We start from the raw sequence: 288358 nt of genomic DNA, 5'->3' as shown, positions 1-288358 counted from the left end.
GGGGGGGGTTCATTGTAGGGATGCTGTGACCTGTTAACCTCCTTGACTATTGACTGAGGTCTTGCATAGGTGATCTCTGAAACTGTAAATTTGCTTTAGTTTGATTTACATGCCCTTATCAGAAAACTGAAGCAAGAAAAAGAAGAAGGAAACAATAGAATTTTAGACTTACAAAAGTCATTAGAGGCACATAAATGAGAAACCAGAGAGGAAAGTGAGAGGAACCAGGTACGATAACAGTTTCCAGAATTTTTAATACTTTAATACAAATGAATGAGGACAATGAACGTCAGCTGAAGAATGTGTATGAACAAATGAGTAAGGATAATGAACATCAATTCCAAAATGTGCATGACCAGCTGAAAAATATGCAAAAACAACATAACAGTTTATTCTTAAAATGATTCCAATAACTAATTAAGCTTATCTTTCACACAATGCTAAAGTTAATTCAGGTCACTTAATTAACTGTTGTATTATTAGGTAGGACCAATGTAGTAATTTCACATTTTGAACACCGAAATTTGGTTTTCAATAACATCATGTCAAAGTTCTCATCAACAATACATCCATCCATTTCTAGGAACATTTATAATAAATGACGACACCAGAAATACTGTTTTTGTAATGTTTGAAACCTGTAACAACTCTTATTAACATACTGTCGGCTTACCATGCAATTGCTTATCATAACAACCCCTAATTACTGAGCAATTACTGAAATTCATTAAATTAAATCTTATTGATGAGGTAAATTAAGTGATTATTTGGACTATTGTAATCGTTACTGAAATGCTGTTTGCATCCAAAAATAATGTATGGATATTTGAAACCAGAAACATATTAAAAAGAGTTGACCTTGTATTGCTTTTCATGTGTTTCAGTTGAGACCACAAGATGATAACACTTTCCTTAATTATGAAGAACTTCTGTGATTGTAATTAACAATGCTCCAAATGTCGGCAAGTGCATATAAGACCTACAAGAAATCACAGAGAGGGCCAGTACAATGTAAGATTTCAACAAGGACTCTGTGAAGCAATAAATACAACACCTGAAACAAAAACTGTCTTTACATTAGTATTGAGAACCATGCAGTTCCCTGGCCTGTTTTCACTTAACAAACTTCCAGGGAGCGGCATCTGCAGCAAAGCATCAAGAGCAAGCTAGGTTGATGACATTAATTGTGATTCTGAAGATACTGAGTTGCAACCACCAAATTACAGCTGCCATTAACATTAGAAAAAGACAATTAACATTCTATTTATTTTCTTTCTGGGGCAACATTCTTTGATACCCAGTGTTGCAGTTACACTGTGTCTGCCCCCGGTAATTGAGTGGTCAGTGCAACAGAATGTCAATCCTAAGGGCCCGGGCTCGATTCCCAGCTGGGTTGGAGATTTTCTCCGCTCAGGGACTGGGTGTTGTCCTAATCATCATCAGTTCATCCTCACTGACACGCAAGTCGCCAAAGTGGCGTCAAATCGAAAGACTTGCACCCGGCGAACGGTCTACCCTATGGGAGGCCCTAGTCACACGACATTTCCAGTTACACTGCAGGAGGAAAAACTAAAAGTGATAGTTGATCAGAGATATCATGAGCAAGATTTTATTTCCACTAACACATTTCATTTGGAAGAAGATGCTTTGAAGACAGAAGAAAAATTTTAATCAATATGTGGGGTTCAAAGGATGATGTAACTTACCAAACAAAAGCGTTGGTATGTTGATAGAGACACAAACAAACACAAACACACACACAAAATTCAAGCTTTCACAACCCACGGTTGCTTCATCAGGAAAGGGGGAAGGAGAGGGAAAGATAAAAGGATCTGGGTTTTAAGGGAGAGGGTAAGGAGTCATTTCAATCCCAGGAGCAGAAAGACTTACCTTAGGGGGAAAAAGGGCACGTATACACTTGCACACACACACACACACACACACACACACACACACACACACACACACACACACACACACACATATCATGAACAAGATTTTATTTCCACTAAAACTTGTGTGTGTGCGAGTGTATATCTGTCCTCCCCCCCCTCCCCCCCCCCCCTCCCCCCCTCCTCCCCCCCCTGTAAGGTAAGTCTTTCCACTCCCGGGATTGGAATGACTCCTTACCCTCTCCCTTAAAAGCCACATCCTTTCGTCTGTCCCTCTCCTTCCCTCTATCCTGATGAAGCAACCGTGGGTTGCGAAAGCTTGAATTTTGCATGTGTGTTTGTGTTTGTTTGTGTATCTATCAACATACCAATGCTTTCCTTTGGTAAGTTATCATCAAGCTTTAGCGTTCTTAATGGTAAGTAGACTACTACATAATCATCTGATTATTCTTATCACCGGATATTGCTTTTACACGAATATGAAATAGATATACACTACATAAAGGAATCTCTCAATATAGTACCAGACGCATTATCGTGACTGCCATTAGGGATGAGTATAGTAACAAAACATGAAGGACCTATGTCCATCTTCATAGTAGATTTCATAAAATGTAACTATATAAATGGTGAGGTAGGAAAATTGTGAGGAGTGTTAGACAAAATATATCAACTAATACATGCTTTAGGGAGTAATAGCCATTAGTACAACAGCATGCTTTGCCATGTAAACAAACTTATGTTAAATTTCTTTCAGCGAAATAATGGAAATCGCAGGCACGGGAAACTGTGTATTCCCTAAAAGACAGAAGCTGACTTAATGTGGTTCATATACAATGTATATGGACATTTTGGTATTAGCAAATGTATTAACCATATGATAAAGTTTTACTATTTTAAGAAATTAAACAGAAAGATCACAAATGTAATTAAATCTTGTAGAACTTGCCAAAAAGTAAAGGAAAATAGTTCTCAAACAAGATACATGTGGTACCCAACAATATCTAAGTTGGTTGATTTGGTGGAGGGGACCAAACAGCAAGGTCATCAATCCCATCAGATCAGGGAAGGATGGGGAAGGAAGTTGGCCAGGCCATTTCAAAGCAACCATCCATTTACTTGAAGTGATTTAGAGAAACAAAAATCAGGACTGCCAAATGCGGGTTTCAACCATCGAACTCCCGAACGCGAGTCCAGTGTGCTAACCATTGCACCACCTTGCTCAGTAATACTTAAGTCATTATACAACTTGACAGCAGTCAATTTGTTTGGGCCCCTCCCAAAAGAAAGAAGCTGTGTTACATTAATTCTTGTGTTATTAGAGTTCTGATAAAAATATGTAATACTGTATCCTATTAATGTAGCCAACACCAACATTGTAACTTGCAGGTTATGAAAATATTTCGTCAACACTAGAAAACCACATTGATTGCTAGTAGAAAAAGGATCTCAGTTTGCAAGTACTAAGTTTAAAGAGTTGTTAGTGGGAAGGCATTAAGTATATCATTTACACCCAAATATCATCCACAACTGAATCCTAGTGAATGGGTGTTGAAAGAAATTGACAAACTGTGTAAAATATTCTGCTCTTATTGGCATATTTCTTGGGCTCAGCTTGTTCAGAATTTCATACAATTTTAAACAAACTACCTCATCTTTCTACAAGGTTATCATCTGTTGAAGTTTTAGGTAAACCTTTCATAGGAGAACCTCTACAGAAACTGTTTTGTTGTCCTACTGGTACACTTATACAGCCAAATGCAATCTGACAGACAATTTATTTAAGTAAGCAAATATCAGAGTAAGAATTTTAATAAAAGCACTAGTACACTTAACTTCTGTGTTGATGAGTTATTATTAGTGAAGGACCAATTGCAAAATTTGGGATTGAAAAGGAAATGAGTAAATTTTTTCTAACTTATGGTGCCCTTGTAAAATAATTGGAATTCCACCCCCTAAGGCAATGTTCCTAGTGGACCTAGATATAGAAATGATTAAGTAATTCATTGAAACCTAGGGAGACCATGATCTTAAGTGGTCCATTTATTGTGATGCACGTAAGTCAGCTGAGTTAATCAACGCAGTACTTCTTTTCCTTTTTCCCTGCATTGATTCTTCACTCTCTTGCTATACTATCATCTATAAGTCACTATATTTATGCAGGTACAAACAAAAAGCACTTACTGTACTGAGGTTGCTTCGTCTCTGACTGGAGAGGGGAGGGGTGGGAGGATGGGGAACACTAAGAAAGTAACCCTGTACCCCTCTAGGAGGAAATGAATGATGCGCTAACATCTTTAATGTATGGATGACAGTAAATCGGGCAAGACAAAAGGAATATTTAATTACTAAAAAGCAACTCCTTTGATAAGAAGGTAACATGGAATGCCCAAAAGAAGACAAGCAATGTAAGGATGTTAGTGGGGGAGGGGCGATGGAGTATGAAACACTGAAGGAAGAAAAATAATTTAAGTATAGTGTTACGTGGGAGGATGTGAGCCAAATTAAAATAATATAGACTAGGAGTTCAGATGCTCCATGAGTTAATACTAACGGCAGTGAAATGTATATGTGGAGATTAGGTGGTAAATAGTCTAGGTGGTCTCATAACTCTGGAATGATATGATCTTTACCATTGTAGAGAGCAGAATAGGTTTTATATATGACACTGACATAACAGGTATTAGGAATAATAAAGGAGTATCTTCCTCTCTGAATGAAAGCAATGTATCATTTCTTATAAGAAATTAAGAGATGGTATCCTAAAAGCATCCTCCACCAAATGGGAAAGCAGCATTAATCACAATGATAATTTTTGCAGGAGAATAATGAAAGAGTTATAGATTATGAGGTAAAGGAATTAAATAAAGAAGGTCCTAAGATTCCAAAACTATATGGAATATGGTTCCTCATACAGGCAGTTGAAAAATAAATTTTAAAGGAAGACATTCTGAAGAATATGCAGAGGTACACAAAGATAGTAAAAATAAACTAAAATGGTATAATGACATTCATATTTTCTCTTGTTCTTGAAAAATTACCGGTATAATACATCAGTAGTATTAAAAGAAATGCATAAAATATCACATTAAGTATCAATAATAAATTATCAAAAAGGCATAAGTTATGCAAGAAGTTGACAAAATATGTTGGAAGATTTCTTAATGTGTTATGTTAGGCAAAAAGACTGGGCAACTCACTGTGTGGGAGATGTGGAAAATTTTGTGCAGAGATGGAGTAAACCATGGAAGCTGTAAAACTGGGGAGTGGTACATGTGTTAAAACATTGCCACAAGTTTTGATGCTGTGCCACTTATTCCATGCTTGTGACAAGCCAGAGATTAGCTCGGTCTATGGAATAATGCTGCAGACAACAGTGTATGACCAGCTGTTCTCTGAGGGGGGATATGAAATAAGAGTTGATTTGTACCTTGTGTGAATAGCTGTCACATAGGCAACACTGTCTGTCCATACAACTGTAATACTAATTTGGTGCTCTGAAAGTTGTTTAAATCGAAGAATATATAAGTTAAACAAACATCTGGGTGTTTGTTGGTTTGATGAGAGTAGAAGAACAGTGCTCTTACAGCATCACACATAACTGTGGTGGCAACTGAATTATTTATAGAAATCATGAGTATTCATAACACCTGATGAGATGGTGCATGCACTTGCATGAAGTACATTTGTAAATAGAAGCATCAATCAAACCACTATGAATCCACAGTACTGCTAGCCAAATCAATTAGTAGTCAGAAATGGGGAATGAAATCAGCACTGAGTACAGGTTCACTGACATCTACAATGTGGAAGTTAATTAGTTAGTTAGTTTAATAGTTAGTCACACGTTCCATGTCATTTGAACAACATGATCGCATCTTCAAGAGCCTGATCCAATATGTGAGGCTCAGAGCCATAGACAGTGACAGAGTCATTTGCCACATGCAGCTGTATCACAGAATTGCTGGATGCTTTAAGAGGAGGGACCCAGAGGTGCAGTACCCACATTGGAGCCTGAATCAATGTGATATATTGATGGTGTGAGTGGTCAAAGACATGAAGTCTGCTGCCATTCTGCGGTGGTGGCATGCAAGACAGTTCAATGCCCTGGTGTGAATCTGAATAGCCTTCACTATCAAGAGTATCTGTCACACACTGCTTGACTATTTTGTGCAGTCACAAGGCAGGCAACTGTTAAGTGTAGTGCCATCAGACTGCAAGTGAAACCAGCAAAGTCAGTCTCATGTGGGCATGGCGGCACGAGGAGCATGGTTTCCAGATGTGTGAGAGGTCGTTGGTTTTGGGTGGGTCATCAATGTAGTGTCATATGCTAGAATAGGATCAGGATGACAGATAATACATCCTGATATGAGATTGCACTCTCTTAAGTAATGAATAAGTGCAACAGAAGATAAAGTCCATATAAAGAGACAGCCATAGAACCAATTAAAGCACAGACACATTTCCAATAATCACTTGCATGAGACCACAGTCATCAAAATCCAACAAATCCAGCTACTCCACTTCAAGACACATCTAGATTCTCTGTACAGCATGAAAATGATGTCATATGATCAGCAGTCTACAAGACATCAGAGGACATCACCAAAGCATGGCATAATCAACAAATTTATTAGACACAACAGTCACCTCCACTCACCAATGACCACTTCATCATACCATCTCAACCTGATCTCAACATGGCAACAGCACTCTCTGAGCAAGGACCTTTGGCAACACAATCTTCACTCATTCACAAGGTTAGTAGCATGCTCCTGCTCATGTGCTTCCCACTGAAACTCCTTGTGTTCTTGCATCCCAGTCTCTCCACAATTGTTCTTAATGCAGTCTACTAGCCAAAACAGAATGACACACATGATTACCATGATTCCAGGTCCTCCAGTCCACCACAGACCATGCAGGTTAGCACAGTATGAGATCCATGCTGCTAAGGTAGTGGCTGGTACCCTCCCAAAGGCCGGAGATGTGAGATCCATGGAGCGCTTGTGGGCTTCACTCATTAAATTAGTGCCCAAGAAAAATGAAACTGTATGTTTATACGGCGACTACATCGTCCTTAATGCTTCTACAATAACTGACAGTTACCTGATACTGAACATTCAGGATTTCTCCCACTATCTTGCAGGTGCTTCGTTTTCAGTGTCCATGACTGGCAAGCAAGCATACCTGCAGATACTGAAGAGTGTAGAAGACGCTCAGAAGAAAGTGACTATCACCCCATTGATGTTATTCCTCTTTATGTCAAACAGCCTCAAAAACACAGCTCAGACCTGGCAGCAGTTTACTGATGGTGTTTCCATCAAGCTTCCTTTCTGGTATGCCTACCTCAATGGCACCTTCACCTTTTCCCCAAACAAGGACACACATGAATTGAACTGCCATCACAGTATTTCCAAGACACAAATTGATTCCTAGGGATGATTAATTTCGATCACCATCACCTTCCACAGGCAGCCACCAACCAGGCCCCATTCATGGAGATCGTTGCAGGCAAGAATGCCACCAGTAAATGTCAGGTGGCATGGACCCCCTGCACGGAGCATGGCTCTGACCAGCTTACAGACTGCCTTGCACATACCACAGCTCTGACATCCACTTCCCCATGCTCAACTCAATACTGCATCTGACACAACTAACTTTGGAACTGGACTGGTTCTCCAGCAGGAAGCAGCAGGTGTACAGCAACTACTTTGATTTTTCTTACATAAACTGACAGCTTCACAGTTGTCTGCCTATGACTATGAACTTAAGTGGTTTATGAAGGAATCTGTCAGTTCAAAGATGAAGTCATTTACACGGACTCTGACCATTAGCTAACTCAATCCGAAATCCACCAAAAGATAAGTGGCCCAGGTGACTCCACCATCTAGACTACGTCACACACTTTACAACTGACATCCACCTCCTGAAGGGCGTGAAAAATTTTGTTCTGCTCTACCTTTCACAGATCGCTGCCATCTCCATACAAATCGATAGATAAGTTTACAAAAGCACAGCTGCAGTACCAACAATGACATGACCTTATCCATGATCCCACTACTAAACTCAAGCTTGAATATGGCTCAATACTGGTCACAACTAGACAGATCCTGTGTGATGTGTTATGAAAGTGAACTTGCCCCCTCATCCTTTAGCAACTTTGGAAGATCAACTTCAACCAGTTGCACAGCTTGTCACATCTGGGATATGCCTGATGACATGCCTTGGGTCAGTTCATTTTGTGTGGCTGAGCATTAAGAAACATTGCAAAGAGTGGGAACACGCAAGCACGCTATGTCAATGGAGTAAAATAGGGGGTCACACGCAACTGCTTCTTGGCACGTCTGAAATGCCAAAATGATGTTTTGAACATGTCCAGCTTGATCTGGTATGATCTCTCCCTGAGTCCTGTAGCTATTGACATATTCTTCTGGTCATTGATGAGGATGTACTTTTATTGATATGTGGCTTTCTTGGTTTGGATGCCCAATGTCTATAACCACCAATTGAGGTCAGCAATTTGAATTGGCCTTGTTCAGCGAACTGTTTGTGCAATCTTTGCGGCACTCATCAACATCAGATGTCTGCCTAACACCCACAGAGTAACAGTCTTGTTGGAACGGTGGCACCGTACCGTGAAATAGCACTCATGTGCCTCAGAGGCCAATGGACTGAAGCCCTGTCCTGGGTGCTTTTAGATGTATGCTCATCACAATAACATGATTTAGGGGATTCTTTGGCAGACATTATGTTTGGTGAAACACTACTTACCAGCTAATTTTATGCTTCAGCAACCACCAATCATGGCCATGGACCTACCCACTCTTATTGCATGCACCCAAGTGCCATTTAGTGCATCTCTGCAACCCCTCAGCCACGCCCACAGCAAGCTCACACAAATTGGTTAAATGAGGGATACACAATTCTGAGATACTACTTAACATCAAGCCTACAACTGTTATGATAAACCATCTGAAGCCTGCAAGTAACCTGCACGACGACTCATTGACCAATGATGTACCACTTTCTTCATGCCAGCTAACTCCACCCCCAGCCACTCATCTGGGTGGCCTGAAAGCACACAGCAATCTTCCCAACAATTTTGAGGTGCATGATGACCTGAGCATCAGATTAGTTGACAATTTTGTGGCCTTTGAGGGACAATACCTGGAACAGCGGCCCAAGGATACCTTCGTCTACCATCACTTCACATGTAATTACAAACTGTTGAATGATGTGGACTGAATCGCTGTTATCTCACTGTTATCAACAGTCAGCCACCTCCTTATCACAGCAGGTAAAACTCGTATCTGCTCAAACACCTCTTCCCAGGATTCCAAAGTTTCCAGCCTAGGTGTCCTCCAGGCTCTGCCCCAACAATCAATACCTATGACCAGTCCCATTATAGCCAGTCTTGGTGAGCTCTAGTACATCTCCAAGACTATAAATTCTGTGTCATGACACAAGAACTGCTCCCACATACAAACATTCCAGCCAACATGAACACAACTTTGATCAAGATCTGCAGTGACTCAGACCTCACTTTGCCTCTCATGTCACATGGGTGTCATTCCATTTCAGCTTTGTCAGAACATGGCTGTTACTTTCCCCCAATATCAGGGGCAGTGGAGGGGGGGGGGGGGGGGGGGGGGGGTCAGTTCAGTGGGCAAGACTTGACACATTAACCTTGTAGGGTTACTGTGGTATAATAACCTTGTCATTTACTGTGGTCTCACGCGGGCAATCTTCAGAATTGTGTGTGTGGTGGAATTGGTTCTATGGCTGTCTCTTGTAAGGGCATTGTGGTTATTCATATAACAAAGAAAGTGGTATCTCATATCAGGACATGTTGTCTGTCACCCTGATCCTATCCTGGGGTAGGATTCTACATTGATGACCCCACTGAAGGGAACATGCAACCCAGCCAGCACGAACTCTGCTTCAACCTACATTTGCTATGACTTGGACATCACCATGCCTCTCCTGCCACATGAGTGTCACACTGCTTCAGCATTGTCGGATCACAGTGGTCACTTATCCCCATCCCCAGTGCTCCACACAACTGGGGGAAATGGGGGGGGGGGGGGGGGGGGAGCAGTTCTGAAGGGGCGTTACGACATATTAACCTTGCTGAGTATCGATGGTGGTCTTGAGTGGGTAATCTTTGGAACTGTGAGTGTGCTCGAGTTTATTCTGTTGGTGTCTCTTGTATGGACATGATCTTGTATTCTGGTTAATTATGTTTGACATAATCTTGTATTCTGGTTAGTTATGTTTAAAAAAAGAGTGCTATCTCACAGAAGGATGTGTTATCAGTCACTCTGGTCCTGCCTCAGGGTAGGACTACATATATTTTTTTTTTTTTTTTTTTAAGTCTTACACCTATTGACCTCTCTACTGCAATGTGTCTTGCATACCTCAGTAATACATACCGTTATACTGTAGGTTCAACTAGAACAGGCCAGACTAACTTATTGGGCCAGTAAAAAGGTACTAGCCTTTTCTATAGTTGTAGGAGCACCAGTCTGAATGATTGACAGATCTAGTCTTCTGTAACATAAACCATTATGGCCTTGCCATGTTGCTACTGTGAATGGCTGAAAGCTAGGGGAAACTAATGTTGTAATATTTCCCAATGACATGCATCTCCATTGTGTGGTTTATTGAAGATGGCATGCTCTTGGGTAATATATTTTGACCCCTTTCAGATGGGAGTTACTCAGGTAGATGCTGTCACATGGTAAAAACAAATCGGTTGCTCTAAGGGTTGGAACATGCATTGTTAGATCCCTTAATCAGATAGATAGGTTAGAGAATTTAGAAAGAGAAATTGATAGGCTGAAGTTAGGTGTAATGGGAATAGGAGAAGTATGGTGGCAGCAAGGACAGGATCATGGGTTACATCAGTACAGGATTATCAACACAAAATGAAATAGGGTAAAGCAGAAGTAGGTCCAGTAATAAACAAGAAAAATGAAATGTGGTAAGCTACTATGCTGTTCACAGAGCATACTGACTGCCTTACTGTAGGCAAGATACATACAAAGCCAACACCCATCACAGTAGTTTAACTTTATATACCTATTTAACTCCCCCAAGTTAAAAGATATTAAAAGAATGTATTAGGATAAAAAAAGAAATTAATATTTTCACTTTCAAATATACTCAACAAATATATCTAGAAATAAGTTATATTTTAAATTAGCATCAGGTTCCCAGTACATTTCAAACCAATTCAACTTACAATTGTTAAATTGTCAACTGAACATACTATTTCTGAGATCTGTTTTACTTTACTACATGGAGCTATGTCATATACTGTTACTACCTGTGCATCATTGTCAAAAAACGATTCTTAACAGGGTAAATGTTTATTTGCTTACATTTATCTTGGTCTATGAAAATATTATCTATTACTGTGCTGATTTTCTATACTACTGTACACAAGTAGGAAAATCAATTAACTGATGCAAATTGAAAGAAATAAGTAATTCGTCAAGGTCATTTTACTATCAGACTCTTTCAGAAAATCCACATTAAAATCTCCACACATGGTAATGTCATGATAAAACTATTCAGCTTAATACGTAAGATATATGAGCAAGGCACAAACCCTTAGACATAGAGAAGAATTACCAAGAGGGTAGGTTCTGACATTTTTACTTATTTATTTCATGTTCCAGTGGTCCATATTGTGAATATGTCATAAGCAATGGAATGAGCCAGTTTTACAAGTTTGTATGGTTATTACAATACATTCCTTTGTTAACACATACAAACATTTATTCCACATAATGCTCTGTACAGTTTAGGTTTTATTACAGAAAAATGAAGTTTTAAATACAATTGGTATATGCTACAAATAATAATTAAACATGCAACTAAATGAAAATCTTGCATGTACCTGATTAATAAAGGGACATAGATATTCTGTTATAGAGTACAAATATCCTTGCAATAGGAACTGCCTTAAGTACTTTCTGAACAAGAACTCGCCATCCACAATATTTAATTTGTGATGGTAGAGCATTAAAAATCTTACAGCCTCTGAAATGAATCCCCTTCTGTACCACACTCATGTTTATATGCTCTTAGTAGATGTCTTTTTTTCTTCTAGTATTATGACTGTGATACACAGTATTGGTTTTGAAAAATGGGCCTTTATTCCTTGTGAAACACCTCATGGAGGCTATATATTGTGCAGCCATGAGGATTTCAAGTTACTTAAAAGATTTCTTCACATGTTTTTCTCATGGACTCTGCTTGTGACTCTTATGACAGAAATGTTCCGTGTCTATAACATCATCTCTAAAGGATGATTCTATGTGTTATAATGGCAAGAAAATAACTATAATAAGTTGATCAATAGTTTCCATATTACCATAAGAGCAAACAATGTGTAAAGAATAAGCTGCAGAACACAGTTTTTTTCACAGACCCAGGATGTGGACTGACCAGTTTAGTTTGCTGTCAATATGTAAACCCATGTTGAAGCGGCCCTATCCATTTGCTGGTCATCCTGACACCTCAACTTTGCTTGATGAATTATCAATAAGGCCACATTGTCATCAGTAAAGATAGTAAACTTACAATATTGCATACAAAGAGGCAGACTTTTAAAAGTAATGAACCTAGAATTGAGCCCTGAGGCACTTCACATGCATCAATACACCATTCAAATGATGTTGTACCACTTATACCTGTATAATTTACTTTGTGTAAAAGGACAGGAACATTGGGTTGTGACACTAGAGAATAATGTTGAAAATTAGGTGGCCTGATAAGATAAAGAATAAGTAAGTTATATGCACAATTGATGAAGAAAGGAACGAATGGAAAACACTGACAAGAAGAAAGGGCAGAATGATAGGATATGTGTTAAGACTTCAAGGAATAATCTCCATAGTACTAGAGGGAGCTGTAGGTGGCAAAAACTATAGGGGAATACAGAGACTGGAATAAACACATCCAGCAAGCAATTCAATATATGAGTGCAAGAGGTACTCCGAGATGAAGAGGTTGGCACAGGAGAAGAATTCAGAGGAATTTGTGGCGGACCACATCAAACCAGTCAGAAGACTACTCAATAACACACTGACACAGTCAAACACTTCTGTTAGGTCACAAAACATGCCAACCATATTCATTCTTTGTTGATAGACATTAAAACATTGGCAGCAAATGCAAATATTGCGTCTTCCATTGACATCCCTTTCTGAAATCCAAACTGACTATCATTAATGATTATCTGTTTACTAAGGTCCATCCAAAACCATGCAATGTGGTATTTTCTTTAATACCGTGTGATTAGTGACACTGGTAAATAGTTAGCAGTATCTGCTTTATTTACACTACTGTCCATTAAAATTGCTACACTACGAAGATGACGTGCTACAGACAAGAAATTTAACCAACATGAAGAAGATGCTGTGGTATGCAAATGATTACCTTTTCAGAGCATTCGCAGAATTCAAAATTTCAGTTCCTAAAAAATCAGAGAGAGAAAACCTGTTCAAATCTGGAAACAAGCCTTGGGTTACTAAAGGCATCAAAATTTATTGTAAAACAAGAAGAGAACTATATGCTGCAGCCAGGAGTTCAAATGATAACAGTAGGATTACACACTATAAAATCTAAAATAAAGTTCTGGATAAGACCATTCAGGCAGCAAAGAACATGTGCTTGAAGGTAGAAATTGAAAACTCAAGCAATAAAGTAAAAACTATCATGAAATTTGTAAAGAAGGAAAGGGGTAAAAATGCAGTTTGTAGTGAAAATATCCAAATCAAAAGTAAGGGTAATCTTGGTTGGTTGGTTGTTTGGGGGAAGAGACCAAACTGCGAGGTCATCGGTCTCAGCGGATTACGGAAGGACGGGGAAGGAAGTTGGCCGTGCCCTTTCGAAGGAACCATCCCGGCATTTGCCTGGAGAGATTTAGGGAAATCACGGAAAACCTAAATCAGGATGGCCGGACGCGGGATTGAACCGTCGTCCTCCCGAACGCGAGTCCAGTGTGCTAACCACTGCTCCACCTCGCTCAGTAGGTAATCTTGTTAGCGATCCAAAAACAGTTGCAGACACATTCAACAACAATTTTTTAACAGTAACAGAAAAAATAGGTTTACAAGGGCCCATGAAGCAAGCCATCCATCTTTTGAAAGCTAGAGTACCTGGTTCAGTAGAACACATGAAGGTAAAAAGAGTCACTGTTCAAGAAACTGAAAGACTTATTAAATCCCTGAAAAGTAAGAACTCTGCTGGAATTGACAACATTTCTAACAAATTATTAAAATACTGCTCCAGCCATGCACTGCTAACTATAGGCCAATATCACTACAGACAAGCTTTTCAAAGGTTTTAGAGAAACTAATGCATACCAGGATAGTTAAGCATCTCAGTGAACACAATATCTTCAGTAATTCAGTTTGGATTTCAGAAAGGTTTGGCAACAGAAGATGTAATATTTGCATTTACTGGCAAACTCTTGGAATCTATCAACAAAAAACTGAAAGTGATTGGCATATTTTGTGACCTAACAAAAGCATTTGCCTGTGTAAATCACCAAATTCTTTTACAAAAAGCTGCATATCTCGGTATAAGTGGTGCAGCAGGGAAATGGCTTGACTTACATCTGTCAAACAGGACACAAAAAGTTGTAGTATATAGTCAAGATGGTGTCTCATTATCTTCAGAATGGGGTACCATCACATGTGGAGTGCCGCAGGGCTCAGTTCTGGGCCCCCTACTTTTTATTATATTTATAAATGATTTCCCTCTCTGTACGGAATATTGTAGATTCACCATTTTCGCTGATGACACTACACTATTTATTGATAATTCAGTAGATAAACTTGAGGTAACAGCAAATAAGGTTTTAAATGAAATGGTGATCTGGTTTAACATTAATGGTCTTTCTTTAAATTACTGTAAAACAAACTACACTCAGTTCCACACAACATCCAAAGATGAGGAAATAGTAGTAAAAATAGGTGAGCAGACAATAACCAGGGTAGATTCCTCATAATACCTAGGTTTGCATATTGATAGCAGACTGAATTGGTCAAACCACATTCTGGATCTATGCCAAAGACAACGTTCAGCAACATACGCATTGTGCATTGTTTCTTCTTATAGAAATATGGAAAGCATGAAGTCAGTGTATTATGGTTACTTTCATGCAATTATGGCCTTTGGAATTATATTTTGGGGAAATCAGCCACTGGCTAAAAAAGTACTGTGTGTACAAAGAAGAGCCATAAGGATCATGTGTGGAGCCCATCCTATAGCCACATGCAGGAATCTTTTTAAGAAGCTTGAAATACTTACATCCACTACACAGTATAATTCTCTTTGATGTGCTTAATAAGGAAAGAAAAATCCATTTTTAAGCTGAATAGTGCATATCACAGTCACAATACTAGAAGGAAACATGATATCCACTATGAACAGCAAAATCTAAGTATGGTGCACAAACGAGTCCATTTCAGTGCCTGTATGATGTTTAATGCCCTCCCTTCAAGAATTAAGTTTTTGGTAGATGATGATATCTTGTTTAAAAAAAACTTAAGGCAGTTCCTATTGCGAGGATCATTTTATAAAACAGAAGAGTTCCTGAACTACAGTGTTTAACAGTTCTTGTATTGTAAATCGCAAATGTATGCCCAAATTTGTATTTGTAATACTGAATATTTTTATTGTAAATATATATTTTGCAATACTTATTTCTCTGTGACACTTATTATTTTGTAATCTTTATCTATCTCTAAAATGTATTTTTTGTAGTGGGATCTAAGTTACTGTTTACTGTTTTTGTTTTGTAATCTCTATCCATCTCTAAAATGTACCCTCCTGGAAATGGAAAAAAGAACACATTGACACCGGTGTGTCAGATCCACCATACTTGCTCCGGACACTGCGAGAGGGCTGTACAAGCAATGATCACACGCACGGCATAGCGGACACACCAGGAACCGCGGTGTTGGCCGTCGAATGGCGCTGGCTGCGCAGCATTTGTGCACCACCGCCGTCAGTGTCAGCCAGTTTGCCGTGGCATTCGGAGCTCCATCGCAGTCTTTAACACTGGTAGCATGCCGCGACAGCGTGGACGTGAACCGTATGTGCAGTTGACGGACTTTGAGCGAGGATGTACCGCCGAACTGCTCAACACGTGGGGCGTGAGGTCTCCACAGTACATCGATGTTGTCGCCAGTGGTCGGCGGAAGGTGCACGTGCCCGTCGACCTGGGACCGGACCGCAGCGACGCACAGATGCACGCCAAGACCATAGGATCCTACGCAGTGCCGTAGGGGACCGCACCGCCACTTCCCAGCAAATTAGGGACACTGTTGCTCCTGGGGTATCGGCGAGGACCATTCGCAACCGTCTCCATGAAGCTGGGCTACGGTCCCGCACACCGTTAGGCCGTCTTCCGCTCACGCCCCAACATCGTGCAGCCCGCCTCCAGTGGAGTCGCGACAGGCGTGAATGGAGGGACGAATGGAGACGTGTCGTCTTCAGCGATGAGAGTCGCTTCTGCCTTGGTGCCAATGATGGTCATATGCGTGTTTGGCGCCGTGCAGGTGAGCGCCACAATCAGGACTGCATACGACCGAGGCACACAAGGCCAACACCCGGCATCATGATGTGGGAAGCCATCTCCTACACTGGCCGTACACCTCTGGTGATCATCGAGGGGACACTGAATAGTGCACGGTACATCCAAACCGTCATCGAACCCATCGTTCTACCATTCCTAGACCGGCAAGGGAACTTGCTGTTCCAACAGGACAATGCACGTCCGCATGTATCCTGTGCCACCCAACGTGCTCTAGAAGGTGTAAGTCAACTACCCTGGCCAGCAAGATCTCCGGATCTGTCCCCCATTGAGCATGTTTGGGACTGGATGAAGCGTCGTCTCACACGGTCTGCACGTCCTGCACGAACGCTGGTCCAACTGAGGCGCCAGGTGGGAATGGCATGGCAAGCCGTTCCACAGGACTACATCCAGCATCTCTACGATCGTCTCCATGGGAGAATAGCAGCCTGCACTGCTGCGAAAGGTGGATATACACTGTACTAGTGCCGACATTGTGCATGCTCTGTTGCCTGTGTCTATGTGCCTGTGGTTCTGTCAGTGTGATCATGTGATGTATCTGACCCTAAGAATGTGTCAATAAAGTTTCCTCTTCCTGGGACAATGAATTCACGGTGTTCTTATTTCAATTTCCAGGAGTGTATTTTTTGTAGTGGGACCTAAGTTACTGTTCACTGTTTTTGTTTTGCTTTATGTATTACCATAAATTCTGGCCAAAAGCTTGTAAAACTGACACGTTCCATATCCTGTGATAGTGTCACAACATGGATCACTGGAACAAGGGATAAATAAATTCACCTACAATGTGCTGACATGCACAAACAGCAGTTGACCGGCATTGCCTGGTGAAACACTGTGCCTCATGTAAGAAGGAGAAATGAGTACCATCATGTTTCCGACTTTGATAAAGGTCAGATTGTACCCTATCGCAACTGCAGTTTATCGTATCATGAAATTGCTGCTCGCGTTGGTCGAGATCCAATGAATATGGAATTGGTGGGTTCAGGAGGGTAATACAGAACGCTGTGCTGGATCCCAACGGCCTTGTATCACTAGCAGTCAAGATGACAGGCATCTTATCCACATGGCTGTAATAGATTGTACAGCCATGTCCCGATACCTGAGTCAACAGATGGGGATGTTTGCAAGACAACAACCAATTGCACAAACAGTACGATGATGTTTGCAGCAGCATGGACTATCAGCTCAGAGACCATGGCTGCGGTTACCCTTGACGCTGCATCACAGACAGGAGTGCCTGCGATGGTGTACAAATGGCAAAACATCATTTTTTTGGGTGAATCCAGGTTGTGTTTATAGCATCATGATGGTTGCATCTGTGTTTGGCGACATCGCGGTGAATGCACATTGGAAGCGTGTATTTGACATCACCATACTGGTGTATTACCCAGCGTGATGGTGTGGGGTGCCATTGGTTACATGTCTCGGTCACCTATTGTTTGCATTGACGGCACTTTGAACAGTGGACGTTACATTTCAGACGAGTTACGACCTGTGGCTCTACCCTTCATTTGATCCCTGCGAAACCCTACATTTCAGCAGGATAATGCATGACCACATGTTGCAGGTCCTGTATGGGCCTTTCTGGATACAGAAAATGTTTGACTGCTGCCCTGGCCAGCACATTCTCCAGATCTCTCAGCAATTGAAAATGTCTGATCAATGGTGGCCGAGCAACTGGCTCGTCACAATACGCCAGTCATTACTCTTGATGAACTGTGGTATTATGTTGAAGCTGAATGGGCAGCTGTAGCTGTACACGCCATCCAAGCTCTGTTTGACTAAATGCCAGGCGTATCAAGGCCATTCTTACGGTCAGAGATGGTTGTTCTGGGTACTGATTTCTCAGGATCTATGCATTCAAATTGCGTGAAAATGTAATTACATGTCAGTTCTAGTATAATATATTTGTCCAATGAATACCCGTTTATCATCTGCATTTCTTCTTGCTGTTGCAATTTTAATGGCCAGTAGTGCGTCTTCTTGTACAGTGGTTTTGCAAACTGCTCAGATGAGTCTTTCAGAAACTATTCCTTTTTCAATACAACTCCACATCCGAGTCTTTTACTTACATGACTGTAGAAGTATTTTAATAGCTTTATATTAAAAACAAAGATTCCAAGACTTACCAAGCGGGAAAGCGCTGGTAGACAGGCACAATAAAATAACACACAAACACACACACAAAATTTCGAGCTTTCGCAACCGGCGGTTGCTTTGTCAGGAAAGAGGGAAGGAGAAGAAAAGATGAAAGGATGTGGGTTTTAAGGGAGACGGTAAGGAGTCATTCCAATCCCGGGAGCGGAAAGACTTACCTTAGGGGGAAAAAAGTGTAGGTATATACTCGCACACACACACACACACACAAATCCATCCATAAATATACAGACACAAGCAGACATATTTAAAGGCAAAGAGTATGGGCAGAGATGTCAGTTGAGGCGGAAGTGCAGAGGCAAAGATGATGTTGAATGACAGGTGGGGTATGAGTGGCGGCAACTTGAAATTAGCGGAGATTGAGGCCTGGTGGATAACGAGAAGAGAGGATATATTGAAGGGCAAGTTCCCATCTCCGGAGTTCGGATAGGTTGGTGTTGGTGGGAAGTATCCAGATAACCCAGATGGTGTAACACTGTGCCAAGATGTGCTGCCCGTGCACCAAGGCATGTTGAGCCACAGGGTGATCCTCATTACCAACAAACACTGTCTGGCTGTGTCCATTCATGCGAATGGACAGTTTGTTGCTGGTCATTCCCACATAGAAAGCATCACAGTGTAGGCAGGTCAGTTGGTAAATCACGTGGGTATTTTCACACGTGGCTCTGCCTTTGATTGTGTACACCTTCCGGGTTACAGGACTGGAGTAGGTGGTGGTGGGAGGGTGCATAGGACAGGTTTTACACCGGGGGCGGTTACAAGGGTAGGAGCCAGAGGGTAGGGAAGGTGGTTTGGGGATTTCATAGGGATGAACCAAGAGGTTACGAAGGTTAGGTGGACGGCGGAAAGACACTCTTGGTGGAGTGGGGAGGATTTCATGAAGGATGGATGTCATTTTGGGGCAGGATTTTAGGAAGTCGTATCCCTGTTGGAGAGCCACATTCAGAGTCTGTTCCAGTCCCGGGAAGTATCCTGTCACAAGTGGGGCACTTTTGGGGTTCTTCTGTGAGAGGTTCTGGGTTTGAGGGGATGAGGAAGTGGCTCTGGTTATTTGCTTCTGTACCACATCGGGAGGGTAGTTGCGCGATGGGAAAGCTGTTTTCAGGTTGTTGGTGTAATGGTTCAGGGATTCAGGACTGGAGGAGATTCGTTTGCCATGAAGGCCTAGGCTGTAGGGAAGGGACCGTTTGATATGGAATGGGTGGCAGCTGTCATAATGGAGGTACTGTTGCTTGTTGGTGGGTTTGATGTGGACAGATGTGTGAAGCTGGCCATTGGACAGATGGAGGTCAACGTCAAGGAAAGTGGCATGGGATTTGGAGTAGGACCAGGTGAACCTGATGGAACCAAAGGAGTTGAGGTTGGAGAGGAAATTCTGGAGTTGTTCTTCACTGTGAGTCCAGATCATGAAGATGTCATCAATAAATCTGTACCAAACTTTGGATTGGCAGGCTTGGGTAACCAAGAAGGCTTCCTCTAAGCGACCCATAAATAGGTTGGCATACGAGGGGGCCATCCTGGTACCCATGGCTGTTCCCTTTAATTTTTGGTATGTCTGGCCTTCAAAAGTGAAGAAGTTGTGGGTCAGTATGAAGCTGGCTAAGGTGATGAGGAAAGAGGTTTTAGGTAGGGTGGCAGGTGATCGGCATGAAAGGAAGTGCTCCATTGCAGCGAGGCCCTGGACGTGAGGGATATTTGTGTATAGGGAAGTGGCATCAATGGTTACAAGGATGGTTTCCGGGGGTAACAGACTGGGTAAGGACTCCAGGCGTTCGAGAAAGTGGTTGGTGTCTTTAATGAAGGATGGGAGACTGCATGTAATGGGTTGAAAGTGTTGATCTATGTAGGCAGAGATACATTCTGTGGGGGCTTGGTAACCAGCTACAATGGGGCGGCCGGGATGTTCAGGTTTGTGAATTTTAGGAAGTAGGTAGAAGGTAGGAGTGCGAGGTGTCGGTGGGGTCAGGAGTTTGATGGAGTCAGGTGAAAGGTTTTGTAGGTGGCCTAAGGTTCTGAGGATTTCTTGAAGCCTTGATAGACATGTTGTCAATTCCAGAAGAAATTTTACTTTTCAGAGACTTGAAGACTGTTTCAGTCCGCTATATAGTGACTGCTGTTACTTCGATCTGTCCTAATGTGCTAGCTTGTAGCAAATTCATGGCTTGACTCATGACGCTTCTATTATTCTTAAAAATGTTTCTTGAATATATCAACAACTGTTTTTGGATTACTAACAAGACAATCCTAACACAAAATGTTCTCAGGAAACTTCCCACAACACATTCAGATAAAATCCCAAGTTTCTGCAGACTACCTTCATCATCATGAGGTTTTATGTGACTGTCATGAAACTAGCAAGATTCCCACTTTTATGCCCAAAGTATGGCATGTGACTGGCTGGATTACATCATGGAAATGGTGCATACTGAGCTGGTGCACTGTATATCCAAAGGTGGTGTTTGCATCCTCTGTCCAATGTAAAGCCCTGAATAAAAAAAGACCACCAAATCAGCAGATGCTGCCTTTTTGGACCCAAGCAGCCACAGCTGCCCTGCAGACAGAGCTGTTAATTTTTCATTTATGAGCAACTGAACTGTACTATATGTGTATATGATTTCCTAGTTTGTAAAGTAACAATGAACTACAATTTTAATTGTTTCATGGTGACTTTTATAAGTCTATCATTGAGATGACAGCATTTTATTTTCCTCATAATATGGTTAACACTTTTTGTACTTACTTCTGTGATAAATAAGACATGCTCTAGATGTAACAGCATTATATTTGATACCCATTGTTTGTTTGAGGGTGATATTCATGGGCTGCAGACCATACTGAAACACAGATGCATACTTCTGTTTACTCATTAATGTCTTTGATATTCCTTTTTGTTTTGCAGATTATAACTCTTTTTACATTTACATAACTATCAATTTAACTTAGCCAATTAGCCAAATAAAGTAGGAAGTATATATCTGCCTGGTGACTGCCTCTTAAAAATAAGTTTACACATCTCTCATGTCTATATATTTTTACTGCTAATTTTGTGATGCTGTTCATCTATGCCTGGTTGTTATATTTCCTCAAAGGAATATACATGCTTCTACCAAAAATATATGTACAATTTCCTCTGTGGTAGTGTGACAACATAGAATACCATGAGGGTGTTTCTTGGCTGCTTTATACTCATCTTCCTCCAGTACTTGAAGTGACAACTTTGATTCTAATATTTAGTTCTCACTGTCCTGGAAAGATTTTCCTGCCATTTTAATAATGTTGAACACTGCTTCCAATATACATCCTAAGCTGCCATCAGTTGTGTAATTCTGAGTTCAGTTAATCTAGAAACTTTTTCTCATTCAGATTGTTCACTTGCTGAAAGTGGTACACATTACACATCATACAATTTGTGTTCCTGCTTAGCTTCCTTTATAGTTTTCCCAATGAAGATGGTTGGCAGGTTTTGTGACATAACAAAAGTGTTTGACTGTGTCAATCACAAAGTGTTTTGTTGAGTAGTCTTCTGACTGGTTTGATGTGGTCCACCATGAATTCCTCTGAATTCCTCTCCTGTGCCAACCTCTTTATCTCGGAGTACTTCTAGCATCCATATATTGAATTGTTTGCTGGATGTATTTATTCCAGTCTCTGTATTCCCCTATAGTTTTTGCCACTAGAGCACCCTATAATACTATGGAGATTATTCCTTGATGTCTTAACACATGTCCTGTCATTCTGCCCCTTCTTCTTGTCAGTGTTTTCCATTCATTCCTTTCTTCATCAATTCTGCATTGACTTACTTATTCTTCATCTTATCAGTCCACCTAATTTTCAACATTCTTCTCTAGTGCCACATCCCAAACATTCCAGTTCTCTTCTGTTCCTGTCCTTTTACACAAAGCAAAGTTTACCGGTACAAGTGATGCAACATCATTGGAAAGGTGTACTGCTACATGTGAAGTGCCTCAGAACTCAGTTCTAGGTTCCCTACTTTTAACAGTCTGCCTCTTTGTATGTAATATTGTAAGTTTACTATCTTGACTGATGATAATGTGGCCTTATCAATAATTCATCAAGCAAACTTGCGGTGTCAGTTAACGAGATATGTAGGGATATTGTGAAATGTTCCCATTGGGGTAAGCAGAAACTTGGTGAGGACAGGACAGGGCTGTTAGGTGCACCATTGAAAGACTGTGATCCAGGGGTGGGCAGAAGGGGGCGGGCATAGTCAGCTAGTTAAGCTAGCTACATGTTCAATCTGAATTACTCTTTATGAAAATGATACGAAAGAAGTCAGTTTATAGGATACATTTAATAGTAATAAATACATTATTATTTAGTCCTACTCATGCATTTACACTTAAAAACAAGGTTCTCTTCAGGCTACTATTTTTCTGATAGAAAATCATCCATGGATCAGAAGGAGTTGTCCAGCAGAGATGGTTTTTGGCTACATTTAAAACTTGTTTTATGACCTGTTAGACATTTTTATGTTATTGGGGAAATCAAAAAAGATTTATGCTGTTACATGATGAACTCCTTTCTGAGCCACTTACAGCTTTAATAATGGGTAATAAAGGTCTATTTCCTCTAGTGTTGTAGGTATAGACTTAACTGCTATTCTCAAATTGTGATGGATTATTTATGATGAATTTCATTAGTGAATATATGTGTTGTGATGGTGCAGTTAAAATGGCTACCCCACTTATAGAAGTTCCTACATAATGACCACAGGTGAACATCACATATTCTTACTGCTCACTTTCGTACAATCAGTACTTTATTAAGTGCAGAGTTACTCCAGAAAATTGTTTCACAGAACTTTATTGACTGGAAATTTGCAAAATATGTCAGGAGGCTGATTCATAGCCCTTGTTTTGCTGACTGTCACTTCTTTCATCCCTTTCTTCATCTGAGCCATAGCCAAGATCTAAGACATTTCCATTTTCCTGCCTATAAACTGTACACATCTACATAATGTCAGTAATTTCATACATTTTTGCATTTTACTTGCTTGGTGTGGGAGCATTTTGGAGCACAAAAGTGGATGATGACTGAGGTTCCCTCTGAAGTCAAAATAGCTACTCTAAGTGCCTGACTAGCTATACTATCATATAACACAGATAACTTTTTCATTCATACTCGATACATCTGTTTCCACAGGACACTGTACAACACTGTTGGCCCTGAGATACAAGTGACGGACTAATCCTGTTAGTAGTAGATGCAAGCTACCAATAGGTTACTCTTTCCTTTATGACTATTACATCAGTCACTATAGTGTAAAGATAAAAAAGTTTTAACTGAAAGAGCTCTCAGAGGAAACAAAAACGATTTTGTCTTTTCTCACACATAAGCAAGTTGGGCACACCTGAGGCTGCAGTATGTTGTAGGTAGGAGCATCAAGAGCACCACAACATAATATCCAATCTTCACTTGTTGTTCTGAAACTATCACTGTCCTCATTAATGCTATTCTCTTTTATACACTTCACAGAGTTTCAATATTATGTTAGTGTAGACTCAATATAAAATCACTTACCAATAGCACACGCTGATAAGACGAAAAGTGTTGGCCTCACATAAGTATCACAGCAATAATTTTCAGTGTGTTCAGCACAAACTGCATTAGACATACTGAAACTGTCTCCAACAGCTAGCTGAAAGACAACAAAACATTTTCATATGTTAAGTCACAAATTTGCTGAACAAAGTTCTTTGTTGCCTTGTTCCATAAACTTTATTATTATTGTATTGCCTAGGTTTTGGATTATAAGCCAATTTTATAGTATGCAACTGACTCCAAAGGTGGCAAGAAAGCGAAGATAAACAAATCAACTTCTTAAGCTATTGATTCTTCACTTAAACTATAAAAGTTGGTGACCATTCACTCACAGCTCCAGATGATGTTGGCTTGGGTCATGCATCCTGAGGCTACTGCCAAAGGATATCACTGTGTGTGTGTGGGGGGGGGGGGGGGGGGTCTGGATAGGATGATCCAAGGAATGTCCATCATGTGTCCCCCGATCTGTCCACAACTGTGGCAGTCTTGGGTACTGAGGCTGATCCATCACCCATCGTTGAGTGGGAGGATTGGAGAGTCTCCCAATTCGTTTGACAAACAGGTTTCAGGCACTACCTGTGGCTTACAAGGTCCCTGAGTCAGATGAAGTCACGTGCCCCATCCAGAGGCATCCTCTTGACCTGCAAGACCTGGGCGTTCACAGAGTTGGGATTATTGGTAGTTAGAAGCTAGGTGCATAACGAGGCCTTTCAGGGGAAGGAATTCACTGTGTACTCTGTGCGCATACCAGGAGGAGCCATTTCAGATGTGGAATGAGTGCTTCCAGATGCCATGAAGAGCACGGGGTGCAGCCAACTGCAGTTGGTAGCTCATGCAGGTACTAACGATGTGTGTCACTTGGATCAGAAGAGGTTCTCTCTGGTTTTTGGTGGCTAGCTAAAGTAGTAAAGACTGCTGCTCTTGCTTGCAAGGTGAAGGCAGAGCTGACAATTTGTAGCATTGTCAACACAACCGACTGCAGTCCTTTGGTACAGATCTGATTGGAGGGTCTGAATCACGAACTCAGACTGTTCTGCGACCATGTAGGTTGCAGATTTCTCAAATTTCACCATATGGTGGTGGGTTTCCAGGTCCTGCTAAATAGGTCAGGAGTTCCCTAAACAGATAGCAGGGGGTGTGTGGAGAGGACTGAGTGGCTTTTTTATGCTATTGGGTCTCAAGAATGAATGGAAAGGGCTTCAGTTTCAAAGGGTGCCTAATGAACACAGGAAGAGGATAGATGTAGAAATAATCAATATTGTATTTGTAAACTGTCATAGCAGTGTTGGGAAAGAACCACATCTCCAAGGGCTAATAGAAAGCACTGAAATTCAAATTGTTATAGGTACGGAAAACTGGCAAAACCAAAATAAATTCAGCTGACATTTTTACAAAGGATCTAACTGTGTTCAGAAAGGATAGATTAAATTCAGTTGGTGGTGGAGTGTTTATTGCTACCAGGAGTAGTTTACCTTCTAGTGAAATTAAAGTAGATAATGCCTGTGGGATAGTATGGGTAGAGATTATACTTGACAACCAGAATAAATTAATAATTGGCTCTTTCATGGATCCTTACCCCCCCCCCCCCCCCAAACCCAACTTAGATGATACAGCTGCTAATCAATTCAAAGAAATACTGAGTGTCGTTTTAGATAGATACCCCACCCACACAATTTCAGTTGGTTGTGACTTCAATCTACCCTCAATGTGTTAGTGAAAATACATGTTTAACATCAGTGGTAAGCATAAAATGTCAGCCAAAATTGCACTGAATGTCTTCCCAGAAAATCATTTTGAGCTAGTTCAGCGGGCCACTTAAAGTGTAAACAGTTTTGAAAACATACTTGACCTCTTAGCAACAAATAACCTTGACCAAACAGGGAGCACCATGACATTACGGGGAAGGTTGCAGAGAGGCTGAATACTGTAACTTCCAAAACCACCAAAAATAAATGCAAAATACATCTACTTAAAAAAAGAAGATAAAAATTCACTTGGCATCTTCCTTAGAGACAGTCTCCACTCCTTCCAATCTGACTATATAAGCATATACCAGGTGTGGTTTAAATTCACAGAAATAGTATTGATGGCAAATGGGAGATTCATACCAAATAAATTAGAGATGGTACTGATACCCCATGGTACACAAAACACATCAAGTCACTATTGCAGAAGCAACAACATGAGAATGCCACATTTAAAAGAATGCAAAATCCTCAAGGTTTGTGAAGTTGTGCAGAAGCTAGAAATTTAGCACAAACTTCAAAGCAAGATGATTTTAAAAGTTACCACAATGAAACTCACTCACAAAATCTGGCCAAACACCCAAAGAGACTTTAGTCATATGTGAAGTACACCAGTGACAAGACAAAATCAATGCCTTCACTGTGTGATAGCAATGGTGATATCATTGATGAGAGTGCCACAAAAGCAGATTCATTAAACACGGTTTCCTGAAATTCCTTCACAAAAGAAGACTAAGTAAATATTGCAGAATTCGAATCAAGTACAGTTGCCAACATGAGTAACTCAGAAATAGATATCTTCCATGTAGCTTTATACAACTGCTCACTTGTAGAAAGATTCACACTCAAAGATTGGGAAGTTGCACAAGTCACACCAATACCCAAGAAATGAAATAGGAGTAATCTGCTAAATCACAGACCGATATCACTAACATCAATTTTGTATAGGTTTGTGGAACATATACTGTGCTGGAACATTATGAATCGCGTTAAAGAAAATAGTTTATCAACAAATAGTGAATGCAGATTCAGAAAATATCATTCATGTGAAACACAACTAGTTCTTTGTTCTCACAAAGAAATATAATGGTAAGACAGAGATTTATGAAGCAGGTTTTAAATCGTCAGACATTTCCAGGGGCAGATGTGGACTCTGACCACAATCTATTGGTTATGACCTGTAGATTTAAACTGAAGAAACTGCAAAAAGGTGGGAATTTAAGGAGATGGGACCTAGATAAACTGACTAAACCAGAGGTTGTACAGAGTTTCAGGGAGAGCATAAGGGAACAATTGACAGGAATGGGGGAAAGAAATACAGTAGAAGAAGAATGGGTAGCTTTGAGGGATGAAGTAGTGAAGGCAGCAGAGGATCAAGCAGGTAAAAAGACGAGGGCTAGTAGAAATCTTTGGGTAACAGAGGAAATATTGAATTTAATTGAAGAAAGGAGAAAATATAAAAATGCAGTAAATGAAGCAGGCAACAAGGAATACAAACGCCTCAAAAATAAGATCAACAGGAAATGCAAAATGGCTAAGCAGGGATGGCTAGAGGACAAATGTAAGGATGTAGAGGCTTATCTGACTAGAGGTAAGATAGATACTGCCTACAGGAAAGTTAAAGAGACCTTTGGAGATAAGAGAACCACTTGTATGAACATCAAGAGCTCAGATGGAATCCCAGTTTTAAGCAAAGATGGGAAAGTAGAAAGGTGGAAGGAGTATATAGAGGGTCTATACAAGGGCGATGTACTTGAGGACAATATAATGGAAATGGAAGAGGATGTAGATGAAGATGAAATGGGAGATATGATACTGCGTGAAGAGTTTGACAGAGCACTGAAAGACCTGAGTCGAAACAAGGCCCCCGGAGTAGACAACATTCCATTGGAACTACTGACGGCCTTGGGAGAGCCAGTCCTGACAAAACTCTACCATCTGGTGAGCAAGATGTATGAAACAGGCGAAATACCCTCAGACTTCAAGAAGAATATAATAATTCCAATCCCAAAGAAAGCAGGTGTTGACAATGTGAAAAATACCAAACAATCAGTTTAATAAGCCACAGCTGCAAAATACTAATTCTTTACAGACGAATGGAAAAACTAGTAGAAGCCGACCTCGGGGAAGATCAGTTTGGGTTCCGTAGAAATATTGGAACACGTGAGGCAATACTGACCTTATAAGAGTCGAGGGACATGAAAGGGAAGTAGTGGTTGGGAAGGGAGTGAGACAGGGTTATAGCCTCTCCCCGATGTTATTCAGTCTGTATATTGAGCAAGCAGTGAAGGAAACGTAAGAAATATTCGGAGTAGGTATTAAAATCCATGGAGAAGAAATAAAAACTTTGAGGTTCGCCGATGACATTGTAATTCTGTCAGAGACAGCAAGGGACTTGGAAGAGCAGTTGAACGGAATGGACATTGTCTTGAAAGGAGGATATAAGATGAACATTGAAAAAAGCAAAACAAGGATAATGGAATGTAGTCGGATTAAGTCGGGTGATGATGAGGGAATTAGATTAGGAAATGAGACACTTAAAGTAGTAAAGGAGTTTTGCTATTTGGGGAGCAAAATAACTGATGATGGTCGAAGTAGAGAGGATATAAAATGTAGACTGGCAATGGCAAGGTAAGCGTTTCTGAAGAAGAGAAATTTGTTAACATCGAGTATAGATTTAAGTGTCAGGAAGTCATTTCTGAAAGTATTTGTATGGAGTGTAGCCATGTATGGAAGTGAAACATGGACGATAAATAGTTTGGACAAGAAGAGAACAGAAGCTTTCGAATTGTGGTGCTACAGAAGAATGCTGAAGATTAGATGGGTAGATCACATAACTAATGAGGAGGTATTGAATAGAATTGGGGAGAAGAGGAGCTTGTGTCACAACTTCTCTAGAAGAAGGGATCTGTTGGTAGGACATGTTATGAGGCATCAAGGGATCACCAATTTAGTATTGGAGGGCACCGTGGAGGGGAAAAATCGTAGAGGGAGACCAAGAGATGGATAAACTAAGCAGATTCAGAAGGATGTGGGTTGCAGTAAGTACTGGGAGATGAAGAAGCTTGCACAGGATAGGGTAGCATGGAGAGCTGCATCAAACCAGTCTCAGGACTGAAGACCACAACAACAACAACAACGACACAATGAGTGCCATAAACAGGGGTAGTCAAATTTATTCCACATTTTTAGATTTCCAGAAGGCTTTTGACAAATTCCTCACAAGCAACTTTGAATTAAACTGTGGTTCTATGAAGTATCATCTCAGCTGGGTGACTGGTTTCCTTGATTTGCTGTAGAAAAGTCACAGTTGATAATAACTAACAGAAAGTGATAGAGCAGAACAGAATTAATATCTTGCATTCCTCAACAAAGTGTCATAGACCCTCTGTTGTCCCTGATCAGCTTAAACAGTTTAGGAGACAATCTTCGGATTGTTTGCAGATGATTGGGTCATTTATAATCACACAATGTTATCGGATGATCAAAACAAACTGCAAAATGATTTAGACAGGATATCTAACTCTAAATAATGAAAAGTATGAATTCATCCACATGAGCACTAAAAGTGATCCACTAAATTTTAGTTATGTGATAAATCACAGAAATCTACAGGCTGTAAACTAGATACTTTGGGATTTCTATTATGCATAACTTACATGGAACATATCACACAGATCATGTTGCAGAAAAAGCAAACCAAAGACTGCAATTTACTGGCAGAATACTTAAAAATTGGATCTGGAACTGATGGATGGCACCAAAAAAAGTTCAAAGGACAGCTTATTGCAAAATAAAGGACAGAGTGCCACAGACAGCATACACAAAATGGGGTGGCAGTCATTAAAACAAAGGAGTCTTTCACAGCAGCAGGGCCTTCTCATGAGCTTTTAGTCACCAACTTTTTCCTCAGACTGTGAAAATATTTCATTGGCACCCACCTACATAGGGAGAAACAATCATCATAATAAAATAAGAGAAATCAGAGCTCATATGAAAAAATTTCAATGTGTTTTTCCTTCACGCTGTTTGAGACTGTAAAAGTAGAGAAGTACCTTAGAGGTTTGATGAACCCTCTGTCAGGCACATAATTGTGAATTGCAGAGTAATTTTGTACATGTAAATGTTGACAATTTTAGCACATTAACGTTCACTGGGACGGCACTTACAGTAACTACAAACAAACATACATGGAGTAGAGTTATTTGCACATGAATGGTAATATGTGTGTGTGTGTGTGTGTGCGAGTGTACACCTGTCCTTTTTTTCCCCTAAGGGAAGTCTTTCCGCTCCCGGGATTGGAATGACTCCTTACCCTCTCCCTTAAAACCCACATCCTTTCATTTTTCCCTCTCCTTCCCTCTTTCCTGACGAAGCAACTGCCAGTTGCGAAAGCTCGTAATTCTGTGTGTGTGTTTGTGTGTTTTGTTCATGTGCCTGTCTGCCGGCGCTTTCCCGCTTGGTAAGTCTTGTAATCTTTGTTTTTAATATTTTTTCCCCATGTGGAAGTTTCTTTCTATTTTATTTACATCATCAGTAATATGTGATTATCTATTTATGAATTAAGCCACCAATATTTTTCTTCTAAGTGTAGGCTGTAACATTGTTTAAAAGGGGTGAAAAATTGAATGAATTTACTTATTCAACAGCAAATGTGGGGATATGCACATCTGTTTTGTAATTTCTAATATTTCTAATTGAGCTTTGCACACTCTCACTCTATGTCTAGGACTTCTACATCTATTATGTATTTATGGTTTTGGTTCAAGCAATGTTTGGGAAACGATGAATCTGGTTTATTTAATCTCCAGCTTTTATGACATTCTCTGAGCCTAATACAGATTAACCTCCCAATCTGTCCAATACAGCAGGCCTGATGCTTTTGTTAGATGATCTTAGAAACCCCAATTTCCATGCCTCCCTGACCATCATGAGTAGCTGGGTTCAAATTGTCAACAAAGAAGTTTACATGCATATCTTTTCTTGATTACCACCTTTGGATCAGTTGTGTACCAAAAACGGGCTTATAATAATAATAAACTTTGTGTGTGTGTGTGTGTGTGTGTGTGTGTTTGTGTAATAAGCAGATACTGTTGCAATGAATTACACAACTCTATTGACGTGAATCAATACAAAATAGGATCACGTGCTTCAGCAACACCATTACACAGCAAGATAATAATGAAGAGGAGGGAGGGAGAGAGAGAGAGGGGGGGGGGGAGACTGAAGACAACAGAAATATTCAAAGAGAAACTGAAACATTGTTCTTGGTATCCATTTTGTATGTCCACATCAAACTCGTTCGACTATGTCACCACAAATGTTTTACCAAAAGCCCACAGTTAAATCAATCAAAATGATTAAGTTATAAAGTTTAAAAATTATCATCACCTCAAACAGTAGTGGAAAAATAAAGTTTATTTTAGTAATGCTGATGTTGTTTCCTTCACTTCCAGATTCTAATTTTCATAAAAGCATATGACCCTTCCTCTCTAACTTAGTCACTCTCTTTAATATGACTTACTTGCTGATCTAGCTCATTCTTTAATCATTTACCAGGTTCTAAAATATTACTCAGCTGCATACATTTGTTAATTAGGATGAAGTGTATTAACAAAACTAATACGCAGATGGCCCATTGTATGTGCCAGTGAAGCATCTTGTGCTTACGTGGGCTGAATCTCAAATATATATGAATATGAACAAAATTATGCGGTATACGAATGTAGATAACTTTAACAGAAGAAAAGATAGAGTAGCTAAGGCAACTCTATGCTCAGACATATTAACATCACAAATATATTTATTTGTAGAGGTTGGTCAAAATAAAAATTTTAAAATAATAATTCAAAAAATTATTCATAAAGGCATGATCTCCCATATTCTCTTCACACTCATTATGCAGAGTATGAAATTTAATACTTTAAGGTCCATAATAGTTTAATTTTAATCCATTTATAGTGTTGGAAATCCAAGCAAGTCTACTTCTAACAAATAATACCTTTAATATAGAGGAGAAACTTTTACATCAGCCATTTAGTTTGACCTATGGTGTATAGTGTCCACTGCAGTGTATAGGTGTTAATGGCCAATTCTCTGACATTTTCAATCACTCCTGAGGCTGCAAATGCATGCAATCCACTGCACTCCCTATTGGTGTAGCACCCTACATGAACCTGCAGCCTCATGACTGAAAATGGCAAAGAAGTGACCATAAAAACTGTCCATTGCACTGAAAATGTTGCACCACAAGGTTAAGGACATATTATTGTAAAATAATAATAACTAACCCCCATGCCAACTGAGTGAGCATAAAGGTACTAATTTATTGTAATTAATGTTAGAAATATTGGTATGACTGAATTTATAACTTTGTAGTAATCATGGGCTAACTGACCTCAGATTCTGCAACAATAAGCAGGTTGCATAAAAGTTGTCTTTGAAGAAAAATGTTTGTTAATAAAGCTATTTGGATAAAATTGTGTTTAAGACACTTCCTTCCGTTGTTTCTAAATGAAAGTTATATGAAGTCAGAACATGAACAACTATTCAAGAAGCATATTGCTTATTGTATTACCTGAACGTGAGAGTGTTAGTTTATTTGGCATACTTTCACTTCCCCCTGTCCTGTGTACATAATAGAGTTTTTTTTTCAGTTAGCTTCAACTGACGTATAAATGTGTAATGTTTTAAGAAGGAAAATGTAATTGTAGATAGGCTATTCCCAAGTTGAGGGGAGCAGTAATTAACAGTCAATACAGAAAATTTGATTTTTTGTAGGTATTACTAACACTGTTCACTGTCAAATAAAACTCAGTGTATGATTCCTCCACAGACCCTGGTGTTTTCAGGTTTACTAAAAAACAATAACTTGTTAATGGTGGATTATCATAGTATATTCTTGGACTCAACTTTGTCACTAATATGATTCTCTCCATTTACATAATAAATGACACTGGTTAAAAACAATGACATTGAAATTGATCACAGCTTTTAACACAGTTGTTTTACACTGAGATGACAAAATTCATGGGATAACAATATAGACATACACAGCTGGTAGTAGTATCACATTCACAAGGTATAAAATGGCATTGTATTGGTGGAGCTGTCATTTGTACTCAGAAGATTCATGTGAAAAATTTTCCAATGTGGTTATGGCCGCATGACATGAATTAACAGACTAAAAAAGAAGTGGTGGTTGGAGCTAACCACAAGGGATATTACATTTCAGAAATCATTAGGGGAATCAATACTGTGGATCCACACTGTCAAGAGTGCGCTGAGAATATCAAATTCCAGGCAGTACCTCTCACCACGGACAATGCAGTGGCTAATGACCTTCACTAAATGACAAAGAGCAGTGGCCTTTGTTTACAGTTGTCAGTGCTGACACACAAGCAACATGAGTGAAATAACCACAGAAATCAATGCAGGATGTAGACAAACTTACCCATTAGGACAGTGTGGTAAAACCTAGTGTTAATGAGCTATGGCAGCAGACAACTGACACAAGTGCCTTTGCTAAGAGCACAACATCTCCTGCAGTGCCTCTCCTAGACTCGTGACCATACTGGTTGGAACCTAGAGAACTGTAAAACTGTGGCCTGGCCATGAGCCCTGATTTCAGGCAGTAAAGGTGATGGTAGTGTTCAGGTGTGACGCAGACCCCCCCCCCAAAGCCAAGGACCCAAGTTGTCAACAAGTCACTGTGCAGGCTGGTGGTTCCATAATAGTGTAGCCTGCGTTTATACGGATCAAACTGTTCACTGAGTGGAAATGGTTATGTTTGGCTACTTGGAGACCATTTGCAGCCATTCATGTACTTCATGTTCCAAAACAATGATGGAATTATTACAGATGACAATGCACACTGTCATCGGACCGTAATTGTTTGCAATTCATTTGAAGAACATTCTGAACATTTTGAGCAAATGATTTGGCTACCCAGATTGCTCAATATGAATCCCATCGAACATTTATGGGACATAATCAATATGCTAGTTCATGCACAAAATCTTGCACCAGCAACATTTCCACAATTATGGATGGCTTTAGAGGCAGCATGGCTCAACATTTCTGCAGGGAACTTCCAATAATTCATTGAGTCCATGCCACATCGAGTTGCTGCACTAAGCCAGGCAAAAGAAGATTGGACAGAATATTAGGAGGTACATTACGATTTTTATCATTCCAATATATATTTCTTCGAATATCGATGCATTACGGATATTAACATTCTTGATACAGATGTATTTGATGATAGTTGACAAGGAAAATTCTACATCATGTTGAACAATAGTTAGCAAACAGCTGCATACATGATCACCAAACCAGAAACAGTAATTGCTTCTACCTAGACAGAATGAATAAAACTAAAACCCAAACCACTATGTTTTACCAAGGTGTCAATATATGCAATAAATTGCCAAAAGAAATCAAAAACATAAATGAACTCTGTAAATGTAAAGCATTGCTTAAAGAATATTTATTACAAAATAGTTTTTACCTGATTATAGAATTCAAGCAGCATAAAACTGGCATAAATAAATAATCAGGTTAATCAATTATAAAGTGGACATTCTAGATTGTAATTTACACATACAAGTATTAGAGGAACCTTGTGACCTATTTCTTTTGATTGAATCAGGTTCTTCTGCATTATGTAACTCAGTGATAAATTGTGTGTGTAATATACATATATATATATTATGAATTTAATAAATATAGCTTGTACTTCATTATCTTACATGACAAAATGATGTGCATATGTATGTATGTATAATGATAACATCCATACAAAGAAATTTGTTTACAGATGAATAAATAAATAATACAATAGTAAATTGCAGACACTGCTTCCAAGGACCGATCTCCTCCAACACTTCACAGAGAGTGCCTATAAAAAAGAGAGTGCCTATACAAATTTACATCACAGTAAACAATAATAGAACATCTTATCAGTGCAAAGAGTTTGTGACACATCATTAGATCAACTAACGGTCTTTACATAGGTAGTCAGGCAGCAGTTAGAGTTGACGGTAAATTGAGTCCATGGTTGAGAGTAGTTTCAGGGGTAAGACAAGGATGTAACCTGTATCCACTGTTGTTCATATTATTTATGGACCATATGTTGAAAACAATAGACTGGCTGGGTGAGATTAAGATAGGTGAACACAAAATAAGCAGTCTCGCATATGCAGATGACTTAGTTGTGATGGCAGATTATATTGAAAGTTTGCAAAGTAATATTTCAGAGCTGATCAGAAATGTAAGGACTATGGTATGAAGATTAGCATCTCCAAAACAAAAGTAATGTCAGTTGGAAAGAGATATAAACGGATTGAGTGCCAAATAGGAGGAACAAAGTTGCAACAGGTGGACAGTTTCAAGTAGTTAGGATGCATATTCTCACAGGATGGCAACATAGTGAAAGAACTGGAAGCGAGGTGTAGCAAAGCTAATGCAGTGCGCGCTCAGCTACGATCTACTCTCTTCTGCAGGAAGGAAGTCAGTACCAAGACTAAGTTATCTGTGCACCGTTCAATCTTTCGACCAACTTTGTTGTATGGGAGCGAAAGCTGGGTGGATTCAGGTTACCTTATTCATAAGGTTGAGGTTACAGATATGAAAGTAGCTAGGATGATTGCAGGTACTTGTAGATGGGAACAATGGCAGGAGGGTGTGCACAATGAGGAAATCAAAGAAAAACTGGGAATGAACTATATAGATGTAGCAGTCAGGGCGAACAGGCTTAGATGGTGGGGTCATGTTACATGCATGGGACAAGCAAGGTTACCCAAGAGATTCATGGGTTCAGCAGTAGAGGGTAGGAGGAGTCGGGGTAGACCAAGGAGAAGGTACCTGGATTCGGTTAAGAATGATTTTGAAGTAATAGGCTTCACATCAGAAGAGGCACCAATTTAGCACTGCATAGGGGATCATGGAGGAATTTTATAAGAGGGACTATGCTCCAGACTGAACACTGAAAGGCATAATCAGTCTTAAATGATGATGATGATGATGATGATGATGATGATGACTGAGTTTACATTTAGAAGAAAGTAGTATTCAGAACACAAACATATTTTATAAAGAAAAAGCAATTATACATTCTTAGGCATAATTTTTGGTAACAAAGTTCATATGTGTGTTATGTTAAATATATAATTATTTGCCAGTTACTGATGAAAGAAACAAACCCAATTTCACAGGATAATTAACATTTTCACAAATAACATGAAAATGAAAAAAATGGACTTCCAAAATATAACAGGAAAAATATAAAATAATGAATAAAATTTCAAATAATAGTCTCCAAACAAAATAATACTCCCAAAAGCTCCCCTAATGGAAATAAGACACGAAATTTTCAAAGAAACATCATCAAAATACGAATGGTACATTAAAGAGATACGTATTGCCATCTACTGTTGAACAGGTGAAACTGTGATACACATTTGTTTTGACGTCAGTAATGTTAAATAAAGTATTTATCCAGAAAAAGCAAACAATAACAATATTCTGTTAACAGGCATGTATCTTATTCAGAGGTTTTGAAAGTATGGATACATTTATTAGCTTAATGTTATTTATAGCTACTAACAAAAATCAGTTTCAGTTAAACTGTGATTTAAGGCACAGCAATATAGTTCATAGTAGGGTTCTGCACTGTGGTGTGAAAATCTTTTACGATTTGCTTGCAAACGTAAAGCATACAACTGTGAATTCCTACAGATTAAAAATCTACAACAGGTATTGTCAGTGGTCAACATTACATTAAATTGGACTTAATAAAAGTCTCCACTGAAGCCAACACTTGTTTTGCTGGTCAACACTGGGCATCTTGTGTGTGATGTACCATAAGATAGGGTAATACAGGATTGAATTTTAATATTATTTGAGGTAGGTTAGAAAGAGTATGAAATTCACACGGCCAGCTTTGTGAGAATGCTATGATGTCTCTGAAGAATAATATGAAGGAACATGAACCAAAAATAATATTTAAGTAACCATAACCTAACAAATAAAACTGTCCGATCTTACACTGTACAATGGAACAATTTCAGATGGTAATTGAATTCCTGTTCAAAGTTCCAAATTTCCCTCTATGGGGGTAGTTTTGGACACAAACTATCTTTTTAAAAATATACATATGCTTTATAATATTTTATATACATATATTTTATACACATATGCTTTGTAATATTTTTTACATGTTTACAAAATATTTTACACTTGTTTACAAAATATTTTACACTTGTTTACAAAATATTTTACACATCTTCAGCAAACATTTGAGGCATTTAGAAAATATTTGATTAATGATGTCAGTCTATTCTCAGCATAAATCACAAATTTACAATATGTTCTCAGTGGAAAACAAGTTTCCCATATAGATCCTCAGGAAAAATAAACACAGATTTGCTACCTTGATATGCATGCAGAGATCAGACTTCCACTTCTGTTATGACTCCATCACACTGGCAATTTAGACCATTCCTTCCAGTCACATGGGGATAATCAACAAGAACAAAAACCTTCTAGAATTCCTTCCTCTGATCTGCCCCTTTCTTCACCAGTTGGTATTTCGTCATTACTCATAGGCAATTCAGGCACGGATTCAGCGTTATTTTTATTTTCTCATATTAATCCCCAAAATGAATTTTCCTGGAGCAATATCTAATTTTCATTTGCTCCATATCAAACATTCTGAAGCACTTCTCCAAAGCTTGAAGATAAGTCTTCCAGAGAATTGGTTTGAGAATTTTCTGCAGCAGGTAATTTTCTGAGAAATTGGGAAGAATGAATGCAACCACTCTATTCTTTTCATGTTATATTAGAAGTGTTTTTGTCTTCATGCCCATTTACTGAGACATCCTTTCATTACACATCATATACATTAATGGAGGTAAATGGAAAACCCCAATGCGCAGGCAGCTCTTAACACTCGAGTGGGTGTCCCTTTGTACAAAATGGGCCAATCACAAATAACATTGTCTTGTACAGTTCAATTGCTGTTTTACAGTTGTGAAGAAATATCTATTCTTTCTTTATTGCTCCGGCTAATAGAGTGATAAGTTGTGTTGTCATGTGTCCAAGTGAGTAGTATTAACATGAAGCAAACAGGAAGCTATGTGATAAAAAATTTACCATCCATGGAACAAAATTACCCAGATTCCAAGCTAGCAGCACAATCCCACAATGAGGCAGTTATTTATGAGATAATTAGTAATCAAATAAGTGGCTGGCATGGACCTGATGTAACTGTGTTGTTTAATGCTTCGAGTGGGTCATTACTGTGGGGTAAGACTTGTATAGAGCTGCAGAGTGATATTATGAAAATTTATTTTATTAGTGCTTAGCTAAAAAGTGATTCACCTCATATCATTTAAGTTTGTTTTATCACTGTTTGATTAAACTAAGATTAAACTGCTTCTTTACCTTGGTAACATAAATACAGCTATTCCTTACATTAAAATATGCCGCACCCCGCTCATGCTATGAAAAACAATGAGCCTGCTTGAGAATTAAGACAGCATAGAGAAATTTGTTCTCTTCAGTGGTGCTTAAGACAGAAAGCCTTCCAGTCATTTCACAGTTTGCATTATTAACTTTATTCTCTACTCTTTAACATGTAAGTTAAATTTGTGTCATGCCTTTCTGTACAACTGTTTTCCTGACCTAGTAGCAGAGACCCAAAGATTTTGAGAGTCATAACTGCATCTTGGAAGAGCACCAGGCCTCCTTTAGTAAGTCCATGGCAGTGTCCAATTTCCCCAAGATGTGTAGATAGCTGTAAATAGTTTAATAGACATTAGTGCAACTGGGGTGTGCAGGCAAACTACATTCAAATTTTCATTCTTAATATTAAAATAAGAAAATAATGCTGACCACTCTTTTCTCTTTTACCACTATGATGAAAATATTTTCAAAAGGTAACTAACAATAATTGTACGCCGGACTGAAGATTTCCAGTACTGCAGTTTCAATGTCCTATTGCAACAACTTGTGTTCAAATCTGCTTGACAATAAATTACGTGTAAACAGCAAAATGTTTAGTGAAATAATAGCTTTCATCCAATGATACCAGCATAATGAACGTATACCATCCACATCCAAATTTACTCCTGTGTCGCGTATTTTCTCATCTTATGTTACCAGTTCCTATGTATTTTTGGTTGTAGAATTAAAATGCACCATTATAAATGTGGCATAATGCAAGGTTTTTAAAATACTTCAAATTATATGTTACTTTTTTTTACATCTGCAATGTCGAGGAACGTATATTGTGGAGAAAGAAATTATTAAGATTAAACCATTAGTACTGTCAAGTAGTCACACTGCCTCTGCTTCATATTTGGTTGGATCAGATGAAGAAATACGAAAATCTCTTCATAAATAACATGAGGCTTTCAATGATTTGAAAGAAGCTTCTCCCAAAAATCATTGAGTCTAAGTTGAAAGAAGGTGTGTTCATCAGTCCATAAACCTTAAAATTTTTGTTTGATTAAACCTTTGATGCTACACTTGTGAATGTCAAGTTACATGTCTGGACTTCTTACAAAACAATTGTTTTTGTCTTAAGAAAGAAAACATGGCCCAAACAGCCTGTACTGTATTTATTGTCTGTGCTATTAGATAATTTAGCTGTTATTCCTTTTTAAGTAGTTATTACAAGCTTCAGGCTTCACATCACATTAGTGTGTGATTAGTGCTTGAAAATGACTAACAGTCAAAATAAGCTAATAGCATGGGCAATAAATATATAAGCCTGTTTCGACCATGTTTTCTTTCTTAAAATGTACTGAGGCAATGGATTCCCACAAGAACAAAATTCTAACAAATTATTTATGTGTTTTTGAGTAAGAGAAGAGAAGAGACTTAAGTTTCTATAGTGAATGAACTTTTTGGCACAACTATAAAAAATGAGCTTTCAATGTTCCCCCCCCCCCCCTCCCTTTAAATATTCATGTGTTTAGTTTAAAACTTGATTTTTTTTTTTTAAATTCTGAATGGTTGTCCCCATAATTTAAACTTTCTTCTTGGACTGCAGCAGTGCAGTTGTTGGACCTTGATATCACTGCAGTTATGTCTATATTGGAATATAATAAACTTCACCAATTTTTTAAATTTCTGAAAAGGAATTCAATGTACTTATTCTTTTAACAGAGGCTTACATTGTGTCCCAATCATAAGTACAGTTTGAGATTGCATATTTGACTAATGTGATTTTTGACAGTTGTCTGGACTCTTTTGTTTTGCCATGATGTCATTCAGCATTTGTCATGGTACATCCACTTTCTTGGTGGTGCACAGTGCTACACCAAACCAGGACACCAATTCACAGAGGTTACATAATCCTCAGCACATAATCCTCCTATATGATAAACAGTGTCACCGCAACTAGGTAACTTAAACAAATAAATATTTTGGAGGACCTATATTTAAACTCTAAGCCTTTCCATTGCTATATTGTCATGGTGTCTTTCCTCTTTTCTGCAATATATTGTTGATTATTCAGTCCAAACTGGAATCAGGAAAACGTTACTTCTTTTTATGATGTTAAGATTAGATTACTTCATCTGGAAACTATTCACATATTGTTACATCATGGGAACTTCTGTGAAATCAGATTTAAGTATACGGGCAAGAAAAGGGTTCATGCAATGAAACTATTAAATGTTGAAAGATGGAGGATAGAATGGTACCCCTGGTGGGGAAGTAAGAAAGGAAAGGTAAGATCTGCAATGTTAGAACCAAAGAAAGCTTGATATTAAAGTATTCATTTGAGTTAAAGTAAGAGATGAACTTGACTACTTATACTCAGTTAAACTAACCTCCCTTAAAAGATATGTATATACTCAACTGCATCCCTCAGTAGATTCAAAATAGAAGTGGTACAAAACTGTTTTCTACAAAACCCACACTAATTATTGTTACAACTCAGAAAAAAAATCATACAAACTCTTACCAGATATTATCATTTAAGAAATGAAATATTGTAAAATCGCACAAATACAATTTTAGAATATCTACCAACAAATTTTAATTCACTTTCACATCAAATGAAAATACAGACGCCAGAATGACATTGTAATAAGAACAAACACACAAAATCAGGTGTTACTTAATGCACAGGCTAACAGTGAAGTGTTCCTTAATCACATAAACATTAGAGCAGGGTATGGTGTGCTGGCTCATTTATGGCATATATATGCACATGGCGCATCACTTGCTACACTGTCTGTGCCAATGTGAGGCAGCCTCATTAGGCTAGCCATGGAGGTGCACACTGCTTAATAATGTGCACTTTGTGTGTAGGATTACAACACTCCTTCCCCTTCTACATCTAAATCTACATCTACATGCATACTCTGCAAATCACATTTAAGTGCCTTGCAAAGTGTTCATCGAACCACCTTCACAATTCTCTATTATTCCATCACATTGAAAAACGCCTTTCTTTGAATGATTTCCAGCCCAAATTCTGTATCATTTCTGTGACACTCTCTCCCACATTTCGCAATGATACAAAATGTGTTGCCTTTCTCTGAACTTTTTCAATGTACTCCGTCAGTACTACATGGTAAGGATCCCCCACCAGGCAGCAGTCTTCTAAAAGAGGATGGACAAGTGTAGTGTAGGCAGTCTTCTTAGTAGGTCTGTTACATTTCCTAAGTGTCCTGCCAATAAAACTCAGTCTTTGGTTAGCCTTCCCCACAACATTTTCTATGGGTTACTTCCAATTTAAGTTGTTCGTAAGTGTAATAACTAGGTATTTAGTTGAGTTTACGGCTTTTAGATTAGACTGATTTATCGTGTAACCAAAGTTTAACGAGTTCCTTTTAGCACTCATGTAGATGACCACACACTTTTCTTTATTTAGGGTCAACTGGCACTTTTCACACCATTCAGATATTTTTTTCTAAATCATTTTCCAGTTTGTTTTGATCGTATGATGACTTTATCCACTTAGGTTGCTGTCCAAACCCACAAGCCTAGACAGCGGAGTCCAGACAGAACCGCTGTGAAGCAGGTGCCAGGCAGTGGCTGGAGCAGATTAAACAGCCTATTGTGGAGTGGCTGGTACACAATTTCAAAACTCAGATGAAAAAAATATGTTTTCTCCTGAGAAAGCCTTTGATAGTCAATATATGACAGCATCCCCTTGGGGGAAAATGTTCACTGTGGAGATATCCATGTCTTCATTGGAAGAGGACGGCTCTTCCATTTTACCCTCAGTCGAAGCATGTCGCCAACTGTAAAACATGGACAACCCAGGAAGAAAGTGGTAGAGGGAGGTAAAACAATATAGCAGATGGTAGTGGCTGGCTGACCACAAGGAAAAAGGAAGGGGCCAGTCACTTTGCAATACACTAAAACCTCCAGCTTAAAAGTTTAGGCCAGAGTCCAGACAGATCACAAAACTTTAAAACCCTAGTCACATACGTCTCATCATTGGCTATAACACAGGGCAGATCCCCATCAACTTGTGCTTCTGCCCTTGGATCACGGTATAAAATGTAGTCTGTTAAAATATGCCGGACAAAGATGTGCACACCACAAGCATCACAATTCAGGGGATACTCCTGCCGTAATAGAAAACTATGTGTGAGAGGACAGTCCCCAATCCAAAGACAAGTGAAGGTCACCTCTTCCCGCCTGAGCACCTGGCAGGAGGTACACCACTGCTGAGTTGTTGACTTTACCAACCGCAGTTTATTGGCTGTCACCATCAGCCATTCTTTCTCCCACAACTCCATGCACTTCTTGTGGAGTGCAGAAATGATAGACTGCAAGGGAATAGGACACTGGGCCACATCCTGCTCTCTGCAGGCCTCCTTGGCAGCCCGACCAGCCTGTTCATTGCCCCATATTCCTACATGACCAGGAACCCAGCAGAAGGACATCTCCTTACAACCTCAAAGGTCCACTGCCCAAGCTCTGTATGACTGTTGTGGCTATTTCTGACAACAGAAGAGCCCAATGCAAGCAGCACAACATGAGTACATTTGCAAAGATAATTAGAGAGCAACTGACACATTTCATCACGAGAGAAACTGGCAGGCTCCTGCAGAGGAGCTAACTGACACAAAAGATGATAAACACAAGGAAAAATCCATTACAGAAAGACACTGGGGTTGGCAACACCAAAAGCTTGGAAATATTGCTGAAGGCATTTTTTGCATGCGTCCCAGTCCTTTACAGTATAGTGGGGGTTGTGTCAATGGCAGTGAACCCTGGCGCATCAACAAAGCTGCCAAATTGTTTAGTGCCATGGAAAGAGCTTGCTGCTAAATGGTGAGAACTTGCTGCTGGTCAAAAAGAGATTGAAGAACTTCTTCCACTGATGTACTGACCATAGAGAACCAAGAAACAAAACACATGGAGTAAATTCCCATCCTCATCACCAAAAATATTGTGATGATGCACAAACACAGTATTAGAATTCTCAACAACCAGCTTTTAATTAACTTACACATAAAGGAAAATACAAACCCATGAATGACACTGTAATAAGAACAAACAAATGAAAGCAGGGGTTACATTAGTGCACAGTCTAACAGTAACCTGTTCCATTGTCACAGAAACATGATCAGAGCAGTCAAGGTGCACTGACTTATATACGACTGTGCTGATGTGAGGCAGCCTTTTTAGGCCAGCCATGGAGGCATTTGCTGTGTAATTACGCACACTCCCTGAGTAGGGTTACATCACAAAACCCATTATGACATACACTGAATACACTCAAAGTACTTGTCCATGAAGTGTGACTGAATGGTGACAATCGTTATTATATCATAACATGTAACATAATATTACTTACCATAAGGCATAGATGCTGAGTCGCTTTTCAACCTTAATTTTCCAGGTTTGATCATGTTATATAATGATGATTTTTCATAGCATTTCTATCCACAGTACTCATAGTTCATTAATCAATACAATGTTTGTTCCATCACTGCTTCACCTCTAAATAAAAGCAACTAATATTATTCTAAATTAGCTTTGTGTCTTTGGGTGATTGCAATCAAGCAAGTTACAATTTAAACATCTAGCAACTTTTTAGTTATGTATACTACAAGCTTTCCGGTGTAGGCCCTCCTTCCTTCGTATGCCTAGCCTATTCATTCCATGTTACAGCACCATGTTTATCATGATGTCCCTCTCTTCTCTCCTTGTTATTCATATATTTTGAGGTAATCTTACTCCTAGTTCACTATGAACTCATACCTGATTGCATGTTTCCTTCCTTTCTGCCTCTTAAGTACTCCTCTATGCCCCACTAACAGCGATAAAAACTTCTTCATAATGCATTGTTGTGAGACTATATTGTCATTGCACTATTTATTACAATTTTTATTAAATCATTCAAAACTGGTGCCAACTCTCGCTTCTATATATGTTCATGATACTTTTTGGCTCTGAGCTGGATGTTAGCACATCATCTAACTTAATATAATTTATTACTTTCCCCCTTCCTTTCTTCCCTTCTTTAATGTGACATCACTAACATCTGCACTATATATCGCATGTTAATTCTTCCATTGCAGTCAACATGATATTCAAAAACAAAAACTATGAATCACTTTTGCTTGATTGTCTATGAATCACTTTTGCTTAATTGTCAGGAAAAATATAGTTCCTATAGTTTGATACGAATAATTTCTACTCAGAAATGTCTAAGAAAAGCTGCAAGAAAAAAGTATTCTCTCAATTCTAACTAAAGCATCTGCTAGTCCCATTGCTCCATCTGTAAATCTCATCACACACTGCTAATTTAATGTAAGCAGTGTCCTCATGAAGTTCAGATACGTTTGTGAGATTCCTATGAAAATGCAACACAACAGCTCCTAACAATATTTGTACTGAAAAACACTAAATAATGCCTGTGAAGTGAAGCAACATATCCTTTATAAATACAATGTCTACCAATATTCCATTACTCCAGCATAGTAGATAGAGGCAGCAGAAGCAATTATAATTTAAAGAAGACAGAATAATATGAAAGGAAGGATCATCATACAGAAAGTGAAATGCGAAGAAATATAATGATTGACTAGGGCCTCGTAGAGTTCACTCTACAAAATTCATAAAAATTGTGAATCCCCTGACTTGTTAGGGTTCTGTACCTCAAATGGTAAAAACGGTACCCTTATAGTATCACTTTGTTGCGCGTCTGTCTGGCTGTTATAGCCCTTTTTCTCAAGACCTGGTAGATGTATCAAGCTGAAATTTATGAGGTCTGTGGTCCCTTGGCGGTGTAAAACATTGAATATTCTAAGACAATGCAGTCTGTCTAAGAGTTCCTCGAAAAATCAGGCTGATTCCTCTGTTATTTTGTTGACTGTGTTTACTTTAACTTATAGCTTGATGTCTTTTTAGAATTCATAAACATATTATTTTATCTGCTATTACTTCTCTGTTGTAATTTCATGTACTGAAACATTCCATGGCCATGGAGCTTAGCTCCTCAATTTGGTCCTACAGGACTTGACATGTCAAATAAATAAATTCATAAATAAATGAATAAATATAGCCATTTATTTCTCATATTTTAATACTTCGAAACTCACTCATGAAAACCTGTAGGGTAGTTCCCATTTGACTAGAATCATGAAATTTGGCAAGAAGCAAGGTTGCACAGTACAACCAAAGGAAAAAATCCTAAAACTGTAAATTTTTAATTAGGAACATGAAAAAATATTTTTATCATTTGTTATCTGACTGTCTTTCTGTCTGTCCGTCCATGTGAACCCTTTTTCTCAGGAATATCAAGTTGAAATTTATGTCACATATTAACATCTATGGTCTCCTGGCAGTATTATAAACATTAGATTTTAAGTCAATGCAATCAAAAAAATGTGGCCACATATTTTAATACTCAAAAACTCATATGTCAAACCCTATAGGCTACTTTTGGTTGACCTAGACTCAAGAAATTTGACAAGAAGTAATAATTTGCAGTACAAGTAAGACAAAAAATTCAAAAATTGTTAAATTGAAATCATAACAGACGAAAAAAATATTTATATTGTTCTCTGTTATCCAAAGTAAAACTTGAAATTAAAATAATCAGTAATTCTGCAGTCAGGCTGACTGGATCACAATGTTAAAAGTCAAAAATCAGGCAAAAAAATGGTTTATTGCTCAAATGATGTGTTTCACAGTTTATCCATCATCAGATATCCAGAAGCAATGTATGAACACAGGTATGCCATTTCAAGTTGTATGTGAAACAAATATTCGGAGAATAGTCCGTGAATGACTTTATGTCACAATTAATCAAAGGATGAAAGATTCAGGATGGAATAATGATAATAATATGAAAAAGATAGACCGCTAATCACCATGCGGCAGAGACGTTCGTGTCACAGATAGGCACAACAAAAAGGCTTAACAAGTAAGCTTTCCGTCAAAGGGTCTTCTTCCAGATTAGATGACACACACACACACACACACACACACACACACACACACACACACACACACACACACACACACACATTCATGCAACAGCAACTCTCACACACAACCACACAACCATTGTCTCTGGTCTCGGCAGCAAGAGACAGTGGTCATGTGTGTGAGAGTTGACTGTGTGTGTGTGTGTGTGTGTGTGTGTGTGTGTGTGTGTGTGTGTGTGTGTGTGTGTGTGTGTGTTGCCTAACTTGGAAGAAGGTCTTTTGGCAAAAAGCTTAGTTGTTAATGGTCTTTTTGTTGTGCATATCTGCTACTCTTTATGTCATGTTCACATTACTGAAATTGTTTTCTTGGAAATCTTGGAATCTCTGGGACTATTATCTTACCAGTATCAAATCAGAAAATAATCTGAAATTCCCGAGATTCTTGATTCCCAAAATGGATGACCTGTCTAGATAAGTAATGAACTTTGTATGGAATGTAAGTAAGGGTTAATCTGGCCTCTCCACATGTACCCCTCCATTGTAGTTTCTTGGGGGGTTGTAGCACTTAAGCCTTGTACTAATTAAAATAATTAAACACCTCAGAACCAATTCGCCTTTTTGCAGAGTATTTGTTAAAGAGACTACTTTATAAAATTTAGTACAGTAAAACTTTGAACCTGACAAAAATGTTACCTGAAAACGTTCCTACTTCTCCCTGAACCTGACATCAAATGTGAAACTCTCCAACAGTACCTGCAGACAGCTGACTGCTCACGTGCCAAACTGTTCAAACTATTTGTACAATACTGTCATAGCAGGTCATACACCTGAACATCACATAACAAACTTGCATGCTATGTTTCATGTGTTATCTGAAGCAGGACTAAAGTGCAGACTGCACGAGTGTGATTTTATAAAACCTGAGTTGCAGTATCTTGATCATGTCATAAATAGTCAAGGTGTACATTCTCTTCCGTCACATTTGTTAGCCATACAAGATTCGTCAGTTCCTTGCAATGTCACAGAATTGCAGTCAGTTTTAGTGAAAATAAACTATTATATTTAGTTCATACCAACTGCTACACAAATTGCAGTTCCATTGTGACGTAAGACTGTCCCCTTTATTTGGACAGATGGGTGCCAAGCAGCTTTTCAAAAACTTAAAGATACATTGATCAGTGATTGATGTTTGGTTCACTTTGCTCCTGACAAACCAGTTGTATTGCAAGCTGACACTTCCTCGTACGGAATCGATGCAGTTATTTCACACAGAATTGATGATAAAGACAGACCTATTGCTTTCATGTCAAAAGTGCTGTCCAAAGCTCAGAGTAACTATTCACAAATTGAGAAAGAGGTGTTGGCTGTTGTTCATGGTGTCACCAAATTCCATCACTATTTGTATGTCAGAAAATTCTACTTAGTAATGATCACAAGCATTGTAGACCTTGTTTCACCTGACAAAGCCAGTTCCTGTAAGAACTGCCCAAAAATTGCAAAGATGGGCTTTGCTGTTATCTCGATACCAGTAGGAGATTGTATATTGTCAACGGATAAACATGGTAATGCGAATGCACTTTCACGTCTTCCAATTGGCACTGATACAGACTTTCACGCTTCTGCTGTATCTTGCTCAATGCTCAGGATTCTGAATTGCTTCAGTCTCTTCCGCTGAACTATAGGAAAATCGCACAGGCCATGGAAGCTGGTTCAGATTTGAACATTTTGCTAAAATACTTTAGCATAAAGAACTCTGTAGTGCACCGATACTTTGCATGTCAGCATAGCCTTGCCATACGGAAAGGTGTGATTCTTGTTCAAAATGACAGTAGACAGTCATCTGTGTTTATCTCTAAAGCTTTGCAAAAAGAAGTGGTGCAGTTGCTTTACCAAAGACACTGGGGGATTGTTTGTACGAAACAGTTAGCGTGTTCACGCTGTACTTGGCAGGGATGAAAACCGAAATAGAATAGATGACTTCACAGTGTCATGCATATTTGGAAAATCAGTCTGTCCTGCCACAAATATTATCTGCTTGGCCTAAGTCACAATCACCTTGGCAATGTGTGCACATAGACTTTGCAGGATCTTTTTTGAAAACTCGTTGGCTGTTTGTGGTTGACTCGTATAGCAAGTTTCCTTTTGCTGTGCCAATGAACTTGACAATATCATGTAGCACAATTCAGGTGTTGTCCTCTATTTTTTGCCTCGAATGTTTACTTGAAGTCATAGTGTTGGACAATGGCCCTCAGTTCATGTCAAATGAATATGAAACATGCCATGAATGCAATGGCATACAGCATCTCACTAGTGCACCGTTCCATTCACAGTCAAACAGCAAAGCGTAACGTTTTGTCAGAACCTTCAAGCAGCAGATGGCCAAACTTTGCACCACACACACCAGGGATCAAGCTTTGCAACTGTTTCTTACCTCCTATTTTACGCATCCATGAAATGGACCATCACCGGCAGAACTCCTCCACAGCCACCGCCATCGGACACTGCTCCACCCTCCTCAGCATCTGACGCTGAAGGAAGGCTGCAAGAATTGCTTTGCGCCACAAGATATTGGGTTTTATAGGGTTTTTAGTGGCAGCGGATGGTGGATGCAAGGCGAGATCATCCGTCGACTTGGCACTTGTATGTATCTCATTTCAGGTCCAGATGGATTGCAAAGCCAACATTACAATCAACTTCACCACTGTCATGTGCATAGCGATCCTTCTGTCTGTTCCACCAGATTCACAGCTGACAGCGTGGCCTCAGAAGCTGCCAGAGGGTGTCATCATGACACCACAGTGCGAGCCCCTTCACCTCCTCCGCCTCCTCTCATCCTACATATGGAGCTAGAAACTCCCATGCTGCAGCAGCCAATGCCTTTGACGTCTTGCTATTGGCCTCAGGAGGTGGATGTGTACCCTTCTAGTCATTTGCTGGGACCCATTTCCACCACATGGAAAGCCATGTGGCAGGGTATGACCAGAAGCCTGACATCCCCTGCAGCCACGGCTTCCGATCCAGGGCAGCGTTCACACTCCTTCCTCTCCCGTCATTGTCATGTTCCTATACAATGACAGTCCATAGCTTTGGGGAGGGAGGAATGTCCCAACAGAGCATCAAGCACTGGCACAACGATCAAGAACAGAAGAGCAGAGAGGGCCGTAAGTCGACGTCAGCCAATATTATGCCGACAGACCCCTCTCTAGGACAACACCAAGACAGGAACGCCATCCAGGCCAAGAGAATATAAGCTCCGTTCCGCATGACCGTGGCCTGAGTTGAAGACGAGCCATCCTCAGAGTGCTACAGCAGTGACTTACGAACAGTATTGTTTTGCTTATATTGGACTTGTATATACTGAAGAGCTTGCTTATGTTTGTCTGTCACCCCTTGCCTGTGACATGTCTGTACCTCACAAAGTTTTGTCATTTTTCTTACTGTAATAAATTCCATTAATACAATTTGCTTGAATTGTTGTCTAGCGATCCGAGAAAGCAGCTTTCCTAGGTACCCTATATTAGATGAGTGGGCAAAACATAACACCACCAACATTAAGCCTTACAGTACAGCTGCATGCTCTCGAGAAGAGTAACAGCTGTAGATTTTCCTTGCTTTTAGCCATTCCCAGCAGCAGCATGGCAAGGCAAAGTTGGCTGATGTTCAAAGGCCAGATCTGTCAATCATGCAGCTTGTTTCCATTGCAATTACTGAAAAGGCTGCTGAGCCTCTTAAGGAGCCATGGGTTAATCTGTCCTCTCCACATGTACGCCTCCATTGTAGTTTCTAGGGGGGGGGGGGGGGGGGGGGGGGGTCATAGCACTGAAGGCTGGTAGTAATTAAAATAATTAAACATCTCAGAACAAATTTGCCTTTTTGTAGAGTATTTGTTAAAGAGACTACTTTATAAAATTTAGTACAGTAAAACTTTGAAACTGACAAAAATGTTACCTGAAAACATTCCTACTTCTCCCTGACCCTCACATCAAATGTGAAATTATATGCATTAATTCTTTTCAACTGTAACTAACATAGCACTTTCATTCAAATAATACTAAAAGTTGTTTGCATTGTCATATTATTATTTAAGGGACTGCACCCACATCTGAACATATTCAGTCCACGTCAGATCAGTTTCAGTTTTCACTGAGTAGTCAAGACTGTTAATGAACATTGGAAAAATGTAATGGTTGTTGCAAAGTTTTAGAGTAGAATGTTTCAGGCATTATAGAAGGATGCTGAAAATTAAATGGACTGATAAGATAAGGAATGATGGGGTGTTCCACAGAACTGAGGAACAAAGTGACGTGGAAAAAAAATTGAGGAACAAAGTAACATGTGGAAAACACTGACACAGAGAAAGAAGAGAATGGTAGAATATTCGTTAAGACACTAGCAAATAACTTACATGGGCCTACAGGAAGCTGAAGAGTGTGAAAACTACAGGAGAGGACAAAGACTGGAATACATCCAACAGATTAAGCAGGATGTTGTAATGCTGTTCATCTGGCTATAAAGTAAAAGTTCAGCTAGTTGTAAAATAAAGTACCTTAGTGACTCATGCGGATCTGAAGTCTCGTATCCTGAAAATGAGTTACTTGGTTCAATAACAGACACAAAACCACTGATTAAAAGTTGATACATAGGCACAATTACTTTCCTCAAATCACACTTAAGCAAATCCGTCACCATAGTTTAGTGATCACTAGCACTAATTGCCATGCGTGAAACCTGGGTTTGATTCCCGTCTGGGATTTTTTTTTTTTTTTGGTGGGAGGACTGCAATGAGGTGAACTCACCCTTGTAATACCAATTGAGAAGCTACTTAACCAATAAGTAGCAAGCCAAGTCAAGAAACCCAACAACAACCACGAGAGCGGTATACTGGGAAACATGTCCCTCTGTACCACGTCAGATGATGCTACTGGCAGAGGGATCACACAATGGTTGGTCGGGCCAATTTAGCCCATCTAGGGCCACATTGCAGAACTTGCCATTTAAGCAATGGCCAAAATAGCTTATACTTTTGTTTATATTCTGCAAATACCAGGCTACCACACACAATCTATTATCACTATCATGAGCAATATCATTTAATTCTAAACAAGTGATACCTCATAAGCACAAAAATCCAACTTTCAGGAGAGAGGAAAAAACAACTAAATATCTTTCATTAATGACCTAGATTGAACATTTGTGTTAGTCTATTTGTTACAAACAACAACAGCAAATGGACTATGTCAACTCTGGTCTGTTTCAACATAGGTTGCAGGTGTTATAGTGAGATGACGATGTTGGCACAGGAGAGGAATCCATGGTGGTCTGTATCAAGGCAATTAGAAGACTGATGACCCAACAAAAAAGTTCTTACGTACGTGTCATGACGGAAAGATACTGGTTGCATCTCTGCATTCAGCACCCAAAAATTAAGTAAATCCACTAAGTTAGAAACTAAAAGTGGAAAAAAGGTTCCCTTTCTTGAGCAGAGTTATGGAAAGGAGAAAATTTTTAAGTCATACATAGACGTGGCAACAAAATTTTAATTTTGTTATGTTTGTGCATGTTGGCTGCCAACATGGTCTTCGTAACATATACTTTTATATGGGTTTTTAAAGTCATCATGTTTCTTCCACAACTTAGAAAACAGTATAGGATGAACAGAGATCATTTATGCATATTTTTCCTGCTTCTCACCTTCAAACTGCCCGCTACATATACCAGCAAACAAATTTTGGCTTCAAGTTGAATGATCTGTTTCCCCTAACTAACAGAGTACGGGGTGTTGAGGTATGAAACCGGAATTGGGTTACAATAATTACACATCTGTTGTCTGAAACTGGTAAACAATATTTTCTTCAAAGTAATCTCCATTGCTATGTATACATTTCTCCCACCTCTCTGGCAGGCTATGAATGAAGCGAACCAGTTGGTGAGCAATTTTCGTACAATTTCATATGAATTGTTCAGCAAGAGCATGTCTCAGTGATGCAAACAGATGATAAATGGATGGAGCCAAGTCTGGAGAATAAGCCGCATGCCCTAGAATTTCCCTACTGAACGCCTCAATCATTTCCGTGACCCATTTTGTTGTGTGTGATGAGGCATAAAAGATGGCGGCAAGTATACGCGTAATTTTAAATCGCTCTGCAGTTTTTAACGATGTAGTATCAACCAAGTGCGTTATATGTGGGGAAACTGTGCTAAATGGTATTAGGATATGCGAGTTCAATCATAAATGGAGCCATTCGTATTGCTTTATTCAAGAAGATGTACGAATTCAATGTGACTGTAACATGGAGTGTAACGGCCGCGAAAACGCAACTGAAATGTGCTACGCAGGTTTAGAATTAAATATACTCGACGAACTTCAGAAAGAGCTTGACGCCATCAAGGACTATACGGAAACACTAGAAAATGCGGCAAGATGCTTACTGTACGGGAATCGTCTGAAGTGTCTCATATACCGGTAAGGCAAGACGGTTTAGTAAGTGCTAGTTGTAAACATCGTAAAGATCAGACCTTGAAAAGTGTAAACAGTGCGACCATGATCAGATATATGAACAACCTACTCACACAAAAACATAAAAGTGAATTAATTGTAGAAAAAGACAATGTGAGTATTATAAGACAAAGAAACTTAGACCTAAATAGCCATGCTGAAAAAGGGAAAGTGAATATTCGTAGACGAAACCTAAAGAGCAATGCGATGTGTAAACAAGAATCCAAGCAACAGACGTATATATTTGCTGACAGTCATGGTAGAGGACTTACAGAAATTATGAGAAATAATCACCCTGACCTTAACGTAACAGGAATTATCAAGCCAGGCGCGCCACTACGCGAAGTTTTGAAGAGCTGTGACAACATTCTGACGCCCGGTAACAATTGCATCGTAATCGGGGGCGCGAATGATGTTTATTGCAATGAAACTTCGCGTGCAACGAGAATCCTGAAGGAAAAAATCAAGAGAATGCCTAAAGTACATTTCTACATTGTCAGTGTTCCACGAAGGCACGATCTGATGGAAAACTCGTGCGTAAACATTGAAATTGTGAGAGCAAACACAATATATGAGAAAATCTGTAGAGGTTACGTGAATGCGACGTTTATAAAGATAGAAAGTGTGAATAGAGAGCACTTTACAAGTCACGGTCTCCACATGAACACAAGAGGGAAAAAAATTATGAGTGCCGAAATAATTAAATTCATTAATGAGCCGTCGATAGAGCAAGGGACTCCAATCCCAATTCCACCAAAACAAGATTCGTGTGTAACAGTAGAACCAGGATTATCAGCGGTAACAGTTGGGTCTCCGACATTACCAGAAACAGCAGCAGCACAACAACGATCAACAGAAGCATCATCATCATCAGCTGCAGATCAACAACAACCAGTAGCAGCAGAGAATCTGTCAGCTTTAGCAGCTACAGCAGACACACCAGCACCGTCAACAACAGCATCCAGTCCAATAGACACAATTAGTAGACTGCCAATCAGAAGAAGAGTGACAAGACCCTCACACTTGAAGGATTTTTTTCTACCAGGCAGCCTGAAGGGGACACTACGGTGAGCTGTGCACCAAATCTAGGTAGCTGGACCCTGCTGTATCAGAATGTACAAGGACTATGCAACAAAATGAGTGAGCTGGAAGTAATTTTAAATTGTAATGTTAAGGAGGTTTCTGTGATGTGTATCAATGAGCACTGGCTTCGGGACACACAGATTTGTGCAGCAAGTATACCAGACTTTAACTTAATAAGTCGCTTTTGCAGGGAAAATTATAAATGTGGAGGTGTATGCATCTATGTTAGAAGCAATGTTAAATCTAAAGAGATAAAACCTAGCAAGGTGAAGTGTGCAGAAAAAGATTTTGAATGTTGTATTTGTGAACTTACAGACTGTCAAACTATCATTGCTTGCATCTATAGGTCTCCATCAGGTGACTTTAACCAATTCTTATATTATATAGATGATCTTTTAAATGAATTGAGAGGCAGGTCAAAATGCACAATAGTTCTTGGTGACTTTAACATTAATTTTAACAAAAGTAATAAGAACAAGGCACAATTACTACATCTGTTTAACTCATACAACATGCAACCTACTGTGTGGGAAATTACCAGATATGGGGAGGGGTCTGGAACAACACTTGATCAGATATTTACCAACAAACAAAGCTGTGAGTACAATATTGAAGTAATAGATACAGGCTTTTCTGACCATATGGCTTTAAAAATGATGATAAGGAATGAGAACACTAAGAAATGCACGATCACTGAAAAATATGTACAAAGAAGACTTATTAATGCAAACAACATAAGGGTTTTTAATAGTATGCTAAAAAGGGTGCAGTGGGGCGTAGAACAAACTGATGATGTAGACAAAAAGTATGACAGTTTTTTTACTGATTATAAATATTGCTACGATGTGGCATTCCAGTTAAAAAGAATTAAAGTTAGTGAGAAGACAAAAACATGGGTAACACAAGGGATTAAAAAGTCAGCAATCACCCTTAGAAACCTAAGCAAACATGCTAGAATAAATACAACAATTAAACCATACTATAGGAAATATAGAAGGGTCTATAGGAAAGTTTTACAGGCAGCAAAAAGGCTAAGCAATGATTCATACATTAACAAGGGAAGCAATAAATCAAAATCTATTTGGAAGGTTATAAACAATAGCATAGGAAAACGTAAAACCAAGACCCATAACTTCAAAATTAAAAGTGAGGGGAAAGTGATAGAAGATGCTCAACAGATAGCCAATATATTCAATGAACATTATGTGAACATAGCACCGAACCTAATTAAAGGTCTATGCAATTCAAACAACAAAAACATAAAAGTACCAACTTGTGAAAAGACGATGTTTCTGTACCCAGTAACAGAATGTGAAGTTAGAAATGCTATTAATAAACTAAAAAATAAAATGTCTTGTGGTATTGACGGAATTCCAGACAAGGTAATCAAACACAGTTCTACCAGTATAGATACTAACCTAGCTGACATTATTAACACTTCTTTCAGGACAGGGGTGTTCCCATCAAAACTAAAACTCTCCATAGTAAAGCCACTACACAAAAAGGATAGTACAGCTGACATAAATAATTATAGGCCAGTGTCATTATTGTCAGGTTTCTCTAAAGTAATAGAAAGAGTAATGTATGAAAGGCTAGCTGACTTTCTGAATAAAAATAAAATACTGACTAATGCTCAAAATGGGTTTAGAAAGAACAGGTCCACAGAAACGGCAGTCTTCCAATTCATGAAAATGGTCCTAAATGCCTTGGACAAGAATGAGTTAAGCTGCGGGATATTCTTAGATTTATCTAAAGCGTTTGATCTAATCAGCCATGATTTATTGCTTATGAAACTAGAATTTTATGGGGTCCGGGGACTTGCCTTCAAATGGTTCAAGTCTTATCTCTCGGATAGACAACAGAAAGTACAAATATACCATGAAGGCAAAGAGTATCTTTCTGACTTCAAAAAAACTAGCTATGGAGTGCCACAAGGTTCCGTGTTAGGCCCTCTGTTGTTCTTGGTGTTTATAAATGATTTGCCAAAGCATCTGACAGTGGCAGAAACGGTGATGTTCGCTGATGACACTAGCATTTTCATAAAAGGATCCACCGAGGATAATCTACAACAGAGTGTCTCAAGGACAATAAATGAGACAGGAAAATGGTTTAGTGATAATGCGTTGATCATAAATAAGGATAAAACAGCATTGATGAATTTCAGTAATATTAAAAGTAAAACTAGAAGAACAGTAAAAGCTGAGCTAGGGAGCTATGTTATTGCACAAGCTCCACATACAAAATTCCTAGGTATATGGGTGGATGAGCACTTGAGATGGGAAAAGCATCTAGAAGCTTTGAGTAAAAAACTAAGTAAATGCTGCTATGTGCTTAGAATGCTTCGGGACTGTTGCAACACTGAATCATTGCTGTGTGCCTATTATGCTTATATGAACAGTTTGCTTAGATATGGTGTGATCTTCTGGGGAAATACAGGTATGGCAAAACAAGCTTTCAAACTTCAAAAAAGGGCTATTAGAATAATGAAAGGGGTTCCCCGTAGAATGTCATGCAGGGAAATATTTAAAGAATTTAAAATAATGACTCTTCCTAGCTTATACATATATGAATGTGTCTGCTTTCTGAAAACTCACCAGGAATTTTCAACAGTAAATAATCAGATTCATAAACACGAAACAAGAAATAGAGATGATTTTCACAGAGAGGCCCACAAAGGAGCACTATACCAAAAAAGTGTCAACTACCAGCCCAAAATACTTTTTAATGCATTGCCTGCTGCAATAAAGAAAATTAAAGAATGTCATAAATTCAAAGTAGATCTTAAACAATTTTTAATAAGAAACAGTTTTTACAACATTGAAGAATATCTAAATATGGGAAAGTAACATTATTTATATAAAGTGAAGTAAAATACTTGTATTTATTATGCAAATTTTTGTAACACATTAAATAACAGAAATTATATTGTAATTATCTAATAGGGGAAAGTAAGATTATTTATATAAAGTGATGTAAAATATTTGGATTTATTATGCAAGTTTTTGCAACACATAAAATATCAGAAACTATATTGTAATTGACTACATCCATACAATGTATATTGTTAACGGATGAATAAAGAGATTGATTGATTGATTGATTGATGGAGAAATATGACTTTGTGTTGCCTTTCTCCGTATTCCAGTCATTTTCACATTATCGTCAATCTAAATGAATCATTTGCTGTTGGTAGCAATCAGTGTTAACGGTTTCACCTGGTTTTAGCAGTTCACAATAGATGCCACCCTTCTGATTCCACCAAACACAGAGCATTGGCTTCTTTCGAAAGCAATTTGATCTTTCAGTAGATGTCAATGGTTTGCCTGGATTCACCCATGATTTATGATGCTTAGGATTCTCAAAATATATCCATTTTTCATCACCTGTCACTATTTGATAGAAAAAACGACTTCCTTTTGTATCTGGAGAGCAGCATTTCACAAGTAGTCTTTCCATTTGCTTGCTGTCTTTCGTTCAGTCCCTGCAGAACCCATTTTCCCTCTTTCTGCACCTTTCCCAAAGCATTCAACCGAAAAGAAATGGCTTTCTGCGTCACATTCATTTGTTCCACAAGTTCCTGTTGAGTTGGGGTATCATCTTTATTCAATAATGCTTGCAATTCGTTGTCTTTGAACTTTTTTGGTGGTTTCCTGCACTCATTGTTTCTCACTTCAAAATCACCACTTTTGAATTTTTTGAACCACTCAAAACACTGTGTTTTCCAAACAGCTTGTTTGCCAAAAGCTTCGACGAGCATTCAATGTGATTCTGCAGCAGTTTTCTTCAAATGACAGCAGAAATCCAATGCTGTCCACAAATTATGTTCGTAGGCACAAAACTCGACATGTTTACGTGTTTGAAACAGGTACCAATGTATGAAGCTTGAGGTACTGTGTGTTGACATTCGTCTTCAGCCATTACTGGTGAAACAGACACCAATGTATGGAACTTAGGTTACTGTGTGTTGACATTCATCGTCAGCTGTTCGTTTACAGGACGCAGATGGCACCACAGACATGGTTCCACAGGCCATTCACTAACGGCTAGCACCATCTATAGGGAAATTCTGGTTTCATACTTCTACACCTGGTAAACGACTGTTATAGTAGAGGTGGTGGTGGTTAGTGTTTAACGTCCCGTCGACAACGAGGTCATTAGAGACGGAGCGCAAGCTTGGGTTAGGGAAGGATTGGGAAGGAAATCGGCCGTGCCCTTTCAAAGGAACCATCCCGGCATTTGCCTGAAACGATTAGGGGAAATCACGGAAAACCTAAATCAGGATGGCCGGAGACGGGATTGAACCGTCGTCCTCCCGAATGCGAGTCCAGTGTGCTAACCACTGCGCCACCTCGCTCGGTGTTATAGTAGAGTAGTTAAGCAACTATGAGCAGATGATTTAAAATGGCCCCCACTGTTATAACTGCTGCGTCATTGGCTGCTGGAATACATTCTTTATATAGTGTACATTAGAATACAAGTTCCCAAACATTGTTCACCTCTGTACAAAGCGTTCACCCGATCTAGCATCCCCAGATTTCTTTCTGTGAGGAAAGTTGAAGATATTTGCTATCATGATCCACCGACAACGCCTGACAACATGCGTCAGCACATTGTCAATGCATGTGCGAACATTACGGAAGGCGAACTGCTTGCTGTTGAGAGGAATGTCGTTACACGTATTGCCGAATGCATTGAGGTTGACGGTCATCATTTTGAGCATTTATTGCATTAATGTGGTATTTACAGGTAATCACGCTGTAACAGCATGCGTTCTCAGAAATCATAAGTTTACAAAGGTACATGTATCACACTGGAACAACCGAAATAACGTACCTACATTCTGTATTTAAATTTTAAAAAACCTACCTGTTACCAACTGTTCGTCTAAAATTGTGACCCATATGTTTGTGACTATTAGGCCTACAGCGCCATCTATCACCAAGCGAAAAAAGTGTTCCAACAAAAACATTCATGTTTCTTTACGTACTACACGAATATGTAATAAAAATGGGGGTTCCTATTTTTAAAAAAAAACGCAGTTGATATCCGTTTGACCTACGGCAGCGCCAATATATATACCAGTTGTGTAAACTATTCAAAAATATTTATGACATTGTACGAGATTTTTTTGCATGTACTAATTATTTTCAAATTTTCATGTGCAACATCACGACTGGGAGCAAAATAACCAGAACCAAATATTCTTGTGGAGAAAACCAATTCAAAAAGGAAGCAAAATAATCCGGATTTTGCGGAAAATTTTGGAAATACGTTGTTTGTTTCATCGCAGCAAAGGTAGGACCACTACGCAACCGCTTGCTTAGCTAGGCTTGGTAGCGTCTCCTGCGTTACAATGAGAAGTACCTTTCCTTAATTTCCTTTCCAATATACATTGTAGTGAATTTTTCAGAAATTTTACGTAATGAGTAGCAAGAGAAAAGTTTAAAGTCTCTGTGTCACAACATTTTGTGCGTCATAAAAGTAGCTAAATAGCACTTGACGACATGTAAATCGTAAGTTTAAATTCACAAAGTAGTATATTTCAGTTTTCTGTTTTTCAAAAATTTTAATTGTAATATTCAAACAAAATGGCACAAAGATCGTTTTGATTATTGTTGACAATGGCGAAAACGCAATGACCCAAGATGGCGTACAACTGCAGGATAGAACATCTGAAGTACCAGCACCATGTCGTCCACAATTAAGAGTATTAAATAGTTCAGACCGAAATGACAAGTGCTAGTAACTTTGATCATACGTTGATGACGATGGATGAAACGACATAACGTATCTTCGCGAGCAACATTCTGTTCGCACAGAAAAACATAGAAAGCGCAGATAACACGATTTTTGACGACACTTGACCGTCACCCATCACAAGAAATTCAAATGTTGAATTGCAGAGTACAGTTGTCAACAACCAAAGTACATTAAATAGCAGCCAAAATGACGCATGTGCCGCGATACTTCAAAGACTGGATAGTATGAACACGAATAACGTAAAAAATATAAACACCAGTTTGCGAATGGACATAAATACAAAATTTGACAATTTGTCGCAAAACCTTACCACAAGTCACACAAGACATAAACCACATAAAACAAGAGCAAAAGCAAGTTTTAAGAGATTTTCAGGATACAGTCACACAGCAGATCAGTGATTTGACAAAGAACTTTCGCGAGGAGATGAATGTGAAATTTAAAGACGTGGAAAACCAGCTTAAACAAAATGTACTTTCCGAAGTAAACAATGGCATTACGGGTATAAACAGAAATCAGACCCTTTTAAAGATCAGAATGATACAGTAGAGCAGCAAATAAAAGCGATGAAAGACACACACACACGAACCTGGAAGCTACACAAACACAATTAACTTCCATAGTAAAGAACATCTCTAAGGTAATAAACAAACTGCACAAGGATTACGAAAATATACCAGCAGCAATAGATGAACTCACTTTCAAAGTAGCATCACTTGAGATCGAACCAGTCTGTGCCAAAAAGGAAAGAGACAAAATTAATGTAAATGTATCTGACGTAATTTCACAAGCTGAAGCAGGTACTTTGGACAAAACCAGTACCGCAGCGGAAAAAATAGTGAAGGAATGTAAATTAATCAATGATGTAGTTGAAAAGGATATTCAGCAAAAGGAAAATGACATTATCGACAAAGTGAACGCCAATTTGCAAGCTACAGGTCACAGGATACGCAACTTACTTAGGTGAAACTGCTACAGACACCAGTTGCACACATAAACAAAGTGCCACCCACACCAAACCAAAGTACTGCATACACATAGATCATTGCAAACAATGCCAATAGTAATGACAGACCGCAGAGTGTAAGTTTACATGGCATAACACCAGAACCAGTACCTACGAGAAGTGTAAATAATTATTACGGCTATGTGAACACAACACAAAATGCAAACAGCTTGTCCACTATATTTGCTGAGGAAGGTCTGTTACGACACCTTCAATTTCCAACATTTACGAGTGAAGGTAAGAAGATGAATACTGTTGTGTTTATTAGTGCTTTTCTATATGTGTTTCGCAGACAATGAATGGAAGCATAAAAGATCAGGTTTGTTGTTGGGTACATAAAAGATGATGTACTTTTGTGGGCGACCGAGATAGCTGAGCGTTGTACCACATATTTACAATGTGAACGGGCATTTCTTGACAAATACTGGTCAGAAGCCCTGCCCCTTTTAATAGCAAATATGGTAGCTTGCAAAGATATTTTGAGAAGTATCTCAACAAAACATGTTATTGGACGAATCCTATTTCTCATGTGGATGTTGTAAAAAATTTAAAAAGTCGTTTGCCATCACATATTCGTTAATAATTAATTACTTCACCTGAGCACGACACAGAATATTTTCAATTCATTTTAGATTCAATCGACCTAATATATGAAGAGAAACTAGTAACAAATAGGGCGTCAGATAGCCTAACACCACAAAAACTTAACTTAAAGAATGGTCAATACAAAAAGCCAGACACGAACACACAGCAAAGCTGGTAGGCTCAACCACAAGGATACATTAACCGTGGTAATGGATACAGGAATGGAAATTGTAGGAACAAGAGATTTAAACAAAACTTTCTGTATAATAGGAACGATTACCATCCCTCCTCTCAAAATTATGCACCGCGTGTAAATGAAAACAGTCAGCCGCATCGGTGGCGGCACACCGCAACAACAATAACATACAACACGCCGTACCGCAGCCAACCTTTGCGCAACAAAATCGCAATACAGCAACATTTCACAACAGCCATATGAATACAGGAGGAAGCATGTCGCGAACTGGAAATGATACACACTGGAGAAACAATCACATAGCACAACTGACAGAGGTTGTCTAGTGTACCGAAGTAGATCAGACTACACCGCAGGAAAACCCGAATCGGTCGTAGTTGAGCCTCATACTATAGACCTTATAAGCGATGGTGGCAAACCAGATTTGCAGACTATTCGATGAACAAGGAGACATAAAAGACGATCTATACCAACATGAACTAAAATCGGCGAAAAATACACTGGAAGAACAAGTGCAAGCAGCAATCAGAGTGAAAATTTTTGGTATAAACACACAGTTAATATGTGATACAGTTACACGGTCCACAACTAATTTAATGTCTGAAGCATTTTTCACTGAATTAAAAAGATGGAATGAATGTCCTGTTCTGCCAGTACAAAACTGCAAAGTACAAATCGCTACAGGTGGCAAAACCAAATTAGTAAAATACCAAGCTCTTATCACTGTGAACATTGATCAGTTTTATGTGCAGTGTAATTTTTTAATAGCAGATAAACTTATAGCCAACTGCTTGATAGGTATGGACACATTTAGCACCCACAAAACTCAAATAGACATAGGTAATGGTAAGTGCCATTTCTTTGTGAAGGACCAAAGATTTTCCATCAGCCTGATCACCACACCGGAGAGGTATGACAAGGTAAACCCAGAACCCCATATCACTGTACAGTATTCATATCCCACCATGTATTTTGTGAACAAATGTGATAACGAACACGAGACCGACACTGAAGTTAACCAGGAAATAGTAGAACAAAAACTGAACAAATCAAATATTCTAGATGCTACACAACGACAAGAACTTTCTGACTTACTTTTTAAATATGCAAGTGTTATTAATAAGAATCCAAGAGTAATAAAAGATTATGAACATAAACTTCGTATCTGTCCTCACGACACATTTTGTGTTATGTCTTACCCTATACCGTGGGCAAAGTGTGAAGCAGTTAAGCAGGAAATCAACAGAATGTGCGAATGGGGACTTATACAGCCATCATTTTCTCCATATTGCAGCCTAATACTACCAGTTATCAAACCTGATGGATCAGTACGACTAGTTTTAGATGTTAGAGGCATAAACAAAATCCTAGTACCAGTAAGAACAAAACCAGATAATTTAGATGAATCACTAAAATTTCATAACACAAAATATTTCAGCACCCTTGACCCTAAGAAATCTTACTGGCAAATAAAGTTACATGAGAAGAGTAGAAAATACACAGCATTTGTCTGCAATGGCAGGAGTTATGAATTTCAAGTTCTACCCTTTGGCTTAAACATTAGCACTGGCCTTGGACAAGGTCTTAGGACCTGAATTGCTCAGTAAAGTTACCATTTATGATGACGATATGTTAATTGCTACATCAAATTCGGCAGAACACATCAGTATAATAGAAAAGGTATTTCAGAGATTTACAATGTATGGAGTAACAGCAAATAAAAAATCTAACTTTGGCAAAGAACAAGTAAAATTTTTAGGACATGTCGTATCAGAACAGGGTATATTACCAGACCCAAAGAAATTGGATGCCATACGTAATTGCCCACCCATAAGGAACAGAAAACAATTGAAAGCATATCTAGAATTAACTTCTTTTTTTCCTAAAATTTAAACCACAGCAGCTTACGAATAGCGATGCCCTACTTAACCTCTTGAGAAAGAATAAGCTTTGGTGATGGGACGAGAGATGTCAGGACTGTACCAAAAATAAAAATGCAATAATATCAGCAAACATTTCGACTCATTCTGACATATCCAAATACTTTGGTTTAAGCACAAACGCCTCTTCTCAGGGGCTGGAGGCATGTTTGTTCCAGATACAAGACGAAGAAGAAGGAAAAACCGTACCCAAAGTCATCAGCTTTGCCAGCAGAACTTTATCAGAGGCGCAAAGATCATGAAATAATAATTTTTGTTGACTGGAATACTCTCTTTCAAATTCTGAAGGTGGCAGGGGTAAAATACAGGGAGTGAAAGGCTATTTACAATTTGTACAGAAACCAGATGGCAGTCATAAGAGTTGAGGGGCATGAAAGGGAAGCAGTGGTTGGGAAAGGAGTGAGACAGGGTTGTAGCCTCTCCCCGATGTTATTCAATCTGTATATTGAGCAAGCTGTAAAGGAAACAAAAGAAAAATTCGGAGTAGGTATTAAAATTCATGGAGAAGAAATAAAAACTTTGAGGTTCGCCGATGACATTGTAATTCTGTCAGAGACGGCAAAGGACTTGGAAGAGCAGTTGAACGGAATGGACAGTGTCTTGAAAGGAGGATATAAGATGGATATCAAGAAAAGCAAAACGAGGATAATGGAATGTAGTTAAATTAAATGGGGTGATGCTGAGGAAATTACATTAGGAAATGAGACACTTAAAGTAGTAAAGGAGTTTTGCTATTTAGGAAGTAAAATAACTGATGATGGTCGAAGTAGAAAGGATATAAAATGTAGACTGGCAATGGCAAGGAAAGCGTTTCTGAAGAAGAGAAATTTCTTAACACCGAATATAGATTTATGTATCAGGAAGTCGTTTCTGAAAGTATTTGTTTGGAGTGTAGCCATGTACGGAAGTGAAACATGGATGATAACTAGTTTGGACAAGAAGAGAATAGAGGTTTTCGAAATGTGGTGCTACAGAAGAATGCTGAAGATTAGATGGGTAGCTCACGTAACTAATGAGGAGGTGTTGAATAGAATTGAGGAGAAGAGGAGCTTGTGGCACAACTTGACTAGAAGAAGGGATCGGTTGGTAGGACATGTTCTGAGTCATCGAGGGATGACCAATTTAGTATTGGAGGGCAGCGTGGAGGGTAAAAATCGTAGAGGGAGACCAAGAGATGAATACACTAAACAATTTCAGAAGGATGTAGGTTGCTGTAGGTACTGGGAGATGAAGAAGCTTGCACAGGATAGAGTAGCATGGAGAGCTGCATCAAACCAGTCTCAGGACTGAACACAATACTTTTTGAAATAATAATTTTGAAATAATATATCAGAATGTTATTGCAGATGCATTATCCAGATTACTGCAGGGACTAGACGAGCTCAGTGAACCGTCTGAACACGATTCAGAAATCCGTACATTATTAATGCAAAGTAGGACAGAAAAATCAGACAAAAAATTTTTGTAGACAGATGGGAATGATACAAAACCAAGACAATAGGTGGAAAAAGGCAATACAAAATCTCAACCAGAATGCAAACCATAAGGTACGTAAATGGTATCAGTTATAAAAAGGCGTTTTGTACCACCGGAAGCACGAAAGTTCTTATCTTTGGTGTGTATGCCTTCCAGAGGAATACATCGACGAATTTATCGAACACACACACGAAGTATGGGGACACTACGGAATAACACGATGTACAGATAAGATTTCCAAACGTTGTTACTTTCCTAATTTACGACGACGTGTTTTCAAAAACATTAAAAAAGTGTGCTATTTGCCAAAGAACAAAACCATCCAATATGTCAAAGTTTACAGAACTACACTCCATACTAACGAAACCTCCATTGGAAATGGTTTCTCTGGATATCGAAGGGCCATATCCTAGAGCAAAAGGTGGTGTCAAATACATAATAGCTCTTTTGATATTTTCACAAAATACATCCAACTTTATGCTATCAAAACCACTACAGCCAGTAACATCATAAGGAGAATTGAAGAGGATTATTTACGAAGAGTAGGAAAACCCCAAGTCATATTAACATACAATGCAGCCTTTTTTGTAGGAAGAAAATGGAAACAATTCATGAGTACACAGGGCATTAAACATATCTTGGTAAGTTTTTTCCACCCAGAAGCAAGTCCCGTGGAGAGGGTTTTCAAAGAATTCAATAGATTCATAAGGACTTACACTCACAATAACCATTCATGATGGACTGAATACGTGACTCCATTTACGCAAATAGTAAACAATCTCCCCCTCTCTTCCACAGGATTCACTCCTAATGAACTTATGTTTAACACAAAGCAAAATGACGAATGGTAATCACTCATACCAAAATTACCTACTAAAGAGTTAACTTTACAGGATAAAATCAAACAATCAGTAATTACACTAGAGAATAGAGCAGAATACAGAAAGAGAATATGCAACAAAAGGTTAAAACGAGTTACACATTTTTTCGAAGGGCAACAAGTCCTCTTGACAACACATCCCAAATTGACAAAGATCGGTAAGTTGTACAAAAACTGGCGGTTACTATACACAGAGCCCTACATTATTGCAAAAATACCTTATCCTGGAACTTATAGGTTGATATATGGAAGAACAGGTCGAGACAAAGGTCTCCACCCTCACAAAAACTTAAAAGCTTTTCACGAGTAGTGACAGAATGCCACGGCAGTTTTCTTGTCATAAAATATATTTATAAGGAATGTCATAGTTTTATAAGTAAGAAATTTTATTACGTATATTTTTAAATGAAATGTGTATAAACTCAAGTAATTTTCTTGTTTTGTAAGCAAAGACATACATTTGATTGGGAGGAAGTGAAAAAACAGCTTCAAGTGAAGCGTATGAATCAGATGTGCGCGCTCAACAATGCATGTTTATGTCAACACTGGGGAAGAGACATTGACCCTGCGCAAGCGCAACAGGCTAACTCGCGGCGCAACCAAATAGAAACGCGAAGCTGCACAAGTATTAAGCCCAATTTCAAAATAAATAATAACACGTAACAACTATATTTACTATCAGGGAACGACAGAATATAATATTACATTTGTATCAACATGCGAAGTTGCGTCAATACTAAAATATATATATTGTAACTAGAATTAAAAGAAATCACTACAACGCAACATACAGGAAGTTTTAACTGACAAAAGGATAAGATACCGTAGGAGATGTCAAAGTAACTTTCTTTGCAGGGTAATTGAATGAAAGAAATACAAATATGTAAGCAAATAAGAATGAAATATGAAAAACGTCTGCGAACGAATGTGATGACCGAGTATATGCGTGGCCTATTAGCTACGAAGCACAATTAGTTTTTAAGTTAGTTATAAGTTTTTTTACGTTGCAGCGACCAGTGCATCGACACGGCGCAAAGAAGAGATTTACGATGAGTGTTATAGGTACCAAATGAAAAAACGGGCCGCACCTCAAAGAAATTATTTAGTTATTAGTATGTCTATGTGTATATTTTGATCATCAAGCAAATGAAGAGTAAGAATATACATCGTCGCAGTGCAACTACCAAACATTTTACTCCTACCTACTGACTACAGAAGTTTTGCGTTATGAACACGAAGCTATGCAATGGTATATAGTACATAGTCGTTAATACATTTCGGTTCCGTGAAAAGGGACTTCCCTGACAGGTGATTTAAGAAAGGACGAATAGTCCTTAGTAATCCATAAACCAGTAGAATAGTATTCCTTATTCCCTCCCCAACGCAGGATGTGGCGCCAAAGCGTAGGTAAGTCAGCAACGCGTAAAGTAAAATCCTGATGTAAATGTTTTTCTCTGTTTCTCACTCCTAACTGATGTATGCATGGCTGGAAAATAAAATGCGGATGCATTAAATGCACATATAGTAACACGCTGTAAAGATTGTAAATAAGTTATTTGTATTTAGGTACAAAGGATTTTTTTTAAGTTAACAGACAAACTGTACTAACCAGAAACTGTAATTGAAGAAAGAATTTTGTAATGATTTAGTACTTAAGAATTTTCTGGTTGATACAAATAATGGGTGGAATTTCAGCTTTAGATGTAAGCCATTGTAATATGCATTTTTATGTCAAAATGTTTATGTGAATTTTAAGTGTGTATCGAGCCATATGCAAAAGATGAAGTTGAGAAACTAACAGAAAGGGAAGAAAAACCTCAAGGACTGAAACCAATTGTCACGCCAATGTGAATGACGAAATAGATAGTGGTATCCAAACGCGTGTGCAATGGTGCAACTAATCAATTATGGTAATGTCATGATACGCAACATCTGATATATTAATCAGCAAACTACGATTTTGCAAGCATCACTTACCTTGACGTCGGGTGTTGCTGTGCAGTGTTCACCCCATTGAAGATGTGGATATGACGAAGAAGATCTTTCAGGGGCCGTATGAAAGGTGAATTATCTGCCGCAGTATCGGTTCTTGGAGAGTACAAGCACATGCACCGCACCCAACAATGGAAGACCAGTACATAGCAAATTATTCGATGGACAGTACTGCACTCTGTGTGAAAGTGATGCTAAAGCAGGAGTGGAAGCACGAACGACCGTACACAATAATGCGGGGAGCATTAACGGGTGTTGCACAACCAACAAACATATTTCGTGAGCATGTGCACAGAGACTGGCACTGTTGCCAAAAGGACATGTAGTAGCTCTAGCAGTGCTCTCATGTAAATACTTAGTGAACTATCATTCTGTATGTAAGTTATGTATTTCCTATAATATAATGTATAATCAAAACAAGCTGACATATCCAACCCAAAAATACAAAGAGAAATATGCCGACAAATGAAGGTCATTGTACCCCCTTCGGCACAAACTTAAATTTAAGCTATACAAACATAATACAAAACACTGTGCGCTTCCATTACATGTCACCGCACAGTGTGGATACATTATTATTTATATAGCGTATGGCTGATACAGACAAATCATGAAATTAAATTACATATACATATGTACATATTGACACGCAAGAAACTTACGTTTGTCTTTAGAACTGAATATCCAGTCCTTCAATCCAGCGCACTGCATATGGAGTTGCTAACAGGAAGTCAACTTTGGCGCCGTGATGGGCTCGAATCATGCATTCACTGAACAGCCTGATATGGAGCCCCGCAGTCACAGGCTGGATCAGGCAGCTTCTTCCACTTAAAGAGAGCATCCCTGCATCGGCCATGGCCGGTACGGATTCTGTTGAGAGTATTCCAGGTCTTGCGTGGTAGGTCGAATCCACTTGGAAGTTTAGCACCTGAGAATATGTTATGCAGGTGCACATCTGTCACTGCTTCCCACCGACATTTCCATTCTACAAGAGGTTTGAAATCCTTAGCAACCATATCAGCAGCATAGCACAGAATTGGATGGTTTGATTTCAGTCTCTTACGATTTAAAAGTGGCAGGTCGCTATGCACGGGTAGAGTAGAATTCCTGGAGATCTTGTGGAATTCTCTCATAAGGGCAGTACATCTGCGTAGATCATGAGGCATTATACCGGTTAACAGTGGAAGCCGATTAACTAGAGTAGATCTGATTGCGCCAGATATTATGCGCATTGTCGTATTCAGCTGGGTATCAACAAGCCTTGTATGATGACTGTTCGTCCAAACAGGCGCACAATACTCAGCACGTGAGTACACCAAGCCCAGAGCTGGAGATCGCAGGGTGGTTGCTGAAGATCCCCAGGTAGTTCCACATAGCTTATGGAGGATGTTGTTTCGAGCCCTCAACTTTTGAGCTAAGTTAAGAAGGTGTTGTTTGAAGCATAGTGTACAATACAGGATGACACCAAAATATTTTGGGTTCCAATTACGACGAAGAATTCTGCCTCTGAAACTTACTTCCAGTTTTACATTCGCCAACCGGTTATTCAGATGGAAGCAACACACTTCCGTTTTACTCACGCTGGATTGGAGTCTCCTGATTTTTAGTAATTATCTAATGCAGAAAGGTCATTGGCTAGAATCTCTGCTGTTGTCTTCATTTTCTGATGTTTTACTTCTAGAGCCATGTCATCGGCATAGCAGTATTTTCTGGACGAAGTGTGAGGTAGATCAGATAGATATAGGTTGAACAGCAAGAGTGACAGAACTGATCCTTGAGGCAATCCGTTGTTCAACTTCCTCTCCTTACTTATGTTGTGAGTGGGCAATTGTATTGGTACGCAAGAAAAGCGCGGACAAAAAACATTAGCGCGATCGCTGTAATCATCAGCAAAAGATGTATTTTACCATGGCAGAAGGCGGTAACAAAAGAGGGAAAGCTCATTTAGTTTTTTTGTCAATGAATAGAGAGACTCTGTCTTTAGTTCTTGAATGGAGAAGACGTATTTTTTGTGAGATGTGTGTGGTAGCCATTTGTGTTGCCTGAATAATAATTATTTTTTGTGCAAAACCATGAAAGTTTTCCTTTCTTCTGAGCATCATCACAATGTCAGCGGCCTGCATCAGAAAAGAAGCCCTATTAAGAACTGTTATACACATGATCAGGAGATAAATACTTATGGTGGAAGGAGATGAATATAACCAAGGACACCAGATGTAAGTTCACGACACGACTGGCTCACAATTTACGAAATTTGTGGATTAAAAGAAAAGACAATTTATTCCCTGCAAAAAATCATAAAAACCAAATATGCCAACAGTATACAATCAATTTGTTTTGTACATGGTGTCATGATTGAGGTCGTAAGAAATGTACAATAGCTTTTCAGATCTCTAGTGCTACACTTTCAGTAGAAATGATGTCTATGATTTGGAATCAAGTCTTTCCATTCAACCACATACCTGCATTGGATCCTATGGAGAGTTCCTTTAACGATTACAGCCACTAGTGAATAATATTTCTGGCACTCTCATATCTCGAAAGGAATCATCTTTCTCGAACATATCTGCTACAGTAAAATTCCAACATCGTTTTAGGTAGCCCCTATGCAACTTGCAACTACCCCTCCGACTCTACGCGACTGTCCCTGCACCTTTGAGCATGTGATCGTTCCAACGTGAGTCAGAACTGAGTAGAAGCGCAGAAAGCTATATCTACCACCTTCTGCAACCCGTATAGTAACAGGTGAAGCTGAGTTACTGCGACAGAACTATGTTTTGGCCATTCGATGGAAACGAAGCCTGCTCCTGCAACACGAGGTAGTATAAAAGACAGTACGGGAACTGGGGGAAGGACATGGATTTTGCTGCTGCATTGTGATGCTTCTCCAAACTACAAGCAGGTTACTACAGATCCACATCCTTCAAAGCCCATTCGCGTCCATTGCCCCAACATTCTATGATCGTTATTCTGTACCATCCATCAGAGAAAAGTTACGAACTATAAAAGCTCCGATAGAGAACTTGATAAAAATTTTAACACATTTCTCTTCTCCCATATATCGAAAACAGACACAGCATGCATGCCAGCATCGAGTACATATGATGATCCAATTAAATATACAGGTATTGATACACTGCACAATAGATTCATCACCTGTACGGTAGGAGGATGACCGTGTCCCACAGACTATACTGTAAGTCGCAAGTGACACTCCAAGTGTCTCTGTGTCGTTGTTTGAAACACTGTTTTTTTCTGCTGTAACATACTTTGTACACTGCCATACATTTTGTTTTTCCGCCATGACTTCGAGGTCTGTGTCAGGTTCTAAACTGACATAACACATTCTGATCCATTGCCTCTTGCAGAAAACTAGACTTCACACGGTGTAAATCAAGTTGTTACTGTGGCTACCATAACACGCCACACACACTGGATGATTTTAAATAAATGACAGTTTCAACATAAGGAAAGTGGTAGAGTTTGGAGGTGTTGTGGAAAGTTTCCAAACTGCTGTCTGAAGGACATTGACGCATTCTACATCTAAACACATCTGTCACAGTGACGGAATAGCTGATAGTTCTGCATTCCATTTCGACTGATTCCTCATATTACAGTCATGTACGCGATCAATGTTTCGGTGCTATCCATCCCCAGAATGTGTTGACTCTCCACCAAAACTCTTCTCCAACTCTAATAAGCGATGTCAGTCAATCATTACGCGGTAACCAACAGTGTACTAGTCGATGGATTGGGGTGGAAAAGACACCGTCAACGTACTCTAATAATAAACATCACAGTCGATAGTGTGAGCAATTTTAGCAGTTTTACAGTAATTTCAATTCCGAGGAACGATTCGACAACATGTTTCCCAGTTTCAGTATCATAGCTAAACCGCCCCCTCTCTACTTTGAGAATATCATTGCACCCGTGGAGAGTGGCCGCAAGGTTATTGGCGCCATGTCACTAATCGTGGAGCCCCTCCCTTTGGAGGTTCGAGTCCTCCTTCGAGCATTGGTGTGTGTGTTGTCCTTAGCGTTAAGTTACTTTAAGTAGTGTGTAAGTCTAGGAACCAATGACCTCAGCAGTTTGGTCCCTTAGAAATTCATACATTTGATTTTGAGTATCATTGCAAATGGAGTAGATGACTGTGCAGTACGTCCATTCATTGTTAATTGTCGAACACATGCATCTTCAAAGTATACCAGACAGAGCTCTACATATTTCTAGCACCTCAAGCATAGTGCATAATTTATGTTCTATCTATATGCAGATGGTAGTCACAGACCATTCTCACAGTCTTAGGATAAAATCAGAGACTAAAATGTCCCCGCACTGTCTTTGACCAGCTCGCCCTGCAGCACCGTTACCGATTTAATCTGCAGGTGACCAGAAGTAGACCGTTACATTCCACGTCTCGTGAATGAATGGAGCTAGCTGAGTCCTCGCCCATCCAAGTACACAAGATTTCTCCAGACTCATCCATGTCGAGGAGTATAACACCCCTTATCGGTGTATAGTAACAGATTTGAAAGTGTTGTGATGTAATAGCAGACGGTTAAGAACAACAAGACACAGGTGATTTTTATGCATGATGGAGCTCCAGACAGATTGAGGTTGAAGCATTTTACGTGTATCACCTACGGTATCAACTTTAAGTATTGTTCTAGAGTCTAGGATTAGTACCTGGAAGGTATTAGTAAGAGAGAACATAAACATATGCACTTCTAAGGCTACAAGGCTCCACACTTAAAATAGGCTATAATGTTAAATCGCTTGAGTTTCCTACCTATCAGTCATGTGCAATGCAGTGCTGTTAACATTCGAGTGTAAGAAATATATTTCCAGTGCATTACATACATCCTTCTTACACCTTTCTCCACGATCAACTATGATATCGAACCGTAAAACGGGAAAACTACTTCCTTAAAACAGTGGCTTACTTCGCTCATTGTCGAATTTCGTTCAACTGAGACCGCAATTATAAGGTACAGTTGTAAGTATAAGGATAACATATATATGAGGCCTGTTTTATTTTTCCTAGGACGATTGTGTCTATGAGTGTTTGGCGTTTAACGCCAGTAACCTGTGGCGGAAATGATTCACGTTTCCCGCTAATGGTAGGAGCCGTCCTAATGGAGAGGCCTGTTGGAGTGTAGAAATGTAGCTGACTTAACCGTGTTGTCTTCTAGACGGACGAATAGCAAACGAATGCTCAGTATGTGTTGGATAGCTTTCGTGATTGTGTGGAAATTTGAGAAGATTCAATATGGATGTGTGTCTGCGCTGGACAGTTTATTCCTCCCATGTAAATTGTTCATTTGACTGCTTCTGCACATTTAGCGCCGTTATTTAGAGGGAACATCGATTGTGGTGTGTGCATCTAGCAGGTGAAAGTCGGGTGGAAGACACATTTGTTGGTTCTCTGGACATGAGAAACACCTTAGTTAACTTTGAAACTTATAGGGATGACATCAACATCGGTATTCGCGAGTAGAAATATCAGTTTCCTCTACTTTTTCGAGTTCTCACGTAAATGTCTTTGCAGACAGGATAAGTTTATAATTGCTCAGTGATTTACAGCACGCTTCACCTTGCTAAAGTTTTGGGTTTGTAGAGAAATAATTTCCAGTCCATATCTTCGGAATTATGTTGTGTGAGCGATCGATTAGGATACTGCTATGTGCTTGATATCGCAAAGTACCGCGAAAATTATATAATATTATGGCATTCCATGCGAAAATACATGTGTTCTTGTAAGCCCAGAGTCTGGAGATGGGTGTAGAAAAGCTATACAAATGATGTAAAAGGAGCGATTTTTGGATACGAATTATATATTTACTACATCGACATGGTATGCGGTGATATATTTCTTGGTTGGAGATCGGTTTCAAACTTTAAAATTCAAGCTCCTGTCCTCAGTGGCAGAGCAGTGTAATTGAGTAAGAGTCTTTCCATATTTGACAATCTGTAGGCCACTTTGCAAGGTTTAATTGTCAGTGTACATGCTGCGGCTTGAACATAAAGGTACTGTGGCTTTTGTTCTGATATACATTTGTGGGAAATAATCAAACTACTATTCTCATAAAACAAAAAGAAATTTTGTATGTCTAGTCGTAATGGAAGGACAGATTGGACATGATGAATTGTGATTTCAGTGCACTGAAGAGTATATCTGAATGTAACTGCTGATTGATTCATTTCGTAAACAGCTGCACAATATAGCAATGCAAGTGTTAAACTGGACCTGCTGTAGTGTACAAACAGGCCAGGCAATACGGCTGTAACAATACATCCCCTCATCGGCACGCCTAAGTGCACCCTCGCATTTTCCTTGCTGTTCTATCGATAGTGATGTTGATTACAGTACACCAACCCACGTCGGTGATGTATTTCGAAGCATTACGTCCCTGGGTGCAGTATTCATTGTCACACACAGTTCCTGACACCTGTCCTTCATAACATTTGTTTGAGATAACCTTGGCAGGATGCAGCACTTTCCAGGAGCACTGATTCGAAGACTTTGTCAGATAATTTCCTAGGACTGAGGAGAATCGAGACATATAGCTGGTGTGAGTGAGGCATACTAGAATTTTTTCGGGCGCTGTACACATATAAATGTGTATATATTGCAGTGTAATGTTACTGTGGCTTATGTTGTGGCGTGACCAGAGAAAATCAGTGTGTGTCCTATTGTGAGGGATGTACAGAATCAGTGCATCAAAAACTATGAGGTAATGAGAGAGATTTTTACATGAAAACCTACTTTGTTCCAGGACCACTGCCATCAAGAGGAGACATTACCTGAACATCGATCGGTGTCAGACTGCAGCAGCAATCGGTAATATTTAATTTTAGTTACATTGGTAAATGTGTTCCTGGTTCCCAATATTCTTGTGAGTCTTGTACGTATTTGTAGACAACTGTTGTGGGATTTAACTATCAGTGCGAAATGAACAAAATAATTTTACCACTGAAAGTCTCGTCTGAAAGAAACATTGGCGGATGGTGCTCCCACAGTGGCAGCAGCTGCAGTTTTATGGCTAAACTCAGTGACGAACAGGCTGTCCCGTTAGGATCACTAGTAACAATGTATCCTGTGCTATTCTGGAAAGCACTGGAACATCTCCCTCAGCGCTGAGCCCACACCATAGCTATGCCTCATCGCGCCAGCAACGTTGCCTAGGTGAACAAATATTTTGAAAGGAATTTCTCAAATGCCTAGTATGAAAGAGATGCCGCCGCCTCATCCTTGCGGAACCCGAACTGACGTTTACGCATCACATGGCAGCTGACAATTTCATTGTTATTTCACAGGGACTGCCGGTGCATCCCAAATCCTGGGGACGTGTGCGGAGGCGCCAGCATCACGCATCATGTGGTGGGATGTGCGTTTTGTTAGCGATATTTTGTTTAAACTATATTTCATCAATTTTATTGACCAACAGGATGCAGCGAATTTTTTTAAAAAACTACCCTATACATGTGGTGAATTACGATTTAATGAATTTGCGTAATTTTTTATATGAACATGGTATTAGTGGTACAGTAGTTAAGTTGAGGGTGTGCGTGAGTGGGTGACATGGAGCAGAACAGGTTAAGTGCAGAACACTAGGTTAATTTGCATAATTATTATGTAAAACGCAGTACAACAGTTTAAGTGGGTGGGTGACAAAGATGAATGCGCCAGAAAAGGCGATCAAAAGCATGTGAAATTCGAAATATGTTCCAGAAAATGGTGGGAGGATGTAACTAATTATTTAATTTGGTATCAAAGGGGGTACAATAGTTTAAGGAAATGAGGGTGATGTGGAAAACCACTTAACAGAATAATAGGTTAGGTGCCAACAAAGGGCCAAACATTAGGTTAAGACACCCAGAGGACAGTGCCGAACATTAGGTTATGCAACATGTTTGCTCTATGTAATTACTTCTTACAAGACCTACATGTTTCCAAACAGCACAGAATGATGAGTAAGAGAAATCTAACCCCCTCCCCCCACAAACTGATTTTTTTTATAAATAAAAAATATACTGAATTTCCTGTTATGAGACCCTTCGTCTCCACCACCAGACCGCCATCTTGGATTATGTCATGGAAGGGATGACAGCGCCCTCTGGTGTCAGTTCTGTGTACTAGGTCAGTTGGACTCTGGACTTTGGGGTGAACACACTTGATGGCAGTATTGTCTCTAATTGTTTAAATAAAGACCGAAAATAAATACTTATGTCCATCCTACCCAGCACAGACTGAGTCCTATTCCAGCCAATTCCTAGGAAGAGGTGGCAGTCGGATGACTTTAGTGGAGGTAGCCAAAGTGCGCTTTTTTCCGCCATTTTCTTAGGTTAGCGGAGGTAGCCATGGTGTGTTGCATTGTCCTGATGGAATCTGAACTTCCTGCCATTCTCCAAGGAGGAGAGGGGAGATGGAGGGGAGGGTGTTTACCAGTGGGATGAGAGGTTAATTAATAGATCAATTTAATTAAGTAGTCAATCAAACTGATAAGAGTGAGTGGGGCGATTCCAATAACTCAGACCTGAAAGTGTACCTGTAGCAGTGAGTTGTGAGGTTTCCTGAGGGGGGAGGGGAGTGGGAGGGAGTGGGGGAGCTATAGGTTTTATCAAAATAACAGGTTAAGTACCTGTCAGTAAATGGAGAACAATAGGTTAAGTACCTGTCAATCAAAGGAGAACAATAGGTTTGTCCCTGAATGCATACCTGCCCCTGATGTAGGCAACCCACACTTACAAATGTGCTCATACAAGACTAGTCCTACTACTCACATAAACCATTCTGCAGTAGGTTTTCTATTTGGTTTGAACTCTTTGGTAGACACAATGTCAGTGAGTAAATAAATTAGTCAAAGAGTGAGGTGTGTTGGCTATGAAAAAAGACACAAGAAGGTGGTGTTTAAGAAAAATGAAAAACACTTCACAGTTGTTGGCAATCTGTCAGAGGTGTTGCTCAAAGATCTTGGTCCTCAAGTAACGGTATTAGCATCACATCCATTGTGTAGGAATTACTATACTCACTACAAGAAGAAATTTAGTGACAACCCAGCTGAATGATCACCATCACCCAGTTGTGAAACTGCTGACAACAGTGCAGATGTTTACATTCCTGTGTGTGTAGTTGTTGATGCATTGAGTTTTAGCATTTCTGCTGTAGCCCTTACTGTATCCTCTCTAAACGTCCAGGAAAGGCAAGAAACACAAGAAGAACACAGTATGTAAAACGAAAAGTGGAAGAATTTGAAAGAAGTTTTATGCAAGCAACATCTTCAAAACTTTGTGAAGCATATAACGTATATGCACTTGGTGCAGAACCTGAAGACAGTGATATGAGCACGAAATCTGATGCGTGGTTTCAAAACATAAAAACTGCTATCTCATCAGCTACCTAGTCTGAGTAGGTACAGTTACTGACACTGGGACCAGGTAGCTACTCTAAGCAGCAGATACAGAAATACATAGCCACCTCCTCACATTATTTGATTTAAAAAGCTCATAAAATAAAGAATGGTAAAGGTATTTGGGCATGTTCAGATTCCTACTGTGGGCATCTGTTGCAAGATGATACACTTACTGATGCTGTGTTAGTGAAAACGTTGAAAAAGTTAAAAAGATATATGACAAGGTCAATAAGATATATCTCCCAATGAAAAACGAGAACCTGATTTTAAAAATTGGTCTCAAAAAATTCCACTCTTTTTCACCAAAATAGGTAAAATGCCAGCCAGTAATGCAAGTATGCATATAAATTTACTGCATTTATTCGAAATTTGTTTGTTACTTCATAAGCAGTGACACGGGAAAGAAGTACACAGAGATGGACCTAATGTTTTTGTACTATGTCAAAAAGTACAAGATAAGTGTTTGTTGTAGGAGTGTGCAATGTGTCCTGGTGCTGAAGTGATGAAATCTTTAGGATACTGACAATGGTGCAGCTTATGCATTGTGGGATGGAGGAGAGTTGGTGAAGAAGACACTAGAGCCAGAAAAGTTGGTTACAAAGGTTAGGCATTGGGTCATTAAAGGAATAGCTCACTATTATATCCAGAGGCTTCAGAAACAGGCCATAGCAGAAGTAAAATCAGGCACATCCCAGAAAACTGACACATTAGCTCTTCATTTTGCTGCAAAGTGGTCTGTTGCTTTGCAGAACGAAATTCGAGGGTACCACTGGCACACCTCACACATATCAATATTCACATGTGTTGCTCAATTCCTTGGAACATCACGCTGTTCAGCTGTTGCTAGTGATGATCTCATTCATGACAGTGCAGATGCATGCTACATTGTCAGCGTGATAAATAATGGCATAGCATCTAGAGGTCATGTATTTTCTAAACATGTGTATGTGACTAATGTACAGCATATCATTTTAAAAACCGCTTTCAGCTTTATGAGCTTGGTCAACAGTGTAGTACAGGAATTGAGAAAAAAGTGGATATTTACAACAACAGGTCGTAGAAAAAGTGATTGGGCAGGAGGTTTCCATAAAAATCTTGCAACAAGATTTAACTCCAGCATGAAGCTGTTGATGCTATAAGAGATTCTACTGGATTTATACACACTATATCCACATTAGTAACAAACATGAAACTCTTAATTCTAAATGAAAGTACATTAAGGGAATTCCGTTTAAAAAAGAGAAAAGATCTGGTAAGAAGCCTGTGGTAGGATCTCAGTCAACTCACTACTGGGTTGCATCCCAGAGTGGCACACTTTGCAAGAATGGTTCTCCACGAAATGAAGCCTGTTACTGTGTGTGAAATGCAGAGACCACAGTGTACATTAGAAGACTTTGTACTGAGGCACTTCATTCTTTGTGTGTATGACAGTCAGTGGTGGGTGGAACAGATAATAAGTGTCTCTCATGAGCTGCAACATATAACCATCTCCTTTATTGCACCTCATGGTCCTGCTAATGCTTTCAAATGGCCATCTTCAAAAGATCAGTGAACAGTTCCCATTTTCCAAGTACTGCTCTTGTTGGATCATCCTTGTCCGCATGCAAATTCAGCTCATCTATACAAGTTCAATGAGAAGCAGATAAAGAAAGAACAAATGAGCTCTTTTCAACAGTGCAGTGTTGATTGTTATATTGTACACAATGTTAAGTCATGGAAAGTTATGAAGAAGTAAAATCGTGTCAGAAGGCAACAATAATTTCTGAATAATATCATAAAAAGAAAATAGGTATAAATATTCTTATATCTTATTTTTTTGTAAAATATTTTTGAACGAAATTGTGAATTGTTTTCCCACTCACTTATAATGTCGTAAAGTAATTATATTGATTAAGTAATACCAGTTTTGCATTACATTTACTTAAAATCAGTTATCAATTTCTATATTTAAGTGTGCATGATTTTTTGACCTTGAGAGTGGAGCTAGCTCTACCTAAAAACTTTTTCACATTTTGTACAGAGAAGTATTGCCCACTCTTATTGTACATTCCCTAAGTACAATGGCCAACCAATGTGCCATGAAATTTTTAGAACGCTTAGGATTCAGGTTTTGAAGAAAATAATTTCTAAATAACCAAAAAATTTCAGATTCTTTCGTCTTTATGTACAAATATTTTGACAGTTTAAGGATTTCATACATTAATGTCATAGCTGTTAGCAGTCGTTCCACTTAATCATTTCTCACGCCAGTTAACATACTGTGACTATTCATATTTTCAAAACATTATTTTGAAAATCGGAAAAAGGCATAAATTTTCATGGTTTGATTCTAAAAAAATGAACAAAAAATCAGAAGTGTGCATGCATTAATCGTGTCTGCCAGCCGCGGTGGCTGTGCCGTTCTAGGTGCTGCAGTCCGGAACCATAGGATTGCTACGGTCGCAGGTTCGAATCCTGCCTCGGGCATGGATGTGTGTGATGTCCTTTGGTTAGTTAGGTTTAAGTAGTTCTAAGTTCTAGGGGACCGGTGACCTAAGATGTTAAATCGCATAGTGCTCATAGCCATTCGAACCATTTTAATTGTGTCTCATAGTGTCTGGGAACAAAGTATTTAATGAAAATAAATTCAGATCTCTATAACTTTCAGTTTCTTTCTTACATTTTTCAACTTACCCTTTCGTTACAACATTTGAGAAATACTCTCATTTAGAGAAGTCCTTAGCATTTTAACAAATCATTGGAAAATCAATGTACTGTAGTTTTGAAAAGGTATCAGACACAAAATGTCAGAAATATGTAATTCTGACAACAGACTTAAGCTATACTGAATGTACTGAAATGAGAGACAGGACAACCAGCCACAGAACAGGATAACATCACTCTGAGCTGAATGGAAGGCCTAAAAAGAGTGACTCCCAGGTAGAAAATATATTTAATAATCGTTTCTGAAATATAGTTGAAAGTATAGGGACAAACAGTTCAAAAGAAAAATCACAGCAGTAGTTGAGAAAGTAATTGCCATAAAATTTTATCATATGACTGTATCACCAACTTCTCCTTCTGAAATTGAGAAAATTATACTTGCTCTCAAAAATAAAAGCTCATCTGGTTTTTGTGGTGTTCAATAGATTACTAAAGACTTGTTCCCATAAGCCCAGTCTTATCTGAAACATGTAATGCATCTCTAGTGCAAAGCATTTTTCAACAAAGACTGAAATATGCCATTGTTAAACCACTCTTTAAGCAAAGTGATGAGAGAGATCTCACTGCTGACGTCATTTTCCAAATTTATTTAGAAGGTGATGTTTTCTAAAATAGTATCTCACCTTAGCAACAATAATATCCTCAGCAAATCATAGTTTGGGTTTCAGAAGAGTTGCCCTACTGAGCATGCCATTTACATGTTCACTCACCAGAGTTTACAAACATTAAATAATAAAACAGTGCTGGTTGGTATTTTCTGAGACATACCTAGGGCATTTGACTGTGTAAATCACAGTATTCTCTTAGATAAATTAAAGTTTCATGAGACTGATGATACATCCCACAATGGTAAATGCCATACGTAACCAACAGAATGGAGAAAGTTTTACTTAGTTATTCGACCAATATAGTCAGGTGGTGTAATTCTAACAGGCGACAAAGCATGTATGGGGCTCCCCAAGGTTCAGCCCTAGGGCCACTATTGTTATTCATATGTGTAAACGATCTTCCATCTACTAGACAACAAACAGAACTAGTTCTTTTTGCAGATGACACTAGTATTATAATCAATCCAAGCACACATGCAGAAACAGAAGAAATGGTAAAGTGTTCTTGACAGTATCATTGACTGGTTTTCTGCAAATGGCCTCATCCTCAGTTTTAAAAAGACACAAATTATTCAGCTCTGCACATGTAGGAGTATTACACAAATGAAAGTGTAACTCATAATGAGTAAATAATAAATATTGTGAAAATTTCAAAATTTTTACTTGCCCATATTGATGAGATTTTAAACTGGAAAAAACACATTTTGGAGCTCCTAAAACAACTTATTTCATCCAGGCACTCAGAATAATTGCAAACCTTGGGGGAGGCAAGTCAGTAAGTTGAGATATTTTGCACATTTTCGTTCAATAATGTCACATGGAATAATGTTCAGGGGTAACTTATCTTCAAGAAAGAAAGTCTTCCTTGCCCAAAAACATGCTGTAAGAATAACAAGCGGTGCTCGCCCACGATCTTCTTGTAGACAACAGTTTAAGGAGTTGGACGTTCTGATTACTGCTTCACAATATATTTATTACCTCATTAAATTTGTTGTAAATAATGCACTACAGATCAAAAGGAGCAATGATGTACATAATTGCAATACCAAAATAAAAACGACATTCATTACTCCACATTAAAGTTGTCTTTAACACTAAAACTGGCCCATAATGGTGCAACAGAACTGTTTTTTCACTTACTCAGTGATATAAAATTTCTGGCAGACAGCAAAGTGAAACTTGAGAACAAACTGAAAAAGTTTCTCCTTGGCAGCTGTTTGTATTCTGTAGAAGAAGTTCTATTATTGTTAAGTTAGAAGGTGGTGGTAGGAATTACTAAGTCACTTCTCTATATAAAAAAAGAACTTAAGAAATGTTCAGTATTTTCCATACCTACAAATTAATTTTCTATTTGAATAATGTAAAATGACTATCTACATCCCGACGATTTATCGTGGAAAACGATCCGTCTGATATGAAACTAACTACCCAACTGCAAATAAAATTGGCTATTGCCAGTTACAGATGTCTGGTGATCCAAATGGTAAGAATGTAGACTTGTGGGATGCATAAGCCAGAGATCTCAGCAGTATAGCAACATGCCCTTAAACAGAGCTGGAAATTGCTTTCGATCTCAGTTAAGTTCAACCAGGATTCAATACAAAATTCGTTAGGTGCAATGTAAATTTCTGTCAGAACAGTCTCTGCCAATTTGATTTCTTGATGCTATGAACAAGCATTTAGAGCATTGGTTCCTAACCAGTGGTGTGTGGACCACCAGTGGTCTGCAGGAGCTAAAATAAGGTCCATAACACATTTACGCTTTCAAACTTTAATTCGTTCTAAATTATTAATCCCTTCTTATAGGTTGCACAGCAAATGATGGCCGACGCACAGTGACCAGTTTTCTTCCACATCGCTGGGCGAGTTCATTCTTCAGTTCAGAACGGGAGGCCGACAAGCGTTTTCCACCTTTCGGCCGGTCGTCGATAACAAAATCAAAGCACGCCCCTTGCAATCTTTCTCAAAAGGTTTTACAAAAGTGTTAAGTGTAAAAATTTTCATTTTTGCTTTACTTGTAGCTTTATATGTCAGGTTCGTTACGATGTGCCCATCATTTCGTTAATGATCATTGTCATGTTTACATGGAAGTAAGACACAGCGCGAAATTCGAAAAAGTTTTCAACGAAAAATAGGGGTCGCTATTCGAAAAAGTTTGCATGAAAAATAAGGGTCGCTATGAATTTGCGTAAAATTTATTATGACTGGGCTGGATGTAAAAATGTAATAAACAAACAAACCCAGGTATAGATTTAAAGTAAGTGATGACACGGGTGTAGCGTTGAGCAATAATATTGGCCACAGGATTGCCGATGCTGTATAGAGGATGCATGCTCACAAATCACGTTCATGCACACCGAATTTAATTATCTATTAAAATATTGTGACTTCTACTATGAAAGTACTGTTAACGTATATTACTTTTGAGTTTGGCTGGTTGGTTTAAAGGAGGGGGGAACGGACCAAACTGCAAGGTCTCTTCCCCCCTCCCCCCTTTAAACCAACCCGCCAAACTCAAAAGTAATATACGTTAGCAGTACTTTCATAACAGACGTCGCAATATTTTAATAGATAATTAAATTCGGTTTAACGAACATCTTAAAAGTTTTGATTAAATTTTATTTTTAGGCTCACACAGTTTATTTTTCTTGAATCTTGCGGTCCTAACAAAGAAACCAAAATAAGATTTAGAGCCTTGAAATATACTAAATGCAAGAAACGGAAACGCACATAGAACACTGAGTAAATACTCCTCACATAGTACAAAATGTACGTGCATTCTTGTGCTGAGAGCTTGTTGTCAAATTATAGCACAATACACGAGTATTTGTTATACAAACACCTGAATTTTTCGAGAAGATGTTTGATAAAATGTTGAAGCCACAAAATGTCTCAACCAATACCAGAGTACTGAAAAACTTGTATTCGAATACTCACTAAAATAACATGCTCCTGAAGTTCGTTGAACGCAAAGGATTGTTACGGAGAGGGTACTCTTTCCTCCTGTCGGCAATGATATATCTTGCACACAGAACCAGTTGCAAAGATGTCTTTTGTTTACAGACATCGCAGAAAGGAGTATGCACTACGGACATTGTTTTGCGCAAAACAGTATTGCCCGCGCAAACCGACATGATACAATTACTCTAGACATATCGGAGAAAAGGTTTACCCTCCGTGCTTTTACTGAAAAAAAATCGGAACATGGAAACTTCAACAAAGAAATAACGTCGTTGATTTGATCTTTTTGTTATATTTTGTTGTATTCTTCGTTTAGCCAGTGAAGCGTGATTGTGAGGATAAGATAATACGGGAGCAGTTCATATCAAGCAGTGAGGTGTTCCTGATATTTCCGTACAAGTTCCTACGGTGCTATGCATCAGTATTTCGAGATAATGATTTGCTTTTCGCTAAACTTGTTATCTTCACTACAGAGAAACATAAAGCGAGGCATAGATACATTGACTCCATATTTTTAATATATACATGTTAATTCTCAGAGCTCCGGCTGTTTTTGTTAAGAACACTCAATACCCTATCTGATGCGTTTCATTTGATGGAGCTTTTGTGGATGTTCTTGGTGTAAATTCGTGACTAACAAAATAATACACATAAAAAAGACGATCTATGAGGGTTGGATCATTGATAGTGGCAACTATTTATTTACAGCTCGTACAAAATAGATACGAGTTTCAAAGTTTTACTGACCATCAAAGTTGTCACCAGCATCGTGTATAACCCGTTGCCAGCGATGTGGAAGTCGTAGGATACTCTTAGCAGCGCGGCCGACGAATTTGTAGCAGTTCTGAAGCGAATGCCGTAAAGTGTTTGCTTCACTTCAGAAATCGAATTGAACTTAGCGGGGGCTTAAATCAGGTGAGTGTAGTAGGTGGTATTTTGTCTCTATGCTGTTCATTTTTAGAACACAACCTACGACCAGCTGATAGACAGGAATGATGACACTTTCTGCAGAACCTGACCATCAGTTTGCAGTACAGAGCTGAAGCACATAGAGTGCAAGCTGTTACTGATTTGTTTGACTGATGGGGCTGCTAAGTGCTGTACCACCTACTGCTCTCCCCTGACTTAAGCCCTCGTGAGTTCAGTTCGATTTCTAACCTGAAGGAAACACTTCACGGTATTCGCTTCAGAACTGCTACAAATTCGTCGGGCAATTGACCTCGCCGGTCGAACTGTGAACACAACTGGCACTACTAAGAGTATCCTACGACTTCCACATCACTGGCAATGGGTTATACACTATCCTGGTGACTACTTTGAAGGTCAGTAAAACTTTGAAACACATATCTACACTCCTGGAAATTGAAATAAGAACACCGTGAATTCATTGTCCCAAGAAGGGGAAACTTTATTGACACAATTGACACATTCCTGGGGTCAGATACATCACATGATCACACTGACAGAACCACAGGCACATAGACACAGGCAACAGAGCATGCACAATGTTGGCACTAGTACAGTGTATATCCACCTTTCGCAGCAATGCAGGCTGCTATTCTCCCATGGAGACGATCGTAGAGATGCTGGATGTAGTCCTGTGGAACGGCTTGCCATGCCATTTCCACCTGGCGCCTCAGTTGGGCCAGCGTTTGTGCTGGACGTGCAGACCGCGTGAGACGACGCTTCATCCAGTCCCAAACATGCTCAATGGGGGACAGATCCGGAGATCTTGCTGGCGAGGGTAGTTGACTTACGCCTTCTAGAACACGTTGGGTGGCACGGGATACATGCGGACGTGCATTGTCCTGTTGGAACAGCAAGTTCCCTTGCCGGTCTATGAATGGTAGAATGATGGGTTCGATGACGGTTTGGATGTACCGTGCACTATTCAGTGTCCCCTCGATGATCACCAGAGGTGTACGGCCAGTGTAGGAGATCGCTCCCCACACCATGATGCCGGGTGTTGGCCCTGTGTGCCTCGGTCATATGCAGTCCTGATTGTGGCGCTCACCTGCACGGCGCCAAACACGCATACGACCATCATTGGCACCAAGGCAGAAGCGACTCTCATCGCTGAAGACGACACGTCTCCATTCGTCCCTCCATTCACGCCTGTCGCGACACCACTGCAGGCGGGCTGCACGATGTTGGGGCGTGAGCGGAAGACGGCCTAACGGTGTGCGGGACCGTAGCCCAGCTTCATGGAGACGGTTGCGAATGGTCCTCGCCGATACCCCAGGAGCAACAGTGTCCCTAATTTGCTGGGAAGTGGCGGTGCGGTCCCCTATGGCACTGCGTAGGATCCTACTGTCTTGGCGTGCATCCGTGCGTCGCTGCGGTCCGGTCCCAGGTCGACGGGCACGTGCACCTTCCGCCGACCACTGGCGACAACATCGATGTACTGTGGAGACTTCACGCCCCACGTGTTGAGCAATTCGGCGGTACGTCCACCCGGCCTCCCGCATGCCCACTATACGCCCTCGCTCAAAGTCCGTCAACTGCACATACGGTTCACGTCCACGCTGTCGCGGCATGCTTCCAGTGTTAAAGACTGCGATGGAGCTCCGTATGCCACGGCAAACTGGCTGACACTGACGGCGGCGGTGCACAAATTGTGCGCAGCTAGCGCCATTCGACGGCCAACACCGCGGTTCCTGGTGTGTCCGCTGTGCCGTGCGTGTGATCATTGCTTGTACAGCCCTCTCGCAGTGTCTGGAGCAAGTATGGTGGGTCTGACACACCGGTGTCAATGTGTTCTTTTTTCCATTTCCAGGAGTGTATTTAGTACGAGCTGTAAATAAATAGTTGCCACTATAAAAGTTCCAACCCTCGTATATTGCGACTGCGCTTTCAGGACGAACAGGGATCTCTCTCTGTCTCAACCCCGTATGCAGTTTCACGTATCCGTTTGGCACTGGTACGTCTCCAGTGGCATAATGAACGTAGGTGGCGCCCGGAACACAACACTTCACATTTTATTGCTACCGCCTCCCCCACTCCTTGGCGCCCAAAGTACGACGCTATACTTTATTGGCGCCTCCCCCCTACCCCCCCCTCCCTCCAGAAACACGTATAGTAACATAATATATAGAATTTACTCTAATAACAATATGTTTTCCGTAAAATTTTGTTTGCCTTGGAGAAATTTGCGGAAGGCTTGCACTTCTGCCACGTTGAACCATTCTCTTCAGTCGTCGTTGGCCCCGTTCTTGCAGTATCTTTTTCTGATGTCAGAGATTTGATGTTTTACCGGATTCCTGATATTCACGGTACACCCCTGAAATGGTCGTATGGGGAAGTCCCCGCTTCATAGCTACATCAGAGATGCTGTGCCCCATGGCTCATTCGTCGCCTATAACACCATGTTCAAAGACAGCTCCATCTTGATAACTTGGCCATTGCAGCAGCAGTAGCCGATTTAATAACTGCGCCAGACATTTGTCTTCTATAGGCGTTGAGACCGCAGCGCCGTATTCTGCGTGTTTACATATCTCTGTATTTGAATAAGCATGCGTGTTCCAGTTTCTTTGGCGCTTCAGTGTAAATAACGAGGTGTGTGCACCTGATAACCTTTCGATCAGTTTATTAAAGGGGAGGAGCCACTCCACGTCCGCACCAACATGGTGACCATTTCAATAGATCTACTGTCACCTGCTTATTGTTAGTCGCAAACCGAGGAGTTCAAGGGATGTGGGGCTGTGATGTTGTCTTTTTATCTGGCTAGGATTACCCACTAAGACCACTGAAGTGGTAGAAATGGAGGAAATGCGATGAAGAATAGCGAGTTTAAGGGCAAAGGTAAAAATGCCAAGGCAAACGCCAAGGGGAATGAACCTCTGCCGCAGATCATGCAAGAGTAAAGTTAGTGTTTGGGTATCATGTAATGCTCGTTATCAGTGTCACAGCTTAGGGTCGTCATGCGGGTATCAATCACAATCAACACGAGCTCCTGCTGGACTGAGCACCGATGATGTCTCCTGGGCCAGCTGCAGCGTATGCGTACCTGTAAAGGTCATAGTCGTCATATTAGTGGGCGATTAGTAACAGGATCGATCGCACGTTACACGAGGTTGTGTGAGTTCTATTTGTGTTTAGTGTGCAAGATTTGGCTTCGCTGCCGTGGACAGTTGAGGGGCTGTGTGGTTCATCCAATGGTGCTAGTCAGCTTTGCTATGATGTAGGGGTTCGCCGTTATTTTCGTTGTTTGTGTGCCATAGCTTGCCACAGGTGGTTATGTGTCCCTACTAAGGAATGTCTTTGGACGATTGTGCTTCCGCCTATGTTTCTGGTCGCAGTTTCCTAGGGTCAGGATGAAGGAGTTGTTAGAGTGCCTCGAGTTCCTGTATAGTGAGGTGCCGAGTTTTTTTAATACCCTAGACAGAGTCTCGAGGCAGTATTAATTGTGGAGGTCCACAGTGCGTGTGTATCGTCCAGCGTTGCTTATGATACATAGCACCTTGTTCTGTACGACGTGCAGGCGCGTTGGAGCTGCGTATCTCCAGACTGCAGCTACTTGCGTCATTGAGGGTCTAATCAGTGTCATATATATGGGCCTTGACGCCCTCCTGTACGTTGACTGTTGAGCATTGGATAAAGTTGCCTGAGCACCACGTGCGCTCGGTTGCAGACATACTGTATGTGTTCCCCCCGTGTTAGTTTCCGGTCCAGCCAGACACCTAGGCACCTGACTTTCTTACTGAAATGTACTGGGCGTATGTATAGTATTATTTGTCTGCAATGTTGGTGTTTGTGCAGTTGTTTCTGTCTACGAGTGAACAGCACTGTCTCACACTTGTCGATATTTACTTTAACTCGCCATCATTCCAACCTCGGTTCAGCAACTATGATTGCAGTCTGTACTCTTTAGTTGATGTTTGATGTTTTCCAGTCTTGCTTTAGGATGGGGGTGTCATCTGTGTAGATGGCAAACATCGTGTTTTGTGTAGTTGGTAGATCGATTATGTAGAGGTTACACGAGAAGGGACCCAGGATGCTGCTTTGAGGTACTCCAGCTTGTAGAGCTATACCGTGCCGTGTTGATGTTTGCCGTGAACGACAGTGTTGAAGTATCTGTTGGTAAGATATGAGTGTATGAAACGTACCAGTTCACCGAAAAACCAACGTCTCTAGGTTTGCATATGAGGCGATTGTGCCGGAGAAGATCGAAGTCTTTTTCGATGCCTAGGAACACTGCCTCTATTATGTGTTCTACTACACAGAGGATTTGTTGTTTTGTAGAGTGATGGTTCCTGAACCCAAATCGCTCTGGTCCCAGGGTGTCGTGGTTGTTGCAATGCATACTGAGACGTTTCAGTATGACCTTCTCAACAATCTTGCTGAGCGAGCTGAGAAAGCTGATGGGTTGGTAATTTTGTGGGAGGGAATGGTCTTTCCCTAGCTTCCTGAACTTCAGGACCTTGACTGCCTTCCAATAGGCAGGCAAGTGTTGGTGTCGTAGGATGTGTGTACGGTATTCTGTGGCTTTATCTTTGAACTCCTGCAGGACGCGGTTTTGAATGCCATCAGGAACAGGAGCTTTTCTAGTCGTGGTGTACTTAATAGCCCATGTAATTTCGTGTGTGCTAGCATGTCTAATACAGCGCGTGCAGGCTCGGCTAGACGTCGAGTAACCTCCTGTTCCGCTTGAAATGTGAATTCTGGGTGTAAATGATGTTGCAAGTGGTCTGGCTATGAGCTCTGCCTCCTCCACAGAGTATGCAGGACTGTCTGGCCGTGTAGAGAAGGCGTGTAGTGTTTCTTCTTGCTGAAGTGTCGTGCGAGATTCACCACGCAGGTCGAGTGGCATCCAGCCCGGCGAGTTTCTGGACCCATTGTGTAGTTTTAAATTTTTGTATTTTCTCCCTATAATTTCTCCTGTTAATGTGCAGTTCACTCAACAGGGTCCTGCTACGCTGCCAGTATCTCTTGAGGTGGTTTCTCGTTAAGATGAGGTCTAGGATTTCCTGGGACAGGGCTGTTGAGGGTTGTGGTAGTCTAAGAACTGGAATGGGTCAGTCATAGTGTTCTTGACAGCAGTAGTGAGTGCTTCATCAGCTACATTTATTTTTTCTGAGTGCGTAACTTCGCACGTCTCTGCGATACGACTATCAAGCGTTTCCTTGAGCAGAACCGAATTTTCGCGCTTTTAGTTTAGTATCCGGCATGGTTCGATGTTCTCCAGTGTCTCTTCCGTGTGCAGTATTAGCGGTAGGTGAGCGGAGGCCAAGAAGACCGTCCTCATCTTCAATGTTGAGTGCGCTTGTGATATCCTTGATGAAAGCTATGTCTATCACGTCCGGCCTCTGTCGCCTCTGTGTGGAAACGGCCCTTGCATGATGTAATTTCGGAGTTACTCGATCGTTGCCAGTCACACGGAAAGATGCTACGCTCCGGTACCGAACGGACCGTGATTTTTTCCGTAACAATAGCCGCTGAAATTCTCGGATGGCTTTGAAGATGACGGACATTATTGTGTTTCGGTCGAGTGATATACCGCACAATGTTGAGAAACTGTGTAAAAGTGAGCTTACTTGGGTTAAGAGTTTATCTGGAAAGCCCTTGTTTCGTTCTCGGTGTTTTGTTTTGTGTGTCGCTCGTTATATTATAGAAAACCACGTGGCAAGTGCCTGAGATTACTCTCCAATTTAAAGGCGAGCAATTAGCTTTACGAAAATTGGTACAAAGAGCAGAAATTGTCTCTGAACTGTGTCAAGACAAGTTTCAAACATTTCAAAACTGATAATTTTGCGTATGACATTTAAAGACAAGATACTGATCAGTTAAACGACGGTAGACTTTCGTTTAACGTTGTGGTTCCTGACACCAATGCATTATTCTTAGAGAGTTAGAACTTTTACTTCAGTTTCAGAGAGCTGAGTAATCCATCTGTGGTCTGAAGACTATGAACAGAAAGTTCTCCAGCGTTTACTAGCTGTTCATACAAATAAGTTCAAGGTCCTTGTAAAAGAGTGTGGTATCCAAAAACAGCACAAGACCACCAAACATTTCAACGTTCAAAATTAAATAAGAAATATAATAATTTTTACCCTCCACCTAACAAGTTTGCTAAGTAAAATTTTTTTGTTTATTTATAGCCGCAATCACATTCTTATAACACAGTCATAACCGGTTTCGGCCATAAAATGACCATCTTCAGATTCTAAAACAGTACATAAGAAAATTTATATTAAAACCTAAAAATAAGTGCAACATTTACCAAGGCTTATTAATAATCTAACTGAATTTATGTGAAATATATGTAGTTCATATCTAAAGGTGGCATACACTAAACACATGTTCAAGTGTTGTAAAACTAGCTATAAAATTTAGAACACCGGTCTTATATAGATATAAAAATTTGTTAGATTTTGTTCACTCTCTTTGCACTAGATTCGCACGCCCTCTATAAGATAGTCTTTATTTTTCAAAAGCCTAAAATATGACAAATTGACTATTAATATTTAGGTCAAATGTTCATAAAATTTAAAATTACAGAACAGATCGTTAAATCAGTGAAATAACATTTCAGAACAAGGAGAAGACATTGCAATAGATGAAAAGAGTAGTAGCACTTGTAGAGTGTGTTTCACATAAATTCAGTTAGATTATTAATAAGCCTGGTTAAATATTGCACTTATTTTTAGGTTCCAATATAAATTTTCTTTTGTATTGACTCTGAAGATGGTCATTGTATGGCCGAAACCGGTTATAACTGTATCATAAGAATGTGATTGCGTCTATAAATAAAGAAAAAAATTACAAAATAATCAATCACTCACTCCATTTTGTATTGTTTTAGACTCTGAAGATGATCATTGTTTGGCCGAAACTGGTTATAACTGTATCATAAGAATGTGATTGCGTCTATAAATAAACAAAAATATTACAAAATAATCAATCGCTCACTTCATTGGCAGAAGTCGTTTTTTTCCAAAAACTCTGCTAAGATCGCACATTGTGAGTGCCGCTGTAGAACACTTCATAGCAACCAATCTAACAGCATTCGTATCAGACAAGTGATTTTGGGGCTCTACTAAGCCCATTATAGTGCGACCTGAAACGTCATATATTACAGGCTTCCACGTTATTCAGATCATACGCTAAGTTAAGAAATTTTCAGGTATTTTTTTCTTTTTGTGACAGTTCGAAAACATTTCTCACACGGTGTCTACCATGAAATAGCTTCCAAAAATAAGGGAAGAACTACACAAATGAAACGCATAGGGAAAGGTCGGGTCTGTAGGGCGGAAGCTCGAGTGTGTCCCACTTGAGTTGGTGTAAACTTCTGCGTTACGACATTTGCGATACGGGGACGTGCGATTTCATGAAGCTGTCACGTCCCTTGTCACACCATTCCACAACGATGGTGTTCGATAGACATGCTCCCTCATACGCATTCTTTATTCCCCGATGGATGTCTACGGTGTTCGTCCTTCGGCAGTCAAAATAAATAAATGAATAACAGCGTTGGTCCTTTTTGGACGAATTTAGTAATGACGTCGCCATAGTTCACGTTTTCGCATTTACCGCACACATGTCGGAAATACACAAATGCCACACTAATCTCTGCTTATATATCTGCATCGGACTCGCGCTATGTTGAACTTACGTTACAGGCCCCTCAAACGCAAACTTTTGGATCACCCCTTTATTTTGTTACCACAGTAACGTTGCACGCCATTATTATACGCAGATCACGAAAGCTATCTTTGTGTCATCTTCATGTGAAACGCAACTCCATGTTTGAGCAAAGGATGGTATTGTGGGAGTGATATGGTGGTTATGAGATAGCTAATTTCGTTGTATAATATTTAAGTATCATTTACTGGTCGAAATACAGTTGAGGATAATTGCCGGAGTACACTATACAGAGATGGTTAAATGTTCATGCTTTTGAAGCTCACATTCTGAGGCGCTAATTTGAAATCACAGATTCCGCAATTCAGATGAAAGTCTGGACACTTGTCAGTGCTGTTATGTAATCGAAGGAATAAGAGCGTGCACATAAGACCCTTAATTTAGACTTACCACCCACCGAGAGGATGAAATCATAGATTACTGTATGCAGAAAGTTACATGAATGTGACATGTATGCAAAACATCTACGTATGCGCCACCAGCTGCTTGTCACACAGACGAGCTCATGGTTAGCAGCATTACTATCCCCAATGAAATAAAGATCAGTTGAAAACTGTTCTATTCACGGATATGTCCCAGTTTAACCCTCCAATTGGCAGTAAATCCTTTTGAATTTGGTGGTAAATTGTAACTTGTTATCATTGGTCTAGCATCCCTGAAAAGGTTAAATTAAAGTTAAACTTCCGACAAAAAAAACCTCTAAAAAGTAAAAAAAAGTGTTGCCCATTTAAATTTAATATAAGTTGTAATATTTCGATCTAATCGTCGTCGCGTCAGGAGACCGCTACGTAAATTAAAAAAATAAGTTAACAGTAGCTATCCTTTCTAGAACAGCATATTTTCATTATTGTTGGGTATAAGCCTCTCCTGCTTGGCTTCATCTCCTCCAATCCTGCGCGTCCCACATCCACACTGAAGATATAATTAGCTATTATAAAAAATATGAAAACCAATCCGTCTTTAATTAGCCTAACATTGTCAAACAAGAGAGTTACTTATTTATTTGATATAATATTCTTATATAATTAGGTACGAACTTAGTTTTATGCATTAATCTTCTTACGAGGCCAATGTCCTGCCGCGCTTTGAGGGTAGCGTAGTAACTCACGGTCCATTAAACCTCAAGCGCGAATCGCGAGGTATGCGGTATGCAAAGCGCTAGGCGTAAGTGCGGCGACCCGAACGGGCAGAGGCGTGAGGGCAGGCGTTGTCGGCGGTTGTGTCCATACAGTGTTGCGAGTTTTTCGGAATAGATTAACTGAGACTTACACTCAGCGATCCGATAGTGTTGTTTTGATATTTACCTACTTTGCTTTGGTAGCTTACTCGTATTTAAATTTCGCACTTTACCGCTTTTTGATGCATTCTGTTTTTATTTTATTTACGGAGCGGTCCCCCGACGCCACGATGCTTGGATCAAAATCTTACTACCTACATTAAATGAGCAATACGTATCATTTTTTACTTTTTAGAGGTTTTCGTGTTGGAGATTTTTAAAATTTTTATTTAAGTTTGATTTCATGCTTTTTAAACTTTATATTTTACTAGTTGACACTGTAAAACCAACACTCTATCCCCACATTCACACAAATACTTTCCAAGACGAAACACGAAATTGTGATGAGAGATCTTACGTCGCCAAAATCTGTGTATTCTGACAATAAATGCATTTTCATAAACATTATTACAGTTGCAAGATTTTGGCAAAGCAACATCGTACGTGCGCTTTTGAATTTCAACCTGAAATTATTGTTTAAACTTTTCTGTTTTCTTTATAGAATTCGATAACAAATCGATTGGAGGAAGTTTTAAAGGCGAAAACGGATGAATTCCAATACAGCCACAATGACACTTCAAGGTTTTAAGAGGATATGGTAACATCGAAATAATAATGTATCCCATAATTTTAATTTGCACTGCTATTGTCCATAAGTTGCAAGGAACCGCTGTAGAAAAAGCTATCATTAATTCAGGCAATAGTACTTTTATAAAAGGCCAAGTCTACGTGGCTTTAAGTAGCTTTAAAGTCTTGCAGGGTTATTGCTAATTGTGAGCTCTGTCAAAGAGTGCTGTTTAATAATCATCATGATACATCAGCTTTAGCAGAATTCTTCAAAACTTTGGTTATGTACTAAGTGTCATACTTAATTATTTAAAAATATTTTTACATTTAGAATACTTTGCAACTGTCACTTGAAGCTACTGTTAGTAATACAATGGTTTAAACGCTATCATCTTATTTTACCATTGACGCTTATGCGATTTACGTGTTTCTTTTTTTAATTCACACATGTATTCATTCACTATGTTTTAGTATATATTCAGCTAATTTAGGTAACATAATCATAAGCAATGGCGATAATTTTAAATGAAGCCGGAAGAAAGTGGGCTGCCATTGCGCTGTCGTGCAGTAGGCTGCCTAAATTATAAGGGCTAAATCATTTGATTTGGTTCTGGACTGTAGACCTTAAAAAGGGCTATAAAAAGTCTGCAAAAGCATGTTTGTCTTTTACAGTTGACCCACAAACATCTTTCTTTTTTTCCAGGTGGTTAAACGGCCGACTCTAAAGACAAAAACAGTCATTTTTGGTCAACCTTAAAAGATAAACATTGTTCTGATGAACTTTTATTTAGACGTTCTTGATCTCTGCAGTACGGTACTATGTAACTTGACGTAGCTCTTATATATTACATAGTATATATCAAGAGAGCGCCCTGTCGGAAATCATTTTGACTTAATTTAGCTGATGAAATTTAAATGGGTGAACAGACTTTAGCGGAACATAGTTCAGAACCATCCTTATTAAACCAGCTTCCAAATAAAAAATCTGCATTAAAATCGGACATTTAGTTTGGGAGCTACGACGTCACAGACAGCTACAGAGATACACACGTTAAACCTATAACACATCTCTTTTTGCATTGGGGATTAAAAACAAATGCCTTCGAACGAGGCAGGGTCAGTACGCAACTGGTAATTTTGTTTATTTTTTAGACCGTTTTTCGTGTTCTGGAGATCAGCATTGTGAACATATCATAAGATATGGAACGAGTCAATTTTGTTGTTACACTACAATATTATATGGGATTAATTACTTTACTTTTATCGACCCAAGCATAGGTAGCGCCATAATGCCCAGTACACTTTTCCTTCAATTCTGGCAATGTACCTGAAATGCGAAAATTCTGAAAGCTACCGTAATCAGAATTACGCGTTAAATTATCTGTCTTCCTATCAAATAGACATTGCAGAACTTAGCTTTTTTTAGCCACGTGTTGTATATTATTATCGCTGCAGCTAGAAGAATGCTTTTCTGTAAATAAAACCTAAACCTGAAGGGATTGTAATTTGTACGTGCAGGATGTCAGTATCCAGTTAGCTGACTGCATAGGTGCCATGCTATTAATCAGTCTGGGCACACTGCGTGCCAACGACAGTCTTAGAATTTGTAGGGTGCTGCTAGCTCCTCAAACCCAGACATACTAGCATCTCGTCGATTTTGCGCTCAAGTTTAATCCTGCTTTTCTTCCCTCGTTACTAAACGCTGTAACTCAAAAAAAGGAAAAAGAATTCAGCAATCAGTTGCAAAAACAATCGTTTCAGCTACTGAGTAGCTATATTCAGGGCTAAAAAAATAACAAGAAAATATACAAGAATCAATACTTAGAAGTACTTAAAATCACGTCGTACAAGAGTAGCGATAAAGTTAGGCAACGCAGAGTTTAAATGAAGTCATATAGACTCGTCAAGCTTTCCGCAATGCACGTTATTTTGCGACTTTACGATGTACATGGCCAGATTCAAACTGAAGCTGTTGTTTACAGAACGGGACAAGCAGCCACAGTTTATAGCACAATTTAAGTATAGAACAACACCGCCTATACCACGAACATCAACTCAAAGTTACCAGTACATTTTTTTAAAATAAAACTGATATTAAATTTTAAACCTAAAACCAAGTAACATATATTACAATTAACAGTTTTGGCATAAATCAAGTTACATGTTAAAAGCAGCCGCTCATTCTTATCTGCAAATATGAAGTCAGGGCCGAATGCACCGCTGAAAAGTCACACATGGGGATGGAGTACATAACAGTAACACTGACTGGTGAGTGTACTGTGTTAAGAGATTTGGAGGTCAATACGGACTTGCAGCATTATGCCTCCCTACACCATAACACCCAGACCACCAAAACGATCATGTTTGACAATGTTCCTGAGTGCATTGTGTGTTCCTACGTCTAACCATATAATGATACATCCAAAATCACTAACCCTCTTAATGAGGAACTTGAAACTTTCAGCACAGGGCAGGATCATGTAGAGGAACTCTGACTCAAGTTTAAAAGAATAGTTGACCATCTTGAAGACAGACATAAAGTATTCCAAAAAGTCTGTTAACAAAATTGCAAGAACCAACTTTAAATGATTACTCTCAGAATATACTACAGACGCCCATACATCAGTCACATAGGGTTAATGAGGATAAGATTAGAATAATTACTGCAGACACAGAGGAATTCAAATAATCATTCTTCCCATGCTCCATATGTGAATGGAACAGGAAAAAATCCTAATGACTGGTACAATAGGATGCACCCTTTACCATGCACCTTATGGTGCCTTGCAGTGAATAGTAGCAGATGTAGAGCTAGACATAGATGTAGATGGAGCCACATTTCATTGGACATCAGAGTGTCATTCAGCATTTCAAAATTTAAAAGAGATATTGATTTTCGATCATGGATTAATTTTTCCTGATTTTTACCAAAGAATTTATAATATCATGTGATGCAAGAAATACTACTTTAGGTGCCATTTTAAGTCCACAGGAAACCCATTAGCATAAGCATTTCGCCAGCTGAAAAAGACTGAATACAACTGTTTGATTACTGGAAGAGAGATGTTAGGTTTATTTCTGTTGTCATTTATGTGATCATAAATTTAAAGTAGTTACAGATCATGCACCTTTCAAGTGGTTATTGTGACTAAATAGGTCCTTCAAGTTGACTAACACGATGAGCTATGAAATAAAGAGAGTTTCAATATGAAGCATTTCACAGGTTTGGCATTAAACACACAAACGTGGACACAATTAGTAGGAAAATTGTGGTGTTCCAAGAAGATGCGTTAAATTTGATAGGTCTGAAGAAGGCACAAGCATCTGACAAGGAATGCCAGTTATACAGCAGGTAACCTAAGTTTCTTATGTACAAAGGTTCACTGTGAAAATCAGCAAAATGAGGACCACACATCGTCATTCCTGCAGCAGTCCAAACCAAAGTGTTACAATGTTGGGGCATGGAGGTAAAAGAGTTACTCGCAGACATGTTCTAGAGAGATTTTGGCGGAGAATGCAAGGTAGTGATGTGGAGCATCACGTAAAAATTTCATTTTTGAGCTGAACACCTGCTCCTGACGTTACCAGACTCAGAAAAACCTTTTCAGACAATAGGAATTGATGTGTTCAGACCGTTTAATAGATGTGTAGCAGGGAATAAGTATACTTACTATGATCGATCATTTTTCGAGATAGGTATTAATGATAGTGAAACAAGAGCAAAACGTGAATGCTGTAGCTCAAGCCATGGTTATCAATTGAATACTTAACTTTTGGAGTACCAGAAGCTATATTTATAGATCAAGGAACTAATTTTATGTCTGATCTGATGAAGTAGCTATGCCACCTATTGAAAGTAAAGAAATTACATACTAGTCAGTCCACCCACAAGCAAATGGTAGTATGCAGCCAGTCCATTGTACCACAGAGAAAATGTTAAGTCACTACGAGAATAGCCTACACTTAGATGGGGATATGTATTTTTATGTGGTGAGTGCATACAACTCTAAAATCAACACAGGAACAGTTCTTTCACCATAGGAGTACAGTAGTATATTGGTGAAATATGTAGTCACCTTTTAACATGTACCAATCTAAGATGGGTGCACATGGCAAACATATATATATATATATATATATATATATATATATATATATATATATATATATATATATATATATATAAAAATTCACGAAAATGTTGGAAGAAGTATGGCAATGGATAAATTGTGCTGATACAAAACCAGGGGAGCTTCAAGAACACACTGGTAGGGTACAAGTAAGTTACCTCAAAACAGAAGAGGTCAATGGATCCTTCTAGCCAATCCTTTTACCCCAAACAGTAAAACTGAGAAATTCTTGACAAAATTTCAAAGAATTTATCAGGTAGTGGTAGTTATAGTTGTGAATAAGACCATCGACATAGCAAGTTAGTCTGATAAAACGTTTCAAGTGTGTCGTAGATGCATTGCTGCAAGTAATGACGCTGTTAGCACAAAACATGAAGTTACCTTTCAGAAAAAAAGTAGCACAGAATGTATCATTTATTCACTTATGTCTAGGAATTAATGATAGAATAACAATATATTGTGTTTAATATTAACGTTATGTTCCCTAGGTTAATGTTATTTTGTCTAGTTTGCTGTAGTAAGTGTAGTTTTCGGTGAGATACACCTTCACCATTCTTCTAGGTGGTGTCAAAGATGATGCCAAAATATATTATCATGGTGTAGCATTTTTGCACACATGTAAAGTGGACGTATGAGGGTTGCCCAAATAGGAAACGTTGCGTATATATAATTTGAAGTCTCCTGACTGAGCGAGCAAAGTTTGCATCCCTTCCAACAGATAGCATAGCTGTAGGACAGTTTCAAAATGTCGTCTGTAGGTGATGCACGTTACAAGCAATGTGTCGTCATTGAATTTCTCACTGCAGAGAAAGAAACTGTGGGGAAAATTCATAAACACTTGTGCAAAGTCTATGGAGCATCTGCTGTTGACAGAAGTACAGTTAGTCACTGGCAGTTCGGCGAGCTCCACAATTTGCAGCAATCAGGGAGACCATACACGGCTGTCACCCCTGACAGCCCTGACCTTGGACTTCCACTTGTTTGGGCCATTAAAGGATGTCATTCGTGGAAGACATTTTGAGGACAATGAGAAGGTGATTCACACAGTGAAGCACTGGCTATGCCACCAGAACAAGGGTTGGTATTTACAGGGCATACATGCCCTTGTTTTGTGCTGGCAGAAGGCCGTAAAACAGGATGGAGATTATGTGGAAAAAGAGGGTGTGTAGATATAACGCTATTCTTCTGTGTGTGTAATTCTCGTTATGCTCAATAAAGAGTTGTTGAAGAAAAAAATGCGATACATTACTTTCTGGGAAACCCTCACAATTAAGATCCAAAATCATTTAAGGACACTAAATGGGACACCAGTAGTAGGCAGATTGCTACAGCAACTAGCTGATAGATTGGGAGATCCTAGAATGGAGATAGAAAGGGTACAAGAAGCAATTCACTATGCCACACATGGACAGCTGAGCATATCATTAACAACACTACAGAAGTTTTTATGAGGATGAAAGCGAGCAGAAAAATATTTTCAGACAGGATTACGACAGGTTGTAGCTATAGTGAAAATGGTATGAGCATTGTTCCATCATTTCTCTACGGTTGAGGTTTATTCAGATCAGGCAGGATCTACATTAACATACAGTTTCCAGTATTATGGTTAAATTCTCGTTACCAATGTGTCATATGAATGAAATGGAAAATGTACTTTATTGTCGTAATTGTGGAGAATATTCCCAGGTTGCATGAAAAAGGAAGTTGGAGAGTATATTTCACCTGAGAATGTTTTCAGGTTGAGTAAAAGATTGGGGAAATTGCTCAACATGAAGAACATACTCCCATTTTGTGTAAATAAAACTAGAAAAGTTTTTCACATGTGGAGAACATTCTCCACTTTTTGAAGCACCAAATAACTGTGTCACTGACATTTTCAGATATTGGTAGAATGAAGGCTTTCACGATCAGATGACAGTGGCTGCTAATGAACCTTTCAGGGTATAAGGTTGTGGTCCACGAAACACTACTGTTCCTAATATTTCGTCCAGATCTACTCTGGACATATATAGAGGTCTTGCTCGTCTGTTGAGTCTTGCTGACTGGTGGGTCGGATGTCTGAGAGTGTCAAATATACTGTAGAAAAATTGGCATGGCTGCAGTTACACGTGATAAGCAGAGATGACCCTTATCAATGATAAAACGTAACTATTGATTATCATCATATCAAAAATAAAATACTGTTTAGCAATTCTGCAGAGCTAATGTCCAAGTTTCATGGTCTCTTCTTTCCTATTAAAACTATCCCTTCGTTTATATATTTCAATGTCTTCTCTACATAGCCATGGATAACAGTTCGTCGGCATAGATAAAATTTTTGCTTCGAAAACTTCACTTTGGGAGTTCCTATCTGAAGAGCATGCTCTGCTACAGCCGCTTTGTCTAGTTTCCCTAGTCCTAAAAACTCTGGTGTTCCTTTAGCCATGTATTTACGCTTCTTTTGGTTGTTCTAATATAAACTTTACCACACATACACGAAACTTTATACACACCACATACTGACAGAGGAGGGTGTTTATGTTTCACAGATCAGAGTGCTTGACCTATTTTCTATGCTGGTCTAAAAACGATCTAATGTCACATTTCTGTAAAATCTGTGCTGTCTGATTTGTTACATTTTTAATAAAAGGGAGAGAAACTGTATTCTTCCCTCATTGTTTTCCATGTTCGACCTTTGGCCTTTCATTATTAGCTCATAGAATTTTAATAGGAAAGAAGACACCTTAAAACTTAGTGACATATGAACAGTGGCTCTGCAGAATCGGTAAACATTTTTTTAATCTTTGATCAGACGACAAACGATAGTTAAGTTTTATCTTTGACAAGGATCACCTCTGCTTACCATGTGAAACTCTGGACATGCCCTTTTTTCTACAGTATAAATGTCGCTCTCATATATCCGACCCATCAGTCGGCAAGATTCATCGGAGGAGCAGAAGAGTTTGGTAGACCATTACCTTATACCCCAAAAGGTTCACAAGAAACAATTTTCAGATGTTCTTCATAATGTTTCCCCATAGCATAAATGTTATATTTTGTTATATTAGAAATAAGTAGGCGAATCAGAAAAAAGTAATAACTGCTTTATTACATACCTAGCGATCTGTTTCAACCGTAAGGGCCACCTCTTTACTTGACAGAGTTTTAGTTTGGAGTAGATAGAAGTATAATGTATTCTTAAGATTTCATTTGCACAATTCGTTAGTCTAACTTTAATAACAAAAAGGTTTCCGCATGTAGAAAATTCGGTAGCATCGTCAGAAAACATATTTCAATAAACTGTCCATTTATCATCTTAATAATTAGTTGCCACTCATAATACTGAAATCGAAACGTAGTGCAACTCTTGCAGAACACACTCATGATGCCTGTTCCATATTTGTATATTGAATAGTTTGCCTGCTTGAGAGAGGTGAATGAAATGTAAGGTTACATCTGTGTCCTGTGCCGGACGCTGCAGACGACATACACTGTAGTAAGAACTCTCTCATCAGAGAATATGCTTCAAATTTTTTGTCATACAATACTGAGACCTTTCTCAGAGAGTATTCTTTTGCTCTGAGCAACTTCTCTAGAGAATGTTCTCTCCTTTGTGTTCTATATTCCATTTATATGAAGTCAAATGAAAGCTTATCTGTAAGTGGGTTCAGGTTCAAATTAATGAAGCACTTTCTTTGGAGCAGAGGAATACACATATCGTTATGTATGTTAATAGAGCTTAATCATTGTGTCAAGGAGTTAGTCACCACTTGTTCAGCTCGGTAATAAATACCGACAAGCGATCGTATGAAATTCGATTTTTCCTAAAAAAAATATCTAGTGTGTGTATATGCTCTTCACATGATGTACTCAAGACACAGTAGAAACATCATCAATGCACACTATTGTGTTCTGTAAAGGTTCTTCTCCAAGAATCTCGTTCAGAGCTTGAACAAATGTTTAAGTGGGCGGTATCCATCTGAAGTGGAAACAATGTCTGTTGTGCAAGAATCTCGCAGACTTTCAGCTGTCCTCGTCCAGCTCCAACTGCAATAATTACTTATCATATCCATGCCACTAAGGTAACAAGTACCAGCAAACTTCTCAAAACTTTCTTCTATATTTTCGGGCTGATTGTCATTGTGACGACTGCGATTCTACCCTGTCACTAAGTATCGCCAAAATACCCGAAAAGTACCGTGTTAACTAATGCAGTCAAAATCAAGTCGTATCTAAATACACGTTTCGACAAATTTTACTTCCCAACATAATATATGACCGTGCATTTATCGCAGTTTAGCATAGAATAACCATTTTAAAAAAGATTTAAGGACATTGACAAAAAAAATTGCTTCTAACATCAATAAACAAAAGAATACCAAAGTTGAGTGATGAACCCACAATTTTACACGATTCTAATTCAAATTAATCACAACCAGTGTGGTTTGACAGCTACCCACCTTTGAATTACCCACTATAGAATGTTAGCACCAATAGCAAGCGAGCTTCACTGTCATTGGTCGACGTTTAAGAAATTAATGGCAGGCGCTCCCACGGTCGTGTGATTGTAGCTGATGATTTTCATTAAGCTGCAAATCTGATGACAGTGGCATTTTACAAGTCACAGGCTGGTCGATGTAATTGTTGTTAGATATGTCCGTGTGTGCACAGTTTTATGTATCTGGCGCCACAATTTAAGTTTACTTATGCCACACACAGTTTATAAAACTTGCCGACCGCGAATTCTGTAGAAAGTCAATTCGTATTATGACTGCCGCGATCGCGAAAAAGTGTCCTGGGCGGGAATGTACTCACAGAAGGTAGACAGTTCGCGTAAGTTCAGAACAACTGTTACTGATTATAGGCGTACGGTGGTTCATCGAAACGTGAATAAATACGTAAGTTCACAGTACTTGAGTCTACGAAAACACAGTCAAAATACAAGCGCAGTTCGATTCACAGACACAGAGCTACAGTACCGTCCATTCTCGGTTGCATTGTCATAGTTACTTCGTCTCACGGCACAGTCTCAGTATTTACTTCGCCCAGTTTCTACACCCACTATTATCATATCACGTCCTGGTATAAAACAGTCATTAAAAAAATTACATACATCTTTACACAACTATTTTCTACCAAACTTATTACAGTAAATGATAAACAAAAAAATTAAAGCTTTCCAATAAGCTCTAAACTTTTTGTCTACTTACAAAAAAGAAATAATTTCCAGTCACATATTACATCTAGAAAACAGCTTTTATCTCTATATTACAGGACAAAAGAAAAATCCGCTACAACATCAAAGATATATGAATAGATGGAAAAAAAACAAGATAAATATATATCTATCGCAAAATAAGGCTGTCTTCACATGTGCCCTCCATGTTATCATGAGATGTTCCCAAAAACCTCTCAAGATGAAATGTCCATGAGACAACTGAACTCATAAAACTAGATAATATTCTGGTATATGTTTACTTGACTTATCAAAAGCTTCTATTTACAAATATTACCTCAGTAATTTCTTATATTATTTAATAACATGTAATCTACCTGACAACATTCCTACTGAATAATGATTTCAATTAAGCAAACCAATTAAATGAATGATTATTTTATATTCTGAATCCAGCGCTAAGAAATGTATGAGCAGTAACAATTTTAAAAATATCCCATATAAACAAATAATTGCATCGATCTTATACAATTTAACTGAAGACTAATCTCGTTAGTTTATTCTTCGCTGTATACATCACTTTTATCACACACTTTTGAGTCTTTGTAACAAGTCATGTTTTCCCACAAAATTTATGGCTCTAAATTATCTAGTCTGTCATAATGTTGTGTATTTTAATGTACTCAAATAATTGATTCTACAACTCTTATTCGATTGCCTATAGCGACTAATATAATCTATACTCCTTAAACATGTCCCTTATTTCATTAAATTCTGGTTCAAATTAAAAAAAAAAAAGAAAATGGGGAAGGCGTCCATCACCCAAACCTCATGTCCTACACTCGTTAAGTATCTTGGTTTCAAAATTATTGTTCTCTGTTTCCAAAAGCACATCACTCGCTATTCCTCAAAGCATTCCCTCTAGTCATGGTTAGTGGGCAAATATATTTAGCTATGGACAAATTCCATAAAACTGTGTTTCGTTTTGGTTCACCAGTGTTTACCTATTGAAGCTTAGCTTTGCTGAGCATATCTTCCAAGCTCCTAGTCTTCCATTATTTTCTCATGATACAAAACACTAAATCAACCACCAATTTCCACCTTGTTTGCTGATACCACAAAACATATTTTCACTCTACTCCATATCACCGAACTCTGCTCATTCCTGTTCACTACATTACAGCAAGGTCCCTAACAACTTCAACCTATAACCCTACTCACTTATCCTCTCATCTTATTTCTTCTCTGTTACTCTTAAATCTTACACCTACTACTTGTCATCATATTCCACTAATGCCTGATTGCCTGTTTATTATTCTCAAGTATTCCTTCCTCATTTCACCATTTACCTAATAATTTTCCTTACAACTGTTCATCAAAATTCCTGAGTCTTTCAGCACTCACATATTACTTTTTCAACCACCCACATCAGTAAAACCATCATGCTTCTTTATTATTCTCCACTCCATACTTATTATACATCACAGACTTTTCCTATCAATTATTGATTTAATTATACAGCAACAAATACCTCACATTCCTTCTTATTCCTGAATAAATAATACAGCTTCAAACCAAAATTATTCCTACAGCACCCAACTACCATTCCATACATAGATGTTCACAAACAATTGACCTCTACTCCTTGATTTCCATACCACTCCTCTATCTCTAATTTGTCAATATCCTGAAAACTGCCACTTTTGGGTAAAATAGTCATATCCAGTTATTCTTTACCGACTCCTTTTTCAGATAGATTGATAGTTGAAAAGTTGTTTTGATAGAGATAAAGAACAGTAAAAGAGTAGGCAGCAGTGCAGAAAACTAAAAGGGAAATTGCACTACTACAGCTCAGGGCCCTGTGCATGCTACGGCACATATTCATTTAGTGTAGTGAATCCCCTGAGGACTTACACATATGCTATATTCTTCAGACCAAACTTCTTTCTTGACTTTGGATACACCAGATAATAAGCATTCGGATGTTGTATACCCACTACCTCAAACGGACCTCTATACACATCAAAAAACTTTAACATCTCATTTTTAATCTCCTTAGATTTTTCATAAGTCTTCACCAATACCAGATCTCCCACCTTAGTTTCAACCTTCTTTAATTTTTCAACATCCTGTCTCCTCCTCTCCTCTAACCTCTTTTCCACTGATTCTCGCAGCCTTTTCTTCATCTCATCCCAACTTAACTCATCCCTCAGTGGAAACGACAACTTCTCCTCTGTAAAACTCAAGGATCTTTCTAACTCCATACTCTCATACGGGGTAAAGCCAGTTACATCATGAGGCACTGTGTTCATTACATCCTTAATATTTTCTACAACATCTCCCCAGGAACTGTGAATATTACTACAATACGTGCGGCATAACCTTCCTATTTCCCTTATATAGCGCTCTGCCGGGTTCCCGGCTGGGTGGTAAGTACATATATATTACTGCTATTCCCTGGTCAGTAAGACCTTCCTTGCAATGCTTACTAGTAAACTGGGATCCGTTGTCAGAAAGTATTGCTTCTGGCTTACCAAATTTTACAAAATAGTCCTTTTCAAGTTTAGTCAGAATCACCCTACCAATGGCTTTACACAAAGGGTAGAACCTTATTAATCTAGAAAATACTTCCAATACCACAAAAATGTAGGCAAAACCTCCTTTTGTATTTTGGCAAAGGGCCATAGAAATCGACAGCCAATAACTCCAACAAATCATTAGGTTTTACATTCTGCATAGGAAGCCGGCATGTCTGATTTGTAACCTTGGCTCTCTGACACTTATCACATGTCCTAATCCTGTAATTTACTCTTTTTACCATGTTGTCAAAGGCCACACATTCTCTTAATTTCTGTATACATTTCCTTGCACCTATATACCCAAAACTCAAATGAATGTAGTCAACTATTTCATCAATGCAGTCACTAGGCCAACACACCTTCCAGTCCTCTGAACTTTCATTACTTCGCCTAAGCAAGATCCCACCATGCACTTTATAGTATTTCAGCAGTTTATCATTACCATTAGGCATATCTAACTCTCTCTTAATCATTTTCCAGATTTCATCATAGTTTTGATATGTCCTCATATATTTACATATATTTTCTATTTTCTTTTCCCCTTGAACTCCCTTCATATAGAATAATTTCACATGGTCTTCATTTATATGTTGCCCTATTTCCCCATTTCCCCTAAAGGTAATCTGGATGATGCATCTGCAACTTTATTTTAAGAACCCTTAACATACTTGATTTCAAATTCAAACTGTTGCATGAACACTACCCATCTTGTCAACCTAGTATGCATCAGCCTAAATTTCTTGAAAAATATCAAAGACCTATGATCAGTATATATGATAGTTTTAGTTCCCCAATGATAATACCTAAATTTCCTACATCCTCAGATTATTGCCAAAGCTTTTTTTTCTGTCACACTATAATTCTTTTCATACTTAGTTAATGACCTGCTCCCAAATGCAATTGCTCTATGTTCTTCCTTCACACTTTCCCCAAAATCCTGAAATAATTCTACTCCAATACCATATCCACTAGATTCAGTCCCCAAACAAAAAGGCTAATAAGGTCAGGATGATGAAAAATTCTATCCCCTTTTAAAGCTCCCTTAAGCTGCATAAAAGCTTCCTGACACTCACTGGTCCAAACAAATGGCACATTAGGACTCAATAACTTATTTAAACTTTTATTGTTAAATACTTGTCCTGATACAAAATTTTTATAAAAGTTACATAAACCAAGAAAGGACTTCAATTGTTTTCAATTCTTCGGAGATGGACATTCTTTAACAGCTTTGATCTTCTCAGGGGCAACTTTGATACCCATACTGGACAAGATTCTACTTAAAAACTTTATTTTCTTTCTCACAAACTCACATTTCTTAAGTCTAAGGGTCATGCCCCCTTTTCTCAAAGCCTCAAACACATCATCCAATAAACTACGATGTTCCTCCTATGACTTGGTGGCAATCAACAAATCATCTATGTACACAGTTATTCTAGAACTCAACTCTGGTCCCAAGACTTGGTCTAATGCTCGAATGAATATGGACACACTAATATTCAAACCAAAGGGTACTGCAGTATATTGGTAACATTTCCCATTTACCAAAAAGGCCATATACTTCCTATACTCCTCCACAAGTGGAACTTGCCAGTACTCGACCGTGAGATTGAGGCTAGTCATGTATTTCATATTATAATACTTCTGTAATATCCAATCCATATTTTTGGGGCAATCGGTCTCTCTCCTCACTATGTTATTCAAAGCTCTAGCATCAATAACCACTCTTACACTACCACATTTCTTGCCCACCACTATTAAGGGACTATTGTATTCACTCTTGCTTCTTTCTATAACTCCACAGTCTACCATTCTCTCAATCTCTTTATGTACAGCTTCCCTCAATGCAAATGGTATAGAAAACGGCTTTCTTGCAAAGGGTTCATATGGTTTCACATCTAATTTACACTCAAAGTTCTTAACTTTATCAAGTCTGTCTGAAAATACCTCCTATTTATCCATAATACTCCCTTAACTGTTCTTACTGTTGTTTACTTAACCCTTCTACCTTGTTCATCTGGTTCTTCAATTATTCTATTATCTCTTTCTCCTCTCTGCTACCCCTATAATCCAAGTTCAACTCTAAATCTCCCATATTGACTCCTACTGTCATCACTCTCATTTTCAAATGACCAACTAAATCATTGCTACTCACTATCATTCCATCAAATTTCACACTTGTTTCTAATCCTTCATTATAAAAAGTGACAAAACCGTCCTCACAATTTACTCCTGCTTTACACTCTGTCCACCAGTCTATGCCCAGGATAATTTCCACACTGAGCCCAGGAACAACAAAAAAATTATGTACTAAGCTTATGGCCCCAAGTTCAAATTCTAAGATGATCTGTCACTTGGCCGCTTTCCTCAACTTGCCCGTAGCACCCATTATTTTTAACCCCAACACAGTTACGTCCATTACCTCATTACCTTCCTTTATACAGTTATAGAACTCCTCTGATATAGCACTTATTTCACTCCCTGTATCCAAAAGAGCCTTTTCTTCTCTACCATACGTTTTCATTTTCACAAAAGGTTGTCCAGCTTTAATATCCCCCACATCTTCATCTTCATGCAACAAATCTCTTTCAATATCATCATATTCCCATTTTCTACAACCTATCTTTGAGCTTTCCTCTTCTCTTGACTCCCTTCTAATTGCACATAAGATCTCTTCCTCCTCACTACTTGTTGCCACATCCTTATCCTTGCCAATAATGACCACATTAATTTTTTCCTCCTCATCAGCATCTACACCATGGTTCAAGGAATCTTTCCGTCAGTAACTTCAGAAACTGGCCTGTTCTCTTCCTCTTTACTCCTATGCAAATTACTCTGGAAAAGAAACCTATCCTCTGGTACCTCTTCTTCTCCCCCTTCACTGTCACTACTGCCACTACTTGTCCCTTCCTCCTCACTTTCAATACTTTCCATTTGTATCATCTCATTCTCCTTCTCCCTGTCTATTTGCTATTTTTCTTATTCTGTAACACCATCATACATATGAGAAAGTACCTCTATACATGAACCTCCAGATTCTAGAACATAGGCCCTATCTCTTCAATTACCAAGTTCTGACTCCCACACCCCCTATCACCATGATTAGTATTACTATTGCTGCACATCACAAAACATTGACATCATTGCGGCAACTGGCAACATTGGTAGGCCCTGATACTTGCCCCCTCCCCAGCATGGGCCCTTACTGTTGTGGTGTACCATTTCCCGTATTAAAGCTTCCTCTCCTATCATAACCTCTACCATTACACCTAAAATTCCCTCGACCTCTTTCTCCCCTACCTCTCACATTTACCTGACCACTCTACTGGTCTGTTCCCTGTTCTCTTGGTACCTCCAAGAATCTCTATTTACATTAAAAGAACAATTTGTCTGCCATCTATCCACATCCCTAACCCTATTCAGAATATCTTTCAGATTATTATTATGCCCTATTAATCCACAACTCCTATTAGGAGGTAACTTCCTCATCAATACTTCTATTGTATCTCGATCACTCCAAGTACTGTCCAAATCCTTCAACCTATTGAGCCATCTTTCACAATATTCTCTCATGCTCTTCCTGTTTCGGTTATCATACCATGGTGCTTTCTTAAAAGCTTCAATTACATGACTCTGTTTTTCTTTAGATCAGTACTCTGCTAGAAAACCTGACACAAAATCCTCAAAAGTATCATATCTATCTGGTGCATCTGCTACCCAATCTAAACTCTCGCTCTTTAAACATGCACTTGCCCTCCTTAATTTATCTTTCTCAATCCACTCTACAGTAAACTGACATCGTAAACTATTCACAAAAGCCACTAGATGGATGTTGCCTTTAGGATCAAATACTATATTATTAAAATTACTACCATCTGTCATATGTACTACCACAGATGGAGCTGTACAATTCCTATCTTCTACTTTTCTTTCCAAAGTTTCTACTCTTTTCTCAATAACAGAAGTGGACTACCTGATTCTTCCCACTTCTTCTTGAGCTTTCTTACTATGTTCCTGTAAAATTCTATCACAATTCTCCTTCAGTTCTGTCTGTCTTTTATCACACACTTCAGCCTGTGCTACAATATTCTTATCCTAGCAATCTACCCTTCCATTTACCTCCTCCCCAAAAGTCTTTTGCTTTTCCATCAGCTCAAATTCAGTTTCTTTAGATGTCTCTTTAACATCATCTTTAAATTTGTCAAAATCTTTGCCTATATCCAACTTTATACTTGAAATCTTCTTTTCTATCCCATCATCTAGTTCCCTTTTAAAATTATCAAACCTTTGTTCAAATTTCCTAACTAAATTCTTTAGTTCTTCTCCCATATCCTTTTGTGATTTGCTAACAGCATCCACCTTTTTGTCAACAGCTTCCATTTTCTTATTTATACGCCCTATATCTTCTCTTAAACCTTTATGGCCCTCTTTCATTCCTCTCATTTCCGCTAACAGTACAGCAAACATACTTTTTACCCCTCCTGTTCCATCTACATCTTTATCATACTTTTTACCCCTCCTGCTCCATCTACATCTTTATCAACCTTTGGTTCTGTCTTAATTACTGTATCCTTTTCCAACTTTTCCATAGCAATTTCATGTTCTTTATTTTCCCTTTGCTCATCATCCCACACTTTAAAACTGGCTACACGTTCATCCTCTTTAATAGTCATCTTGTCTATTTTCTGATCCTAACACAAACAAACCACTACCACTAATTTTCAAAATTTTGAAACTGAGATCCGAAGACTGCAATTCTTTAAGACAGCGTCAAAATACCCTGTCCTGTCACTCCACAGTCGCCATGTGTGACGACTGGGACTCTACCCTGTCATTAAGTATCGCCAAAATACCCGAAAAGTACTGTGTTAACTAATGCAGTCAAAATCAAGTCGTATCTAAATAGACGTTTCGCCAAATTTTGCTTCTCAACACAATATCTGACCGTGCATTTATCCCAGTTTAGCATAGAATAAACATTTTAAATAAGATTTAAAGACATTTACAAAAAAATTTGCTTCTAACATCAATAAACAAAAGAATACCAAAGTTGAGTGATGAATCCACAATGTTACACGACTCTCATTCAAAGTAATCACAACCAGTGTGGTTAGACAGCTACCCACCTTTGAATTACCCACTATAGAATGTTAGCACCAATAGCAAGCGAGCTTCACTGTCATTGGTCGACGTTTAAGAAATTAATGGCGGGCGGCCTTGTCCAAGTAGTAAAGCATTACAATACTTCTGGTAAATGTTACCCCACACGAATTTAGACATATACTCTCCAAAAGTAAAAAAAAATACACATGCAGCGGCAAAGGATTTATAATGTAAAAAAATGGAAATAATTAAAAGGGAAATGGCTACTTCTAATGAAAGTCACCAATGTCTACATAGAACACACCACTTAGTGGAGAACACTTTTATTCTAAAGAAGACAAATGTTATGTGAATGTCAGCCAAAAGCAAAAGAAATTACAAATTAAAACTGTTTGCAATAATTTTGAGTCTTTGAGAGGAGAGCGCTGCTTTCAAATCTTATCTTGTGTGTTGTGACGATGGTCTCGGTTGCATGGTCATAGTTACTTCGTCTCATGGCACAGTCTCAGTATTTACTTCGCCCAATTTCTACACTCACTATTATGATATCACGTCCTGGTATAAAACAGTCGACGGCAGCTGGCTGGTCCTGGTGAAACGCTGGGATCTGCTCCCATGGTCGTGTGATTGCAGCTGATCATTTTCATTAAGCTGCAAATCTAATGACAGTGGCGTTTTACAGGTCACAGACTGGTCAATGTAATTGTTGTTGCAGATGTCTGTGTGTGCACAGTTTTAATGTTTCTGGCGCACACAATTTAAGTTTACTTATGCCACACACAGTTCCTAAAACTTGCCGACCGCAAATTCTGTAGAAAGTCAATTCGTATTATGAGTGCCGCGATCGCGAAAAAGCATCCTGGACGGGAATGTACTCACACATGGTAGACAGTTCGCAAAGTTCAGAACAACTGTTACTGATTATAGGCGTACGGTATGAAACGTCCCCTTAGAAAAATTATACACGACTGTGCTTAAACTGACACACAATAGTTTTTAGCGCAACGCAATCTGACTTTCAATAATCCCTACAAGAGAATGGCCCTGACTAACATTAACCTATATGTTTCACAAATCACTTACCTCACCAAAATCTTCGTTACTCGAACTACTGCAATACAGCGAGCGCCACTACTGCCAGCTAACTAAAAGATTCAAACTATAGAAGTCACTAACTACTGATAGGCATAGTTAGCAAATGAAAGATTTTAATAGAGAACAAACAATGTATTTACCTTTATAGTCATTATATATATATATATATATATATATATATATATATATATATATATATATATATCAGTTCATGACACCAATTTTTACAAATTTCAAAACTCCGTCATCTCTCTCCCCACGTCCACCACCGCTGGTGGCTCACCTCCAACTGCGCAACGCTATGCGCTGTTAGCATCCAGCTGCCGTTGCCCAACACTACAATGGCAGACAACAATGCAAACCAGCCACAGACTGCACACGGCACAGCCAGTGATTTTTCATACAGAGCGCTACGTGGCGTTACCAATAAGAAAACATAAACAGCCTACTTACATAGCCCCCATGCTCCCTACAAAAAAAATTTACAAATTGTTTTGGGCAGTGGCCAATACAGATTTGAAATTTTTTTTTTCATAATTATGATTACAATAGCAAAGAAATCAAATGCACACACTTATTGATACAATGTTGGTCAAAAGCTAAAATTTTCTCATAGTCCTTATAGACAGTCCTGATCATTCATCACAGTAAAATAGTAGTGTTTTTCTCAAAGACTGAGCAATAATAGAAAATGCACACGGAAGTAGTGGATTTCGATGCAGTCTTGAAGAAGTAGTGTTTTCCTTTCAACAGAAAGACAGTGCTGACTCTTGACATGCAGACAGGTAATGGGCCACAACAGAGCAAACCCACAGCAGTCAGTCGAACTTTTGAAGAATATTGGTAGGTAGGTAGACCCATTGTAGTCCTGGTAGAGATTACGGTATTGGTGGGCCATCAGAGGTGCAGACCCACTGCAGTCCTCGTAGAAATAATAGTATTGGGGAGTCATCAAAGGTGTAGACCCACTTCAGTCCTTGTAGAGATAGCCTGCAGCCATCTGTTTAACTGTGCAGGCGCAAAACCACCATTGAAGAGTGGTAACCCACCACTTGTCCACTCACAAAGTTTTTATAATTGTCCTTAGAACCAGCAATGCTGTTAACCAGTCCCTTGCTGAATTATCAACACGCTTGCAAACACTATCAGTCCCTACTTCTCACATATTGTGCATATAGTATGACCAACAGAAACGTGTGCAGTGAAATGTAATTTACAAGTTACTTAATTTGATGAACTGGTGTCAATTACAATTTTATAACATAAGAATACAATAACAAAGGTACAAAATGTATCATTAAAGATCATAACAAAACAGATAACATTTGTAGTAGTACAGGCTTTACAAAAGAATCGAAATAGCAAATACATCAGTGTTACAAAAATTACGACATAAGTACATACATAAAAGACCGGAATAACTTTTGAAACATCAACTTCACACATGAGCATTAGAACAAAACAATAAATAATGTGTAAACATCTTTACAAAGTAAATAACATGTTATCAATGCAAATTATATTTGAGGATAACAGTATTCCTCATCATAGTGAATGTAGCTTAGTATTAGAAAAATTCTGCAACATAAGTCTTATCAGATAAACATATAAAGACCAGTAGAACATAAATACACAAGGATACACAAACACATAGTGGGATAACAGAAGGAAAGGACGGGGTTTGTTTTCAGTGTAACATTTGGTACTGCAGTCCAACTCAAAACTTTATTCTGTAGATCTTTCGTCATACCTCAACATTTGTTTCCACCAAAAATATCCTATCCAAGCATGCTTTCTGTATTTTGTTCACATCCTCTTTCAAAAATCGTTTTTATCCACTGTACACTACTTTTTTTTGGCCAAATCATTTCTTACAGCTTCTCAATGCATTTCTTCCAATTCATCACAGCTCGTTCTCTTTTATAACCTACCCCATCTTAAGCTAACTTAAAGCTACTGAGCTCAGATGCTAAACTAAGGGACGAGGCAATGCAGCAGCACAAAACAATTAATACAAACAGCAATAACAAAAAACAATGGAAATTGGCAAAGCAAGCAGCAGTACATGTAATAACTTATATCTAAACATGACAAACCCACAAGCAGAAAAAAATAGTACACTAAAGACAACAATGCAGATAAGAGAAATGTATATTCACATCTTAATGTCTATGAAATTAAAGTGGCACACTACAAAAACTAATTCTAAAAAAATTACCAAGTACTGGGAAAGAAAATTATATATGCAGTTACTGTTACTAGTCCCTTCTTATTGTTCTTTCCTTTCCAAGTGCTCCTTTTTTTTTTTGAAGAATGTGGATCATAAAATTATTATTTAACATATCTGTTGACAGAAAGTTTTCACATTAGCAAATGCATTTAATTTTATTTTATAAAACCAATGCTGTAACACAGCTGGAAAACAGATATCAAATGAAACAAGCAACTATGAAAGGTAAAGCATAAAAATATCATTCAAGAGTCATGTGACATTTCATAAGTTAGTACAAATTCTCTCAACTCTTGCAGAAAGACGCTTGTCATTGTCAGGTATGCAGATGTAAGAAAATATCTTTCCAAGTAATGAGTGTGTCGTTTATACGATGCTTTCTACAAAGGAATGTCAATAGCGAGGATAATGGCCTCTTTATTTTTTTCTCCACCTGTGTCTCTGAAAGGCACACACTAATGGCTTGTTTCCAGGTGGCTGTCGCCCAGCTGGGTGCCCACGACGCATTACGTGCAGGTGGTCACTTAACTTTCTTAACAAAATATTTACGACACCAGTTTCCGCTACAGTGGTAGTCTCATATAAAAATATTTTCACAGGTTGAGAATTTGCGTTACAAATGTGTAGAAAATAAAATCCTATAAATATAATAGTGTCCAAAAAATTTTCGTTGGCATTGTAAAACATTCACGCATTTACATACATTTCATAACTCTTAAAGTACGATTCTAGGTTTACAACAACCTTTTTCACAAACCAGAGTCCCTAACCACTACTCATTATTCCTTGCTTTATTACACATATACATATTCGTAGACACTTCTTCAATATTTCATCATAATAAGTACGTAGCATAATCAAATTCCTCATATAGCATCAGCTTATTGATCATAAACATACCGCAACAGCGTAATACACATCGTCATCATAACATCATAAAACCTCAGCCAAATCTCAAAATTGTCGTAGCTTCCTCCAATAATTTCAAAACCTAAAAAACAATTCTCTGCTCATGTCAAAAGTGTCATCTGCCTCAAACATACTTTAAAAATCATGATCCCATACCAAATACATCATTCAAAGCTCTCATAGTATCACAATGGTTCCGAAAAATATGAACATTTCACAAAGTACAGACAAAATACAATTTCATAAGTGTGAAGTTATCCAACCGTGTAATTACGTAAACATCTGTCACTGATGTAGTAAAATAAATATTTGTATCTCTCAGTTAAATGATCACATAGCTGTGTAATTCTGTCTTAGAGAAATATGGTACCAATGTGTAAAGTTGTATAAGCAAATACCACATTAGCTAGGGCTCCTTGTGCTTGCCACACACATGGTACACAAAGTAAGTGTGTACCCCCCTGAGGATTAATGTAATTATACCCTCAGGTGTTACAGATTACAGCAATGGAATGAAATGTATCACAAAAAACCTTTGTATCATTGTACTTCAAATATCTTTAAAAATAAATGTTTTAAGTAAAAATTAATCACTCAAATACGTGTACTGTAGCGCTAAACTGTGCTTCTTGTTGTAAGATAATCTCTGTGGAAGTGTCGTAGTTATCGTCCTCCAAAAGCTAAGTTCTGCAGAACTAAATGTACTTACCTCATGATAAACAAAAGTGAAATGCTATGCGTATAGATATCTTGGTTATTACGTACCGTATCGTGATCAAGAAAGTACTATAATGTAACGTATAGTTGTGCTACAGAAAAGGCTGTCTCATTGTAGCTATACTACAAAAGTTACTACTAAAACGTGTTTTCCTTTCAAGAAGAATTCAGAAAAACTGTGCAGATATAAAACAGATACACCGCAAAAGCACAATGTAAATTGTGTCACACATTCGTAGCGTCGGGATATAATCGTGTAGCTATCAAAGAAACCAAATGCTAAGTCATCTTTAATCTCACAGAAAGTACTTCAAATAAAGAATGTCTTTTCAACAAAACCAAAATGTTGCATTAAAATCTCATTAACAGTATATGTCCTAAGTATGTAAGCCTTATAGTCGATACGTAATCGTGCAACTAGCAAGCAAAAATGTACAAATAACAACACTGTGTCGTCTGTTCACTATAACAATGCATTCGTAATTTCTGTTTAAAAATGTTCCCTACGTTCTAGACTGGATAGTTAACTTAAAACATTGTTGCATGTTAACAATTTTTAAGTCTGACAAAGCATACTATTAATGTAAAGTGAAAAGTTATATGGCAAAGGCAAAGTTAAAAAGCAGATTATCTTTCAATAAACGGTTTTACGTGTGAAATGTAGTACAATCCTTTACTCTTCCAAGTGCTCAGAGTTAACTTAAACGCAATTATCATGCGGTATACGTCGGTAAAGAATACTGGAATTTTTCTCAAGGTTAGCGTCTATGTTATTTTTCTCTGCGCCAGCCGGAGCAGGCTGCCTGCGGTGCGAGTCATTGTCTGTCTCTTTGTTGGCGCGCGCCGTTATTGGGATTAGGAGACCTAACTTCTACAAATTCACCTTGCCGAGAGGGCCCAGCTCTGTTTGAATCCCGCCAGTTCTGATGAAATTCCGGTCTGTCGTTATGATTATATCGTCTCATGTCGGTAGTTCCTGTAGTTTCTTTCCTGTCGGTTAAGTGGTGGAGAATTTCTCCCTGAGTTATCACGGCGCGGTAGACCCTTGCGTCTGAAATTATTCTGTCTCCCGTGATAATAATTATTTCCGTGATAATAATTATTTTGGTTTCCATATTGTCTGTTTCTATCATTGTCTGTGTAATATTCATTACTAGGGAAACGTGATCTTTCTTTGCAACTATTACTACTCTGCCAACGGTTGTCATACGTTTGGTGTCTCTTTTGGTCACGATTTGTGTTGTGAGAATTGCCTTGTCGTGTCCAGTTATTGTTTCTTTCACCGCGGATTTGCGACGGATGTGACCAGTAGTGATTGTTTTCCTGTTTTCGCATCCCGCGACTGTCTGTGTTAATTTCTAATTCTTGTAAGAGTCCCTGAAAAGCTTCAATGTCGTCTTTGCATCGTCCTGCTAAAATAATATTCCTTAAATGTTCCGGCAATTTCATTAAGCAAATGCGGATGAGTTCTGAAGGGCTGTATGGGTTTGAAAGATACTGATTCTTATGTAACATGTCTTCAAAATATTTCACAAGACTGGAAAATTCAGATTGTTCGAAATGTTTCATCATTATGATGCCATGTTTTACTTGGTCTTGTGTGGCTTGAGACCAATATGCTGAGAGGAAGGCATGGTAAAATTCTCCTTCACTGTGGCAATCGTGAATGACCGATCGCATTCTTACAGCTGGTTCATTCTCCAAGTAGCCACACATAAATTCTAATCTGTGCTCTAATGACCAGTTTGGAGGAAAACAATTAGAGAATTGATGGAGCCACGCTTGTGGATGAATGTCGTTGCCAGAATTCTTAAATGTTTTGAATTTACGTGTAGTAATGAACAGCTTATAGTCAAAATCATCGTGTCGGCAAGTAGCATATCGGTCATTTTACGTCGTATCGGCGGTTCCATCTCAAAATTCGGTGCACCTTGCCAATTACTTTCATGATTTCCGAAATGCCCTGTGTTATTATTTTGTGGTTGTTCTGTATTGCTATGTCCCTCTTCCCATACTGGGGCGCGAGTGTCCTCTGAAATATGTAATTCTTGTATTACTTGAGCCAACTGATCTTGTACTTCCCGCATTTCTCTTTTGTACTGTGTGTTGATTTGATTTTGATTCTGTTTGAATTTTCTAATTTGTTCATACTCTTCAGTGTCAGTGAAGGCTACAGGTTTTGTGTAATTCAGATCATCATCTACCTTCGTAGATAAGTTAGTGAACTGATCTGAAAGTTCGGCTACTTTATCCGACAGTGAAATTATTTCCTCTGTGTGTCTTTCTGAACCAATTTTCAGAGTATCTACTGTGTCCTTTAAGTTCGCTTGAGTTTTTGCAAGTTGCGTAACCGAATCGGTAGATGCAACTGAGTCAATTTTAGCTTGCAAGGTCTCACGATTTTCATGAACAATAGTTTGCAGTTCTTTTATGGCTGCTTCGTGATTCTGTAATGCATTTTCATGCCGCGAAAAAATAGGTTGGAAATGATCACAAATTTGTGTTTTTACGTCATTACAGACTTTTTGACATTTCGATTCGATGTTATGTAACTCATTAGTTAAATCTTCACGTGTTTGTTCAGGTGTGGTGTCTAACTTTTGAAGCTTTTGTTCCATTGTGTCTAACTTTTCAAGATTTTGTTCCATTGTGTCTAACGTTTGAAGCTTTTGCTGTGTTTGTATCTGATTTTGTTCCATTATGTCTAACTTTTGAAGATTTTGTCCCATTTGTTTCTGATTTTGTTCAAGCGTTGTGCCTAACTTTTGAAGATTTTGTTCCAATGTGTCTAACTGTTGCTGTGTTTGTTTCATTTGCTGCATTAATTGCAATAATAATGTATTAGTGTCTGGAATCTGTTCCTCTATGCTTTTCAGCAGTTCATTTGCACCGGCAACATTCACATTTTGACATGCAGAAAATGTCTTGACTTATTTGAGAAAACGGTGAGGACGCAAAACCTGAATGTACAGTATTTCCTAGATTGTGTCCTGTCGTTTCGGATTCCTGACGCCAGCTGTTGCCGACCGATCGATCGATAATGCTTCCCTGTTCACTAATGGTTTCACTGTCTACATCATTATTTGCAGCCCGCTCCATTTCCCTATGCACTATTACCAAATTACTACTTTGAACATTAGTTAATTCATTACATGGTGGCGCTAACATACTGCTTTCGTCTACACTGTCATTTCTCAGTTTACTTTGGAGTCTAGTATTACGTTTTTCACACGCCATTATTGTCACAATATTTCACACGACAACACAGAAAAACACAATTTTAAGAGCAAAAATAAGAGAACACATTAACATAGCACTGAAAATAATATCTAGCTAATTGCAAGCGCAGCTGCGAAATACTTGGTGCAAATCTACATGCATGCCACAACTGTTTTACTGTACAACAATGAAAGACTACAACTACAAAGGAGATTCTCTCTACAATTACTTGCTAGCAATAAACAAAGTCTACACTAATTACACAAACTACAAGAAAAAATCAGAAGATTCCAGTGAGGCTAAGGACATCCTCTTTGGTGGGCAGGTGAACCGTCCCCTTAGAAAAATTATACACGACTGTGCTTAAACTGACACACAATAGTTTTTAGCGCAACGCAATCTGACTTTCAATAATCCCTACAAGAGAATGGCCCTGACTAACATTAACCTATATGTTTCACAAATCACTTACCTCACCAAAATCTTCGTTACTCGAACTACTGCAATACAGCGAGCGCCACTACTGCCAGCTAACTAAAAGATTCAAACTACAGAAGTCACTAACTACTGATAGGCACAGTTAGCAAATGAAAGATTTTAATAGAGAACAAACAATGTATTTACCTTTATAGTCATTATATATATATATATATATATATATATATATATATATATATATATATATATATATATATATATCAGTTCATGACACCAATTCTTACAAATTTCAAAACTCCGCCATCTCTCTCCCCACGTCCACCACCGCTGGTGGCTCACCTCCAACTGCGCAACGCTACGCGCTGTTAGCATCCAGCTGCCACTGTCCAACACTACAATGGCAGACAGCAATGCAAACCAGCCACAGACTGCACACGGCACAGCCAGTGATTTTTCATACAGAGCGCTACGTGGCGTTACCAATAAGGAAACGTAAACAGCCTACTTACAGGTAGTTCATCGAAACGGGAATAAATACGTAAGTTCACAGTACTTGAGTGTACGAAAAGACAGTCAAAATACAAGCGCAGTTCAATTCACAGACACACAGGTACAATACCGTCCATTCTCGGTTGCATTCGTCTCACGGCACAGTCTCAGTATTTACTTCACCCAGTTTCTACACTCACTATTATCATATCACGTCCTGGTATAAAACAATCATTAAAACGTACATCGCTTGCCACTAAACTCAATCTTCACCAGCTCGTAAAAGTCACGACTCCCACAGTAAAACAAGTGTCCATCTCTCTAGCTACCCAGCAACACACCACGTGCAATGTTGGATCGACTATCGATATTGCTCTCTCTCTCTCTCTCTCTCTCAAGACTCTCGCCCACATTTTATGCAACATGAAAGTAAATGACATATATCTTTACACAACTATTTTCTACCAAACTTATTACAGTAAACGATAAACAAAAAAAATTAAAGCTTTCCAATAAACTCCAAACATTTTTATCTACTCACAAAAAAGAAATAATTTCCAGTTACATATTACATCTAGAAAACAACTTTTATCTCTATATTACAGGATAAAAGAAAAATCCGCTACAACATCAAGGATATATGAAGAGAGGGAAAAAAACAAGATAAATATATATTTATTGCAAAATAACGATGTCTTCACACCATGCAGCAAAATGATGCTCCAGCATCCAAAACAAGGCAGCTGATCCATCCTTTTAATTAATAGATGTGTCGGATTGAAATCTTTCGCGTCGATTCTCTCAATTACATCATTTTCTATCACACGTTTTATCTCTTCTTCTAGCTAGCGGCACTGAAAACGATTTCATTTTTAACGATTCGCGTGATCACGCATGAAATTGGCATTGAAATCCCTTCATCAGTTTAGGTTAAAATGAAAATATGTTGGCGTGTATACGTAAAACTCATAAATCTATCCTATAGAATGAGGGCAAATTACTGAAATCATGGATTTTTTCCTGAATTTCTTACATGACTTCACGAATTTCTTCCTCTTTTACTGCAGATACTTTACCCTTCGTACATTTTGGTGACGTAAGTCATGGTGTACCTCCTAATATAGTGTCGGAACTCATTTTGCCTGGCGTAGTGCAGTAACTCAACGTGGCGTGGACTTAACAAGTCGCTGGAAGCCTGCTGGAGAAAATTTGAGCCCCGACTCCTCTATAGCTGTCCACAACTCCGAAAGTGTTGCCGTTGCAGGATTTTGTACATGAACTAACCTCTCAAAGATGTCGATCTAGGTCACCAAATCATTCACTCGAATTGTCCAGAATGTACTTCAAACAATCACGAATAATTGTGGCCCAGTGATATGGTGCATTGTCATCCACAAAAATTCCATTGTTGTTTGGGAACATGAAGTCCATGAATGGCTGTAAATGATCTCCAAGTTGCTAAATATAACCGTTTTCAGTCAATGATCGGTTCATTTGTACCAGATGACACAGTCCATCCCATGTAAACACAATCCACGCCATTATGGAGTCACCACTAGCTTGCCCACAGACTTGTTGGAAACGTGGGACCATGGCTTGGTGGAGTCTGCGCCACACTCGAAACCTACCATCAGATCTTACCAACTGAAATCGGGCTCATCTGACGAGTCGTGTAGGGTCCAACCCATATAGCCATAAGTGCAGGAGAGGCAGTGCAGACGACTTCGTGCTGTTAGTGAAGGCAATAGCATCGGTCGTCTGCTGATATAGCCCAGTAACGCCAAATTTCACAGAACTGTCCTAGCACATACGTTCGTCGTATGTCCCATACTGATTTCTGCGATTATTTCACGCAGTGTTGCTTGTCTGTTAGTACTGACAACTCTACATAAACGCCACTGCCCTCGGTCATTAAATGAAGGCCGTAGGCCATTGCGTTGTCCCTGGTGAGAGGTAACGCCTGAAATTTGGTATTCTTGGCACACCCTTGACATTGTAGAATTCAGAATATTGAATTTACTAATGATTTCCAAATTGGAAGGTCCCATGTAACCAGCTCCATCCACCATTCCGCGTTAAAAGTCTGTTAATTCCCTTTGCGCGGCCATAATCATGTCGGAAAGCTTTTCACATGACTCACCTGAGTACAAATGACAGCTCTGCCAATGCACTGCCCTTTCACACCTTGTGTACATGATGCTACCGCCATCTGTATATGTGCATTTCGTTATTCTATGACTTATCACTTCATCATACAGGTTATAACGGTACAAGGTGCCAAAATTATACAGATGGCACACCTCGCAATGCTTGACAAAAAAGTCTAGTAACATGTTTGCGTATTTCCTACGGCTGTCCCAGAAAAAAACAGTTCGTCTCAGGATAATGGTTTTGGAAAAGTAGATACTTGGCCGTGCACGTACGTAAGCAATCGGTTCCTGTTATTGCCCGTTGCACGTATTGACATCGCGAGCGTAAATCGTAAACACATAGGCAACTGCGGCCTGAGTGGCTGTGTCATTGTAATACACCGAGCGACGACAGTAGGCGAGTAACCTGTGCAGATGTTATTGCTACTCTGTTAACTGTTAGGATGCAAAGGAGATTTACGGTAGCTTAACTATGCGATATGCATTTAATTTATGGCGAGACAAAAGGTGTTGCGAGAAGAGCTGTACGAATTTATCGAGAACGCTTCCCACATCGACGACTTCCTTCCCGAAAGACATTTGCTGCTGTGCACCAAAGGTTTGTGTCATTGCAATTCTCTACTTGTATGCGATTATTATGCATTTACATCATAATAAAGTACAGTAGTTATCTGCACCTTTGTAAATTTTCGTGTGTATGCGAAACGTATTTTCTGTTCTGATATGCTTTCCGTTTTTGTTACATCATGACAGAATACAACTGACGAGTACGTATTTAATTTCCTTAGATTGAGAGATACTGGCTCTACTGCCCCGCGCAGAAGGCAGAGGCCCACAACGCGCCGATCGTACATTGGAAACTGAGGAAAGAGTTCTGGACCGCATCCAGCAGGATCCTTCTCAAGTACTAGAAGCATCGCCCGCCACATGGGTATATCGCACACTGTCGTTCATCGCACTTTGCAAGAGGAGCGTCTGCGGCCTTACCACATTCAACGCGTACAACCATCGGAAGAACAAGATTTCCCTCCACGACGTGAATACTCAGAGTGGTTTTTGTTACACCGTGCGCAGCATGATTTTGTCAACAAAATACTCGTCACATGTGAAGGGTGTTTCACTCGCGACGGAATAACTAATTTCCATAACATGCACACGTGGAGTGTACACAACCCTCGCCACGTAGTGGCAACATATTTCCAGTGACGATTTTCCGTAAATGTGCGGGCGGGTATGCTCGATAATTACATTATTGGGCCCTGTGTTTTACCTGCACGTTTGACTGGTAACTATTACTGAACGTTTCTAGAGGGAACATTGTTACCAACGTTGTTAGAAGACATTCCGTTAGGCATACGTCATAACATGTGGTTCCTCCACGATGGTGCTCCACCCCACATTGGTCACTGAGTACGCAGAATTTTGGATGGTCGATTTCCAGGACGATGGATTGGGCGTTCGGGTCCACGTCGATAGCCAGCACGCAGCCCTGATTTAAATCCACTAGATTTTTACTTTTGGGGCCATATGAAGGAACCTGTTTATGCTGAGCCAGTAAATAATGTGAACGAATTGACGCAGATAATTTTAGATGCTGCCAATACCATAAAGGCCAATGTGCATGTGTGTGAACGAGTGCGACGAAACTGGTTTCGCCGTAATGAAGCATGTGTAGAAGCGAATGGTGGTCATTTCGAACATTTATTGTAGTATTGGTGTAAGAGGAAACGAAGTAATGGGTTTTCTTTTCGTTACGATGTTGTACAGAAGGAAAATAATGTGAATTTAGTATTCGTTATGGCATTGCCGTAAAAAGGTGAAACAGTTGATTGTAATTAATGCACAACTATATATTTGGTGACTGATTGAATTTGTACTAATGGAAATACATTGTGTTTGATATTAGCTTGTCATTACTACTACGATCTTCGTTATCAACTTGTTGAGAAACAGACTGGTTGTATTCAATTCACGTAAAGCGAATTACACATTCTTGACAACCCAAAAAACCGTTTACATTTATTTTTTAGGTACCACCTGATTATCACATTACGTCGTTGTACACGTGTAATGATTTCAATCCTCTGGTCGGCTCGTTGCCTTTCTCTGGCCGCCCCGTCATTGTAGGTAATAAGCTCGGTACGCCGTGTACTGTCGGTTGACTACGTAAACAGAAATGCGTATACTATCTATCCTACGAACATTAGGTTTTAATAATACAAAAATATAGTACATGATACAAGAAAATTTCATTAGACTTTTTTGTCAAGCACACCGAGATGTACCATCTGTATAATTGGTCACCTTATACCGTTTACACCCTGTGTATACTGTGCTTTGATTCTACCAACTATTTTCTTCGTGATAAACCTAACTTCTATCCCTGCAGATGCTCCTTCTTTTCGTTTGAGGAATCCCACGAAATCAGTCACCAGTTCTCTACTTGTATCCTCTTCCAAAATCAACCCTGCATCATCTTGCTCACAGCCAACCATTACCAACACTCCAGTCCACAGTCCAAGAATCAATAATCAACACAATCATGTCAAAGCACCTTTCTAATGTCTTACGTCTAATGAGGCCTGCCCAGTAACAGCACGACTTTTGAGAGCAGTTGCGGTGATTATATGCCCACTATTTACAGGGAATACCGGTACCTGTTATGTTTCATGAACTTGTTCATATAAGTTCACGGAGATCGCTGTAGCATCACTTCCAGAATCTAAAACTTCTGCAGTTTTACTACACTGAAGGAAAAAAATCGCAACCGAAAGAAGGAGATGTGTGATATAAACGGAAGTTGGTAGGCATGTTTCTACATCTGAAGGATAATGTCTGGTAAAATATTGCTCCTATCGCATAAGAGTAGCGCTAATATTACTACTATGAGGATGCAAATCAGGTTTGCTTTAAATACACGCTGTTACGGCCATGAGCGTTAGTTACCTCTGAGACTGGACATGATGAGTTGATGTTAATCAAGAATGCCTTTTAATGCGACAAAGACGCCATTATCAAGGACGCACTGAGTTTGAATAAAGTTGTGTAATAGGATTACAAGAAGCCGGATGTATCTTCTGCGATACTGCAGGAATGTAACCACTGTACATGATTGCAGACAACGTACAGTCGCAAGAAAACCAGGTTCCGGACGGCCATGTGGCACTACTGAGAAGGAAGACCACCGTGTTCGCCGTATGGCTTTGGCGCATCCTACTGCATTTGCAGCAAAAATTTGAGCAGCAGTTGGCACCACAGTGACACAACAAACTGTTACAAATCGGTTAATTCAAGTAGACCTCCGAAGCAGATTCCTCTGATGTGCATTCCACTGACCCCAAACCACCACCATTTGCGACTTTAGTGGTGTCAAGCCAGCTCATTTGAGGATAGGGTGGAAGTCTGTTGTGTTATATGATCTGCTGGGTCTGCGTCAGTGCCAATGATGGCCGTGTGTTGGTTAGGAGGAGGCCAGTTGAGGGCTTGCAACCAACCTGTCTGCGTGATACACACACTGGACCTACACCTGGAGTTATGGTCTGTGGTGCGATTTCATATGACAGCATGAGTACTCTCATCGTTATCCTGTACATCCTGACTGAAAATTTGTACGTCAGTCTGGTGATTCGACCTGTTGTGAGGTCGTTCATGAACAGCATTGCAGGTTTTTTTTCCAACAGGATAAAGCTTGCCCACTTTCCACTGTTGTAACCCAACATACTCAACAGAAAGTTGACATTTTGCATTTGCCTGCCTGATCTCCAGATCTGTCTCCAGTCAGCAAACATGGGACATCATTGGACGACAACTCCAGCACCGTCCACTACCAGTATTAACCGTCCCTGATTCACCGACCAAGTGCGACGACAGCCAAGGAACTCCATCCTAGAAATCAACATCCGTTACATGCAAAACACGATGCATGAACGTTTGCATGTTTGCACTGAACATTCTGGTAGTTACACCGATTGTTAATGTACCACCATTTTACATTTTCAATGGCTTATCTCGGCTTGCATTAAACTTTCATCTTGCAATGTTAATCACTTACATATGTAACCACAGAGACGTATTCCCGAAATTTCATTTCTCTACATTAATTATATTTTTGGTGTTGCGATTTTTTTCCGACAGTGTATTTAAATGAAGTTCAGTCACTGGAGTTAGAGCATCATCTGTAGTCTGCACACCTTCTCTCAGAAGTTTAGCTTCAATGTCATCAGTAACGCATCTAATCATTTGAATTCTCATATCTGACTAATTAAACTGTTTGCATATTCTGGAGTGACCTCTTCCGAAACTTTTTTTAGTTTACCGGCGACCGCTCGTTTTGTCTGTGTCTGTCCATTCGTTTTCAGAGCGGTGAACGATCCAGAAATTTATCTTGAGTTAACTGCTGGTTCTTTCCATCAAAATATTTCTCCCTGTTCCCGTCATTTCGAAACCGATCATAACTGCATACGTAATTTCATGAGTGTTCTTGATCATCTTTACAGTGGTCCCACAAAATTATTTAGCCACTGTGCCTCATGTTGTCGAAAAAGTTGATTACAACGTGTTGCACTTTGTTCCGATTCACCATGTGATCATTCATTGTCAGTTCCTTCCAAACGATCAACAGGTCTTCACAGATAATTGAAATCATCGAATATTTGCGAAGCTAAATGCTTTCTAGTTTTCACAGTAAACGCTTTATCAAAATTATGATTGCATCATCATCACTGAAAGGGTCGTCTAAATAATTATTCCATTCCTAGTGCTTCTGAAGAATCTTAGGCATATCATTCACGGTGATCATAATCGTATATCGAAAATACTTTATCTATGATGCATCGTCGTTTCTCACGAGACCAATATTTATGGAGAAACGCATTTTAGGACAATGGTTTCCCCACATTCTAGCACCTGCACTCATATGTCGTACACAAATATCAATCTCTTTAGATTCATTCAGAATTCGTACGAAGATAACTTTAAACTGTTTCATGAAATCTACTAGACTAAATTGTGTGTGTCAAACTCTTTAAATAGATTCGTACCAACCTGCAGGTCACATATTTTTGCATTCTTCATTGTTTCGTACTCCTTTAATTCTGATTTTAAATAGGAGTATTGTTGTTACATACCCAGTACTACATTAATAACCGAATTTTTATTCTGTTTCCGTGCATCTTTAGCGCAAACTACCACATTATTCATTGCAGCACTGTCCAGCAGGGCTTGTTTCATAATTTTCTGCTGTGATTTTTCTTGGCGGTGGGTGTTAGTTACATCTGCTTCTATCTGTGTCATGATCTTGTGCATGAACTCAGATTATTGCACTTCAAACAATTCACTACATTCCCTCACAAATGTATTGAACTGACACTGCATCTCTTTAAAAATATATATGACTTTTTGATCCAACATTTTGTCCAAATATATTTTCAAATTTTGATTTTGTTCCAGATTTTTGTTCAAATTTTCCTTGTGATCATCAAGTTTTTTTCCAGGATCGTTAAGTCTTTTGTTCAAATCCTACTTATTATCGTGTAGTTTTTTGGACAAATCTGTGTTCATTTTCCGTAAAAATTGTATTGAAACACCCTCGCTTCCTACAGTATCAACATGATTGTTATCTACCCCTGCCTCATGCAATTCAATGTTTACACTCAAGTTTGAATTTTTACTTCTTATTTCATCCTTACTTTGAATTCAACTAATTAGTTCCAATTCATTAATGAGATCTATAGCATCACTGTCCTGATTACCACTGTCTTCTGCTTTCATAACATCACCATTCTCAGTTTGACTAGCTATTGATATAGGAATATATAATGCACACACAACTTATAATCACAATAATGTTTCACTATCTGTACCTTCTTTCATGTCCAATGTTGATTAAAGAGGCGAGAGCCCACTGAAAATTCCAAATTCACTCACCATAGACTGAACTGGCCACTGGGCTCTGGATCGGTAGACAGTTGCAGGATGCCACATTGTTTCACTGGTCTCTATACATAACATGGGAATATGAGTGGTGCTATTATTACAATGATGAACCTCTCTCCATTCCAAGAAGTTAACGACATATTTCTTTCATGTACTTATACTTTGAGGAAGTGGACAACGATTGGCTCGATTAAGAATAGTGACCGTTAGCAGGTTACGAACTGTACGGTATATTACCTGAAACATTACTCATTTCAAACACTTTTAAATACATTCAGTTTAGTAATATTGTCACCATACGAGATTGATCGGTTCACACCGAAATTTTAAAGTGAACAGACCGCAGCTTGAACAATCATATTAAATGCAAATTAGCAAGTACATCTGAGTAATGGATGGCGGACGCACTTCGTCTGAACCCCACTGCCCATCTCGCAGTCGACTCAACTGCACACTATTGCCTAACCGACACCCTAACACTTGGCCAAGTAACAACAATCACACACGATCCCAAGTATTGTCAGCGGGCGGCGATTACTCTGGAAAGCATGCCTCAGCTGAACCAGTGGTACCACAGCCGCCTGTATTAGAGGCCGGAGTCGTCAAGCTGACAATGTCGTAGCCTGTGACGCCAGTAGACCGGCTAACGTGACCAGCTAGGCCGAGACTGAAGTTTAGATTTCGTCGAATACAGACGACGTGTTAGATATAAATACGCAATCACTTTCTTTTTTTTGTAGATTTGGTCCCCATAAATAACATAGTAACCTAGAAAAGCTAATTTCTCGCAGTGTTACGCCGACTTTATGTCGGAATTACGCATTTTATTCTCGTTTCCTTGCAACGATGAACTTTTCAATAAGTCACATATGCTTCATAGCAGTATATTATGACGTTTCTTACCCGAGATTTGGATATACAAGTTCAGCAAACAATTTTGTGAGATACCTACTAACATTGTTTGCAGACTTGCAATTATTTCAGTCTGTTATTTGAAATGTATTATCATGTTCCTTCCTATATAAATGGCAAACTAATATAAAAGTTTCTGACAGCTGCAACATATCTTTCACACCTTTATATATGAGGGTGGTATAATAATAATAATTTTTAACGAACTTTTTTGTGTATTGTTCATTAGTATGTTGGATTTTTTTTAAAAATCACAGGTGATACACAATCTATTTAAATACTTTCACACATTTCTCTGAGTCAGAATGAACTGGGGACTTTGCTGTAGGATTTGCATAAGAAACATGACTGAAATTTATCAGTGCATTAAAGTTTATTTCATGGTGGCCACCTCCCCCTTGCCAGTATTAATCAGAGCATTTAAGGACTGAGGTTATGGGTAAGAAAGAAGTTTCATAATTTTGTGTCAAAAGTTATGAAATGTTTTTAATTTTCTATTAACTCCCTCCCTCTTGGAACATATTAAATGATCATTTTGGAGTTTGGTATAATTATTTAACAATATGTTACACATAATGGAAACCAGCTTTTTGTAGATATCAATAAGTGGCCTTCCACAGAGACATGAATCTGTTACAAATATTTGCAGAGAAACATGTGATTCAACTCCTTGGCCAACAAGATTGTGTAGTAACTGCTTTTGATTTTGACAAGTGAGGAATTTTGTTTCATACTCTTCAGATATTAAAAGCTGCATAACTGTATATACAAAAGTGCCAAGTTCCACAACTATACCTGATGGCACAGTCAATCCACTTCAGACAAGGTTATCAAAATATTTATCTCTGGTGTGTGTGCCTAAAACAAAATCAGTGCATGTTGTACAACTGAGCAATTGTGTTGTTTTGCGTGCTGCACAACCACAAACATACAGAAGCACAGATTGCTGTACATCAACATTTTCATTGCCTATGTTGTTCAAAACACATACAAATGGATTCACGTCAACATCTGTAGACATTACATCTAAGATGCTTACATCATTCATTATTTCTGGAGAAACTTTTACTGGGCCATATTTTGCAAACTTTACTCCTAAAACACTCGTTATACTCAACTTCTTCTCAGACTCAAATACCTGGGTTACAGAAACACTGTAGTTTCCACCCGATAATTGACGATACCTACTAAACCGTGGTTCCAAATTATCAGTTTGTAGGTTTCCCGTCAGAAGATACTGCACACCTACCATACTGAAAGAATAATCAACAATTTCTGAAATAACAGAAGTACTCAGATACAATGCCTGATGTGTGTCTGTAGTCAGACAACTGATAGTGACCAAAGCCCTCCATCTCTCTAACCAAGCCAAAAATTTGTCAAGAAATTCAAGTCTGTCATCAGAAGCACTAGTGAAAGGCAGACACAATTCATTTTGAAACTTCCTGGCAGATTAAAACTGTGTGCCCGAGCGAGACTCGAACTCGGGACCTTTGCCTTTCACGGGCAAGTGCTCTACCATCTGAGCTACGGAAACACGACTCACGGCCGGTCCTCACAGCTTTACTTCTGGCAGTATCTCGTCTCCTACCTTCCAAACTTTACAGAACTTGCCAGGAAGTTTCATATCAGCGCACACTCCTCTGCAGAGTGAAAATCTCATTCTGGACAATTCATTTTGTGTGTGAATTCCCTTTGTACAGTTCTTAATATTAATACTACTCCTCCAATGGAGAATGATTTCAACAAAGTGTACAGTTCCTGAAATTTCATCATATTCAGCTTTTAAGCCTGCAAGTGTTGTCTCATTAAAAATATTGCAGACAAGATTGACATTTTGTCTTTCTATGCTACTGGGAAACACTGATTTGTGAGTCAACCGAGAAGATAATTTCAAAAGCTGGTTGAGTTCCTTTTTGTATAGGTTCTCTATATGTGAAAATTTTGCCTTTAGCAAATCATTGGATGTGAGTCAAAATGGGGATATTTAAATGTTCTGTCACCGTCCCTCTGGTTCAACCAGTTGTTCCTAATACTTTTTAAGAAATGAACAGTGTCAAACATTAGAAATACAGGGGAACCACATTACAGAAAAGAATATGGACTGCTGGAATTTTTTAACTATAGTGAAAACATATTCCTATTAATTCTGTTGTTATGAGATATAATAACAACAACAGTTAGACCACATGAGGAAAGAAACTGCAACACATTAAGTGTTAATTTATGGAGATCTGAGCCTGACAACTGTTTGACAGGAATCAAATGAACAACTTCTTTGAAACTGCCATATAAAGATGATGTGAGAAAGGCAAACACAGTTCTTGCCTCAGATGGGACATTATTTTCTGCATATCCATGGAGTTTCCTCCCTTTAAACCGAATACATGGCTTAACATAAATTTCATTCACTTGCAGAATTACAAATTTTCCTCTCTCATCTAATTTATCCACAACAATTTTAAGAAAATGGGCATTTTGTGATTTATTGGTTTGACAAATCTTCAGTGAAGATGAAAGCTGCTGAATGTATTTCACATGTGGTAAGGTAAGTAATCCACTTGACCAGAGTGCTATATAGCATGCTGGAGATTGGTTGTAGATGATAAATGCATGCATCATCATATCAACTGAATATGTCCACTTATTCATTGCCAACAAATCTATATGTTTCAACAGAAACAAGAGTGTGGCACAGCAATTTGGATTAGCTTCTGAATGCAGAGTAAGTTTCTTTACAATATTCTTTAATTCATTTAAAAGAGAACTGAAAGCGGGTGTGTAGCTATCAAAGTTGATATCTCTACTCACAATATTTTCTATTTGTGAGCATCTGGTTACTCTAAGAGAGGAAGGTAAAATCCAACTGAGCTGCTCATGTGACAGAATGAAACCATTCACACACACACTTGAAATGAGTTTGTCATTAATTTCCATACTCACTTTGACCTGAGGAATGTCTTCAGAAAAGTCTATAGTATAAAAGAATATCTTATTCTCTTTAACACTAACACTCCACTTTCCTACACTGTTTATTCTATCCTTGTACTCAACACACAAACACTGAAAATTTGCAATAATGTCCTCATTTAGCACGGCTTCATTCTTCTCCTTCTCTTCATGGTGTGCACGCTTCCTTCTTATTTCTGGGTCACACCTTCTTGGAGGCTGCACCTTACTTAAATATGATGGTAACCCATGGAATATTTTTGGCACAGCTTCTGGTAAAAGCAATGGCCTTTGACGAGGAAACTCGTGACAGTTCCCATCAGAGTCCTAGTAAATCTCCACTCTTGATACATCACATTCTTAAAAATGTTTAATGCAAACACTTCTATTTGATGGAGTCCAGCCCTTTCTGGAGATATTTCTTGTCCATCGTTTTCTGTTTTCCTCTTTCGTAGGTAATCTGAACACTGATATGTAACCCACTTCCTTGCTGGATTTGTAGTTGCTGTTGCAACCAGGAATACAACATTTTTCTGGCATCTGCGAATAGAATGACGCATTAATTGCTAACATCTAAAATACTATTATGTAAAAATAGCAAATGAGGATTTGAGTGGACTGGTTTTGTCTACTGCTTGGACATCACGAAACACAAGTCTACAATCAGAATCAAATGTGTAGAAATATTCATAATATAAACACAAAATCACTTAGGAAAAGATTCTGATACTAAACTTATGAATTTAAAACTTTATTTTCAAATTGTATCTAGAGTATAGTAGAACATTTGTTGCAATTGTGTAGACGAAAGTCGTTCACGTACCACACTTGCACTTATATCTACATCTACATCTACATCTACATCTACATGACTACTCTGCAATTCACATTTAAGTGCTTGGCAGAGGGTTCATCGAACCACAATCATACTATCTCTCTACTATTCCACTCCCGAACAGCGAGCGGGAAAAACGAACACCTAAACCTTTCTGTTCGAGCTCTGATTTCTCTTATTTTACTTTGATGATCATTCCTACCTATGTAGGTTGGGCTCAACAAAATATTTTCGCATTCGGAAGAGAAAGTTGGTGACTGAAATTTCATAAAACGCTCTCGCCGCGACGAAAAACGTCTATGCTGTAATGACTTCCATCCCAACTCGTGTATCATATCTGCCACACTCTCTCCCCTATAACGCGATAATACAAAACGAGCTGCCCTTCGTTGCACCCTCTCGATGTCCTCCGTCAATCCCACCTGGTAAGGATCCCACACCGCGCAGCAATATTCTAACAGAGGACGAACGAGTGTAGTGTAAGCTGTCTCTTTAGTGGACTTGTTGCATCTTCTAAGTGTCCTGCCAATGAAACGCAACCTTTGGCTCGCCTTCCCGACAATATTATCTATGTGGTCCTTCCAACTGAAGTTGTTTGTAATTTTAACACCCAGGTACTTAGTTGAATTGACAGCCTTGAGAATAGTACTATTTATCGAGTAATCGAATTCCAACGGATTTCTTTTGGAACTCATGTGGATCATCTCACACTTTTCGTTATTTAGCGTCAACTGCCACCTGACACACCATACAGCAATCTTTTCTAAATCGCTTTGCAGCTGATACTGGTCTTCGGATGACCTTACTAGACGGTAAATTACAGCATCATCTGCGAACAGTCTAAGAGAACTGCTCAGATTGTCACCCAGGTCATTTATATAGATATAGATAGATACATGCAAAAACACTACCAACTTCACAGAATTGTATACTTAAATTGTGTTATATCTTCGACTGTAGTCACGACTACTTGCTATAATTTTTGCAGAGTCCAGTATAGCATAATTACACTGTAAAGTCGGATAAAACAGACACTGCGAAAGTACGTAAACAAGTGCTTCCGTTCGCTACCTTATAGCCACTGCCATGCGGTAGGCTTTAATGTAAAGCTGCCACATTTCAGTCCTCCGGCCTCTAATACAGGCGGCCTTGGTGGAACCTGTTTTCACATTATACACACTCTGTGACAACGCGAATCGATAAATTTACCGTCGAATATTACAAATAATGACAAATATATTGACGTGGGAGGATATGAGATCCTCACGTGCGCTGTGTACGTGATTATAATTTGTCACGAGACGTTAGGTGCTTAGAAACTTCCATTAATTTGGAAGCTTGGTCATGTGGGTGCTTCCTGTCAAAACCTATTATTGGGTACCACTATGCTTATCAATGAACCAAGTGGAAGAGTATGAAGAGTTTGGTTAGTTGGTTAGTTGGGGAGAGGGGACCAAATAGCGAGTCATCGGTCCCATCAGATTAGGGGAGAATGGGGAGGAAAGTCAGCTGTTCACTTTCAAAGGTACTATCCTGGCATTTGCCTAAAGCAATTTAGGGTAATCACAGAAAACTTAAATCAGAATGGCCAAACGCAAGTTTGAACCTCCATCATCCTGAATGTGAGTCCACTGTGCTGACCACTGTCCCACCTTGCTTGGTCTATGAAGAGTCTGAGGAATGCAGTCACAAAGTCAAAATGAAAACTATCACCCTAACAGGAGTGCAAAAACAGGTTGCATAGTGATCCAAGATTAAACACTGTTCACTGACCAAGTTTCTGTGGAAACCACCAGCAGAGATGGGAAGGGTAGTGCAGATGGATTTTCCAGACAAAATCCGGCAGAAATACACTGGCTGAAAAAAAGTGAGGCTGTCAGAAGACATTGTTGGCTGCCAGAGTAACTTTGTAGAAGTACATATCATTGGCATGTAGACAGGCAGAAGATCCAGAAAGGGCATTAGTGTTGTAAGTGTCTAATGTTGTTACCAGACATATTAGGTTATAGAAGTGGCGTGATCAGCGTCAGACGTTGAATGATCACTGTTAAAGGCATGAAGATGCCATGTACAAACGTGAGTCAGTGTTACGAGCCTTTGACACAGTCTGTAGATCTCCATTTGGCTGCCTGATTGAACCATGCATATCCAGATTTGTGGGGCATTCAGATACGGTGGTGGCCCAATTTTTAATTCCATGGAAACGTGACAGCAGGTATACTCGTTCTCAAAGTTCCAATGGACCATTTCAGGTCACTACACGCGAGGATCACCGTATCATGCATCAGACGCATTGTTACCCCTTCAAATATGCACCTGCCATCTGAGAATAAGTAAGTGTGACTCTCTGCAACATTCTGTGTCACCCCACAACACTGATCACAGACTAGCAGCAGCTGGACTAGCGAATTACAGACCAATGCTTAGACAAGTGTTAACACCAAAGGCAAATGATTATGTCTGAGGTGGTGCAGTGACTGGGAAGCATGGATGATGAAGAGCATGAATGCGGTTCTGCACTACCCCAGATGATCATTTCTGATTAGTATAGCGACCATCTGGAGGGAGAGATTCCAATCATCCCATGTTTTGAAGAGGCACAGCATTGTTCTTCCTAGCACCATGCTTGAGGGAGACAACTAATATGATGTCAGGTCACACCTGGTGGTGAATGAGGTAACACTGTTGACACAATTATGCATCACAGACATCCTGTGATTCTATGACCTGATGTGTTACCTCTCACCCAACAATACTGTGGTGCCATTTTTCAACACGACAGTGCTCATCCACACAAGGCATGCATCGCTATGCATTGTCTGCATGGTGTTGAGACACTCCTGTGACCAGAAATATCCTTAGATCTGATCCCAATAAAAGATATGTGATACCAGCACAGATGTCAATTTCATCCCAGTGCCAATACCCATGTTGTCAAGCACCAGTTACAGCAGTTGTAGTCCAGCTTGTCCCAGGAGGTGCATGCATTCAGCCAGAGGGGATGAAACATCGAACTGATAATTGGGCCCATACTGTCAAGTTCTTTGTATATTTGACTCGATTTTGTAATCATGTAAATGATCCCAAATACCCTCTCAACCCATGAAGTTTCTTTTAGTTCCTCTTCCTTTTCTAGGTGCTTCACTTTTTTTGTCAGACAGTGTAATTATCATTCACTTCGTTCTTAGCTTATTTAATTTCAGTTTCGTTGGCTTTTTTGAGTGTTGTGTATATTTTCATAATTTTACTACTTTTAACACATTGAACACCATGTGGTGAGCGGCAGCCACAGCAGAACCACATGGCTGATGCTGTGTGGCCACCAGTGGTCACAGCACAGTCTCACACCTAATTCTGTGTGTCTGGCCTGGCCTGGTGGTGAAACATCCATCACAACCTCTGTGGTATCCATCATGTTAATAGATCTGTCTATAGTCATAATCAGTGTTTTTATATTATTCAGTCTTGGAGTATACCTCATTTATTATTAAACATCCTGACTATATTAATACACATATCTTATTTCCAAACAGGAAAAACACTGACACCTGCTCGATTAACAAAACCGATTATAGATGAGAACAAATTCTTGACAGAAGATCCTCAACTGAAAAGAAGACCTTCACTGCAGCAGCACTGTATGTTACCCTAATGGGTAAATGTGTTCACCAAGAGATGGTATGTTGGTATTCCCAGTTGCACAAGTAGAATTAACAGTTTCACAGCAATTTTCTCATTTCTCGAAAGTCTTTCTGACAGTCTGTTGCATGACGAATTCCTACTGATCAGCACAAAGAATGGTTACATAATTTCTTCATGCAGAAGGGGAGTATGTTTCACAAATTAATCAGATGATGAAAGAAGTGTGTGATGAGCATGATGCACAATAGTCCAGTGGTGTTAGTATTATGAAGTGGGATGTGTGGCCAAGAAGACCCATGAACTCCAAAAATTTCATTGGAATGTCCTGGACCATCTGCTTTACAGCCCCTATATCTCCCCATATGACTCGCATATCTTCAGCCCCCTTAAAACAATCTCTAAAATATCACAAGCTCACTTGCAACCAGTAAGTGCAGAACATCATGGACAACTGGATCCCAGCAACCCAGGAGTTTCTACTGTAAAGTCACCCATTCCCATCTTACATGCTGGATGTCAGTGACAATTATGTATAGTTGTACTGTTCCACATCAACTGCACTTATATTTTTAATAAAATTCCTTTATGGATAATTTTAGTTGCCTTTTCATTTGGGTACACCTTATATCAACCTCTTCATTAGAAATTGACATAAAATACAATATTTGTCGAGTAATAGCTTGTTTGAGTTTCTGTCAGACATTAAAGAGAGGCACCACATGAAACACTGTATTGAAAGTGTCAACCACTTTCCCTGTGGATGAAGAGCTAAATATATGCATAGGGTTGGCAGAAAGTCAAAAGCTACCTGTGACCTTACTTTTTAATAGAGCAAGACATATAGGCAGGATAGAAATACTTATAAGAAAAAAAAATTGCAATGTGTGCAACATCTGTTCCTTGTGACACTAGTTGTGACTTCTCACAGCAGTAAGTAATGATGATTGATCACTACTCAATACTTACATAGGGTTGGCAGAAAGTCAAAAGCTACCTGTACTTGCATAGGGTTGGCAGAAAGTCAAAAGCTACCTGTGACCTTACTTTTTAATAGAGCGAGACACATAGGCAGGATAGAAATACACATAAGCAAAAATAAAGAGTTATTCATTTAAGTGTACCTACCTTGCAATGTGTGCAACACCTATTCATTCTGACACCAGATGTGACTCCTCATAGCAGTAAGTAATGATAATTGATCACTACTCAATACTTGCATTGTCATATAATGAAATGTATCGTGTTTAATCTAATCATGTAACATGTTAAAGCTGCCCCTCATTATGTTGTTGTCATGGCTGTAGAATTGTAACTGCAACATAGGTCTACAAATCTGTCAGCTTTCCCATTTGTTAAAGGATGTCATATCCTTATTAGTACAAATATAATTTCTACAACCCTCAGCTCTGAATGGGCAATTATTTCCACTTAAAGTTAATGATTGCATCATGATCTGAAGATGTTGTTGTTCATTACTATGCAAAAATATCAAAATTGAAGCTTAAGAAACAACAATCTAATCAGTTTTGTCCACTGACTGTTACTGATCCAGAGATAGTTATTAGCTTATCTTAAATTTTTATGGTTCAAAAGTGATGAACTAATTAAGATACAATTTCCACTTGTCACCCTTCTTGTATGTTGTCATGTTTCTAAAACAACATTGAAATTTAAAACTTTCTGCACACAGTGATGTTCTTAGTTTCCTAGATTTTGGATTTTAAGGGAAATATTCAAAACTTTAACTTTTGTAATGTAAATTATAAATGGCAATGCTCTTGGAATCTTACGAAATTTTGGTGCACATGAAACTACATTAAAAAAGTAGTACATCGTTAAACAGGCGAATACAAATCATTGGGTACATGAAATAATTTGTCTTAAAAATACAGTCTTTATAATATTTTCTCTTTTGTATTATCAATTAATGTATTTTTTCCTGTAATTGACACAAACCATGAACTTATAAGTTGCCACTAAAGGTGAGAAGCTATAAGTAGTGGGGTCGAGAACAATGGGGCAATGATGAAATGCATAGTCAAAAGCATGGAATATGTCAATCATGAGAGTGAACTCCTATGTGAACATTTTAAAGTGTATCATTGAAAGACACTATAAATGTTTTTGAGAACAGTGATGATAATGTAAAGACAGTGGTGGGCGAGCAATTAAGTAGTGAACTATCAGCATTGTATGTGTATGCAAAGTAATGAACAATTAGTTAGTCAGTTACATGTTTTATAGATCATTTGAACGATTCTTCTATCAAAATGATGTGGAACAAGTCAGTTTACAGGGCATATATACATGATTAGTCTTAACATCAATGAACATTTTTAGTTCCACTCATGAACTACAATTAAAAACAAGTGATTTTAAATAGAAATTTGTCCATGGAATACAAGGAACTGTCCAGGAGAAATATTTTATGTTAGATTTAAAACTTGCTTTGCTATCTATCACTAATTTTATGTTGGCCAAATAATGACAACTTTTTGTTTCTGCATATTGATCTCCTTTCTGAGTCACTGACAGCTTTAAAATATGTATTAAAGGTCATTGTCTCCTCTAATGTTGTAGCTATGGACATCAGTATTCTTCTCAAATTTTGATGGATTTTTACAAATTCATTAGTGAATATAGATGGTGTCCCAGGGGAAATGGTCAGTATTCAGAGATATGACAGGAACACTCATTTGAAGCAAGAAACTTGACGTGGACATATATCATATTGGGAATGGTTTCTGAGGCAGAATACATTTAATGTACATAATCAGTAACATTGATAAGTCCAATCATTTTAGAAGTGTAAATAATGGTACATAATTACTTGCATATTTTGGAACATTCGTTTCTTAAACACCATCAGAATGTTCCATTGGCCACATGGACTGCAATGTAGTTCCAACATGATCAAGATGCTTCACATTTTACCAGATGTGTGAGAGTACATCTCAACCACACTTGTCTAATTGCTGGATTGTCTGTGGTGTACCATTTGGTTACAATTTAAATGCTGTTACTCACAGAGGTCCAGGGTTGTTTAAAATTTGGCCACCAGGTGCAAATCTGGCGCTATCAATGCAAGAAAGATATATGTAATGGATTAGGAACAAGACATGGGTACAAAAGGTCTAACAAGTGAGAAAGGCATAATGTTGATTTTATTATTAACTTCCACTTACACAGTTTCTTCAGTGGGAGCACTGGAGAAGTTGACAAGATGTTGCATCCGTAAAATGAGATGATCAAGAGTTACTAGCAGTAGTTCTGGTGGAATCAGAGTGATGTATTCCTCTATAATGACCTTCGGGTCAGGCTGAGACTGAAAGTATATGTGATAAATACATTCTTTTAGATACAACCAGAGCCAAAAGTTACATGGATTCAGATCAGGTGATCTTGCAGGCCATGCATCTTGAAAATCTCTGGAGATAACAAATTCATGGTAGGTTGCATGAAGCAGATCTTTCACTGGGGTGAGCAACATGAGGTGTCGCCCCGCCTACCATGAAAGCAGTGGTTTCCACACATTTACCTTTACACTATACCCAAGTAGGAATCGCAAGATGATCAAGGAAGTCTCAAAAACATGTAGTTGTCATGGCACACCAGACAGGCCCTCCAGGTGTATTCTCTTCAAGAAAGAATGGGACGAGAAGAAAGTAGCTTGTGAATCTAACCACACAGTCACATATGGTGAGTGCAATGATTCTTCATACACAACACAGTACCCCAAATTCGGCACTTCTGTGTCTTCACTCCAACCTGTAGTGTATAATGTGCCTTGTCACTCCACAGAATATTGCCAGGCCACATGTCATCAACTGCAGTCCATGGCAGAGTCTGAAGAGTAAATTCAGATCATTGCTGCAGATCATGAGATTTCAGTTGCTACACCATCTGGGTATTATATGGATACCAGTGTGAAACTGATCACAAAACTTTCCATACTGTAGATGACAGGATGGACAATTCTCATGACACTGCATGAGCGCTGGCAATACCCACAGAATATGCTGCATGGTCACTTACAGCAACAGCAACAGCAACCTCATCAATAACTTCAAACAGGATAGGGAGCATTCCTCTTCCAGGTGCCACACTAAGCTCAAGGTTGTTTTCGAATTTCATTTTCTTTTTCCTTAAACCATTTAATGACATCGGACCTCTCCGCAGACCTTCCAGTCAGCGATACTCACTCAGTGCAGCGTTGTAATTGCTGCCATTGAGACAAAACAGTTTCACCAACAGTGCATAGTTCCTCTTCTCGGAAGCCACACTGTTCACTCATGTTATGGATTGCAACATGACAGTGTGGATGTCATACCATCATATGGTGTATAGGAACAGATCTGCATCTGGTGGCCAAAATTGGAACTAATTTTTCCAGCATAAACCAGTTCTTCCCTAACGTATTAGCATATCTAACAAGTTTTGATCCCGTATAATCATTACAGCTCACACTGAACCTCCATGAGTAACTGTACTTTAATTATAATCACCCAGCATAATTAACCGGCAACCAAAACTTATACGTTACATTTTGCTTATGGTACAAATCTTCACGCCCCACGTTCGGCATCGAGTCGGCACGTGTTATTGTAATTTAATCGCAATACTATTTAACATATGAGTTATTAAGGTCAACCAGATCAAAAATAGAGAGTATGCGTATTTTATATCGCGAAAACAAAAACTTCCTTATGTCCTGGGACACGTTACTATCTAAACGCAGCTGATTCATAACGCCAAACTACATTACGTTGATTATAGCATTGACTAAATCTCTGCCTTTGAAAGAATTGCTCAACAGTTGGTGAATAGCTTCAACGTCCCTGTCCCCCACACCGAACACAGACCCATTATACTCCAATTAATCGCAACTCTGTACTTGTACCTTTCTACAAAAACTTTATTTCTTCGCACCAGACTGTTGCCTTATTGTCGGGCACTTAATAAAACTCATAGTAGTCATAATAAACAACATAGCGTTCAAAAATCAATACAAACATGACCACCCACCTGGCCGCCCATCACACACATACACACACACACACACACACACACACACACACACACACAAAGTGTAATTCATTCAGGAACAAAGACTTTACAATAATGGTTGCAAACGAAGAAATGTGTGAAGAAAATTATTTGCGTACACCAAGCACATTTGATAAATCCCACTTTTGCGCGTCCATCCTATAGACTACAAAATGGAAGTTTGTATCTTAAACAGAACTTTGTCGAAGTTTCAAAGGGTCCACTCACACGTGACGGTGAGCATTATAGAAATGTGAAGAAAACAACTGATCGTTTGCGAGAGACTAAGAAGATTATTCCGTTGTTGCAGATCGCAGATTAATCTCTTCCGATGATTCTCGAGCGGCATCGGACATTTTACGAATCATATGCTTGTACATTCTGAAGAAATGAAGATGAAGCGGCTGACAAATAGAGGTTGTGTTTGCTGGAACTATGTGAATTGTGATTTCATCATCTGGTAGGTCACGAAGAACACTAGCGTCTAAAGCCCGTAAGAAACTAGAATTAGCACAAGTTTCTCTCCACTGTTTCGTTCCACTACCGCTTCTTGTAGAAATGTCCTGAACAGTTCTTTGGTCATTTTATAGTAGGAATGAGAGTGGACGATTAAATTTGGTGCTGGGAACATGAACTGACATGTATGAGTACTGAAACAACAAGGTTCTTGAAGGACAATAAACAGCTCTGGAACAAGTTTGTCCATCTGTGAAAGCAAAGGAATAATTCTGTACGCGTGGGTTGTCGCACGAACGGACTGTACAACTCCTACAATATCTTTAGAACCTCTGGTTGCAAGAGTCATCTCCTTGTTAAATCCACTTTCGTCGGCGTTGTGGATATTTGCGGATGTGTAGGCCGATATGAGTGCACGAGCTACTTGTTCCCAGTCCTCTACCCTTTTCTGGATGTCGGTTCTGTCGTGGTACATTGTCACTGTAACAAAAGATTTGACTTTACGCCTTACAATATTGTTTTTACGTTCCCAGCACAAGAGCCAACTGTCATTGGCGTCAAATCTCGGGAATTTTGTCTTGCTTTTGTTTTCGCCCACAATTTGATTTCTACACCGTGAACGCATCGACTTTCCTGACGACGGTGATTGAAGGTTTCCATCACATGCATTGTAATATGTTTGTACTTCTTCGCAGACGTTAACTCTCCAATTTCCCAATGCCGTTTCCATTCATACATCATCACCGTGCAGGACAACTAGTGCGAAATCTGTTTTTCATTGCAGACATCGTGTGATATGCAAATGTGTGGGTAGGCTTCGGCTGCTTTTAGGCGTTAAGCCAATATTTGAGCATTTCAATTTCCTCGTTACTTGAACACAACACTATCGTTTTCTCCTTCTGTGGTATTTCATTATTACCATAGCCTGAGGACCCTTCTGGCGACGATATCGAAGAAGGCGACTAGTCCATTCACTTGATCATAAACGTAAGACTCCGCTCCACCTGGTGTGCGCTCGTCGATATCTTAAGTTTCCTCTTCGGTGACGTTCGATGCCTTCCATTGATTCATTATGTCTTGCAGGAATGCTGCACTCTTTCTCTCATCTTCAGTCATTTCCTTTGTTGTCCGTACACAACAGTTGCTATGCATCTATTCTACGAAAATGTCAATAACACTCTACGGATTGATGTCGCACAACAGCAGTACCTGTAGCTCTAATATTGAATAGCAAGTGCACCCATTTGTGTGTGTGTGCACAGACACGAGACTCTAGCGACAACACTCGCATCTGATGTACGGCGGCGCTGCTATCTGCTGCTAATAACTAATAATAATAATAATAATTATTATTATTATTATTAATACTTTCGCACGTGTGATGTAGTTATTTCTTTATCCCCCTGCTCCGATTGTTTATGTTTATGCTGTGAAACTGCAATAGCACGAGTGGTGTCTGTTCTGTTGCACATGTACGACAGAACACCACCCTTATCTATACAAATTTACGCTATAGGTTTGCCATTTTGAACTAAAGAACTGAAAACTGAATGCCAAGAGAACATTGCTACAAACTCCGAAAAGTCCTATTACATGTCAGAAAATGTTCTCCCTCTTTCTACAAACTCCGAAAAGTCCTTTTACATGCCAGAAAATGTTCTCACATATAACGATTTCATGCGTAAACAGTTAAAAAAATTGTCGTCAGTGTGTTTTGAACTCGGGATCCTGGGTACGATGACCTCACGTTCTCCCAACTCATCCCCACGAGGTATAATAAACAAATACTCACAGAAAGCCTTTTCCTGTGCTCCGTAGTTCTGGTGTTACTTTTAATTACCGTTTACGCATGTTCTATTGAACGGTAACAAGCAGCACGAACTAAATCGGTATTTTGGTTAATACTCTATCGACATACTGTAAGGGGTTCATTATGTAAGAGGTTTACTGTTCACTACCCTACTGGAGCAAATGTAATTTCGATGTATTGCTCGCGCACTGCCTGCGGTATAAAACATCTCTGCTGCAATAGAATCGCAGGTCAGAGCAATGTCGACAGTAGTAGTAATCGGTCGCTCCTATTGTAGAGCAGAAGTCGCAGTAGCTCACCGCTACAGTACAGTTGCTAGCCATGTAAGAACAATAGCCGTTGCCACAGGTGCAGCGCAGTACATTGCCATATTGTCTGAGGTGTTAATATGAATTTCTTTCAATACTTTTGTGATTTGTCAGCACTAATTAAGTCAGACTTGTAATGTTCAGTTTTGTTATGTAATGGGTTGCAGAAATGTTTTCAATCATAATGTTTATAAGAACATAATTTTTTTACCAGTCATTTATTTAAATTTAAATATTTTACAAATTTTCCCAGATCATAGTCATGTGTCGTTTAATAATCAGAGGACCAGATATGCAGCTGTGTCAACAAACAAAGTCAGTCTTTTTTCTAATAATGTAAACCTCAGAAAAATGTTGTTCAGTAGTAGTAGTAGATAGGCCAGCACTGCACTAAGCTGTGCCATTTAGAAGCAGATATATAGACAGCGTTATCCGGCGACACAATTATGAGGTAAGAATTTTTCAGTTTGTTCAGGTTGATTTCACAGGGCCATGACGTAGCGCCGCTTAAGTCCAAAAATTTATCAGATTCAATTCTCAGTCAATTTAGTACCGGAAATTTTTATATAGGGGAAGGTTACAATACAAAGTTTGGTGCCGATCTGAGTGTCTGATATTTGGAGGTTCGGGTGTGAGTAACTACGCCCTATCTCGTAGATGACGTGTGTCCTGCAGGTGGTTCGTTTCTTTGCAACGCGCTGTTTCGACACACTGTCAGGGAACACCTCATAAAGACGTCGAGTTACGGCGTCGAAGTTCGGTTTTGGGAAGCCGTGGACTACCGGTGGAACGCCCAATTTCTATGAGGTGACAACGAATCGCTGGGAAATTCAAAGAGGCTACAACTATGATTTAGTCCCTAAATCTAGTAACTGAAATGAGAATAAGACCCGATGACATTTCCTCTGGGTATTCTGACCCTCGGCAGCTCCATCTTAGAGACACCACTTGAGGTCACTTTCCAGCCTGTTTCAGGAACACATCGGCTGGTATTCTTCCTATTAGTAGTTTAACTGAATCTTAGCAACAATGTAGGATGTGTTTGCAACTCTGTGACCGACGAGTTAATCCTGGATGGCACAGAATTACCCTGCGAAATTCACTTGATATATGTATTTCATTTCCATTGAACGGCCTGAGTGATTTTCACATAAGGTGTGAAATAAAGTTATCAATTTACCGTTTCGAGTCAGGAAAGTCGTTACACGAGAAAATTGAAACTGTCTCATTTTTTACATTGCGATTTACACTGAGGTGACAAGTCGCTGAACAGCGATATGCACATACAGGGTGTTTCAGGAGGAATGGTTAATATTTTAGGAGGTGTTAGTCTGGACGATTTGTAATAAAAGAGTCATATAAAATCTTTCCAAATTTTAATGAGTACAGAGATACAGCACCGAGTTCAATACATTTTCCTTTCGTGGGTTGGTATACTGGTTGCTATGGTTTTCTGTGGGCGTATTTACCGAATGTCAGCAGTAGAATGTTGATGTTCACGTTGCGAAGTTGTGCTTCAGTTTACATGGAAGTTTTCATTGTGATTTGTTGGCCAAGTCTACCGTACTGTAACTTGTAAGCATGCAGCATGTATTTACACATGCTGAGTATGCCAATATGGTTTTTGTGTATGGGTTTTGTAATGGAAACGCTGCTGCTGCTTGTGGAGAATAAGGCATACGATGTGCTATAATAAAGTAATGAGACTAATTTTCTTTGCAAGAGGTGACAATCCTGCACGCCTGCATAGGCACAATATCTTTGACCTTGGTCTATAAACTGCTTCTAGTCCAAGCGGCAACTGCTCAGTCGTGAGTTGTGCTGTAACAAGTTAACACGTGTTTGTGTCTCTCATCACGGAAATGGAACCGAATAATATTGCGCAACGGTATGCCATTTATTTTTGCATTAAATTGGGTGAAACCGCGACGATAACTTTTGGTAAGCTTCAGAAGGGTTTTGGAGAGGAGGTTATGTTAAGATCTCAAGTGTTTCGTTGGCATAAAATGTTTAGTGAAGGCAGAACGAATGTTGAAGACGAAGACCGCAGTGACCTTCAATCTCACGGACGGATGTCAACTTGGCCAGGGTGCATGAAATAGTACGATCTGATCGAAGATTGTCTGTAAAAAGGATTGCAGAAGAACTGAACATCAATCGAGTAATGGTTCGTATAATAATAACTGAAGATCTTGGTATGACAAAGATTTGTGCAAAAATGGTCCCCAAAAATCTCGCACCAAAACAGCGAGAAACGCGGAAAAATGTGGCACCCGATATGTTAGAGCTAAGGGAAATCAATCCGGAATTGTTGAACCGTGTTATCACTGGTGGTGAAAGTTTTTTTTTTTTTTTTCAGTACGATCCACAGACAAAACGCCAAAGTTCGCAATGGTGCTCAAATGGATCACCCAGACCTAAAAAAGCTCGCATGTCAAAGTCAAAAGTGAAATGCATGCTTGTGTGCTTCTTTGATTCCAAGGGAATTGTTCATAAAGAGTGGGTGCCTCCTGGACAAACAGTTATCCAATATTACTACAAAGAAATTTTAGAGAGACTTCATAAAAGAGTTCTTCGTGTCCTTGTGAACATTGCTTATGATTGGATTCTGCATCACAATAATGTGCCATCCCGTACTGCCCTGTGAGTACATAAATTTTTAACCTCAAAACAAATTTTAGTACTACCACAGCCACCTTATTCACCAAATATCACTCCATGCGACGTTTTTCTACTTCCCCAAGAGTCAAAACGGCGGTCAAGGGACACCATTTCCAAACAACACAAGATGCCCAAAAAGCTGTGACGAGGGTCTTGGAGGATATTACAGAAGATGAGTTCCAGACATGTTACCATCAACGGCAGAAGCGCTGGAGAAAGTCTGTGCAGTCAGGAGGGAACTACTTTGAAGGAGACAACACTAAACTTGACTAAAACGGTAAGCAACATTTTTTTTCTCATCATTCTCATTACTTTATTGTCGCACCTTGTACCGTTTCCTAACTGCAGACTACCACAATCAAGAGTGTTCACTTATATGTTCAATACGCTGTGTGACACTGGTACAGTGCCTAGCAGTTAAATGAACAGACTGTGGATGAACTAGAAGACATTCAGTCGGTAGAAAGTAGTTCTTCAACAATCACACGTGGAACTTGTGCACGTATCGGTGTTCCACATACAAGAGTATGTACGCACGCATTACATCCGTATTATTTACAGCTCATTCAACACCTTGGAGCATGAGATGAAGATAGATGATTGGAGTTTTGTCATTGAATACTTGAAAATCGCCAGGCAATCCCATTTTTATTCTTCACCGATGACGCCAATCTCACTGGTGGCAGCATCAATAACGCTCGTAATTCACATCAGTGGTCTGACGAAAACACACATGAAACTGTGCAGATATATTTTCAACAACGCTTCTCTGTAAAAGCGTGCTGTCCTTTGACAGACAATGGGTTGATTGGGCCTGTTGTGTTATCGCATAGTCTTATAGGACACCGTTGTCTACACTTTCTTGAAAATGAACTTCCAGCATAATTGAAAGAGATTCCTTTGGCTACAAGAATGCTAATGTTCATCCAGCATGGTGGGGCTCCTGCACATTGTGGTCGCCATGTGACATAATCTAAACCTTACATTCCCCAGAAGATGGATCTGTAGATGTGGGCACATTTGTGGGCCACCAAGGACCCCAGACGTTACCCTTTTGGAGTTTTGGCTGTGGGGATGTCTGAAAGGCGAAGTATACAAAGAAAAAGTAACCACAAGAGCCGATTCGATCATTCGGATTATGAGTAGTGCAGCCCTCATAAAACAACACAAAGACGACTGCAGAAGAGTTGCATCTGGTGTTATCAAGAGAAGTCAAAAGTTCATTGATGTTGGCTGTGGAACTTTTGAAAATCAACTATAAATGTCCTCATTTGCCTTTGTTTTAAGTTTGTTTCGATTACAAACTAACAGCTATGTCCCTATACTCAATAAAAATTGGACACATGTTATATGGAATTTTATTGCAATTCGTCTATCCTATCACCTCCTAAAATATTTACTATTCCTCCAGAAACACCCTGTATACTAACGACGTTAGTCTCGTGTATACAATTTAGTAAAGGGCAGTGCATGGCGGAGCTTTCATTTGCATTCAGGTTACCGACGTGATTATGGCCGCACGACGGAAGTTAAACAGATTTGGAACGCAGGATAATAGTTTGAGTTAGACACATCGGACATTCCATTTCGGAAATCGCTAGGGAATTTAACATTCCACGATCCACAGTATCAAGAGAGTGCTGTGAATACCAAATTTCAGGCATTACCACTCGCAACAGGTAACGCAGTGGCCAAAGGCTTTCACTTAATGATCAAGAGCAGTTGCGTTTGCGTTGTGATAACAACCACAGAAATCAGTGTGGGATGTATGACAAATGAATCCGTTGGGATAGTACAGCGAAATTTAGCGTTAATGGGCTATGGTGGCTGACAACTGATGCTGGTGCCTTTGCTAATAACACGACATCGCCTGAAGTGCCTCTCCTGGGCTCGAACTATATCGGTTGGAACCTAGACGACTGATTTCAGTTGCAGAGAGCTGATGGCAAGGTTCAGGTGTGTCGCAAATCCCATGCAGCCATGGACCAAAGTTTTCAACAAGGCAATGTGCAAGCAAGTACATATAGACCATTTCAGAGTCCAGTGTGAGTAATATCTTACTAATTAGTTTCGATATAGGCATGTTCTGATTACTGACACTTTGAATTTTATTAAAATAGGTTATTGTCGTATGATGTATTTAATTTTTACTAGCTTGTTTTAGTAGGTTTTACCATTAGTTTGTTGAACACAACAGTAAAATTGTGGAGAAAGCCATTATCTACAGTGTAATGTCTCACATTATCTAAAACAGTCTGTCGATGCTTACATAGTTTACCAATTTCATGCCTATGGAAACCTAATGGATCCGAGTTAAAGATGTCGTCAAACCAGGTTGGAAGTGCATTTTCATCCTGAAAGGTCGTCAAACCAGGTTGGAAGTGCATTTTCATCCTGAAAGGAATTCTAATGACCGTTTTTCTTTAAGGAGCAAGAAAGACAAACATTTCAGGGCGCAACATGAGAAGAATAAGGATGTGGCAGGTGACTTTCCAAGAACATTTATGTATAGTTTTGTTTCTGAAATCAGCAGAGGGCATTATATAGTAGCAACACGTGATGATGATTGTCGGTCATTTTTTCTTCCACTGTAACCGAGAAGTGTGTCAAGTTGATGGCAACAAATACCAGCTGTGATGACAGATCCTTAGGAAGCAGTTCGTTGTGCACAGTACCCTATTTGAGCCATCAGATGCAAAATGTTATGTTCTTAATGCCCTTTCCTCGAGTGTACGTCTTTGATTGGGGCTCAGCCATTAATTTCTTCTTCAAGGAGTCGTACATGAAAGCGACAAAAAATCGTGAACTAATTTTTATTAGGTCTTCATTTACTACATGGTACTGAAACTTCAATTTCTGAATATTACATTCCAAATCCACTCTAAAGTGTGATAAAAATAATAATGTGAAAGCTTGCAATGGGTCACACCCCTTTCTTGTTCTGTATTTTTTCATATTATTTATTCCTCGGATGTTTTCTTTCAGTTTTAGGCAACCACAACACGGGAAATACTTAGATATTTACCAGATCCAGTACTTCTGCTTGTGCATGGGAAAACTCAAAATCCTAATGAAATTCACAACTCTCTGATTGAAGACCATGCCCAAGACAACATTTGTTTCCACAACTCCTGTTGAAATTGCAGTGTATGATGCTTCTTTAGTTTTTAAGTGTGGCAATCTTGGCAGTCTACAAACGCTACAGAGGCTAGGATTCGATCTAGGAGCTTACACATTGTCGATGTTAAAGGAAATCAGTAACAGGAGAATTGCTGCAGCTACAGGCGCCGGCTCCATGAGGCCTGAGGGGGCCCCAAGCCCCTTATTAGTTGTATTATGCTTTGTAAAATCACAAAATTATGTTGGAATTTTTATTTTCCTTGTTTGACGATAGTTGCCTTTTTAAAATGCATTCAGTAATAAGTTCAAACAAATAATTGTTACGGTAGTAAGCAGTTTAACTGAAAAAGAAATGGTGTGAATCATGATACTGTTACGGTGCTGCGGGCACACTTAAAATTTGTCCCGGTGGGCGAACGCTTGGGTACAGTCTGGCGTTGGCGTGACACGGCTGCGGCCGTGGCGACATCAAAAGGACTGGAGCAGAAGCGCCTGGAATCCTCCACCTCGCGTCGCATTGACACCTCGAGGCATTACGATGCCGCGGCTATATGGAGCCCACCCTGCTGTCGCAGTCATTCAGTGTGGACAATTTCGTTCAGTGCGTGCTGCAGACGTGTTTAATGTTCCGCCTTTAGTGTTTAGTGGACTATTTTATATATTTTATTGGTTTACCTTAGTCTCTTAGTGTATTGTGAATTAAGTTTGCAATGGATATATTTATTACCAAAACGGTATGCTTGGAAGTTGATGACAGTGCAAGTCAACCTCCAACAAGTATTGTGTCGTCAATTGCTTCGTCGTCTTCAGGCAATAACCGTTCACAGCCGAAACCTGGACAATCCAGTAAGGAAAGATAATTTCAGAAGTCTTGGGTGATCAAATATACGTGGCTAGAACATGAAGAATCTACTGAAAAAGCTTTTTGCAAAACCTGCAAAGAGGCAGATGCTAAAAATCTACTACAATTTTATTCAAAAAAGAAGGTGCATTTGCTTCCATAGGGTTTTCTAACTCGAAAAAGGCTTTGGAAAAAATCCATCTTCATGAAAATACGTTTACACATAAAGTAGATGTCCTGACACTAAATTATATCACTAACCGAAGTGTGGCCGGCTCCAATTGAATGAACAGTTAGATAGTGATATGAAGAAAGGCCGTTTAGCTCTTGTGACAATTTTTACTACTGTGCAATTTCTGTGCCGACAAGGACTAGCAAGGCGCGAAGATGTAAACTCAATTTCTTTTTTCAACTGTTGGAACTCCGAAAGAATGACATACCTGAGCTCAAAGATTGATCAAGGCTTTCGCGGTAAAAGTGGACGTCCCACGATGTTCAAACGATATCATTGATCTACTACGATAGTCTGTGTTGAGAAAGGTATTGGCTTCAGTCGAGAAGACTGAACATTTTTCCATTATGGTTGATGAAACAAGTGAGTCTTCGATTCACGAACAAGTTTCATTTTGTATTCATACTGTCGATGATTTCTTAATCATCAATGAAGACTTTACTGGCGTATACAAGACCCCCAAACACTGAATTACAAACTCTGTTTAGTATAATAAAAGACGTTTTTGCTCGTCTTGATTTGTCAATGGATAACTTGAGAGGACAGTAATATGATGGCGCCTCGAATATTAGAGATAAGTTCAAAGGCCTAAAAAAATAGTTTTGGATATACAACCAAAAGCACGTTATGTGCACTGTGCTGCTCACAGTTTAAGCTTGGCAGTTGTATACAGTCTCCGCCATCTTACGTCTATGCGGGATATTATGACTTTAGCCCAGGACTTAATAAACACTTCAAGGGAATCCATCAAAAGGACGGGACTTTTCAGAAGCATACGTTGCAAGAGCGCCATCAACTAATCTGGCCTACGACCCATTTGCCCGACTCGATGGACTATGCGAGCTTCTACTATCTTGAGAATATTGAAAAACTTCGAAGAACTTCTAGTGTCTTTTTAAATACTTTCTGCAGAGAACAAAACATGGCAGGTTACAAATGTACAGATTACCTTGAGTGAATGGTACAATTCAAGACTGATTTCTTTTACGGTTTTATTACCATGCCATGAACCCAGTAGAAGATGTCAATGAAAAAAATCAATGCCCTCATCTAAGAGTTCCTGATCTGGAAAAAATATATGGGAGCTTGATTTGTATGTTGAATGGAAGGCGTGATAGTTTTGAACGCTTTTGGTAATTGTGTTTAAAAGAAAAACCTTCACAAGTTGATGATCCTTTGCTTCCTCAGAATCGAAGTATACCAAAGAAGTATGAAAACAACGAAGCCAGCTCACCATACACTTTCAAACCCCCAAAGTAATACTACAAAGCTATTTACATTGAAGTTTGTGAAATGGTGCAATTTTGCATTACAGAGCGGTTCTCTTCAACTGGACTCGCACAGTTCATTGCAGTTGAACAAGAGTGCTTGCTTTTAGTAAACAGAGGTGAGACAAATTTGGAAAAATCAACTGAGTTTTTCAAAACTGACGTAGATATTGAGAAAATGCACGTACACTTCAATGTTAGCCGGTATCGCTAATAAAAAACAACTGGTCTTAAAAAACATGCATGATGTAAGAAACTACGTTACATAAGAGCCTGCAGTTGGAGAAATGTTATGTGAAGTAGTGAAGTGCATTAAGCTTCTCCAAGTAGTTCCAATCGCAACAGCAACAGCAGAATGGTCATTTAGCGCCCTTAGACGTCTGAAGTCATATCTCCAAACAACAATGGAACAAAAGCGATTGGACAACTTGGCTGTTCTTCATGCCCACTGAGATGTTTTGGATGAATTGGATATCCAACCAATCATCAACGACAACATATTCAGTAATCCAGTCAGACGGTCGACATTTGCACCTTTCTAAGAACACTCGTCCTTCATTTACAGCAATATTAAAAATCTTTATAAAAAAGAGAATTAAACACACACACATAGTGTTAAATTTTCAGTTTCGAAATATTAGTACTAGTTTGGTACTGCATTACTATAGTGCTGTATTAGTTATTTTCAAATTCTTACATATTTTTAGGGTGTAAGACCCAATTAAAATCCACTATTTACCTAGTTCTTGACTGAAAGTATTAGGCATACTGTATTTTTATTAAAGCTTTAACTCTGAGATACTGTTTTTATTGAATGAACCCTGAGCCTTATTCAAAATAAGCTTAAATTAGCTATTCCGCTTATTAATAGAAGTGCTGTTAACGTGCAACAGAAATATTTTATGTTTTATTCTTTTAATGATAATTTAGGATTTATTTTGAATATAATTTCAGTCTTTTCAGAGCTACATATTTACTGCTGTGTAACAGTCTATAAGAATGATTATTACTGTAAATTAAATTAGCTTTTTACGAAAATCCCATGCGTGTTTATGTTTTGTTTCTTTTTTCGAAGCCAAAAAATGTGTCAGGCTTCTAAAGTTTCCCGGAGTGTCGAGTTACCAAGAGCCCAGTTTTCGGGGTTCTAATGTTGATCATATGACTCAAATTCTTAAAAAACTTCGAAACTCACTATTTAAACTCACTATTTTCCAGTCTAAAATTTAGAAGATTTCCTGGGGCAAGACCCCCAGTATGGGCCTCTCCGATATTTTTTATAAGTCGGCGCCCCTGGCTGCAGTTGACATTCTTGCTACTCAGCTTGAAAATTGGGTTAACGTAGGAAGAAAGGGAAGGAAATGCTGCTTGAGGATGAGAATGCGTATGGTTTGCACTAATTCACTTAGATAATGCGAGTCCTAATAAAAGCACTGTCAAATATGTGATTCAGGTTTCCTGTAACTTACATTCTAGAAATTTCATATCCTTTTCGTCACAAACCACTGGTGTTGTATTTAAATTTGGCATCAACTAGTAAAGAGTGTATCAAAAAGAATCATCCGATTTGGCACATCTATGCTTCTGAAACTAAGAAATACATACAATGAAATTTGTTTTTGATGAACAGGAACTAAAAAAGTTTTTGTGCATAACTTTTCACAGTTGTTCAATATGCCCTTGAGATGCACGGCATTTGTCAATGCAGCATTGAAATTGTTCCCACACTACAGCGAGCATGGCTTGAGTTACAGCTTCCACAGTTGCCGTCATGCGATGTCTCAGATCATTCAATGTTGTTGGTAGCGGAGGCACGTAAACAGATCCTTTTATAAGCCCCCACAAGAAATAATCACATACAGTAAGGCCTACTGACCATGGGGGCCAGTAATGTTGGTACACGAAGTTGTTCGAATCACTCTCCAACTGTGGAAAAAGAAAATTCTCAAGCATACTGGGATATGTGCTTCCCATAACAGTGTTCCCAGCAAAGAAAAGTGGACCAACACCTTTCCCTGTGAAACTGCACAAAACACATTACATTTTGTTGAGTCCTTCTTATTTTGTAAAACTTCATGCTGTTGTTCTGTACCCCATATTCTCACATTATGGCAGTACACCTTTCCATTTAAATGGAATGTTGCCTCATCACTAAAAACTGTCATCCTCCATCTTGCCAAGAACGAAATTATAGAACTCCACATGTTGTTGTTTGCCACCTTCCCAAAGAGCTTGCAGTAGCTGAATTTTGTATGGTTTAATGAGTAAACGTCGATGCAACACACATCGTGGCATGTTGTGCTATCAAGCTGCATGGCGAACTGATTTCTGTGGAATTCTTTGTGAAACTGGGGCAGATGTGTTGAACTTGTGTGTCAGACACTCGGCCTGGCGATTTTCCTTTACACAAACCTGTTTATTGGGATTGTTCATGCCATTGTCCAATGCTTGTGATGTAGGAGGAACCACACCATGCCTAGTATGAAAGTTACTGACCCGCACTGCACTAAATACAGAACACAAAGTGCCTTCTGTTGTCTCGATAGCATTTTTACTAAAACTGAAGTGGGCGCACACTGCTGCTACCTAGCAGGAAGCATGTAAAACTCTATAGTTTGTCCTTTCCAACAGTGTGTCGTTCACACACATATCTCAAACAACATAATGGTCATGATTCTTTTTAAATCGGGTTATTCTTTTTGATACACTCTATGTAGTGAAACATTCTATGGAACCAATTTTCATTTAATACGATAGTAAGACATTTATGTAAGAGAAAACCCTAAAATTTGAAGCTTTTTTTCACAGATATTTGGAGAGCTGTAGAAAACCATAAAAAGAAGATATTAAAATTCTGTTCCACAGATATTTGTAATAATGGTGTATCACAGTTTTTACAAAAATGCATTAATTTCGGTCTGACAAGTTTTTCAAAAAAGAAACATTTGTACCAGCCTGGTTTACAAATCTTCAACTGTTTATGATTAAAAACATAATGTAAATTAGTGCGTATGTGCGCATATAGCATTTCTTAACAATTGTGTCAAATTTAGTTACACTGTCTTGAAAAATGTGGAGTTTACACATGATTTCTTTCCAAAGTGTTGCAATTTGGGGTATCCCTCTCCCCTTAAGAAGTTAACATAAAGGCATCGTCACTCTCCACCATTAACAATATTGCAAAGCAATGCTCAATGAGTGAATTGATGATGTTACTGATGTTACCCCTTTAATTCAAAGCAACAGAGATCAGAGTATGCAGTATTCCTGTTCCCAACTTATGAATCTTGCCTAAAAGTACTTGCCCCCATACACAACACAAAGCTTTAGAGTTTCCCCTGCTGCCTTCTATTAAATCCATAGCGAATAATATGTCATAAATGACTTTTTCCACTTGTGACTATTTTACAACACTTGACAGGGTGTATATGTGGACAAGGAAAAAAAATTCCCGGATTTGCCGGTTAAAAATACACTTTCTCCTGGGTGAAAATACACTTTTTCCGTGTTAAGTGACAGTATACTCTTCCTGGGCACTGTAAAACTCATCAATTCTTTGAATGTTAATATTTTTATATACTGACGTTTTGAATGACCTTTGATGTGCAGCTACATGTTCGCTGCATATTTCCGTATTACGAAGGTATAAATTTGAATTGAGCCAAACACTGCGTGTCACTTTCCGAAGCATTGAAATCGAGATTGCGAGGCGCTTTTGTAAGCCAGTCATAGCTCATTGTCACGTGATCTCGCCAGCTGATGACACCACGAACACGTGATGTAGTAAGCCAGTAGCAAGATCACTTAAGTAGCTCGAACGACACACAAATAAAAGTTAATGGTTTAAATTAATATACATAGCATTTACATATAATAGTGGTCTCTAAGATATAATGTTTATCTTTTTTGCGCGTGTTACACTACAAGATACATCACATTAATGTGTCAGTAAAATTTTTAATAACAACGTAAATGTTTGATCTTCTGGGTTCGAAATTCTTCTAAATGGTCATCCTCAAAGGGCTAATTTTTAAATTAGAGTCAAACGTTTTGTGATTTAAGTAATTCATCGTACATTCTCGCACATAGTCCATCTTGCATAAAAGGAAATTTGGTTTGAACGTAACACTTTTCAAACCACCATTCGCAATATTTTCCTGCAACCTGTTAGAAATAGGTGTCACCGCGCTTACGCAGCTACGATGACGCAGGAAGCCCATATGTTCGTACGCCTATAACATTAAAAGATCTTAAATTATGTCATAAAAGAAACAAGATATCAGAGGATACTTCAAGAGCATCGGAATTTCGTGAACCACACTAAAATGCATAATTCGGCTTAAAATGCACATTTATATGTCCAAATTCGTATGTAAATTTTCTTGGCGTACCAGTACTGTATTATCTCATGTTTGGTTCTTTATTATGGCATAATGCCATACGTGCACTTGAAATGCAGCGAACAGTTGAAACTAGCCAATAGTGTGAAATTGAACACTTCGTTTCAAATAAAACAAAAGATTATTGAAAGCCAAATCTCTTTAGCAAACCGACAAAATTAACTTCATTGTTCTGCAAGGCGATTAATGCTTGACTGTCAGGAAGATGGAAATAAAATCTAAAACTAAGAACGTATTTTAGCCTTCCGTAATTATGCGAACATATTTTAATTTATTTGATAACTCCTGGCCGCAAAAATCCGTTTGTTATCATTTAACGTGAGGGCAATAAACTAAGAGGAAACAACAAAATCACTGAACGTAAACAGGTCACGTGCAGACGATCCATCTCCCCACCACAACTCAGACTGTTCTGGGCATCAGCGCCAGATTTATTATATTTCCGAACCGGGGCGGCGCCCAGTCATACTTCTGTAACCAGAAGCGAAAGAAGATACTACTCATATGCGACTCAACTGCGCATACGCAAGAGCCCGTATAGCGTCCCCTGCGCTATATTACGAAGAGACTTAAAAAACGGCATTTTAAAGAAGAGACATTTAAAAAATGAATAATATACATTTACTCATTTATCCGTATTATAATAATTTCCCTGTGTAAGTTTCGAGGGCAAAGAAACATAACAGAATGATCTAAAGAGACGACAAGATACACTCTTTTGTTAATTTTTTAGTCGTCTTCACTTCTTCTCTTGTCTTGGTTGCGTGAAGATCGACATCTTGCGAGTGCTGGCAAATGTAAGCATATTTGTATGAATTAAGCAGATAGAATATATTCATTTAATATTATTGTGCACTTTTAATTTGCAAGAGGTGATCCCGATTTCATGTCCGCCTTCCTTGAATTAACCTGTATTCAAGTAATTTACAGTCCAACAATCGCAGCGGCCGGGGCAGCCAACAACGCCATTACGTGGCGATATTAACTTATAAAAAATTTAGCGGAAGCGAAAAACTCGCCCGCAGAAAATACGTAGCTTGAGGTTCTTATTTTCAGTACCACAGCCGAGAACCAGAGCCAAGACTCCGACTACAATACAATGGTTAACGGAGGTAAGAAAAAATACTCTCGCGCGTTTGTGGGCCGTAATTGTAATTAACAACTAAAGATTTTTTGCTTTAAAGTGAACTGACTAGCCGAGGAAATTAATATGAAAAGTTTATTCCATTGTTCAATTTATATGCTCCCGTATTAAGATTCAGTGAGTCTAACGTTCATTAATGTAAAAAATAATTTAAGATTAATATTGTTAATGCATTTAATGGTAAATAAAAATAAAATGAAATATCACTTTTATTAAGGCCCACCACGTACGTCGGCAACAATCAAATAAATTACGACAGCCGACGGACGCGAGATTGGCGCCCAATGTGGGGCCAATATCGCGTCCGTCGGCCGTCGTAATTTAATATATTATTATCATATGATTGTTGCCGGAGTACGTGGTGGGCCTTAATAAAAGTGATATATTTTATTTTTATTTACCATTAAATGCTTTTGTGAAGTTCTCCTTTTTAACAATATTAGTCTTACATTATATAATGGTACGACAGAGATTTAGAAACCAGGTTTTAAATTGTGAGACATTTCCAGGGGCAGATGTGGACTCTGGCCACAATCTATTGGTAACGACCTGTAGATTGAAACTGAAGAAACTGCAAAAAGGTGGGAATTAAAGGAGATGGGACCTGGATAAACTAAAAGAACCAGGAGTTGTACAGACTTTTAGGGAGAGCATAAGGGAGCAATTGACAGGAATGGGGGAAAGAAATACAGTAGAAGAAGAATGGGTAGCTTTGAGGGATGAAGTAGTGAAGGCAGCAGAGGATCAAGTAGGTAAAAAGACGAGGGCTAGTAGAAATCCTCGGGTAACAGAAGAAATATTGAATTCAATTGATGAAAGGAGAAAATATAAAAATGCAGTAAATGAAGCTGACAAAAACGAATACAAACGTCTCAAAAATCAGATCGACAGGAAGTGCAAAATGGCTAAGTAGGGATGGCTAGAGGACAATTGTAAGGATGTAGGGGCTTATCTGACTAGAGGTAAGATAGATACTGCCTACAGAAAAATTAAAGAGACCTTTGGAGAAAAGAGGACCACTTTGAATATTAAGAGCTCAGATGGAAACCCAGTTCTAAGCAAAGAAGGGAAAGCAGAAAGGTGGAAGGAGTATATAGAGGAGCTATACAAGGGCGATGTACTTGAGGACAATATTATGGAAATGGAAGAGGATGTAAATGAAGATGAAATGGGAGATACGATACTGCATGAAGAGTCTGACCGAGCACAGAAATACCTGAGTCGAAACAAGGCCTCCGGAGTAGACAACATTCCATTGGAACTACTGACGACCTTGGGAGAGCCAGTCCTGACAAAACTCTACCATCTGGTAAGCAAGATGAATGAAACAGGCGAAATACCCTCAGACTTCAAGAAGAATATAGTAATTCCAATCCCAAAGAAAGCAGGTGTTGACAGATGTAAAAATTACCGAACTATCAGTTTCATAAGCCACAGCTGCAAAATACTAACACGAATTCTTTACAGACGAATGGAAAAACTAGTAGAAGCCAACCTCGGGGAAGATCAGTTTGGATTCCGTAGAAATACTGGAACACGTGAGGCAATACTGACCCTACGACTTATCTTAGAAGCTAGAATAAGGAAGGGCAAACCTACGTTTCTAGCATTTGTAGACTTGGAGAAAGATTTTGGCAATGTTGACTGGAATACTCTCTTTCAAATTCTGAAGGTGGAAGGGGTAAAATACAGGGAGCGAAAGGCTATTTATAATTTGTACAGAAACCAGACGGCAGTCATAAGAGTTGAGGGACATGAAAGGGAAGCAGTGGTTGGGAAGGGAGTCAGACTGGGTTGTAGCCTCTCCCCGATGTTATTCAATCTGTATATTGAGCAAGCAGTGAAGGAAACAAAAGAAAAATTCGGAGTAGATATTAAAATCCATGGAGAAGAAATAAAAACTTTGAGGTTCGCCGATGACATTGTAATTCTGTCAGAGACGGCAAAGGACTTGGAAGAGCAGTTGAATGGAATGGACAGTGTCTTGAAATGAGGATATAAGATGAACATCAACAAAAGCAAAACGAGGATAATGGAATGTAGTCGAATTAAGTCGGGTGATGCTGAGGGAATTGGATTAGGAAATGAGACACTTAAAGTAGTAAAGGAGTTTTGCTATTTGGGGAGCAAAATAACTGATGATGGTCAAAGTAGAGAGAGTATAAAATGTAGACTGGCAATGGCAAGGAAAGCGTTTCTGAAGAAGAGAAATTTGTTAACATCGAGTATTGATTTAAGTGTCAGGAAGTCATTTCTGAAAGTATTTGTATGGAGTGTAGCCATGTATGGAAGTGAATCATGGACGATAACTAGTTTGGACAAGAAGAGAATAGAAGCTTTCGAAATGTGGTGCTACAGAAGAATGCTGAAGATTAGATGGGTAGATCACTTAACTAATGAGGAAGTATTGAATCGGATTGGGGAGAAGAGAAGTTTGTGGCAACACTTGACCAGAAGAAGGGATCGGTTGGTAGGACATGTTCTGAGGCATCAAGGGATCACCAATTTCGTATTGGAGGGCAGCGTGGAGGGTAAAAATCGTAGAGGAAGACCAAGAGATGACTACACTAAGCAGATTCAGAAGGATATAGGTTGCAGTAGGTACTGGGAGATGAAGAAGCTTGCACAGGATACAGTAGCATGGAGAGCTGCATCAAATCAGTCTCAGGACTGAAGACCACAACAACAACAACAACAACAAAAACAACAGTCTTAAATTATTTTTTACGTTAATGAAGGTTAGACTCACTGAATCTTAATAATCGGGGCGGCGCCCAGCCATACTTATGTAAACAGAAGCGAAAGAAGGTACTACTCATACCCAACTCAACTGCGCATACGGAAGAGCCCGCCCGCCACTGCTCAAACGAATCTAATTTAAACAGTTGTCACGTCACAGTCATCGGAGGCAATTTGTTATTAGGAAGCATTGCATAGTCTTCCTAAAGCCTTTGACACACTTTGCTGTTGGCAGACGCTTGTATGAGCACTGTGGTTTTTTTCCTCCAATACGGCACATTTCCTTTGCAACTCAAGTTTTATATTCGTTTTTTTCTCTAGTTCATGTTTCGTTGCTGCAGTATTATTCTGCAATAGCGGGATACAGTAATACTCTTTGTTAAAGTATTGGTTCTTACCAGTCAGAATCACAAAAATTTAGCTGAAAACTAAAACAATGGAAAATTCCCGGAATTCTAAAAAATTCCCGGGTTTTTCCCGGATCTCCCGGTTGACCCGGGTCGTATACACCCTGACTTGAGCAACGTTCATTATTTTCAGTGTTATAGAAAAGTTTTTGTAGAATGTAAATACTTTACAACAAAAGGAAACCACTCACCGAAAAGCAGAAGTGTTGACTTGTCGATAGGCACATTCAAAAGGAAGGAAACTGACTAGTTTTTGGGTTTTATCCTTTCACGGGCTACAGTAACATCACACACAGATGCACCTATGAGTTACTTGGTGCCAGTAAACTGACTAAATAGCCAATCTAGCTAACACCATGTAAGGGCATAGGCATGTATCTGTATTTTGTTTTGCCGGCCGCGGTGGTCTCGCGGTTCTAGGCGCGCAGTCCGGAACCGTGGGACTGCTACGGTCGCAGGTTCGAATCCTGCCTCGGGCATGGATGTGTGTGATGTCCTTAGGCTAGTTAGGTTTAAGTAGTTCTAAGTTCTAGGGGACTAATGACCACAGCAGTTGAGTCCCATAGTGCTCAGAGCCATTTGAGCCATTTGTATTTTGTTTTACTCTAGTTCACCAAAGGATAACATCCGAAAGCTAGCAATGTTTCTTCCTTTTGTGTGTGCCTACAAACAACTCAAAACTTCTGCTTCTCAGTGAGTGGTCTTCTTTAATTCTAAAGTATTTACGTGCATGAGTTTCAAGTATGCAAGCCCCAATACATATCTAAAAGATGAATACTAAAACTTTGAATAAGAAAGTGACTTTTGATGAACAAACTCACAATGCCATTCCACAGTTTTCTGGTCAGAAGCTTCCTGACGTCCGGCAGCGAGCTGCGTATAACAAGCAGGTGATCTTGATACTGCGTCGAGCTGCTTTACGGAAATGTTTCTGGAAGTTTTTGCTATAACAGGTGGGTTAGAAAGTGATGTGAATTACCTCAGATGTTCCTACACACTGGTATCTTTAGCTGTCCACCGAAATGAGATTTAAGAATATAGGGAATGGAGTGCAAACCAACTCGTGACTTTATGTCTACATTGCACGAGACCTACTACAGGCCACGAGCAGATACAGCACTCTTAACGGTTCGTGAAGAGTGACAACACTTCCTCCTTACACTTCCGCAGCTTACAGTGTTGCAAGTCTGTGCATTTTGCCAGTTTTAGTATTCTGAGGGGGTGAGCAATCATATAGGATGGCTTAAGTGAATGACTTCAACTTATTCTCTGCAGCAGCTGGGTTTTATGTCTATGACTGTACATTTTAGAAATGGAATGACTTGTATTTTTTGCTCCAGTAACCTGATTGTGATTAATTAATACCTTTAAACTCATTAATAAAAAATATTTGCTGCTTTTTTGATAGTGTACTTACTTCACCAAGGTACCTTTCAAAACACAGCTTCAGCATCTGCGATTCAGTTGGTCATTGAACGACCATCATTGTAATGAAACATACCACAAATGTGTACCTGTGAATTCTGCTGACAGTTGTATTTGCCATTGCAGTGAAGTAGCTTCCACATGTTGTTTACAATTATCATGGACTAGTTATTTCACTGTGATGTCAAATACAATATCGTATCAGCAACATTCATACATATGCATTTCTTGTGTGTTGACATGACAATGAAGAAACCAGTATACGATTAGTGTAAACAACATGTAGAATTTTCTTTGTTCTGATAGCAAATACAACAGTATTAGCAAAATTCGAAAACCAACTGAAACCCTATGGTGAATCTGTACTCTGAAATGTACACTGGCAAATTAAAAGACAGTAGATGGACTTTATTATTAAGTTTTACATTCATTTCACTGTATGGGGTTTTCCCTAATATAGTAATTATGGATGCCATAAAATCATATGTTTTTTATCTTAAGCACAAATAAAATGGCCTATGCCAGACACTTCTCCAACACTTCTGTTTATAATCCAATTGTTGCCATTGTTTTCACAAACTGAGGATAGTAAGAAAACTTCTTGACAATCAAGGAAAGCTAAATATGTACACATATGACAATGAATATTTAATCAACAGACAGCAAACTTCATTAGCAAACATGAAAATATTTATATCAAATAAAGGGTCAAAAAGCTTTAAACAGTCAATGACTATCTAAACATGCATATCTGTATAACAGAAATATAATAAATGTTTTATTCAAAATGTTGTTCCACATAATCATTTCCTCAACAGAAGTATTGCAATATTACCTGAGACAATGAAGTTTATATAGACAAATAAAAAAGTTCAGAAACTCTTAGGAGGTATGTCGTAATTGTTTTACCTATATACATAAATAATTGACTTTGGAGATTCAATAAGTACATCAACAACAATTATCCTATGTATTATTGAATACAAATTGCATATAATATAATTAATTTAATAGATATGATTTTTTTATGAAAACCTAAAGCTGTGTTCAGATGAACAGAAGCTAGCCACAAGATAGTGTGATGATGTGAAGGCAGTATGAAAGAGATAAATATCTATCTCACACTTTCAAAGTACGAGGATTATTTTGCTTTCGTGTTCCTGAATGCTGCTTTCTCTTATTTCCTGTAGCAACTAGAAAAGGAATCTCCCAATTTAAGGTATATGAGGTTAGTCAGTAAAACTCCATTCACATTTGTTTCTGGAGTTTTAAGTATGTATTTTTCATCTGTAATGATAATAAGCAAGCTATTTCTTCTTCACGAGTCCAACAGCATACAAAACTGATGTGCTGTCAGATATATCTTTTCTCTTAAGAGTAGTTTTACTTTGGGTGGAGACTGCAGAACGTGTCTTAACTGACAAGTTATTACTCCTGAGCATGCAGTGATTAGTTTCAACATTAGTAGTGGAGCTTATGCTTTTAACATTAGCCATATAAGATTCTTTTATAAGATTATTAATTGGATACATGTCTAAGTTTTTTAATGTTCTGCTTCCCAAGCATTTTAGGCTCTCACATGTCCTAGAAACTCTTAGAAGTGATCTGCAATGATATGGTCTTCTTTGGCAGCTTGTCTTATGTCTAATCAGATGGCCATCAGTTCTGAAAATATTATTGCACTTGGTGCAAATGTGTAGTCTGTGCAAATGAACCTTTGCCATTCTCATTAAAGTTTGCTCTGTTACTTTGTGTGTTTGGCCCTGAGCATACCCATGATCATGACATACCCTTCTAAAAACACATTCATTCAGATAATGGAGCTGTCTTAAAATTTTTGAAACAAATTTCTTCCTACAATGTCTGCACTGAAAGAACTTCTGACAAACACTTTTATGCAAGACATGACTCCTCATACATCTGAACAGTTTTTCACAATAGGAGCATCTGATAAAACTTGGGGAGAAGGAAGGAACAAATGCAGGTCCTTCAAGAACTGTTCGCAAGGGTAAATCATGCAAGAAGGCATCATACAAGATTGCATTGGTGTAGAACACTTTGTCAGTATAAACTAAGAAATTAGTACTATCTCCATTTTCGTTCAGACCTGTTAGATATATTACATTATATGCTCCATTTTTATAGTCAGATAGTTCATTCCAATCCACATTTAACACAAATGGCTGTGCAACACAGTCGCTCTTAGAAACATCTGATGAATTATTTGAAACTTCTTGTTGAACTGTATGGTGTGTGATTTCGGATGATGTCCACATAACCTCGTCCGAACACACACTTGATGCACACGTACTTGTAACACAGGAAGAATTAGATAGGATATTATTGGTATTTCTCTGATTTTCATCATTTTCTGCAACAAGGGCCCCAGAGGAATCAGCATACATTGATGTTGGTGTTTCAGTTCCAGATGTACCATTATCTGAGGGACACGTGTTGTTCAGTAATGGGGTAACTGATTCATCAGGATGTCTCAGATCTTCTGGTGGGAAAACTTCTTCTTCTAACATACATTCTTCGTTATTATCATGGTAATGATCAACTCCTGTTAAGTAGCAGCAGTTATTACTAGGATTTTTACTCTGTTCTGTGTTAATTATATCATGAGATGAGTTTTTCAAAACAGTGGGACTATTTGATAACTGTGTCTGATTTGGGCCTTGGTATTCTTCATTGACCTGCTCATCAAGGACTCCATACAGCGTCCTTTCACTGCTGCCTACCAGCTGGATGTTCTGAAAAGACAAAAGCAATTATTTCAAACAGAAAAATAGATGAGTGTTCCAAATTTGCTTTATACAATATTTGATTTATTTATTTTGAGCTTACAATTGGTGGTATTGGCTGTGGGACTTGAAGCAAAAAATTATACCTACTGTAACAAACTCACCTCATTACTGGCACAAATGCCTATCTTTCCCCTTTGTGGCACTCTGTCTTTTGACAATTTCTGAAGTTTATCAGCTCTTTTACAATTGGTCTTGAACACATAAAACAAGTCGATCTTGTGCACGCATTTAGGACAGACATATCTTGAATGCTTATCATCTTTTGAAACCTGAAAGAAATGGTAATTTTTAAAACTGCTAGAAGTTGTTATGATACTGATTGTGACTTAAATTGGAAACAATCCAATAAATATAGATACAAATATACACAATATATTGTGTTCATAGACCAGTAATGGTATAGGCTGACACAGAGTACTAAAAGTAGAAAATAGATCGAACAAATCTGAAAAACTGAGAGAAATCTGTCAGGTAATAGCAAACAACAAGTTGTCAAATAGTTATATTGATCGATATTTCTCAAATGCCAAGAAGCAAGAGATTAACCTTTAAAATGTTCATTACATTTTAATACCATCTGTAATGATCATGGTATTGAATGTAGAGCATTATTTTTATGTCTTGTACTTTATAATATCGACTATCTCAAATACAAATGTTGAATCACTAGATGTTTAAAACTACATTTTTTTGGTTTGTTTATGTAAAGTGCAAGCCATGCCCAATATTCACTCACAATTGGACCGCAACTACACAACACCGACTTCGCCCCATTTATATTATATACAAGGCTTGACCAGAAATTAAAGTGATAGAAGTACAATCTCCAGGTCACCAGGTGTTTGGAAGAAACTATCATTTCTGGCGTGTGTCGGACAACGCTTGAGCCCTTTGTGTTAGCATAGCAGGCAGTGGTTGGCACAACAGAAAGAATACACAACGGTAATCTGCGGTTGTGGGTCGTGTCCCTCTGCAGAAATATATTTTTTATTTTCAGTTTTCACGTTACGTGCATTGCAACTAAACCGAAATAATTCTCACTACATTGTAATTATTAATCTATTTATAAAATGTTTGTAAATGAATGGAAAATGAAACTTTGAGAATGTTAATAAATTTCAAAGAAGGGGTAGTAATTAAGGCATAAATGAGGACTACAGAGTATAAATTATGTACTTTCATTAGTTTGAAGTTAATGATTTACATGTTCTGTGGTGATATGCATCATAAAAACAAGGCGAGCAGTAATGTTCTCGGCATCTTGCACACCTCATAAACGATTACAAGATTATTTTGATTTTTTTTCATAGAAAATCAAACTTGGTATACATTCATAAAATGTTCTCTCTCATCACACAGTGTGGAAGCACATTTCTTATAACACATCATTTTGCCTGATATTGGGCCAACATAGCTGGTGAGGTACAATGAGATTTATTGGATGCAGTCTCCTGGGCATGTAATTTCTTTTTCTGCCTCGATAAGGGTAATTTTGAATCTTTTTGGTGGAATTCTCTACCTGACGATAAAAACAGACATCACAGATATTGCACCAGTGGAGTGCTTTTCGGTGTGTGTGTTTGTTGGGGGAGGGGGGGGGGGGGCAAGCATCAGTTTAATAGTGCACGATGGCATTCCATCTTAACAAACCTCGTTTTATAATTGTGGACTTGGTTGTACTCTCACTATGAATCAGTTTACAGAAGAAAGTTGTTCTCCTGCACGTAGGGATTCGTCAAAGCGGCAATATTTTTTTCGGTGTAGGGCTGTTGAAAAAGTTTCCCAGATTTTGAAAAGGTAATGAAGACATTCCTACCTGTTCTTCTACACGGCTACTCTGCAATTCACAGTTGAGATCCTGACAGCGGGTTTATCGAACCAACTATTTTCGTACTGTCCCACACACTACCGGTGCGCAGGACAAACGAACACTTCATTCTTTCAGTGTGCGCTTAGATTTCTCTTATTTTATTACAATGACCATTTCTTCCTATCTTGGTGGGTGTCAACAAAATATTTTTGCATCTGGAGGAGAACGCTAAAATTAGAAACTTCATGAAAAGGGCTCACCGAAACAAAAAAATCTTTGTTTTAATGATCGCCACTCGAAATCCTGTATGATGTCCGTGACACTCTCTCCACTATTTCCCGATATACAAAACGTGCTACACCTCTTTGAACTTTTTAGATGTCTTCCATCCCATACTGCATAGCAAAACTCTAGCAGAGGGTGGACAACGGTATCGCAGTCACTCTTTGTAGTAGACCTACTCCACCTTCTAAGTGTTCTGCCTATAAAGCACAGTCTTTTGTTTGTTTTCTCAATAAAATTATCCATGTGATCGTTCCAATTTAAGTTGTTCGTAACTTTAATTTCTAGGTACCCTATTTAGTTGCCCGCATCTCGTGGTCGTGCGGTAGCGTTCTCGCTTCCCACGCCATGGTTCCCGGGTTCGATTCCCGGCGGGGTCAGGGATTTTCTCTGCCTCGTGATGGCTGGGTGTTGTGTGCTGTCCTTAGGTTAGTTCGGTTTAAGTAGTTCTAAGTTCTAGGGGACTGATGACCATAGATGTTAAGTCCCATAGTACTCAGAGCCATTTGAACCTATTTCGTTGAGTCGACGGTCTTTAAATTTGTCCCATTTATGATATAACCGAAATTCAAGATTCCTTTTAGTATTCATGTGGAGACCTCAGGATTTTCACTATTTAGATAACTTGTCTGAATCAATTTGAAATTGGTTTGGTCTTCTGATGACTACTCAGATAGTCTCTTGCCGGTATATCGTTTATGTCGACTGGAAACAGCTGAGGGCCTAGAACACTTCATTGGGGAACGTCTGACACTTCTGGTTTACTCGGTGACTTTCCTCCAGTTACGTAGAACTTTGACATTTCTGACAGAAAATCGCGAAATCAGTCGCACAACTGAGAAAATACGCCATAGGCACACAATTTGATAAGCCACTTATGAATAACTGTACCAAAAGCCTTTTCGAAATCTAGAAACAAGGCATCAATTTAAAATCCTCTGTCAATGAAACTCAATACTTTGTGAGAATAAAGAGCTATTTGTATTTCACAAGAATGATATTTTCCGAATCTGCGCTTCCTGGAGGTAATTCATGATGTTCTAACACAGTGATATGGGTCGTTAATCCGTCGGATTACTCGTACTTCCTTTCTTGGGGTTGTTTGGGGAACGAGACCAGTCAGCTAGGTCATCGGTCTCATCGGATTAGGGAAGGCCTGGGAAGGAAGTCGGCCGTGCCGTTTCAAAGGAACCATTCAGACATTAGCCTGAAGCGATTTAGGGAAAACACGGAAAACCTAAATCAGGATGGTCGGACGCGGGATTGAACCGTGGTCCTCTCGAATGTGAGTCCAGTGTGTTAGCCACTGAGCCACCTCGCTCGGTTATTTCCTTTCTTGAGTATTCATGTGACCTGTACAGGTTTATAGGCGCTACAGTCTGGAGCCGAGCGACCGCTACGGTCGCAGGTTCGAATCCTGCCTGGGGTACGGACGTGTGTGATGTCCTTAGGTTAGTTAGGTTTAATTAGTTCTAAGTTCTAGGCGACTGATGACCTCAGAAGTTAAGTCGCGTAGTGCTCAGAGCCATTCGAACCATTTTTGAACCTGTACAGGTGATGGTAATTGGAAGACAAACTGGGACGAAAGCCACACTGGTTTGCGGACAGGGATAATAGAGGCAGGTGCTGGTATGGGTGGTTATGCGTAAGTTGAGAGAGGATGGATTCATAGACCTTCCTAACACTGACGTGAGAGTTGCAAGGGAAGGAAGGGGGTCAGAAATCCTTTATATATCTGTAGATAACGCAGTCGTAACCGAAAGCAGTACTGCATTTCTTGTGGAGGACTTGTTTAATATCGTGTGATGTGAGTGGTGTATTCAGTTGTCTGTTTTATGTTATCGAAGTACTAGAAAGTGGTTCAAGGTGTGAGGCAGTGCTATCTGTACAGTCATGAACCGTAGGGAATAGTGATAAGTCGAAAAAGTGTCGTCAGGAATTGTGAAGATATTGGAGAGATTGTAAAAGAAGTGATTACCTGGTGAAGTAGGACATATTTATTGTAGAAAAGAAGGCAGTAAGGTGCAAAACTGTTGATGGTGACCCAGTGGAAAGGTTACCGGTACTTGGAGGCGATTATTGGAAATTTGGAGTTATGTCTGGTGCGTGTTTTGCACCTGTCCCAGCGTATGTTTCTAATGTTTCTTTGGATTTATTGGTGGTAAGAGTGTATCCCAGTCACGAGTCTGTAGGGGCAAGTATTACTGATGGGACTTCGAAGAAGAAACAGAGCTTATTGCGGGAGAGTGAGACAGAAGGATGGATTGGTTTGGTTAGAATATGGGCGGGCATGACATCTAAGAAGGTTTGCTGTAGAAAAGTAGCAACATGGGAGACATCATCACAACACTGGAAGATAATTTGAGTAGCCTATGATGTGGGTACTGATGGCTTCCTGATAGGCACTCCAGTTGGTGTGGGAGTAGTATTGAATAACTTTACCATGGACGTTGGGATTCGATACGTGGGGTTTGGGTAATGGGTAGCGTAGGTAAGTTGTTCCAGCTCGTAGGCCTGCCTGGTGACAGTCAGACAGGCACAGGCACATGTGAGCAGAGGGAAGACAGCTCACACCATCAGTCTTGCACTCGAGCCGTAGCGTATGAGATTGTACCGCATTGGCTAAGCACAAAAGGGCGGAACTGGTCAACTAGTTCACATATTCACAGAACGCGTCCAATAGGACTGTCTTGTTGGTAGAGGAGGAGGAAATTCAACATCCCGTCGACAACGAGATCATTAGAGACGGAGCACAAGCTCGGATTAGGGAAGGATGGGGAACCACCCCTGCATTTGCCTGAAGTGATCTAGGGAAATCAAACCTAAATCAGGATGGTCGGTCGCGGGATTGAACCGTCGTCGTCCTCAATGCGGGTCCAGTGTACTAACCACTGCGCCAAGTCGCTTGGTCTTGTTGGTAGACTAGCCGCATGTGGCTATTTGTGAGTACGCTGAGGGACACCTGGGCGCACTTTTGCCTGATGGAGCATGCTAGAACAGCTTGGTATAGAGGATAGTGAGATGTATGGATCGGTGGTCACTTGCATTTATATCAAGGACTTCTACAGTAATACGCCCAAGGAGGTTATCTGATGCTAGGACAACATTGGACAATGAGTTATTTTCAGGGTGAGTGTGACATGGATGGTGACTTTATCACATTGGATAGTATCGGTAAACCGACACCATTGCTGGTGCTCGGTTTGTGGAATGGCTGTGGATGTTGCGATTAGCAGAAATAATATTGATTCAGAAGTTGGGCGAGGAAGTCATAAGAAATAGCATGGATAGGTCTGTTTATTTATGGTGGAACAGATTATGGTAATGGTTTTGCCAAGAGAGTGAATTGAGATGTTCGATTGTACGATTGTACAGGGGATATTGCTGAACAGAGATGTTCTTTTGGCGGCAAATACCAACTCTGCCTGGGGCCATTACGAGGGTTTACCTGGGGACGTTTGGATGGTGTGATAAGGTTGGAAGAAGTTTCATTAATGATGAAGGTACCGACTTGCCATTTGGAAACAGTGGGCATAAATAATAGTTTGTTTTCGGGTAGAACTAGATATTGCACAATAAGATATTGTAGAGCTGCTGCACCTCAACTCAAGTTCAGAAAGTGGCGACGGCTGGAAGGAGTTTAGACTAGGATATAAAGGCAGTTTAAAATGAAGCATATTTAGGAATAGGGGATTTGGGTGTTTCGGTGGAATACAGGCCAGGGTGCAGGGGGGATTTATTGGAGGCTGTATGGTCTTTGGAAGGGGGTGAGTATTCTCTAAAACGATGGTTATAAACATTAGGTCCTCAGCAGCGGGTGGTGCGTGAAGGAATTTTTACGATAAATATAGCTATCAATATGATGAATGGATACCGTTATTCGTTATTTCGTGGGTGGGGGCTTGACTTTATACTTGGAAGAATAGGTCAGATGAGACTGTTTGCAGATTTTGCATGTGGGAGGGAGGCAAGATTGGGGTACTGAGGGCTTTGCAATGAGTTTTTTCAGTCAGCATGAGGTGATTATAACACAATAGGTTTGACAGCGGTATGACTGGGTTTGGGACTGCGAGTTTGAGAATTTAACTTTTTTTTGGTAAATCGGGGCTGTCCCTTTAAATAGCTTGTCTTTTGTGGAGATAAATTCAGTGAACACTCAGGAAAGGATGGCAGAATTATTGTAATTTTTTTATTTGGAGGGCTTTATGTATTCCAGTGTCAGGATGGGAGTTGAATTCAGATTCCACCTCCTCACCTGTGAGCTCAGAGTCGACCTTGGTAACAGCAGCAGTGTTGGAGGCAGAACAACGGGGAATCTGAATTTGATTGGTTTCAGGCTGTGGTGGAGGGAGGACATAGATGTCCATTGGGATCTAATGTAATGCTGTTGTTGCTGATTTAAGGTCTTAGAAACTACACATTCACGATCATCAATATTATCACCCCCCCTCCCCAGTATGCGATCTGTGTACCCCATCTGTCTATGCCTCGAGTTAATGCCATTTACAGGTGTGTGGATGTACTCTAAATGCTTGTGTAATTTGTATCTGAGGTGGGACTTAAGTACCAGCCCAGTTTTCACCTAGTGGGACATGGGAAACCGCCTGAAAACCAAATCCAGGCTGCCTGGATCACCAGGCTCGTTAATCCACAAGGTGGACTTGAACCTCAGTCCAGAAAGAGGCATGTTAACATACATGGCTATCATGCGGGCTTTTTTTTTGGGTCATCAGTCTTCTGCCTGGTTTGATGTGGCCCACCACGAATCCCTCTCCTGCGCCAAACTCTTCATCTCAGAGTAGCACTTGCAACCTATATCCTCAATTATTTGGTGGAGGTATTCCAATCTCTATCTTCTTCTACGTTTTTGCCCTCTTCAGCTCCCTCTAGTACTATGTAAGTCATTCCCTGATGTCTTGACATATGTCCTACCACTCTGTCCTTCCTCATCAGTTTTTTCCACATATTCCTTTCCTCTCTGATTCTGCACAGAACTTCCTCATTCTTTACCTTATCATTCCACGTAATTTTCAATAATTGTCTGTAGCACCACATATTAAATGCTTCAGTTCTTTTCTATTCCGGTTTTCCCACAGTCCATGTTTCACTACCACACAATACTCTGCTCCAAACGTACATTCTCAGAAATTTCTTCCCCAAATTAAGGTCTATGTTTGACACTAGTAGACTTCTCTTGGTCAGGAATGCCCTTTTTTCCAGTGCTAGTCTGCTTCTGGTGCTTTCCTTGCTCCGACTGTCATTGGTTATTTTGCTGCCTAGGTAGCAGAATACCTTAAGTCATCTACTTCGTGACCATGAATCCTGACGTTAAGTTTCTCAGTGTTCTCATTTCTCCTACTTCTAGTTACTGCTGTCTTTCTTCGATTTACTCTCAATCCATATTCTATACTCATCAGACCATTCCATTCAGCAAATCATGTCATTCTTCTTCACTTTCACTCAGGATAGCAATGTCATCTGTGAATCATATCACTGATATCCTTCCACCTTGAATTTTAATCCCACTCCTGAATCTTTCTTTTATTTTTATCGTTGCTTCTTCAGTGTACATATTGAACAGTAGTGGCGAAAGACTATACCCTGTCTGGCACCCACAGTCGCTCGCCTTACATGAAGCCCTTTGGGCAATGCTAGTGCCATTGTTGACAACAGCATACTGCAATCAGACAGAGGAGTTGAAAGGCGCATTTCACAGTAGGCCCATGCTTTCCCACTAGCTGTGCACTCGGTCAAGATTGTGTGGATCACAAGTTTTTGGCAGCTTCACACTCATCATGGATCATAAATCCAAGCACGTTGTTCTTGGTCGTCCACCCTTACTATTCCCTCTTGGCTCTTGTACATATTGTATATTACCAGTCTCTCCCTTCAACTTATCCCTACTTTTATCAGGATTTCGAAAACCTTGCAGCATTTTACATTGTCGAACGCCTTTCCCAGATCCATAAATTCTATGAACGTCTCTGGATTTTTCTTTAGTCTCGCTTCCATTATCAATGACAACGTAAGAATTGCACCTCTGGTGCCTTTACTTTTCCTAAAGCCAAACTAATCGTCATCTAAAACATCCTCAATTTTCTTTTCCATTCTCCTGAATATTATTCTTGTCAGCAACTTGGATGCATGAGCTGTTAAGTTGATTGCGCTATATTTCTCACACTTGTCAGCTCTTGCAGTTTTCGGAACTATGTGGATGATATCTTTCCAAAAGTCAGATGGTATGTCGCCAGACACACACATTCTACGCATCAAAGCGAATAGTCGTTTTGTTGCCTCTTCCCCCAACGATCTCAGAAAATCTGATGGAATGTTACTTATCTCTTCTGCCTTATTTTATCTTACGTCCTCCAGACCTCTCTTAAATTCTGATTTTAATACTGTGTCCCCCATCTTTTCTAAATCGACTCCTGTTTCTTCTTCTATCACATTAGACAAATCTTCCCCTCATAGAGGCCTTCATGGACTCTTTTCACCTATCTGCTCTCTCCTCTGCATTTAAAAGCAGAATTCTCATTGCAATCTTAATCTTCCCACCTTTGCTTTTAATTTTACCGAACGTTGTTTTGACTTTCCCTTATGCTGAGCTAGTCCTTCCCACAGTCATTTCTTTTCAATTTCTTCACATTTTTCCATGCAGCCATTTCGTTTTAGCTTCCCTGGACTTTCTATTTATTTCATCCCTCAGCGACTTTCTGTATTCCTGAGTGTCCCTGAACATTTTTGTACTTCTTTCTTTCGTTGATCAACTGAAGTATTTCTTCTGTTATTCATGGTTTCTTCGCAGTTCCCTTCTTTGTGCCTATGTTTTTCTTTCCAACTTCCACGATTGCCCTTTTTAGAGATGTCCATTCCTCTTCGACAGTACTACCTACTGAGCTATTCCTTATCGCTGTATCAGTAGCCTTGGAGAAATTCAAGTGAATCTCGTCATTCCTTAGTACTTGCGCATCCTACTTCTTTGTGTATTGTGACTCCTGAATCTCTTAAACTTCGGCCTACTCTTCATCACTACTACATTGTATCTGATTTCGGAATCTCTGTCTGTCCATGATGTAATCGAACTGAATTCTTCCCATATCGCCCATCATTTTCCAAGTTTACCTCCTCCTCTCGTGATTCTTGAACAGAACATTCGCTGTCATTACCTGAAATTTATTGCAGAGCTCAGTTAGCCGTCTCCTCTCTCATTTTTTTTCCCAAGCACATATTCTCCTGTAACCGTTTCTTCCGCTTCTTTCTCTACAATTGCATTCCAGTCCCCCATGACTATTAGATTTTCATCTCCCTTTACGTACTGTATTACCCTATCTGTAGCCTCGCATACTTCCTGTCTCCTCACCTTCAGCTTGCGACATCGACATGTATACCTGAACTATCCTTGTCAGTGTTGGTTTGCTGTCGATTCTGACAAGAACAGTGCTATCACTGAACTGTTCACTATTCACAGTAACACACACTTTGCCCTACTTCCTATTCATAACGAATCCTACTCCCGTTATAGCGTTTTCTGTTGCTGTCGATATCACCCTGTACTCAACTGACCAAAAATATTTGCCTTCTTTCCATTTCAATTCACTGCCCTCTACTACAGGGTGGTCCATTGATCGTGACCGGGCCAAATATCTCACGAAATAAGCGTCAAACGAAAAAACTGCAAAGAACGATACTTGTCTAGCTTGAAGGGGGAAACCAGATGGCGCTATGGTTGACCCGCTAGATGGCGCTTCCGTAGGTCAAACGGGTATCAACTGCGATTTTTTTTAAGTAGGAGCTCCCATTGTTTTATTACATATTAGGGCAGTACGTAAAGAAATATGAATGTTTTAGTTGGACCACTTTTTTCGCTTTGTGATAGATGGCGCTGTAATAGTCACAAACATGTGGCTCACGATTTTAGACGAACAGTTGGTAACAGGTAGGTTTTTTAAATTAAAATACAAAACGTAGGAACATTTTATTTCGGCTGTTCCAATGTGATACATGATCCTTTGTGAACTTCTCATTTCTGAGAAAGCATGCTGTTACAGCATGATTACCTGTAAATACCACATTAATGCAATAAATGCTCAAAATGATGTTCGTCAACCTCAGTGCATTTGGCAATACGTGTAAAGACATTTCTCTCAACAGCGAGTAGTTCGCCTTCCGTAATGTTCACACATGCACTGACAATGCGCTGACGCATGTTGTCAAGCGTTGTCGGTGGATCATGATAGGAAATATCTTTCAACTCTCCACACAGAAATAAACCCGGGGACGTCAGATCCGGTGAACGCGTGGGCCATGGTATGGTGCTTCTGCGACCAATCCACCTGTCATGAAATATGCTATTCAATACCGCTTCAACTGCACACGAGCTATGTGCCGGACATCCATCATGTTGGGAGTACATCGCCATTATGTCATGCAGTGAAACATCTTGTAGTAACATCGGTAGAACATTACATAGGAAATCAGCATACATTGCACCATTTAGAATGCCATCGATAAAATGGGGGCCAATTATCCTTCCTCCCATAATACTGCACCACACATTAACCCGCCAAGGTCGCTGATGTTCCACTTGTCGCAGCCATCGTGGATTTTCCGTTTCTCAGTAGTGCATATTATGCCGGTTTACGTTACCGCTGTTGGTGAATGACGCTTCGTCGCTAAATAGAACGCGTGCAAAAATATCTGTCATCGTCCCGTAATTTCTCTTGTGCCCAGTGGCAGAACTGTATACGACGTTCAAAGCCGTCGCCATGCAATTCCTGGTGCCTAGAAATACGGTACGGGTGCAATCGATGTTGATGTAGCATTCTCAACACCGACGTTTTTGCGATTCCCGATTCACGCGCAACTTGTCTGCTCGTGATGTGCAGATTAGCCGCGACAACAGCTAAAACACCTACTTGGCCATCATCATTCGTTGCAGGTCGTGGTTGACGTTTCACATAGGGCTGAACAGTTTCAGTTTCCTTAAATAACATAACTATCCGGCGAGCGCTCCCGACACTTGAATGACGTCATCCACGATACCGAGCAGCATCCATAGCACACGCCCGTTGGGCATTTTGATCACAATAGCCATACATCAACACGATATCGACCTTTTCCGCAATTGGTAAACGGTCCCTATTAACACGGGTAATGTATCACGAGTCAAATACCGTCCGCACTGGCGGAATGTTACGTGATAAAACGTACTTATACGTTTGTGACTATTACAGCCCCATCTATCACAAAGCGAAAAAAGTGGTCCAACTAAAACATTCATATTTCCTTACGTACTACACGAATATGTAATAAAAAATGGGGGTTCCACTGGTATGCTGCTGATTACCACATAAAGATTGACTGATATCACTTGTCTGAGATGGAGAAAGAGTCTTGATGGAGGGGCCCGCATCTCGTGGTCGTGCGTTAGGGTTCTCGCTTCCCATGCTCGGGTTCCCGGGTTAGATTCCCGGCGGGGTCAGGGATTTTCTCTGCCTCGTGATGGCTAGGTGTTGTGTGACGTCCTTAGGTTAGTTAGGTTTAAGTAGTTGAGTTCTAGGGGACTGATGACCATATATTTTAAGTCCCATAGTGCTCAGAGCCATTTGAACCATTTTCTTGGTGGAGGGACAACACCTTCCGGGGATGACTAGCACCAAAACAGTGATTGCATACATGACTGCTATACGAGGAATCAATCGAAACAGAACACCCAGCCATCAGTTCACCATTAAAGACGAGTTTAAATGTAAAGGCTGTCAACCACCTATGGTGTGTGTGTGTGTGTGTGTGTGTGTGTGTGTGTGTGTGTGTTTGTGTGTTGGGGGACCAGCAGCAACGTAATGATTTACACCGTGTGATGTCCAACTTTCAGTCAGAGCCAATGGATCAAAACTTGTTCATGTCAGTTTAGAACCTGAAACAGACCTTGAAGTTGTGGCAGAGAACACAAAATATATGGCGGTGTATGACGCTGCATCATATGCTGCTTGGACATGTTACAGCAGAAAATAAAACAATATTTGAAAGAACAACACAGGGACCTCCTTTTGCGACTGATAGTATAGCCTGTGGGATATGGTCTTCTTCCTACAGTACAGGCAATGACACTTTACACTGGTCTGTGCTGGCGACTGAGTGGATCAATACCTGTATTTTTAATGGGGATTGGCGCATATGCTCGATGCCAGCACACAGACGGTGCTATTTTTCGACATATACATCGGAAGACAGGGACACAGTAAAAATATTATCGAATTCTCTACCTGGATGCTGTTAGCAGAGTTTTTGTAATTCGTGTTTTTCCCCTCTGATGGCTGATATAAAATAACGGTGGCAGAGAGAATGTTTTGGTGACAAACGTGAACGCACCCTGAGGGAACGCAGATCTGCTTCAGACTTCAGTACCTGTATGTAGTTTGGTGCAATGCGGTAGCGAAATCCTCGTCCTTTGGAAATGCTCCAAAACTCTTCCAGTTTCAATATGTTGTCACTGTCTTTATTTAAAATCATCCAGTGTGTGTATTGTGGGGGAGAAAGTTTCGTTTGGCGTTGGCCTTACACATTATACATTATTGGTGGAGCTAATACAACATAGTCCCATTTCCACCGAATGGTCAAAACATGGTCCCGTCGCACTAGCTCAGCTTATTCTGTTTCTACACAAGTTGCAGAACGTGGTAGATATAGCGCTCTCCGATTTCTGCTCAGTTCCGACTTAAATTGGAACGATCACATGGGCACAGCTGCAAAGAGTCAGGAACATTTACAAGATGCATAGAGGCTGCCTGAAGAATTACATTGGAGTTTTATGACCACTGTAGCACATAGGTTCGAAAAAAGTGGCTCGTTTTGAGATATGTGAGTGCCACAAATATGATTCACTAGTGGCTGTAATCATTAAAAGACATCTCCATGGGATCCAACGCAGGTATGTGGTTGAATGAAAAGACTTGATTCCAAATCACAGACAGCATTTCTATTACAAAGTGTAACACTATCGATCTGCAAAGCCAGTGTATTGGTCATTGCATTTTGTACATTTCTTATTACCACAATATAGCATTGCATTTTCTTTTTAAAGTGATTCGTCACATAGCATACCATCTACTATATGTGATCTTTCTCAATCAGCCATCGCCTATAACCCAGTGGATATATCGCAGAAACTGTGACATGGCATCGAGATGCGTTACAAATACTGTAAAAGTAACCAGCGGTGGCATGAAGGACTTTCAAATATCGGCTTCACACCATGTTCCTTAACCTAATTACGAGATTACACTGCTTGCGACGTGCACACCGCGCTTTCAGCCTGTTAATACCACCCTGGCGATTACCATCTACATTCAATGTCATGGTATTTGTGTGGAAGACCACTTCATTTGGAAGCAATACCATACCTCGATTTATAAAGCCTGTATGGTTCTCAACATGGATATCGTTAGCAATACTTGTCTGCGCTGGTAGAACCAAGACCTCTTGTGACACTAACACAGCCTTTGCAACGTGCTTTCTTAATAGCTGGTCGATTATAAGACAATTACGCCTCTGTTGCTAAGAAACACAGGTACCACTCGCAAGAAAAACAAATGAGACATATCCATCTACTGCAGATTTTCACTCAATATTGTTTGGTATCATCAGCATTCAGTTATTGGCGAAGTACTTAGTGATGGATTCGCTTTGATCAACAGGCTTATAAAGCATGTGTGTCCCAAGTGATGGATTCGCTTTGATCAACAGGCTTATAAAGCATGTGTGTCCCAACACACCTGTTGTAAGGAAGGAATGGAGTTGACACGGAAATCTGCGATACCCATAAGGGGAATAAGATTTATTTCGTGACAAAGTTATGTCCAGTCATAAGAACGCTATAGATATCTATGTTTCCAGATTCACAGTCGTCAGCAGGGGTTTTTCCACTACCTCACTCCTTGCCGAATGCCGTTAGCTTCGTAATATTTAATTGTAAGTACAGTGATAAAACATATGTGGCTGGTTTCCTAGGACGATTCTGTCTGGCGTACGAGGAGCGCGTATAGGCAGTGGCCTGTGGCCGGAACGATTGACATATCTGGCTTATGGTGGGACCTATCCGGACAGAAGAACTCGGCTGGGTACCAGTACACGAAGGTAGCTCATCTAACCCTGCAGCCCTCTCCGTGGATGAATAACGAACGAATACTCAGTATGTGTTGGGCAACCTTCTTGATCACGTGTTCTCTGTGGAAATTTGAGAAGTTCAATATCTGCGTGTGTTTGCACTGGACAATTATTCCTTCCCAAGTAAACTGTCCGGTTGACTGCTTCTACACATTTCCCATCATCATTTGAGAGAACATTGTGGTGCGTTTTCTGTGCGTCTAGATGGTGAAAGACAGATGAAAGACGTTTGCTGGTTCTCGAGGCGAGAGAAACACCTTCATTGACTTTGTGAAGTAGAATGATGGTCTGGAATCTGTTGTATCACTGATTTCGGTATACGCGAGTAGAACTACTGTTTCTTCTATTTATTCTTCGCAGACAGGATGAATTTCTAATTACTCACTGGCTTGTAGCATGTTGCACCTCACTACAGTTTCGAGTTTCTAAAGAAATAACTGTACTGTGCAAGTGGTACTACTATGAGCTTGATATCGAGAAACATCACATAAATGCGATGATATTCTGGCAAACCATGTGAAAACACTTGTGTTCTTGTAAGCCAGAATATGGAGATGGGTGTGGGAATGCATGGCAGCAGGCATGCAAGCAAGCAGGCCAAGGCAGGAAACAGTACTGCCTATACCCCGAGGGGAACCAGCCCTGCCTTTGTACAGCATTTCGGAGAGTGACCACTGTTCGTGAAGGGCGCTTTGATCGCGGGTCAGGCAAGCGAGCGTGTGGGGGCAGTTCACACATGACTGTTCACGGCGGTGGATGACCGACCGACCTCGTGGGAAATGTGTATTTCAAATGGCTCTAATCGCTATGGGACTTAACATCTGAGATCATCAGTCCCCTAGAACTTAGAACTACTTAAACCTAACTAACCTAAGGATATCACACACATCCCTGACAGAGGCAGAATTCGAACCTGCGACCGTAGCAGCAGCCCGGTTCCGGACTGAAGCGCCTAGAACCGCTCCCCCACAGCGACCGGCAAATATCTAGTGCTGCAAGGACTATATACGGTGGATGTGCTTTTTTTCTGTCTGTCTTCGCGGTATATGTGCGAATGTGTGGTAATAGTAAAAAGCGTATGGCATTGGTGGCCGGGAGACCCCTCGCGGGGCGGTTCGGCCACCGCTCCAAAAGTTCTTCACTACGGCGACTTGCAAGTGAATGAGGATGAAATGCTAATGAAAGACACACAACATCCAGTCATCTCGAGGCAGAGAAAAATCCCTCACCCCGCCGGGAATCGAACCAGGGACCCCGTGCGCGGGAAGCGAGAACGCCACCGCAAGACCACGAGCCGAGGACGAGTGTCTGGTGGTCATAAGCTATATGCAGGATACAGAAGTGATGATTTTATATGGTGCAGGATATGAATTGTGTTTACTACGTCCATATGCAATGTGGTGAAACAGCCCAACTGGAGATCGGTCATGCTGAAAAAAAAAGTCAAGCTTCCCTCAACAGTAGCAGAGCAGTGTAATTATGGAAGTGATATGATCTGTAGACAACTTTTGCAGGGTTTAACTGACAGCGCAATATGGCTGCTGTATGTTTTTTTTTCTGATCTGTACTAAATAATTTACTTCTGAAAGTCTCGTCTGCAGAGAATGGTGGACAGTGCTCCCATACCGGCAGCAGCACCAGTTTGGCGGGTAAATTCAGTAAGAGTAAATCAGAATGCTCCATTCACAAGACATCCTCTGTACAGGGCATAGAAGTCACTACAGACTGGTTCGAACATGGTGGGGAAAAGTATCTACAGAAAGTTCTGTGGCATCTGGAGAGTGACGTGATATCTTCTTTTTTCGGGAGTTCAGAGATACCTCTTGTGGTATGCTGTCCCTCACCTACCTTTGTGGCTTTAGAGCACCTGCAGACCACATTTATCCCGTCTGTAGGAGAGTGCTTCGAATTCCGTTTGTGCAATGTTCTGATTATCCCGTCTGTGCTTATATACCAGTGTGTGCTTCAAGAAGTGGGGAAAATAACGTCCCTGACTCCACCAGCAGCAAACATAAACAAAGTCCACTCACCGATTCAGAAAAGTGATGAACACCACGGCAGATGAAGGACTCCGAAATTTTTCGCTCTTTCTGGCAATGCCTTCAAACAAGTAACTAAATCTCGAAAAGTGGTAAACGTTCGGTTTTTAGAGTTACAGAGACATTTATTTCGACTTCCAAATATCGTCGTTTTGGCGTGTAAAACCAGATATTGCAGCTGATATCAGTTTAGGGATCTGTTTCTCACAAAAGAATGTGAAGTGTCTTAGGGAGGTTTCACAAGAGCGCCGCGACCTTGTTTTAGAGTCCATCTTAAGAGTGTGGCGGTATACATCGCAAAATTGACTAACTGCTGTGCAGCGATCTTTTTTTGAAAGTGTATTTAGAGACATATTCCGCTACATTTGGTTACTCCTGAAGCAGCTCGTGCTCAACGACAAGGGTATTTCCCACAAAAGTCAGTCTCTCTCTCTCTCTCTCTCTCTTTCTCATCTACATCTACATCTACATGACTATTCTGCAATTCACATTTAAGTGCTTGGCAGAGGGTTCATCGAACCACAATCATACTATTTCTCTACTATTCCACTCCCGAACAGCGAGCGGGACAAACGAACACCTAAACCTTTCTGTTCGAGCTCTGATTTCTCTTATTTTATTTTGATGATCATTCCTACCTATGTAGGTTGGGCTCAACAAAATATTTTCGCATTCGGAAGAGAAAGTTGGTGACTGAAATTTCGTAAAAAGGTCTCGCCGCGACGAAAAACGTCTATGCTGTAATGACTTCCATCCCAACTCGTGTATCATATCTGCCACACTCTCTCCCCTATAACGCGATAATACAAAACGAGCAGCCCTTTTTTGCACCCTTTCGATGTCCTCCGTCAATCCCACCTGGTAAGGATCCCACACCGCGCAGCAATATTCTAACAGAGGACGAACGAGTGTAGTGTAAGCTGTCTCTTTAGTGGACTTGTTGCATCTTCTAAGTGTCCTGCCAATGAAACGCAACCTTTGGCTCGCCTTCCCGACAATATTATCTATGTGGTCCTTCCAACTGAAGTTGTTCGTAATTTTAACACCCAAGTACCTAGTTGAATTGACAGCCTTGAGAATTGTACTATTTATCGAGTAATCGAATTCCAACGGATTTCTTTTGGAACTCATGTGGATCATCTCACACTTTTCGTTATTTAGCGTCTCTCTTTAGTTCCTGTCATATCTTCGAGCTATGTATGTGATAATTTTCCACAACACATGTAATTATTCCCAAAGCAGTTGTATTCAAGAGTAAAGGGTATCCGTGCGCCATGGATGGGAAGGAGGAGGAAGGCTGTGGGTATTTCCGATGCGACAGAAGCACGGGGCCGCAACTGCGGCTATCGAGTGGGCATGTCGTAAGCCAGCACGGAGTCTCTTGGGGCAGGGCGCCCGGCGCGTTGCCTCTCTTCCAGCGGGGCACGGAGACTAGGATGAACGTCTTTCTCTTGCGCTTTGGAATATTGAGAGGACTTTCATCTAATGATCTACGGTTACAGCACACGCTTTTATCAACATGAGTTGCGAAGCGCGACTTAGCCCCATTCTGCTGCATATTTATCATTTCTTGAAGTGTATTCGTCTTCACCAAATATCAATGATATCGACCACAGTCCTCAGATGCATGATTACAGCAAATATACTACTCCTTCTCCAGCATCCACTGAACACATCAAACAATTACGTCCGTCCTCCCAGTCCAGCACACGACACAGACTGAGTCTTTTTCTCGCCATTTCCCCCCAGGCCACTATCTTGGATTACGTCATGAGAGAGGGAAGGGGAGCGGACGATAGTCGTGCTCTGGTGGCAAATTTGTGAACTAGGTCTGTTGGAATCCGGACCTGAACACACTGGATGGAGCTACTGCCTATGGGAGCTCAAATAATTTAAATAAACAATGCATACAAAATAAAGACTTAGATCCGTTCTATCCGGCAGTCCAGCACTGACTGAGTCCTTTTCTCGCCAATTTCCAGACGGGGTAAGGGAGGGGCGAGGGTTAGGTTAGTGGAGTTATAGTCCGTTCATCATAAGAATAAACTTAATTTAAACATTACGCCATGTATTCTTCCGCGTTTGCTTGAATGTCACTGGATTTCGTTTCACATGGAGCGGAAGCCAAGCTGTGATCTTTAGATCATATGGATACGTTTAATGCTGTGTTTGCTGCACATAGACTGAGCGATAGTGTGGGACAACAGGTTTATCGGCGCGTTAAACTTGGACAGCAATGGCAAGCCAGCGGTCCAACTAACCTGCAATGATGTGAGCAGACGTAAAAAGAAAAATGGTTCAAATGACTCTGAGCTCTATGGGACTTAACATCTGAGGTCATCAGTCCCCTATAACTTAGAACTAGTTAAACCTAAGGACATCACACACATCCATGCTCGAAGCAGGATTCGAACCTGCGACGTAGCGGTCGCGCGGTTCTAGCCTGAAGCGCCTAGAACTGCTCTGCCACTGCGCCCGGCCACGTAAAACGAGAGACGAGCAAGGAAACAATACAGCTTAGAATGTCACCTGATTTTTAAAAAGAATGAAATGATGTTCGGAAAAGCTCCAGCAATACCACGCGGTTCTTAGGTGACCAGACGGAAAATAAAATGCTCTCGTTCTCACCTGACATAGTATTCTAGTTACAAACAAGAGTGATGAAAATTTCTACATTAAACACAGGGTAATTTTTCTGAGCGAGCTGTGTCTGATGCACTAGCATTCTGCAGAGATTTCACCGCACTGTTGAATACTGAGGTCATTGAAGATATTAATTACAGTCAGTCGTCTGGTAATCTCTTATCTCCTTCCTTATCTGAATCCTAGCAATACATTTGAGTTCTGGAAGTGTCACCTGCTACGGTGATAACGAGGCTAACAACAACAAAATCCATGAACCCAACCAGGCGCTGCATTTTCTCCTTTTATGACGAGCGGTTCTACATCCTGCCAGCGTTCGGCAGTGCCGTGTGAAAAAGCTGCATGTGTTAGTTCCAGTACGTCTGGCAGCTTAAGAGTCCTGTTACTTCTCAAGCAAAATCCGCAACTTGGCTCCAGATCAGTTCTGTTGAGTTCATATTGTAATGCTACAGTGGCAAATCTAAAAACGCAGCACTCGCATGGTGTGCTCGATGCTGTGAAAATGATCGTTTTTCAGTTTCTATGATACTTATCTAAATCTCAGGTATAAAATGATGGACATAGTCCAAATAAAGATTATTTGGTTTTTCTTTTTTGCCTTAAAATATTAAATCGTTATGTTTTCTTAATTGAAGCAACTTTTATTGAGAATCTTTTGTGAAATATCGATAATTACGAATTTGTATTTTAAATGAAAACAGCAATTTCGCGTCCAATAAGTAAATACAAAGATACTGTTTGCGGCAATGGGCTCTGGAACTTCACAGCTGGTACTCCCGTTTCAAAATTATTTAACATCTTGAAGTCCCAGCAATCCTCTGTACACCCATTTGTATATAGCAGAAAGATGACATTTACATTGCTATCCAATTTTCGTGTCACGATTAAAATATTCTGAGAAGCACCTTGTTTTACAAGGGGACTAGTTACACGAGCTGTCCTACTGGGTTGTGTGTTCATTTACAACAGAGGCACTGTATTTTGATCAGTGTTAAATTATTTGTTACTTTCGGTAGGACCACATAGCCAAAACTACTTTGTTATTGAACGAGTCGATACGTAGTTTACAGAATGCTGATTAGAAAATTTATAATTTACGAATTAATAAAACACGAAGAAACAGGGTTTACGAATAAATAATAATCACAGAGAAGAATTCTCAACTTTAGCGAGGAACTCCTCTACAGAATAAGTGTGTGCTAATCGGAAATCTTTCAACTTACAAAGAGAGGCCACGATGTCGGGATCACAGATTTACTTAAAACTTTGTACACTTTTAGTAAGCCATTAAAACAACATAATGTGCAAGTGCTAAGTGCACTACTCTGGCAATTCGGAGAAAATCGCATAAGAAGTTTTACGCTTGTATTTATGAACCTGATCCATATGTGCGAAGATGCCGGTCGTAAGAAGTTATTGCCGTCAAATAGTTAGCATTCACGCTTAAAAAGAGGGTCGTGAACGAGGCCACGGTTCGTATTCCGCCACCACTTGTTTTTGAATCTATATGTTTTTCCATCACAGGTCACAAATTTATATGACATTTGAGAGGTAATATAATGAGAAAAAAAGTGCATTTTCATGAAGTGTTAGTGAAGTTCATATGTTATTTGACTACTTACTATTTGTAATTGATTTTTCAAGAGCGAGGGACAGGCTTGGAGAGACCAAGTGAAACGTCGATAAATAGTGATGTGGATTCGCACTCAGTAACATAGTTAATCACAATGTGCCAGGCCACAAGACTAATGTACAATTCCTAATCGGACGCACTCCCGACATCACACATTGCAGGGTGGCATTTGTCACCGATGACCGTAGCAGTCTAGTCCCTTCAATCCCACAACCATTTGTCATACACACATGGAAAACGTAAATCGAAACTTCATGCAAAGACACATGATTTTTCCCTTAGACTGAACGAACGTAGTGACAGCATGTCATTACCACTAGCTCCAACAGTTTTAAAGCAAGCACCAGCAGAAGTATTTCCACAAAAAAATGCTAAAAGCATCAGAAACAATCACAGCAACAACAACAACACAAGCGGCAACAGCAGCTACATCAACAGCAGAGCCATCTCTGCTACCAGCAACAGCAACAGAATCAATGGTAACTGGACCAACTCCTCCAAAAGTAGTTAAAACATCAAGAACAGTTACACTAACAACAAATGCAGTAACACCTCCATCAACTGCAGAGCCAGCCCTAGTAGCAGCAGGAAAACCAACAGGAAAAGCAACAGAATCATCATTAGCAACAGCAGTACCATCCACAATAGCATCAGAATCGACTCCGACATTAGCAGAAGCAATACAGTCAACTAAAAAAACTTCAGACAGCAGATGGAAGCCAGTGCCTCCATCACATCTAAATGACATTATTTAAGCCGGTAAAGCAGAGAAATCTACAACAAGGTATTTACAACTTTAAAATAATACACCAGAATATACGGGGCTTGAGCAAGATATATGAACAATTAGATGTGTTTGTAAATGAAACTGTGCCTGATATGCTTGGTATTAGCGAACACTGGCTATCTGATGCCAAATTAGAACTTTTTAAACCTCTAAACATGGTACTAGCTAATAAGTTTTGCAGATCTACTATCAGAGGTGGGGGTGTATCAATGTATGTAAAAGCTCATTTGATTTCAATTCTGTAAATGTAAGTAAATATTCATTAAAAGGAACAATTGAATTATGTGCAGCACATATAAAGATACCTAATGATGAAATTTATGTTATATGTTTATATAGACCACCAGGTGGAAGCCTCGAAGTTTTCTTAACAAAGTTTTGTGACAAGATAGAGGATGTTTTTATATACCACCTGAACAAGTTAGTAATTATAGGAGATTTCAACATAAATGTATTAGCAGATAAGTTACACACTAGACTATTGAAGAATACTCTGCTTGAATATAATGTAAGATACCTGATAAACACTGCAACCAGGGAAACTGAAACATGCCAGTGTGCAGTAGATAACATAATCACTGGTATTCATCTTTACGATCTTACATCTTCTGTTATTATAAGTGCTTTGTCAGAGCACCATGCAGTAGAACTAAGTGTACACATAAAAAAGGTTCCTTCACACAGTTGCTATAGATATATTAGGATGAATACAGACCAAAATATAACTCATTTGAATACTATGGTAAGGAATGTGGACTGTAACAGTGTTCTAACAACACTTCATAGTTACAGAAAATTCTCAAGTGAACTATTGTACATTCTTAACCAAACCTGTCCATTAATAAAAAAGAGAATTCAGTCACGTGTTGTAACCTGAAACTGGATATCAAGTTTAGTCACTGAGGCTAGAAATTAAATGACTCGAGCAATAATGAATTAAAATAAGAGTTCAAAAAGTATCAGAAATACTATGTAGACCTTCTAATTTCGGAAAAACAGAAATATTTTGAAAGTGTCCTTCAGAACTCAAATAATATCTCCAAAACATCAAGGGTCACTAGTAAATAGAGAAATAGGTAAATCTGGGAAACATACAACTGAGAATCACTTGCTGATAAATGGCACAATAGAAACTGATCAGAGTAAGATAGGAGATCTATTTAACAATTACTTTGCTTCTGTTGGCTCCAGGATAAACAATCAGCTTAAAAATCATAAATACAAATTCAGAGGAACACCAGTGTCAGGAAGTATATTTTTGATGCCAACAAGTAAAGAAGAAATGATTAAAATAATGAGTAGCTTAAAGAATTCCCATGCAGCAGGATATGATGGCCTTAGTCTGGACACTCTTAAGAAATGTATACATAAAATTGCATCACCTTTATCAACAGTTATCAATTCTCATACGGAAGATAGTCTATTTCCAGATGAGCTGAAAATTGCCCGAGTTGTGCCTATTTTTAAAAAAGGAAACAGGAATTAAGTAGAAAACTTTCGATCCATTTCTGTTCTTCCAATAATATCCAAAATCTATGAGAAAGTAATGTACATAAGAATCTGAAACTTCCTGGTATGGAAAAAAGTTATTTCTAAGCAGCAGTATGGGTTTGTGAAGGGGTCGTCCACCATAACAGCAGATCCAACTTAATCGAAGGTGTCACTGAAGCAACAGATAATAAAGAACATGTGTGTGGCATCTTTCTGGACTTACAAAAAGCATTTGACCGTGTTGGTACGAGCATTTTACTGGACAAACTGTGGAACTATGGCATTCAAGGCACAGCTCATAATCTGATGAGGTCCTACTTGACAAATAGGAAGCAGTTGGTATGTATTAGCACTACAGAGGGAGCATACAAATCAAACACCACTGACATAAATTTTGGTATTCCACAGGGGACAATATTAGGACCACTTCTTTCTATTATTTATGTAAATAATATTCAATCCTTAACAAACCATGCAACAGCTATCTTATATGCAGATGATACCACGTTAATATGCTGAAATCCAAGTTATTCACAGCTCGAAGTGGAATCCAATACGGCAGCAGGCTTAATTCGGCAGTATTTTAATGAAAACAAACTAAAATTACACACAAATAAATCTGTCTATACTGAATTTGATCTTGGGAAGCAAAAAACTAACGAAAAACAAATCTTAATGGGTGACGAATACATTAAAAAACAATACTATACCAAATTTCTTGGCCTGACACTAGATGCAGAGTTAAACTGGTCTGATCATGTGAATGATGTTTGCAAAAAGCTATGTACTACCATGTAGGTGCTAAGAAAACTGACACCCTTTTGTAACATCACCACTCTGAGGCAAATATATTTTGCACTATTTGAATCCCATCTAAGTTATGGGATAGTGGTATGAGGATCCAGCAGTAAAGGTAATATGAAAGGTGTACTTATCTTACAAAAGACGGCACTTAGAATTATAGGAAACAAATGTGTAATGGAGTCCTGCAGAAATTTGTTTAAATAATTTAAAATACTAACTGTTCATAACCTGCATGTGCTGAAGATAATCATTATGGCAGTAAACAGTAACAAAACACTTAATAAAGAAATACACAATCACAACACTCGAGGTAGATAGAGACCACACATCATTGCTCATAGAACAACACTTTATAAGAAAAGCCCTCACTATGCAAGCATAAAACTACTGAATTGCTTCCATCCTAATATCTCCAAATTGTCCATTACAAAACTAAAAATGAAATTAAAATTATGGCTCCTAAAGAATCCTGTATATTTAATAGATGAGTTTCTAGATTTAGTAGACTTGTATGACAGAAGACCATCTATCTAAAAATATATGTAATCTCAGATCTTAGACTGTGTTACACACTGTAAAAATTTGAATATCAGATATGAATACTGTGTCACAAACTGTAGATTCAATATCTAAGTATGGCAATAACAATTTTTTTTATATCGTCCATATATGTAACTCTGTTCTCTAAACTAAATTTAGAAAACGTTGTGTAGATAAAAGTGCCAGCCAGTAATACGTAACCCTAGTAACTAAGGCTCTGATCTATCCAGAAGACTGGAAAAAAAACTTTTTGTAATCAGTTGACGATGGATCAAAATAAATAAATAAATGAATAAATAAATAAATAAATAAGCCTACCCTGTAACATCCTTACAAACTTTGCACACTATTTCTGACTATCTTCTATATTAACAAAAACCAGTGGAGCCAGACCAAAAACATCACCACCCAGTTTAAATTACAGCTATCAGACTCAAATCTCTTCCCTATTTTAAATATTTTTGGAAGGTGGTTCTTAACAACCATCAAGTAATGAATAAAACAGTCCCCTGTACTTAGCAAGAAATTGATCATCGATATGTTTTTGTACCACATGACGAAAATACTTTAAGATCTTTGACCAACTCCTCAATATTTTGTGCAATTGTAACTTTAAAAAACATCTGAATCATGTTTCCAATGAAGAAAAAGATTTGAAAAATAAGGCCTTCTTAGAGAATTTTCTCATGTGTTTCACTTACCTGGTTCTATTCCATAAGCTGTCTCCTTGAATTCTATCACTACTCCTTCCCTCCCCCCCCCCCCCTACCCCCATTTCCTTGGGCTTGTCTTCATGATAAACCTTATGGCTCAGTCTTGTAATGTGAAGAGATTACCTGACACACATGTGACAAGTTTTATCTGATTTTTTTATCTAGACACCTCATGCTAATGATACTTTTATTACACACAATTTTCTCACATCTCCTGTTGTGTGTCTTCATTATGCAACTGCACTACAGATGGAATGTATTATGGTTTCGTATCCACATCCTACATAATTACTGTTCTTCACCATAACATGCTGCTTAATATCCAAATCATTTACTTGTCATAGATAAGTATGTAGGTCTTAATTTGGGGGAGGCTTGTCATACCTCATTATAATACACCTTTTATGATACAATGTTACATCATGTACAGATTTTGCTGTCAGACTCACTATTGATGTACCCTATCTACTCTTTTGTTGCTCTTTTTTCATGACATAAATACCAAAGGTGATCTTCCTCCTTGTAGTTTATTACATATGTATGTATATTTGTACACTATCAGGATTATTATATGGATCTCTGGTGTTAAACAGTAATATGGTATTGTTTTCTTGTGTTCACTGTAATATATATCAGAAGTAGTTAGACTTTACTGTGAATCTTTTATACAACATTCAGCTGTTCCAAGACTTGGTCCTGTGAGTCAATGTTTCAAATAAGGTACAGATCTAATGTAGCTTCTATTTGATTAAATCATGTTTTATAAAATGTTTGTAACTTTTCTCCTGTTGTTTGACAATTAGTGTGTTAAAACACGAACAATTCTATTCATAACTTTTATTATATTTGACTTGGACTTCTGGTCAATAAATTGATTTTTGTGTGAAGTAGGTTCTTACTCTCAAGATGTAGTTCTCATTTTATGAGCAATAGGTCATACATTTCTCTTTTTTTTAATCAAAAGTGTTGTTGTCACATGCCAGTATGTGCATAACCTTCATGTATTGATGTATTAGTTAAGCCAACTGTAGCCTGAGGTCTGCAATCTGGTTAATGTTTTCAAGTCTTTACATAAGCAAACATATATTTTGTTTACTTTTGTTTGCCTGGATTAGACAATTTTTTTCTATTTGCTTCTCAGAAAGTATCCTTCGTGTTTTAGCCTCTAATGGTTCCTAGTTAAAGTTTTAATCTGATAAAGGAAGTTACTCATCAGTATATATATATATATATATATATATATATATATATATATATATATATATAATGATACCAACATTCCCCAAAGCCAAACTTGGGCACATGGTTTACTATACTGTGGTTATTTACCTCCCATCGATTCTGTACAGTATTAGGCTTCTCATTAAGCACTTTAACTAAACTTTAGTTACATATGATGGTTGTCTCTCAATGTAGACGATATTTTAAATTAATGTTTCACTACCGTAACTTAGATACGTATAAATGAAGGCCGACATTTTAACCTATTTCAGAACACTGTATTTCAGCTCGTTTTTATGTTATGGATACTATTTTCATTTCGTCTATGATATAATTGACGTTTGTATATATACCTTTCATCGAGTATATGCAGTGATTATGCTACTGTTTAACATTAAGGTTTTTATAATGATTTCTACCTTATATTCTAAGATCGATGTTGTTTTATGTTTGGGGATAGCAACTTCGTTTTCCTGTTTGCATGTGAAATTATACCACAGATGCTCGCGAAAGAAGGTCCAGTCCCACGTATTCAGCAAAAAACTTATCGAGGTGTATTTTGTACCATACGACTAAAATACTTTCTAAGGATCTTTGACCAACTTCTCAATATTTTGCATATTTGTAACACTTATACCTCTAGTCTTCTATTCAATACTGCTTTGTTCTGCATATCATGAGTATGTTTGCCTTTAAAAGTCCTGAGTATAAACTGGAGTACATAATGTGCTCTACATATGATACAGACCATTATTTAAGTACTAACAGATGTAATGACGTGGTTTAAACTGTTTTAAACCTGTAAGTATCCAAGTATATTTTGCACATTTCCTGTATACTACATGTATTTTTTTTATATATTTAGATAGAATCCATGAAGATGGTTTGTCACTAAAACCGGTCGATGTTTGGGTTTTAAATGAAACAGGAGCTGGTGGTCAAACGTGCATTTTGTACATCTTGTCTGACCGTCGGCTCTGGAGGACAACCTTCTGGTCCCTACTTTCCATATATGCAATGAATCATTGTTGATCTTTCCCCTAATCCGAATTTGTTCCAACTTATGTGCATTTATTGTATGAACCACACCAATCAAATGATTTGGTTAAATCAAAGAAAGTACCTACTGTTCGCAATCTATTGTTTATCCTTGCTAGTGCCTCACACACGAAAGAATAAACAGCGTTTTATGTCGATTCACCCTACTTGAAGCCAAACATTGTCTGAACGTAAATTATGTGCACTGAGGAGTGCCACTACTCTCCTATACATTGCTTTCTCAAAATATTGTGAGAACACTGTTAGCAAAGCAATTGCGTTCTAATTTTTATAAAGTGCATCCACTAACAAGTATTTCAGTCTGTCAGGATACTGATTACATTTAAAAGACACATTGCACATGTGAATGGGTACAGAGATAATGTGTGATGAACTTCTCTTTATAATCTGCTTCAAATCTCATCATACTCTTTCGTAATGTAATAATTGCATCAGTTTCATCTTCGTTTCAAAGTGATTCAGTTGTCTCGAAAAATTTGATACAGTTTGCTGACCACTGATGAGTGATTATTAACTATTTTGCACAACCCTCTTTGATCACTACCAGTTTCGTTTTTATAGAAGAAAGGTATAATATGTTTAGCACTCACATTTTGCACTGATATCTTCTGTATATAAAAGGAAATGCCCTGACTGATTCACCGACTCATGATCACGTGTCGATCTTATACTGCATGCATTGTTTAAGATGGAATTTTTCCAAATTCCACCCCTACGGCGGTAAAATAGCAGCTGAAAGGTTTTTTTTAAATATGACACTATTATTGCAATTCTGAAGCTGTTGTTGTGGTCTTCAGTCCTGAGACTGCTTTGATGCAGCTCCCCATGCTACTCTTGTGCAAGATTCATCATCTCCCAGTACTTATTGCAACCTCCTACAGTCTCTTCCATTTCCAGAATACTGTCCTCAGGTACGTCGCCTCTATATACTCCTTCCACCTTTCTGCTTTCCCTTCTTTGCTTAGAACTGGGTTTCCATCTGAGCTCTTGATATTCATAAAAGTGGTTCTCTTTTCCCCAAAGGTCTCTTTAATTTTCCTGTAGGCAGTATCTATCTTACCCTAGTGAGATAAGCGTCTACAGCCTTACATTTATCCTCTAGCCACCCCTGCTTAGCCATTTTGCACTTTCTGTCGATCTCATTTTTGAGACGTTTGTATTCCTTTTTGCCTGCTTCATTTACTGCATTTTTATATTTTCTCCTTTCATCAATTAAATTCAATTTTTCTTCTGTTACCCAAGAATTTCTACTAGTCCTCGTCTTTTTACCTATTTGATCCTCTGCTGCCTTCAGTACTTCATCCCTCATAGCTACCCATTCTTCTTCTTCTGTATTTGTTTCCCCCATTTGTGACAATTGCTCCCTTATGCTCTCCCTGAAACTCTGTACAACCTCTGGTTTAATCAGTTTGTCCAGGTCCCATCTCCTTAAATTCCCACCTTTTTGCAGTGTCTTGAGCTAGAAGCTAGAACTACGAAAAGTGTTATTTGGTGTCTTGGTCGGAAATAAAAAAAAAAGATTATCAGCATTTTTTGGAAATTCATCCCCTAAGGGGGGCTGAAATGGAAGGTGAAAGATTTCTTTTGAAAATAAATCGTTATTAACGAACTATTCACGCATCTGTAAAGCCAAACCTATTAAAAATTGGCATTCAACTTATTAATTAGGAATGAAGAAAAGTTTGTTAGGCGAAGGAAGTTGCTATGAAAATGTCACCACACGAACTCGAAAGGCAGGATTGACAAAAGCTTGACTCCAGCTACCAGAATCTCTTTTTGCTCAGTAGTAAATTCGGACAGAAGCTATTTAACAGCCACTGAAACAAATGGGCTTTGCCAGAACTGCACACAAAAGGAAGCCAGGAAGCCAATCTGTAATACATTAATTTTTCAGTGGACCTAATATATGTTTGTAAAATTATTTTTATTGTAATTATTATGTAAACGTTAGTAAAGCAGTAGGCGGTAAGCTAGTGCAGCACACAGTTTTAATTTTGTTCTATGAGCCTTCTGTTATCTTTATGTAATGCACTGTTTCAACCTGTCTGATGATGATATTCCTCAATAATTTGCAGTATTTTATCTAGTGAAATTATGTCTCTCTTTCCTTCACATTATGATACATCTCCTGCTTCCTGCTACACTATCTTCTAATGCCATGAGTTACATAAATTGGCTGCTTATTAGTAGTGCTTATGTGCCTATACTTTTTTTAATGGGAAAGAGCTATGAAAGAAAGTGATAAAAGATTGAAGAACTGTATTATATTTGTCATTCAAGTCGTCTGTATCGTAGACTTCTTTCTACATTTGCCGTTCTAGATTAACTTTAAATGACTACACTTAAGTGGATACATATCGCTAAATCGTTTGTTTACTACTTTGAGATATGCTTCTGCCTTGATTCCTCTCAGAGTTCTAAATCTGGGCATCGTGGTCTGACCGGCTGTCACTAAATTTTCTCATATTATTGTCATCAATTAAAGAAAAATCTATGAAAATATTGTCTACGATCGTGTTGCTGTTTCGCTGAACTCTAATTGAAAAGTACACTGTTTGTACCAGTTTTCACAATTCAGTAAATCTGATAACATTACTTTATTTGGAAATCATTTAGAAAGTTTCAGTCTGATGTCTCTCGCGCTGTGTATGTGCCGGTCTTTTTTATCATACTGTGATAACTGTCTTTTTTATTACGATTTTTTCTTGACTCATGGAACACAAACATGTCATTTGATGAGAGCACTGTTGCTGAAATTTTAAAGTTGTCGAGTGATTTCATGTAACTTTTAGCAATATTCAAACAGGGACTGTAAATATATGAATATTATTAAAGCTGCGTTTATATAAAATTGGTGGATCGCTATTGAGAGATGACGATGTACATACAACATGGGAGAGAACGCAATTTGAGAGTGCAATACAGCTGTGGGATACAAGAAATCTCGCAAGGTTTTGTCAGAGGAGAAGAAGTGATTGAACAAGCATGCACCTCAACTTCTCATAAGACACTTTTCTCGGAGACTCCTCCAAGAAGGTCAGTTTTTCCAAAAGAAATGGGAGATAGACCAAGACAGAGATGTTAACGTCGAGGAAAACAGTGTATTTGAGTCACTCCGTGTCAGTTCAACCAGGGCCTCCAGCGCATAGTCTCAGATTTGACTGAAATTCAGTACACTAATTCTACTATGTGTGGAACACTCGTGTACAAGGTATTAGTTTCCCCTGAGAATTACTTCCAGAATTATGACTGGTGAAAGAAGGTTGCGTGACCCAGAAATTGCAACCTGCACCTGGCAATCTGTCTTCAGACCCAACTTCAGGCCTTAATAACTTTGGAACTACTCCACACAGTCCAGTGAAATTTTTACAATCCAGTAACACCCATTTAGAGAACACACTATATGAATCAAAACACCAACAACATATTTCTGGGGGGAAATTAAAAATTCCAAAATGTGATTAAAAATGTAAGGCGTTAAAAGGTACATATTCTAAGTGCCCTCTATGCCAAATATAATTCACTCAAAAAGGATATACATTTTTTTGCGTGGTAAGCTTAATGTGCATAAACACACACAGAACTCATCATACCCGTATCAGTCACAAAAACTCAGTTACATGCAAACGAAAACACAAAAATTTGAAAAATTGCCTAAAAAACATGGATTTTCTAGGTGTGATAGCACAAAAGGTACAAGTGGTATCCAAGCCAAATTCAGGCACTGCATAAGTAGACCATAATTATATACCTCTCAAATTTTCAGCATGTTATTGGACATTTGTGTACAATGGAAATTGACAGATGTATTTGGTGATGTGGCCATTGTTCCACAACAGAATTTTGTAAAAACATACCTTAAACTGTCCTGCCTCTTCTTATCCTCTCCCACAACTGTTTAATCACTAAGCAAAAATATATAGACAGATTAACACAAAGTATCATTAATGTTTACTGCACCTTAACTGATAAAAAACAGTCGATTGTGCTTCGAATAGAATTTCTTCCACACTTTTGCTACTGTACTCTACAATTTGCCACTCAATTACACTGTCTTCCTGACACTGTGGTAGGAACTACAACTGTCATAAGAACATGTTCAAAAGGAATCCAACACCTGACTGCCAAATGTGGCCAATGAAATGATCTTGCTGTTCCTGCTGGTGCCATGAAGTTCACAAAAACATCACCTTCTGCTTCACAGCACTCTGGAACACACCCTAAGTACCATTTGTCATCATAAACAGCAATAACATAGCAACCTGGTTGTATGTTGCTGCCTTTGCTTCTGACTCCTGAGTCAGACACACTGTGAAGACACATGTTGTGCATGAACCTATAGTTATAAGCGGACTGTCTGCTCATCTGCACATTGTCAGAGTCCACCGGAGAGAAGTGATGATGGCTCCTTGTGGCTGCAACAGTTTTAACGTGTTCTAGTCCGCTTTTTAGCAACTCTACGACTGATTTCACCTCATCACTCGATACATAGAATGATTGTATACCAGAGATATTTTATGTGGCCAGGTAAATAATTGAAGAGGTGTTAGAACGTGACCTTCTGTAGGGTGCTGCAGACTAGCTCGTGATGTCATGCGCTTAACGGTATCACATACATTTTTACCATGACTTATTGCGAAAAAATTCCATTCTGCGTGAATCTGAAAACCATGGCAATGCATGCATAAATTTTTGAGATTTTTACAGTTTTTGTACTGACTAGCTGCCCCATCATTGAAGTATTTCGCAAAATGTATGTGACGCAGCTTGTTTTTCACACATGTCATGACAGTGCGAATGTGGGCATGAACTGCAATGGCATCATGAATTAAACAGTCACTAAAAACGCACAGGTTCACGACAGACACATCACCTGATGCACGTCTATAGTAAATCGCAAATGGCTGGACATTTGCTTGACTGTTGTCCCAATGATATCCTTGGATGACATCTTGACCTATAAATGCATAATTTTCAGAAAAGTCTAGTATTACTATAATTTCATCTTGTTTCAAATTATCCTTACAAAGCCCGCATCTCGTGGTCGCGTGGTAGCGTTCTCGCTTCCTAATGGATGACCCATTTATGAAAACAGACTGTGGAGATATGGGAGGGGGAGGAGGAGGAGGAGGAGGAGAAGAAGATGATGATGAAGATGCCGATGCTGCTGACTTTCATGATTAGAAGAGCCTGGCCAACAAAACGCCAACAAATATCTACTACACTCACTGAAATGATTCGAATGCATTACTAAAGCAATTAGTTTTGTTGTTAGCGTTGAAGGAAGTCTACGGTAGTTCACATGATAATGAAATACTATCTACTTAAGAGGAACTTCGAGAAACATCGATCATTGTTTAAGTTAACGAAGGTTGTCAAAAGAAATAAAGTGAATGACAACTGCAGAACAGGATGTTGCTTATGAAAACATTCTAGTCAGTTGAAAGACATACAAAAAAGGTGTATTTCGAAATATTTGGAAACAGTCGACGTACTTATTGCGCGAGGTTTCACATTTCGAACAGCTAGCACTGGATCTTACTAACGGGTGAGGAGAGACCGTATTCAATTTCAGAGGAGAATTGAAGGTATAGAACGAATTACAGCGCCAGTGTTAAAAGCTGGGTGCCACATAAAGTGAGAGCGTGCAGATTACATGTGTGTTCAAATAACGACCTACTGTCTGCAAACCATGATATTCTAAAATGTGATGAAGACGAAAATGAATGTGACAGCATAAAATGAGAGATCAGTCGTAATTTTTTAATATATCAAGAATCAAAAATTCCCCAAAGTTAATTGGTAGGCCAGTTGGTATTTCCAGAGGTTTTCAATCCTTCAGACACACACACACACACACACACACACACACACACACACACACACACACACACACACAGAGAGAGAGAGAGAGAGAGAGAGAGAGAGAGAGAGAGAGAGAGAGAGAGAGAGAGAGAGAGAGAGAGAGAGAGAGCGCTGTGATTTTTGTGTACGGGGTTTGTTCCACAAATTCCGAAACTTTGTCCATAAAATTTCTCTACGCTTACATTTTACTTATTGTGCATGGTCTCGCTCCATACTTGATACACCGCTTCCAGCGTCTTTTGCTCTTCCGGAAGCTGTCTTGGTACGCCTCTTGCTGGATCGCGCGAGGTGTCGTCTGAGAAATTTTCTTTTATGTCGTCTATCGTTGCAAATCGTAGTCGTTTCAACTTTGGAAATAAGAAAAAGTCCGCAGGGGCCACGTACGGAGAGTACGAAGGATGAGGCAGCACAGTTATTTCGTTTATTTTGCAATAGTCACGCACCAACAGGGATGAATGTGCAGGCGCGTTATCGTGATGCAAGAGGCATGAATTGTCTCGCCACATTTCAGGCCGTTTCCTTCTCATATTTTCTCGCAGCATCGCAACACGTCCCGATAGTAATATCGATTACCAGTTTGTCCCTGTGGCACGAATTCGTGATGAATTATTCCTTCATAGTCAAAGAAAACGATGAAGCATTGCTTTGACACTTGACCTGACCCGAAGAGCTTGTTTTGATCTTAGAGACCCTTTCCAGACCCATTGCGAAGATCGAATCTTGGTCTCAACATCATAACCGTAGACCCACGTCTCATCAGTAATTATTATTCTCTTAAGGAGCATCTCGTTCTCATCTGCGTGATCGAAAATCTCTTCACAGATAGTGAGGCGAAGGTGTTTCTGATCTTCAGTCATGAACCGTTAGACGAACTTGGCGGCAACACGTTGCATTCCAAGATGCTGTGTCACGATTTCATGACACGATCCAACTGAAATGTTACATTCTTCTGCAATCTTTCGTACAGTCGGTCTTCGACTGGCACGCACAGTTTCATTGACTTTCCTGACGCGCGCGTCGTCGGTAGAGGTCGAAGGGCGTCCCCAGCGACCGTCATCTTAAGCTTCCGTCCGGCAATTTTTAAACCGCGGGGACCATTCATAACAGCGGGTAGGGCTTAAGCATTCATCGCCGTAGGCTCCCTGAATAATTTGGTGTGTCCCTGTAAAGGTTTTCTTCAATTTTCACGCAAAATTTAATGTAGATGCGTTGCTCCTCCATCTCTGCCATCTCGAAATTCGCAAACTGCGCGACTCAACGTCTACTCAATACAACACTGAACAATAACAGACATACAACAATGAAACTTCCAGCAGTTACACATTAAACACAGGCGTGTGCAGGGATGCCAACCGCAAAAAATGCATTGTCTTGTGTGAAAATGAAGACAATTATAATAAAATTTAAGTCTTGAGTCGTATTGTTTCATTTTTCCCTTCCATAACTGTTCTAATATATTAAAATGTCAATGCCTCATTCGCGCGCGCGCGTTTGTGTGTGTGTGTGTGTGTGTGTGTGTGTGTGTGTGTGTGTGTGTGTGTGTGTGTGTGTGGTTTTAACAGCGTAAAACAGCAGTTGGTTTTATTTTACATTTTTAAGTTTTGCAGAACAGTAATTAAGTAAAGCTCATCTTCGGCAACTACACATTCCTAATTTGTTCATTGCATTGCAAAAGTTAATATCAGTTTTTGCTGTTTATGGGCAGCATCCTTTCTACTCGTCCTCATATAAGTATATCACAGTAAATACTTGTGGTGACAACTGAGATTCATCACAGAACTTATGCATCTTGCAGCACTAAATAGGCTTCACCAAGGACCTTGCATGATGGATAGCTCCTGGAGCACGAAATTCTGCTTACACAAAAGAGATATCGATTAATTATGAAAATTTAAAAAGACTCCCTCTGAACCAGTGTGCGCTCTATGTGTACAGAAGAAAATCGAGGTATCGAGACTCAGCAAAGTCAAACATTTTGAATTTTTTTACGGTTTGATGTAGTTGGACCTGTTTTGTTACAGATCATCTTTTCCTATGTAATGTCTGCAAGGCAAGTACGAGAGATCTTTTTGAAAAAGTTATGAGTCACAACACGTACACATCTAATATTTTGTATATTTAATGTTGTTCCATCAAAAAGTAGTACATAACACACACGACTGAAAACTCCATTCAGCAAGAATTTTGTTGTCAACTTTTGCCTGTTCCTTTCCAAAGCAACTTCGACACTTGAAAAACGCATTAAATTACGAGTACTGAAAGACGAGTTTTTGGCATTGGAATAACAGGTTCAAATGGGTGTAAGCTGTGGTAGTCATGCTGATATTAAGTGTCTTCATTGGATAGACTTGCACGAAGAGCTGCATCAAACCAATCCTTGAACTGAAGACTATGGAATGCGTGAAAGTAATACGAAAAGGGCTAAGCAGATCTGTTTTCCTATGACTGCCAGAGGAGTGAACGCGATTTAAATACCTGCCAGGTGATAGAAATTAAGGTTTTGCTTGGTTTCCCTGAATCGATTAAGGCTAATACTGCAATGTTTTCTTTGAAAAGTACACCACACATCTGGTTTCCTTTTCATCCTGCTACATCTGACCTTATCACTGACAAGATGTAAAATCATTATCTGCCTTTTGTTCTGTTCTATGTACCAGGGATTTGCAGATGGATTTGTGGCGCAGACCCTACAATACTTAGACAACTTTTCAGTTTGCTCAGGAACAAAATATGAATAGTGTATTAGAGGGAGTGGTGTGTGTGTGTGTGTGTGTGTGTGTGTGTGTGTGTAACAATTTTAGACAGTTTCGAACAAGACTAATTTTCAGTTAGTGTAGGATTTCAATTGTTAGCGTTTTATACACGATAGAATCCAACAAAAATAGTCAAGAACGCTTAAGAAACTCATTGAACCTACTTATTGATTCAACACCTTACGATTAATTTACGGTATTTAAATTCTTCAGTTTTTTAAAATATTCTCAGTCAACTTCAGGTCTCGTCACGCTGCATGTAGTTCTAATGTATTGGTGGTAAGGGTGGTACTCATCGTAATGCAAGCTACCCAGTCCTATTCTTTTTTCATTTTTTCTCTGTGGATTTCTCTGTTCTCCTTGAGGAGAAATTTCTGTGACGTAGCGTGAGTAAGGTGACCAGTGATCGTCAACAGACAGATGATCCATTGGTTAGCGTATTTAGATTCAGATGATGTAATAACTAACTAATGTGCCCCAACTCCAGAGAACTGAAAGATCATACACGGTAGCAAATAAAAAAGAAAACAAAGGTTACATGACACCTGGAAGTCAATTCAGTAAGAAAGCAGGTCTGAACAATGTACGGTCAATTACACAGCATCATATATTTACCAAATGTATTTCCACATTCTCAAGCAAACATTCCTCACACTACTAATATGAGGAATGGATATTGTTGATTCTGTCACACATGGAACTAATTTCACCAGTAAAGCATGTGAATGGAATTAGCCACCTCTAGCAGGGTTTACACCATCGATAGTCGACCGATCTCTCCTGAACTCACACGGAAGACAACTAAAGAACTGCATTGCTTCTAAAAAACAGACAAGTTAGTGTTTGACCATCAGCTACAAGGCAAATATAGTGGACACAGCGAGTTGCATCGCGTATCTACCTCGACCAGTCACAAAAGGTAATACTGTATACGTCTTCATGGCAATGCCCCGTTGTTGGCGTATCACCGCAGGCCAGTGTTGTTTTCATCTGCAGCACTTTGTTCTTCGCAGCTGAATGCTGGTAACAGCGCTGCCAGCCAGCTGTTACAGAACTTCTTTCGCTGTCTCTGCTATTGTGAGGTCAACACTACGGTGGATACTTGCGTGTGTATTGTTGACAACAGTGAGCTTGTTATGGTGAATGTTATTGATGGCCTTGTTTTTAATATTTGTAAAGTTAACGCACCATAGATGTGTGTTCATTTTGTGCATGCCCACGTTCTGTGACATTATGAAAATGTAAGTTTGGTTTTCTTTATCATCGTGGATACTATGCCACTTTTCGTTCCGATACGAAGAGCCGTTTGTTATTTGACACCGAGTTTGTTTTACTCCGTAATTCTGAGGTCCTGCTGTCATCATAGTCGTTACTTGAAACAGTGATGATTCTGTTGGCATTTCAAAGGAATGAGCTCTTTATGCACAATCGCAGATGTAGATTTTTCAGCTTAAAAGCAGTATTTAATGTTGTTCTTGATAAAGGACCAAATAAGTTCAGTGACGTTGAATTCACAATGCGCCACAGCACCCCCAAAAAGGAATCTTTTTACGCGAGGTGCGATCTCGTATTTTATTGTAGACCAATAAATTCATGTTATAAAACATAAATCAGCAGTTTGGAAGAACTCACCTTTTGTGCTCATTACAGCATATAATAATTTTCTTTCCGGAATTATATCGATGCTAGGCAATAAAAACATAGTAACTCCATCTGTCTGTGGAAACTCTTAGAGGAATCAGTAACTCCATAATCAAATAGAGATTTCAACGTGTGTGGATTTCTCTAATCTGTCGATAATTAGGCTTCTGCTATACAGTTACACTTGTAGCAACTTTCTGTACCACTTGATACTCTGTTTTAAGGAAGCCTTCTTCCTTCACCTGCAAAATTTAACAACATGGAGTTGCGATGTTTTCATTGCCTGCTATCGATATAGCGTTTGAATTATAGTTTTCTAGCCATTCCGCTGTTGAAAACTTCCTCTGTGATTATGAGAACCATTTTTTTTAGGCAGAAATGCGTTTTTGTTCCATTTTGTCCTAACTTTCTGAAATGATTTATAGCACTCCACGACCAATCAATAATAAATAGGGTACTCACTATTTCACTAGTGCTTTTAATTTCAAAGAAAAACTTTTTTTTCTGTTTTTGATTATTTTCATCGAGAAAAGTCTTTTGTTGAACTGTTTGTACCTGAAGATCAGTTTCTAAACAGTGCTCCAAATTTTCGTTCCCTTCAAATCTGAAAAAACTTCGTTTCTCAACTTTTCCAAAAGGCATGCTGCTGTTGGAGCTTCTATTACATAGAAGTACGGATTTCCTCATTATAACCCCTAAGCAAACTCGTCCAATACAAACTTCCATTGGCCGGCCGTTGTGGCCAAGCGGTTCTAGGCGCTACAGTCTGGAACCGCGCGAGCGCTACGGTTGCAGGTTCGAATCCTGCCTCTGACATGGATGTGTGTGATGTCCTTAGGTTAGTTAGGTTTAAGGAGTTCTAAGTTCTAGGGGTCTGATGACCTCAGATGTTAAGTCTTGTTCGACGAGATTTTGGGATTGCAGCCGACTTCAATTCCGAAATCTCTTCGAACATTTAATTCGCTGGGAAAATTTTAAGTTGGAACCAAGTCAGTTCCTTAGATGCCTTCCGTGTGGGTTCAGGAGAGATCATTCTACTGTCGATAATGTAACCATAGCACAGGTAAGGCACTACATATTTACATCATATGGGTCTAAATACGCTAACTGTTGGATCAACTGTCTGTCGGCATTCGCTACTAACTTACAGTACTTCGTAGACTTTTATCCTCAAGAAGGAAACAGAAGTCTACAGACGAAATGAAGAATAAAACGACACAGATTGGTCGCTTACATTATGATGACTACAATCCTTCAAAAGGCAAAACCAATACGTTAGAAAAACTACATACAGCGTGATGAAAGTTGAAGTTGGCGATGAGAGTATACAAAAAATGAAAAATTGAAAATCAAATTATTCGCGATTTTTGGAATCAAATAGGTTCAATGAGTTTCTCAAGTGTTTTTTTATTATTTTTGGTAGATTCTTTCGTACATAACATTCTAACGAGAAATTATGCACTAACTGAAAATTGGTCTGGTTCAAAACACTCTAAAACTGTTATACATAAGCACGTACGTACGTACGCACGCACGCACGCACGCACACACACACTTTCATTCTAAAACACTATTGAGTCATTCCATATCCGTTCAACCAGCTCATAGTCTCATAGTTTCAGTTTTGACTGAAATTCAGTACACTAATTCTACTATGTGTGGAACACTCGTGTACAAAGTATTAGTTTCCCCTGAGAATTACTTCCAGAATTATGACTGGTGAAAGAAGGTTGCGTGACCCAGAAATTGCAACCTACACCTGGCAATCTATCTTCAGACCCAGCTTTAGGTCTTAATAACTTTGGAACTATTCCACACAGTCCAGTGAAATTTTTTACAGCCCATAACATCTATTTAGAGAACACACTCCATGAATAAAAACACCAACAACCTATTTCTGGGGGAAAAAAAATTCCAAAATGCGAATAAAAAATGTAAGACGTTAAGAGGTACATATTCTAGGTGCCTTCTAGGCCAAATATAATTCACTCAAATAAGGCATAAATATTTTTGTGATCAGCTTAATGTGGCCTAAACACACACAGAACTCACCATGCCCATATCACTTCTCAAAAACTGAGTTGCATGCACACGAAAATACAAAAATTTGAAAAATTACCTGAAAAACATGGATCTTCTAAATGTGATAGCACAAAATGGACAAGTGGTATCCAAGCCAAATTCAGACACTGCATAAGTAGACCATAATTATATACCTCTCAAATTTTCAGCATGTTATTGGACATTTGTGTACAATGGAAATTGACAGATGTATTTGGTGATGTGGCCATTGTTCCACAACAGAATTTTGTAAAAACATACCTTAAACTGTCCTGCCTCTTCTTATCCTCTCCCACAACTGTTTAATCACTAAGCAAAAATATATAGACAGATTAACACAAAGTATCATTAATGTTTACTGCACCTTAACTGATAAAAAACAGTCGATTGTGCTTCGAATAGAATTTCTTCCACACTTTTGCTACTGTACTCTACAATTTGCCACTCAATTACACTGTCTTCCTGACACTGTGGTAGGAACTACAACTGTCATAAGAATATGTTCAAAAGGAATCCAACACCTGACTGCCAAATGTGGCCAATGAAATGATCTTGCTGTTCCTGCTGGTGCCATGAAGTTCACAAAAACATCACCTTCTGCTTCACAGCACTCTGGAACACACCCTAAGTACCATTTGTCATCATAAACAGCAATAACAGAGCAACCTGGTTGTATGTTGCTGCCTTTGCTTCTGAATCCTGAGTCAGACACACTGTGAAGACACATGTTGTGCATGAACCTATAGTTATAAGCGGACAGTCTGCTCATCTGCAAATTGTCAGAGTCCACCGGAGAGAAGTGATGATGGCTCCTTGTGCCTGCAACAGTTTTAACGTGTTGTAGTCTGCTTTGTAGCATCTCCAGACTGATTTCACCTCATCTTTCGAAACATAGAATGACTGAATGTCAGATTTTTCTGTACCCAGGTACATAATTGAAGATGTGTTAGAATGTGTACTTCTGCGTGCTGCAAACTAGCTCGTGATGCCATGCGCTTAACGGTATCTCCAATGCCATCACATACATTTTTACCATTACTTGTTGCAAAAAAATTCCATTTTCCGTTATCTGAAAAATCATGGTAAGGCATGCATAAATTTTTGAGATTATTGGAGTTTTTGTACTGACTAGCTGCCCCATCATTGAAGTATTTCGCAAAATGTATGTGAGGTAGCTTGTTTTTTCACACATGTCATGACAGTGCGAATTTGGGCATGAACTGCAATGGCATCATGAATTAAACAGTCACTAAAAACGCACAGGTTCACGACAGACACATCACCTGATGCACGTCTATGGTAAATCGCAAATGGCTGGACATTTGCTTGACTGTTGTCCCAATGATATCTTTGGATGACATCTTGAACTATAAATGCATTATTTTCAGGAAAGTCTAGTATTACTATAATTTCATCTTGTTTCAAATTATCCTCACAAAGCCCGCATCTCGTGGTCATGCGGTAGTGTTCTCGCTTCCTACGCCCGGGTTCGATTCCCGGCGGGGTCAGGGATTTTCTCTGCCTCGTGATGGCTGGGTGTTGTGTGATGTCCTTAGGTTAATTAGGTTTAAGTAGTTCTAAGTTCTAGGGGACTGATGACCTAAGATGTTAAGTCCCATAGAGCTCAGAGCCATTTTTTTTTAATCCTCACAAAACTGGAGATAAGCCGATTGTGCTGCTGCTGTGAGGTTGTGTGTGGTCAGTTTGTCCGTTCTTTGACAACACATTTGAACAAAATCTTCCACTGTACTTTGCTTTGTTTCAAGACTTGTGCGATCCGTGTGTGTTCATTGTTTGTAAGAAAGAAGTTCATCGTCATTCATAAGGAGTTCACCATACACTTTGTGTGCCCCTTGCACTTGCAGGCACAACCCATTTTGGCCGAAGATTGAAAAAAGATAATAAACCTACTTTGGCATTGGGATACTTTTCCTTGAATTCTACATACAGTTCTGATATATTGCATAGCAACATTCTTTTTTGCATCTGTACATATACATTTCCTATTTCCACCGTTACATAATCTTTTCCGCACGCATTATTTGGCTGTAGTCATTATTTTCATAAAACTCCGACACTAGCATCTTTATTTCTCAATACAATTGCTTATCCTGAGCCTGCTTAAGTTGTGGAAGCACTGCTTGGGTTGCTTTTATTTTCCTAGCTTGCTTTACCATATATGTAGAAAAATTGAATTCCTTTGCAGTGTAGTCAATAGACCAGCTGGAAGGTGCAAGGGTAATAATAGTTACTTTTTTTCTGGCGTGTGGATATGACACATTTTTCTTTCAAATCATGCACTATTTTGTCCAAATCAGAGCATTTCTGGTATGATTTCTGTTCCTTTGGAGCAGACAGTTCTTCCTCTTCCACCATTAGTGTGTCAGCTATTTTGTGTTTTAATTCCAGCTGAGCTTCTTGTAGTTTCCTTCTACCATAGTTGGACCTGTGCGTGTGTCTTCATGGGAGACAAACCTAGAGCAATCACTGAAGTATTTAATTGTTCATCCACTGTGGTTGTAGATGGCTGATACTCTCCATCACTGTCATATAAATTATCAGAATATTCTTCATTTTTTAGCTGTGTAACACACCTGGAAAATAACTTTTATCCTGGCTTCACGTTGAGTCCCATGCACTGATTCACTTTCAATACCGAATTTATATCAATTTCTCTGAGGCTACACTTCACTGTTTTCTTATGAATCTGAAATGGATCAAAATAACTTCTTTGTAGGAAAGGATACTTATCCAGAAACATTTTCATATGATTATAATAAACACTAAATTTTCCTGGAACTGTATTTCTTGTGCCCACAGGGTGTATCCCGGATCTACTTAGCAACAAACCTTGGTCAGATTAATCAAGATCATACAGTACAAAGCGAATGCCACATTTTGTTCCATATGTTGTTTTATGACATTCATATGCTTATGCTCTACCAATACTGTAACTTTTTTGCACAAAAGCACCACTAGTACACCCTTCTGCCTCTATACTGACTTTCCACAACAGTACTGACTAGTCTGAACTAGAATCTTAAAAACATGAGTAACCTGTAACTGTTACTTGTTTCCTTTGTTGTTCCTGCCTAACAATGACTCATTCTGTTCCTGGAAACTAGCATTGTTTAACTTTGTTGCCTAATGGTTCCCAACAATTGCTGCAACTTTATCTGAAACAAGCTGTCTGCATCATCACTATTACTTGCTAAAATGTGTTAAAAGAAAAGCAACCAAATACATATGTCAACTTTTATTGTACACAAATGCCTTGAAATTTTGCCACATATTATATTATGGTCTACTTATGCAGTGTTTGAAATTTGGCTTGATACCAATTGGTCCTTTTGTGCTACCACACACTTAGAAAATCCATGTTTTCCAGGTAATTTTTCAAATTTTTGTATTTTTGTGTGCATGTACCTCTGTTTGTGTGACTGATATGGGCAAGATGAGTTCTGTATGTGTTTAGGCCACATTAAGCTTACCACAAAAATTATTATTATATATATTATATTATATTATATTATATTATATTATATTTGGCACAGAGGACACCTACAATATTTACCTTTTAACATATTACATTTTTTAATCACATTTTGGATTTTTTTATTTTCCTTCAGAAATATGTTGTTGGTGTTTTGATTCATGGAGTGTTTTCTCTACGCAGATGTTACTGGGTTGTAAAAATTTCACTAGACTGTGCGGAACAGTTCCGAAGTTATTAAGACCTGAATTTGGGTCTGAAGATAGATTGCAAGGTGCGGGTTGCAATTTCTGGGCTACACCTCCTTCTTTCACAAGCCATAATTCTGAAACTAATTGGCAGGGGAACTTAAAATTTGGTACACGAGTGTTCCACACTTGGTAGCATTGGTGTGCTAAATTTAGCCAAATCTGAGACTATCAGATGGAACATTTTCTCAGATTGGTTGAACTGACATGGAACGACCCTATTCATATTTTGTACCTGGGCATACTGAAAATCCGTCTAAAGCACGGTAGAAGTTGCACAAAATCCATCTGCAAATGTCATCGTGACAATTCTTCTACAGCACCACGTTTCAAAACCTTCTATTCTTTTTTGTCAGAACTATCTATTCTACACGTTTCATTTCCCTGTAAGCCTGCACTCCAGACAAATGAGGGGTCTAGTCTACGCTACAAAAAGCGAGAAATTGAGTTTTGGCCATTCTTAGTATTCTGTTGCAATCTTGCGTCTATCCAATAAACTGGAACCACTTGGCATAGCTCCCTCCGTCTTTGCAACAGTTGTTCTAAGTTCTTGAATGCCCTCTCGTGATGATTTTGAGTGAGAGGAGGAGCTATGTCACTTACTGATGTTTGCTCCATTAGTTGCAGACATACAAACATAAAAGAGTTACAGACTGGTTTATCTGTTATAAGGAAAGAACATATTGTGCCAAAATGTATTTGTTGCTTCTACATCCTTTTTCTTTTATACGTATTAAATATAATACGCAATTTTTCCCTACACTGTAATAAACATGTTATGTCATTCTTCTGTGTGTATATAAGTGATTGTGCCACTGGTAATCCTGTATCACAATAGTCAGACAAACATGGATCTCTGTGTATCAGAGAACGTTGGAAAAAAAACAACGCAATGGTAACGCAGATATATGGAAGAGAGCCTATGTGAAGCGGAAAAGAAACTGTGGACACGAAAGGTGAGTGTTAAATCCAGTAAGAAGATAGCAGCAAAGCGAGAAAGACCTGAATGTGATTGGGAAAACAATCGAGACGGGTCTAACATCAATCGGCGCAGCTGTTCAATGTTTAAATTTCCAAAAACTTTGTAAGTTTTGCATGCTGCATGACTACAATATTCAAAATACATATATCAGTGGTGTTATTGAACGTAAAGATTGCAGTTTGGTCTGTGCTAAAAAAGACGTAACGAGATAAGAGTAAGCAGAAAGAAGCACTCATTAGCTTATCATGTAATATCGATGACGAGAATAAAGCATAGAGTACATTTAAATCTTTTTGTCACATATCTGCAGTGTCTCATAAGAGTGTGTCAACAGGTAAGATGTAACAGGGAAGTGGTTAATTTTGGTGAAGAAGTTAGTGATGAAAATACAATGAGCTTAATAAATCACTCCTTGGCATGCCACATATAGAGACGCAGAAAACATGGCGATGTTAACAACAACATGAGCGAAGCTTTGTTGGATACTGTTCGAGACCACATTAAAGAGTTTCCGAAATACACGAGCCATTACTCACGAAAAGACAATACACTTAAGTTGTACATTATAAACGTGAAACCATGGCTGATATGCACCACCTCTATAGAAGATAATGCCAAAAATCAGGAGTTTTAGCTGCAAAATGTGAAGCATATGCTGAAGTTTTCAATGCAGGGTTTTATATAAGCTTCAAGTAAACACATACAGACATGTGCAAAACTTGGGATGAGTGGAGTACATCTCCGAACAACGATATTCGCTTGATGTGTAAGGTTACATCAACTTTGAGCTGACAAAGTGTACGTTCTGTTGAGAGGATACGCGAAGGCTTGATTCAATAATGATTGTCATTACCGTGTAATCATCTATTATTTACAACAAGCACTGCCGACGCCTAAACTTCCATCGGAGACATTGTTCTGCTTGACAGTAGTGGGTATAACTCCTTGGCTTCCACATGTTGTTGTTGTTGTTGTTGCGGTCTTCAGTCCTGAGACTGGTTTGATGCAGCTCTCCATGCTACTCTATCCTGTGCAAGCTTCTTCATCTCCCAGTACCTACTGCAACCTATATCCTTCTGAATCTGCTTAGTGTAGTCATCTCCTGGTCTTCCTCTACGGTTTTTACCCTCCACGCTGCCCTCCAATACCAAATTGGTGATCCCTTGATGCCTCAGAACATGTCCTACCAACGGGTCCCTTCTTCTGGTCAAGTTGTGCCACAAACTTCTCTTCTCCCCAATCCTATTCAAAACTTCCTCATTAGTTATGTGATCTACCCATCTAATCTTCAGCATTCATCTGTAGCACCACATTTTGAAAGCTTCTATTCTCTTCTTGTTCAAACTATTTATCGTCCATGTTTCACTTCCATACATGGCTATATTCCATACAAATACTTTCAGAAATGACTTCCTGACACTTAAATCTATACTCGATGTTAACAAATTTCTCTTCTTCAGAAACGCTTTCCTTGCCATTGCCACTCTACATTTTATATCCTCTCTACTTCGACTATCATCAGTTATTTTGCTCCCCAAATAGCAAAACTCATTTACTACTTTAAGCATCTCATTTCCAAATCTAATTCCCTCAGAATCACCCGATTTAATTCGACTACATTCCATTATCCTCGTTTTGCTTTTGTTGATGTTCATCTTATACCCTCCTTTCAAGACACTGTCCATTCCATTCAACTGCTCTTCCAAGTTCTTTGCTGTCTCTGACAGAATTACAATGTCATCGGCAAACCTCAAAGTTTTTATTTCTTCTCCATGGATTTTAATACCTACTCCGAATATTTCTTTTGTTTCCTTCACTGCTTGCTCAATATACAGACTGAATAACATCGGGGAGAGACTACAACCCAGTCTCACTCCCTTCCCAACCACTGCTTCTCTTTCATATGCCTCAACTGTTGTAACTGCCATCTGGTTTCTATACAAATTGTAATTAGCCTTTCGCTCCCTGTATTTTACCCCTGCCACCTTTAGAATTTGAAAGAGAGTATTCCAGTCATCATTGTCAAAAGCTTTCTCTAAGTCTACAAATGCTAGAAACGTAAGTTTGCCCTTCCTTAATCTAGCTTCTAAGATAAGCCGTAGGGTCAGTATTGCCTCACGTGTTCCAGTGTTTCTACGGAATCCAAACTGATCTTCCCCGAGGTCGGCTTCTACTAGTTTTTCCATTCGTCTGTGGAGAATTCGTGTTAGTATTTTGCAGCTATGGCTTATTAAACTGATTGTTCGGTAATTTTCACGTGCAACTCCAATTCACGTGCTATGGCATGTGGTGAGAAGACTTTGCCTCACGGGGTTCGTCCAGATGCATCATTTATCGTGAAAGTCGAAGCGATCCCTCAAATGTCCACTATAAAACGAAGTTAATTTTTTCTCAGACTCTTGCACTGCACTAAAAAAAAATACAGTGTTTAATGTGTGCTATTCTCCCATTGTCAAAGGACTCTATGACTCCATTCAACATTATTTTATTATTCCTGGGTAACCAATTTACCCAGTGACCGAGACTTTGCCACAATAGAAAATAAAACTAAAAAAAAAAGATATTTACATACTTTACCACTGATATGAATTTGTAAAGAATGTAACTCTCAAAAACTCGTTACAGTCAATCCAATGACAACAGAAGATTTCAGGGATTTTCGACAGCTGAACAATACACTAGCTTCGAGTGGTATTGCAGTACATAGTGTTACCGTTAATATTAGAAAAATAAGTGCTGTCAAATTTGATAAACAACCCGGCATATTCTTCTTCTTATGCATCTGTCCTGGCATGGAAGAGTGACATGGACTGGAACTCTTCAAGAAGCTGCCAGGTTGTCACTCCAAAACCATGGTAAGACTCCATGGCTGATCACCCTTATATGACTAAACTCCTTGAGGTAATAGCATTACTCTGTCCACACAGAAGACCTAGATATGCCCTGAAGTTAAAAGATCTCACGACGCTAATGCCATATATTCTTCCAGTTTGTCATGGTGTTTACCAAAATCTGAAATCCACAGGAACATCGGACAGTGGAGGTATTCCACAAGAGGTATGAAGTTGTTTCTAGTTGACTGTAGGCTTGATAGCATGACTTACACTCAGGCAAGTGCATTTCAACCAGGATAAAACTATTTGATATATGTGTATAAATTTTTTTGTTTTTAAATAGTTGTACTAATTATAGCCTACAAGGTCATAACCAATGCTATTTACATTAAAATTTATATTCTTCATTTTGTATAAATTATTCAACAGTTCGTTAAGAAAGAAAAAGTTATCCCTTTATTGTACAAATAATGTCTTAATAAAATGCTTTCGAAAACCCAATTTATTTCCATTTCTTGTCAAAGTGACATAGACCCCTCAAATACCTTACGCAAAGAATTCCTAACAGTTCAGATTCTTTTTTAATCAGTAATGCTTTCATTGCTATTGACATTCTGCTGTCCAAATAATAAAAGGCATTTACTACTTTTACCGTCCCATTTAATAAACAAGTTTCCTCAGTATTGCCTGATTTAATAAAATTACATTCCACTACCCATGTTTTCTGTTTGTTTATCTTAAACTCTCTCCAAGAGATCGTTCAAAAATGTTCAAATGTGTATGAATTCCAAAGTGACCAAAGTGCTGAGGTCATCGACCCCTAGGCTTACACACTACTTAAACTAACTCAAAGTAACTTATGCTGAGAACACACACACACACACACACACACACACACACACACACACGAGGGAGGACTCGAAAATCCAACGGGAGGGGCCGCGCAACCCGTGACAAAGCGCCTCAACAAGCGGCCACTGTGCGCGGCAGACATTGTTCAATCAAGTCTCGTCTTCCTTACATCCAATTCATTTGTCTCTCTGATTGGCGCAATTTGATATGCGTGGCGCATTGCTTAACGTATATTGGCACTATTGCTCATCTGACTTACAGCCTAAAGTGCATTTACCGATGAGAATTATCATATAAACTATGTTATTCCAATGTCAAATACTCGTCTTTTAATACTCGTAGTTTTATGCATATTTCAGGCATTCAAATTACTATGGAAAATAAGGTAAAAAGCTGACCACAAAATTCTCGCTGTTGAAACCTATTTATTGCTTGAAAACACGAAACTTCTGTGATGAATCTCAATTGTCACCACAAACGTCAAACAATTTGTGATATTTACATATTCTCCCTAAACAGCTAAAAACCGACATTCAGTTTTGCAGTATAATAAATAAATTAGAAATGAGTAGTTGCCAAAGATCAGTTCTACTATGCCTACATATGCATCTGAACTTATGCGTCCTCAGCAAATTTCATCTGTCTAATACTCCATTAATGTTTATGTCACATTTCATTTTTCTCTCTGTGTCTCTATCTTTCTGTAATGGTTACTTGAATGGGTCACTGACTTTATGGCATATTACAGCGTATATGGAAGGGAAAAAATGCCGCAGACAAATTTTATAATAACGGTTTTCATTATGCGAAGTGTTTCCGGATCTTTCGAATTTTCGAAATGCACGCCTCTTGCATGTCTGTCAACTGACAGAATTTTCTCATAAGCAACATCCCATTCTGCAATTGAGTCTTTCACTTTATTATTTTTATCAGCCACCAAGAACTTAAAGAAACAGTCGTTTCTTCTTGAAGTTTCTCTTCAACAGATAGGATTTCATTACCATGTGAATTACTGCCTCCTTCTTTCAAACCTAGCATGAAAACTAATTATTTACCAATCCAGTTGTGCTATTTTAGTGGTATAGTCGGTATCTGCTGGCCTCGATCTTCTAATCATGAATGTCATCACCAGCACCACCATCTTCTCCTCTAAAATTTCCACGTTCTGCTTTCATAAATACATTGTATTATAAGACTGTAGCATCTTTGTCTTGGTCTGTCTTCCTCTTCTTTTGCTAGAACTGTCCCTACTGAATCAATCTCTGAGAAAAGGGTCTGACGGGGAGTTGAAGTGCATACTTCTTCAATCACATCTTTTCCTTTGCCAAAATCGATCTGAAATTACGTTCCCTGCCACGCTGTTATGTGTGTCATCTCTCAACAGTGATTCACCAATTTTATTTAATGCAGCCTTAACAATATGCATATATTTATAGTCCTTGTTGGAATTTATTTGTTATAATTACTGTGATTGACAGCCTTGATAATTAAAACATAATTTAAAAGATCTAATGTTGCTTAACACTTGGCCATCTTACGATGTGAATTATTAAACTATCTCCATCGATATTTGCCAGCAAAAAACGCATCATCCACACTTTTGGTATCGGTTCAAATCCGATGCCATACACTGTATGACGTATTTTCTCTGCTGCTTCAATGAAAGTTGATGCTGCCAGTTTATCTTATCTCTGCCATAATTTTCTTTTGTGTCTTTTCTTCATCTGCATTGTCATAATCATCGTCATCATTAGCATCTTCCTCTTTGGATTCACCTCATCTTCCTCGTCTTCCTCCTCTTCCTTCAGTATCACCACCTTCTGCTTTCACAAACACGTCGTTTTCTTTGGCTCTTCCTTCCTTTCACAACAGCTGCTCCAATCTCTGCTGCAGTTGATAACACATTTTCCAGGACTGAGTCAGTGCCAATTCGCCTTTTTTGTAACAAAGAGTTTCTAGCACATATTTCGTCCATATCTCAACATCGAACTTTCATGGGACTAATCTTTCGCTCAACAGCATTAGAAGACGTGTTGACATGTGCAATGCTCAATCAACATCTGAACCACCTGTAAGCAATTTTCTTAATTTATACCACTGTTCATATGGTTAAATGGTGAAACAGTTAATTGGTTAAAAAGTACCGGTTACCCATTAAACAGTTCGCTTTACCCGACAGTTAAATGGTGGCTGTTACTTCTTACCCGTTTACCCAGTTACAGTAGCAATCTTAGTGCTCCAGAAATTACTTTCGACTCTGTATGATAATAAAACTGTGTAACACACTATAAGAATCAACAGCAATGCTTGCATTACAGTCTGGTATTGGGAAAGATTCACTAGATATTGCCATTTTTTTATTTTGTTTCACATTTTGAAGTTTTGCCGAACAGTAGCTGAAACAAAACTGATCTTTAGCAACTACATAATTCTAATTCTTTAACTACTTCGCCTAAGTGAATGTTAACTTTTATCTATGTATGGATGGCATGCTTTACACTCTTTTTCATATAACATAAATGTAAGTATCACAAATTGTATTATTATGCTTGTGGTGACAAAGAAATTCAACACAGTACATACCAATTTTAAGTCAATAGGTTTCGCCATCTACCTCGCACGATGGATAGCCCATGGAGCGTGCTTCAACTATAAAGATCTCTCAAAATGACTCTCTCTGGGCTGCTGTTCTCTTAAAGTATAGGGAACAGATTCTAGGTATCAATACACAGCAACTCGACCCCGCGCCTTACTTGACCATTCGATACTGAATTCTACTTTACAATTTATCATCATCGATTACAGACGAAACATTTTGAATTTTTTATTTTGATACAGTCGGATCAATGTAGATACAGTTCATCTTTTGTCCAATCCGATGTGTCGAAACCTACCCTGATATTTTTCACAAAAGAACACTACACCGAAAGAAAAGTACTGTCAAAATTTTAGCTGCTAAGGCGCACTGGAAGTATTTAAAAGAAAAGTTAAAGCTACTCATTTTTGCCGCACTAATAACTGCTTATAACGGCAATTTTACAGCCTTTCCTACCTGGCGGGCGATCAGCGAATAAGCTGGTGCAACCGTGACATGAGAATGTAGTTCAAAGCGCTCTAGTGAATTGCAAGCACTTGAACCATACCGAACACGTCTCTTATCACTTACATTTTGAATAACTTGCAGTTCATATCGACAGCTAAACTTTTGCAGATGTACTCGTTACATAAGTGACTATCAGGAGAAAGAAAATCAAAGCAGTGTATGATGTTACATTACCAACGATTTCTACCAACCGAAACTTTAATTTGCTGACATTAAATATTTTATAATAATTCCACAGCACAGTTTTTATAAGTTTTGAACAATGTATACTTTACTAACAATTCCCTGCAATCATCACAAAAATGCGAAGTGTCTATTGCATGACGAAAACAAACCTTTCCATTTAGGCTAGACACACTTGACAAAATGTTAAGGCATTTACGCAGTTCGCCGTAATTATTCATATATACAAAACTGGAGTAGAGTAAGAAATGGTCGTGGCCAAGTGTTTCCATATAATATTTTGTAGTGTTCGAGGGAGGATGGGGCTAGATATGGGGGTATTTAGTTTTTTAATGTTTTAGAAGGTGAATGGGGACTTGTAAGTAGCCATAAAAAGTTTCATTTCTGACCCTGTTAAAAACTTGCGTAGTCCCGAATTTTGAATCAATCATTTTCTTGAAAGAAAAACGACTGACTACACTACATATTTTTCCTCTCCCTAGTAGCATCGGAGAGGGGGGAACTGGGCAGCCCCTACTTGCCCCAGAGTATGGACGCCCTCGATCGTGGTCGAGCTGCGTACAGCCCATTCTTGACCAAATTTGTAAAATGTGGTGATGCAAACTGAGAATGCAGAAATGACTGAGGTTTGACAATACTGTCCCGCTGATAAACGTGAAATAACAAAGAGCTGTCGGAAATTATAATTATTTTTCGACAATTCTTTGAAGAATGCTTTGTACTGTTGAAACTTTTTAATGGAGAGAGTAAACCACATAATACATTCCAGGTGGAATCCGAATTACTTGTATATTAACAATCTCTTAGTCTTCCTCCTAAAGACAGGAGTGTCCTTATGTCCGGGACAGGAGCCCAACAAAAGCCATGAATCATTTTCTGAAATTGGTAAGTAGTAGTTTCGGATGTAACACCGAAAATTATTCTCTCCCTTTTTTCCGGATTTTGCTACGTAGATTACAAGATTTTTGAGAGTAAACTCGTTTTTTTAATTATATTTTCCTAATTTGCTTTGATGTTTCTGGAGACAGAACTGCGAGAAACCACTAATACTTATCACTGGCATTGTTGTGTGCGTATGAGTCATTGCTTTCATAGACTGCATAAGCGACTCTCTTTTTTTCGCTCGAAATGATAAACTGTGGGTTGTACGTAGTTCTTGAACTAAATCCGACTGACTGGCTATATAAAAACATTTTAAGAGAGAACAAGGCGCTTTGGTTTCACTTCAGCTACGAATTTCTCTGTAGTCTTACCTATTAATATCTCCTCTGCACCTTTACTTGAGGTATACTTCGTAATTTTGCGACTTTCCTAACGTAGTATTTACTGAATCTGGTTAACCAGGTCGAAGAAGCCTGGAAATCAGTAATGTTCATCACACCTGTAATTCACAGAGCAATCTCGCAGCTCTCCCTCGGCACCAGTGCATTGACTCACGTGCAGTTTTAAATCTTTCGAATAAGTTTTCTTTCACACGTTTGCATGTTTCATTCTGGCGCATATGTCGTGCTTCGTGTGAATCTTTCTTCCATGTATACAATCCATGTTCAGATTTCGCGAAACGAAATAGGCTATGTACACTAAACTTAAGCGTTTTCTCCCAATGCATTTAACGGAAAAATTTACAGCCTTTTCGTTGTCACTAAGAGCTGTTACTGCACATGCTTTGAGCTTGCAAGATTGTCTGTTTTTGTTCTGGACTTTAATTAGCGCAATAATAATTATTCGAACTACAATTCCCAGAACAGTCGAATAATTTCCGTTTCTTCTAACACTCTTATTTCCACAATTTCTAACGAAATATATACAGCAATCGAATGGATGTCCAAGAAATTATTTAATAACAGAAACATACGTATGTCTTCAGGAGAAGTAGGTGATTTCGATTGCACACCACGTTCTTCATATATCATCCTTGCTAGGTTGAGAAACATTAACTGAAGTCCACATTACTGCAAGACTCTGGAAATTGTACAAAGACAGATGCTATTAGCAACCACTTCTAATTATCAACGGACACTAATATTCACTTTACAAATTACAGTCGCGTTGTGCCGTGTTGTCCATTTTCCGATGTGCCGTCAACCAAGGATATTGGCCTGCCGTGTTGCGCTGTCTGCTGCACCTTTGGAAAGTGATACATTTCTCCAGCCGCCTGATGAACTACGAATTTGGCAATTTTCAACATTTTTTTTAAAAAGACTTGCAGTACGTCTTAACAGCTACAATTTTGACACTGTATTGTTTTCAGTATGTTCTTCCTGCAAAAAACATAGCAGATTTCGACACATCGGACTAGACCGTACTACTGACAGTTTGATTTCGTACATCTCCTCATGACTGCAGCATACGTATAAGAGACCTTTTTCCAAAACGTTTTCGAGTCTGAACACACAACTTTAATAATGTTTGCATTTAATGCTTTTCCATAAAAAAATAAAGTGTTCACACAGTACTGAAAACTCCATTCAGCGAGAATTTTGTTAACTTTTGCCTGTTCTTTTCCATTTTAAGTTCAATGCTTGAAATTTGCGTGAAATTACGAATACTGAAGGAGTAGTGAGAGACGGATTTTTGACATGGTAATAATATTGTTTACTTTGGTAATTCTCGTCTACAAGTACACTTCACACTATGTTTGATGAGCGGTAGTGCCCACATGTGTTTTGCAATGCGGCATGCGTATCATATTATGCTACACCGAGAAACAAATGCATTGAATGTCAGGAAGACAAGACTTTTCGCAACAAGCAATAAGCTCAGTCAGTGTGTTCTGTGTTACCGATGCCTGCCTGCCTGCCTTCCTTGTCTCTCTTGACAATGATCTTAGAATAATTCAGATGTGGAAAATAATTTCAGGCTGCGTTGTGCCTTACATCATCTTTGCTACAGAAATCGAAGTTTACAAATAAGCACGTGATGCTTTACGTAATTTTTGGATAAATACTTCTGAATATGACGCAAAAAATTCAGATTGTTCTGATTTTGAGAATTTTTTAATTTAGAAATACTGTACTACAACTGAACATAACGTTAAAAATACTGTGCTTACACTGGTTGTACAAAATTTTCCCATTACTGCCATTGTGGACTGAATTTTTTTTTTTTTTTAGATTACAGTCTCACACTATGCTAGATTGTAAGTATTCCACCACCCATCATCCTCAATTTTTAAAATTCCCAACATCAGCCATCTTAATGACACCATAAGGAAAAGGCAGCGTGCCCTGTAATGCCATAGATACGGTGGCGTGGCTTGTGTAGTCACAATTGTAAACAACGTGGGCCAGAATGCCCACTGTAAATGAAGCGGGCAAACGAGTCCGTACACGTAACTGCACTCTAGTTTCTGTTCACACTGTAACTATTGTTTTACTCTTCATATTTTATCTCTGTTGTCCTCAAAATTTCAGACTGTAGTACAGTCAACATTATCAAAATCTTACTATAAATCTATGAGTGCTATAAACGTAGGTCTGCCTTTCTTCAACCTGTCTTCTAGGATACGTCATAGGGTCAGTGCTGACGCTGAGTTTCAGAGAAATGTAGGAACACTTAACTGATCCACCCCAAGTTCAGCTTCTACCTACTTTTCCATTCTTCTGTAAATAATAGGTCTCAATATTTTTGCAACGAATAATTATTTAACTAATGCTTTGGTAGTATTCACATCTGTCATTATCTTCCTTCTTTGGAATTGTAACAATCTTCCTGAAGTACGACGGCTTTTGAATGTCAGGTACACTACGTGATCAAAAGAAACCGGACATCTCCAAAAACATACGTTTCTCATATTAGATGTATTGTGCTGCCACCTACTGCCAGGTACTCCATATCAGCGACCTCAGTAGTCATTAGACATTGTGGGAGAGCAGAAAGGAGGCGTTCCGCAGAACTAACGGACTTCGAACGTGGTCAGGTTATTGGGTGTCACTTGTGCCATTCGTCTGTACGCGAGATTTCCACACTCCTAAACATCCCTAGGTCCACTGTTTCCGATGTGATAGAGAAGTGGAAACGTGAAGGGACACGTACAGCACAAAAGTGTACAGGCGGACCTCGTCTGTAGACTGACAGAGACCGCTGACAGTTGAAGAGGGTCGTAATGTGTAATAAGCAGACATCTATCCAGACCATAACACAGGAACTCAAAATTGCATCAGAATCCACTGCAAGTACTATGAAACCTAGACGGGAGGTGAGAGAACTTAGGTTTCATTGTGGAGCGGCTGTTCATAAGCCACACATCCCGCCGATAAATGCCAAACGACGCCTCGCTTGGTGTCAGGGGCGTAAATATTGGACGATTCAACAGTGGAACAACATTCCGATTCGATGGCAGGATGTGGATATGGCGAATGTCCGGTGAACGTCATCTGCTAGCGTGTGTAGAAACATTCGGAGGTGGCGGTGTTAAGGTGTGGTCGGGTTTTTCAAGGAGGGGGCTTGCACCCCTTGTTGTTTTGCGTGGCACCATAGCAGCACAGGCCTACATTGATGTTTGAAGCACCTTCTTGCTTCCCATTGTTGAAGAGCAATTCGGAGATAGCGAGTGCATCTTTTAACACGATCGAGCGACTGTCCATAATGCACGGCCTGTGGCGGAGTGGTTACACGACAATAACATCCCTGTAATGGACTGAGAATCCTACAGAACACATTTGGGATGTTTTGAAACGCCGACTTCGTGCCAGGCCTCAACGACCGACATCGGTAGCTCTCCTCAGTGCAACACTCCGTGAAGAATGGGCTACCATTTCCCCAAGAGATTTTCCAGCATTTGACTGAACTTAGGCCTGCGAGAGTGGAAGCTGTCGTCAAGGGTAAGGGTGGGCCAACACCATATTGAATTCCATTATTACAGATGGTGGGCGCTACGAATTTTTAAGTCATTTCCAGTCAGGTGTCCGGATACTTTTGATCACATAGTGTATATCTTCTTCACCAGGCGGAATAGATTTCTCATAGTTGGCTCTCCCAAAGATCTCGGTAATTCTAAGGGAATGTCGTCTACTGTAGACACATTGTTACCGCTTAGGTCTTTACATATTCTGTCAAATTCATCTCTCATTACCGAGCGAGTTGGCGCAGTGGTTAGCACACTGGACTCGCATTCGGGAGGACGACGGTTCAATTCCGTCTTCGGCCATCCTGATTTAGGTTTTCCGTGATTTCCCTAAATCGTTTCAGGCAAATGCCTGGATGGTTCCTTTGAAAGGGCACGGCCGATTTCCTTCCCAATGCTTCCCTACCTCGAGCTTGCGCTCCGTCTCTAATGACCTCGTTGTCGACGGGACGTTAAACACTAACCACCACCATCATCTCTCATTGCCACATCTCCCATCTCGATTTCTCTTACTTCCTCATCTCTTTCTGTTATATAGTGTTTAAGCTTTTTCCCCTGATATGAACCCTCTATATATTTTCCCACCTTTCGGCTTTCACTTCTTTTCTTCATTCTGGCTTTCCATCTGAGCTCTTGATACTCATTCGGCCACTTATCTTTCCCAAAAGGCCTGTTTAATTTTCCCATAGGCAGCATCTATGTTTCCCTTAGATATGCATGCTTCTAGAGACATACATTTGTTCTCTGCCATTCTTACTTAGCCGTATTCCATTTTCTGTCAGTTTCATCTTTTAGACATCTGTATTCTCTCTCGCTACTTTATTTGCTACATTTTTATGGTTTTCCTTTCGTCGATTAAATACAAATCTGCATAATTTCTTTCGTCCCATCGTACATTCTTTCAATCTCTTCACCATCTGAAGACGTAGTTTGTTTTAAACTTTTACTGCTACGATAATGCATCAAGTACTCTGAATAAAAAAATAGGAAATCAGGTCACCTGCTATAAACAATGTTAAGCATAGTATTCCTTTATCCCTATTTGATTTTGTGTTAATAACCCTGTATTGACGTGATCTCACTAATTTCCCTCTTCTGCTTCTATAGCCTACTTCCTCGATTAACAGATCCAACACGCCACGCACCAATTCATAGAATGCCTGACGATGACATTCTCCTGAGTAGTCCCTGCCCAGAGATCTGAAAGAGGGAGTATTTTAGCACTGGAATATTTTACCCAAGAGAACGTCGTCATCATTCAAATGGTTCAAATGGCTCTGAGCACTATGGGACTTAACATCTGAGGTCATCAGTCCCATAGACCTTAGAACTACTTAAACCTAACAGGACGTCACACACATGCATGCCCAACTCAGGATTCAAATCTGCGACCATAGCGGTCGCGCGGTTCCAGACTGAAGCGCATAGAACCGCTCGACCACACCGGCCGGTTCGTCGTCATTCAGCCATACAGTAGAGCAGTATGGCCTGAAGCAAACAAATAACTCTAATAAATCAACAAATTTACTGTTGCCCGTTCTGTTCATTTATATCCACAACGCATTTCAAAAGTTTAAACCTCCGCCATCAGGTGGATTTATGAGTGCTAATACGGCAGGTGTGTTGTGTTACAACTTTTGCTTAACCTGTGGCACTGTCTAGCAGACAAAAGAAACACTATTTCAGGACATGTCTCTGAGGAAGCCTTTAACTAAAAATTAAATGTAAATGGGAATGTAAAAATAAAACATCTAAAACAGAATACCTCCAGTGGGCACAAGCTCCTTTCCCTGTCATAGTACCTCACACACAAACTGTCACTGTCACATGGGATCTTGAAACTATTAGGTGCAAAGATTATATAGCAAAACCAGGAACACCATTTTGATGCACAAAGAACATGTAGCAAAGGAACACAAGAATATTCAGATTAAAAAAATTAGTAACTGCTGTAGTTTCCCCATGCTTTCTGCATTTCAGCCATTTGCAGTACCAGCAGAAAGAGACATGTTGGCTACTGTTACATAGCCAGATCACACAATTATTCAGACTGTTGTCCCTGCAACTACTGAATATACTATGGCTACTCTTTAAGAACCACCAGTTAGTATAGCTCATCAGCACATACCCATTCATTGTGATTGCACCTACGGCACAACTCTCTGTATCATTAAGGCACACACACCAACCCACATTTGTAAAGTCCATGCTTCACTGGAGGCAGCTCTATTAAACCCAAATAGTCCTCCAAAAATCCAGATAGGTAACAATCTACATAGTTTTCCTCTACAAATGTCAGCAGCTTTCTCTTTGTAAAATGCAGCCCTTATTGAGAGCTAATATGTTAACAATGTGTTTGAACACTGCTAATCATTGAAGAATGCAAACACTGATGTCATTTTGATCTGGGTGGTATAGCTAGTAACACAACTGCCACTTCCACTAGCTGATTCCATTTGCTGGTTCTAATGACTTATACATGTCATTAACAAAAATAATTTTCTCTTTATACCTGGAAATTACGAGAAACACATTTTGTCATAGCCGTTGGCCGGTTAGTCATGAAAATGTCACACCGAGACAACATACAAAAGAAAAGTTGGTAAATCCTTTGATCTAAATCAATTTTCTACTTGCTTTAACACAAGAAAGTTGTAATCAGCTTATTGTGCTTTATTTCCCAAAATAATTACATAACTAAACTTTATGGCCATTAATATTGCATCACTGCCTACATGATATAATTGTTCATTTTGATTCTGCAAGCTGCTCTTATGTCCAATGTTATTCTGAAATACGAAACAAAAGTACACAACTTCATCAGGCACAGATTGCAGTAAGACCAGCGATGAATACTGGTTTGTTCCATCTACTTTTTGCAGATAGCTTGCAGAACACTGAACTCTATGCCCTTCACATACAAGTGTTTTCATGCTGACTGTTGCTGATGCATGTCTGGACCTTTCAGCTTATTATTCACTGCGAAATCGCTGCAAAAGTAATAATGAATTACTGTGCATGAACTACAGGAGCCAAAACAGTGTTTTTATATCCTAAAAATGTTCTCTTGACTCTGGGCACAAGTCAATTATCATACAGTAACCACCTCCATGTTCAAAAACAGAACAGATGCAGTATGACAGTCAAGAATTTGTGACTTTAGAGGAGTTAAAAATATTGGTATCAGTAAGTAACCACAAAATTCGGACCAAATACTTTGCACTCAATCTCATTTCTTGTAGGTCTTCATTTTAAATAAAAAAAATTGTAACTTAAATCAAATGTGTAAACTCATCAATGAAATTTACCCAAAATGAAAAAAATAGATACTTCATGGTATGACTACAGGTTCTGTTAATTTATAGTGTGCCCCATACAAGATTAATATAACTTAATTTATTTGTTTAAACACACCTGCGTAAACTGCAAACCAAAATTTTTGAAGACTCATTTTATAATTACATCCACACATTATAAAATCACTTGAAGTTGTACAGATTACCTGTACTACACACCTCTTGTACAAAACCATATAAATGATAACATGAAAATATTAATTCAGTCAAAAATATGACACTGTCAGCCAGCATCAGTTCTGTTTCTGTGAAGAAGCTGCTAAATTTCACCTTGTTACACCCAACAGATTAAGTATTTACACACATAAGTATTTCTGTCTTATTATTACTAATATTCAAATTAGTTCTTGGACAATGAGTGCTGTTCAAATATGTTAATATTTAGAAACATTTTACAGTATTTAGACTTAATGCTACACACCACCTCCATGATATACTCACTTCCCATTCATTTTTGTTATACACAGCAAACAATTTACCCATTATTGAAATCTTTTATTTTGTAGGATCATAGTTCGTCTTGCAACTCATTTGAAACTAAATTTGCACCTCATAATGCAATCACGAAGAAATTTTCATATTTATTTCTTCCTAGCCATGTAACTAAAAACTAACCCCAGCTCAAAAAGTTGAAACAAAACACACACAAATTTAAAACAAAGAAATGTGTCTGTTCTTGCTTTATTTGTGAAACTTAGCATATGTGTACAATTTATGTTTGAAGATTAACAATTCTAAAAAGTCAAGAAGCTGTACCACCTAACAACCATTTATGAGCATAAAATACACAACACTAGTAAATAAGATATTATTTAGCAAAAAGCTAAATATTTGGTGAAACAACATATGTCAACACATACAATAGTCATAATCATAAATATCGAAACAGAAGTTGATGTTTTGTCATATGTTCTTCCCTTATTCATCATCCAAGTGCAAATGTAGAGTTTCAATGAAGTGATTAAAACAGAGTGGATTGCAACAGCTAACAGCAATGATGTGCGTAAAAAGATCACTGTGACTTGTGATGTGCATCTGCTACACTGGAAACACACCGAAAATAATGTAGCATGTCCATATGTAACCCTGGTCAGTTGTGCATACGGGTACATTTTGGTTGCGAGTTCACATACAGTTTTCAGTGAAGAGAATCCCTCACAAAAGTCTGAATCACTTAGAAAATCTGAATTACTTAGAAAAGTTAAAGTCAGATCCAGTTCATAAGTTAAGCTGTGGGAAAATGTTTTGTATTATACCGTGGACCTCTTTCGTAATATGGGGTAAAAACATTGATGATAATCCAATGGGTCTGTAATTTGCATACATCAATTTTTGTCAGAGCATGTAGCTACACATTTAAGTCTGTTAAGTCTTTCAGAGAATGTATTTTGAGTTTTTGACTAACTACAATGATAAATCAGAAGTGGTCCAACTAAGTATGCACATGAAATTAACATGATCTTAATAAAATTGGCATAGGTAGTATAATTACCAGTGTCTAGTAACACAATGAGTTTCATAATCTAATAAGAGGTTACATTTTTGAAACTATCTGTCTGTCAGTAGGAAAATAGTGTTTGTTAGAGTAAAGCTATTGTATCTGCATCTAGTTATTTATTGGCAGTTACAATGTCCAATGTGAGGCTCTAAGCATGCAATGGTGCCAACTGATTTCTGTGTGTCAATATTTAACTATCAATATTCAACAATTCTATTGTTATCAATTTTATTTAATAATGCTCCAAATGAAACAACAAATTTACTGTTCGAGTCACTATTTATTTTTAATATTTCAACTTCTATCATTACATGGATTTATATAGATAAATGTAGGAGATATGTATGTGTTGTGTCACAGCTTTGGAGTAACCCGAGGCACTGTCTCCATTGGTCCCAAGATCCTTTCCTTGTCATGTTACATCATGTACACTATCACACTTTCAAATGAGTGTTAACAGTTAACTTATTTTATTCGATATCGATAACAACCATGGTAAATCCTAACCAGAAATGTTTAAACGCAGTGATATTAATAATCCAATTTTTACTTCACTCTATTAATGTTGTTTCTGTATGTTAGTCGACCAACAAAACGACTTTCCTGAACGGCATTAAATTTCCACAATGGATGTCATAACATGGATTAAAATTTCCTGTTATTTTGTATTCCTCTCTACTGCCCCACTCTGGTTATATAGCCATTTTCAAATGTATAGTATAGATGTTCATCAAACATTATGAAAGTACAGTAGGACAGCTGGATTAATTATTCCTATTCATGAAGTACTACCTGACACAAGATACCTTTATTCTATGTATAATTTATTCCTTGTTCCTTTTTCTGTTGTGTGTGTTTTCCCTTGTTTTAGAGGGAAACAAAAGTAACTGTTTTGAAGGGAAATCAAAAAATTAAATTTTTCATTAACACACTGTTTGAATCTCTTTGCAGTGTTCGGTTCCCCTATCCTCTTGAGACCCGAAGATGAAATAAGTGAAGAAAAATGTTTTCAGTGTTATTTTTATTAGTCTTACACATAATTACATTCAGGATTACATTATTTGCATTTTTATTTTTTGTACAGTCCAAAATATTTTAGGTACACATATGTGGACTCCACGTATTAACTGGTAAATAAATAATACATTGAAAAACAGATTAAAGTTCTTGTTGATTTTACAAAACGATTGTTTTTAGTCACACATAAATAAACACTGCACTTCTTGCACAAGGTTCTTATGGGGGATTTGCAAACTTAAAACAACATTTAGACTCATTCTTTGCCTCTGTGTATTAGGGAAGATATCAATCCGCCACATCGAGTTCGCTTCCTTGGTATGGAAACAACTTTTCTTCTTTCGGGTTTATTGTCTTCATCTTCTCCTGAGCTGTCGGTGATCTCCTGTTCATAGAAGGTTATTTCTTTGGAGAGTTGTGAGGACCCTCTGACATGAGAACCCTTTATCACTACATTGGCCACATTCAGTCTGAAGTTTATTAGGGACAGTCTGTTACACTTTGGTACTTCTTTTGTACAGGTTCTTTTGTACATAATCCAGCAATTAATAATAGCTACGGCATTAAATTGGTTAAATAGCCTGATTGTCCATTTTCTTGTTCAGCTATTTGACCTGTAGTAGGCCATGAATCTGTCACATAGGTCAATACCACCCATGTTACAATTTTAACTCTTCACAATAGCTGGTTGTGGTACACCAATACTTCTGCGCCTTTTGACCATCAATTACAAGTAACTTGCGGCACACTCCCAACACTAGATGATACCAAAATGATAGCCTTGTTATCTTTCCATTTAAGTGCACACACCTTCTTGCCTTCCCTCACACATTCATCCCACTCACCTCTGTTCAGATCACAATCAGTTTTGAATTTTGAAGCCATATCAGTCATTCTGTTTTTCATTACAGTATCTGTTTGATATGTTGTTGCTTAAGAGAAGCTCAATTGACTTTATGTCTGTAAAAAATCTGTCACTATATATCACATGCTGCCCATTGTTTGGAACTGTCACAGTCAACAGTTTAATTACACTTGCACCTAAATCTATTTCTTTTAATTCGGTATCAGGCACTGTTCCTTTTCCAGTATATATTATGAAGTCAAGAACTAAACCCTCTGAAGTTTCCAAAATAAAGTTTTTCAACCCAAGAGGATTGGGTTTCGATGGCACACAAGTTCTCATTGCACATCTGCCAGAGAATGGAATCATCTGCTCATCAATTGATAGGTGCTTAGATCGTGGCAAAGCGAGACACTTATTCCTGAAAACATTAATCACAGGCCTCACTTTCCAAAGTTTGTCACCCCTATCTTGGTCATGTAAATTATTTACAAAATGTAAATGATTGCATAACTTGAAGTATGTGTCTGGAGTCAGAGTATCATTGATAAGAGGCAGATCAAGTAGCCTACTCCAGTACATCTAGGCTTGTGGCAGCTAGAGCGTACCCATTAGAATTTCAATCCCAACAAAGGGCAGAATTTCGTTCATATTTGTGTTCAGATTCTTACTATTACTTTGCACATGATATATATTTGTCTGTTCTGCAACAACATTCCAAAAACTCTTCTCATAATATTCGAAAAGTATTCAGCAGGATCCCTTAATACACCATCTGTCATATCTTGGAAATTATCTTCACCTGGTTCCTTGTTTTCCATTTTTGAGCACTTCCATTTTAACTTACGTTTACGTCCACTGTCCTGCAACAAATCGGGCATACGGTCTTCTATTTCGATGCCTGCTTGTTCAGTAATGACTGTAGATTCAGGGACAGCCTCCTTATCCGACAATTGTTGACCCTCATCATCTTAAAGTGAATTGAAGTCACACTCCTCCAGCATCCGAAGTACGTCTTCATTGCTAATTACTGAAAATAATGCCATAAATTAACTTTTGATCTTTAAATAATTAAGATCGTAAACATTATATAACATTTTGCCACAACAATTGGTAAATTATGAGGATTTCTTCACACAATACCATAACAACTAAAACTTCACAATGAATAAGGTAAGCAGGAAAACTTTGAGGTTGAGACCTGAAGTACACATACGTGCAATTTGAATTTCGATATCCACTGTATTCACAATAAGAGGTAATTTGTAAAAAAAAAAAAAAAAAAAAAAAAAAAAAAAAAAAAAAAAAAAAAAACATATCAATCAAATTTGTGACTATTTTTACATGTGTAAAGCAAAAAATAAAGTAAAGCTAGCGTATAGAATAAGGTATCATTTTGAATTACCTTCAGAACGTGTGCCTTGTGCAGCCATTTCGCCGACCCGTATCTTCAAAACATCACACAGGGCACTGCAAGCAGATTGTGGTGCAATCTGGTGGCATGGACTGAAACTATGGAGCTTCCACAAACACGTACCAGAGGTATTTAGTCGATAGAAACTGTTCATAAGCTTTACGAAATAAAATGCATGTGGACCCACAGACTGAGGAGGCTATATTCCTTATGTCCTTGATCAGTACCAACAATAAAAAATGTTTCCAAAAATGCTGAATCTCGGTTAAATCTGCACCGAACACCTAGTTTCTAGATAAAATCTAAGATATTTCCAGCTGGATACCTGTAAATTACTGGCAGAGTTAGCTTGTGTGTTTTCAGATCCATTTTTGTGGCACAGTATTCAAGTACTCCTTCAAGAAAATGTTTAGTAACATCAATATTTGTACATACAGGCATTTCCCTTTCCTTTTGCTAGTTCTACACTTGGATGATAATACTTGCATCAATCAACTAACATCTATTGAATTCAGTGCTTCCCAAGCCTTGCCTGAGAATTTTAACACAGCCACTCCTACTGTACTTGGCCTTTCAATTCATTGTTATAGGAAAATTCAGTATTTTGTTTTGTTAATAGTTGTTTGAATTACACTTAAATTGACGCTGCAGAGTACTATCTTTTGAAGATTTTTACCTTAAACAAAATCACAGTAAAAACATGAGAAATAACTGAAATGGGATGGACAAATCTTTGGAAGACCAGATAGTACTGACGATTAGCTGTGCAGGTATTATTTTTGTAAACATTCAGATGTAGACCACGCAGTCCACTGAGATGTTTTAACTCATGGATGATAATTCCCCTCCCCATCCCCTTCTGTCCATGCATTGCATTAATATGTTCAGCAGACAACTTCATCTAAGATTAATAACATCTCTATAAGAATTATACACTCTTCACAGGAGTGTGCGAATCATTCTCAATTTTATGTCTGATGTCTTCAGTTACATGGTACAGCTTGTATTACAAAACTCTCACCTACATTCTGAATTACAATTACATGGTTATCTTAAACTAGTTCCCCAAAGAACCTCAACAACCAGTGATATCACTGATCGCTGCCCTTATCTTAAAAATGCTATTGATCTGGTAATCAACATCTACAGAGTTCCTATCAGTTCTTAAATTCTCCTCCTATGTTTAATGGCTACCAATAGATTTCCTTGGTCTTCTTAAACTTTTCTTTTGAAACCTTATATTCTTTTTATGCCTTTTGTATTCTCTTCATTTCAATGCAGTATCTTTTCATCAGTCATCCAATCTCCTATTTAATCAAACATTCTTCTGAAGTGCCATTTTTTAAAGCCCCTTCTTGTTTGCACTGCCTCTCACTCACATTTCAGTTCTGCATTACAAGGCTACAGTCTAGACAAATATCTTCAGAAAAGATTTCTTAACACTTAAATTTATTTCAATGTTAACAAATTTTTCAAAAACACTTTCCTTGGTGTTCCTCAGTTATAAAATGGAAAATGCCACTTTGAACTAACAATAATACAAATCAATATCACTTTGTTTTACTATCCTTTTGGCAAATAACATGCTCCTTAGCAATGGCTATGTTCATCCACTCCAGTATTATTAAAAGTTAAGCTCATTTCACATTCATGTTAATGCAACCTTTTCTGCACTGCATTCACACATTAACTTAACAGGTTATCACTGTTCACAGAACCCATTTTGTATAAGTTCAAATATCAATATGTCCTGCCAACTAAATATACTGACCAACAACCACAATTTGTTCCTTCCACATATTTCATAAATAGTTCAGCACACCTTCCCAAAAACACACCGAATTGTAAATCACTTTCACCTAATGAACCAATGTCACATTTTCTGTCATAACTAAGTCTTTAACACACTTATGAGACAATGTATGTGCAATACAGCTGCATGCAACCACTTCTTATGAAACCCCAACAATGACACCTTGCTCATAAACGTGCGTGACCAGATGTGCTTGGGCAATTGGGATCCTAAATAGAAACACAATGCACCCACCACAGGAAAAAATGTGCATAGCTTCAAAAGTTCCAGAAACCAGTAATGCATAAGGAGTACAATATAGTATGTTATAACATTAAAGACAGCCATACGCCTTACACTTTGTAACAAAAGTTCAGGCAGAATGTAAATAATTTCTGAGTAAAGGAGACCACTCCCCATATACCAGAAGCAGTAAGTCGTCAATGGGCACATAGAAGAATGAAATTTATACTAGCTTTTGGAAGAAATCCTTTGACAGCCTAGTCTTCTCTCTCTCTCTCTCTCTCTCTCTCTCTCTCTCTCTCTCTCTCTCTCTCTCTCTCTCTCTCTCTCAAAGCTGTGGAAAAGGATATGGTTCAGTTGCTCCAGTCAAGAGTGACAATGGGGACCTTTCTGTGCAGTTGATTCTTTGGAGAGAAAAAAAATGAAAGAATGATAGACTCTAACGTCCTGTCAATAATGAAGTCATTAGAGATGAAGCACAAACTTGGCTTCGAAGGGATTCAGTATTGCCTTTGTCACAAGAACCATTCCAGCATTTCACTTAGACGATTTGAGGAAATCACGGGACAAGGCAATTCTCAACACTGCAGAGGCTCCATCCACAGGTGGCTAGGTTATATAGGAGTGATTATTTGGTGTGGAATGAGTGACAGCTGTCAAAATGCAAGTATGTTGGGGTTAGTGGGCTTAATGTGGACATGAGTGGATGGCATCAGCAGAGAGATGGGGGCCAACATCCAGGAAAGTGGTACATTGGGTTAATGAGGACCAGATGGAGCAGGTGTGAGACAAAGTGTTCAGACTGTGAAGGAATAAGCACAGGGTATCTCCTCTCACAGGAGAAGTAATTGTGTGGGAGGATATAATTGGTAGGGTGGTGCATAGGGAATGAGATACTGGGTCTTCAGTCAAAAGGACTATGGAAGGGTAGTGTTTGACAGTTGCGATGCCATGGGCATGATGGACGTTTGTCTATATGGAGGTGGCATCAACTGTGATGAGTCATGATCCAGGGGATAATGGGGTGGAGATGGTTGAGAGTTGGTGAAGGAGGTGGATTGTGTCTTTGATATATGAGACTAGACTATGGGCAACTGGATGGAGCACCCGTTATTGTTGGGTTTGTGGATGTTCGGTAGCATGTAGGGGGTGAATGTGTGGGGAATCTGACTGAGGAAGGTGATGGACTCAGGGGACAGATGCTGGGAAGGGCATACAGATTTCATACGGTATTGGGAGTGACTTCTGGGATGGGATCACTTTGGCAGCACTTTTAGATGGAGGAGACAGACAGTTGGCAGAAACTTTGTGTTCGGCAGTCTGAAATTCATTAGAACAGTGGTGGATCTTTTCCCTGCAGGGAGGATGATTAAATCAGGGTCTGTTTTGAGGTTGTGAACGGCTGTCCTTTTTCTGTTGAGAGATTATGTTCTTCGTAAGGGACTTTTGGAGAAGAATGGTGAGGCCATATTGAAGGTAAGGAATTCATGGAAGGAGCAAGCGGTGCCTAGGTGAGACGGAGGGAGAGTCAGAGCTGGATAGTGGTATGAACTGGGAGAGGCAAGGATGAGGCAGGGGACACTCCTGGGCAGCGATGAATAAGGAGTCCAATACAAGGTTTGTAATTTAAAACTGCAAGTAGACACAGGTATGGCTTAAATCATAAACCTTATAACGTTCATTTAATGTGCCTTTCAGATACTGGAATATACGTTTCATTCAATTCCAGTTCTCACAAGTTATTGTTTCCATAGCTAAAGATACTTTATTCATGAACGAAACTTTATTCGTGAATGAAACACTGCCACATAACTCCAGTAACTCCCTCTATATCTAACTTCAACCTAACCACCCCATTCTCAAATTTTCTAACTTACCTATCAGATTAAGGAATGTAACATTCCACACTCCGATTCTGTAGAATGCCAGTTTTATTTTCCTAATGACGACATCCCCCTGAGTATTCCCTGCCCAGAGACCCGAATAGAGGACTATTTTATCTACAGAATATTTTACCCAACAGGACGCCGCCATCATTTAACCATGTGGTAGAGCAGCATGCCCTCTGGAAAAATTGCAGCTGTAGTTTCCTCTTGCTTCCAGCCGTTCGCAGTACCGGCACAGAAAGGCTAGATCGGTCAGTCATCCAGGCTGTTGCCCCTGCAACTACTGAAAAGGTTCCTGCCCCTCTTCAGGAAACACGTTTGTCTAGCCTCTGAACATCTCTCTTGTGACTGTACCTGTGGCACGGGTAACTGTATCGCTGAGGCCCGCAAACCACCCCACCTCGCTAATGTCTGCGGTTCAGTGACAGATTTTATTTCTACAAACTGTATTTCATTTTACATTTTATTGTTGGACACATAATTCGCCATGCAAAATAATTTTAACTAATGATTATGTACATCTGAACTACTCGATTTATGATGCTGATCACTTACGTACCTCAGCACTAGAACCATCTACCCGTTATAGTTACATTTGTATCTGTGTAGGACGCCCCCAGGGCATCACCAGCACTTGTTATGAACCTATAGTTCGTTTGGTGCCAGTGGAATTGTATGTCTCTGTCACCTTCCGTATGTAACTTATCTATTCCATTAAAGGGTGCACAGCATTTTTTGGGGGAACTTCAAAGACCCTCTGGTGGTAGAGGTACAGTAGCTTTTGCAGAGAGTCGTATCAATTTGATCCTGCACTCCTGGCGGAACTGCTAAGTTACGCAAATTTTATAATTTTTACGTAGTTTTAATAAAAGTTAAGCATTATAGAAAAATATAACTCAAATAATTTGTGCTGATGAAAGCTATTACATACAACAAATTCAATCCGTCATTATAGTAAATAAATTACAAATTGTATAAACTTTGCAAAGAAAGCGAAAATAAAACTACTGTACCTTGGTTATAGCATGGTGTATAAAAAGGAAAAGGTTTTTACCTGCTGCCCATAAATTATGAATTAGACGTAAAAGAGATGGGTTGTAACTGAGTTGAGACAACATCCCTTTCCTGGTATGGTTCTGTTACAACCTTACTTTCCATTTCTCGCTTTGATAGAAAAAAACTCATTGATTATGTAATTGAAGTCACACTGCCGACAAGATAGCTAACTAACAGACACCTTCCACTCATACTCACTGTCACCTTTCACTCATAATCGACCTTCAGCACTTTTTCATCTTTAATTTACTGAAAGGGTATTCACAAGACAATACTTACTGGCAGTATCGTAAATATCCTCAAACCTCTTCCACGGTTTCATCAGCGGATCTCAACCCATACTTTGGAAAAAAAAGCCTTGAAAATACCCAGATGGGGAGTTGTGTCAATGATCTTCATCGGCTCCTTCATTGGGAACTTGAAAACAATTGTTTCGTTAACTAGCTCCGCTGTATCAACTCCAGCCATCCTTTTCGCCTTACTACCCTTTGACAACAAAAATGCTTTGTATATGCGCTCCCGTTGTGGCTGCGCCCTTGGCGCGGGCCTGTTTGGCCACCCCAACATGGCCATAATTCTGCACACAAATCCCTGAAGTGCGCTGCACTTACGAAGCGGGTACTAAAAATAGAATGTGTATTTTCTTTGGGATGGAGAAGATACTCTAAATGGCCTACGAAAAATGTGTACTGCATGAGTAGAGATAGGCAGCTCATTTGAAACATTCGTTCCTCCAAATCTGAGGTAGAAAATGTTAATATGGTACTCCACGGCCAAGAGAGACAAGAAATTGCTTGAGCGCACTATTAGTCGGCAATGATTAACGTAAAAATTAATGGCACCATAACATTTGGTATAAAGTTTTTTTCCAGACGATAGTTAGAAATAAAAGACTACATATTCTGGCGGGTGCCACTCTGACACACTTGAGCATGTTTTGCTTTATTTAAGAATATATGGTGTGGTAAGCTTTACGGAAGATATTGAATTAGCTCGAAAACTACGCACTGGATCACGGAAAGTGAGTCATATAATGTGTTAGACTCAAAGTGAGAAAGCGAATGACGCGAAGAATATCCCCCCCCCCCCCCCCCTCAATTAGGAGTCGAGTGGGTTGGGTAAGTTTAAAATCTTAAATTACACCTTTTATTTTTTCCAGAGTGAGATGTTTGCTCTGCGATGGGGAGTGTGCTGGTATGATACTTCCTGGAAGATTAGAACTGTGTGGCACACCGAGACTCAAACTCGAGCTCTTGCCTTTCGTAGGCGAGTGCTCTGCCGACTGAGCTACCCAAGCATGACTCACGACCCGTCCTTATAGTTTTACTTCCGCCAGTATTTTTTGTTCCACATTCAGATTTCCAGGAAAAATATATAAAATTGACATATGATTGATGTTACCTTTTCTTTTTACGTATGTGTGTTCTCAACAGGTTGTCACACATATCATGGACAGCAGTTAGAGGTTGACTTATGGCAGCCACAGCTCTCCTTCGTGCTTGCTTCACTACTGATCTTTTTAATATGGATGAACTTCAGAAAACGCTGGAGAAAATTTGAGATAATACTATCGGTAGGTAATGGGTATATCTGCTTATGTATTCACCTCTTTACACGATCGCAAAGAGGACGAAATTGCTTCTTAGAAATGCATTGCTTAAAACGTATGCTTCCATAGTTATCTGCAGCTGGCCACTGAAATTATGCAAGGTATGTGACAACTCACGTACTATAAATGGAAAATACATTGCCAGAAGATATGAAAATTTCGTTAGTTACGACATAGACGTGTTTGTCTTAATACTGAACTTTTATTGGGAATAGAAATTTCCTGTAGTTATTTTTTTTTTTTTTACTTTGGAGAGTTTTTATGGGCAAACAGATGACATTAAAGCAACTGCTAATAATATGGGTGACACGTGTAATAATATAACTGCAGTACATGATTTAACAGGATGTGATTATGTAATTACGTAGATTTTTCCAGCGTAAGTCTTGTTGATGCTCTTCATGGGTAAGCCGCTGGATTTCATCGTCCTGACGACGCTCGTGCTGGCTGCCATCTTCAGGTGAGACTGGAGGTGCACGATCACACCAGAACTGAGGTAACAACACATTCGGCGGCTTCTTTATACGAGGGGCGTTTCAAACGTCCGTGGAAAGTCCGAGAGATGGCACCACCGGCGCGTATAGAGGTCATTTTTAGTTAGTAGCATCTTTGGAAAGAACGCACACCAAGTTTCAGCCATATTTGTCTATTTCTTTGTGTTTGGCGTTTGTGTGAATCAAGAATGTCGAGCGATTGTCAAAAAATGGACGAAAAATAATTCTATGTGGTGATTAAACATTACTTTAAGAAAGGCAAAACGCCTCAGGAGGCTAAAGAGAAGCTTGATAACATTACGGTGACTCTGCACCTTCGATTAGAACAGTTTATAAGTGGTTTCAAAATTTTCGGAGTGGTCATATGGGCACAAATGATGCTGAACGTTCTGGACGCCCTGTGGAGGGTACGACTCCAGAAATCATTGATAAAATCCATGATATAGTGATGGATGACAGAAGAGTTAAGGTGCGTGAGATTGCTAGTGCTGTGGGCATCTCGAATGAACGGGTACATAATATTTTGCATAAACATTTGGACATGATAAAGCTATCCGCAAGATGGGTTCCGCGATTGCTCACGCTTGACCAGAAACGGAATCGTGTGAAGTGTTGCCAGGATGGTTTGCAGCTGTTCAGGAAGAATCCGCAGGACTTAAACCGTCGTTTCGTCACTGTGGATGAAACATGGATACATTACTATACTCCTGAGACCAAACAACAATCTAAACAATGTGTTACCAGGGGAGTATCTGCACCAAAAAAGGCAAAAAACTATTCCTCCGGCCGGAAAAGTTATGGCGACTGTCTTTTGGGATTTGTAAGGGATAATCCTCATCGACTATCTGGGAAATGGTAAAACTATAACAGGTGCATATTATTCATTGTTCTTGGATCGTTTGAAAACCGAGCTGCAAGAAAAACGCCGGCGATTTGACCGCAAAAAAGTGCTTTTTCATCACGGCAATGCACCAGCACACACCTCAACAGTTGTGGTCGCAAAATTAACGGAAACAGGATTCCAACTCATTTTACATCCCCCCTATTCTCCAGACCTGGCTCCCTCTGACTACTATTTGTTCCACAATTTGAAGAAATGGTTGGTGGGACAAAGATTTTATTCAAACGACGAGGTGATTGCAGCAATTATTAGCTATTTTGCAGACTTGGACAATTCCTGTTATTCGGAAGGGACCAACAAATTAGAACAGCGTTGGACAAAGTGTAAGTCTAAAAGGAGACTATGTCGAAAAATAAAAAAGAGGTTTACCCCAGACATGTAAGTAGTTTTTATTTTTGTACGGACTTTTCAAACGCCCCTCATATCACACCATGCCCAAAAGTGAAATGGAAGAGTAATATCTCTTCTCATCTTGTGACTGTACGTAACGAGTGCGTCATTACACATTGTACGTTTATCGGTCAACAAGACGCATCTGTCAGACAGAGTGTGTTAGGGCACTAACATAACTGCAGGTATGTTCAACTATACGTGCACTGTCTACAGAGCTTAATGTCACTTCGTCTGTTGTTTGGAGGGCTTTGAAACGATTTCATTAATAAACTAGTACATACACAAGAAAGCCAGGGCAAGGGAAAAAACGCAGAACACTGGTCAGAGACGACCGATATGTGGTTAACTGTTCTCTAGTAGTTGCAAGGGCAACAGTCTGGATGACTGGCTGATCTGGCCTTGTAACAATAACAAAAACGGCCTTGCAGTGCTTGTACTGCGAACGGCTGAAAGCAAGGGGAAACTACGGCCGTAATTTTTCCCGAGGGCATGCAGCTTTACTGTATGATTAAATGATGATGGCGTCCTCTTGGGTAAAATATTCCGGAGCTAAATTGGCCCCCATTCGGATCTCCGGGCGGGGACTACTCAAGAGGATGCCGTTATCAGGAGAAAGAAAACTGGCGTTCTACGGATCGGAGCGTGGAATGTCAGATCCCTTAATCGGACAGCTAGGTTAGAAAATTTAAACAGGGAAATGGATAAGTTAAAGTTAGATATAGTGGAAATTAGTGAAGTTCGGTGGCAGGGGGAACAAGACTTCTGGTCAGGTGACTACAGGGTTATAAATACAATATCAAATAGGGGTAATGCAGGAGTAGGTTTAATAATGAATAGGAAAATATGAATGCGGGTAAGCTACTACAAACAGCATAGTGAACGCATTATTGTGGCCAAGATAGATACGAAGCCCACACCTACTACAGTAGTACAAGTTTATATGCCAACTAGCTCTGCAGATGATGAAGAAATTGAGGAAATGTATGATGAGATAAAAGAAATTATTCAGGTAGTGAAGTGAGACGAAAATTTAATATTTAAGGGTGACTGGAATTCGTCAGTAGAAAAAGGGAGAGAAGGAAACATAGTAGGTGAATATGGATTGGGGGGGGGGGGAGGGGGGGGGGGGAGAGAAATAGAAATGAAAGAGGAAGCCGCCTGGTAGAATTTTGCACAGAGCACAACTTAATCATAGCTAACACTTGGTTTCAGAATCATGAAAGGAGGTTGTATTCATGGAAGAACCCTGGAGATACTAAAAGGTATCAGATAGATTATATAATGATAAGACAGAGATTTAGGAACCAGGTCTTAAATTTTAAGACATTTCCAGGGGCAGATGTGGACTCTGACCGCAATCTATTGGTTATGAACTGTAGATTAAAACTGAAGAAACTGCAAAAAGGTGGGAATTTAAGGAGATGGGACCTGGATAAACTGAAGGAACCAGAGGTTGTACAGAGTTTCAAGGAAAGCATAAGGGAACAATTGACAGAAACAGGGGAAAGAAATACAGTAGAAGAAGAATGGGTAGCTTTGAGGGATGAAGTAGTGAAGGCAGCAGAGGATCAAGTAGGTAAAAAGACGAGGGCTAATAGAAATCCGTGGGTAACAGAAAAAATATTGAATTTAATTGACGGAAAGAGTAAATATGAAAATGCAGTAATTGAAACAGGCAAAAAGAGGGTTTATACAAGGGCGATGTACTTGAGGACAATAATATGGAAATGGAAGATACGATACTGCGGGAAGAGTTTGATAGAGCACTGAAAGACCTGAGTCGCAACAACACCCCGGGAGAAGACAACATTCCATTAGAACTACTGACGGCCTTGGGAGAGCCAATCCTGACAAAACTCTACCATCTGGTGAGCAAGATGTATGAAACAGGCGAAATACCCTCAGACATCAAGAAGAATATAATAATTCTAATCCCAAAGAAAGCAGGTGTTGACAGATGTGAAAATTACCGAACAATCAGTTTAATAAGCCACAGCTGCAAAATACTAACTCGAATTCTTTACAGACGAATGGAAAAACTAGTAGAAGCCAACCTCGGGGAAGATCAGTTTGGATTCCATAGAAATACTGGAACACGTGAGGCAATACTGACCTTACGACTTATCTTAAAATAAAGATTAAGGAAAGGCAAACCTACGTTTCTAGCATTTGTAGACTTAGAGAAGGCTTTTGACAATGTTGACTAGAATACTCTCTTTCAAATTCTAAAGGTGGCAGGGGTAAAATACAGGGAGCGAAAGGCTAATTACAATTTGTATAGAAACCAGATGGCAGTTACAACAGTTGAGGCACATGAAAGAGAAGCAGTGGTTGGGAAGGGAGTAAGACAGGGTTGCAGCCTCTCCCCGATGTTATTCAATCTGTATATTGAGCAAGCAGTAAAGGAAACAAAAGAAAAATTCGGAGTAGGTATTAAAATCCATGGAGAAGAAATAAAAACCTTTGAGGTTCGCCGATGACATTGTAATTCTGTAAGAGACAGCAAAGGAGTTGGAAGAGCAGTTGAATGGAATGGACAGTGTCTTGAGAGGAGTATATAAGATGAACATCAACAAAAGCAAAACGAGGATAATGGAATGTAGTCGAATTAAGTAGGGTGATGCTGAGGGAATTAGATTAGGAAATGAGACACTTCAAGTAGTAAAGGAGTTTTGCAGTTTAGGAAGTAAAATAACTGATGATGGTCGAAGTAGAGAGGATATAAAATGTAGACTGGCAATGGCAAGGAAAGCATTTATGAAGAAGAGAAATTTGCTAACAACAAGTATAGATTTAAGTGTCAGGAAGTTGTTTCTGAAAGTATTTGTATGGAGTGTAGCCATGTATGGAAGTGAAACATAGACGATAAATAGTTTAGACAAGAAGAGAATAGAAGCTTTCGAAATGTGGTGCTACAGAAGAATGCTGAAGATTAAATGGGTAGTCACATAACTAATGAGGAGGTGTTGAATAGGATTGGGGAGAAGAGAAGATTGTGGCACAACTTGACTAGAAGAAGGGGTCGGTTGGTAGGACATGTTTTGAGGCATCAAGGGATCACAAATTTAGCATTGGAGGGGAGCGTGGAAGGTAAAAATCGTAGAGGGAGACCAAGAGATGAATACACTAAGCAGATTCAGAAGGATATAGGTTGCAGTAGGTACTGGGAGATGAAGAAGCTTGCACAGGATAGACTAGCATGGAGAGCTTCATCAAACCAGTTTCAGGACTGAAGACAACAACAACATGCCGGCGCACTGCAACTGCTCGGGACCTACAAAATGATCCGACAAACAGCAACTGTTTGCAGTGCCAGTGGCTAAACAATACGCAACTGTTTCCGGGGGGCCGCTTTAAGACCAAGAAGACATCATCACGAACCTCGAGTATCTGCTCGGCACATGAGAGATCGACTTCGATCTGCTGAGACTCTACGCACTGGAAGTTTCGTCACTGGCGCAATGTGTTGCTTACAAACGAGTCCCAGCTTTTGTCTAACACGGCGCGACGAACGTATACGTGTGTATCGTTATCGAGGTGAAAGTTATAATAAAGCAGCAGTCCAGGAAACGGACAGGTTTAGCTGCGGGTCATTCATAGTGTGGGTCGGCATCAAAATTGATGGGCGATCAGACCTTCAGATACTGAGAGGGCGACTTAATGCTCAGAGGTGCATCAGACGCATTGTACTGGGTCGTGCGTGTTATGTTCACTGCAGTTGTAATGGTTCCCCAGTTTATCCAGCAACAAGACAATGTGAGAGCGTATTCAGCAGCAGCTGCCACCATGGCAACGTTATAGGACCTCGCGATTAAGACATTGGACTGGCCTGCTCTGAGTCCTGACCACAATCCTATAGAGCATTTATGGGATATGCTGGACGGACAACTTCTGGCGCGCCTTCTAGCACCTCAAACTCTTGTTCAACTTGCAGACGCCTTTACTGAGAAGTGTGAAAAAATTCCACAGGACTTGTCAAGAGCATGCCTCGAAGATGTGTGGCAGTAATAAGAGCACGCAGAGGGCCTACCAAATACTGAAATGTTTCTTTCTGTGCCTTATGTCACTTAAGTGAAGGAGTTTCTACTTTGGTTTATGACATTGTGTTGTATTTCTGAACATAACACCGAAATGTGTGATGAGAAGAGAATACGATACGTACATTTCTATTTAATAAAGGTTTCATATTACAGAACAGAGGTCTGTTTCACTACAAACATTCCACAAAAAATAATACAGGTGTTTAAAATGTTGTCCCTCTAAATTTGTTTGAGCAGCGTAGGTATCTGCAAGACCATCCCCGGCAACATATTAAAATTATTGTATTTTTTTGTGGGATTCACAGAGATTGTACATTGTCTCGATCAAGATAGATTTGTATAACAAGCAGGGAAAGTACACAATATCGTGCCTGAAACATGCTGTTAGCGTTTTGCTTCCAGATATATCTATGTGTGTGCTTTGAGAGGTTTTTAAGACATACTTTGATGTTAAAGTAAACTACTTCACATAACTGCACACAATATTATATTGCAACGTAGCTTACATTCAACTCTATCATATCATCTAAACAATAAAAAAATTATCAAAATTATTGAAAGAAATTCATTAATATACCTTTTTGTTTATTTCTCTTAAGTTTCAAGAGAATATTTCTAGGAGTTTTGGGCCAGCGTAAGATAGCTTTGCTTTGACTTTCATAATGTATCTGGGCTGATGGAAACAGTTCCGTTTTGTTGTATCGTGCTTGTGTCACATCCTGATACGCTAAGCATCAGGAACAAATGTGAATTATGTTCAGCGTATGAGTTCATAAACATACACATCAGATCAAAAGTGTACCGCATACATGTTAGAAGAGAAAAATAAGCGATGTGTTCACATTTCGCCTTTACGATTGCTTGGACCCTGCTGGAGACACTTATAGCGACGTGTCTCGATTTCTGTGGAGAAATGACAGCTCATTCTTCTTCAAAAGCCGAAACCAGAAAAATTAGTGATGCTGGGGTCTGGAGTGAGGTAGAAGTTTTGGCTCGTCCCAAAGGTGTTCCATTGGGTTCAGGTCGCGGCTTTCGGTAGACCACTCCATTACAGGAAACCATTAACTCATAGACGGTGCTTTGTGGCAGGCTGCATTGTCTCCGAACTGTATCCATACTATACATAGTACAAAATGGGTTTAGCGTTACCTAGCGAGGTGGCGCAGTGGTTTGCACACTGGAGTCGCATTCGGGAGAACGACGGTTCAAGCCCGCGCCTAGCCATCCTAATTTAGGTTTTCCGTTATTTCCCTAAATCGTTTCAGGCAAACGCCGGGATGGTTCCTCTGAAAGGGCATGGCCGACTTCCTTCTCTATCCTTCCGTAATCCGATGGGACCGATGACCTCGCTGTTCGGTTCCTTCCCCAAATCAACAACCATTTAGTGTTTCTCTTAAACGCAAACAAGGGGCCACAACATAACCACGAGAAACATTCTCATTTCGTAACACCTAAACTCCTCTTTACTTCGCTGTTGGCACTATGCACTATAGCAGGTAACATTCTCCAGGGATCCGCCGAACCTTCCACTGGGTTGCCAGAATGGTGCAACAGTAGTTCAAGAAGTATGATAATGCACTGATGTGTAGGGGATTCCCAGTGAAACTCTTACGGCGTAGTCGAAACAACCTTGACAATATGTTGCTGAGGTGGTTTCGACTATGCCGCAGGAGTTTCACTGGGAATCCTTTATAGATCCTCCACACAGTTCTGATCTCTCCCAATGCTATTTACATATTTTTGGAGCCTTTAAGAAAGACATACGAGGTCGTCGATTTTCCTTGGACAGCGAGGTGCAAACCTTGCTACGGTCATGGTTCCGTAGGCGACGCAAAGATTTTTCCCCAAAGGCATTGACCATCTTGTCTGGCAATGCGATAAATGTATTAACAGTTATGACTATTACTTTCGAAATAATAAACAGTTTAGTCAATTATTTCCAACTGTCTCGCTTGCATTTGACTTCCCCTTATATTTACCTGTTCGGAGTGTATTTTGGATGATCTGCCTTGGCTGTCTCACCGTCTGTGAGAATGACGTACTTTCGATGCTGACTACAAATAGTGGCTGAGTCTACAGTGAAGACGAAATGCCAGAAAATTGTAGCAAAGATCAGAAAAATATGCAAAGGATCGACGCTTGGTTAAAGAACAACTGACACTCAACATAAACAAACGCATCTTACTGTCAATAAACGGGCAAAAATTCTATTATTACTCAATTGCCTGATTTACCAGCTATCACTAAAAGTAATAACAGTTTTTCACAAATCTTAAGTCGACTTCGGAGCAGTTTCCGGCTGTGTCGAAAATTGTCGTGGCAAAGCAATGATTAATAATTTGACGTATCAATTAGTCTTTTAGCGTGCAGTTTTTTTATTGTTTCATCAATCCTGATGTCTCCTACACAAAGTATTAATTGAGTAAGATCTGAAAGTCTTCGTGCCCAATGGACGTTACTGCTGCCGCAGATCCTTCGCTGAGCTACTGGAGACGTAACAGACATTTCATTTGGGTCTCGCACGGGAAAAGGAGTCGTCATGGTGAAACTGAAAGATAAATCGTGTACCTAAAGGTATTAATTTCAGCAGTTTCTGATGAGCAGGCTTGTTTACGGCCAATAGTACGGGCGCACTTTATGCAGGCAGTTGCTATAAATGATAAATGTGGGACGGTTCGCTATTTAAAATTTGATTTCATCGATCCTATCCTGTCACGCAATTGGTAACTGTGGCGGCAAGGGGGGGGGGGGGGGGGTATTGACATATAGAGGGTGTTCCGAACAGAAAATATTTTGAATTTGAATCCATGTCCAGAAAGACACCGTTCTCTTGCTACAACCATTTCAGAACATGTTCGTAATGCGACCACTTTGACAAGTAATTGATTACGCGTGAACGAGTACATCATTTATTCCACAATTCCATTCATTAATAGCCAAAGAAATAGCCCTCGTTTCCGTTGAAGGGTTATCTTCAAAGTAATGCAGTACGGCCTCTCCAATTAGGGTGTGTGGCGTCTCCTTTGAGCAGCACAGTCACGCCAGCTGATAGTGATGGTACGTTTTCCCGAATCTGAAACGTTACGTTAAAGGAATTACCGGCTATTGTGTATATGTAACGCTCAATCTCATAACATCTCTTGGGAGACGATTAGTACTTCATGTGACAAGTACAAAGGCATTTTATACACACTTAGCAGCAGAGTAAGAAAGGAAAATTCGAAATGTTTGCAGTTAACATAAGTATGGGGATTTTGACAGCAGCCAAAACTTAAAAATGTTCTCTCTCGGCTCGAGTAGCAGTAACTATGCAATTCGAATCTCATTTTTAACAACCGAACACGTCCTTAAACTGTTATGACTATTCCATGGGCGTTGATACACCGATCATAAGCAAGTGTCTTGAAATATACAACCACATCACATTAGTTCATGCGAGTCGGTGGCTCAGAGGTTGCGTTGTTTTTGCAATACAGAAGATCACATGATCGGACCCACATCAAATCTCTGAATTTTTTCCGATTCTTACTATCTTCTCCGCTTTATTAGTTGTAAAAATAGTTATAACAACATTACCATGCTATTCCGTTCTATACCATACCACTCAACCCGTATCATACCCTCCGTTTTCCGAGCGTCCTGGACCATTGTTGGGCAAAATTCTGCGTGCAACAATCCTACGCGACGCGAATTACATTGTTTCCTTTCGTTTACTTTACAGAAATATGAGTATTCAGCTGTGTCTCCTGAGGACGATGACGAGATTCAGCGAGCTCCTCGCACGTTCCGTCAAAGGGTAAACCCACTCTTGGAGTTACATAACTAGTCATCTAAGCTGAGGCATCGTTTGGAGAACGGTACTGAACTAAGGTTTAGACACTTTCTGATGAAATCAACCTAAAGAGACCAGCCACTTACTGCAATGTGCATGTTGCTGTTAATCTTAAGATGTTACGCTACAGGAACCTTCCAAATAGTGGTTAGTGATTTGTTTAATGTAGATATAGCAACAGCTCGCAGAGCTGCCCATAAGGTATTGACCTGCATTACTTCATTGAGAAATGAATTTATCAAAATGCCAATGGATAAAAATGAAGTTGGGAACACCCAGCGTGATTTTTATCAAATAGTGCATTTTCCTGGTGTTTTAGGTGCTAATAACTGCACTCATATCCCCAACAAATCGCCTGGTGGCGACAATTTTGAGTTATTTGGAAATCGTCACGGGTGGTTTTCTTTCAACGCATTTGCGGTCTGAGACACTAAGCCGCGATGTTTAATTATCGTAGCTGGACGACTAGGATCTGCCCATGACCGCAATATTTTCGGAAACTCGTGTGTACATGCTCGGTTGGAAACTGGAGAAATTCCAGAAGGCATACTTTCGGGACAAGCGGGTAGCAATAAAACTAGATCAGCAGCTGAGATAACGTTTTGAGTGAGTTTAGGACTCAAGAGTGAAAGTAAATCGTGCAGGAGTTATTATAGTTGCACCATTTGTCTTGCACAATATGGCGGTAAGTGCATCAGAGCAGCAGCCAGAAATTGATGACAACGCATTTGCTGGGAGAAAAGTTTACGCAGAAATCCAAGTACCTCTAGAACATGCAGCCAACAGGACTCATAATGCAGTGAGGATGACAGTTACTAACAATGCATTTATGCAAGACACTAAAAAAATTGAATAAATGTACATAGTGTCAGTTTGAAAGCAGATTTTCTTTTCCTTTCTTTTAGTTGTAGTTACTTCTCTGTCTCTTGGATATTGAATTCTTTATCGGAACAAGAACACCACAAATAATATTATAAATACCTTTTACGCGACAAATTCGTCTCAAAACATTAATCAGAACGTATTAAAATGTATGCAGGACACCAAATAAAATGGAAATCAGTCCACGAAGAAACTGCAGTAGGCTACTTCTCTTTCCAAGCGTTTATCCCGACTGGCGGGATCTGCTGTTCTGGTTAACCCTGATTTGGCGTGTTAATTTCAAGTGGTGGCCGGATGACCTTCATGTCGCCACCCCTGTACACCCCGGAACGGAATGTGAGTACCCCAACTGCCTGAGTCTAGTGTAATCCATGGAATAGTGCGAACGTGCTTCAAATATCTGCGAGTCATATAACTGAGACGGAACGTGGGGACCAGCCCGGTATTCACCTAGCGGGATGTGGAAAACCGCGCAGTAGGTTACTTACCAACAGAAAACTAAGGTAAAGCAGTCAAAATGCAATGAGTGCGAAATTTATTAACAAGTTATTTATACATGTTACAAGATACGAAAAATTTACAAATTGTCAATTTAAAAGTCTGATTGTCTTTTCATTTTTTTAGGTTCCAATTCTTTGCATTCTTTATCTATTTTGACAGTTTCCATTATTATATTATGTCCTGCAAGCAAGCACTGTACTATGACCCTTTTTTTTCTTTTTTTTTTTTACGCTCGAGACATTCTAATCTCCTCGTGTAAAACAGGCATTCTGATCGAGAACATTTTCTATTCTTTTGTTTTTGGGACGATATTCTGACACTATAACAATAGAATCCTGTAATTAGAGGTTGTTGTGCTGCCACAGTAAAGTTATTACATTATTGTAGTGCAATACGCTTCTTACCTGCTTAATGTAAACATTGCCTCGTTCGTTTTCATTTTCATCAACAAGAGCAATATTTTAGTTTTAAGTTACTGCTGTTTCCTCGTTTAGTGATGTTACGAATGAACTGCAACCTTGTGTTATCTTAATCTGTATCAGAACAAGAACGATGCGGATAATATTATAAACTACCTTTTATGAAGTAAACTTGCTTTAAAAAATATCCGATCGTATCAAAATGTTTACAAATCTGCATCGTCACCGTAGGGACTGAAAATAGGAAAAAGTTGTGGCGTCAGGGCTGCAATTAGCTTTTGTCCACTTTCTGTAACAGCAGGCCTTACGAAATTAGCGCCTCCAGTTTTATGCATTTCAACTTTGAATAGTTTCGAGACTGTTTTTGCTCCAGTTTAAGTGCCACATACATAAAAAATGAAATGCAATAATCAGAAAGTATATCTTGAAATTTTACGTTGCCATGCACAATTGCCTTCTTGGTCCTGTTCTTAACAATTTCGTAACACATTTTCAAACTCTTCCAATTACGATTTGTCCCAATGGCTCGAGAGTTAGTCATCAGCAACTTCTCTCCATGCCTTTACCTTATTTGCCGCAGTGACTAACTGCTTCTTTTTCTTTTTTTTCACTCAATTGTATCTTTGTACTGGCCCAACTCAATTTCCAGCAGCAAACCTTTCTCGTAGTGAGAGAAGTTTGAGGATCGCTCCTTTTTTGTTTACTTGCTTCCATGGTTATACTAGAAATCTTCGATAATAAATATGTGTATCTATGATGTACGATAAATATCTGCGCTCGAAGCGCAATAAACGTGTCGATAGCCGATTTCAGCAGTGTTGGCAAGCATGTTACGTGCTACCTTAGATCAAATCTGAACCTGCTTCGGTGGGTCCAAGTTGAGCGCTGTACAATAGAGCTGAGTTCTGAATGTAGTTCAGTTTCTGATCAAATGTCAAATTTGATCTATAGTCAGTGATGTTTATACAATCAGACCTCAGTGACCTTTCCTCTACATCTTCGAACTGAACATCCTTTGGACACTCCCGTCTTCCAAGATTGCAACAGCCACATTGACAGGGGGGCATGCATACGTTCCTGGTTTCACGAACACTCCAGCACAGTCTCGTACCATTGATCTTCTACATCACCCAATCATAATGCCGTACTAAATTTCAAGAGCGGTTTGGAACAGCGGTGAACCGTATTAACCAACATCCCGCAATTTAGTTGCTCCACGCCCTACTGGATTTAGTCACCAGTGAGTGGTTTCAGCTGGATGTTGCATACCTGAAGTTAGTCAATGTTCCATAGCTCATTTGAACGATTCTGTTATTGAAGTTATGAGGAACGAGTCAATTTACAGGATATGTATACGTGATTTGAAGTCCTACTCATGCAATTACCTTAAAAACAAGGCTGTGGGCGGTCTTTCCGGTTAATTAAGGCCACTAGGAAAGCTAAGGGCAGTGTTAAACGGTATTAGCGTGATGTGCGCGGGGAGATGGAGCACGGCGGCTAACTTTTTGTCTGGTGTGACCATAAACTGTCACACAGATATCGTACCTGAAGCCAAGCATGTTATATTGAAACATCTTCCATATGTAAGTGTCTGCACCACCGCCTGAACGAAATTTTACATCTTATGATGAAGTAGGCAGATTGGTGTCATGGGGCGTGATGGGGTAGCATAGACAGAGAGAACGGCACAAGGAATAAATCGCCAGCAGATACTCGAAGGTGGTGCCGAGCGCACAAAAGCCAACTACCTCCAACAGAGCGACCATACTGTCGCGCATCGGTTTCCTTTGAAAACTGCTGGAAGCTACGACACTTAGTGCCGCAATAATGTTAACAGACGGCGAAAAGAGACTACGCAGTACCTTTGCTGTCTCTGTGTGCGAAGTGTGAGTCGGTGGATCTGTAGGGCAGAGTCATGCTACAACTCCGATTCTAGGCACCTGTTTTCCTGTTACTCATCGCTTCTTTCAACTTTGCCAGTGACTTGTTAGTGTGAATAGTTGCACCGTGGTATAAAGTTCATATTAATTAAACCCGATTTTAATGACCTGGGTAGCCAAAACTCACAATCAATTGCTAGCCAACTTGTGGGACCAAAATTACTGCGGAGACCTCGCAATGGAATTTTCAGTTGCTAACTGTCGAGTGCACGTACTGAAGTCAGCAAAATATGGAAACCATCGGAATTGGAAACACGTCGTGAACAGATGGATTGTAGAGAGCGCCTCCACGAGAGAGACAGGAAGTCTTTTTTTTTTTTTTGTCTGCTGGGAAGAAATCAGTTTCGAAACTGTAGGCCATTGACCCCTCTGTTCCATTCTATCCAACTAAATGGTGAAATAACCTCGTCACTTTCTTGAAGGCGGCCCAAAAATTGTTTACAAGCGGTAGGAGATGACAGGGTCTACCATCATTTGCCAGGAGCTATTTACACTATTTCATTAAAAAAATTCGAATAAAACCATGTAATGTGGAAGTGACAACTACATGTCACGAGAGGCGGACCCGCCAGAGAAACGGAGGCGGAGGGTGTAGTGTTGTCAACAGAGAAGCAGTGACAGCAGAATGGGTCCCTCAGGAAGCTCAGTGAAAAAGGTAATGGATAACTCAATTTTTAATATTGCTAGGAAACAATTCTTGTATATGAAAGACACGTGTTTACCGAAATAGACAAAATTCTTAGCTCGGTTTTCAGGACCTAAATATCTGATGGAAGTAAAATGATTTAACTTCCAATTGATAAACTGATAACGATCAAGGATGGAGGGGAGAAGCAGCCAAGTCTTTTTGAAAGAAGCTGTCCAGGAATTCACCTTAACTAACAACACAGATATATGAACTCTGTTCTTTCTAAATGAAACCAATGTGCCACTGCCCTACTTTCTTAGTACTAAACATACGAGTATAAATACAATGGACATCACTGCAAGACACTGACATGGACCATATATTCAGAGTTTTTATTATACATGGTTTTCAGTTGCACAGTTATTTGCGCCATCTGTGCGCTCTACCCTTTTGATTTAATTTCTTTATTGCCGTGTGACAACCATGGAGACTTCAAGATAATTATCTCATCTAATAACTTACGTTTACGATATTTTCATAACAGTTACAGGCTGCAATGGGCATTGTTGCTTGTTGAATAAAATCTCAGCAAGGATTAAGGCTAAAGCAGTTACAATTTATTGATTAACTCTCACTTTGGCAGATATTAAATCATGTTTTTTTGGGTGTACTGAGGCCAAATCCAGATTCGAAGCGATTGTATGTGATATAAAACTGTCTCAAATCTCAGAGAAACACGTCTTCGCATCAGTTAATACAGAGGAGACCAATGATCATACACTGAAGCCACAAAGAAACCGGTATAGGCAAGCGTATTCAAATACAGAGGTATAAACAGGCAGAAGACTGCACTGAGGCCGGCAACGCCTATATAAGACAACACGTATCAGGTGCAGTTAAGATCGGCTACTGCTGCTACAATGGGAGGTTATTAAGATTTAAGTGAGTTTGAACGTGGTGTTGTCGGCGCACGAGCGATGGGCACAGCATTTCCGAGGTAGCGATGAAGTAGGAATTTTCCCGTAAGGCCATTTCACGAGTGTACGATGAATATCAATAGTCCAGTGAAACATCAAATCACGACGTCACTGCGGCTGGGAAAAGATCCTGCAAATATGGCAAAGTGCAACCCTTCCACAAATTTCTGCAGATTTCAATGCTGGACCACCAACAAATGTCACCATGCGGACCATTCAACGAAACATCATCGATATGGGATTTCGGAGCTCAAGGCCAACTCGTGTACCATTGATGACAATAAGACACGAAGCTTTACGCCTCGCCTGGGCCCATCAACTCCGGCATTGGACTGTTGATGACTGGAAAAATGTTGCCTGGTCGGACGAGTCTCGTTTCAAATTGAATCGAGCGGATGAACGTGTACGGGTATGGAGACAACCTCAAGAATACATGGACCTTACATGTCAGCAGAGGACTGTTCAAGCTGGTGGAGACTCTGTAATGGTGTGGGGTGGGTGCAGCTGGAGTGATATGGGACTCCTGATGTCTACAGGGTGGTCCATTGATAATGACCTGGCCAAATATCTCACGAAATAAGCGTCAAACGAAAAAAAATACAAAGAACAAAACTCGTCTAGCTTGAGGGGGGAAACCAGACGGCGCTATGGTTGGCCCGCTAGATGGCGCTGTCACAGGTCAAACGGATATCAACTGCTGTTTTTTTTTTTTTTTTTTTTAATAGGAACCCCCATCTTTTATTACATATTCGTTTAGTACGTAAAGAAATATGAATGTTTTAGTTGGACAACATTTTTCGCTTTGTGATAGATGGCGCTGGAATAGGCACAAACCTATAAGTACGTGGTATCATGTAACATTCCGCCAGTGCGGACGGTATTTGCTTCGTAATACATTACCCTTGTTAAAATGGACCATTTACCAATTGCCGAAAAGGTCGATATCGTGTTGATGTATGGCTATTGTGATCACGATGCCCAACGGGCGTGTGCTATGTATGCTGCTCGGTATCCTGGATGACATCATCCAAGTGTCGGGATCGTTCGCCGGATGGTTACGTTCTTTAAGGAAACAGGAAGTGTTCAGCCACATGTGAACCGTCAACCACGACCTGCAACAAATGATGATGCCCAAGTAGGTGTTTTAGCTGCTGTCGCGGCTAAGCCGCACATCAGTAGCAGACACACTGCGCGCGAGTCAGGAATCTCAAAAATGTCGGTGTTGAGAATGCTGCATCAACATCGATTGCACCCGTACCATATTTCTATGCATCAGGAATTGCATGGCGACGACTTTGAACGTCGTGTACAGTTCTGCCACTGGGCACAAGAGAAATTACGGGACGATGACAGACTTTTTGCACGCGTTCTATTTAGCGACGAAGCGTCATTCACCAACAGCGGTAACGTAAACTGGCATAATATGCACTATTGAGCAAAGGAAAAACCACGATGGCTGCGACAAGTGGAACATCAGCGACCTTGTCGGGTTAATGTATGTTGCGGCATTATCGGAGGAAGGATAATTGGCCCCCATTTTATTGATGGTAATCTAAATGGTGCAATGTATGCTGATTGCCTACGGAATGTTCTATTGATGTTACTACAAGATGTTTCACAGCATGCCAGAATGACGAGGTACTCCCAACATGATGGACGTCCGGCACATAGCTCGCGTGCCTTTGAAGCGGTATTTAATAGCATATTTCTTGACAGGTGGCTTGGTCGTCGAAGCACCGTATCATGGCCCGCACGTTCACTGTATCTGACGTCCCAGATTTCTTTCTGTGGGGAAAATTGAAGGATAGTTGCTATCGTGATCCACCAACAACGCCTGACAACATGCGTCAGCGCATTGTCAATGCAAGTGCGAACATTACGGAAGGCGAACTACTCGCTGTTGAGAGGAATGTCGTTACAAGTATTGCCAAATGCATTAAGGTTCACGGACATCATTTGAGTATTTATTACATTAATGTGGTATTTACAGGTAATCACGCTGTAACAGCAGGCGTTCTCAGAAATGATAAGTTCACAAAGGTACAGGTATCACATTGAAACAACCGAAATAAAATGTTCAAACGTACCTACGTCCTGTATTTTAATTTAAAAAACCGACTCTTCGTCTAAAATTGTGAGCCATATGTTTGTGACTATTACAGCGCCATCTATCTCAAAGCGAAAAAAAGGTCCAGCTAAAACATTCATATTTCTTTACGTACTGCATGAATATGTAATGAAAATGGCGGTTCCTATTTAAAAAAAAAACCGCAATTGACATCCGTTTGACCTATGGCAGCGCCATCTAGCGGGCCAACCATTGCGCTATCTGGTTTCCCCCTTTAAGCTAGACAAGTTTCGTTCTTTGTAGTTTTTTCGCTTGACGCTTACTTCGTGAGATATTTGGCCCGGTTACGATCAATGGACCACTCTTTATATACGGCTCCGACAGGTGACACGTACGTAATCATTCTGTCTTATCACCTGCATCCATTGATGTCCAGTGTGCATTCCGACAGACTTGGGGAATTAAAGCAGGGCAATGCGACACCTCCCACATCCATAATTGCTACAGAGTGGCTCCAGGAACACACTTATGAGTTTAAACATTTCTTCTGAGCACTGAACTCCTCACACACGAACATTATTGAACATATCTGGGACTCTTTGGAATGTGCAGTTCAGAAGAGATCTAAATCCCCTTGTATTCTTACGGATTTGTGGACAGCCCTGCAGGATTCATGGTGTGAATTCTCTCCAGCACTACTTCAGACATTAGTCGAGTCCATGCCACGTGATGTTGCGGCACTTCTGAGTCCTCGCAGGGGCCCTACACGATGTTAGGCAGTTTCTTTGGCTCTTCAGTGTAAAACTGTTGCAGCATGAATGACTATAGATTTTACAAGGAATATTAAGGATCGGGTTGACGGAGGAGAGCGGCGCGTTTCGTCACAGGGTTATTTGGTAACCGTGATAGCGTTACGGAGATGTTTAACAAACTCAAGTGGCAAACTCTGCAAGAGAGGCGCTCTGCATCGCGGTGTAGCTTGCTCGCCAGGTTTCGAGAGGGTGCGTTTCTGGATGAGGTATACTTACTACTTACACCTCCCGAGGAGATCACGAATGTAAAATTAGAGAGATTAGAGCGCGCACGGAGGCTTTCAGACAGTCGTTCTTCCCGCGAACCATACGAGACTGGAACAGGAAAGAGAGGTAATGACAGTGGCACGTAAAGTGCCCTCCGCCACACACCGTTGGGTGGCTTGCGGATTATAAATGTAGATGTAGATGTAGAAGGACGGTGGAAAAATATTTTTTCTCAGAAAGACACGAAAATTGCTGAGAATCTGAGTAGCTGCCGGCCGGTGTGGCCGAGCGGTTCTAGGCGCTTCAGTCCGGAACCGCGCGACCGCTACGGTCGCAGGTTTGAATCCTGCCTCGGGCATGGATGTGTGTGATGTGCTCAGGTTAGTTAGGTTTAAGTAGTTCTAAGTTCTAAGGGACTAATGACTTCAGATGCCAAGTCCCATAGTGGTCGGAACCATTTTAACCCACGCAGGTCATTTAGCTGGCGTGGGGAATCACTAGGATTATGAACCATACTTCGCACTCACGCACTGTAACGTTTTTTCGAGAACGCAAATCTCCTCTACAACAATCGACGTTGTTTCTGGAAACGCGGCTCTTGCGAAACGGAGCTCACTCGTACATCCACGAGAGCCAGAGATCTGCAGACAGCGGTGCCCTGTTTGATGACGTGTTCCTTGGCCTCCGGGCGCATTCAGTACAGATCCGCACTGTTCTTCAGTAACGAAAATTTAAGTTACCTAATATCCGATACAGATTTGCGACTGGATTAAGGGCGTCTTAGCAGAAAGACTCGGCATCTTGTTCCAAACGGGACGAAATACACAAATAGAGGATAACGCAGTAATCTCCTTGAAGATGTTAGGAGACAACACTCGTCTACGGGAAGGTTTGCAACGGCAGAAGACCGTAGCAAAATGCACGAAGATCTACGAAGGATCGATGATTAGTGCACGGACCGGCAGTCTGGCGAAAACGTAAGTAAATGTACCGTCTTACACATACATAGGAGAAGAGATCTATTAGGTACAACTCAGTTATACTGTTGTTGTTGCCATCTTGTCAGAAGACTGGTTTGGTGCAGCTCTCCACGCCAATCTATTCTGTGCTACGCTCTTCATCTCTGTGTAACTAGCGTAACCTACATCAATTTGAACGTGCTTACCATAATCAAGTGTTTGTCTAACTCCATTATTTTTACCCCCTACACTTCTTTCCATTACCAAAGTGACGATTCCTCGACGCCTCAGGAAGCGTCCTATCAACCGATCCCTTCTTTTCGTCAAGTTGTGCCATGAATTACTTTTTTCCTCGATTCTACTCAGTACTTCCTCATTTGTTATTCTATCTACCCATTTGATTTCAGGATTCATCTATAGCACTAGCTATTCTCGTTTTGTCTGAACAGCTTGTCGTCAACACTTCAGTTCCATAAAGGCTACACACAAAACAAATACCTTCAGAAAATACTTCGTGACACTTAATTCATATTACATGTTAAACTCCTCTTCTTCGGTTATGTTTTTCTTACCATTGCCAATCTGGATTTTGCGTCTTCGCTATTCGGCCATCATTAATTATGTTGTTGCCCAAATAACAAAACTCATCTCCTACTTTTAGTCTCTCACTGCCAAATCTAATGTCCTCAGCATCGCCCGATTTAATTCGAATTCGAATACAATTTATTAACCTTGGTTTACTTTTATTGCTGTTCATTTTCTAATCTCTTTTCAAGATACTATCTATTCGCTCAAGGAGCAAGCGTCTGCTGCGATCTGAGTAGAATGACTACATAAAACATGTTGTAGGTTCAAATGGCTCTGAGCACTATGGGACTTAACTTCTGAGGTCATCAGTCCCCTTGACGTTAGAACTACTTAAACCTAACTAACCTAAGGACATCACACAAATCCATGCCCGAGGCAGGATTCGAACCTGCGACCGTAGTGGTCCAGACTGTAGCGCCTAGAACCGCTCGGCCACCCCGACCGGCCATGTTGTAGGAAACGTAAACACCTGGCTGAAATTTAATGGTAGAATACTACGGAAATGTAATGCATCCATTAAGACATTAAGAAGTGGGTGGCGAAACACCTGTTCAATCGATTCGTGATTAGTGTTCATTAGTCTTTGACCCTACCCAGGTTGGATTAATAAGGGAGGGAGGGAGGGAGGGAGGAGATCCAACGAAGAGCGGGTCGTTTAGTAAACGCCAGAACAGAACGAAGATGCTCAACAAATTTCAGTGGCAGACTTCAAATGAGAGGCGTTGTGCATCACGGAGAGGTTTACTGTTGACGCTCCAAGAATGTACGTTGCGGAAAAAGTCGCGCTACGTGTAATTCATCCCACATACGTCTATCGAAATGATTACGAGAAAAGTCAGAGAAATTAAGCCTACAGACGTTTACGGATTGCCGTTGTTCCCACGCACCATTCGAAAATGGAGCACAAAGCAGGCACGCGACAGTGGTACCAGATACTTCTGGTACCACAAACCGTAAGGCAGCCTGCAGTGTACACAGAAGAGATTACGTTCGCAAGTACAGTGGAGTAGGCCAGATCGGACAGGCGGTCCTCATGGATCCAGGGCACACTGCCTTCGAAATAAATATAGTATTTTTAATCCTGTCCATTATATCATCAGTCATGAAGAATATCTTTCATGACTCTTTAGTAAGGAGGGAGTTAATGAGGGAAGAAGACAATTCATTCGGGAAAACTGCTGGAATAAAAGAAATTACCATTGATGTCCTAAGATTACAGAAATGGAACAGATAATCCCAATTCAGTTCACCGTAGTCCTAAGCTGTTGACACGGTCAAACCTATCGCAGTAAGTGCCGCCCAGAAAATTGTAACAAGTATTCGGGCATACACAGGGCAATACTGGGAACAGATTTTATTCAAGAAATGGAAATTTGAAAATATTGTGCACGCCATAAGTGAACGGTGTCAAAAACTGAGTCACTACAGTTGTTGATGCTGTCAAAAGAGTGAACATTTCTGGTCTTCCGAAGTTTACTGAACAAAATATCCTTTATAAACAAAATCAGCCAATCACCTTTTACCAAATGAACACTCTTCACTGAAAAGGAGCCGTACCGTGGAAAAAGAAAAAATTCCCTAACATATGCATGGCCAGTATCTGCCTACCAGTTCTTCGTTCCAAAGTGGCAATAGTTCTATTACACCTTGCGAAAGGTTCCTGAACAACAGGTGCGCCAGTGCAAACACTTCAACGTTACACTGACGCTCATACCCCTTTTACGTCACGCTGTTCTCATTATCGTCAACTTGGCGTAATTCCTATGGGTGTGCTAATCTACATTAAATCTCTATATGCCATTGTGAAGTACTTCGGAGAAGGTACTCCCTACTCTACCAAATATTAGGGTTTCTTCCTATTCTGTTTGTTCACGTACGTAACACAGTAAGAATGACTTCTTAAATGCCTCTGTGCGTACTGTAATTAGTGTAATCTTGTCTTGGCGGCCCGTACGGGAGCGATAAGTATTGCATATTCCTAGCTTCACCTCTTAGTACTGGTTCTTGATATTTTATAAGTAAACTTTTGTTGGATGACTGGCGTCTATCTTCAATTGTCTGTCAATTCACGTTCTCCAGCGTTTCCGTGACGCTCCTTCGCGAGTCAAACAAACAAGCAAACACATCACGATTTATCGGACGAATTATCCATGTAACATGAAACTAATTAACTGCAACCTTTATTGCTGTTCGTGCACGTTCGAGAACCCCTGTCAGTCTTATTTGAACTGTGTCCCAAGATTCATTATAAGCAAACTCATTTGCAGACTGATTGTATTTTCCAGGATCCTACCAATGAAGGGAAGTTTGCCACCTACTGACCTACAACTGAACCTAAGTAATCATTACATTTCATGTCCACATAAATTTTACACCCAAGCATTCGTATCAGTTGACTGATTATAATTGAGAATCATTCGTATTGTAGTCATACGACACTATGGGCTGCGTTTCGTGAAGCGCCCAGTTTTAAATTCCTGAACGTTTAAAGCAAGCTGTCAATCATTGTGCCACTTTGAAACATTGTGAGAATCAAAATGGATACTTTTGCACCTTTTTTCAGATAATACTTCATTACAGAGTGCCGCATCATCTGTGAAAGAGTCCTTACATAGTTCCGCGTGGAACAAGCAAGACAATCAAGCTGTGTCCTCCCTATCAAGAAATTCTGAATCCATAGGAAATTTTGTTCGATACCATTGGTGTAGCACTGGGTCAAATGATTTCTGAAAGTCAGGAAATAATGCATCCACATATTTTCCATAATACCTGGTTTTCAGGGTACGTGTGAAAAGCGTAAGTTGGATTTCGCATAATCGATATTTTCGAAATCCTAGCTGTTGACATGAAGGAGGTAATTGTGGTCGAGAGAGCCTAGCCTAGCTCATTACGTCTGAGCTCCAAACCTGTTCTAAGATTCTACGACAGGTGGATGCCAACGATATTGGATATTGATTCTGTGGATCATATCTGTTGTCTTCCTCAGACAGGTGTGACCTGCGTATTCTTCCAACCGCTAGTCTAAATTTTTCTTCCTAAGGCTCTGCAGTGTATTATGGTTGCGAGAAGGACTAACATAACTGCATATTCTTTACAAGAACTCCGTCATTCCTGGGGATTTGTTCCGATTTTAGCGACTTCACTTGTTTCTCTGTTCCACTGACCCCAGTATCAATATCATTCAACTTTACAGAGGTTAAACTGTGGCAGTAGTCGTATCTTCCATGGTACCAGATGTCGACACACAGGTCATGCATTTCCCGTAAACGATGGGACAGTGGTTTGTAGTCGTGGCGCAGTCATTCTCCTCTAACCACTTTAGTTTTGTGTTACGGACTGTTATCCTACTGAATTTTCCCACGCCATTGGGGGGGGGGGGGGGAGGGGGGGGCAGACATCAAGCATAAGAGGATGAAGGTGGTCTGCAATTAAGTCCATACAATCCAGAACTGTCATGGTGCCTTGGATTACTGCCACAGGTGCCACGTAAGCCCCGTAGATGACGTTGGCCCCACTTGGCCGCACCTGTGACACAGTGCATGTATCTTGCAGCCGTTCACCTGGCTGACGGTCTATCCAGACAACCACTGATCTGGTTTAACAAGGAACCTGATTCATCCCGTCCAGGCGACACATTTCCACTGATCCATGGTCCAATCTCTCTAAGATCCAACGACTGCTAGGTTAATATGGGAACACATAGCCATCGTCTGTTGAGTAGCCCCCTGTTCAATTATGTGCATTGCACGGTGCGCTCCGAAACAGTTGTGCCTTTACCAGTTTTATACTCTGTCCGCAGATCTGGCACAGATTGTCGCGTATCCTGCTTCACAGATTGGGTAAACCTTGACCTCAGCGTTCTGCGATGAGGTGTGAACGTGCAACACCTTGTTGCCCATTCGTGGATAGCTATCCTTCAACCTCTTTTCACAGATACCTCGTCGTTTCCAATATACTCATTCCTAGGCGCCAGGAACTAACAATCTGCCCTTTTCAAAGTCACCTACGTTAATGAATTTACCTATTTGTGGGCTATATGGTCGATGAATGATTCCCTCGTTCGTAGGCGCATTTTCTCCTGTGTTTCGGCAGATATTTGCAATTTCTTTTTTAGAAACGCGTTGCTGGAGCTGCCCAAACAAATACTGCTCATCACGACTTTCTCGCAACGCCCAGCGTCGGTGAAAAGCGTAGGTTTATTTCTCGTTACAAACAAAATGATTTTAAGTGTGGAATTTTGTGGGCCCTTTCAACAGAGCGGTCCCAAAATGGCCTAGTGTGATATTCGTTTTATCGGTGTGTATGAAGAGGGACAGTAAAACATGAAGAATCAACACCAATCCAGGAGCGACAGCCACCACATTGGCTTGGGCTAACTGCTACCGCCAACACACAACCGCTGCTACGTCGCTGCTAGAGTATATCCTCTGAATGTACACCAATACATAATATTATTGCATAGACAATCCTTGAATAAAAGTTGTCAAAATAAGCTAACTGACTTTTCTCTCAATCTTCGAAACTTGAAATGAGACAACGTCCAATCAATGTTAAATTTACTTGTTAGTAAACTCCAAAAAATGTGTGTGTTCCAGTCCGGTTCTCATGTGTGTGCACAGGTAAAATTTTAGTAGGCACTGCTGAAGTTATAAATCCTAACCATTTCTATGTGTACAATGAAATTGCATCTAGAAATGAATATACTTTTTTATGATGCAGTGAAAAACTACCACCTTACTGACAGTTTGCTCTGTTGCTGTATTTCTTCCCGGACTGATTATAGTGTCATTTGCTACAAATATATCTTTTGACTGTTACTGCTCTTAGGAGAGCGCGCGCGGGCGCACACACACACACACACACACACACACACACACACACACACACACACACACACACACGGTGAACAATATAGGCCATACGACTAAATGTCGATAAATGCTGTTAATTCTTCTTAGCCTCTCTTTTCCAGTCAATAAATACATTGTTTTTATCATTAGCAGAACCATTAAGCATAATTGTCCACATTCATTAAGTGTTCCCTGTATTCACCGAACACTAATGCATTTACTAACCTTGTATTCTTATGAAGGGACACTATTCAAGTCGACATTATCTTTGTTGTACACTCAATGAATGTCAGCAAGGAAACAGTATAATAACTTTTGATATCTTTTGTAATAACTTTCTGGTAGAGATGTTACAAGATGATATTTTTCAATATCTATCGAGAACTACCCCAGAAGACAGCTTTTAATATTAGGGGAGAGCACATATGATTCCAATAACCACACAGATCTTTACACAGGTGGGTCTGTATTTCTCTAGATATACTAGTGACAGTAACATGTTATAATATGCCCAACGTCATTGAAAGAAATATATACAATAAATTGTGTGTTAATATGCAGTGTCATTTGTCTTGGCGAATCTATGAAGCTCTATTCGCTCTCACGAACGACCATTATGTACACAGATGTAGGGGTTCTAATGAATATGAGAGAGAGAAGAGGTTGCTCTGCAAGAAGATAATATTACAGAGAGCAGAGAGCTGCTCCATAATAATATAAGATTTGTAGGTGGTGTCGCCAGCAGGATCTCTAAACTTTATCACCAATAAGTTTAAGGTGAATGACAACTGAACTTATTCCATTGAAGAGCTGCAAAATAACCATCAGAGAAGAGATTTGCAGCCGGCACTGGTGTCATTCACTCTCATGAATGTAGTCATAATTCTCATATTTCTATTGGAATGACCACATTCCTTCAGCACAGCATCACCGTAAGTTCCCATTTTTCCATTACGCATTTCAGAAGTCTATAAGAACCATGAACCATGGACCTTGCCATTGGTGGGGAGGCTTGCGTGCCTCAGCGATACAGATGGCCGTACCATAGGTGCAACCACAACGGAGGGGTATCTGTTGAGAGGCCAGACAAACGTGTGGTTCCTGAAAAGGGGCGGCAGCCTTTTCAGCAGTTGCAGGGGCAACAGTATGGATGATGACCGATCTGGCCTTGTAACACTAACCAAAATGGCCTTGCTGTTCTGGTACTGCGAACGGCTGAAAGCAAGGGGAACGGCCGACATTTTTCCCCGAGGGCAAGCAGCTTTACTGTATGATTAAATGATGATGGCGTCCTCTTGGGTAAAATATTCCGGAGGTAAAATAGTCCCCCATTCGGATCTCCAGGTGGGGACTATTCAAGAGTATGTCGTTATCAGGAGAAAGAATACTGGTGTTCTACATTTAAATAGTTTAGACAAGAAGAGAATAGAAGCTTTCAAAATGTGGTGCTATAGAAGGATGCTGAAGGTTAGGTGGGTAGATCCCATAACTAATGAGGAGGTATTGAACAGAATTGGGGAGAAGAGGAGGTTGTGGCACAACTTGACTAGAAGAAGGGATTGGTTGTTAGGACATGTTCTGAGACATTGAGGGATCACCAATTTAGTATTGGAGGGCAGCGTGGAGGGTAAAAATCGTAGATGGAGACCAAGAGATGGGTACACTAAGCAGATTCAGAAGGATGTAGGCTGCAGTAGGTACTGAGAGATGAAGAAGCTGGCACAGGATAGAGTAGCATGGAGAGCTGCATCAAACCAGTCTAGGGGCTGAAGACCGCAATAACAACAACAGCAACAACAAAAAGAAATTATTTACTATGAAAAAATGTTACCCAATTTCATCATTTTATCAGTATATTGATCATTCATTTACAAGTAATCAGGACTTGCACAATTCATAGTTCTGTTTTCCATTTGTTTTTACTCTGAGGGGCTATTATTTCCATAAACAGCTACAGAACTTAACATAACATAGTTTTATTAATAAGGGATAAAGTTAAATGTTTGTTATATTTAAGGCCCAGTCCAAAGAAAATAAAGAGGGCTACATCATACTTAGGACTAAACAGGACTTTCATGGGTAGAGTACGGACTAAAAAGTCCTTTTGCAGAAAATTACACAGTTTTAAAAAGATTTTCTGATTTAATACGAAGGAAAGTCGATAATGTGAATTTGCACATTTTAAGAAAAGACAGAAGAAATAAATAGATACACTGCAGTAAAACAAAATATGTGTATGATGCAGTGTTGCTTATCTTTATGACACATAACGTGTCAGCCAGTGTTGCAATTGCATAAAATATAAAGTCGCTATGCGGTGTTAGAAATCCCGCTAGATGTGTAAAATAATGTTCAATAAAAATCTGCTATATAGAGCTAAACTTTCTTAAGGGGGAAAAAAATTGGAGGCGACAATTACATTTATTTTCAGCTTTTAGTTAATGCTAGACAATAATGTACAACAAGACATTTTAATGGCCCTATTTTGCTTTCATTCTAGCAATATTTTCCAACTTTGATATGAAAGATTAAAAATGTCATCAATATATTGATATACAGTAATGAAATTGCGTTATTATTTATAACAACAAAATTAGTTCTAATATATCCATAATTATAAAAATCTGAAAGAAAATTAAATTCTTGAACAATGCCCCTAAAAGCTCCACTCAATTGTAATTGCAAATTATTCGTGTCTCAGGCTTTCAATCTGGAAAGACAAAATAAAACGTATAGTTTCAGATACTAAAGTTTTCTAATTGTAATTACTGAGAAAATAAAATGTGTTACATTGAATGCCCAGATAATGCACTCATAACTCCCAACTTTTATTACGAGACCAACCATTAAATAGATAAAAAAATATTTAAAAAATCAGCTGTTCCATCTGTAAAGGTCATTGCCATAAAAAAATGTACGTAACAGTTAATTTTTGCGATTTCACGGCTAATCCAATTGTGAAAGTAGTTCGCAATGACGAGTACACTGATTAGACTTTTGGTGTAACATGTCACGCTATGTTTGCATAAAAGAATATGTAATTATTAGCGAAATGCGTATATCTAAATGACACAATCATATAAGAAGTCACCAGGATCACCAACTGTGTTAGCTGAAGAAGTTGAAACCTCTGCTGTTTCTGTTGCTCTTCCTTTACGGACTAGGCTAACATCATCATCTGTGACATCAGAAGTCGAGCAACTCGTTTTTTTTTTTTCAACTTGAGTTTGTTTCTAATGAGAAGAGAATTTGCAGTATGTTCAAAGAGTATGTTCCAGAGCTTATTATTCACAGTATTCACGGAGCTAAACATCCTTTCTACTCGTACTTTGGAGGTTAGGTTGCTCTGAGGATAGAACAGTGAAATCACTTAAATCCTGGAAGGTGTGTATTCCGATCACATTTTGTTATTCAGATAGTTTAGCCTGAAAGCTAATAGTGTCCCCATTTAGTGAATTCCAGTCAACGAAGTGAATAGTTTGCCACTACTGCGAGATTGTCATTTTTTTCGTCAGAGTATCCCAGTTTCTTTACAAGATCAACTAATGAAGTCTCTTTTGACTGTTTCAAAGTTACCTCCTCAATCAAGAGTGTCATTTTTTTCGAAAGCTTTGTAAATGTCTTGAGGTCGTTTTTGGTTTTCTGCTGGCTTCGTTTTAAAATCAATAAAACCTTTTTCTTAATCCTGCAGTACTGATATTATGATTTAATCAAAGTTTTTGCATATGTGACACAAATATATCCGACGTAGGGAGGGTTGAGATAGTCCCCAATTGAATGAACGTAGCAAAAGTCTCCACAGAACTCAACAGTTTTACAGGGTTTGCTTTTTTACTCTCAAATATTTTGATTGTCTGTTTACGTCAGCAAGAACAGTTTTCAAAAAGTAAGTACAGAGTCGATACTGTTCATCTGAGTACATACTATAAAGCAACTTCGCTGTTTAACATCGATCTTTAGTAGTCATAAAATGCAGTTTTAATTCGTCCCACAGCGATAAAATTCTTGCTATAGCCAGTTCTATACATAGCCATTGTGTATCACACGCATTCCATATTTTTAAAAGCGTACCATAGCAATCAATTAGCTCAAAAAACATTTTTATACTCAGTTTGGCTCTTTGACAGTGTGAGAATCAGACGTAGGGTTCATGGACCAGAAACTATGTTTTGCGGCAAAGTGATTTCTGATGTGTGTGTTACTTTCAACTGCAACGAGTTTCAGACACAATGTATCAAAATCATATGTGGAAGACTATGTTGCATTTTCAGAATTGTATACATGCTGTGCCAGGCTGTGACAGATGCATTATCGGTTCCTATTGTTAATTAAATGTTGTAGTTTGGGATCATTAACTTTTAAACACTGTATCAGTGCTGATGCCATTCCACAGGTTCAGAACTCACTAGCGAGTGCAAATCTAGTGACGCAGACAGTCCTTTTTTATTTTAAAGTGAAATATCTTACAGCGATTCCGAGATATTTTCTGGTGCTTGCATCTGTTGATTCATCTAATATACATCTGTTGATTCATCTAATAATAAACTATGTGTTTTATCATCTATGTCACCTAATAGCCCCTTTTTGAAATGTGTTAGAATATACTTAATTAGCTCTGTGTATTTGGTTCTATGTTATTTCATATCAGTTGTCGATTTCGAATCCTTAACGTCTTTTTTACACACATCAGTCAAGTGATAGATGTCAGAAACTGAGATGTGTTCAGCAATGTAAAAAGCTAAAATACTCTCGGGTCTTGCACAGCAATTACTTGTTTCCACTTGTACTGGAGAAAATGTCAGCTGCGTATTTTAAGAAATTAGATCATATTTTGCTCTGTGTGTTTTCGTTTCCAAATGCTTCTTCAAATCATTAATATTTGCATACAACTGACAACAGCTACAACAGGCTTTGTTGAGTTTAGTGGCAGAGGCTTCACCAAGAAGTCCACATAGTTTTCTCACTCTTTTCTCTAACTCTGAATGTAAATCTTTCGTTAGGCGCGAATTCCATGATTTTTTAAAGCTGCATCAATTCCAAACAATAACTAACGTTACACAATCAAAATTGGTAATTTGTAAACAAATGAAAGAACTAACGACACTGCAACACATCGACACAATAAAAATGAATATAACATTCCAAACAGTCCAGTTCCATTATATTATGCTTGTTCTCTCTCTGTTGGATTGAGTCACGTAGCTCCCACAGTTTTTCTGCAGGCTCGCTACTACAATGCTGCCAAGCGAGTGGCCTGTATAAACACTGAGAAACGATAGTGTTGTGTAACTGAAGTGTAGAAGCACGATCAAAATAAGTATGTGATCGTATTTACGACTTTTGACACTATAAATTGCAGCAGCTATCAAAAATATCACTTTTCGATATCCAAACAATTTTATGTGCAATAATTATAACAAGAATTAAAATACTCATTTTAGCATATTTACACTTAAGGTTCGCGAGAAAATGTTTAAGTCTTCTATTCACTCTTACTATCATCAGTACTCTGACTCTTAACGCGACTGGCAAAATCTTTACCACCCTCTCATTATGTTACTACTGTGTAAATGGCTTACTGTTTCTCGGATGCTAATAAGCACGTCAGGCGACAATTAACTCGGTCCGTATCTACTAAAATACTACTACTTGGTTTCGTACTTAACTGTCATTACAAAATAAAAATACACACACCTGTTTATTTTTTATTATACGAACTAGACTCAGTAAGGAAATATGTAGATCTGTTTTTACATAATTAAAATAGCCGTCTGTAAATTGCGAAGACATCGTTAAAATCAGCACATCGTATGAAATTTATGAAAGCATGGAAGCGTTTTGGATCGCTTTAGACTACAATTTGCGAGCATAAACGAAGAATTAATTAAGGTCTCTAGCGGATATCAGTGGTGTAAAAGTGTTTTACGGTACAATATACACGTGTTAAGTTTTTCGACCCCCCCCCCCCCCCCCCCCCCACCTAACCGTTGGTGGGGAAGCTTGCGGGCCTCAGCGATACAGATGGCCGTACCGTAGGTGCAACCACAACGGAGAGGTATCTGTTGAGAGGCCAGACAAACGTTTGGATCCTGAAGAGGGACAGCAGCCTTTTCAGTAGTTGCAGGGGCAACAGTCTGGATGATTGACTGATCTGGTCTTGTAACATTAACCAAAACGGCCTTGCTGTGCTGGTATTGCGAACGGCTGAAAGCAAGGGGAAACTACAGCCGTAATTTTTCCCGAGGGCATGCAGCTTTACTGTATGATTAAATGATGACGTCGTCCTCTTGCGTAAAATATTCCGGAGGTTAAAATAGTCCCCCATTCGGATCTCCGGGCGGGGACTAAAGAGGACGTCGTTATCAGGAGAAAGAAAACTGGCGTTCTACGGATCGGATCGTGGAATGTCAGATTCCTTAATCGGGCAGGTAGGTTAGAAAACTTAAAAAGAGAAATGGATAGGTTAAAGTTAGATATAGTGGGAATTAGTGAAGTTCGGTGGCAGGAGGAACAAGACTTTTGGTCAGGTGAATACAAGGTTATAAACACAAAATCAAATAGGGGTAATACAGGAGTAGGTTTAATAATGAATAAAAAAATAGGAGTGCGGGTAAGCTACTACAAACAGCATAGTGAACGCATTATTGTGGCCAAGATAGATACGAAGCCCACACCTACTACAGTAGTACAAGTTTATATGCCAACTAGCTCTGTAGGTGATGAAGAAATTGAGGAAATGTATGATGAGATAAAAGAAATTATTCAGGTAGTGATGGGAGACGAAAATTTAATAGTCATGGGTGACGAATTCGTCAGTAGGAAAAGGGAGAGAAGGAAACGTAGTAGGTGAATATGGATTGGAGGGGAGAAATGAAAGAGGAAGCATTCTGGTAGAATTTTGCACAGAGCATAACTTAATCATAGCTAATACTTGGTTCAAGAATCATAAAAGAAGGTTGTATACATGGAAGAATCCTGGAGATACTAAAAGGTATCAGATAGATTATATAATGGTAAGACAGAGATTCAGGAATCAGGTTTAAAATTTTAAGACATTTCCAGGGGCAGATGTGGACTCTGACCACAATCTGTTGGTTATGATCTATAGATTAAAACTGAAGATACTACAAAACGGTGCTAATTTAAGGAGATGGGACCTCGATAAACTGAAAGAACCAGTGGTTGTAGAGAGTTTCAGGGAGAGCAAAAAGGAGCAATTGACAGGAATGGGGGAAAGAAATACGGTGGAAGAAGAATGGGTAGCTCTGATGGATGAAGTAGTGAAGGCAGCAGAAGATCAAGTAGGTAAAAAGACGAGGGCTAATAGACATCCGTGGGTAACAGAAGAAATATTGAATTTAATTGATGGAACGAGAAAATACAAAAATGCAGTAAATGAAGCAGGCAAAAAAGGAATACAAACGTCTCAAAAATGAGATCGACAGGAAGTGCAAAATGGCTAAGCAGGCATGGCTAGAGGACAAATGTAAGGATGTAGAGGCTTATCTCACTAGGGGTAAGATAGATACCGCCTACAGGAAAATTAAAGAGACCTCTGGAGAAAAGAGAGCCACGTGTATGAATATCAAGAGCTCAGATGGAAACCCAGATCTAAGCAAAGAAGAGAAGGCGAAAAGGTGGAAGGGGTATATAGAGGGTTTATACAAGGGCGATGTACTTGAGGACAATATTATGGAAATGGAAGAGGATGTAGATGAAGATGAAATGGGAGATACGATACTGCGTGAAGAGTTTGACAAAGGACCGAAAGACCTGAGTCGAAACAACGCCCCGGGAGTAGACAACATTCCATTAGAACTACTGACGGCCTTGGGAGAGCCAGTCATGACAAAACTCTACCATCTGTTGAGCAAGATGTATGAGACAGGCGAAATACCCTCAGACTTCAAGAAGAATATAATAATTCCAATCCCAAAGAAAGCAGGTGTTGACAGATGTGAAAATTACCGAACTATCAGTTTAATAAGCCACAGCTGCAAAATACTAACTCGAATTCTTTACAGACGAATGGAAAAACTAGTAGAAGCCAACCTCGGGGAAGATCAGTTTGAATTCCATAGAAATACTGGAACACGTGAGGCAATACTGACCTTACGACTTATCTTAGAAGAAAGATTAAGAAAAGGCAAACCTACGTTTCTAGCATTTGTAGACTTAGAGAAAGCTTTTGACAATGTTGACTGGAATACTCTTTTTCAAATTCTAAAGGTGGCAGGGGTAAAATACAGGGAGCGAAAGGCTATTTATAATTTGTACAGAAACCAGATGGCAGTCATAAGAGTCGAGGGGCATGAAAGGGAAGCAGTGGTTGGGAAAGGAGTGAGACAGGGTTGTAGCCTCTCCCCGATGTTATTCAATCTGTATATTGAGCAAGCAGTAAAGGAAATTCATGGAGACGAAGTAAAAACTTTGAGGTTCGCCGATGACATTGTAATTCTGTCAGAGACGGCAAAGGACTTGGAAGAGCAGTTGAACGGAATGGACAGTGTCTTGAAAGGAGGATATAAGATGAACATCAACAAAAGCAAAACGAGGATAATGGAATGTAGTCGAATTAAGTCGGGTGATGCTGAGGGAATTAGATTAGGAAATGAGACACTTAATGTAGTAAAGGAGTTTTGCTATTTGGGGAGCAAAATAACTGATGATGGTCGAAGTAGAGAGGATATAAAATGTAGACTGGCAATGGCAAGGAAGGCGTTTCTGAAGAAGAGAAATTTGTTAACATCGAATATAGATTTATGTATCAGGAAGTTGTTTCTGAAAGTATTTGTTTGGAGTGTAGGCATGTATGGAAGTGAAACATGGACGATAACTAGTTTGGACAAGAAGAGAATAGAAGCTTTCGAAATGTGGTGCTACAGAAGAATACTGAAAATAAGGTGGATAGAGCACGTAACTAATGAGGAGGTATTGAATAGGATTGGGGAGAAGAGAAGTTTGTGGCACAACTTGACTAGAAGAAGGGATCGGTTGGTAGGACATGTTTTGAGGCATCAAGGGATCACAAATTTAGCATTGGAGGGCAGCGTGGAGGGTAAAAATCGTAGAGGGAGACCGAGAGATGAGTACACTAAGCAGATTCAGAAGGATGTAGGTTGCAGTAGGTACTGGGAGATGAAGCAGCTTGCACAGGATAGAGTAGCATGGAGAGCTGCATCAAAGCAGTCTCAGGACTGAAGACAACAACAACAACAACAACAACAACCCCATAATGGGAATTATAGAAGTTACGGACTGTTGACATTTATTTGGAAAAGAAAACTAACAACACTGGGGTCATGGCGGTGGCTTATAGCCGCAATTGCGTTCTTTGCTACTTGTAAGGGAACTTTTGCTATGTGTAATTTAAGAACTGGGCATGAGCTACATAAAAAGTAACCGGCGCAATGAATGAGGAAATACGTGCCAAGCACGCACGTACACTCATAATGAGTTCCTTTCAAACTTAAAGTGAGGTTACAATTAGTTTCTCGTCTAGGGGCATTTTCGATGATAGGATTACGCCTCTGCTACTGTGAACCACACATGTTGTATTGCTCTGAGATTTATTTTATTTTGTGTTGAAATAATAGGAAACGGGATACAAATTTAAATACGTTTTTCAATTAGTGCCAACAATGATGTTTCAAAGTAGTCCCAAACTGTTTCTCAGCGTATCTAACGCCATTCACGTGTCACTACAGTTCTGAAACTTGGAGCGCTACACGCTAGCATCGCTGCACCCGTCAAAAAGTTGTATTATTTTGCACTATTTTTATGTTTCGTAACAGCTTGATACAATGTTCCTGCTTCTGTGGATTTCCGTTTTATCTGATTCGATGTTGAAGTCACCAGGATCAGAAGTTGAAAATCGGGTAAGTGTATGATTGTAATAATTTTATGTATTTAATTATGTCTGGTTAGTTGCCCATTATTAATTTTTTAATTAATTTCGTCTGTTTCACCCTCTAAAAAGTCGCCAGAGGTCTCTAATTTTTTTCTCCTTCTAAATCCAGATTTTGTCCGCTATATCGACAGCCCAGGTGCCAGCACGCTGCTGCATCGGTGACACTAGTCACAAATTTTCCTCTTTGGGATGGTGTAATAACTATAGACCACACTGAAATCAACATTTGTCGCTTTGAGAATTTGAGCATACGCCTCTGCGCTAGGACGAACCCAGCCAGCCTTTACTTAAACGCCGTCCGACAATAGAGAGGTATATTAAAGGAACAAACGGGTGACATTTGAGTCTATTTATTGTTGTAGTTACGAAGTGAAGTTGGGTGGTGTGTTGACTCGCATTGAGTACTGCACTGTGAGGGTAATTCTGTCATACCTAAATCGTCGAAAGTTGGTCTTTTTCCGGTGGTGGGTTGGAGAAAACTCCAATATTTCACAACTGACAGCCGGGCAATTTTTGCGAAGCCTGTCAAAATCAACTTAAGTAAACAGATTATTTTTATCATTCATCTTATCTACTAGTCTTTTTTGCTAGTCTTCTTCTCTAGGACTTTCATGTGGAAGTTTAAATTCTCTTTACTGAAATGCATATGCGACTGAATTAAAGGTGACACCTTAGATGATCCCTTTCTTATTTTTTAGTTCCTGCCATTTGCTTAGCATTCACATGTTTTAATTTTAGATAAGCTGTGATAAACTGTCACATTTTCTTCAATACAAAGACTCCACAGCTCACATTATGAGCCTCACTAGAAAGAATTAGATTCAACCATTAATTTCCTCTATGACAAATAGTGCAGCTGACAGTTTTTATCTAGACTTGTGTGAGACTTTAGTGTCAGCTAAAAGCCTTATGTGCCATGGAATGCGCCAAAGAACTCTACTTCTTAAGGCTTTCTGGAGAGTATCAGAGGCCGCAGTATACCAGATGAGTCGATACTGCGTGAAAATTATTTGAAACAGGTGTATGGAAAGGCTCTTGCTGATATTAAAACTAATATTGGTGACCAATATATGTGGCTTTCCGTGGACAAAACCACTAACCGTCGTTGTAGATATGCCGGCCGGTGTGGCCGAGCGGTTCTAGGCGCTTCAGTCTGGAACCGCGCTACCGCTACGATCGCAGGTTCGAATCCTTCCTCGGGCATGTGTGCGATGTCCTTTGGTTAGCTAGGTTTAAGTAGTTCTTTGTTCTACGGGACTGATGTCCTTAGATGTAAGTGTCATAGTGGTCAGAGCCATTTGAACCATTCATTGTAGATTTATAGCTAACGTCGTACTGGGGAAGTTCGATCCCATGGCACCAGGAAACTCCACGTTCTCCTGTGTAAAGAACGTGAGAAGACTAATCACAATACTCGTGCCCATGCTGTCATGGATGCCCTACTCATCCTACGGCCAGGAGAACTTGGGGTGAGACATTTTTGCTGTTGGTGACAGACTGTGCTGCCTTATATTGTAAAGCCGGAGTAACACTGAAAGAATTCTATCACAGCAAGACTCATTGCACCTGCTTTGCGTATTGCTACAATTTTCCTGAGGTTAACAGTACCATTTCCTCTGTCACGAAAATATTTCTCGAAGCTCCTAAACGCATTCAATCCTTTAAGAAAATAAAGGGTACGTTCACAAAGTTTTAAGACGAGGCCCCGAACACGAAATTTATTAAATATTTATGTACAGCGAGTTACAAATGACCTTTGGGCATCAAAACACCGCTCCCAGAGTTTTTTGCCATTGTTCATAGGCTACCTAGAACTCTTCGCGTGTAAGGCTGTCAAGAAGCTTCGTCGAAGCTGAAATGTAGCGCTGGAATCAAGTCTAATAGCTTCCCTCTCAGGTTTCTCTTGATTCGGGAAGGAAAAGAAAAAAAAAAGGAAAAAGTCACTGGAAGCTATGTCAGAGCTGTAGGGTGGCTGCGGTAGTGTTTCCGAAACTTTGGCGACGGCGGTGACGGCTAGCGATGTGTGAGAGGACGCATGCGAAGAACCCAATCATATTTATTCTCCAGGCGAACGCGACGGACTGAATCCCTCAAACGGCGGAGCACTCCAGCGTAAAACTGACCTGTGACAGTCTGCCTGGCAGGAAAAAATGCACTTTCACCAAATTTTCCACCATTTCAGCTTATTGGAGGTCTCCCAGCACGGTCATAGTCATCAACGTCCTTGCGGCGGCCATCTTTGAACCTCTTGTGCTATATGAAAACCATTTCATGTGACATGGCTGTATCTTTATATGTATCTTTCATCATACCAAAAGCAACTATAGCGGTTTTCGTTCAGTTTCGCACAGAGCTTTATCGAATAACGATGCCCCAAATGATGCTGCATTTTCAACTCTTCGAGTTTTCCATGGGAGTCACCAACACGCACTCACAATACTAGCAATGCTGAGAAACTAGCCGTGCTTACAAATACACACTGCTGAAGCAGTCTTGTCTTTAAAAAAAATTTTACTTTCACAAAACCATGTAACACAACAGCCTCTTCAAAAAGGTGAGAGGCGTGATCAAAAAGTAATGGGAACTTTTTATTTTTCTAAAAACAATCTTTATTTATTCATCAACATCAGCTTTGTCCTCTTCAATGTAATTCCCCTTTACATTTCCAATGTAATTCCACTTTACATTAAGGTGTTCAGCTCATTCAGCGATTTTTGTTTTTATCTCATCAGTGGTGGCGAAACTACGTCCTATCATGGTTCTCTTCAGCGTCAGGAGCAAAGGGTAGCAAACAAACTTCCATGGTTGTCTTCAGATTCGGGAATAGCGAGAAGTTGCAGAGGCCATGTCCGGTGAATATGGTGGACAAGACAACATAATGGTTTCGCTTCCTTCGCAAAAAATCATGAACAGGCATTGAGGTGTGAGCAGAAGCCTTATCGTCATGCAGTTTCCACTAATGGTTTTGCCACAACTCTGGCCGTTTTCTTCCTATTGCTCTCTGCAAACAGAGCGTAACTTCTAGGTAACATTCCTTACTGGCCATAAAACCATAAGGTAGGAACTCATGATGCAGTATTCCACTATAATCTAAGTAAATTGTGGGAAGAACCTTCACAAGTAATCGAACCATGTCTAATTTTTTACGGTCTCAGCTCTTCAGGTAGTTTCCATTGGGATGACTGGGCACTGGTTTCGACGTCACACCCGTATACTCATGTTTTCTCACCTGTTATAACCTTTCGTTGTCGGGATCGTTGTCGACTTCTGGGTGATGTCTACACAATGTTCTAAACGTTTCATGTCCAACACATCTGAAAAAATTACTTGGCATGAGCTGAAGGATATGCCGACATCATCAGCAACCTCTCTGATGGTGATGGAAATTTTCCAGAACCATTTTCTTTGCTTTTTCCACATTGTCGTCAGTAATTGATGTGCTAGGGTAGGGTGTTCATGGCGTTCTGTCTTCAACGTTTTCTCGATACTCTTTGTAACGTTTGCACCACTCGTTAACTCTTCAAACAATGGAAAATCCAGTATGGAATGTAACAATACGAGAGAAGGAAAGTTGCCACTCACCATATAGCGGAGATGCTGAGTCGCGATAGGCATAACAAAGAGATTCATACAATTATAGCTTCCGGCCATTAAGGCCTATGTCAGCAGTGTACACACACACACACACACACACACAAACGCGCACGCGCGCGCGCGCGCGCGCGCGCGCTGGAGCCTCTGCAGTCTCAGTGTGGTTTCAGTTCTCTTAGACTGCAGATGTGTGTGCAAATTGCGTTTGCATGAGAGAGAATTGTGTGAATCTTTTTGTTGTGCCTATCGCGACTCGTGAACTCTTGTCATAGTAGATTCGCCCAAAGCCACAGGTAAAATTTTGAAGTCGGTGCTGCACTTTATTCCATTTTCCATGCAAAACTTAATGCAAGTATTTCGGTACACGTTTTTCGAAAGCACAAATTCGCAGAGCACTCGAAAACACGTCTAACTTCGACAACTGTAAACAACAGACTAAATATTACCCGGACACTAAATCGTGGCAGTTGGCAGCGGGTGTAAACAAACGAGACGACCATAGGAAGAGAGGTGCGGAGGGACATGTCCCGCTTCCCTCTCTCACAGCAGCCAGCCTATACCCGTGTTCGCGCTTCAGTGAAAACAGATCTGAAGCATGATAAACGTGAATGCCGAAATCAATGAAGACATCTATCGCTACGATGTGTGTAAGTTATCAGAAATGACACAAACTACAGCTAAACACAATTTATGATAGAAAACCCATTTAATTCAATATCTACATATATACTCCATTAGCCACCAAGCGGTGCGTGTGCGAGGGTACAATTCGCGCCAAAGTCATATCCCCCCCCCTCCTCCTCTGTTCCACACGCGCATCACGCGAGGGAAAACGACTGCCTGAACGCCTCAATACGAGCTCGCTCTAATTTCCATTATCTTTGAATGGTGACCATTGCGCGATTTGAAAGTTGGTTGTAATGATATATGCTCTACATCCTCGTATCTCGGAATTTAGTGAGCAATCCCTTCTGCTTACTGCGTCGTCTATCTGCAAGCGTGTCCCACTTCAAACTTTCGATGAGATTTGTAACACTCTCGCGATTTAAGTACGCCTACTGCATGAAATAGTTTGGCGATTTATTTTAGTAACTTTTGGCCCTGTACGTGTGCTTATCAGCCATGTCCGTGCGGGACGAGCTCTCATGTTCCGCTGTGTATGTATGAGTCCTCACTAGAGTCATTAGCACGTATTATAATGTCGTCAACTGCAATTTCCATTACGCCATCGCGCCTTCTCTAATCATGCTCTATCTCTTGCATGTTTCTGCAGTACCCTTCCCAGTCGTTTTACAGAACTGAAGGCACCGTCTGTCAGTTTTTTTGAGATTGGCTGCAGACATGTCGCCAGACACGTCGTGGTCCCTCAGTACCGTTTAATTTTCGCCCATGCAAGCTCAGTTGCCTTCAAGTTTCAATTGAACGGCGGTAAGCGTACCACAGCGCGACCTGCAGTCTTAACCAGTTCGTCTACCACGTACGTCTTTTCACTCGGTTTATTCGCCTGTACAGGAGCATACAGCTCAGCCTTTGTCATGCTGTCATTGCATTTAACTTTCCTTTTTCGCAGACATTCTATCATCTCCACCCTGGGATAGTAGGTGTTTTGTGCACCTGCCGACAATACGACGCACTGTCCCTAACAATGATAGATTTTGGCGGAAGATTTTGGGAGCACCATCTCCGAAAACCGCTTCTCGAATTCTCGGTTCTTTTGGCCGTGATTATCTCCTTGAGTCGATTTCGTCCAGAACTTTAGCTCCGCTTGCTTCACAGACCCGTTTTTCGAGCCAGCTCTTGGCATCGACCCTATAGTCCAGTCTCCAATATTTAAAAAGCTCACTTCAACAGAGACAATTTTTTTCTCCTCCACTCAACAATTAGATTGATGCTTTGCAATGCTATTTTAGCAACATAGGAACTTTGTTACTTGTTTGCATTTATTTAATTTTTTTTTCTCTGTATCTCCATCAATAATATCTTTTGCTTCTCACATGTACCTCATTAAGTTAAAATCTTTTTTCTCTTCACCTTATTTCACACACCATATACCGACCTCACTGCGGAAAGTCTAGTTGCTCTCTTAATAACCAAAGGAAAGAAAATCTATTCCGGGCCGGGTTGGAGATTTTCTCCGCTCGTGGACTAGCTGTTAAGTTGTCCTCATCGTCAACCGACACCCAGTCATTCTCATCACCGGCGCGGAAGTCGTCCAATGCGGCGTCGACTGAAATAAGACTTGCAGTTGGTGGCCGAACTTCCCGGAATGGGACCTCCCGGCCAATTTGCCATACGCTCATCTCATTTCAAAGAAGAACACTGTAAAATTTGTTTGTGTAAGTGTAGTTTTACCGTTTTCCTTTTTGTTCATTTTCTGTTGCAGACAGGATTACATATCCATTGTATCCTTATGTTCAAAGAGTAATCTATAAAACAACTGACTGTCCTGATTAAAAGGCATTCTATCTACATCCTTCTTTGCTCAGAGATGCGCTCTTTATTTTGCAAGCTATAACAGTAATATCATGTCTTCCATCACAGCACAGTGAACTGCAGGGATTTGAGATTGGGAACAAGAGAATTGAGCATCTAAAAGGTCTTTTTCTCCTTTTTTGTCTGATATTGAACTATAATCTGTGAGAACTGGAAACTGCAGGGCAAATTTTTAAAAAAAAGAGTAGGAAGGTTTAAAAGATGTGAAGACTGACATGGCGGAATATAAATTAGGATGTAACATCTTCCTGACTACATATTTCTCATACGATAAAAAGTGACACATTACAATCAATGTACATGGGATACCAAAGTTAAAATTGCTGAAACACCATAAAGAGAGGGACTTAGCAAATGAAAACATTAAGAACAATCAAATGAGAAAACAAAGCTGAAGAGTAAACCACCAAGTAGTACAGTGTTTTCAGTTCATATTTTAAATATTATACAACACATGATTTTATCTTGCTATAGAAACAACATAATGACAATGGCATCTCAAACATGATATAGACACTGCAGAAAAACTGTGGCAAATTAGCAATCCAGTAAAGGAGATAGTGTGGAAGAATGAAATAAACTTCTACCACAGTACTGAAAACAACTTCTAAATATGAAACCACAAACTTCTGTTTTAAAATTCCTATGAATGGTGATCTAATTTTCACCATTGGCACATTTTCCATATAAGTAGAGTACCTGACAGATAGGACACCATGTACTAAGGTGCAGAATTAATTACTTTTCTAATTGCATGCATAAAGAGAATATGCCGAGAAGAAGAAAAGTGGAAGTCCAACAAACACTTTATAGTGGGCTTATATACAGAAAATCAACTTCACACACAGTGCTAGTAACAAACAATACCTAAGTGGACCAGAACACAATTGTATTTTAAAAGAAGCTTCAGTTGTAAGAATGGTTAATGAAATGAATTCTTTTGGTTAGAAGTCATTATGCTATATGGTGCATCTTTATAGAAAACACACAACAAATATTAAGGACGCATAATATTAGTTCCTTTTTCATTTTCCTTAGCTCAAAATCATACTGCTTTGAAGGGCTATTGATCAAATGTGAAACTATCTGAAGGGATGTAAATTCTTGACTAGTGTAATGTCATCTGTTCACATCATAAACTGATTTTCAGTTACAGCATACATGTACACAAGGCTCCTCTTTTCTTAATACATGAACTCTGAAAATGTATTACATGCTTACCCTCAATCAGATTTTTGTGTGTGTGTGTGTGTGTGTGTGTGTGTGTGTGTGTGTGTGTGTGTGTGTGTGTGTGTGTGTGTGTGTGTGTGTTTTACCAGCTGTTTTGATATGATGTTTCACATACAAAACTAAAGTATACTTCTTCACATACTCTTGAGCAAATTAATGACCCACATGTGCCTGTGGTCCAGTCAGCATATGAAGACCCCTGATAGCTAGTAGCACTGTTGCCAGCATTAAAAAGTAAGTGCTAATACCTGCAGGTGACAACAGTAGCCGTCTACAGAGCTGTGATAACATTGGGGCACTGCCATGGACACATTTACAAAGATGCATTACATGACTGGTTGAGGTTGGTGCATGAAGCTGCCTTGCACAGACCTCTGCAAATGTTGGGGACCAACATATGCCAACAGGGCTATAGTAGAAAACTGGCCAAATAAAGCTGCAAGTGAGTATGCTGATATCGTGCTGGTTGTCAGGAAAGTAGTAAAAGATTCGAAGTAATCACCATTGTGTCACATGCTAAATTATTCGACATTCACTGTAATGACAGAAGTGCTCACTCACTCAACCCCACTCCCACCTCAAAAAGAGTCAGCAGCTGTTTTTAATTTCATTCCACATGAGCATATACATGAAAGAATACACTGTTGTTCTCAATCTTGCAGTTGACACACACTTCTCTTTCTGAATTTCTGCAAGTACACATAGTATTTCTGATTTATCATATGTTGTGCAAATACCTGCAGGCCAAAAAAGCTAATCTCCCGAATCTGCTCCCACATTTACGTATTATGTATTTGTTGTTCTACTTTAACATTATCTTGTGTAATATTGTGGTCATACCTAACCCACAGCCCATACAATATGGACAATGATATGCATATTGCACCTCCACTAGTAAAGACTTCTACTGAATGGCTCAGAGCAACTGAGCATAAAGTCAGTTGAATACATGTTCAAAAAATAAATCAATGGATCAATGGGACATCACCTTTTCATAAGTCATGAGATTTTGGTGATGACACAAAGTCTATAACTAGAATTAGTTTATTAGCATTTAACAGATCTCTAGCATATGGGAAATATTTTAGATTAGGTTGTTCAAGAAAGTTTTTTTTGTGTCTTGTATTGGTACCTTAAGTGACCGGAAAAAGACGTATCTGCACAAACTTAAGAATTATATTCTGCTCAGCATAGACGAAGTTACTTATAACGAGAAGAAAAAAGTTTATTGGATTTACATTCATAAAGTATGTAGTGGCTGGACATCAATAAAAATTCATCAGGTATTGGGATCAGTAGAATACATAGTGCAAGTGTCGCACACACTATGAACACAATGAGAAACCAGCAGGCTCCAACTCACTAGTATGTCACTAAAATATTAATTTAAGAATGACACACAAATTTAAACTGTGACTGGAAAACAAGACATCCCAATCACCTTACAGCTGTTTCAAAAGCAGAAGTTTCAATTCAAATAAGCTGGTTACTGTATGGGATGATGAAGAGGGTATCTTTATATATGCACTATATCAAAATATGTCTGATTATAAAAATACCATTATTTTGTGAACCTCATTGTCACTAAAGTAATCAGCCATAATTCAGTTTTTTCTGTTCAACAGCTAGTTAGCAAACAAATATTTCAATATCCATTCACAAAGATGCATATATATAATAATGGCATAGGAAAGCAGAAAATATGATGAGCTTGTGATTATCACATTCATACATGATAGGCAACAAAATATGATGCATTTATTACAATAAAAGATTAAGCTGTTCTCGACTCAAAGATCAATTTGAATATTGCAGTGCTACATTAGGTGTGGTCTTACCGGAGGTGACACTCTCTAAGTTGATGTCAACTTCTGAAATCTCTCACCCAACCATGTATGGGTGGGCCTGTAGTTTAATATAATATCCAAATTATGGTGTAACTTAGCGTTTCTGACACACACAAATCATGGCCAGAAGTGAACGCAGCAGTAAGTTACAGCAAGAAATCTTAGGACCAACAAGGACTTGAGTCCTGACTTTGCAGTTATGGTGTGACACATAGTCACGAGCTGTATCCAGTTCAGTACATTTTGGGTAGGCTACTTCAAACAGAGAATTCAAGGAGAGGAGAGAGATTAGCATCGTAAACCCTACATCTATACCTGAAAATATGTTGTCTTCAGCATGAAATAGCTGCAAATTTCATTGTCTCAGTGATTCAATAAGTGATAGCAATAAAGTTAATCACTTCGTATCTATTTTGCTTCAAATGATCTCCGAGTTTCTACTTTAAGAAGATCAACATTATGTAAATGATACCATAGCCTCAGCATGATTTGTTAATAACCCTTTCAATGCAGTTTTTCAGTTAGTGTATTTTATGTGACTGTGGGTACACTTTGGAAAAGAACTCATTTATATACGCTAATGAAACTTCTGAATGCCACAGTTTATTAATGAATATTATTTCTATGGACTGATGACTGACTTGGTTAATATACCACAACAGTCATTCAAATTATGGCCAGCAGAAGGATATTTGATGTTCATTCCTGATGTCTACTTATGGTAAGTACTGATGAATTCAAAATCACAAAGTGCATTCTAGCTGATATCCGTGAGTTACATTGTTGGACCTAATTTTCTAGTGGTAAACCATGTGGCTGGAAATTGATAGGATGCAAGATCAAATATTGTCATACCACAGAAATTTTCTGTCTGTCTTTAATTTAGGTTTCACAATGTAAGGAATCACAAGGAACAACACTTGGTTCAAATTGAACATTACTCTGAGGCCCCCTTTCCCTGGTTGTGTAACTGGGCTAAGTTAGGGACATGCAAGTCACCAAAAAGGTGGCCAATTGTTGCATGTGGCTATTGAGCCATACAAAACTGCATATTATGAGTGAGACAGCCAAACTATAGCTGGAAGAGTAAGGAGATTCGAATGTGGAGCTAACATAATGTTTATTAATAACTACAGCACTCTGGTGTTCAAATGAACCCTAGGTTGAGTTGATAAACTTATTTTAATTCTTCCCCTAACTGCTAATTATTGCAACTATGCAATACATATTTGTACTTTCATATCTACGGGGGGAAATGAGAAATATACTAGCTAATATTTGTTTTGATAAAACAAACAACTTCTTACAGACATATGTGTATTACTTATTTTTACATTGCCTGCATCATGCTGCAGGTAGTTTTTTCACTGCCAAAATGCTTATGGTTACACAGACCAATAGCATGTAGGGTAAGCAATAAAACCACAAAGTAATTAGCTGTGGAATTCTGCATACATCTAACAACATTGCATTAAATGCATCATATTAATTCATAGAATTCAGAGGAGCAACACAGGAGGTGGACAAAACTAAGCACCTGCCATGACTTACATATATTTTTCACATCAATTTAAAGATTAATATAAAAAATCTGATAGTCTTCTTTCAACAGTAACAAAAACTCTAAAGTGTTTCACAAATTACTGATCATGTGAAAAAGTTGTCTGTGCCTACCTGAAACACATCTGTAACGCTTAGATCTTAAGGGATAACGGCGTGGGCTGGAACTAAGAGGTCTCTAAAGGCTTTGCTCAGATCAAGATATGTTGCTAACAAGGTTATAACATTACGGTATTCACGAAATTTCTTACAGCCGGCCCAAGTCATCTCCATAAGGTATTCAACAGAGGATATAGCCATCACAAAAACTTTCACCAAACATTAGTTATTCATATGACGACAATGACGATACCCCCACAGATCTATATTGGCTCCTCTGATATATTTTTGGAAATGATTTAATACACAACAGTTAATCTAAAATGTAAAGTTTTTTTATTTTTACAATTAACACTTTCACTTAAGAAAATGAAGGTTAATTACACTGGTAACCCAATCACAACCAAAAAGTAAGAAGTGTAAATAGTATTAGGAGAAAACTGATGGAACAAATACTTTGGAGGATGATGCACAGAAAACATGTCTTACATAACACTTCTGGTGTGCAATTAGTTATTTAACATTGGTCAAAAATCAAAGAAGGGGAACCATAAAGAAAAAAAGAGATTTTAAGAATACTTAGTATTACTTTTAGATGTACTGTGAAAACACCATTATGTGGTTGTTATTGAAATGTGAATAGTTATATGGTGTGCTATTCTGTGTGAATATAATTTGGACAAACAATTAAAAAAAACAAATATTTAAACTTCAAAATAAGCACTAAAGCCATTAAAGGAGTTGTTATGCACAAACAATTATGATAAATAAATTAGATCACTTAATCATCCAGTATTATCCTACATGCCTATAAATAGTTTGTTTTCTGTCTTCGTATATGGACTTTAGAAAATTAAGCTTCAGTCCATGAAAGTATATACCAATTAATTTCACGTAGAAGTGCACAGCCACAACCAGAGTCAGAAACAACCATTATCAGACAAAGTAGTTGTATCAATCTAAAATAATATTCAGAGAATTGCAGGAAATAATAACTATGAGAATAAAAACTATTCATGTGAAGAAGAATTGCAAAAAAAATTTCTATAGCACTATGTTGTAAAACAATAATTCAGATTGATACAGGTCTGCTACTTTGTTATAGAGTACAATTGCCATCTTCACTGTTTCTCTTATAATGTATGGCGGTATTTTTCTATATAATTCATGACTACACTACCATGTTGAGTTTAACCTGTCAATGCATAAATTTGTTAGTGTCTATGTATTCATTCACCTTACAATACAGCGCAAACTGCAAAAATGAGACTTGGTACTATATTTGGAAGAAGCTAATGCATTTTCCTCTACAGCTTACATACCTGACAATTCATAAAATGACTCAAGGAGATATGCATTACACAACCAATTGTACTACCAAATACTCAATTGATACCATCACATCTTTACTTCAAATCATTACCAATTGCTCATGTGCACAGAAAATTATTATAACATACAGCAGTAAATATATTTTGTAGTTATACCAACTGGATAAGTTAATAAAATAATGATCATCCTTTCCGTAAGTAGTAGATTCAATAGCTAAGACGCAAACTTATTTCCAACAACATAATTATGTGAGTGACACATCTGAATCTTGATCTGATATAAGAAATAGAAGAAAATTCTATTTAACTTATGCTTTTTCCCTTTTCATGATTTTAATTACTAGTTACTATCAGTAATTAGTCATGATATCAACATTATTAACAGTCATTATTTGATGGTAGAAAAGTGTTTTAACATATTTAGGATTTCCAACTTACACATTATAAACATTGTCAAAAGCTTTTAATAAGTATTTTAAATTTAATCATCTTGCCTATCTCACAAGGGCCTATCTTTTTCTTAAGTTTTTGGTTCAGGGAAACCAGCAATATTAACGACTAAACAAATCAAATTCAGTCACAATATAGCACAATCATACAAGATATTATTGGTTATTCAAGCTATTGTTTAACTGTGGTAAATAACTATTACATTAACTAAGTTACTGAAACTAACCCAGTATTACAGCTGCAATAGTAATTTTGGCCATATTCCATAGAGGTATTTAACAATAACAATCTATTTTATAACTCCACAAAGTATCAGGTAAGTGGAAACTACACTGAGAACAGATTTAAAATTCTTTCCTTGTAAATTATGAAAAAGAAATTCAAATTAAATTTGAATCACTCTTTCCCGCTTACGAGTCTGTGTGCCAAGATAAGTAGGCTAGAATAATATGACAAATTTTAATTTTATTATTATTATTGATGTTGTTATGTGTAAAATCAGTTTTATACTGTTCAATATCAATATTTTATGGATTGTGGTTTCTGAAAACAAATTATTTGACCTATTAACATATAAAAATTCAATTAACTCCTAGATTTAACAAGAGAAAAAATTTCTAGACATTTAAGGAAAATATATTTTCTTTGGTGTAGGTATTTTACATTATCTAAATATATGAACTAATTAACAATGTCAGAATGCACAAACTGTCAATACGTATGACCTTTGTTTAACCCTTGGGTCTTTTAGAGCTGGTAACTTTCCATTTTATCAATAAACTGACATAAAAATTGTTTATTTTGGTTTGCATTTTGTTTTAACTTTGGAAATACATTTCACTTGATCTAGGAGAAACATTATTTGATGCAAGTTAAATTAATTATCCTTCTTCATTAATTTTGTAATCCTACTCGTCTAATGCATGGCATGGATATATTACACCCCTTGTCAAACAATTCATATTTTTAATATGTTATTTTTCTTCGATCTTAATGGCACATTATGTTGGCAAGATTACTACAAACAATTAGCTGCTGCCACATCTTAACTCACTGTTCAAAGTCATAAATACTGCAAATGGTACAGCTGAGTATTCTTTTGGAAGTGTGTGTCTTTATGCCAAAATTGTCTCAGATTAGCGTAAGTTAAGTTTCATGCACAACATAATCATGCAAGATACTTTTATTCTTTCCTTATAGCATGGATTCCATATTATCTTTTACAAGAAAAATAATGTCATCTGAAGTCAGTGCAAGTTATCAGAATTTTGAATCTACAGTTCCTGAATGGTAAGAAGCTAAAACTCTTTTCTTTTTTTTTTTCTTAATAATGAAAAAGACAATTGATGACACTGATGGTTCCCAGGATAATCAGGCCACACCTTCTATGATTCCCAATGAAGACACATTATAGAAATGCTTATTTCTTTGTTGATCATGAGCAAACTCTGTGGTACAAAACACTACAGCAATGCAGCAGAATTTGAGTACACAATATTGTGAACATTACACATCCAATAACAGGTAGTGTTATTGCAACTCTGAGAATATGGGGGACTATTTTATTTTGCAAAAGAATGTTAGGGGAGATCAAGAACCATCTAATTTAGGAAAGGTGCAGTGCTAGTATAAATAAAAAGTTGGCAGAATAATATATCTTAGAAAATGATACATTCTGATAAGACAAAGCAAACCAGCATTATGACTACACAGTAAAGACACTAACCAAGACAGTGACAAGAATGTCAATAAATACTACAATGGATAATTTTTTAAGAAGAGCTCAATTATTTGAAGAACTATTGCTGGAAAAGAATACAGCAATGGGAACTTTAAAATCGAACGATAAACAAATTCCACCAGAAATGAAGGCTTCTCTTATAATTTGGGTTTAAGACAATTTGGCTACTGCAAATTATGCAGATAATAGTGATAATAGCAGTAATAATAATAGTCCCACAGATGAGTTCTCTGCACAACACTGCCACAGCAAGTGAAGGACATAAAGAAGCATACTTTGGTCGCATTCCAAAAATAAAACCAAATTTGTAGCCGAGTCTTTATCAGATGAAAATGCACAAACAACTGGAAGAGAAATGCAAGCAGATAGGCTTTTGTCTTTTGACAAACATAATGGATGTAGCACCCACAAATGTTCTCTGTTTATTGTCACAGTAAAGCTGATGTAGTCCAAAATCATATCAGACAGAAGAAGAATTTTTCTCAGGGAACTATGGCAAAAAGTGATGAACCCTCTTCTGGAAATAACTAAAAAACCCACACCTAAAAATAAAATGTCCTGTAAACCACAACACATTGTGGAGTTACTAGCCAACAACTAAAGCTTATGGAAACTAAGATCACACAAACGATGCTTCCTGTGGTCACACCAATTAGACACAAAGAGTAAAGCCATTTTTCAAAATTACTTTTCACTTTTTATGAGCACAGCTTCTGGGGTGAGGCTAGTAAAACTGGAAGTCGGTTGTTTTCATAATAAACACTGTTTTAACCATTCTGTGTCACCACATCCACCATAATTTGTTCTGAGGTGGGAGTCCCATAGCATCCCTACGAGACTCTTCTCATGCAATTATTTAGCCACTCATACAATCAAGGGTTAAAATGAGTCATTACAAACAGAGATCTATTGATAGGTATCCAAATCCACTGGGCAACACAATGAAGTATGTAGGCATCCTGAACATAAGTATTCTGCAAGCATCCAATGCAAAACAGTTAACCTATTTGAAGCAACTCCTTCATTAGAAACACAGCTAGGTATCTAATTAATTCTCAAGCTGAAACAGCATATATGTTACTTCTTAAGTGCAAATATGGACTTTCTTGAATAATGTGGTATATTATTAACTCAGCTATTCTATTATCACACAATATCACAATCATAAATTTCCAAAATATGTATAAGTTAACATAAAAGCCTTCTAAACCGAGCGGAAATAGAAACTGATTCATACGACAACTCAGCAATTGAAAATAAATGTGTAATGCTATATAAGTTAAATGTAGTAAGGCCGTAAACATATCTCAAAGAGTGAGAAAATCGTAATGTTTTCTTCCGGTGTGTAACTAAGAATGTAGCATAATAGATCAGCTGATCGGGTGTAAACAAAAACAAACATCAACATGATTTGTTCTGCAGCCCATCGTCTTAGGGTGTTTTAACTAATTACTGTGCGTCTTGAACGAAACAACAACGTGCAACAACCAATAACTCTGGTTTGACGTCAGAATATGCGTGTAAAATAATTCTACTTGGTGAAACGCAGCACTGACTCAGACAACGCTGATTTAACTGCTACAGTGTTTTTGTGATGATAAAGAGCAAATTAACAAACTGCGTGTAACTAAACGTGATCAGCGTTAACCAATGTTTCTGCTCAAATCATAATAATTGCAATGGATAACAGGTTAAAAACGTCAAGAGTGAATAATGCACCAGGGAGCTTAATAAAAGAGGTTACGTATATTAACGATACGCACTTACTTTGGTTTCCAAGCAGAATTCGATTTTGTGTATCAGGTTGTCATGGTTTCGTTCGTCTTCTTGATTTAACTGTACCAGTTTCGGATCATTCCACAAACACAGTCGACAAAACCGCCTATTGAACATAGCACGCTACTCACTTAAAAACTTTCCGCGCTGTTTTATGATCGATATATATATATGATCGATAGTTCTGAAAGGTTGCCGTGAAGGTGTGCTCCAAAAGCAAAGTTTACGTTTTAAGAAAATAATGACAATATAATATGTTATGCTTACAAATCGCATAAATTGCACGAAAACTGTTCTTTATTTTACCGTAAAAAGTTACAAATGGTTCTCTTACTTTTTATATATTAAGTCCGTTCTATTTTTATTTTATTTTTTTAATTCCCCCATGAAATACATTCAGACCTATCTACTTGACCACTCTGCAAATCACTACAAAATACCAGACAGGATATAAGTTTTGCTGTGCTATTTAGTGCGATTTCTCACTGTTCTATGGTGTGTGTGAAGATTGCAGTCTCTCTGGAAACAAAATGGAACGGGTGAAAGATATTCGTAGATTCCAGCAGGAAAATCATTAACACGATATAGGTTTAGTGATCTTAATATATTACGTTGTTTAATTTTTGTCAATATTTGTGTCTCCAAAAATTGTCATCCTATATTTAGACCATTTGTAAAATATAGGTTCCTTTTCCTTAAAGTATGTACATATTACTCGATATGATGCGTCATTACTGGAGTTGTGTGTCGATTTTGTATTTGTATTTTATTCGACTGATAATACACATTTATGGGTCATCCGATCATACTGTACAGGAGATACATCAGTTTTAGCCTTATGATATGTGTACTTACATTACTCCCGAACACTACTTTTTACCAATACAGGTTGATCTTGGACACAGTAATATTATTAAATTGTGTTTCTTGTGATGTAACAGTACATTATCTTTATACATGTATACAATATTATACACAATGCTGTAATATTAAACAGTCACACTATTCAAATGATGATTTCATTGTTCATAAATTCCTCAATTCAATAGTAGCATTTTCCAATCAGGAGATCATATAGTTTTCTCATCAGTGAGCCTCTCTCCTTGCTCAGTACATCTCTAACCCTGAGTCTATTGTAAATTTTCATTCCTGTGTACTGGGGTTTCTCTTTGTAGAGTTGTAAATGATGTAGAAGCATGACATTTTCTTTGTATCTAATGTTGTACATATGTTTGATATAGTTTTCTTCCATTAGCTCTGGGTTATTATGTAAACAGGTGATAATTTCAAATATGTTCAATGCAAGAATAGGTAATATTTTTAGGTTCTTGAATAATGGGTGGCAGGATGTTCTTGGAGGGCAGCACTTTTTCTAACACTTCTCTTTTGAAGTAGCAGGAGTCATAATATGTAGCTTGAATATCCCCACGAAATTGAACCATATCTAATTATGGATTCAAAATAACTGTGGCATACCACTTCTCTGCAGCTTATGTCTGTTATACCACATAGTACACTCCTGGAAATGGAAAAAAGAACACATTGACACCGGTGTGTCAGACCCACCATACTTGCTCCGGACACTGCGAGAGGGCTGTACAAGCAATGATCACACGCACGGCACAGCGGACACACCAGGAACTGCGGTGTTGGCCGTAGAATGGCGCTAGCTGCACAGCATTTGTGCACCGCCGCCGTCAGTGTCAGCCAGTTTGCCGTGGCATACGGAGCTCCATCGCAGTCTTTAACACTGGTAGCATGCCGCGACAGCGTGGACGTGAACCGTATGTGCAGTTGACGGACTTTGAGCGAGGGCGTATAGTGGGCATGCGGGAGGCCGGGTGGACGTACCGCAGAATTGCTCAACAAGTGGGGGGTGAGGTCTCCACAGTACATCGATGTTGTCGCCAGTGGTCGGCGGAAGGTGCACGTGCCCGTCGACCTGGGACCGGACCGCAGCGACGCACGG

The 288358-nt window shown here is 39.2% G+C and overlaps 3 protein-coding genes across 4 annotated transcripts; 1 reads left to right on the top strand and 2 right to left on the bottom strand.

The window, feature by feature from the left end:
• Positions 1–145873: 145873 nt before the first annotated feature.
• Positions 145874–148074, top strand: LOC126336118 (uncharacterized). Its single transcript, XM_049999598.1, has 2 exons — positions 145874–146709; positions 146811–148074. Exons 1-2 carry the CDS (start codon positions 146231–146233, stop codon positions 146998–147000), a joined length of 669 nt encoding a protein of 222 aa, XP_049855555.1. The 5' UTR covers positions 145874–146230; the 3' UTR covers positions 147001–148074.
• A 14066-nt stretch (positions 148075–162140) lies between these two features.
• LOC126334832 (uncharacterized) lies at positions 162141–286550 on the bottom strand. 2 transcript variants are annotated; one of them, XM_049997492.1, is made up of 3 exons: positions 286381–286550; positions 165209–165376; positions 162141–165053 (listed from the first exon to the last, which is right to left on the bottom strand). In XM_049997492.1, the coding sequence occupies exons 1-3, from the start codon at positions 286504–286506 to the stop codon at positions 163608–163610; spliced, it is 1740 nt and encodes a 579-aa protein (XP_049853449.1). In that variant the 5' UTR covers positions 286507–286550; the 3' UTR covers positions 162141–163607. The 2 variants fall into 2 exon arrangements, 1 of the variants encoding a protein (XP_049853449.1); XR_007564778.1 differs by lacking the exons at positions 162141–165053; positions 165209–165376 and adding an exon at positions 223808–224145 and having other exon boundaries at positions 286381–286471.
• On the bottom strand, positions 227052–229680 carry LOC126334834 (uncharacterized). The gene is made up of 2 exons (XM_049997493.1): positions 229276–229680; positions 227052–228900 (listed from the first exon to the last, which is right to left on the bottom strand). The coding sequence occupies exon 2, from the start codon at positions 228450–228452 to the stop codon at positions 227913–227915; it is 540 nt and encodes a 179-aa protein (XP_049853450.1). The 5' UTR covers positions 228453–228900; positions 229276–229680; the 3' UTR covers positions 227052–227912.
• Positions 286551–288358: the final 1808 nt, after the last annotated feature.

The sequence above is a fragment of the Schistocerca gregaria genome, chromosome 2 (genome assembly GCF_023897955.1).
Source record: "Schistocerca gregaria isolate iqSchGreg1 chromosome 2, iqSchGreg1.2, whole genome shotgun sequence".
NCBI lineage: Eukaryota > Metazoa > Arthropoda > Insecta > Orthoptera > Acrididae > Schistocerca > Schistocerca gregaria.
Note: the sequence above shows the minus strand (reverse complement) of the source record. Positions and strands in the feature narration are given on the sequence as shown.

Coding starts and splice junctions, on each gene's coding strand:
- LOC126336118 (XM_049999598.1), top strand. CDS start 146,231: ATGGTTCGTATAATAATAACTGAAGATCTTGGTATGACAAAGATTTGT. Junction 146,710..146,810: donor GTGCCATCCCGTACTGCCCT/GTGAGTACATAA, acceptor TACTTCCCCAAG/AGTCAAAACGGCGGTCAAGG.
- LOC126334834 (XM_049997493.1), bottom strand. CDS start 228,452: ATGTACTGGAGTAGGCTACTTGATCTGCCTCTTATCAATGATACTCTG.
- LOC126334832 (XM_049997492.1), bottom strand. CDS start 286,506: ATGTTCAATAGGCGGTTTTGTCGACTGTGTTTGTGGAATGATCCGAAA. Junction 165,377..286,380: donor AATTCTGCTTGGAAACCAAA/GTAAGTGCGTAT, acceptor CATTTCTTTCAG/GTTTCAAAAGATGATAAGCA. Junction 165,054..165,208: donor GCATTTGTGCCAGTAATGAG/GTGAGTTTGTTA, acceptor TTGTCTTTTCAG/AACATCCAGCTGGTAGGCAG.